The sequence below is a fragment of the Hypanus sabinus genome, chromosome 2, assembly GCF_030144855.1.
Source record: "Hypanus sabinus isolate sHypSab1 chromosome 2, sHypSab1.hap1, whole genome shotgun sequence".
Classification (NCBI taxonomy): domain Eukaryota; kingdom Metazoa; phylum Chordata; class Chondrichthyes; order Myliobatiformes; family Dasyatidae; genus Hypanus; species Hypanus sabinus.
The window spans coordinates 46208868-46454487 of record NC_082707.1 but is presented as its reverse complement, the minus strand read 5'-3'; the positions used below and the strand labels follow the sequence as shown (position 1 = coordinate 46454487).

The window sequence follows — 245620 nt, the reverse complement described above, 5'->3', positions numbered from 1 at the left end:
CTTTTCCTTCTCACCTTTTACCTATGCTCCCTAGTTTTGGACTCCCCTATGCTGGGGAAGAGACTGTTGTCATCCATCTTCTCTGAGCTTCTCATAATTGTAAACATTTCTATAAGGTTGCCAATATTGCCAATATTTTGTCCCATGGATAATGACACTTCAACTAAAGAGAACAGCTTCGATCCATCTGCTCTATCCCGGTCTTTGTGATTTTATGTATGTTTATCAGAGAGATACCCTATCATCCAAGCCAAATTGCATTAGAACATCAGACACAGAAATAGGATGAGGTCTTTTGGTTCCTCGTACCTCCTCAATCATGCTGTTGTCTTATTCAGCGCCAATTTCTTAAACAAACACCAGAGCCTTTGATTTGCTCAATATTCTAGTACTTCTGCCTCTTCATCTTAGACATTTCCAGATGCAGGGCCGGATTAAGCTAGTGCGGGGCCTGTAGCATATGTTATAAAGGGGCCCTACATTTTTAAAAATGCACATAGGTATTAACATATAAATTATTTACTTGCATAGTGAAGTAATACAATTTTTTTCATTTGTTATACAGCCAGATAATACGACAAATATCTGACACTTCAGTAATAGTGTTACTTACATGTAGGTATGAATTTCAAATGTCAAATGTAACAAAACTACAATTTAAAAGTTGCATTTTCAAGATTTAGCATGAGCAAATATGTTGATGATACTGGAAATGTCTATTTCATGCAGAAATTCATGCTCAATGCTCATTAGAGTGAGATTGTAAAATCTGTTTTGACCCATGGTGTTCCTTAGTTCAGTTTTAATCCTTTTCAGTTCTGAAAATGAGCGTCCTCCACTGCAGTTGGTAGTCACGAGTGACAAATAGATGCGCAAGGCAATTTCTACATTTGGAAAACATGACTCCAAAGAATTGTCAGTTATCAAACGGTACAACTGTAACTCTGCAAGGTCTTGGTTGGCGCCAATATGAGAAGCAAGATCAGTTTTCAACATTTCAGTAAACTACACAAATTCTTCATCAAGACTTTTCTCCAGATCTTCCGGATATGATTTAATAAGATTTGATGACCTTTTTTACAATCTCTTCAGCTGTAAATGACTGTAACTGATGAAAGAATCCAGTCTCCATTTCTTTCACAAGTTGGGAATCAACAAGTTTAGCTTTGTTTTTGTGTATTGGCAGTGAAATTAAAGCTTGTCTATGTGAGGAACTTCCTTCATGTCGATGTAACAGATTGCTTGCATTTTTCCAGTTATTGAACCCCTCTTCACTAAACTTTGATGAACACCCTGAAGTCATACCCTTGCATGGGAAACAGAATAGGCTTCCTTTGCTTTCTGAATAGCATAACCAATTTCTTGCATGTGGCTTGTTTGTAGGTTTATGAACATATATAAAATAAGATTTCTGACTGCGCCGGGATTTCTTTTCATTGTCATACAATCGCATGAATGAAGAGACGTCACTCTCAGCATGTTGACATTCATCAATTCCCTTGGCTATTCACGATCACAATCATCTAGATTGTTTGGCAATCCACCAATATCAATAAAGTACTTGTTCTTTCGCATTCAGTGGATGCTGGCTGTTGCTGTATCATGCCTTCTGCCACATGATAGTACTAGTTCTTCCTATCTTTCCAGCTTCAGCCATTATAGCACCATCACCATCTCCATGAACATCGCAATATTCTGTCAACTTATGTGTTTTTGGTATCACAAGTTGGTCTCTTCTTTCTTTTTCTTCCTTTGCTTTACGTGTTGCTCTTCAAAAAGCATAATGACGACCAATATCTCTGGCTCTATTGCTCATTGCTATCTGCAATGGAAAAAATAATGAAATATGCACTTAAAAATAAATAGTTTATGTTACAAAAGCCAAGTAGTGGTATCAACAAAGACTAGTGATCAATAACAAATTTATGTGACAGCTGTGGCTATGAGAGTGTGTGGATCACAGGGACTCAACAACCAACTAGGAGCAGTGTTCTGAAAATTACCTGTTTAGTTGCTTAGTGAAACTCATTTCAATTGGGAAATACTGGTTGAAACTCACAGTCTAATCCAATCTTCTATGTTCCTGAGCTGGTTTGGACTACCTAAAATCAGGGGGAATAAAAAGAGGAAACATGAACTGGGTCACATAAAACTGTTGAGTCGCACATCCCTCGTCGCAGGCTCACCGCGGCGGCGCACCCTCCAGCGGCGTAACAGCGCACGCTGCTGCGGCTTGGGAGCGTGGGAGATAGCACACAGGTCACCACGACACAGCAAGGACCCGACATGCGCCTGCACACACATACCATGCAGCTCCCCCCACATGAAAAGAACAGCGTTGCCAGATCATCGTGAGAATACGGAGAGATGCTAATTTCACCAGACTTCGACCTGCAAGCATTTAGTGCGGGGCCCATGAAAATGCACAGCCCATAGCATATGCTACTAGGTTAATCCTGCACTGTCCAGATGTCATCATTATAGAGTTACATGGCATGGCAAAAAGACCTTCAGCCCTTCAAATCCATCAATAATCAGATGGACAATGCATGAATCTAAAACAAACACAGCATCTTGAAGCCAACGACATTAGTATTTTTGGAATATTCACCACCTCGTGTGTCATCTAATACATGTAAACCTTTCCTCCAAACCAATTTGCATTCAACTTTCTTTCTCCTAATATATATGATGATGTGGTTGCACAATGTGGTGATATTTCATCACTAAGTGCAACCACAATCTGGATCAAATAAGTTGCATTACCTGTGTCTGTGTTTGAACCAGCACAGGAAGAGGGACTTCTGCATACTTGTCATACCCCAGAAACGGGTAGGGAAACTTTCCTTGTTAGATCTCAACACCTCCCTCTGCAATGGGATACTGGACTTCTTAACAGTAAGGCCACGCTCAGTCCGGGTCAGCAGCAACATCTCTCGTCCCATGATGCTGTGCACTGGCGCTCCCCAAGGCTGTGTGCTCAGCCCGCTGCTATTAACGCTGCTGAGGCATGACTGCATCGCAGGATCCAGCTCGAACCGTGTCATCGAGTTTGCGGATGGCACAACAGTGGTTGGCCCTGTCAAGAACGATGATGAGATGGAGTATAGACAGGAAGCAGAGTGACTGGTAGACAGGTAAGAGAAGAGCAGCCTATGTTTGAACGTGGAGAAAGACCATAGAAATCATTGTGGACTTCAGGACAGGTGTAGACAAGCCATTCCCCTCTGCGTATACATGGCTCCTCCCTAGAGAGAGTTATGTGCACCAAGTTCCTGGGAGTTCACATCACGGATGACCTCATCTGGTATAAATATTTCTTCCCTGAATAAGAAGGCACAGTATTGCCTGCACATCCTAAGAAGATTGTGGCAAGCAAGGCTCCGAAACCCTCCCCCATCTTAACTGTGTTTTACAGGAGCACTGTTGAGGGTGCCCTGACAAGTTGCATCTCCATCTGATATGGGAACAGTTGAGCATCAGACCAGGAATCCCTTCAAAGGATTGTGAAAACAACTGAGAGGATCACAGGTGTCTCCCTACCATCCATCGGGCATATTTACCAGGAGTGCTGCGTACACAGGACCTTTAGTGTTTGTGCTGTCTTTACGACAGTTATTTAGTTTATAATATTTTCGCTTAGTAATTCATTCAATAGTATTTTCTAGTTAGAATTAGAAGTGTTTAAAGTGTATTCATTGCATGTAAAATATATCGGCATGCGATGACGTCACATCCGGTTTCGCCGCGTCTTGTGGGAAAACACCGGTTTGAAATTAGCGCGAGGGTGGGGGCTTTCCACGAGGCTCACCTGAGCACAAGCAGTTTTGCAGGCATGAGAAATCACAGTGAGAGCAACGCTGTAAGTTAATAGATAATCGATATATTGAACTAAGATGTTAATGCTGATCCTGTTAGAGGTAACGACGGTAGATAATGTTTATGCTTTCGTTAGTTAAAGAGTCGCGGATAGTTTGCATGGAAGTGTATTTAAAGTAGTCAATGGAGCAGGTAAACTCTCCCTGTATACTGCACCTTAGTGTAATGTAGTTATAGTCACCTTTGCAAGTATTTACACTTGAAATGTGATATTAAGGAAGGAACAAATACTGTATCAATCTTGTATTGTTTTATCAACAGTTTTCACCATATGTTAATGTGAAGAGTGAACAGTAAATGGTTAATCTTGCTGCGATCTGGTTCTTATTAACTGTGGTTTATCCGGACGTTAAATTCGGCGTTTCGTTACACCCGAAGGAGAACGTTACAGTGTTATTGAGGATACCATCCATCCAGCATTCTCTTTGACTTTCTACCATTAAGCAGGAGACTATGATACATAAACAAGAATTGTTAGAATGAGGAACAATTTCCTCCCCCAGACCATTAGGCTTCTGAACTTCTGGCTGCAACATATTCAAAGCGTCACTGGTTAATCTGTTCCGTACCGTCCAATATTTAATATTAATGCACTTTAATTTGTTATTCATGTGTGGTTCATCTGTAGATTTTATCCTTACCTTCATAAGTAATTGTGTGGTATGTGTACTACTGTACTTTACACCCTGGTTCGGAGAAACGTTGTTTTGTTTCCATACAGTGTACATTAAATGGTTAAATGCACTGTACACATGTATATAGTTAAATGACAATAAATTTGACTTGACTTGTCCTGACAGAAACATGGCTCCAGGTCATTGCTCCAGACTCTGCCATCCAACTAGAATGCCTAATCTCTTCTTGGGCAGACAGAAACGCTGTGACCTCTGGCAGGGCCAGTGGAAGAGGACTGTGTGTCTATATCAATAAGAACTGGTGCATGAATACCTCGGTGGAAATGGCCCTCTGCTTACCACAGTTAGAGATTTAAATGGTGTAGTCAGGCCCTTTGACTTACTGAGGGAGTTCCCTGCCACTGTTCTTATTGCTGCTTACATTCCCCCCCCCCCCGTGTGATAGTGCTGCAGGAATGCCAAATGCACCTCAAACCCACCCATCCTGATGGTGTCTTCATTGTTGCTGGCAACTTCAATAACGCCAACTTCAAAACAATCTTGCCAAAGTTCTACCAGTGTAACAATTTCGCAACTACAGGAGAAGATATATTAGACACTGTTTATAGCAACATTTGTGGAGCCTACAAGACTGCCCTCTCACACTCACCTCAGATACTCAGACCACATATACATTTTGCTAATCCCTGTGTACAGAGCACTGGTTAAACAAGTCAAACCAGTTCACAGGGAGATCAGAATCTGGCCAGAAGGTGCCAACTCAGAGATACAAGACTGCTTCAAAAGCACAGACTGGAACATTTTCAGGGAGTTGGCTGTAATGTATGGATCTATTTCTTTCAGAGCAATGACCCTCCACAACCTATGCACTACATATTGATCTGCTGTGCATGTGCTGTTTTCTGAGTAATGCTCTCTCTCACTGCAATGTGAATACACCAGTTAAAGCCATCATCCACATGCATGCTTTTATTTAGTTGATATGTAGTTGTGCACAGCCACAACAAATTGGTGATGAGTATGAATCTGAACGACAGAGACATCAGAAACTGCATTCACAGTTATGAGATGAAACAGTGAGAGTTAACCAGCACAAGAAAGCCACATGAGTAATAGTGAAAAATGTGCTGAATTTAAAGTGAAAATAACGTAATGATGGCTTCATTTGGGAAAGGTGACAAATTTGATCATGCCAATGAAGCCTAGGACAAAGTCATATATCGAGTGTTGAACTATATTGTACAGTAATGCGAACAATATGGAAGAGCAAAAGAAAGCCACTACACTTCTTCTAGCTTAATGAGTCCAAGAACGTACAGTCTATTACACAACTTAGTCACCCCTGAAAAGCCAACAAGTAAGGTGTTTGATGAAACTGTTAATAATTTTACAAAATCACTTGAGCCCTAAACCACTGGTAATAGCTGAGAAATTTAGATTTTACAAAAGGAACCAGTCAAAGGATGAAAACTTTTCTGAACACATTGTAAAAATGCACAAATTTCCCAGAACTGTGATTTTAGAGATGGTCTTTCTGATGCATTAACGGACGTGCTTGAATGTGGCATGCACAGTCAAAGCACTCAAAAGAGGCTATTATCTGAAAGAGACCAAATCTTAGAATGGGCATTGACAACTGCAAAACATTAGAGACTGCAACAAAGGATGCTGGTTGAGTGAACTTGGCCTTTTCTCCTTGAAGCAACAGAGGATGAGAGGTGACCTAATAGAGGTCTATAAGATGATGAGGGGCATTGATCGTGTGGATAGCCAGAGGCTTTCTCCCAGGGCTGAAATGGCTAACACGGGGGGGGGGGGGGGGGATAGTTTTACGGTGCTTGGAAATAGGTACCGAGGGGATGTCAGGGGTAAGTTTTTCCACACAGAGAGTGATGGGTGCATGGAATGCTCTTCTGGCAGTGGTGGTGGAAGTGGATACAATAGGGTCTTTTAAGAGCCTCTTAGATAGGTACATGGAGCTTAGAAACATAGAGGGCTAGGGAAATCCTAGATAGGAAAACCCAGAATAGGTTACATGGTCGGCACAACATTATTGGTTGAAGGGCCTGTAATGTGCTGTAGAATTATGTAGAACATAATGTTCTATGTTCTATGATGCAACAGAACTACAGAAAAGGCAGATAAAAAGCACAACCAAGTGAAAAATCTCAAACACAAAACTAAGTAAATGCATAAAGTTACTGAATGTAAAACAGAATCAGACAACACAGAGTCTGACAAAGGTAAAAAGTCATGCTTAGAACTGCATAGTAGAACTGAAATAGATCACAAAATCATCTGGATCCCAACAGATGTGTCTGGTGTAAAACTGAAAATGGAGCTGGATACAGGGTCAGCTTTTCCATAATTTTCAGAGGCCAACTAAAACAGACTATTTCCTAAGATACCATTAGGGAAGACCTCAGTGATGCTGAGGACTTAAACGGGTGAATAAATGTCTCCCAAAGGCAAACTGAAAGCAAATGTGATGTAATGAGGCCAATCACAGCAGTCAGAGCTTGATGTATTGAAAAGTGTAAGGCCAGCAATTTTTGGACATGAATGATTGAGAAAAATCCAACTAAACAGGCATTCACTCAAAGCTCTCAATGTGACATCAACAGGCAATGGCAGCCCAAATTAGATAGAGCTAGATAGAGCTCTTAAAGATAGCAGAGTCAAGGGATATGGGGAGAAGGCAGGAACGGGGTACTGATTGCGAACGATCAGCCATGATCACAGTGAATGGCAGTGCTGGCTCAAAGGGCTGAAGGGCCTGCTCCTGCACCTATTGTCTATTGTCAAATGGTAGCATTAACCAGAGACTGGCACAGCTGCTTAATGCTAATGAGGTGTTCGAGAAGGGAATTGGTAAACTCAAAGGCATGAAGGCCAGAATTGAACTGTGTGAAACAGCAACACCAAGATTCCGTAAACCACTGGTAATGCCTTATGCGCTACATCCTAAAGTGGATGCTGAACTGCAGAGTTTGGAAGCACCTGGAATTCTCTCCAAGGTTGAGTGGAGGGATTGGGTCATGCCTGTTGTCCCAGTGATCAAGAAGAGAAGGCCAGAGCCACACAAGGTAAACATCAACCTGGTGCCGTGTACTTCACACTGCCATGAATGGAAGATGTATTTTCTTCTTTGGCTTTCAAAGATTGACTTGTGTTACGTACCCCGTAACTGGGTCACTTACCAGCAAAGATAGAGAGGTCCGTTGAAGTCTAATGGTACTATTTTTAACAGTATTTATTGATAAAAATACACAAAAATAATATCAATGCAAACATACAGATAATATACGTCGTCAATTCTAAATCTAAAAGCGCGGGTATAGTAATAATCAATAAGAAATAGCTCTATCACTGTCTAGGAGATAATGTATTGTCCGATGGAAATATAAAAGTCACTCAAGTTCATTCAAGCTGCAGCTTTTTGGTTGGAGAGAAAGACGGAGGTTTAACTTGCCCATTCCTTTTATGATGTCAATCCTTCGAGAGTCGTTGGGGGACTGATTTCCCCTTTGTGGGTAGCTAAAGCCGTGCTTCCGTGGTAAAGGCCCACCAATTCCGAGGCAAATGGAAAAGGACGCACGTGGACTTTTCCACCGGCTTTCACTATTACGCTGTTACAGGAGTTCTAGCATTTCTTCTGGTGCGTCTGAAGGGGCCGTTCCCCAGACCCTCTTTTATCCTGACTCACAGGGTCTCAGATGTCAATCAGGATGGGATGATGCAATCCCTCCACCAACCCCCCGCCCCCCCACCCGGTTCATTGCCTGGGGGGCTTCGATGCATCGTACAGGATTCAATACACAATTCCATCTCCAAGAGACAATAGCCGTTATCAATGATTCCGCCTTTTGGAGGCCAGGACACATTCCAAACTCTTTGTGGATTCTGCATGTCTTTCTCTCATTTCCTGGGTCTCCTGAACTGACTTAATAGTGATCTTGCGATTCTCAAAAAGGAGGGGACCACGGACACTTGTCACAAGTTGATCTGCAAGTATAGATTGATGAGTCATGCAGGAAGCTCCTCACAATCAACACTCACAAGGGACTGGCCCAGTATAATCGTCTCGTCTTTGGTATCGCATCAGCTCCAGCAGTCTGGTAAAGTTCTCCAAATAGCCCAGGAACACACTCTTACCTTGATGACATCATCATGACAGGCAAGAATGATGAAAATCACCTCCAGCACCTTGATAAAGTGCTTACCAGGCTGATTGAGTATGGTGTACACACAAAGAGAGAAATATCTGAGTTTTTCAAGAATGAAATCCCATACTATGGACATGGCATGGCTTACATAAGTCACAAAAGGAGACTGAAGTAGTACTACAGGCACCTAAACCAGATAATGTATCACAACCCAAGTCATTCTTGGGCCTCGTAAACTACTGCCACTGGTTTCTCACAAATATTGCTACAGTGTTGCACCAATTGAATGCACGACTGTTACAGACAGCAGCAAAGTGGGGATTGTCAGAAAGATGTGAAAAAGCAATCACGGAAACAAAAACTAATACCTTTCGATGAACTGTTCACCCATTATGATCCGTCCCTGCCCCGCAGACAGATGTGCGTTGCTTCCTCTTATGGCATTGGGCTGAAAGCCCAGTTGTGCTTGCTTCAAGGTCACTGACAGAGAGGAGGTAGAGAGGCTTGTCAAGACATGCGAGAACAACAACCTGAGTCTCAATGTAGACAACTCAAAAGAGGTGATTGTGTACTTCAGGAGACGTCGGTCGACCACTCCTTATTGCACGTCAACAGCTCTGTCGTAGAAAGAGTGAAGAGCACAAAGCTTCTTGTGTGCTCATAACAGATGATCTAAACTGTAACACTTCTTCACTAATCAAGAAGGCGTCTATAATTTCGTAGGAGATTGAGGCAAGCAAGACTCGCTGTCCCCGTTCTAACAACTTTCTTCAAGAGCATCACCGCAAGAGTCCTGTATCATTGTGTGGTAAGGAAGTTGCAAGGCATTGAAATGCAAGACCCTACAGTGGATAGTAAAAACTGGTGAGAGGATCACTGGGTCCTTCCTCCTCCCTCCCCCGCCCCCCCCACCATTTGTGACATTTACTTGGAGCACAGCAGATGAAGATCATTGTCATTCATCCCACTATTTCCTTCACCCACTGAAGGAGGGACAGGAGCATCAGAATTAGGACTGCCAGACTGGGTAACAGCTTCTTCCTTTAGGCTGTGAGACTAATGAATAACCTGCCACCACCAAGGTCTTGTCAATAGGTTATCAAGTTCTTTACAGTTTACCTGAGCACTACATGCATTTTGAATTATATTTTATTAACTTATTTATGGTACTATCTTGGGATTATGTTATATGTTTTGTGGGTGCACTGTGACCTGGAGTAACGTAGTCAGTGAACAATTAACTTGACTTTGAACTTGCTAATGTCCACCCATCCCCACCTGGCCTGAGAGTATGTCTGATTTTGAAGAATGAGATAGAGAGCCCTGGATTGGAACCATGTACCTCTCATATGTCTTCCAAGATAACTGTGCAGAGTGCAGTTTGTCCTTCCTTTGCTCTCTGCCTTTCCTAGTGCTTAAGTGTGAGTTGTTCAGAGAAAATGATAAGTTCCAGGTATACCATGTGACACTAAAGTGCTGGCACCAAATATTCCCGTTACAGTCTGCTGCCACTGAGGTCTGTATAGTTAGTAACATCGTCTTAAGGTGATTAAAAAATCTATTGCTTACATAAAGTCGACAGAACTCAAACTGCAGTCTTTAAGACAGTGGAAGAGACTATGTCACTCTGGTTTAAAAGTTTGTCTAAGAAAGCATGGTTTTCAGCTCCCTCTACCAATCACCTTGCTGGCAAACACACTGTCTCTGGTAAATAAAATTGAAGACGTCAGAGCTAGATTGCTATACCAGGGGAACATTAGGACCAGTTGTGTTTTTTTGGTTCACAGAATTTTATCACTGACTTCATTGGATGAATGTGTGCCTATGAGAAAATACTCTATATACCCAATTCAAAAGCCACGGATGACCCAGGAGGTTTGTAGTCTGCTGAGGGCTAGATCTGTGGTATTCAAGTTGGACATCCCAGTTCTGTACAGGAAAACATGGTATGATTTGCGGAGAGCTATTTCAAGAATAAAGGTACAATTCTGGACGAGGATGGAGGTGGACTCAAATGCACATCAACTCTGGCAGGGGTTTGCAGGCCAGTACTTCCCACAAAGCAAAACCCAACATCATGAACGCTTCACTTCCAGATGAACTCAGTGCCTTTTATGTTTGCTTTGAAAGGGAGAATTATACTACAGCTACGTGGATCCCTGCAGTATCCTGTGACCCTGAGATCTCTGCCTGGGAAGCCAATGTCAGGCTGTCTTTTAAGAGGGTGAACCCTTGCAAGGCGACAGACCCTGATGGAGTATCTGGTAGGGCTCCGAAAACCCGTGCCAACCAGCTGGTGGTGGTGTTCAAAGGCATTTTCAATCTCTCATTGCTGAGTGTGGCCTCATCATGACAGTAGACGAGGCCATGGATAGACATGTCAGAATAGGAATTAAAATGGCCACTGTGAGATCCTGCTTTTTCTGGTGGACACTCAGATTAGAGGAATGACACCTTATATTCTATCAGGGTAGTCTCAATCTTAATGGCATGCCCTTTTCTCTCTCTCACCTCATCTCCTTGCCTGCCCATCACCTCCTTCTGGTGCTCCACCCCCTTTTCTTTCTTCCTTGACCTTCTGTCCTCCCCTATTAGATTCCCCTTTCTCCAGCCCTATATTCCTTTTGCCAATCAACTTCCCAGCTCTTGACTTCACCCCTTCCCCCTCCCAGTTTCACCTATCACCTTGTGTTTCTCCCTCTCCCTTCCCCCCTCCACATTCTAACTCCTGACTCCTCATCTTTCTCCCCCAGTCCTGCTGAAGAATTTCGGCCTGAAACATCGACTGTACTCTTTTCCATGGATGCTGCCTGACCTGCAGATTTCCTCCAGCATTTTGTGTATGTTGCCTGGATTTCCTGCAACTGCTGATTTCTGATTCTGACTGGGTTCAGTTTAGGGGCCACTGGTTTGACAGAGCTATGTAATCTTCTTTGTATTGGGTGTGGTTGGAATGTTGATTAACTAATTCACTCTGCTCAGAGTGCTGGGCAAAACAGGCTGTACCTGGTTTCTTTGTGGATGCTGCTGAATCTATTGGATAATTCAACATCATCATTTTTGTGTACGTCTCTTTAACCAGGAACACAGAAAATTCTCAAATCATGTTTATATATCTGGTTCTCCATCTCCAAAGAAGTGACAGAAATATAGAACCATATAATATTACAGCACAGAAACAGGCCTTTTGGCCCTTCTTGGCTGTGCCGAACCATTTTTCTGTCTAGTCCCACTGACCTGCACCTGGCCCATATCCCGCCATACATCTCTCATCCATGTACCTGTCCAAGATTTTCTTAAGTGTTAAAAGTGAGCCCGCATTTACCACTTCATCTGGCAGCTCATTTCACACTCCCATCACTCTGTGTGAAGAAGCCCCCCCACCAATGTTCCCTTTAAACTTTTCCCCCTTCAGCCTTAACCCATGTCCGCTGGTTTTTTCCTCCCCTACCCTCAGCGGAAAAAGCCTGCTTGCATTCACTCTATCTATACCCATCATAATTTTATATACCTCTATCAAATCTCCCCTCATTCTTCTATGCTCCAGGGAATAAAGCCCTAACCTATTCAACCTTTCTCTGCAAATCAGTTTCTCCAGTCCTGGCAATATCCTTGTAAACCTTCTCTGCACTCTTTCAACCTTATTAATATCCTTCCTGTAATTTGGTGACCAAAACTGTACACAATACTCCAAACTTGGCCTCACCAATGCCTTATACAACCTCACCATAACATTCCAACTCTTATACTCAATACTTTGATTTATAAAGGCCAAGGTACCAAAAACTCTCTTTACTACCCTATCTACCTGTGACACCACTCTTAGGGAATTTTGTATCTGTATTCCTGGATCCCTCTGTTCTACTGCACTCCTCAGTGTCCTACCATTTACCTTGAATGTTCTACCTTGGTTTTTCCTTCCAAAGTGCAATACCTCACACTTGTCTGTATTAAACTCCATCTGCCATTTTTCAGCCCATTTTTCCAGCCGGTCCAGGTCCCTCTGCAAGCTTTGAAAACTTTCCTCACTGTCCACTACACCTCCATTCTTTGTATCATCAGCAAATTTGTGGATCCAATTTACCACATTATCATCCAGATCATTGATATAGATGACAAATAACAATGGACCCAGCACTGATCCCTGTGGCACACCACTAGTCACAGGCCTCCACTCAGTGAAGCAATCCTCCGCTACCACTCTCTGACTTCTCCCATTGAGCCAATGTCTAATCCAATTTACTACCTCACCATGTATACCTAGCGACTGAATCTTCTTAACTAACCTCCCATGCAGGACCTTGTCAAAGGCCTTACTGAAGTCCATGTAGACAACATCCATAGCCTTCCCTTCGTCCACTTTCCTGGTAACCTCCTCGAAAAACTCTAATACATTTGTTAAACATGACCTACCACGCACAAAGTCATGTTGACTCTCCCTAATAAGTCCCTGTCTATCTAAATACTTGTAGATCCTATCTCTTAGTACTCATTCCAATAATTTACCTACTAGTGACGTCAAACTTAATGGCCTATAGTTTCCTGGATTACTTTTAGAGGCTTTTTTAAACAATGGAACAACATGAGCTATCCTCCAATCCTCTGGCATCTCACACGTAGATACCGACACTTTAAATATATCTGCCAGGGCCCCTGCAATTTCAACACTAGTCTCCTTCAAGGTCTGAGGGAATACCCTGTCAGGTCCTGGGGATTTATCTACTCCGATTTGCCTGGAGATAGCAAGCACCTCCTCCTCTCAAATCTGTATGTTCCATGACCTCACTACTTGTTTGCCTTATTTCCATTGACTCTATGCCAGTTTCCTTAGTAAATATAGACTCAAAAAACTGATTTAAGATCTCCCCCATTTCTTTTGATTCCATACATAGCCGACCAGTCTGATCTTCAAGAGGACCAATTTTATCCCTTACTATCGTTTTCCTCTAATATACCTGTAGAAGCTCTTTGGATTATCCTTCACTTTGACTGCCAAAACTACCTCATGTCTTCTTTTAGCCCTCCTGATTTCTTTCTTAAGTATTTTTTTGCACTTTTTATACTCCTCAAGCATCTTATTTGCTCCCTGTTTCCTATACATATCATACATCTCTCTCTTCTTCTTTATCAGAGTTCCAATATCCCTCGAGAACCAAGGTTCCTTATTCTTATTCACTTTGCCTTTAATCCTGACAGGAACATACAAACTCTGCACTCTCAAAATTTCTCCTTTGAAGGCCTCCCACTTACCAATGACATCCTTGCCAGAGAACAACCTGTCCCAGTCCTTGCTTTTTAGATCTTTTCTCATTTCTTCAAATTTGGCCTTTTTCCAGTTTAGAAACTCAATCCAGGGACCAGATCTATCTTTATCCATGTTCAAGTTGAAACTAACGGCGTTATGATCACTGGAACCAAAGTGTTCCCCTACACATACTTCCATCACCTGTCCTAACTCGTTTCCTAATAGGAGATCTAATATTGCATCCTCTCTAGTCGGTACCTCTATATATTGATTTAGAAAACTTTCCTGAACACATTTTACAAACTCTAACCTGTCTAGACCTTTAACAGTATGGGAGTCCCAATCAATATGTGGAAAATTAAAATCCCCTACTATCACAACTTTATGTTTCTGACAGTTGTCTGCTATCTCTCTGCAGATTTGCTCCTCCAATTTTCGCTGACTATTGGGTGGTCTATAATACAACCCCATTAATGTGGTCATACCTTTTACATCACCAATAAAGTGACCATCTCCTTTTTGTTCCTCCATTGTAACCATTTTGTCATATTTTTAAATCTTTCTATATTATTAGCATTAATGGATTCCTTAATCAATATTGCATTGCTACCCCATCCCCTACATTTCCCAGCATTCCTTGCCCTGTCAAATCTGTGCTTGCTACAACATGGAATGTTGGGTTGCCATTTTTGCCCTTCTATGTGATATCTTATTTCCACATGCTGATCAATGCTCTAAGTTCATTGGTCTTAGTAGTCAGATTCCAACCATTAAGGTGAGTGATTCAGCCTTGCATTCCTCTCATGTGCCTTATCATGGCCATCAACAAGAAATTCTGCAGATGCTGCAAATCTTGAACAGCAAACACAAAACGCTGGACAAACTCAACAAATCAAAGCTCTGTTTACCAGACTGACAGACATTTCTCCTCTATTTAAAGACACTTCTTCACCAATTATGTGTTAATTTTGGGTCCCATTCCCCTGCTAAATAAGTTTAAACACTTCCCGACATAACTAACAAATCTTCCCCTGTTCCATAATATCTTCTGATTTACAAACAGAAGATATTAATGTGCTGTCTTTACGACAGTTATTTAGTTTATAATATTTTCGCTTAGTAATTCATTCAATAGTATTTTCTAGTTAGAATTAGGAGTGTTTAAAGTATATTCATTGCATGTAAAATATATCGGCATGCGATGACGTCACATCCGGTTTCGCCGCGTCTTGTGGGAAAACACCGGTTTGAAATTAGCGCGAGGGTGGGGGCTCACCACGAGGCACACCTGAGCAGAAGCAGTTTTGCAGGCATGAGAAATCACAGTGAGAGCAACGCTGTAAGTTAATAGATAATCGATATATTGAACTAAGATGTTAATGCCGATCCTGTTAGAAGTAACGACGGTAGATAATGTTTATGCTTTCGTTAGTTAAAGAGTCGCGGATAGTTTGCATGGAAGTGTATTTAAAGTAGTCAATGGAGCAGGTAAACTCTCCCTGTATACTGCACCTTAGTGTAATGTAGTTATAGTCACCTTTGCAAGTATTTACACTTGAAATGTGATATTAAGGAAGGAACAAATACTGTATCAATCTTGTATTGTTTTATCAACAGTTTTCACCATATGTTAATGTGAAGAGTGAACAGTAAATGGTTAATCTTACTGCGATCTGGTTTCATTGACTGTGGTTTATCCGGACGTTAAATTCGGCGTTCGTTACACCCGAAGGAGAACGTTACAGTGAAAAAGCGGCATTATCAGGTGTTTCAAGTGCTGCAATGTCAGCTCAATCCAGCATCAAGTCGACGCCGCCCAGCGACAGGGGCAGTAAACCGACATCAAGTAAGCCCACCCAGGCGTTATCAGGTGTTCCAAGTGCTGCAATGTCAGCTCGATCCGGGATCAAGTCGATGGCGCCCAGCGACAAGGGCAGTAAACCGACATCAAGTAAGTCCACACAGGCAAGAGCCAAGGCAGAAGCCGCCAAGGTGCGACTGCATTACGCCAGACAAGAAGCAGTTTTGAAAATGAAACAGGCCACCAGAGAAGCCGAAATCCAGAAAGAAAAGGCTGCCAGAGAAGCCGAAGCGGCCGCCCGAGAAGCCGAAATCCAGTTGGAAATGGCAAAAATATCGACAGAGTTGCAAGTGCTGCAGCTAGAAAGAGAAGAAGAAGCTGCCATGGCGGAAGCAAAGTACACAGAAGAAGCTGAAGGGTCATGTGATCTGACCGCAGCAAGATCTACTTTAGAAAGGACCAGACTGGAACGCACAAGTGACTATGTACAATCTCAAACAGACAGGCAGGCTCGTCTCCCCTCTCCATACCTATTCGATAACTTCCCCAGCTACGAGGAACCTCAGAGAGTCACGATTGCATCACATCCATACGAGGAAGGAAATTTACCCTCACGGCTCCGTGATGAAGTCAAGAATGAAAGAACCGACAACGCTCCTTCACCCCCACAACAGGACGGCGGGGAGGGAGAGGTTCACTCCAGGACAACAATTGTCAGCTCGAACTGTACAGAAGTTTGCGGTCAAACTCAGTCAAGCCGTTCTTGTTCCGAGATCTGCCTCACTGAGGTGTACCCTAAAGAAGCACAACAAGACATTACCAAGCGTAAAGTAACCGACGAGACGCTAGGCCAGTCAGTTTTCGTTCAAACCGAGGACGGAAACAAACTTGCACAATCAGCTCAAGATACCATTTCTTTAAAACCCAAAGACACCAAGGTCTTCAGAGATGAAGCAAATAATGGGGTTGCCCCGTTGCCTATCAGAGAACCATGCCAGCGCTCACCAGATAACAAAGAGCAGGCAGTCAAACGGTTCACGTCCTTACGGAAAACCCGGAAAAAGAAACCTGAGATGCAGCAACGCACCCGATTGGCCCACGAGGTACTGTGCACCCTAATGGCAGAGGTCACAGCCATTATAAACGCACAATCATTCCTACCTGTGTCTTCTGACCCAGAAAACCCCTTTATACTTTCGCCATCAACGCTCCTTACGCAGAAGGCAGGAGCACCTCCTCCACCAGGAGACTTCTCAGACAAGGATTTGTACACAAAGCAATGGAGACAAGTCCAGGTTCTGGCAAATCAGTTCTGGTCCCGCTGGAGACAGAAATATCTACCCTCGTTGCAACAGAGACGAAAGTGGACAGAACCCCGAAGGAATCTTCAAGTTGAAGACTTAGTCCTGCTCAGGGACAAGCAAGCCACCCGCAACAGCTGGCCAACGGCCAGAATCACTGCTACATTCCCTAGCGAGGATGGACATGTCAGGAAGATCGAATTGAAGACTACCGACCAAGGCGATGTGAAAATTTATCAAAGGCCAGTTACAGAAGTTATTCTACTTCTACCCAATGACTGATTAAGAGACTAAGTTTTGTACTCTGCTCATTGTGACCTTACGAAGGTCAAGCGGGGAGTGTGCTGTCTTTACGACAGTTATTTAGTTTATAATATTTTCGCTTAGTAATTCATTCAATAGTATTTTCTAGTTAGAATTAGGAGTGTTTAAAGTATATTCATTGCATGTAAAATATATCGGCATGCGATGACGTCACATCCGGTTTCGCCGCGTCTTGTGGGAAAACACCGGTTTGAAATTAGCGCGAGGGCGGGGGCTTTCCACGAGGCTCACCTGAGCAGAAGCAGTTTTGCAGGCATGAGAAATCACAGTGAGAGCAACGCTGTAAGTTAATAGATAATCGATATATTGAACTAAGATGTTAATGCCGATCCTGTTAGAAGTAACGACGGTAGATAATGTTTATGCTTTCGTTAGTTAAAGAGTCGCGGATAGTTTGCATGGAAGTGTATTTAAAGTAGTCAATGGAGCAGGTAAACTCTCCCTGTATACTGCACCTTAGTGTAATGTAGTTATAGTCACCTTTGCAAGTATTTACACTTGAAATGTGATATTAAGGAAGGAACAAATACTGTATCAATCTTGTATTGTTTTATCAACAGTTTTCACCATATGTTAATGTGAAGAGTGAACAGTAAATGGTTAATCTTACTGCGATCTGGTTTCATTGACTGTGGTTTATCCGGACGTTAAATTCGGCGTTCGTTACACCCGAAGGAGAACGTTACAATTAAAAGCACACAGGTTAAACTCATTTCAGTTACAGCACATCCTCAGAACTTCTCAAATTCCAATGCTGCCTCGTAATCAAATTCCTATAGATCAGTATAATCAATGTTCCATCTAATCAATCACCATCAATCCTACAAATAGCAGCAAAACATTTTACACAGCAAAAGTGAGGGACTTCTAAAACCTCCGTTCTCTGTGCACACTGCAGCCACTGGACTATGGCAGTTTTTTAATTTGAAAGCACTGGTAACATATCAGCACTACAAGAATAATCTTCTCACTTTGTCAATTTGTGCTTACCAAATAGTACAATATTTCTTTCACAATTTTTGGTAGAATACAAAACAAACAAAAGATATTTAAACCAACTTAAACAATAAGGAAATTTTTCATAACCTTCTCCCAGCAGCTGGTATCTCTTACTCACTTTTAAAGAGAATGTTGTGCTTGTGCCTGCATAACCCTTCAGGCACCAGGGATTCCAAGAGGAATTTAGTGGAATAGCAAAGGCAAATGTATGAAAGATATTTCCAGGGTAGTTACGGAATACAGGACTTCCACAGGAAAACGCAGTTAATCCCAGTCAAATTGAGGATCTAGGACAGTATGTCTGACATCATAGGACTCAGGTGGTGTCTTGCAAGACAGGCACAGTGCCATATTGCAGACAAAATACAACAATGAAGTAACACTGTCCTTTTAGAGTGATGCAAAAGATTCGATGACACACCTCAAAGAGGGGTGTTTGCCCATCATCTCTCAATTTAATACTATTAATACAGATTTTCCTACCATTTAGCTTACTGTTCATTAGACACAGCTGTGTGTAAACGGACTAAAATATTTTAAATTTTAAATATTCTTCAAAAGTGCTTCTTCAGCTCTGAAGCTTTTGGACCTATGACAGGTACTAGATAAATGAAGATGTTGATTTTTAAATTAACATAGTTTCCCTTTTAAGTGAATTTACTTTTCCTTACTTTTCTCTTCATCTCTTTTATCCTGTATTCTTGGTGTCTTTTGAAGTCCTGACGCAGGTTTACCTTATTAAACTATTTGTCATCTTGTATTAGTTGATACCCTTCAATGCTCATGTTTTGCTTGCCATTTTTTCCAGATTTTGCCCTTCAAACTAATGAACTATATGCATAATTGCTCTTCTTTATATCCTGTTTAGAATTCTTGTCCAAAACCAAAGATGTTCAGCGTGGTTTAGCTTGCTTTCTATGGATTACTGTTAGTCTTTAAATATCTAACTTGCAAGAATTAAAGGATCCCTGATTATTCTTAGCTAATCTTTACAAGCTGAAACACTTTTAATGCAAAGCTGAAAGTGTGTAAGCTGGTTTGGGAGTGTTTCTCACCAAATTTGGAGTTTGACAAATGTAAATGTACAGTATATTTTTCCTTCAGCATTGCAGCTTTTTAGTAAATGACTCCATGAACGCAGTTTGGTGATTTTCCACTTGCTTCCTAAATAAGGCTGTAGTACCACAGTCAGCACCTGCAGATTTATGTTCAACACTGGTATTACTATAGCTGCAATGGTAGCACAGCAGTTAGCACAATGCTTTGCAATACCAGCAATCATATGTTTGTAGGGAGTTTGTACAGTATGTTCTCTCTGTGACCCGTGTGGGCTGTTCAATTTCCTCCCACGTTCCAAAGGCATATGGTTCAGGGAAGGCTTAGTGAGTTGTGACGGCACCCGAAGTGTAACAACACTAGCGGGCTGACACCACACAGCATAATCCTCAGACTGTGATGGTCATTGATGCACAATGATATTTCAACATGTTTTGATGTACATGTGACAAATAAAGTTAATCTTTATATAGGTGATATCTGTTTAACTTGAAATTGGAGATGTCCATGGGCCCAGGCAAATGGATCTTTTTAGAGTCTTCATTTGCATTGTGGTTAGAGGTAGAGATTTTTGCACTTTGCTACATGGTGCCATCTATTCAAAACTTTATCCCTATAGAACACTAGATTGAGTAAGCACATAGTTTTGGAAGGATTGCTCAATTTCATCCTGAGCAAGATGCCGACATGCTGTATGCATTTAACCTTATGGGAACTGTGTCTGAACACTGAAATATATTGCAGCTTAATGGGATTTTATTCCAGCACTGTACAGCTGGTGTGTGTCATGTGGATTAATTCTAATAGCTTGGCATCAGTCAGGATGTCTTTATTTTCCAGTAGTCTGTTATTCCAACTGCATTTGAACTACCAAATACACCAATGGACAGCAGGAACCAGATCTACAGTCAACACAGCTCATTACTTGGATGTGAAAGTGTGACTGTGCAGTACATTAGTGTGCTGCAATGATAGTCTCGACATCAATACCACTGATAGATTGTTGAAAGCTGTCATATGGACTTGGCCCCATCCATATTATATGGCATAATACCGCAGGACAGGAAAAGGAAGGAGGAAATTTTGTTCAACTCATCTGAGCACAATACTCATAATGTCTATGCTAACTCCCTCTGGAGTTAACTACAATGCAGATTTAAACAAAACAAGACAAGCTGAAGCTTTACGAACAAAAATATGCTGCATTGTGCTGTTATATAGAAAGGCCATCTAACCGGGAGACTGTTTTTGTGTTGCCTAATGTTCCTACACATGCCTGTTGCATGGCTGAAGGAAGACTGCTGAGTTTCAGTGGAGGAGACTACAACTTGCCTCACAGGATGATCTCAAACAGCTCTTTATCCAGAAGCTTGCAAACACCTGTGCCAGCAGACAAGAAAGGCTTTGGCGGAATGCCAGGAGAGAGCGAAGTATACTCCTGATCCATCTAGTCACCACAAAGTGGATGAGACCCATCCGTCCTGGCACATTTTTGAATATGGTTTCCTGGTTAGTTCTAAAAGCCTGTAAGCCAAATCGAGCACAGGTGTCTGAAAGCTGAGTTACCGTTATGGCCTGGGGATATTGTGTGGCTTTGGCTTGTGCACAAGAGATATCAGTGATTAGATACCACCCATAGTGTGTCAGTGCCCAGCAGAGATCTTCAGAGATATTGACACCCAGGAACTTGAAACTGCTCACACTTTCCATTGCCAATCTCTCAATAAGTACTGGTGTATGTTCTCTCAACTTCCCCTTCCTGAAGTCCACGATCAACATTGTATGTAAGGTGGTTGTTTCAACACCATTCAACCAACTGGTCTTTCTCAAACCTATACACCTCCATTTCACCATCTGAAATTTTGCCAACAATAGTTGTGTCATTGGCAAATTCATAGATTGTGTTTGAGCTGAGCCTGGCCATACAGTCATGGATGTAGAGAGAGTAGAGCAGTAGACTATGAACACTTCCTTGAGGTACAATTTCCAGGTACTACCAATCTTTAAAGTTTGTCAATTGTACGAAGTGTGTTTTACAACCACAAGAGAATCTGCAAGTATTGTGGTTACAGTCTACCATAGAGAGCAGGAAGTGGGATATAAATAGATTTCTGGATTTTTGGAATTTAGAAGGAAATAGGATTTGAAACAGTATTAATCATGACCTCATTAATTAATGGTGGGGCAAGCTCCAGAGAACATATCACTTATTACTTATCTTAAGGTTTCATGCTTTCATGGCAACATTGACCATTTTCAGAATATGATTGGACTGCCACGGGTGTGCACAGCCTATGGAAAGTGATACCAGAGCCGTTGGCGTTTCGGTCCATGAAATCAGTGACCGCTTTCATTCCCCCACTTAGTTCCTTGTAATCAATCTCCCAAACATGCCCATTTACACCTCGTCTTTCCATGTGACTCAGCTGAACTAGAGGGTTCTTGCCACAGTGCCACTGCACCACTCAATCAACTCATTTCATGAAATATGGAAAATACATTCCTGACCAGAGCTGTGGAGTCACCAGTAATAAAGAGAAAATAATTAAATGCAATTGCATTTGTGTGCAAAACTTTTTAGTAGCTGGACTGGTACAGAAATCTGATAGTGTGTATATTGCATTCAAGCTTATGATATGGCATGTAAATTCCTGCCCTGTGTATAATTCCCAGTAACGTTTAGCACGCTACAATATTGCATTGTTAAGAAGTAGGTGTACTTTCAGTCCAAAACCAACAAGCAGATTTGAGGGGACTTGCATTTCAAATAGGTTTGCTCTTTATTCCTCTTTCAAAGTTGATTTCCTCCAATGCACATGTTCAGTCTTTGTGGAGTTCTGAAAAATACGAAACAGGAACTTCCAGGCACTCACATCAAACCTCTGGTTTACTGATGTTCCAGTTCACTTATTCTGCTTATTGTAACTGACACATATTGTAAAGAATCCATTTGATACACTAACCTTAACCAGCTCATACATACGTACTCTTTTAGACATTTAAAATTTCAACCTGTGATTAATTGTCATTGTTAAAGCCTTCCATGTTAAATAAAACAGAATGCAAATCCTTTACAATTCCAATCTAGCTGTAAGACTTTTGGTCTGGTTTTCCTACACTCCCACATGCACCCAAGCCTTACAGTATTTAATATTGATAGTGAACATTATGGACCACATTTGGACATATAAAATTAAAGATTTTTTTATTAATACAAGAGATTCTGCAGATGTTGGAAATCTTGAACAATGCATACAAAATACAGGAGGAACTCAGTAAGCTAGGCAGCATCTATGGAGGGGAATAAACAGCTGATGTTTTGGATGAGGGAAGCAGAAAACTTTTGGAGAGATGACAAGTGTCAATAGGATTTTGGACACTGAGGAGTTAAAAGGAAATGGAAACTGGATTGCAAAGTGGACTTAAAGTAGAGAATCAATCATGATCTTATTGTTTAGTGTCAGGTCCTTCTGGTTTCTACTGATGATACAGTCCAGTTATTATGCCAGTGGAACCTCTCTACAAAATTTGCAATTAAGGTCTTACACTCAAAAGCCATGCCAGTTAATTTGTTTCTCATTAATAACACTGACACCACAGCTGTAGACAGCTGTTTATTTTTCATGCTTCCTTTAAAGTATGAGTACTTTTTCCAAACCAGTTATAAAATAACCTGCAAAGACTTTTCAAATAAGGATCTTCAAGGGTTAACTTGTTCCGTGCCTTGGCATTTCGATTGTGAGATTACTGGTACCGATACATGCTCTATTTCTTGGAATGGACGGGTGTTTGCAGCTATCTGTGCTGTAGCTTACTGAGGACATGGCTGCAATAATGATAGAAATTAGCCCTAAACATGTGTTTCAGGAAGTGAGTCGGCACAAGTTGGGAACGTCTGGAAGATTACATATCTGATTTTCTAACAATTCAGTTTGCAAAAACAACTGGTGTCACATTAAACATTGACTAGTTGACTGAAGCCACTATATAACATGAAACATGACATACCATATACCACAGGAGCTAATATATAGCAATAAAATTCAGGAATTTGCCAAGGTGTCTGCAAAAGTAAGTCAACTAATGAATGTGTATGTTTTGACCTAGATGCAGTGGCAATATTCAAAAGGTCATTTGGGAACACTAACCACTGGCAGATCAGGAAAATAGGTGGGAGTTCAGAGACTCATGTGATATCTAAACACTGCAAATGTTCTCATTAATTAATAAAGGGACAACTTAAGAACCAAGAACCACTGCAATTAAGAAAAAAATCATCATAGACACAAGTTTTGCAACATCAGATTGTTGAAGGGAGAACAAGGGAAAAATACAAAGTTTATGGATATAATAAAGTAGGCAAAGAAAAAGGAGAACACATTGAAAGAGTTGTAAGAATGCTAGTAATGAATACCCGGATAATGAACCATCAAAGAATATAAGGACAATGAGCCAGTGAACTCAATGAAGCCAGTTGTCCAAGCTGCAAGTCTCCCCTCTCCACGCAACCGATGTTGTCCAAGGGAAGGACACTAGGACCCATACAGCTTGGCACCGGTGTCGTCGCAGAGCAATGTGTGGTTAAGTGCCTTGCTCAAGGACACACACAGCCTCAGCCAAGGCTCAAACTAGTGACCACCAGATCACTAGACGAACACCTTAACCACTTGGCCACGCGCCAACACAATTTTACCCATAGATATTAAGGGTATCAAGAGACTCTGGATGTAATTGTGCTCAAGAAAATGTAGGAGATTCACCAAGATATTACTGGGATTGGAGAACTATAATTAGGGAGAAGGATTGGACAGGCTGGACTTGCTTTCTCTGGAGGCTGAGAAGTGACTTGAAAGAAGTATACAAGATCATCAGAAACAGATAGGGAGGAGAGTCAATATCTTTTTCCCCTCATGGTAGGTGCATCACAAGCAAGAGGGTATACTTTTAAGATGAGAGGTAGGAAATTTAGGAAGAAACTTAATGGTAATTTTTTTATTATTATACAGAATGTGGTAGATATCTGGAACCTGTTGACTGAGGAGGAAATGATGGAATCAGATACAATTATTATGGTTAAGAGTCATTTAGACCGACACACGTATAGGCAAGGTATAGAAGGAGCAACAGAGAAAAAGCATTGATGAATTCAGAAGGTCATGCAACATCAATGGAAGGATATATTTTGGGATGAGACCCTTCATCAGGACTGAATCAAAAAACAGGGGAGAGATGGGGATGGGAGGGAATGGAACACAAGATGAGTGACAGGTGGATTCAAGTGGATCCAGTTCAGGCAGGTTATAGGCAGATGAGGCAAGGGCAATGGAAGAACAATGCAAGAAGCTGGGAGGTGACAGGTGGAAGTGACAAAGGGCTGAAAGAGATGGAATCTGATTGGAGAGGATTGTGGACCCATGGAATAAAGAGAAGGAGGTGAGGAGGGAACCTGGAGGGAGGAATGAGGTGGGTAATGGTCAGCTTGTGAGGTTGGGATAGCAAAAGAAATAGCATGATGGAGACTGGTGGGATAAGGGAAAAAAAGGGACAGAAGGCAGTGATTACCTGAAGTCAGAGAAATCAATGTTCATGATGTCAGGATGGAAACCTACCAAGGGAAATGATGAGGTGCTGTTCCACTATCTACATCTCACCTCAGCTGGACAGCAGAGAAGGCCATGCTGGTGTGGGAATGGAAACTGGAAGTAGAGTGGCTGGCCACTGGGATATCCCAGCTGCTACAGTGGATGAAGCAAAGGTAGTGGACAAAATAATTGCCCGATCTATGTGTCAAGTATTATTGAACTAGAGGAGGCGCACCAGATGCAATAAATAACACCACTGGATTCACAGATGAAGGACTGCCTCACCTACAGGACTGTTTAGGATCCTGAATGGTGGTGAAGGGAGGTGCAGAACAGGTGTACTGGTTGCAGGAGTAAGTGGCTGGAAGGAGATGGCGGGGAGGGACGTGGATAAGGGAGATACGGAGAATGCATTCCCTGTGGAAAGTGGAGAGGGGAAGTAAGGAAAGGTGGAAGATCACCATGGTAGCACTGCTGTTAGTGTGACACTATTACAGCTCAGGGCGTTCCAGAATTGGGAGTTCAGCTCCAGCGCTGTTCTGTAAGGAGTCTCTGTACATCCTCTCCATGGAATGCATGGGTTTGCTCTGGGCCCTCCAGTTTCCTACAAAACTCCAAAGACATACTGGGGAGGTTAATTGGTCATTATCAATTGTCCCTCAACGAGCTGAGGGTTAATTTGGTTTTTGGGGGTCGCTGGAGCAACGTGGCCCAAAGGGCCATCAGGACCGGCTCCGCCCGGTATCACTAAATAAATAGATGGCTCTCGTGGGCAAATGGGATTTCTGTAAATGGACAAAAGGGAGGGGTGAAGGCCCAATCACAGACAAGGGAAAAACTTGCAGATGTTGAGAAATCCAAGCAGACACACACACAATGCTGGAGGAACTCAGCAGGCCAGGCAGCATCTATGGAAAAGAGTCAACAGTCAACGGTTCAAGCTGAAACTCTGCATTGGGACTAGAGAGAAAAAAAAAGATGAGGAGTCAGAGTGGCTCCCATTTTCTTACTCCAACTCCTCATCTTTTTCCAGTCCAGAGAAAGGTTTCTGCCCAAAACATCAACTGTTTACTCCTTTCCATAGATGCTACCTGGCCTGATGAGTTCCTCCAGGTGTGTATGTGTTGGGTGAAGGGGCTAATTCTGTGCTTTACAATTCCACAACTCAGTAAAGGATATGGGATTAGTCACTGTGTAATGCACCATCAATAACTCTCCGAGACGTGAGGAGAGATATAGGCTTTTATTGTCTGGAAGAAAGAACAAGCAGCAATTGACCACCATGCTACATCCTGGAGACTGAGGCCAGGACTCAGGCCTCAATCGCCTTTATACCGGGGTCTGTGGGCGGTGCCACGGTCAGTGGGAGGGGCCACAGGAGCAGTCGCGGGGGGAGGCATGTCCAGACAGGTATATGTATTTCACCACATTCACCCCGCCTTTGTTTTAAAAGAGAGTCCCCATGGGGAGAAGTTTCTTACAAGTATATTTACAGGTTAAATCTATCAGGTGCTTGAATCAGTCGCTGCGATCTACGTAGCACCGGCTGTGAATGCACAGGTGCCGGTGATGATTGCACCAGAGACGGTGGTTGTGCTGGTTCCGGCCTAACTGGAGGTGTCAGCCCACTAGGTGTCAGTGATCCCTCATGCGTGTGCGAGGTGCCTGGTATATGCGCATGCGAGGCGCCCGGTATAGGAGTGTCGTAAGGAGTCTGTGTAGGGCTCGGTGTGCGCGGTGTCACCTCGGGTACAGGGTTCATAGTTACCGTGGAGTGTTCGGGGTAGTGGTCTGCTGCCCCTGCGGGTGTCAAGTCGCGGACGGAGACCATGTCCTCCTGCCCATCAGGTAAGACCACGTAAGCATACTGGGGGTTTGCATGTAGAAGGTGAACCCTCTCGACCAGCGGGGAGTATTTATTGCTCCTCACATGTTTCCGGAGCAGCACTGGCCCTGGGGACATCAGCCAAACCGGTAGAGTGGTCCCAGTGGCAGACTTCCTGGGAAAAGAGAATAGGCGTTCGTGAGGGGTGGCATTGGTGGACGTACATAACAGGGAGGGGATAGAGTGGAGTGCCTCAGGGAGGACCTCCTGCCATCGAGAGACCAGCAACCCTTTTGACTTAAGGGCTAAAAGTGTGGCCTTCCACACTGTGGCATTCTCCCTCTCCACCTGTCCATTTCCCTGGGGATTATAGCTCGTGGTCCGACTAGTAGCAATGCCCCTAGCTAGCAGGTACTGGCGCAGCTCGTCACTCATAAAGCAGGACCCTCTATCACTTGGATATAGCAGGGATATCCGAACAGAGTGAAGAGCTGGCGCAGTGCTTTTATGACAGACGTGGCAGTGGTGTCGGAGCAAGGAATGGCAAAGGGGAACCGCAAGTACTCGTCGATAATGTTGAGAAAGTAGACATTGCCGTCGGTGGAGGGAAGGGGGCCCTTAAAGTCAACACTCAGTCGCTCAAAGGAGCAGGTGGCCTTGATAAGTTGTGCCTTTTCAGGACGGTAGAAGTGCGGTTTGCAATCAGCGCAGATTTGGCAGTCCCTGGTCATCGTCCTGATGTCCTCAAAGGAGTACGGCAGGTTCCGGGCTTCAACGAAATGGTAAAATCGGGTGACCCCCGGGTGGCAAAGATGTGCATGGAGGGCGTATAGCTGGTCGAGCTGTGCGCTGGCACATGCTCCCCGGGATAGGGCATCAGGGGGCTCATTGAGTCTGCCAGGCCAGTACAGGATATCATAGTTGTAGGTGGAGAGTTCTATTCTCCACCGCAAAATTTTATCATTTTTGATTTTGCCCCGCTGTTGGTTGCTGAACATGAACGCAACTGAGCACTGGTCGGTCAGCAAGATGAACCTTTTGCCAGCGAGATAGCTTCCACTATGGCCTGGGCTTCTGTCTCCACCGCAGAGTGTCGAATTTCAGGGCCTTGAAGGGTACGAGAAAAGAACGCTACTGGCCTGCCTGCCTGATTGAGGGTAGCAGCCAGCGCAAACTTGGAGGCGTCACTCTCTACTTGGAAGGGAATGGTCTCGTCCACCGCATGCATCGTTGCTTTGGCAATGTCCCCTTTAATGTCTTTCTGCCTCGGCAGAGAGGGGAAAAGTGGTAGACTTGACCAGGGGGCGGGCCTTGTCTTCGTAATGGGGGACCCATTGGGCGTAATAGGAAAAGAAGCCCAGGCACCGTCTGAGGGCTTTGAGGGTGCTGGGAAGAGGGAGTTATAACAGGAGGCGCATACGGTCGGGATCAGGGCCAATGACCCCGTTTTCCACGACATACCCAAGGATAGCGAGCCGGGTGGTTCCGAACACACACTTGTCCCTGTTATAAGTAAGGTTCAGGGCTTTGGCCACTTGGAAAAATCGTTGGAGGTTGGCGTCGTGATCTGGCCAGTTGTGACCACAGATGGTGATGTTATCCAGATAGGGAAATGTGGCTTTCAGTTGGTACTGGTCCACTATCCGGTCCATTTCCCTCTGGAAGACAGAAACACCATTCGTGACACCGAAGGGGATGCGCAGGAAGTGATAGAGCCTGCCGCCCGCCTCAAAGGTGGTGTAGGGGCTGTCCTCTGGGTGGATGGGGAGCTGGTGATAAGTGGATTTCAGATCTATTGTCAAGTACACCTTGTACTGAGCTATCTGGTTGACCATATCCGCGATGCGGGGTAGGGGGTACACGTCAAGCTGCGTGAACCTATTGATGGTTTGGCTATAGTCCACGACCATCCTATTTTTCTGCCCGGTCCGAACAACAACCACCTGGGCCCTCCAAGGACTTGTGCTTGGCTCAGTGATCCCCTCCCTGAGCAGCCACTGCAGCTCTGACTCAATGAAGGCCCTGTCCCCCGCGCTGTACCTCCTGCTTTTAGTTGCCACAGGTTTACATTCGGGGGTCAGGTTGGCGAACAGCGGTGGGGGAGGGATCTTGAGGGTGGAGAGGCTGCAAGTGGTGTCAGTAGCGCAGCTGTCGGCATGGTGCTGGGTGGGATGTGCGGGTCGGTGTGTGTGTGTGGTCAGTAGCGGGGAATATGGCGAAGTCCCACAAAACTGTGGATTCCTGACAGTGAGTGGTGGGAGGGGCCCGTCATATGCCATAATCACACTTTCGAGGTGGCTTTGGAAGTCCAGCCCCAATAGCACAGGCGCGCACAGTTGAGGCATGACCAGTAGCGCAAAGTCCTGATATTCTGTGCCCTGCACCACCAATGTCGCTACACAATCCACCCAGATGTCTGAGGAATGTGACCCAGAAGCCATGGTGACTCTCTGGCTTACCGGTCTTGTCTCGAGTCCACAGCGTTGCACTGTGTCCAGGTCAATAAAACTCTCAGTGCTGCCCATGTCAAACAGGCAGCTAGTCCTGTGCCCCTCCACCAGGATGTCCATCATTGACCTTGCAAGCTGGTGTGGGGCGCTTTGGTCGAGGGTTACGGGGGCCAGAGTTGAACTGCCGTCTTGGTGCCCGGTAAGCACCGGTGGGTCGGGGCGGGGCGAGGTGGCGTCCACAAAGATGGCCGCCCCCATCCAGGCAGGCAAGATGGTGGCCCCCATGCCTCACACTCTGCGCTGCCCGACCCCGCTCGTGGTTTAGACTTACAGACCTTGGCAAAATGGCCCTTCTTCCTGCAGCTGGAGCAGGTCGCTTCTCAGGCCGGGCAGCGTTTTTGGGGTTGCTTTCCGAGTCTGCAGAAGTAACACAGAAGTTGCGAACGGCAGCAGTTGTGGTCGGGTTCGGGGAGTTCGTGGAATCGCGACTGGCAGCGGCGTTGGCGAATTCGCTCGCGGAAACCGGTGGCAGTGGGGTCTGAGGTGTCCACGGGACCGGCGGGGGATCGCGCGGCTAGACAGCGTCAGCATTGTGCAGAGCGGCCTCCAGCGTGTCGGCCTTCTCGATCACCGAGCGTAAGGTAAGATCGGCATTTTCCAGCAGCCGCTGGTGCACATACACTGACCTGAGCCCGGTAACAAAGGCGTCTCTTACCAGGAGCTCCAAATGCTGCTCCGCTGTGAGAGCTTTGCAGTCACAAGTTCGCACGATTGTCTGTAGGGCTCGGAGAAACACGGCACTTGTCTCATCGGGTCACTGCCGCCGCGTCGCTAAGCGATGTCTTGCGTAGACGGTGTTCACCGGCCACAGGTACTGTCTTTTGAGGGTGTCCAGTGCCCGTTGGTAGGTCGGCAGGTCTCTGATAAGGGAGAATACTTTTGGACTGACCCTGGAAAGGAGGATTTTGTGCACGATAGCAGGCTCAGTCACGCAAATCTCTTCCAAGTATGATTGGAAGCATGCAAGCCAGAGTTCAAAGGCAAGAGCTGCTTCAGGGGCTTGGGGGTCCAAGTCCAATTTTTCCGGATGTAAAATACTTTCCATGTTTTAAAACTTCCAGTCAATAAAATTGATGCACCATCAATAACTCTCCGAGGCGTGAGGCGAGATATTGGCTTTTATTGACTGGAAGAAAGAACAAGCAGCAATTGACCACCACACATCCTGGAGACTGAGGGCCGGGCTCAGGCCTCAATCGCCTTTATACCAGGGTCTGTGGGAGGAATCACGGTCAGTGGGAGGAGCCCCAGGAGCAGTCAGCAGGGGGGGGTGGGGGGCCGTGTCCAGACAGGTATATGTAGTTCACCACACTGTGCAATGCTGAAAAATGGCACCAAAGTGAGAGGGCAGCAGGCCAAATGGACTTCCCTAGCTTTCCTCAGTCAGGAGTCTTGGGAATCCTCTTTCTCACAGGGCAGTGACAACAGTGTGTCTGATTTTTTTTTTAAAAAAGGCAAGGGTAGGTAGAGGTTATTAAACGAGATGAATCAGATGGGAATGCAGTTAGATCACATCAAATCGATGAATTAGCAGGGGTAAGTAACTCAACTCTTGCGCATAATTCATATGCTCATATTGTATATTCCTTAATTTTTCTTCAGTTCCTAAACTAAAATACTAAGGAATCAACAAAAAAGAAAAAAAATTAAATGATTGAGCTATTTATTTAAACAAATGAGAATTCGCATTTTCAGTTATTTCAGAGTTGTTGTTAAATAGTAATTACATCTTAGAATGTGGTTCAAAACTCATTTACACCTCATACTGCAAAGCACATTTTCACTTTAAGATTAATTCAAAATACCTGACGGCCTCACCTACTCACTGATTTATAACGACTGTGCTGGAGAATGTTGCAACACAGTACAGTGTTCAAGTGCAAGAAATCACTGCAGGCAAAATTGCTGTGTCAAGTTAAATTGGTGACAAATGGAGACAGTTTCACCTTTAATATAAAGCACAAGATCCAAGCATTAACTTCACAAACAGGCCATGTAAAATTACTGAGGCAAATAAAAAGTGTATTGTTGCTCATGGACTCAGTTAATCGTGACAAAGGCTTGCTGGTTCAGCTCACTCACATTGCACAGATTAGCAGAATTAGGGTTTGCATTTTCTGTTTATTTGACTGAGGAAATAAAAATTCCAAAGCTATTCATAATCCTTTCTTAAAAATTCATTGGCAGGAATGTGCCATTGTAGGCAAAGTCAAAATCCCTGTATCACTTGCAAAGACACTGGTGAGCTGTCTTTTTGAACCAGACTGTGATGGCATTCCACAGAGAGACAGTTCCAAGATTTTTAACTTGGTGATGATAAGACGTAATATCAGATTTCAACCATTCAGCCCATCGAGTCCCTTCTGCTATTCTGTCATAACTGACTTTTCATACCTCTTAACCACATTTTCCCACCTTTCCTCCATAGCCTTTTGATGCCTCTAATTCAGAAACAATGACATGACTTCCACAGCCATCTGTGGTAGGGAATTCTACAGATTCACCACCCTCTGGCCAAAGAAATTCCTTCTAATCTATAACAAACACATATTTCCAAGTGAGGATGGTGCTACCCACAGATGGTAGCACTTTTATGTGCTGCTATAATTAAAGTTCTTGGAGGTAGAGGTTAGTGCTCTGGGAAGCCTTGTTGAAGAAAACTCAATGATTTATTACTGCTCACCTGGTAGATGGTGTGTGGAAAGCTATATTGTGCTGGAGGTAGAGAAGCAGTGGAAAGGACCTATTACTTAATAGTAATTAAGTAATTACTTAATTGCTCTATTTTGTCCTTGTTAGTGTAGAGTTTGTTGAATGTTTTTGAAGCTGTACCTGTCCAAGCCACCCAGAAGTTCATGAGCTCCATGTAAAGCTGTAAGTCTTGATCTTTAAAAAGTTCTTTTTCAATTGACCTGAATCTTGTGCTGGTACACTGATGTCTGCCTTCACCAAGAGGTGGAACCCGAGATTCGGGAAGAGGTCACATTTTCCATAATGGTATCTGATGCACCATTAATAACTTTCCGAGACCTGAGGCGAGATATAGGCTTTTACTGGCTGGAAGAAAGAACAAGCAGCAATTGACCACCATACTACATCCTGGAGACTGAGGGCAGGGCCCAGGCTCCAATCGCCTTTAAACCAGGGTCCGTGGGAGGAGCCACAGGAGCAGTCAGCGGGGGGGGGGGGGGGGGGGGGCGTGTCCAGACAGGTATATGTAGTTCACCACAGTAGCATTGAATAGTAAGGATAAGTTGGTATAGGAATTTACCTTTGCAGATACTGAGCATAAGGTTAATCCTCAAGAATGCTTCAGTGACCAAGTCGATGACTTGCAGTTTGGTCTCCAATTTATGCCAATTGCAAGCACTGCCTGACATTGGGATGACTTTAGTTCTTGAGTGGAGGTGCTCTGTATGGTGGAGGTTTGAACTGTATTGTAATGCGAACAATGTGGAGGAGGAAAAGAAAGCCCTTGCACCTCTTGGCTTAATGGGCCCAAGAATGTACAGTCTCTTGTGCAACTTAGTAACCCCTGAAAAGCCAGCAAGACTTTCAATGAAATTGTTACAATTTTACAAAAAATCACTTGAGCCTTTAACTACTAGCAGTAGCTGAGAGATTCAAATATTACAAAAGGAACCAGTTAAAGGCTGAAAGCATTTTTCAATACATTGCAGAACTCTGCAAGCTTTTCCAGGACTGTGACTTCAGAGATGGGCTTTCTGATGCATCAGGGGAAATAATTGTATGTGGTATGCATAGTCAAAGCACTCAAAAAAGGCTACCGTCTGAAAGAGACCTAATCTTAGAACAGGCATTGGTCATTGCAATGCCATTAGAGACTGCAGCAAAGGATGCAGCAGAGCTACAGAAAAGGAAGTTAGAACGTGAAACACACACCATGTCCCTGAAAGGTGTAAAAAGCCAAAGATGTTATTGATGATGCAACTGACTGGTGGTTGAAAGAACAAGGCTGCTGAAAGTGTCACAGACAAGGTTACTTAGAGAGTAGACAAGGTAGACAAAAAGCACAACCAACAAAACTAAGCAAATGCATTAATTTACCAAATATAAAACAGAATCTAGACTACATAGAGTCTGACAACGGTGAAATGTCATGCCTAGAACGGCATAGTATTACTGAAGCAGATCATAAAATTATATAGGTCACAATCGATATGTCAGGTGTAAAACTGAAAATGGATATGGATACAGGGTCAGCCTTGTTTATATTTTCAGAAACTGACTACAATAGACTGTTTTCTAAGGTACCATTAGAGAAGACCTCTAAGACCTCTTAAAATGATAGACAAGGAGGACATTTCTCTACAAGGTGGACAATTTCATTTTTGTGTATCAGAACTGTGTTCATGCAATGACAAATTAAACACCAGTAATGCTGTTCATGAGCAGCAATCTGAGATCTCGCACAGACCTCCTGAAACCAGATCTATGGAGGGAAGTGCAGAATAAACAGTTCAGCCAGTTGCCAAGTGAAGCAGAAAGGAGCATCAAGATTTGACAAGGAGTCCTAGTGTCTGATTACAGAGCAGACAAGTGGACATCCGGTAGGATAGCTACAAGGACTGGACCACTGATGTACACAGTCAATTTTGGAGACCAGACACGAGAAGTCATGTGGACCAGATACCGGATGCTCAACCAATTGGCACACCCGAGTTGATTGCATCCAACAAAATGGACACATTACAGTCATTGGATTTAGCGATGATCATGTCACTGACAGCAATGCGACACCGGAAACCGTGAACGTTGTCTTAGACAAGACACCTAACAAACCTGATGCCAGTCCACAGGTCCAGAAGTGCAATGAGATTGTTATCATTGACAAGACACCTGTCAAACCTCATACCACTTCACAGGTCCAGAGGCACTAGTCTGAAAGAAATGGAGCACCACCCAAAAGAATGAACCTTTAGAACTGTGAAGTTAGACATGGACTGTTATTGTGACAGCATGTGTATTTGGATATGGGTTCTGAAAGGGAAATTGAATGTTTTATACTTATACAGTTTTATGTTGCATTAATGTAATGATGAAGTGTAATGTATGGATTTGTTTCTTTTAGAGCAATGACCCCCCCCCCCTCCCCTTAGCAATATGTATTGACCTGTTGTCTGCACAGGCGCTGTTGTCTATGCATGTGAATTGTTCTCTATCTCTCTCTCTCCTGTTGCAATGTGAATACTCCTGTTAAAGCCATCTCTCACGTGCATGTTTTCATTTAATCGATATGCTGTTGCACAGACACAAATGGGTAATTTCACATGCTTGTTACTTTAGACAATAAAGGTAAATACAGATTTCCTCTGTGCCTAACTGATCACTGTCGAGGGCTAATACTTGTAACACCATGTTGACACCAAAATGTGTGGTGACACTTTGCAGGCTGTCCCCATCACATTCCCTGGGCATGTTGGTTGTTAGTGCAAGGTCACACTTCATTCTACGTTACAATATAAAAAAATGTGAATCTGAACCTGATGAAGGAAAGGTGGTGGACATTATCTACGTGGACCTTAGCAAGGGCTTTGACAAAGACCCACATGAGAGGCTGGTCCAGAAGCTCTTTGCCATTCAGGATGAAGTGGTAAATTGGATTTAGCACTGGGTTAGGGGGAGAAGACAGAAAGTGGGAATAGGTGGTTGCCTCACTGATTGGAGGCCTGTGACTAGTAGTGTGCCGCAGGTAATGGGTCCATTGTTGTTTATTATCTATATTAATAATTTAAATGATAATGAGGTAAACTGGATGAGCAAATTTTCAAATGACACAAATTTAGGATGTAGTGGGCTATCAAAGCTTGCAGCATAACATGGAACAGCTGGAAAAAAATGGGCTGAAGAATGGCAGATGGAATTTAATGCAAACAAGCGTGAGGTGCTGTACCCTGGCAGGAAAACCAAGGTAGGACTTACCCAGTAAATGGTAGGGCACTGAGGTGAGCAGTAGAACAAAGGGATCTGGGGATACAAATTCATAATTCCTTGAAAGTGGCATCACAGGTAGATAATGGTTGTAAAGAGAGCTTTGGGTACATTGGCCTTCGTATGTAAATCCGTGACTTCAGTGCAGAAGTTCAAATTGAAGTTGCACAGGATATTGTTGAGGCCGAATTTGGAGTATTGTGTACGTTTCTAGGCCCCCACCTTCAGGAAAATCATTAATAATCTTGAAAGAGTACAAAGAAAATTTACAAGGATGTTACCAGTACCTGAGGCCTGAGTTATAGGGAATGGTTGAATAGGTTAGGACTCCCAGAATAAAGGAGAATAAGTGGAGATCGTAAAGTTGTATACAATTTCATGAGGGAAAAAGTCCAAATGGCTCAAATAGTTCAGTTTATTATGAGAGAATGTATACAGTATATTATCTGAAATACTTAGTCTTCAAAGCCATCCATGAAAATAGAACCCTGAAAGAATGAACGACAGGAAAATGTTAGAACCCGAAATCCCTCCCTTCCCTGTGCAAGTAGAAACATCAACGCACCAACCCCCCTCCTCCGTATAAGCAAAAAATTGTCAGTGCCCTCCACCCACCATGCAACAGCAAAGTACCCAAAGAGAGACACTGATCTGCAGTCAACAAAAACTATTGTTTACCCAACAGTCCGACATGTCTCTGAATCTGTCTCAGTCTCTCCCTCGCTCACTCACTCACTAACAAGGGACAGAGAGTTGTCACTCATTTCACAGTCAAGGGGAGACGAGCAGTCACTGTCGCGGTGATACAGTCTGCCGTGTCACTTTTTATTCCTAGATTCTCCAGCTCCAGAATCTGGAGCAGGGTTGGGGGGAGAGGTGGGAGAGGGGGAGGAAGAAAGAGGGAGGGGGGAGAGAGGGAGGTGGGGAGAGAGGGAGGTGGGGGAGAGAGGGAGGTGGGGAGAGAGGGAGGTGGGGGAGAGAGGGAGGTGGGGAGAGAGGGAGGTGGGGGAGAGAGGGAGGTGGGGGAGAGAAGGAGGTGGGGGAGAGAGGGGGATCGCTCAACTACAAAGACCACCACCTGTACATCTGCCGCAGCAAAATCCTGATGTTTGTTCTCTCAGTTGGCAACACCAGCCTAGCATTGCTCATTTGCACGCCAAACCCCGGGGGTTTCATCTTCCAAGCCGTGTCTGGGGAATGTTGGAAAACGGCTGACTGATGAGCTCCAGAAGCATGAACTCATCCGCCATACAGATCGGAACTTCGATAGAACCCCGGCCACCTTGAAAAGGACAAAAAAAAGGAGGCATTAAAGAGAGGAATTTAAGCTGTTTGACCAAATGATCCCGAAGATGCAGCCATGTGGCGCCATCTTACCCATCTAGATAGAGCAAATCCATGCAGGATTTTTTTCTTCTGGGTTTGGATGAAGCTAGGACTAAAGATCATAGATTTAGGGTGAAAGGTGAAATATTTAAGGGGAACCTGAGCAGGAACTTTTTCACTCAGAAGATGGTGTGAGTGTGGAATGAGCAACAACTAGAAGATGCACGTGGGTTCAATTGCAACATTTAAGAGGAGTTTGCATAGGCACATGGGTGACAGAGCTATGGAGGACTCCCAGTGTGGGTAGATGAGACAAGGCAGGGAAACAGATCAGCATGGACCAGATGGGCAAATGGGCCTTTATCTGTACTGTAGTGCTCAAAGACTCCATGAGATTTATCCAGGCAAGGGATACAACCATTGACATCCAAAGGCTTTACAATATCTGCAATGCACAAGTCAGAAGTAAGATTAAATATTCTCCGTGGGCCTAAAAGACTGTGGCTGTAACAACTCTCAGCCAACTTAACACCACTTTCAACAAAGCAACTTGCTTGATTAGTACTCTATCCATCAGCCTACATATCCCTACTCTCCATTAGTGGGACACAGTGGCAGCAGTGCATACCCTCCAAAATGCATTGCATTTAAATTGCATGTTCAACTGATAACTCAAACATCAGCAAGGCAGCGGACAGCAGATGTGTGGGAATGCCCGCCATTAGACAACACATCACTTGAACTTCTACTGGCTCTAATTCACTGTGGGACTAGCTTCATAAGAAGCACAACAATGGTTCAGGAATAGACCTCACCATTATTTCCCAAGGACAGAGAGGGATGGGCATTGCTAGCCTTGCCAGAGATGGCAGAGACTGAGAAACAAATGAATATATTTTACAGAAGAAGAAATGTAAATGCTTGCACAAAAATTTTAATGGTTTGAACGGTTGGTTCCTTTGTGATTTCAGTTGTTCCAAATTTTCTAACACCATTTTGTAATAAAACAAAGATCGGACAGTTAATTGACATTTTGCCTTTTACTAAGTTTCTTCTGCCCCATGCTGGAGCAATGGAAATCTGGACATGCCCACATTTAGATTCATTCCCTCTTTGTAAAGATGTATATAACACCGGTTGTTAAAGGTGACCTGCAAATTTGAATATCAGTCTAACAGAGTCTGCACTCTAAAACATCTACTTATGAAAGATATTCAGCAAGCTTTCAACCCCATAGGCAAGGAGTTGAATTTCAAGTTTATTTGCCATTCAATTATACGCATATATACAGCTAAACAAAACTGTTTTTCTGATGTTATTGTACAAAATACATTGCATACCATCACAAACAACAGTAGTACATATGGTCACAAAATAGTATCAGCTCAAGTCTGTGAGTAACATGGCCTGAAGACTAATGCTGAATGGAATGTTGTCCTGGAGCCATGGTTCTCAAGAACAAGCATGTAGCAGTTACTATTTCGCTTTGGGTCAGCCGCAGATGAAGGCAATCCAGTTCACCTTCCAGGGAGCAAACACTGGAGAGCAGCATCAACAGGACAGCTAGCCCTCAACCCAGCACCACCATTCCACTGTTCTCTCCCACTCTGGCTCTGGCACTGTGGTGTAACAGGCAACACAATGGCATGAGGGGCATGGTCCATGCAACAACTGAGGCCCAGCAGCACCCCCACTGCTGGTCTTACCAATGAAACCAATGAACTGGACTCGCAGTATTTTGCATTACCTGGGTCTTGCAGCTGCAAGAAAAATGTGTAAGACTCACATATGCACCACTTGTTAGACCTGGAGAGGCCGCTGTGACTAAACATGCCTCCACTTTACCAGAAGGAGAGGAGCTAAAGCATCCTTCTTCAAGATGGTTCCTGTAGCCACGGGAGCTGAAAGGCCTCACCTGGAAAAGAATCTTCCTTTATCTTCATCGAATATATCTTCAAACCACAATGAAATTCATTTTATAGGCAGAGTAATCCAATTTAATGGCAGGCAATAGCCCTTCTTCAGGCAAACCTGAACAAGTTCATCTTGTGCATGCATTTTGTAACTACAGGAAGATCACAGGAATGATGTCACAGAAGAGCCCTTCTCTCACCAAAGGCACTACACATTCAATGTTTCCATTGTCAGCAAACACCACATGGGAAACGTTGCTGTGCTGGATACCTCAAGTCAAAGCAAATCACATTGTACAAGTAAGATTATCATAAGGTGATAATTCTAATTGGAATGAATCAATAATAATCTCATGAGGATGTGACTAAACACATTGATGAAGGTAGATCAGTAGTGTATATGGATTTCAGCAAGGCTTATTGAGAAAGTAAGGAGGCATGGGATCTAAGAGGGCATTGCTTTGTGGAACCAGAACTGGCTTGCTCACAGAAGGCAAAGAGTGGCTGTAGATGGGTCATATTCTGCATGGAGGTCAGTGACCAGTGGGGTGCCTCAGGGATCTGTTCTGGGACCCTGTACTCTTTGTGATTTTTATAAATGACCTGGATGAGGAAGTGGAGGGATGGGTTAGTAAATTTACCGAAGACACAAAGGTTGGAGGTGCTGTGGATAGTGTGGAGGGCTGTCAGAGATTACAGCAGGACATTGGTAGGATGCAAAACTGGGCTGAGAAGTGGCAGATGGAGTTCCATACAGATAAGTGTGAGATGGTTCATTTTGGTAGGTCAAGTATGATGGCAGAATATAGCATTAATGGTAAGACTCTTGGCAGTGTGGAGGATCAGAGGGATCTTGGGGTCCGAGTCCTCAGGACATTCAAAGCTGCTGCACAGGTTGAAGAAGGTATACGGTGCATTGGCCTTCATTAATCGTGGGATTGAGTTTAGGAGCCAAGAGATAATGTTGCAGCTATATAGGATCCTGGTCAGACCTCTCTTGGAGTACTGTGCTCAGTTCTGGTCACCTCACTATAGGAAGGATGTGGAAACCATAGAAAGGGTGCAGACGAGATTTACAAGGATGTTGCCTCGATTGGGGAGCATGCCTTATGAGAACAGGTTGAGTGAACTCGGCCTTTTCTCCTCGGAGCGACGGAGGATGAGAGGTGACCTGATAGAGGTGTATAAGATGATAAGAGGCATCGGTCGTGTGAATAGTCAGAGGCTTTTCCCCAGGGCCTTTCAGAGGGCTAGCACGAGGGGGCATAATTTTAAGGTGCTTAGAAGTAGGTATAGAGGAGATATCAGTGTTAAGTTTTTTATGCCGAGAGTGGTGGGTGAGTGGAATGGGCTGCCAGTGACGATGGTGGAGACGGATACGACAGGGTCTTTTAAGAGACTCCTGGACAGGTACATGGAGCTCAGAAAAATAGAGGGCTATGGGTAACCCTGGGTAATTTCTCAGGTAAGGACATGTTGGGCACAGCTTTGTGGGCCAAAGGGCCTGTACTGTGCTGTAGGTTTTCTATGATTATGTTCATTGCTTTTTTTTTCCAAAAGCTATTAATTTCATTGAATCATTTGAAAGAATCATTTCCTATATGGTAGTTTTAATGCATGATGATTATTATGTGCCTTGGCAAAGACATTATGACAAATGGAAAATAATTTCAGAAAACAAATTTTGTTCCAAATAGCTGAATCTCTTTTTACAATTGCTGCAGTTTCATGTTGTTCAGTTGTGAAGTTTTGCTGTTTAAAGTATATTAAAGTTCATCCAATTAGTTCTGGAGAAATATACAACACAGTGCCCAGTTCCAGGGTGTAATGCAGGAAAATAGACAAAAGATACAAAATTTGATTAGTAAATCAGTTGATCTCCTTAGTTAAGAGTCACAGAGCACAGACATAGGCTTTTGGCCCAACTGACCAAGATTCCTTCTTACCTGGTCACATTTGCCCACATATTCCCTCCAGACTTGACAAGAAGCTCAAACACCTCGGCCTTCACCCTGCCTTGTGCAGTTGGATCCTGGATTTCCTGTTAGATCTCCGGCAGATGATAAGAGTGGGCTCCCTCACCTCTGCCTCTCTGACCCTAAACACAGGTGCCCCTCAGGGCTATGTTCTAAGCCCCCTCTTTTCCTCTTTGTATACCCATGACTGTGTAGCCACCCACAGCTCCAATCTATTAATTTAATTTGCTTATGACACTACATTGATTGGCCTCATCTCAAACAATAACCAGGAGGTCTACAGCGAAAAAGTTATCACCCTGACACAGAAAACAACCACTCCCTCAATGTCACAAAAACAAAGGAGTTGGTTGTGGACTACAGGGGGAAATGGAGACAAGCTAACCCCTATTAACATCAATGGGTCTGGGGTTGAGAGGGTAAACAGCTTTAAATTCCTTGGCATAAACATCACCAAGGATCTCATGTGGTCTGTACCTACTAACTGCATGATGAAAAAAGCACAATAGCGCCTCAGATGATTGAAGAAGTTTGGTATGAGCCCCATATCCTAAGAACTTTCTACAGGGGCACAATTGGGAGCATCCTGACTGGCTGCATCACTGCCTGATATGGGAACTGTACCTCCCTCAATCTCAGGACTCTGTGGATAATGGTGCAGACAGCCCAGTGCCTCCGTAGATGTGAACTTCCCACTATTCAGGACATTTACAAAGACAGGTGTGTGAAAAGGGCCCAAAGGATCATTGAGGACCCGAGTCACCCCAACCACAAACTGTTCCAGCTGCTACCATCTGGGAAATGGTACTGCAGCGTAAAAGCCAGGACCACAGTCTCTGGCGCAGCTTCTTCCACCAGACCATCAGACTGATTAATTGTATTTCTATGTTATACTGACTGTCCTGTTGTATATACTATTTATTACAAATTCCTATAAATTGCACATTGCACATTGAGACAGAGACGTAATGTAAAGATTTTTACTCCTCGTGTATGTGAAGAATGTAATTAATAAAGTCAATTCAATATCTCCAAAATTTTTCCTATCCATCTATCTGTCTGTGCTCCTTATAAATGTTGTTAATGTACCAGCCACAAACATTTCCTTCATACCACATACTGACCATCTCCTGGCAAAAAAAGAAGTTGCTCTTCAAGTTCACATTAAATCTTTCCCCTCTCACCTTAAATCTTTCTCCTCTAGTTTTTCAGTCCCCATCCTTGGGAAAAAGATCATCTATGCTCCTCATGATTAAAAAAAACCTCTAAATGATCACTATTCTTATAATCGCCAATGAATAATGTGCTGACCTGTGCAGCCTCTCCCTCTAACTCTGTCCCTCAGTTGACAGCAGCATTGTCAAAAATCTCCTCTGCACTCTTTCCATCTAAAAGGTATTTTTCTGATTAGCAGTGACCAAAATGAACACAATATTTCGAATGTGGCCTAAAATCTTTTACAACTGCTGTACTGTTCTGTCTAGTTCATTAACAGGAAGTATATATAGGTTTGCCATAAAATAAATTAGACCTATTTGCTCCTTTAGCTGAATCTTCACCCACCGGCGACTAAGAGGTGGAGGTTCTTAGGTGTAAGATTTACATTCCCATGATTTTTCAGATGCAAAATCTTAATACCACTTCTACATGTTAAAAGCTTGCAATTCCCAAATGTCTTAATGAATAACTTATATGCATTCTTCTACTGTTAACTAACCTTTCTCTTGCCTGTCCTTGACACCACCCTCAATTTTTTTTTAAACCTCCTAGAGTCTCAAAGGCAGTAACACACAAGAATGCAAATAAGATCATGAGGCTGCCATCTGCTCTTTGGGAGTCACGATTGATCTGCCTAGTTAACCTCATATTGCTGTGCCTTTCCTAGTTTCTCTACCGTTCCTTCTACACTGTAAACTCATCCTCAATACTGGAAAAATGAAAAGGAGACCATCAAAATGTCAATTTGTCACTCCAGCTCCAACAACTAATCTTGTACTTGTACAATGCTTTCCCTCTTATTTTATTAACAAAACCCAGAAACAATGTGCAATGTGCAAACAGCATTTTATGGGGAACTAAGAGGAATCACACAGAGCAATTTTGGAAGACCAAATGAACATTAATGCAAATTTATTAATAAATGAGGATATTACTGAACACATTTCTTGCCGGGAGCAGCAATTTACATAATTACTAACTGTTGGTGAATTTGTGCTTCCTGCCTGATCCAGTGTATTATTTGTTATTTCCTTTAATTGAGTAATATTGCAAAATAAGCTTATTTTGATAGTAGCTTCTATATCAAAATACTTTTCTCAGCCAAAAGCAAAGCAAAAAAGCAGAAAAGATCTAAACTAGTGCAAAACTTTCAAAAGCTGGTTGCCAATTTCATCTCTATAATGGAATTGGAGACTGCTTTCCATTGGTCAGATTGGTAAAATCTAAACCAGTACATCTGTACTGTTTCATGAAAACCTGCAGTCATTGTTAGACACATTCTTTCCCCATGGAACAGCAAGCTACTTAACAATAATAAACTGATCAATAGCTAAACCAGGAGACTCCATTTCTTCTTTTTGCCATTAAATGTTCTGATTTGTTTTTTTATTTAAATCACAAAAAGTGTTACGCACACTTTTAGCATATCTCATACTATTCAACAAGTTTGGCAGTGTGATACATGCACATTGGCGCATGAAGGGTAGATACGCGATGACGATGACTTGATGCTAACCCTGCTAATTAGTTTGTAATGATTCAATTTATGCCGTGTAATAGTCATGCATGGGAAACCTGGCGTTTTGCAGCAAGCAAAAGTCATCAGTAACTCATTCACTCAATCTACATCCACTATCACTCACACCTCTCTCTCTTCTCAATCCTTTACAAAGTGGTAATGAAGTGCACTCGGTCACGTTGACTAATACTGACACTGCCAAACCACTCTGAATTACAGCTATGTATTAGTAAACTTTTCTAGTGATCTGACCCTCCAACGCTTCAGGCCACAGTTCATAGTGTTCAAGTGACCTGCTTAGTTGCTCTAGTAGCTGCTACACTCGATATTCAAATCCCACCTACTGGTAAACTATGAAGCAGCTGCTGGATCTCTGTTTAATCTCTGATCCTTGGGGTTCTTCCGGGAGTCAAGAATAAAGAGCAGTCTTAATTCCAGGATTTCCATTTATTTTAGAGCACAAATAAACAGACAAATACTAAGCAAACAGAATAAGGAGCTGAGAAATGATGTAAGAAGGGAATTAAGACAAAGGAAAAAAGATGGCACTTCTGAAAAATCTATCACTTTTATACATAAGATAAATATTCCTTCGATAGTGATGAAGTAATTAATAGGCTACAGAATTAAACAATTTACATCACGTGGGTAATGTGCTGATACTTAGCCAATGAAAAACCAGAAAGTTGATAAATGGCTAGTTTAGCTGCTATACCAGTGGATAGCATGGAGGGCTGTCAGAGGTTACAACAGGACGTTGATAGGATGCAAAACTGGGCTGAGAAGGGGCAGATGGAGTTCAACCCAGATAAGTGTGAAGTGGTTCATTTTAGTAGGTCAAATATGATGACAGAATATAGCATTAATGGTAAGACTCTTGGCAGTATGGAGGATCAGAGGGATCTTGGGGTCCGAGTCCATAGGACACTCAAAGCTGCTGTGCAGGTTGACTCTGGGGTTAAGAAAGCATATGGTGCATTGGCCTTCATCAATCGTGAGATTGAGTTTAGGAGCCCAGAGGTAATGTTGCAGCTATATAGGGCCCTGATCATACCGCACTTGGAGTACTGTGCTCAGTTTTGGTCGCCTCACTGTAGGAAGAACGTGGAAGTCGTAGAAAGGGTGCAGAGGAGATTTACAAGGTTGTTACCTGCATTGGGGAGCATGCCTTATGAGGATAGGTTGAGTGAACTCGGCCTTTTCTCCTTGGAGCGAAGGAGGATGAGAGGTGACCTGATAGAGGTGTATAAGATGATGAGAGGCATTGATCATGTGGATAGTCAGAGGCTTTTTCCAAGGGCTGAAATGGTTGCCACAAGAAGACACAGGTTTAAGGTGCAGGGGAGTAGGTACAGAGGAGAGTTTTTTACACAGAGAGTGGTGAGTGCATGGAATGCGCTGCCGGCAACGGTGGTGGAGGCGGATACGACAGGGTCTTTTAAGAGGCTTTTAGATAGGTACATGAAGCTTAGTAAAATGGAGGGCTGTAGGTAAGTCTAGTAATTTCTAAGGTAGGGATGTGTTTAGCACAACTTCATGGGCCAAAGGGTCTGGATTGTGCTGTAGGTTTTCTATGTTTCTATGTCCCACTTTCTGCCAGTGAGTGTGAAAAACACAAGTTTGTTAAAAGGTACATATCTTATAAAAAGTATTATCAAAAAAAGAAGATCGTAGTTTCCAACACAGCCTTGACACATGAAGCACACCGACAATTCAGTAGCAGGATGAGAGAAATTTTAACATGTTTTTGCTTAATAATCGATATGCTTTCCTTATACCTCAGTTTTAAATATTTATTTAAAATATAAATATTAAATACAATTCTAGTTTAATCGTTATAATGAAAACTCAAAGCCGTATTTTTAATGCTTAATAAGATGCACTGAATTCAAAGAACTAAATGTACAGAACAGAGTAAAATGAGCAGTTAATATTTGAGCAAATTAAAAAGTAATGGTAACCATTATTTCTTCACTGTAAATATAATGGAATATAGTAAGTGTCATCGGGTGGAACTGCTGAATGAGAAACTTTTTCAGAAACACGTGAAATGACAAACTTGGTCCTTTAAATAAACAGCTCCAGTGAATGCCAATTCTGTTAGGTTGAGCTTATACAACATTACTCTGGGAGGTGGAAGAGTTGGGGTGCCAACACAGAGATTAGGTTAATGGACCAGTAGCCAGATTCTGAACCACTGATGCTGAGGCACAACTAAATCCCATCTCCAAATTCAAGTTAATAAATCTGGAATCAAAGCTATTCTCTGTAATGACCAGATTGTTAGAAAATTCATCAGCCTCACTAATGGCCTTTAGGGATGGAATCCTTCCATACTGACCCAGTGTGGCCTTTAAGAGATTCCAAACTCATCAGCATGGTTGAACATTTAGAAGCAATTGTGCATGGACAATAAATGCAACCTTTTCAGCCACATGAATGAAATAAATGTAGATATTAATCATTTACCTGCCAGTTCTTCATATATTGCCAAGAACAATTAAAGGTGTACTCTGAATGTTTTCTTTCTTGTTGCACCTACAGCCTTCAGACTAAAGGTTCCCAAAAATACAGAGAGGTGTGTGAAGTTCACCTGCTGAAGTTACGACATACAGCCACACAAATGCAAATCCACTTCCACACATGTAAATTACGCATGCACACATCTAAAACAGCCTTAATGGATAGCTGTGTTCCAATGTTTGCTTCAAAAATAACTGGTAATGTAGCAATTCTCAAAAAATATATATATATACAAATCCAGACAACACACACAAAATGCTGGAGGAACTCAGCAGGCCAGGCAGCATCTACGGATAAAAGTACAGCTGACGTTTCGGCCCAAACCCCTTCAGCAGGACTGACTGATGCTGCCGGGCCTGCTGAGTTCCTCCAGCATTTTGTGTGTGTTGCTCGGATTTCCAGCATCTGGAGATTTTCTCTTGCTTATAAATCCAGACAGCCATTTTAAAGAGACTACATTTTCTGATGGAATATTTTTAACCTAAGTCTATACTCAGCTTCAAGCGCAATTTGCTGAGGTAAAATTCTTTGCTCCGGGTATACCACAACTATGCAAGTAGTGCTGTCCAACACATGCCAAACTTATTCAGTAATCATCTTTACTTGCAGCGTCAGGCTATAAATGATATGCAGATAACTTATCTGCCACCTCATTCTTTGTGGGCCCTCCAGGAAGGTACCCATCTCAACATAGGCAGCATAACACAGTAACAGGGTCTCTGGCCCATTACGTCTGTGCTGACCAACGATGCCGATTGAAACTAATCCCATTTGCATGTTCATGGTGTTCTCGTTCATTCCCTGCCTGTTCACCTGTCTATCTGCTTCCATCACCTCCCCGGCAACATGTTTCTGACACTTGCTACTCTCTTGCTTGTCTTGAAAATCTAATTCAAACATTCTCCCTCTCACCTTTAGTTTTTGACATTGCCACGCAAGGAAAAAGACTCTAATTATGCCTCTCATAATTTTATACACTCAACAGATTACATGTTTTCTTTGCTGCAGCCTTTAAATACTTCGCCTGATAATAGGGGATAGGTGAAGGAGGCCTTCTATTCTAGAGGATTTTGATCCTAGACTCTGCCAGAATCAGTTGTTCTCTCTTTAAATAGCAGCATCCTTAAGAACTGCTACTATAATGAATAAATTGTCTCCAAGGTCATGTCAGTATAGTGTGTGCCTTGATAAAAATATAACACAATATAATAGAACTGTTGTACTTGTTCCCAAAATATTCCCCAGGTATAAATCTCAATACAGGCAAGTAATAGTTGAGTGAGTTTAATTGCACAGAACTTTCAGAAGATCCATATTATTTGCCGTTTAGGCAGCAATTTCTGCAAGAGTACAGGTGACTGAGAAAGGTGAATAACTATTGAAATTCAAAGGGCAAATGCCCCATTGCTGTGCAACATAACTCCATGATTCTACAACTTGGGTAACAGACCACATGATTTAAATGTATGAATGAGAGAAATGGCTGAGAAAACAAGTTCAGATGGTTGCACTTTTATTTTGTTTCCATGTTATACCTCTGCCTTGGGACATGTCTCCTATGTTAAAGGCTTCCATAAATGTGAATCATCACTGTTGGTATGAGCACCTTCAATCACACCCAAAGCAAGAAACAATCTGCTGGAAGAACGCAGCTGGTTGAGCAGCATCTGTGTAAGAAATGATTAAACTTCCGGGTTGAAAACCTGCATCAGCAATTGAAACATCAACAATTCCTTTTCTTTCACAGCTGTTGTTTGACCCATTGAGCTCCTTCAGCAGATTGTTTGCTACTCTAGATTCCAACATCTGCTTCCCAGCATCTTACGTCACACTGTAGATTCCTGCCTTTTTCGAGGTGCTTTAGCCATCTTGACCTGGCTCGAGTGCAGAAGATAATTCCTGCAGAATGCCAGCAATGCCTGCTACATAACGCAACATATTTCTTTAGAAGGCAAATATAAATGGGCATATCTGAAAACAGAGTAAATGAAGCAAAAGGTTTCTTGATCCATTAACAACCAAGGGAGACTTAAGGTGAATTTCATAAGAAATACATTAAAGTTTGAAGCAGCAAGCCAAGATGAACAAATATGGTAGAATCATGACCTCTGATTACCAAGAATGGCTGTAAGGATTATGATTTAAAGTTTAGAATACACTTTTGGCCTTGATCAAATGGAACTAATCTTACAAGAATGTACAATCAACTGCCCAATATCATAATTAGTATATTTTGTTATATGTTTCTCTCCCTACAGATGTTGCCTGACAGGATTTTCTGTTGTTATAACTCTAAACTTCTTGGATAATCTAAAAAATAAAGCAATTGACTTGAGAAAATAGGATTACGATTTAAGGTTCAGAATTTTGGCCTTGATCAAATGGAGCTAATCTTACATGAAAGTGCAATTTGAAATCATCTGACTAATGAGATGTACCCCAGGCTACTATGGGAGGTGAGGGAGGAGATTGCTGAGCCTCTGGCAATGATCTTTGAATCATCAACGGGGACAAGAGAGGTTCCAGAGGATTAGAGGTTTGCGGATGTTGTTCCTTTATTCAAGAAAGGGAGTAGAGATAGCCTAGGAAATTACAGACCAGTGAGTCTTACTTCAGTGTTTGGTAAGTTGATAGAGAAGATCCTGAGAGGCAGGATTTAAGATAAGTTAGAAAGGTATAATATGGTTAGGAAAAGTCAAAATGACTTTGTGAAAGGCAGGTCATGCCTTACAGGCCTGATTGAATTTTTTGAGGGTGTGCCTAAACACGTTGATGAAGGAAGAGCAGTAGATCTAGTGTATATGGATTTCAGCAAGGTATTTGATAAGGTACCCCATGCAAGGCTTACAGAGAACGTAAGGAGGCATGAGATCCAAGGGGACCTTGCTTTGTGGATCCAGAACTGGCTTGCCCACAGAATACAAAGGGTGGTAGTAGATGGTTAATATTCTGTATGGAGGTCAGTGACCAGTGGTGTGTCTCAGGGATCTGTTCTGGTAGCCTTACTCTTAGTGATTTTTATAAATGCCCTGGATGAGGAAGTGGAGGGATGGGTTAGTAAGTTTGCTGATGACACAAAGGTTAGAGATGTTGTGAATAGCGTGGAGGGCTGTCAGAGGTTACAGCGAGACATTGATAAGATGCAAAACTGGGCTGAGAAGTGGCAGATGGAGTTCAACCCAGGTAAGTGTGAAGTGGTTCATTTTGGTAGGTCAAATATGATGGCAGAATATAGTATTAATGGTAAGACTCTTGGCAGTGTGGAGGATCAGAGGGATCTTGAGGACACTGAAAGACGCTATGCAGGTTGACTCTGTTGGTGAAGAAGGCATACAGTGCATTGGGCTTCATCAATCGTGGGATTGAATTTAGGAGCTGAGAGTAATGTTGCAGCTGTATAGGACCCTGGTCAGACCCCACTTGGAGTTCTGTGCTCAGTTCCGGTCATCTCACTACAGGAAGTATGTGGAAGCCATTGAAAGGGTGCAGAGGAGATTTACAAGGATGTTGCCTGGATTGGGGAACACGCCTAATGAAAACAAGTTGAGTGAACTCAGCCTTTTCTCCTTGGAGTGAAGGAGGATGGGAGGTGACAAGATAGAGGTGTACAAGATGATGAGAGACATCGATCGTGTGATTTCAGAGACTTTTTCCAAGAGCTAAAGTGGTTGCCACAAGAGGACACAGGTTTAAGATGCTGGGGAGTAGATACAGAAGGGATGTCAGGGGTAAGCTTTTTACACAGAGAGTGGTGAGTGCGTGGAATGGGCTGCCAACAATGGTGGTGGAGGCAGATATGATAGGGTCTTTTAAGAGACTTTTAGATAGGTAACCGGAGCTTAGTGAACTAGAGGGCTATAGGTAAGCCTAGTAATTTCTAAGGTAGGGACATGTAGGGCCAAAGGGCCTGTATTGTGCTGTAGGTTTTCTATGTTTCTAATGTCATAATTTGTCAAAATGCTGGAAAGCGAGTACAGAAGCAGAGTCACTGGCAGCACTTCAGTATCTAGGCAAAGACTATGACCAGAAGACTATGGACCAAGACAATGAATTTGGGATTAATATGGATGGGTGCCCAACTGTTAATGTGAATGCAGTGCAGAAAGCAAATGTTTTTTCACGCTCAATGACTCTACAACCAGAAAAACAGATTTAACACTTTTAAGCATGACCAAATTCAGTTCAAGTTTGTCTATTTGAAAAGGGAAAATTAAGATGCGACAAACCTGGATTTTGTTGTTGCAGCTGCTTTCGTCACATACAGCACGATGATGATGTACATCGCAGGTATGAAGGACAGAGATCAAGAACTGCGCACTGCTCTGGGCCAAGCTGCAACTTCCTCCATTCACTTTGAAATGCAGACATATTGTCATTCCTTGGGTAATACTCACATTACAAACTAACTGGCTCCAGCCAAAAAAATGTTACTTTGCAATTAAGGTTGGAATGATTTTAAAAAATCTTTTGTTTCATAACACCCGACTGAAAAGCACCCAAGCAGAACACACCTCTCTCAGTGAGACCTTGCTCGTCAACTACATCTAATTTTATTACTTACTATAAATACAATTTTAAATAATATGCAAGGAGATGAATCCTTCCAGGCCCTGTCACAAAGGATTATTCTAATGCATTTACACATAACATAGGAAAATGCGATTTTCATGTTTTCTTGTGTCTGCTGGTTTTCCAATTCATCTTATTATAATTCATTGGATTTAACATTCATCTTCCATAATTATGGACTGCATTATAAAGTAATATCTCAGTATGTTGCCCAAGTACGTCCACATAGTGAGTAGGACTAAATATTCTAAATACATAATTGAAGTTATTTGATTGAAATAATAGACTACTAGTGCAGTTAGTCATTTGTGGAATGTATATACCTCTTAAGGAGACACATTTCCAATGATGGCAGCTCCAGTCACACTTCAAATCCTGTACATTCTTCCAACATTGAACAATTCAAAGACTCCATTGAATTTGTTTGGAAAACAGTAAAAAAAAACAACAGCTCCTAAACACCTCACTAGCTCTGCAGGGTAGTTTTGATCACCATTCATCGTTTCAACCTGTGCACAGAAATGTTAAGGAATATGGGAGCAAGGCCATCTGACAGAGCTCAGATATAAAATGGCCATGTTCTGATTAAATGGTGAGACAGGTTGAGGACCGAGGGATGTTCTTTCTTTCTTCCTAAGTATCTTGATTGCTGATCTTGTTCTTTCCCCATCTCATCTGCAGCAACTGTATTAACTCCCCAAAGGTTATTTCTTTTCAAGCCAGGATGAAATTATTGCTATGCTTTTGGGAGCCTAGAAAATTCTAATATACAGTAGATGCAGTAAAACAAAACTCCAAAAAAGAGAAAAAATTAATTCAATGAAAAAGTTAGAAATTGGAAGCCACTTCATCAGCTGGGTTTGAGAGCAGAAAAATCAAAACTTATTTCAATTTTGCTTCCCTTTAATATGCTCCCTCTCCACTTCACAAAAACTTGATTCTGAGCAGCACAGATATAAAATATTATGCATCATCATAATATCAGTCCTTTAAATATTAAGGCACACCATTTCACTTAATAGTCTGAAAATGAATTTCATTTTATCAAAGAAACACATGTATGGAAACCAAATTAACGTAAGAACAATTGAAGGAAGCATATAAATGCATTTAACCCTCCAGCTGGGAGCTTTCCTTTAAAGGTAAATTTTTTCACAAAACACCAAAGACAACTTCAAACAAGAGGGGTGAGAAAGCTGGGTTCCGCAAAACTTTTCTTTGGATGTTCTAGGCCACAAGGCCTCTTAAGTTATGATCACGTGCCTGGAACAAATCTCCAAAGGTGACCAGACGCCATCCTCTTAAAGGGTTTTATGTGTGGGAAAGGGAGCTGGCAGCATGGCCAGGCAGATGGATCATCATGCCAATCAGCATTGCTATCGTTTTGGAATTGTGTGCTACACCTGTTGACCTCTCTTAAATGAGGCACCCCTAGTCATGTTATTAAATAAATAAATTCATCTGTGGTATCCACAAGGATCACAAATTACTTTATAGGTGCTTCATTTTGTTACTCCAGATGCGTGTGTTTTGGATGTTTTGTTACAGATGTGGTAGTTTCTTCCACATAGGGGCAACCTGGTAAATGGTTAAATACTTTTCTCCTGATGCCTTAAATGCATTTGAGATTTATGAAAACAGCAGTACGTTAGGATGTGCAAAGGAGCAGTGGGAACTTGTAATGCACATTCACAGAATACTGAATGTCTGATCACCACGTTATACTAAGGAAGTAACAGAAATAATGATGGTGCCAACAAGATTTACAAGGATCATACTGGTGAAGGAGAAATGTAATTATGAGATTAGGAGTATAACTTTATGAGAGGCTTTAATGATGCATTTAGGAATGACCCAATTACCTTACAGAAGGAGTCAAACACAAGAGGGTATATGTAAGGGAATTTGAAAAAGAGTCAATCGAGAAAAAACTGTTTTTGAGCAGAGAGAGCCTGCATTTTGCTAATAAAAAGACATATTGAAGATGATGGTTCCCTCGTGACCTTTAAAAAAGTATTTGGCTGAGAACAATGTCATGTGATCTACAGACTTTTTTTTGGCTGGTGTAAGCAGGATGTGCAGCACAGCATTCCTTTATTCCATACATTTTATGGTTCTGTAATTGTTTCAGTCAGTTCTGAGCTGACTTTGGTTGGCCAAGTTAGTTATCTTCCTGCGTTATAAGAGAGAGGACAAATGAGTTGGCGGGGAGCAGAAGTGAGTGCAGTCACTATTAATAAGAAGAAGATGCTTAGGAAGCTGAAAAGTCTGATAGTGGATTGGTCACCTGGACCAGATGAACTACCCCCCAGGGTTCTGAAAGAGGTTGCTGAGGAACTTCTGGAGGCATCATTAGTGACCTTTCAAGAATCACTAGAGTCAGGAATAGTTGCACAGGACCAGAAAACTGCATCACTCCACTCTGAAATGTAAACGACAGGAAATTATTGGTCAGGTAGACTGACCTCAGTGGTTGGTAAGATTTTAGAGTCCATTATTAAGGATGAGATTTCGGGGTACTTGGAGCTTGTGATAAAGTAGGCTTGTCAGCATGGAACACACACAAAATGCTGGAGGAACTCAACAGGCCAGGCAGCATCTATGGAAAAGAGTATAGTTGATGCTTCAAGCCAAGACCCTTCATCTCGACTGAGAAAAAAAGATGAGGAGTCAGAGTTGGAAGGTGGGGGAGGGCAGCTAGAAACACAAGGCGATAAGTGAAACCGAGAAGGGGGAGGGGTGAAGTAAAGAGCTGGGAAGTTGATTAATAAAAAAGATTCAGGGCTGGAGAAGGGGGAATCTGATAGGAGAGGACAGAAGGCCATGAAAGAAAGAAAAGGGGGAGGAGCACCAGAGGGAGGTGATGGGCAGGTAAGGAGATAAGGTGAGAGAGGGAAATAGGAATAGGGAATGGTGAAGGGCAGGCATTACTGGAAGTTAGAGAAATCAATGTTCATGCCAACAGGTTGGAGGCTACCCAGACAGAATACAAGGTGTGGCTCCTCCAGCCTGCGTATGACCTCATCACAACAGTACAGGAGGCCATGGACCAACATGCCAGAATGGGAATGTGAAGTGGAATTAAAATGGGTGGCCACAGGGAGATCCCACTTTTACTGAGTGACGGAATGTAGGTGCTCGGTGTAGAGAGGGGGACCACTTCACTGGGCATCTATGCTCTGCTCACCAGAAAAAGCAAGATCACACTGTGGCCACCCATTTTACTTCCTTGGAATGAGGAGCATTTGATGGGCCTGGGCCTGTACTCACTGTGGCTTAGAAGGCTAAGAGAGGGTCACGTTGAAGCCTACTAAATATTGAAAGGCCTGTATTGAGTTGAGAGGATGTGGAAAGGATGTCTCTCGTAGTGGGAGAATTTAGCACCGAGGGCACAGCCTCAGAATAAAAGGTGTCCCTCTAGAACAGAGCTCAAGATAATTTTCTTTCACCAGAGAATGGTGAATTTGTGGAATTCATTGCCATAGACAGGGCAAGTCAGTGGTTACATTTACAGTGGAGCTTCTTGATTAGTAAGGGCATCAGATGTTACAGGGAGAAGGCAGGAGAATGAAATTGAGAGGAAATAATAAACCAGCCATGCTTGAATGGCAGAGCAGACTCAATGGGCTGAATGGCCTAATTCTGCTCCTAGGTGGAAGAGGAGAATTACCTCTGGAAGAGGAGATGTCATCTTCACTACAGGTGACCAATAATTGAAATCTCCAACCACTGTCATAATTCTAAGTTGGTAGTCCATCGTCTTGAAAAATTAGCGCATTGGAGAAATCTGGAACATCGACACACTAAAATGGCTAGAGACAGAAAAGTACACTGGCGCAGACCCGCTAGAGATACAAGTCTGCGGAATACCTTATACATGTTGACATTCTCAGAAGTATTCTAAGAAAAGTAACTTCTTTCATTTCTTTTTTCCAGACAGAATGTAGCATCATGTGCACAGATATTTGAGCTCGTGTTGCACAAATATCTGTGCACAGTATTCCTCACAACAGAAGGAGTTCCTCTTCAGGCAGATGCCACTGATTGGATTCACTTAACTTTACAAACATCTCCTGTGAATCTGACTGAGAGCAATTCCATTTCTTGAATGTATGAAGTGCCTTGGAACCCATGAAATTTAGATGCAGGGCTCCAAATGACAAGAAGGGCAAACAACAACGGAAGTAAAAACTGTGGTTATTTCTTCCACTTTTAAAATTAAAGACAACTTGAACATTTGCATAACATGTCAGCTGTTGATTCAGACTGCTTGGAGAGCACTTAAGGGGTTACACTGAATTGGATTAGTCCATTTAGATCAATGAAATTGCACAATAAATGAAATGTACAAAGCAAGATATTAATGCATAAGTACATAGCATCTTTTATCATAAAAGTTAGAATAAGGCTGAGCATCTCATGAGATGGTCAAAAGTTATCCTAACTGAATGATATCAAAATGGATTTGTGGTTGAGAAAGTATATATGATTTATATACTACCTTAGTGTCTTAATTTGTAAATTTGTCAGGATTCTATAGAAATATGATATATATGACTATTTACTTTCCTTGTCTCTATTTTTCTTTGAGATTTTTTCATTCATGAGATAGTAATGCTGCTGGTTAGTCCACCATCGTTTTGCTGATCTTCTTGAACTGCTGGCATTCACCAGAGAAGATACTGCCATAACCCTGTTCCAAACTCTGAGGCACCAAGAAGGAATGCTGAAAATCCTCATTAAAACCCTACTTCTGAAAAGGTTGGGGAACCAGCTCCATTCCATTTTGTGCATTTTCCCATTCCCAGATTACTTTGGGGTTTCTCCTCGGGAAGGTTCACTATCATAAAAATTCAAAGTAAATGCAAACCTTTAATATTGTTGTCACACTGCCATCTCAAACAGTGCACAGTGCAATGTGGTGTTTCCAGTCAGTTATATACCTCAGAGGAAAGGCAGACTACAAAGGTTGACTTGGTAGCCATGCTAAAAACAGCAATGTTACAATGTATTACATTTTCTATTGATACATTCATGGAGAGACTCTGCAAATTAACTTACTTCAAGTGAAAAATGCTTTACTGAACTGGGACTTTAAAACTGATTAAGGTTTAAAAAAATCTTCAAGAGTTAAGAAAACATACATTCAGATTTTTAAAAATACATCTATTTAAAATGATTAGTGTAAATTATTAATTAACATTCCAGGTCAATAATGCATTTTTCACTTAAAACAAATTAACATTCTTGTTAATATATTAACAAGTTAATATACTCATGTCCTTATGTAAAATGGAATGTCAGGTCAAGAATGGCATGACAGTAAATCGAAACCCATTTGCAGTAATTGTTTGTTCTTTAGTTCTGAAAGCCAGTAGGTGGCAGAATCTGACTTAACCCATTAATAAACAACATTTTGTTTGTTTGCCAAAAGGGGCTGTGCTTGAATAAAGATGAACATAGAATATAGAACAGTACAACATAGGAACAGGCCATTCGGCCCACAATGTTATGCTGAACCAATTAAATTAGTGATCAAATGGACAGCTAAACTAATCCCTTCTGCCTACACAATGTCCATATCCTTTCACTTTCCTCACTTCAGAGTCAGAATCACGTTTATTATCACCGGCATGTGTCATGAAATTTGTTAACTTAGCAGCAGCAGTTCAATGCAATACATAATATAGAAGAAGAGAAAAAAAAATAATAAACAAATAGTAAATCAATTACAGCATACATGAATCAAGTAGATTAAAAATAGTGCAATAAACAGAAATAAGATATATTTTAAAAGTGAGGTAGTGTTCATGGGTTCAATGTCCATTTAGGAATCGGATGGCAGAGGGGAAGAAGCTGTTCCTGAATCACTGAGTGTATGCCTTCAAGCTTCTGTACCTCCTACCTGACAGTAACAGTGAGAAAAGGGCATGCCCTGGGTGCTGGGGGTCCTTAATAATGGACGCTACCTTTTGAGACACATGCCTACCTAAACGTTTCTTAGAAGTCTCTAATATACCTGCATCTACCTCCACTGCAGGCACAGCTTTCCAGACATCTGCCACACTCTGCATAAAAAATACTTGCCCCTCACATCCCCTTTGAAATACCCCCTCTCACCTTAAATGCATGCCTCCAGTTTTAAACATTTCAATCTTGGGTAAAATATCATGTCTGTATCTAGGCCTCCCAGAACCTTCTAAAAGTGTATCAGATCTCCCCTCAGCCTCCACCACTCCAGAGGAAACAACACAATGTTGTCAAACTCTCCTTATATCTCATGCCCTCTCACCAAGGCAACATCCTGGTAAACCTCTTCTGCACACTTTCCAAAGCCTCAACATCCTTTCCATGAAGGGGCAACCAGAACTGTATGCAATACTCCAGATGCTGCCAAAATAGAGTTTTATAACAAAACTTCCTGACTTTAAACTCAGTATCTCAACCAAAAAAGTCAAGCATGCCCTATGGCTTCTTAACTAGCCTATCAGCCTGTGTTGCCACTTTCTGAGAGCTGTGAATTTGGACCCCAAGATCACTCTGCTCAGCACTGTTAATGGGGCTTGTCTTTAACACTGTACTGTCTCTTTAAATTTGACCTACCAAGGTGCAACCCTTCCCATTTAGCTAGGTTAAACTCAAACTGTCATTTCTCCACCCATATCTGCAACTGATCTATATCCCGCTGTATCCTTTGCTATCCAAGCTATATGTTTTACGTCATACATCTACACTATCCATAACACCATCATACTCATTATCATCTACAAACTTATTAACTCCCACATCTACATTTTTATCCAGGTCATTTATATACATGACAAACAGCAGAGACCACAAGACATAGGAGCAGAATTAGGCCATTTGGCCCATCGAGTCTGCTCCACCATTCAATCATGGCTGATCCTTCTTTTCACTTCTCAACCCCATTCTCTGGCCTTCTCCCCATAACCTTTGTTGCCATGTCCAATCAAGAACCTATCAATCTCTGCCTTAAATACACCTAACAATGTGGCCTCCACAGCTGCCTGTGGTAACAAATTCACCACCCTCTGGCTAAAGAAATTTCTCCTCATTTCTGTTTTAAATAGATGCCCCTCTATCCTGAGTCTGTACCCTCTTGTCCTAGACTCCCCTACCATGGGAATCATCCTTTACACATCTACTCTGTCTAGGCCTTTCCACATTTGAAAGATTTCAATGAGATCCCCGCTATCATCCTTCTAAATTCCATCGAGTACAGACCCAGAGTCATCAAACGTTCCACATATGATGAACCTTTCATTCCCAGAATCATACTTGTGAACCTCCTCTGTACTCTCTCCAATGCCCAGTACATACTTTCTTAGATGAGGAGCCCAAAACTGTTCACAACACTCAAGGTGAGGCCTCACCAGTGCCTTATAAAGCCTCAGCATCTCATCCTTGCTCTTGTATTCTAACTTCTTGAAATGAATGCTAGCACTGCATTTGCTTTCCTCACCAACAACTTCACCTGCAAGTTAACCTTTAGGGTGTACTGCATAAGGACTCCCAGTCCTTTTGCATCTCAGAATTTTGGATTTTCTCTTGATTTAGGAAATAGTCTGCACAATTATTTCTACCACCAAAGTGCATGGCTATGCATTTTCCAAAATTGTATTCATTTGCCACTTCCTTGCCAGTTCCCCTAATTTGTCTAAATCCTTCTGTAGCCTACCTGTTTCCTCAACACTGTCTGCCCCTCCACCAAATTTCATATCATTTGCAAACCTGGCAACAAAACAATCTATTCCATCATCTAAATCATTGATATACTGTATAAAAAGTGGTCGCAACAAGAGCCCCTATGGAACACCACTAGTCACAGGGAGCCAACGAGAAAGGGATCCTTTTATTCCCACTTGCTACCTCCTGCCAATCAGCCCACACTCTAACCATGTTAGTAACTTTCCTGTAATACCATAGGTTCTTAACTTGCTAAGCAGTCTCATGTGTGGCACCTTGTCAAAGGCCTTCTGAAAGTCCAAATATACAACATCCACTACATCCCCTTTATCTCTCCTACTTGTAATCTCCTCAAAAAATTCCAACGGGTTTGTCAGGCAAAATTTTCCCTTATGAAAACCATGATGACTTTGTTCAATCTGGTACTGTGTCCAAAGTACTCCATAATCTCATGCTAAACAATTGACTCCAACATCTTCCCAACCACAGAGGTCAGGCTAACTGGTCAATAATTTCCTTCCTGCTGTCTTCTTCCTTTCTTAAGCAGTGGAGTAACATTTGCAATTTTCCAGTCTTCTGGCACCATGCCAGAATCCAATGACTTTTGAAAGATCATTGCGAATGCCTCCACAATCTCTGATACTACCTCTTTCAGAACCCAAGGGTGCAGTTTACCTGGTCCAGATGCCTTCTGTACCTTTAGGTCTTCCAGCTTTTTGAGCTCCTTCTCCCTTGTAACAGTAACTGAACTCACTTCTCTTCCCTCACACCCTTCAACATCTGGCGCATTCCAGTGAAGACTGATGCAACACTTTTTGATCTCTCAAGGACATGACCTGGAAGACAAGTGTGCCTTCAGGATTCCAGGATTTTGTGGCTCTGACTTCAGGCTGGTGCTCCTGACTGAAGCATTGCGGGAGAACACAGAACATCGGGAGCAGTGGGTTAGCTGTCGGGGGTTGTGTGCCTGGAGAACTGCACCTTTTGGGTGCCAACTCTCCGGGCACAGAGCTCGGAAAAAGCAACACAATGGACTTTTAACATCATAAACCAGTGAATTGTTTGTTATGCCTCCCCTTTCGCTGTAACGGGAACACCTCTTTTTCCTTATTAGGGAAAGAGCGAGCCAGTGGTTTGTCAAATTATCAGGTGAATGTGTAGTTTTTGGGGTACTGCAAGTCTGTGTCTTCATTGATGCTTTGCTGCACGCTTGAGTGCTCGGTGGAGGGTGCTGATGCTTTTTTGCTGGGGGGGTCGTTGCTTTGCTGCTGCTTGTGCGTGGGAGGGGGAGTTTGGGGTTCTAATGTTTTAACTGTCATTCATTCTTTGGGGCACTTCTCTGTTTTTGTGGATGTCCACGAAGAAAGAATTTCAGATTGTATATTGTATACATTTCTCTGCCATTAAATGCATCTATTGAAAATATTAATTTAGTTCATATGCCATCTCCTTGTTTCCCCTTATTATTTCTCCAGCCTCATTTTTGAGCAGTTCTATATACATTCTCATTGTTTATTTTTTACATACTTGAAAAAGCTTTTACTATTCACTTTGATATTGATAGCTTGCTTTCATATTTCATCTTTTCCCTTCTAATGATTATTTTAGTTGCTCTCTGTAGGTTTTTAAAAGCTTCTGAATCCTCTATCTTCCCACTAATTTTTGCTTTATTGTATGCCCTCTCTTTTGCTTTGACTTCCTTTATCAGCCACGGTTGTACTATTTTGCCATTTAAGTATTTCTTTGTTTATGGAATACATTTACCCTGCGCCTTCCTCATTGTTCCTAGAAACATGCACCATTGCTGCTCTGCTGTCTTCCCTGTCAGCATCTCCTTCCAAATCACTTTGGCCAACTCCTCTCTCATACCACTGCAACTTCCTTTATTCCACTGAAATACTGCTATGTCAGACTTTACTTTTTCCCTATCAAATTTCAAGTTAAACTCAATCATATTGTGGTCACTGCCTCCCAAGGGTTCTTTTACCTTTAGCTCCCTACTCAACTCTGGTTCATTACATAACACCCAATCCAGTATAGTAGGCTCATCGACAAATTGCTCTATAAAGCCATCTTGTAGGCATTCAACAAACTCACTCTCTTGAGATCCAATACCAACTTGATTTTCACAATCGACCTGAATTTTAAAATCTCCCATGACTATCATAACATTCCCCTTTGACACACCTTTTCTATTTCCTGTAGTAATCTGAGGTCCACAACCCAGCTTCTGCTGGGAGGCCTCTATATAACTGCTATCAGTGTCCTTTTATCCTTGCAGTTTCTTACCGGCAGAGCCACACCAGCCCCTCTGCTGACCTTCCTATCCCTCCGATTCAATGGGCAACCTTGGACATTCGGCTCCCAGCTACAACCATCCTTTAGCTATGATTCAGTGATGGCCACAACATCATACCCAGCGATCTGTAATGGTGCAAAAAGATCATCCACCTTATTTCTCATACTCTGTGCATTGAAGTATAACACTTTGAGTGCTGTATTTGCTACCCTTCTTGATTTTGCATCACTAATGCACTGATACTCACACTACTGACTGTAATTTTGTCCTCTCATTTGCCATCCCTTCCTGACAGTCTGAGTGCATGCTATCTTTGCTTTTTCACAATCTGTCATTTTCTGAGTCCCTTCATTCCAGTTCCTACCTCCCTGCCAAATTAGTTTAAACCCTCCCTAACCGCTCTAACAAACCAGCTTGCGAGAATATTGTTCCCCCTCTGGTTCAGATATAACCTGTCTCTTTTGTGCAGGTTATATCTTCCCTGGAAGGGATCACAATGATCCAAGAACCTGGAGCCCTGTCCCCTACATCAGATTCTCAGCCACACATTTATCTGCCAAATCATCCAGTTTCTACCCTCACTAGCACGTGGCACAGGTAGCAATCCAGAAATTACTAACCTGGAGGTCCTGCTTCTCAGTTTTCTGCCTAGCTCTCTAAATTCTCTCTTCAGGACCTCATTGCTTTTACTTCCTACATCATTGGTACCACTATGTGGTAGGGGGTCCCAGCACAGGTCCCTGCAGAATACCACTTATGACAGACGTCCAGCTAGATTAAGTCCCTTCTACCACTATCCTCTATCTTTTATGGGCAGCCAATCTTGTATCCAAATGGCCAATTTACATTGAACCCATGCATCTTAATCTTCTGGATGAGGGAGTTTCTCAAATGCCTTAAAAACATCCACGTAGACAGCTTCCACAGCTCTACCTACATCAATCACCTTTGTCACCTCATCAAGAAACTCAGTGAAGTTAGTAAGACATGACTTGCCCTGCACAAAGCCATGCAGGCTCTCCCTAGTTAGACCATGGTCTTCCAAATGCTCATTAATCTTTCCCTAAGAATTCTCTCCAGTAATACTATTTGCACTGATCTTGCAAACCCCACATCCTTCCCCTTGGTAAATACTGATGTAAATTATTCATTAAGGACACCATCCACATCCTCTGCATCCAAGCAAATGATCCCCATTATCCTTAAGTGATCCTACTCTACTCTTGGTAGCTGTATAGAATACCTTGGGATTCTCTTTAATCCTACTTGCAAAGGATTTTTCAGGACCCCTCCTGGCTTTCCTAATTTTTCTTCTGGTTTCTTTATAATCTTCAAAGCATTGTTTTTGATTTTAGCTTCCTAAGCTTTATATGCTTTTCTTCTTTCTTCCTGACTAAATTCATCATCTGTCTCGACATCCAAGGTTCTCTTACCTGGCCATCCTTCTGACTGGAACATACCTGTCTTGTACTCTGTGCAACTGGTCCTCAAGCACCCTCCACATGTCAGATCGGGACTTGCCACAAACAGCTGTTTCCAATAAATTCTCCCCAGTTCTTGCCTAATGGTCTTGTAATTTGCCTTGCTTCAATTTAATACTCTCCCACAAGGTCCATGCTTATCCTTGTTTATAGTTACCTTAAAAGTTAAGGAGCTGTGGTATCTGTTCTCGAACTGCTCACACACCAAAAGGTAGGTCACCTAACCAGACTCATTACCCAACGCCCGGTCCAGTAGAGTCCCTGCTCTCGTTGAGCTAGCTACATATTGATTAGTGTACCTAACAAATTCTGTCCCACCTAAACCTCTTGTCCCAGTTTATATTAGAGAAGTTGCAGTCCCCCTTAGCAAAAACCATATTGTTTCTTTTTCCACATACCTTCCATTAATCTTCCTGCATATCTGTTCCTCAATGTACTGGTGGCCATTGGGGATCTGCAGTTTAATTCCATCAGAGAGAGATTGCACCCTTCCTACTTTTGAGTTCTACTCATTTAAAATCAGTGGATTCTCCATTATGTCCCCTTTTGAGTGCAGCTGGATAGTGTCCCTGATTCCCCCAACCCCCCCCCCCCCACCTCTTTTATCTCCCTCTCTACCTTTTCTAAAACATCAAAACCCTGGAATATGAAGCACCCATTCCTGACCCTCTCTTAACCAAGTCTCTGTAACATCATAGTTCCATGTACTGATCTATGCTTTTAAGTCAATTACCTTCACTCGTAATTCTCCCAGCATTAAAATACACATATTTCTAACTCTCCATCCTACCTCTTACTTTGCACCAGTCTGTTTTCACCAGCCCAGACATCTACCTTCTTCCCTCCCCTCCACTTTCTGATCTGGTGTTCTGTTTCCCACCCCCTGCCAAACTAGATTAAATCCGCCCGGCCAGGATACTGGTTCCCCTCCAGTTTACGTAGGTGCAAACACATCCCTCTTGTACAGGTCACTCCTGCCTCAGAGGAGGCTCCAGTTATCCAAGAATCTGAAACCCTGCCCCCTGCACTAGTTCCTCAGCCACTCATTCATCTGTACTATCACCCTATTCCTGCCCTGACTGCTACATGGTACCAGGAATAATCCAGAAATAACTACAGTGGAGATCCTGCCCTTCAGCCTCTTTCCTAACTCTCTATACTCACTCCACAAGACCTCTTGACCCTTTCTACCCATGTCATTGGTGGCAATGTGCACCACGACCTTTTGCTGCTCACCTTCCCCTTGAAAAAATACTGCAGCCATACTGAGACATCCTGGATCCTAGCACCTGGGAGGCGACACACCCTCCTGGTGTCTCTTTCACAGCCACAGAACCTCTGGTCCACCCCCCTATCACCATCACTCTGCCTGCTGAGTGTTAGAGCCAGCCACAGTGCCACAGGTCTGACTACTGCTGCTGTGCCCGTGTGGTTCATCTCCCCTCCCCCAGCAGGATGAACTTGCTACTTCTACTGGTGGTTAACCATCTTCTAACTGAAGCCTGCACCCTGGATGTGGACACCTTAGTCAAAGTTTCATCTGTGAGGTTTTCAGCTTCCCGAATGACCCTCAATGTATCCAGCTCCAGTTCCTCGACCTTGCACTTCCTATAGATGTAGTCATCAGGGAAGCTGTCAGGTACTCTGAAATCAAACATAGAAAACATACAACACAATACAGGCCCTTCGGCCCACAAAGCTGTGCCGAACACGTCCCTACCTTACAACTATGTAGGCCTTACCCATTGCCCTCTATTTTGCTAAGCTCCACGTAGCCATTCAGGAATCTTTTAAAAGACCCTATTGTTTCCGCGTCCACCAGCAGCCCATTCCACACACTCACCACTCTCTGTGCAAAAAACTTACCCCTGACATCTCCTCTGTACCTACTTCCAAGCACTTTAAAGCTATGTCCACTCATGCTAGTCAGTTCAGCCCTGGGGAAAAGCCTCTGACTATTCACACGATCAATGCCTCTCATCATATTGTACACCTCTATCAGGTCACCGTTCATCCTACATTGCTCCAAGGAGAAAAGGACGAGTTCACTCAACCTATTCTCATAAGGTATGCTTCCCAATCCAGGCAACATCCTTGTAAATCTCCTCTGCACTCTTTCTACGGCTTCCACATCCTTCCTGTAGTGAGGTGACCAGAGCTGAGCACAGTACTCCAAGTGGGGTCTGACCAGGGTCCTATATAGCTGCAACATTACCTCTCGGCTCTTAAACTCAATCCCACGATTGACGAAGATCAATGTTGTAATGTGAGTATTATTAAAAGTAAGTTAATATTAATCGGGAAGCTGTGGTAGCAAGAGGTGGGATCCGGGGTTGGCAGGGTCTTTACTTCCGCTATCTTTACTCCCAGTATGTGTTGTATATCGTTCCTTCACCCAGGCCGCACGAGGTACCTGGAAGCCTCTGTATTGTAAATATCATTTGCCGTCCCCGATAAAGATGCTCTTTTGGCCATCAGGTTGTTGAGTGGTCTTTTTGTAAAGTAGAAGTTAACACAGTCAATGCACCATATGCTTTCTTAACCACAGAGACAACCTGCGTAGCAGCTTTGTGTGTCCTATGGACTCAGACCCTAAGATCCCTCTGATCCTCTGCACTGCCAAGAGTCTTACCATTAATGCTATGTTCCACCATCATATTTGACCTACCAAAACAAACCACCTCACACTTATCTGGGTTGAACTCCATTTGCCACTTCTCAGCCCAGTTTTGCATCCTATCAATGTCCCGTTGTAACCTCTGACAGCCCTCCACACTATCCACAACACCCCCAATCTTTGTGTCATCAGCAAATTTACTAATCTATCCCTCTACTTCTTCATCCAGGTCATTTATAAAAATCACAAAGAGTAGGGGTCCCAGAACAGATCCCTGAATCACACCACTAATCACCAACCCCCATACATACCTGTCTACAACCACTCTTTGCCTTCTGTGGGCAAGCCAGTTCTGGATCCACAAAGCAAGGTCCCCATAGATCCCATGGCTCCTTACTTTCTCAATAAGCCTTGCATGGCTACCTTATGAATTGCCTTGCTGAAATCCATATACACTGCATCTACGGCTCTACCTTCATCAGTCTGTTTAGTCACATCCTCAAAAAATTCAATCAGGCTCGTAAGGCACAACCTGCCTTTGACAAAGCCATGCTGACTATTCCTAATCATATTACACCTCTCCAAATGTTCATAAATCCTGCCTCTCAGGATCTTCTCCATCAACTTACCAACTACTGAGGTAAGACTCACTCGTCTATAATTTCCTGGGCTATTTCTACTCCCTTTCTTGAATAAGGGAACAACATCCGCAACCCTCCAATCCTCCTGAACCTCTTCCATCCACATATTTGATGCAAATCATTGCCAGAGGCTCAGCAATCTCTTCCCTCGCTTCCCACAGTAGCCTGAGGTACATCCCATCCGGTACCAGTGACTTACCCAACTTGATGCTTTTCAAAAGCTCCAGCACACCCTCAAATTCTTAATATCTACATGATCAAGCTTTTCGTCTCTTCTCTTCCACCATTTCAACCATTCTACCTATACTGAACCAAGGATTCACCATCATCATTATGTGCTGTGTTGTAGGATGTATGCAACCATAGTCTCATGATGATTATTCTTAGCAAATTTTTCTACAGAAGTGGTTTGCCATTGACTACTTCTAGGCAGTGCCCCCATATACTAAAGATTAGCAGACAATAAAAACTTCTTACATGTTCTTCTTACCCGTGTCTTCTCTCAGAAACCCCCGAGTTGCGCCTTCATCTCATCTGATCTTGCTGAAGCCTGCTGAGCCAAAGCCTGAACACTCTCAACACTGGCCTTCTCCAACAACAGCTGTTTCACTGATACCTTGCTTAAATAGGTCTCACTCCCTATGACGCTTGCTGCTTTCAAGTGCATCCCACCCTGCAAGATGTCGCTCTCTCACTTACTACTTCATGTAGGATAAATAATAATTTTTACAAACTGTAGGAAAGAACAGAGTTTGAGTTGTGAAATACTGAGCTGGACAACATTCTTGGAAGGTCACTCTGGGAATATCCTCCAAAACTGGGAGAAAAGAAAGAGTGAGTCAATATGACAAATGGATGACTGATACAGACCAAGAAGTAGTAGAGTTCAGTGCTGAATTGAGAAGACTGTGAGATGTTGTTCTTCAAACGTGTTGGGCCAGAGACCAATAGGGGGATTGATGAAGAATTGATCGTAACAGGAAGCTCAGTGCCACCCTGTGTACTGACAGTGAGAGCCCTGCAAAGCAATTGCCCAGTCTGTGTTTAGTTACTCTAATGTACAGGAAATCACATTGCGAACACCAAAAATCCAGTGGTCTAGATTGGAGGAAGAGGAAGAGCAAGTGAATTGAAGTTTTACCTAAAAAGTCTGTTTGGATCTCTGCACAGTAGGAAGGGATGAAGTGACAAGATATGTGAGGTGCCTCCTCAATTATGGGAGATGGGTGATGCAGGGGTGTGGAAGTATAAAAAATGGAAGATTGGACCTGGAGGTCACAATGGAACCAATCCCTGCATAATTATACTGAAATAATAAGGGAAAGTGCTTCTATTGCTGCCATCTTTTTGAAGGCAGTGGAAATTGGGAAGAATAACCTGTTGAATACAGAGACTGTAAGGTGCAAAATGAGGACAAGAGAGCTCTGCCCTTGTTCTGTCCCAGAGGAGATGGGGTGGGAGCAGAGGTATGAGAAATTGATGAGATATGGTTAATGACTTTGTTTACAATTGTAGGGGGGATGACTCGGTTCAGAAAGGAAAACATTTCAGAGGCACCTGTTCCAAAAGTCTCATCATCAGAGCAAATGTGATGGAACAAAACGGAGTCCTTACAGGAGGCAAGGCAGGCAAGCAGCATTGAAAGGGGGAGGGGTGCTTTGGTGGGCTCGCAATCAAAGTTAGTGTCTAACCTATCACCTCAGATGGACAGAAAGATCTAGAAAAGGGAAATTGACTATGTGAAGATGACAGCAAGGTGGAAACAAGAAGCCAAAGTATATACAAGTTATACATGAGAGGGAGTTGGGGATTTGATACTATACTCTTTGTTTTTTCTCTGTGGGAAGAGTTGGTGATTTGACGCTATAGTCGCTGATTTTTCTTCTGCACGGGAGGAGGTGAGGGGGTGTTTTGGGGTTTGTGAGTCTTGTTTCTTTTTTTAAATGCTGGGAGAGGAGAGTTGGCTTTTCTTTCGACAATTGTCATGGCTTTTTCTGCATATCATGGTTATCTGGAGAAGATGAATACCAGAGTTATATTGTACGTGCATATTTTAACAATAAAACAAACCTTTAAGAATAGAAAGCAGCAAAGATGCAGTCATCAACGTTCAAAGAAACATGCTGGGACAGTGGGCAGAGGTAGAACCGGAACAAAAGACCATTCCAGATACTCCATAAATAGACAGAGCTTGGGTCTGTGACCGCTTACAGCTACATCTCTAATCTGGAAAAATTAGATATCATTGGTCCATGGCTTCAGTTGCATGCATTTTGCAGAGAATCAAGTGAACTAATCTGGAACATCTGGTTTATTGGAATGTTGCTTGTTGAGAAATAACTTGTTTACTGTGATGCTTTTATTGCTTTGGGATGGAGTTTGTTCAATGAGGTGAAGTTTACTTATTGGAATGGAATTTGTTCATTAAGATTTCAGCCAACTTCATCCAAATTCACATTTGCAAAATCTATCTCATGAAGGCTGGCATGCATTAACTAGATTTAAATCTTGTTAGCATTCTCTGCTGGCTCTGGCATTTAAAGAAAGCTTAATGACTTCAACTACTGTTCATACATGGGATTTCTAGAGGATCTGTAAATTACAAACCTCACTCTGAAGGGATTACAGCACAGCAGCTGAATTTTCACTGATCCACATAAGAGCTATGTAGTAATAAGTAATCCAGTTACCCAGCTGAAAACTGCTGCTACTTTACCAATTTTAAATAAAAATTGAAAAGCAGTAGACGACCCAGGAGTCACTTTGCAGACAAATCATAAAGAACCATCTGGCATTTTAAGAACTTCAGTGGTTTAATTTTAATACTCACAACCGACTTTTCAGCATACAATGGCAATCAATTTAGCAAAAGATCTGATACAGGTCTTGATCGGCAACGTCAACCTTTCTTTTGCCTCCATGGATGTTGCTTGGCTCGCTGAGCTCTCTAGCAGTTTGTGTTTTTGCTCCAGTTTCCAGTATCCGCAAGCCCCTTGTGCCTCCTTGCACTTGGTCCTTATAGATCCCTGATCTACATCAGACAGGGTGGCCAGGGTTTCTCTTTGCAAACGCTGACAACTACTTTGCAGATCTTGAGCTGCCTCACCAGCAGTTTGTAGAGAGTGCACAAAATGAGGCCATAAAGCTTCCTGAAGTGCCTTTTTTGGCCGACGGAGTCAAAAGAACAAAATAACAAACAAAACTTAAATGACTTGCACGTATGAAATGTAAGCAACTACACAGCAATGTAAATAACAAGTTGCAGGCACGAAAGTGGGAAAAATGTACCAGTCCTTTCATTTTTAATGTACGGACTCCGAATCAGAAACTGGAAAGAGGCCAATAGCTTAACACAATATACTGGTTCTTTAAAGTACCAGACTGTACAGCACTTAAGTATTCTCCTACGAGTGTACAAGTGATAAAGAATGTCAGGAATGCTGCTCCACCTGTATATTACACTTAACCTGATTCCAAGCAATCTTACTTTTGACTCCATTACTTACGAATTGAATATCTTTAAAGGATGTAACATTTCTGCAGTTGAATACTTGACAATGGCAACCAAACATTGATTATGATTGATAATTCTTAATAATTTAAGATGAAAGTGTGATCTGCCTGTAAACTGCTGAATGCAACTCTATTTAAAAACTATCTTCAGGCACATTAGATTAATTTTGGAACATGTAAGGAAACCAGAGCCAATATCATAAAGAGAGTTCAAAGAGTTTGAAGACTAAAAATGCGGGGGGGGGGGGGGGGTAAATATACTCGGACAGTGAATCTGGTTGCCACACAAGAGCTGGCATAGTAATTTGCTTTTGCGATAAAACAAAACATATTATGAGAAATATTGAAGGAAACGGTACAGACTGTTGATTAGTCATATTAGCAAAACAAAAAACAAAACTGAAATGGATTATTTTCCTTCTCAGTGTGGGGAAATTATGAAATTAGGCACAGAACACTCATGATTTTTCCATATAAACAAAATGATAAGCACAGTAGCTGTTCTAACATAGCTGACCACAAAAGGAGCAATTAACCTTGCCTGATAAATAATAATTACTAACAGCCAATCGCTTGCTCTGTGAAAAGATATTTTAGAAATGCCGTCTTGGCCCCTTAGTGGGCCACTGTTATTTGTGCATTTTTTTAAAACACAAGACCTTTGTACTGTTCACTTAATTTGCTGTGATGTACAATTTTCAGCCAAGTGCTATACCTAAGTGAATGTTGGTACAATCAATGCAGAAGGAAAACAGGAAGTCACCATACAGTGTCCGGGTGAGAAGAATTATTTTCTTTATCAACATTCTTTGGATTGCCTTTAAAGTGCAAAACTACTCCATTCCCTAAATCTCTTAAAATCCCACACCAGCAGTTAAATAGCTAAGTAAACAAGCAATTCAACTGTCAATTACTTCCAAATTCCTCATTTTTCATCGAAGAAAAAGGTGGCTCTAAAAGGGTATAACTTTGAACGAGGGTATTTAGAACACTCAAGTTTCAGGTGAATCTGCAGGTGATGATGTGTGACCATCCACTTATTAAGTCCTCATTGGCATCATCCTTTATAATCTTTATCCTTGTCCTACTCTAATCTATTTCACTGCAGCCCCATAACAACCTAGATCCCCGCATTCCTTCACTTTCATTGTGCATCCGTGATTTTAATTGTTCCTTCATTAGTGTTGTGTCTTTTACTGCCTTGATCCTAACTTCTGGAATGTCCACATTCAACCCTTCCCAGCCTTGCTCCCCGATGTTCTTTTTTTTAAACCCATCATTTTACTCATTCAGATATCTGAAGCAGCACTGTCGTACAGCTAGCAGAGCTGCTACTCCAGTGACCTGGTTTCCACTCTCTTCACCAGTGCTGACTGTAAAAGCTTCACACATTCTCCTTACGATAGGGTGAGATTCCTCAGGTTGCAGCACAGATGTGGGTGTTGGTAATTTTAACTGGTCACCACAAACTGCCCCTAGAGTTCTAGAAATTTGAAGTTGACAGGAATGTAAGGAGAACAAATTGGGACTGGTATAAAATGTGGTCCTCCAACAAACTTGTTGAGTTTGGAGGCTTGCCTGCCTCGGTGATGCTGGCTGGAGTCAGGGCTTTCTGCTTTGGGTATTGGTGGGGTCACCAGTGCCAAACAGGTCAAAGGGTAGAGGTCAGACTAAGAGTGGTCCGACTAAGAATGGTCCACCGGTCTTCCAGGTTTGGGGGTTCAGCTCAGAGCTAACAACCCTGACTGGTTAAACCAAACTGTTACGGAAACAGCAGTGAAGAATCCTTCTATATTGAGTGCTACGGTATTCATGAGTCTCCACCCGAGACTTGCATGGCCAACAATAGTGAAAACTGAAAGGAAGTTACCGACATGATGAAGCAAGTCCTAAACACGGTGAGAGACGAAGGACCTTCACAGCTGCCCTAAACATCAGAGGCGTGATCAGCAGGTATGTAAAATAGAGTGGCTGTAACAGGTGTAGTGGGCCAAATGGCCTGGTTTTGTGCTGTATATGACTTTATGATGAGCTCATGCAGTACAATGTTCTGTTGCAGAGCATTCCTATGAAATAACTTTGAATGTTTTCAACATTCGTCATCTAAATGCAAAGAATCATTCACAGCCACTGGTGGTATACACCAGCGCAGACGGAGCCACTTAGGCAGTGCGTAGCAGCCACGTAACTCATCACTAGTCCCAGCAAGACAGAAATCTTTTCATTTTGGATTAGTCTTGCCGCTACACGGTGCAAAAGGAAGCATTTGGTACAGTATGGACCAAAGGTGAACAAGAGCAAAACGGGATTCAAGTTGAGACGCTTTTGTTAAGCTGCTGAGCACCCAACTCAATTACAGCCTCAATAAGAGTACTTTGAGGAATAAAATTGAAAAATTTTCAGCAAATTAGGCTACATATGTGAAAAGAATCAGAGATAATGCTTCTTGTTAAAATTCCTTTATTCCTTATCTATTTCCCTGTGGACAGCCACTATGGAAAGGGAGACATTATCTATAACCTATGTGCCATTCCATGGCTTACTTTTGTCCAATTTCAAAATCAGACATTTATTCATATGAATACACCTGTCTTTAGATAGGCACAATCATTAACACTATTGTATGCACATTACAAACTTGGAAATTGAGGAACCTTTAGAAAATAATTCTGAAAGTCAATACATCCTTCCATAGCATGCATTGCTTTCAGAAATAAACAACTCAGCTTGCACGCTGTACAGTGCATTGCAACAAAGCGCTACTTTCATTCATACAGAGCTGAAACAATGAGAGTTCATCAGATTGTAATAACTTGATGCACAAAATTTCCATTACCCTTTGTTTCATTTTGAGTTTTAATTTTTCAATTGGCAAACATGAATGTTGCAAATATAGCTAAAAGTGAAATATTCTTTGGTCCAGACAACTACTGACATGCAGAGTGGTAGGATTCAAATACTTCATCATAAATTACTAGTAGCGTTCAACTCATTTTACTAATTCAGTTTAAATTGCTACATATGAAATAACAATGAATGAATGGCTTGCACAATGAATATATCACCAGAAATGCAAACATTAAAAATTAAATTATACCAAATCTATTGAAATGTTACATAAAACAGAGAGCAGTACACACCCTTCAGTCCATAATGTCCTGACCTGTCACCCTGTGCTACGATCAATCTAAAGGCAACACGAGTGAATCTGCAGATGCTGGAAATAAATTTTAAAAAAATAATAAAAACACAAAATGCTGGCAGAACTCAGCAGGCCAGACAGCATCAATGGGAGGAGGTAGTGACGACATTTCGGGCCAAAACCCTTCATCAGGAGTGAAGTAACATGGGATGGTCGAGGGGGGATAAGAAGTGGGGGGAGGGATGAAGTAGAGAGCTGGGAAGTGACAGGTTGGAGGGAAATGGGCTAGGGGAAGGTGGAGAATTATGGGAAATAGAAGAGAAAGAAAGGTAGGGCTGGGGGGAGATTATAGTGAGTGGGGAAAAAAGAGAAAGAGAACCAGACTGAAATAAGATAGGGATGGGGGTAAGGGGGGGGCAGGGGTATCAACGGAGGTCTGTGAGTTGGATGGTCTGTGGAACTGAAGTGTGTGGCCACAGGGAGATCCCAGATCCACCATCCTAGGCCCCCGACAGTCCTTTCAGGTGAGGCACCACTTCACCTGCGAGTCAACTGGGGTGATATACTGTATCCGGTGCTCCCGATGTGGCCATTTACACATTGGGCAGACCTGCCACAGACTGGGAGACCGTTTCGCCAAACACCAGCGCACAGTCCTCCAGCAGTGGCGGGATCTCCCTGTGGCCACACACTTCAGTTCCACAGACCACTCCCACTCCGACATGTCTGTCCATGGCCTCCTGTACCATCAAGATGAGGCCACACGCAGGTCGATGGAGCAATACCTTACCTCCAGCCTAGGTAGCCTCCTACCTGCCGGCATGAACATCCAACTCACTGACTTCCGTTGATACCCCTGCCCCCCCTTACCCCCATCCCTATCTATTATTTCAGTCTGGTTCTCTTTCTCTCTCTTTCCCCCCCCTCACTATAATCTCCCCCCAGCCCTACTTTTCTTTCTCTTTTATTTCCCATAATTCTCCACCTTCCCCCTAGCCCATTTCCCTCCAACCTATCACTTCCCAGCTCTCTACATCCCTCCCCCCACTTCTTATCCCCCCCCCCCCTCAACCATCCCATGTTACTTCACTCCTGATGAAGGGTTTTGGCCCGAAACATCGTTATTACCTCCTCCCATAGATGCTGTCTGGCCTGCTGAGTTCTGCCAGCATTTTGTGTTTTTATTTTATTTTTTTTACTACGATCAATCTGTTTCCTCCCACATAGCCTTACATTCATGGGCCTATCTAAGAATCTCTTAAACGCCTCTAATGTATCTGACTCTGCCACAACCCCCAGGAGTGCATTATGTGCACTTACCACCCTCTGTGTAAAAAAAAACTACCTCTGACATCCCCCCCATACTTCCCTGCGTTAGCTTGAAATTATGTCCTCCCGCTTTGGCCATTGCCACCCTGGGAGAAAAGGCATGGCTATCCATTCTACTTAATGTCTCTTATCTTATACATATTTATCAAATCACCTCTCATCCTTCTTCTCTCCAAAGAGAAAAGCCCCAGCTCACTCAACCTTTCCGCATAAGACACGCTCTTCAAAGCAGGCAGCATCCTGGTAAATCTTCTCTGCACCCTTTCCAAAGTTTCCACATCCTTCCATATAATGCGATGACCAAAGTGTTAAAAAGTGTGATGGAAATCTGTGATTCTGACTTTAAACAGGGCTCATCTCGTATATGAACCTGGGAACTCTCGCACATTAGCCTAAGCACGTCCTGAAGGAAGAATCATAAGACTAGACCAGATCAGATTCCTTTTAAATCTGTTAAAATTTTCAATTTAAAATGCAAGAGGAAGAGTATTTGTAGGAACTACTGGAGAAATCTGACTCCTTCTATCCTTTTCATATTGTGTCTTGTTCAGATCTATTATGTTACACTCCAGGCAAAATGTTCTTTTCAAAAATGCTACTCAAAAATACATGAACAAGGAGCACGAGTAGGGCACTTAGCCCCTCAAAACCTAACGTTCACCCACTGTTTGATAGATCATGGCTGATATGATTGTCACATCAACTCTGCATTCCCATTCGCCTACAGTTACCTTCCGTTCTCTTGCTTTCCAAGTATCTACTTACAAGTATTCAAAATCTCTAGCTTCACTGCCTTGAGGAAGTGAGCTCCAGGAGAGTCATGACCCTTGGAAGATGAAGACTTGCCTCCCCTCTGCATTAAATGAGGGAACATTCATTTTTTTTTAAAAAAATGTGACCTACAAGAGAAAGGAGTCTTTCCACATAAATGCTGTCAAGAGCATTCAGATTCTTTCTTGTTTAAAGCTTCAGATATGGTGCAAAGTTCAAATCCAGCTGCCAGCAAGAAAAGACATTTCTTGCAGGATATGCAATAGCATAAAGAACCATTACATCTGATAAAAGGCAATGAGAGACAGAGCTTTAAAATATATTTGCATGAATGACACAATAGGAACAAGCATGGGGAAGTAGTGGAGGCTTTTTAAGGATTCCCCTTGATCAAGCCCTTAACAAAGTTAAAACAACAGTAGACTAACAAAATATCAGCATAAAAGAGAAAATTGCTTGGAAGTACTCAGAAGAAAAGGCAGCCTCTGTGGAAACAGACAAAGAATGATTATTAAGATGTTGCCTGACCTGCTGAGTATATCCAGAATATTCTGTTTCTATTTCAGATTTCCACCATTTCAGGTTAATGCTTTACAAATAGAATACTGATTTGTATATAAAAGTTATAGGCATGTCTATTTCTGAAAACAGCGACAAGTTTAATGACAATGTTGGTATTCCAGGATGTATTACAATTCAATCATGTAGTTTTCCTCACTATAGATTAATTATTTTGATGGTTGTCATTTACCACATGGCAGGGATCAGAAGGCAAAACAAATCTACACTAAAAACAGAAATCTCAAAATGAAAGAACAGTTTTAAAAAATGAGCATATTTTTCCAGCCAAAGGAATGTGCCTTTTGAACCATTGGTATACAAACTCCAAAATAGTTTATTTAATTATCTGGGATTGGAGTATTACAGTTTCCGTGGTATATTTTCACTTTTCCATCGCATCTGAAGTACAGATCAAAGACATCAGCATATCCATGATCCCGCCACCAGGTACAGAGCTGTCTGTTGTTCGTACAGTCCAGAATGTGAAAGAGTTCTGCGTGCTCCATTCCGATCAATGTGAAGAAGTCCTGGTCGCCGAGGTGGCCCTTAAAGTGATACTTTTCTGCAAGTTTCCTTACCTTCACTGCATCCAGAAGCTGATTGTAAAGATCTGACTGACGCATGGCTTCTAGATTTAAGAGCATGACTCCACTATTGAAACCAGGGAGACCATCTGGTGGAGGATCACCGACCTTAGTTCTGGAGTTTTCTTGGCGGTACTGCCAGAAGGTGTGCCTTTAAGAGAAGAGCAAAATAGATTAATTGGATCAATAACTTCTCTCATGTTTATGTGGTCTCTAAGTAACAACAGCAAGAATAACCCTTGATAAAAACATAGGTCCAAATTCTCCCTCAACAATGAAGATCCATAAAAATTTTTACCATTTCAGTGTTGCTCTTAGCATTCATTCCCTAAGACCACAAGACATAGGAGCTAAATTAGGCCATTCAGTCCATTGAGTCTGTTCTACCATCCTATCATGGCTGCTTTATTGTCCCTCTCAACCCCACTCTCTGGCCTTCTATTTAGCAATAGTTTAAGAACCCTAGCCTTACAACGTCATAATCGGGATATAATCAGGAAATGCATTAACACTTTTAAAAATATAACTGAGCAATAGGTTAATGTCCCTAATTGCATGATGGAAAGCTAATTAGCACCAGAATGCATTGTCATTGCTACAGGTTATAGTGGAGAAAGAATAAACTATTTAATAGAGGGCAGATCTACAATAATACCCCCATTGTAATAATGGCAGGAATTGAAAAATGTTGAATTAGCTGTAAATGCTTTCCAATGTCCTGAGGACAAGAAAGGTTAGTCTATACAGGTACAGGACCAAGCCAAAGCACAGACTCAGCCATGGCTTTGCAGAACACATATGGTCTGCCATCCTGAGCACTGGTTGCAGACCATTTCAACTCCCCTTCCCTTTCCCACTTCCTCAATGGTTTGTCTTCTCAACTGCTAGGACGAAGCTGAAGGCAAACTGGGGGAACAACACTATTTATATTCTATCCAAGTAGTCTGCAATCTAATGGGATAAATAATGAGTCTTCTAGTTATAGGTCCTCCCATTTTTGTCTCCCTTTTCCTCAGTATCCCCTTACCATATATCTATCTTTTCCCATTCGTCTTCCCGGCTCCATCCACTCACAGTCTGTGCCACACCACCAATCCTGTTTCCCCCACCCCCCTCCCGCCAACATCTGGTTTCAACTGTCATTTATTTCTTCTTTCTCCTGTAATGGCTACCATACTTAGCACTATCACTTATCTGAATCTAGCTCTATTAGAGTTGTATGCTCTTGTTTATCTCCCTCCCACAGCCGACTCTCATCTTTACACTCCCCTCCTTTACCTGCCATGGGGGAACCTCTCAGTTTGAAAGAGGTCCATGATGCCATCAGTAGCCTGAAAAGCAATAAAGCCACTTGTCCTGAGAAGATCCCAGGAGAGATCCTTAAGGAAGCTGAACCAGTATACCTGTACTACATAGATAACTTGCTCCTGAAGGTCTGGGAAAAGGTACAACAGCCCTGAGAACTCAGGGATGCTCTGATATTCAACCATTTTCAAAAAAAGGAGTCAAGGCAGATTGTGGCAATTACAGAGGCATCTCCTTCCTGTCAACAGGCAAAATGCTTGTGCTCCATCCACAATCTGAAGAACTCCCTGAATCACAGTGTGGTTTCCATCCCTGTAGATGTACTGCAGACATGATCTTCACAGAAAGCCAATTATTGGAAAAATGCTGTGAACAAAAGCAATTTTAACACTTGGCTTTCATAGGTTTGACAAAGGCATCTGATACAGTTGACAACCACGCTCTCTGGTGTACACTATCAAGACAAAACTGCCCTGACAAGTACTTACAAATACTGATGGCATGTCAGCTACAGTACTCAGCAGTTGTGGGGCTTAATCAGAACCCTTCACTGTCAAGACTGGAGTCAAACAGGTCTGTATCATTGCACCCACCCTATCTGTCATCTTTATTACTGACATTCTTCACCCTATTGGCCAAGAACTGCTACAGGGAATCCCAGTCGTGTACACAACAGACAACAGGCTTTTCAACCTCAACCGGTTCAAGGCCAAGAACAAGATCAGCACCACCACTATTATGGACCTTCAGTATGCAGATGGCAATGTCATCACAGCACACTCCATAAAAGGCCTCCAATGTACCCTGAACACCTTTGCCAAGGCACACTGAGCCGTGGGTCTTGCTTTGAATATAAAAAAGACATTGGTCCTATGTCAGCCACCACCCAACCATCCATTTAGCCAGCCCTCCGTAAAAGTTGACAATATCATCCTTGAAAATGTAGATCACTTCCCCTACCTTGACAGGATTCCCTCTTCAAAAGCATATATTCATTGACTCAGAGATCAACCACTGCCTGAGAGGTGTTAATGGAGCCTATACAAGATTAAGGAAAAGAGTCTTTGAAGACCCTGACCTTGAAGTCCAAACAAAACTTCTGTGGTCTTTCGGGTAGTCGTCCTTCCTATGTTACTGTATGGAGCTGAATCATGGACCACCTACAGTAGACATGCGAAAACCCTGGAACAATACTACCAACAAACCTTATGAAAGATTTTGAGGAACATCTGGGAAGGATAGAAACACTAAGAGCAATGTACTGGAAGAGGCCAACATGAACAGCATTTTCACCATGATAAAGCAACACCAACTCTGATGTCATTCCAATGCCCAACTCATGTCTCCCCAAATGGATCTTTGACTCCCAGCTGAAGAAAGGCCAGCAAGGCCCTGGTGGGCAAAGGAATGCTTTAAAGATAACATCAAAATTAACCCGAAGAAATTGAACATTACATCTAAAAACTGGGAAGACATTGCAGTCAGCAGATGCACCTGGAGGAAATCTGATCAAGAAGGACCTGCGTTACATGAGAGTGATCCCCGCTGTGCCGCAGAGAACAAGCAGGAGCTGTGAAAGGAGAGAATGAACAACCAAAATCCCACCCACTAACCACAGCCACCACTTACTCGTGCCCATACTGCACCAGAATATGTGATCCTGGATTGGCCTCGAAAGCTGCCCGAGGACCCATCAATAGAAAACCCACGAGAACATCTGATTCGACTTGAATGATCGCACTATTACTGCCACCACCATAATCTTTCTCCCTCAGTCCACCAACTTCCTTGGAATCTATCCTTGTCAAACCCCCTTTCCTCTCTCTGCTGGTCATCACATCTCTGCACTCAGTTCTGATGTAGGGTTTCAAAGCAAAGTTGATATCTTTCCTCCCGCTGACATACATTACAGTTTTACTTACAGAGCCAGAGTCTTAACATCAAAGAAACTGGCATTTCAGCTCAAATTATCCATTTTGTCCAAAGACAGTCACATCTGCCTGTATTCAGATGGGATGCATCCCAGGGTGCTGAGGGAATTGGCAGAGGTTATAGTAGATGCATTGGTAATCATTTACCAAAACTCTCTAGACTCTGGGCAGGTTCTGGTAGATTGGAAGTCAGCAAATGTCACACCACTTTTTAAAAAAGGATGCAGACAAAAGACGGTCAACTATAGGCCAGTTAGCTTAACATCTGTGGTCAGGAAAATCCTTGCAGCTGTCATTAAGGAAGAAATAGTGAAACATTTAGAAAGAAGTGTTTCCATTAGACAGACGCAGCATGGATTCAGAAAGGGCAGGTCCTGTTTGACAAACTTACTGGAGTTCTTTGAGGACATAATGACTTCAGTGGATAGAGGGGAACAGGTGGATGTCGTATACTTGGATTTCTAGAAGGCGTTCGATAAGGTGCCGCACAAGAGACTTATAAATAAGATTCGGATGCATGGAGTCGGAGGAACTGTATTGGCATGGATAGTGGATTGGTTAACCAATAGAAGGCAGGGAGTTGGTATAAATGGGTGTTTCTGCGGTTGGCAGTCAGTGGTGAGTGGGGTGCCGCAGGGGTCGGTGCTGGGCCCGCAGCTGTTTACCATTTGCATTGATGATTGGAAGAGGGGACTGAGTGCAGCGTAGCAAAATTTGCTGAAGACACTAAACTGAGTGGAAAAGTAAATTGTACAGAGGATGTGGAGAGCCTGCAGAGGGATATAGATAGATTAAGTGAGTGGGCCAAGGTCTGGCAGATGGAATACAACTTTGGTAAATGCAAGATCATCCACTTTGGAAGGAATAAAAGAAGAGCAGATTATTACTTAAACGGTGAAAGATTGCAGTATGCTGTTGTGCAGAGGGACTTGGGAATGCTTGTTGATGAATTGCCAAAAGTTGGCTTGCAGGTGCAGCAGGCTATCAAGAAGGCAAACAAAATGTTGGCCTTCATTGCTAGAGGGATTGAATTCAAGAGCAGGGAGGTCATGCTGCAACTATACAGTGTACCTGTGAGGCCACACCTGGAGTACTGCATGCATTCTGGTCTCCATACTTGAGGAAGGATATACTGGCTTTGGAGGCAGTGCAGAGGAGGTTCACCACGTTGATTCCAGGGATGAAGGGGTTAACCTCTGAGGAGAGATTGAGTCACCTGGGACTATACTCTCTAGAATTCCGAAGAACGAGAGGGGATTTTATAGAAACATACAAAATTTTGAAAGGGATAGATAAGATAGAAGTAGGAAAGTTGTTTCCATTGGTGGGTGAGACTAGAACTAGGGGACATTGCCTCAAGATTCAGGGGAGATGATTTAGGACAGAGATGAGGAGAAACTGTTTTATCCAGAGAGTGGGGAATCTGTGGAATTTTCTGCCCAGTGAAGCTGTTCAAGCTTCTTCACTAAATATACTTAAAATACAGTTAGATAGATATTTACATAGTAGGGGAATTAAGTGTAATGGGGAAAAGGCAGGTAGATGGAGTTGAATTTAACACAGTTTAACAGACATGATCTTATTGAATGGTGGGGCAGGCTTGACGGGCCGTATGGCCTACTCCTTCTCCTTTTTCTTATGTTTGGTCCGAAACCCTCTAAATCTCTCTTCTCCATGTATTTGTCTAGATGGCTTTTACATCACCAATAGTCAGCAAGATTTTGCCATATCTTACAAACCTCCTGCAGTTTTTCAAAGAGGGAACTAAAGGGATTAATGAAAATAAGACTACATATTCATAATGACTTTAGTAAGATCTCTGAAAAGATCCCACATGGTAGGTTTACCTGAAGGACTGATTGAATGGAATTCAGGGTGGCTAGTGAGGTGCTAATCAGTACTAATCATCAATTTTGAAAATCTGGCCTCCATACCTCTCCCTGAAACTGGATTCTTAACTTCGTTGCTAGGCCGCCACCGTCAGTACAGATTGGTGGTAACATCTCCTCTTTGCTGACAATCAATACAGATGCACCTCTCGGATATGTGCTTAGCACACTGCTGTACTCTCTCTACACACATGACTGTGTGGCTAGGCACAGCTCAAATGCCATCTATAAATTTGATGATGACACCACTGCTGTTGGCAGAATCTCAGACGGTGACGAGGAGGCAAAGAGAAGTGAGGTAGATCAGCTGATTGAGTGGTGTCGCAACAGCAACCTTGCACTGAATGTCGGCAAGACCAAGGAGATGATTGTGGCCTTCATAAAGGGGAAGTTGGGAGAATACACACCAGTCCTCAATGAGGGAATCAGAAGTGGAAAGGCTGAGCAACTTCTAGTTCCTAGGTATCAACATCTCAGAGGATCTATCCGAAGACCACCATACTGATGCAGTTATGACCAAGGCATACAGCTGACCATACTTCATTAGGAGTTTGAGGAGATTTGGTACATCACCAAAGACTCCAGCAGATGTCAATAGATGTACAGTGCAGAGCATTCTGAATGGTTGTATCACCATCTGGAATGGAGGCATAAATGCACAGGATCGTAAGAGGGTTGTTGATTTAGTCACGCCACGACAGGCTCAACTCCACCCCCTAGCATTAATGACATCTTCCAAAGGTGGATCATCAAGAACAGGAAAACAAACATTAAAGATGCTCACCATCTGGGACATGCCCTCTTTTCATTACTACCATCAGAGAGCAAGGTACAGGAGCCTGAAGACCCACATTCAACATTTTAGGAAGAGCTTTGTCCTCTCTGCCATCAGATTTCTGAATGGTCCATGAACTCACGAACACTACCTTGCTATTTCTCTTATGCATGATTCATTTTTGATGCAATGCATAGTAACTTGTCATGCCAGCATTGTACCTACTGCCACGAATAACAACTTTCAGTGACAATAAACCTGATTCTGATTCAGAGGTGGGTTCACAGTTGGAACAATAAGAGGAAGCAGAGGCTGATGGTAAAAAGCCAATTCTCTGACTGGAGGCCTGTGACTAGTGGGGTGCCACAGGGATTAGTGTTGGGATCACTGTTAGACATTATTTATGTAAATGACCTGAATAAGAACGTACAAGTCACGAGTAGCAAGTTTGCTGTGGATACTAAATTAGGGGGTCCTGTTGACAGAGACAATAATTTGCAACCAAGTCCTGATCAGTTAAGAAATGGGCTGAGGAATGGCAAATGGGTTTCAAGATTCAAGATTTCAAGTATTTTTTTTCAAGATTCAAAAACTTTAATGTCATTCTAACCGTACATCAGCTATGCAGGGCAGAATGAGAGAGCGTTTACCAGGAGCAGTGCAATCATAACATAACAAACACAACACTAAATAATAAACATAACAATAAATAGTAAAATGCAACAGCCACATGTCAGTTAAAAACAAGTTATAAGTGTCCAGTGCAAGTTAAAAGTGTCCAAAGCAGAGTCAGGTAGAACAGCTATTTAGCAGTCTGACTGCCTGTGGGAGGAAGCTGTTTAGTAACCTTGTGGTTTTAGTTTTGATGCTCCTGTAACGTTTACCTGATGGCAGAAGAACAAACAGTTCATGGAGAGCGTGTGAGGGGTCTTTAATGATGTACAGTGTCTTCTGGAGGCATCGACTCTGAAAGAGGTCTTGGACAGAAGGTAGGGAGACTCCAATAACCTTCTCTGCTCCCCTAACCACCCTCTGCAAGGCTTCTTTGTCAGCAGCACTGCAGCTGGAGTACCAGGTTGTGATGCAAAAGGTCAGCACACTCTCAACCACGCCTCTGTAGAATGTAGTTAAGATGTTAGTGAGGAGTGATGCTTGTTTAAGCTTCCTCAGAAAGTGCAATCTCTGCTGGGCCCGTTTCACAATCCCAGTGGTGTTCCTGGACCAGGTGAGATTGTTCGAGATCTGCACCCCAAGGAACTTGATGCCGCCGATGCTGAGGGGTGTGTGCTCAGGCTGAGACCGTCTGAAATCGACGATCATCTCCTTGGTTTTGGTGACATTAAGCATCAAGTTGTTGTCACTGCACCAGCTCTCTCGGTGTTTGACCTCCTCCCTGTACATTGTTTCATCATTTTTGCTGATGAGCCCCACCACTGTGCATCAGTAAATTTAATGATCAGGTTCTCCTTGAATCTGGCTGCACAGTCATGTGCTAGCAGTGTAAACTGCAATGGGCGAAGCACACAGCCTTGTGGGGATCCAGTGCTCAGTGTGATGGAGTCAGAGATGTTCCTGCCAACACGGACTGACTGTGGTCTCTCTGTCAAGAAATGGGTTTCAACTTAGATGAGCATGAGGTACTATTTTGGACATTCTAACTGGGGTAGGACTTGTACAGTGACAGTCAGGGCACTGACAAGTGTGATGGGACCTGGTGTACAAGTATACAGTTCACTCAAAGCAACCAGGCAAGTAGACAAGGTGAAGGGGGTGATTAACATGCTGCTCAGGGCACTGAGCTTAGAAGCAGTGACATTATGGTTCAGTTATACAAGTCATTGTTGAGATCACACTTGGGGTGTTGTGCACAGTTTTGGCACCCTGTTATACGAAAGACATTTTCAAGCAGGAGAGAGTGCAAGATTTATGAGGATGCTGCCAAGACCGGATTATTTTTTCCCCTGGACTGCCCGAAAATGAGGGATGACCTCACAGAGGCTTATAAACTCATGAAGGGTACAGATGAGGTGGACGGTCACACTCTCTTCCCAGGGTTGGGGAGTCCAAAACTAGAGGGCACAGGCACAAAGTAAAAGGAGAGAGATTCAAAAGAGACCCAAGAGATAACTTATTTAAGTAGAAGGCAGAGAGCATCTGGAATAAGGAGCACGAGGAATTGGCAAGGCGGGTACAATTACAACTTTTAAGGTTAATGGAGGGGGAAGGGCTGAATTTTATGGGCTGAATGCAGGCAACAAGAACTAGAAGGGAGGATGCTGTGGCAGATATGGACTAGTTGGGTGGAAGAGACTGTTTCAATGCAGTGATATATGGACTAGTTGGGTGGAAGAGACTGTTTCAATGCAGTGATACGTTGTTAATGTACCTGCCTCAGCCACTGTTTCAGGTGCCTCGTTCCAAACGCACACCACCATTTGTGTGAAGAAGCTGTCCCAGATGTCTATTTTAAATCTCTTACCTCTGATCTGAAAACTGGGCTTTCATACTTTTCATACTTCCTCGCAGGGCTTTTGCCCTGTCTATGCCTGTCGTGATGTTATATATTTCCATCAGGTCATACCTAAATCTCCTGCGTTCCACGTGAAGGCAAGCTTTCTCTAAACTCTGTGGGTGAATCAAGCCTCAAAAACGTATGAAGGGGCGTTTATAATTTCTTCCCTGCAGCAAATCAACTTAACAAATTGGTCAGCTGGGATATTATCACAGAGATATAATAGATTCTGCATTTGCTGGAAATCTTGAGCAACACACACAAAATGCTTGAGGAATTCAGCAGGTCAGGCAGCATCTTTGGAGGGAAATGAACAGTCGATGTTTTAGGCCAAGATCCTTTTTCAAGACTGGAGAGAAAGGATGCAGAAACCAGAATGGAAATTACATGTGCTCACTAGATTATACTGATAGAATAAACCTTTAATAAACTACAGATAGCATGGCTAGGTCTTACCAGGTGTTGCACCTGGAGTGAGAATGAGATCGAGATCAATGTGCACAGGCTTTGGGACCAGGCAAGGCAAATGTGTTTCTGGATGAAGGGTGCACACTAGCATTGAAGGCTCAAAGAAAAACACAACTGTAATGACTTACTTTCCTAGTGAGGTATGAATGTACCCCCGCATTTGGACATGTGACAAGAGACAGGGTCTCAAAGCTCAGGCAAAGGCTGAGTATGTGCACAGTGTGAAGATCTTATTTCAATTACTGGGGCTCAATATACAGAAACTGGTAGCTTTTCATAGAGGAGAGGAGGAGGAGGAGAGTCCACAGAATAGAAAGGGCAATGCACCTTATAAGAGGAGCAGTATATGATACAATTGTGACTTTAAAAATCTCAGAGGCATGAGAAACAACGGAATTAAGAAACAGTATCTGTAATATGTTGCTGATCTGAAGGAACAAAATGCTTTAGTCTGTAGCCAAATTAAGACCCAGTAAATGATTATAGTCTTATGCTTCCTGCCTTTCATCAACAGCAGGTTTTGTAGTGAAATCCTATATAAACCTCAGATAATGCTTTCTAATTGCAGTCAGGAGGCAGTAGGAGGTAAATAATAAGCTGTGAAGAAACCAAACTGCTTGAAATAACTGAATATAATTAAGCAGTATAAACCTTGATGTTTTAATTTACAGGGCCATATGTTATATTGTTGACTGCAGATATCCTACAATAGAACATTCTCAGAAGGCACATTGAAATTCTTTTGATTTTTTTTAGAATAAATGCAAATGACGCAAGGTTTGTTGTTGGAATGTAAACAAACTGAACATTCCTTTCAATTGGTATTGCCATGGAAATGTACTTTAACATTGCATTTTACTTTTTAAACGAAGCTATCAGCTTTTGACAAAACCTTCCTACCTTTCTTTTACATTCCTGCGTTGCACTGCAAATTAGCAATCATCTTTAATCATCGTTTCCTTAAGACAAATAGAACACTGTAACAAAGGATTGAGAATATAATCTGTTTTTTTTATTTAATGCGTAGTCCTGTGTATGATTAAATTCTACTTGCTGTTTTAAAATTTACTGGCAGCTCACATTCATGCTGACAGACTATCTGTCAGAATAACTACAGAGAGATGACTTTGAAATGCTTGAAAAAATACCCGGAGCAGAATTAAAAGTTCTGAAGGAGTTGGGGTTTGCAGCTAACACTAGTCATCAGTGACTAATCTCATGCATTTAGATCTCCATTGTTCATAAACTTCCATAATTTAAAATTAGAAACATAGAAAAACCTACAGCACAATACAGGTCCTTCAGCTCGCAATGCTGTACCGAACATGTACTTACTTCAGAAATTACCTAGGGTTACCCATAACCCTCTATTTTTTCCTCTTCTCCATCCTAAATGGCATTTAACTGCAAAAATTAGGTTGTAATCCTTTCTGGATTTCCTTCCATCGTAAACAGATTTCCTACATCTGGTCTAATGAAATTAAAATATAGCAACCTAATATACAATATCGAATATGGAACCTAACCAAATGTTTTCAAGAATTTCATATAAACTTCATCTCCACAGTGTACATAACCGTAATTCCTTCAATTAGATTAGTTAACTACATTCTGCCCTTTACCAATCCACTTGGCTCTCTCCAGTAAGTGATTGCCTCAGAATTCACTCCTCAAATGTCAACAATTTCCACCAGCCACAGTTTGTGCAGCTTCAGAGCTGTGTGCCAGACATGGCTACAAGCAACAATGGGGCCCCACAAGGGGCCTCTATTGGCTCCCTTCCCTTCTACCCTGTACACCTCAGACTTTAGGTACAGCTGAGTCATGTCATCTGTAGAAATTCTCTGATGACTCAACAATAGTTGAGTGTATAAAGGGAGGACAGGAAGATGAATATAGGGCCCTGGTGGAGGACTTTGTCAAATGGTGCAAGCTAAATCAGCTGCAGCTCAACATCAGTAAGACAAAGGTAATGGACTTCAGGAAGACTAACCCTGCACTGCTCCGTTACTATTGATGATGAGAACCTACAAGAACCTGGGGTGCACCTGGATGACAGATTTGAGTGGAGCTCCAACACAGAGATTGTGTACAAGAAAGGCCAGAGTTGCCTCTACTTCCTGAGGAGACTGAGGTCCTTTGGAGTATGCAGGCCTCTCCACTTGTTCTACCAGTCTGTTGTTGCCAGTACAATCTTCTATGTAGTGGTGTGCTGGGAAAATGGCATCGACATGGGTGACGCCAAGACTCAATAAACTGATTAGAAAGACTGGCACTGTTATAGGAGTCAAACTGAACACGCTGTGGTAGAACAAAGGACCCTACGGAAAATCCTGGCAATTCTGGACAATGTTTCTCACCCTCAGTAATAGACTAAAACAACTGCGCTGCTCCAAAGAGCACTATGTGAGGTCATTCCTACCCTCAGCCACTAGGCTCTATAATGAGTCAAGCTATAGCCGGGGAAGTGATGACCCCCTCCTGTTAGACTGCTTGAGGTAACTTACTTTTTATTCTTTCTTACTGTTCTTCTAATATTTGTATATCTGTGCACTTGTAATGCTACTGTGACACTGTAATTTCCTTTGGGATCAATAAAGTACCTATCTAGCTACAAAATAAGTCCAACAGAAATATTAGTTCCTTATTTATTCATCCACCTTGCTGAAATAATGAAGTTACAATTCTTCAGTCTAAAGGGATATTCTCCTTCTGCTTGGATAGCTTTGGAAGATTATGGCTGAAACAATTGCTGTTGCTTCTTCATCCATTTCCTCGAGAAACCCAAGGTGAAAACTATCATTTCCTGGAGATTTGTCAGGTTATTGCATCATGATATTTTTTAATTGCTGTTTCCTTGCTCATTTTAGCTTTGGTAACTTTTAGTCCTTGTTTCGTTGTTGGTTTCCCAAGGGTATTGGGTATGATATCCTCTTCCTCTCTTATGAAGACTGCTGAGAAACAATTATAAAAGCCTGTAATTTCCTTATGGGAGAAGAATGAATATATGTGCATTGTAAATATGCCATATCATTTTGAATGAGCAGCACAGTGACACTGTGGCCGGCTCTGAGACTCAGCGGGGAAGGATAAAGTCAGGCAGAGCGATGGTGATAGGAGACTTGATAGCTAGGGAGATGGGCAGAAGATTCTGTGACCACAGAAGAGACACCAAGATAGTGCGAGGTGTCCCAGATTCTGGGGTCCAGGGTGTCTCAGCGTGGCTGCAGGATATCCTCAAGGGGGCGTGTGAGCAGCCAGAGGAACAGGTCCTGTGCAGTGAGAGTAGGGAATTAGGAAAGAGGCCGAGGAGCTAGACCTCCAAGGTTGTCATCTCCGGGTATTCTTAGCACAACGTACCAGTCAGGGCAAGAATTGGAAGACAGTACAGATGAACGAGTGGGTGAGCAACTGATGCAGGGCGTAGGGTTTCAGATTCCTGGATAATTGGAACTTCTTCTGGGGCAGGAGTGACTTGTACAAGAGGAATGTGTTTGCACCTACAGTAAACTGGAGGGGAACCAATATCCTGACCGGGAGGCTCACTTGTGCTACACAGGAGTGTTTAATCTAGTTTGGAAAGGGGTGGGAAACAGAACACTAGGTCAGAAAATGGAGGGAAAGGAGGAAGACAGTTATCAGGGCCAGCAAAAACAAGCAAAAGCAAAGTCATAGATACTATGGAATGGATAGTTTGAAGAGTGTGTATTTTAATGTTAGGAGTATTATGGGTAAAAGTGATGAACTTAGAGCATGGATCAGTAAATGGAAATATGTTGTGGCCATTACAGAGACTTAAGTTAAGAGATGGATAGGAATGGGTGTTCAATGACCCAGGGATTCAGTTTTTTAGAGGTGAGAAAGAGGGAGGTAAAAGAGGTGGGGGAGTTGCCCTACTAACCATGGACAATATCATAGCTGTACTCTGGAGGAGGCATAATGAAGGGGTCGTCCAATGAGTCTACGTGGGTAGAACTCAAATATCGAAGGGTGCAAGCACTCTTATGGGATTATACAAACCTTCCAATAGCCACTGGGACATTGAGGAACAGCTATGCAGGCAGATTCAGGAAAGGAGTATAAATAATTGGATTGTTGCCATGAAGAATTTCAACTTCTCTAATATAAACTGGAACCTTCTGACTGCACGTGGTTTAGATGGGGCAGAAACTGTTAGGAGCATCCAGGAGGGTTTCTTAAATCGATATGTAGATAGCCCTACAAACAGAGGAGCTATGAGGGGATAATGAGCGCAGCCAGGTGACCAACTTTTCAGTGGCGAAGCGGTTAGGGAATAGTGACCACAGTTCCTTAAGTTTTAAAATAACCATAGATAAGTATGGACCTTGAGGAAGAGTATTAAATTGAAGCAGAGCAAATTATGACAGCATTAGGCAGGAACTAGGGAGAGTTAAATAGGAACAGCTTTTTTTGGGCAAGTCCACATCCAACATGTGGATGGTGTTTAAAGACCACTTGCACAGAACGCAAAGGGTAAAACATTTGCTTTGATGTGGAGGATGAGAGTAAGGTCTTTAATGAGAACATTACAGCAGTATTTACCAAGGACAAGGAAGTGGAAGATAAAGAGATCTATGCTAGGGGGTATTAATGTGCCTGGGTATTTTGAGGTAAAGGAGGAGGTAGCCTTGGGTCTCTTAAAGAGCATTAAGGTGGATATGCCTCAATGTCTGATGAGATATATCCAAGGTTATTGAGAGAGGCAAGAAGACAGATTTCTGGCACCTTAACCAATATCTCTGTGTTCTCTCTAGCCACAGGTGAGGACTCAGTGGACAGGTGAGTAGCTAATGTTGTTTCATTATGAAGGTAGGGAACACGGATAATCCTGAAAATTATAAACCAGTGAGTCTCACATCAGTGGAAGGGAAGTTACTGGAGAGAATTTGTAGGGATAGGACTTATGAGCATTTGGAAAACCATGGTCAAATTAGGGAGAGCCAGCATGGCTTTGTGCAGAGCAAGACACGTCTTACTAACTTGAATGAGTTTTTTGATGAGGTGACAAGGGTGATTGACGAAGGTAGAGCTCTGGATGTTTTTTTTTACATGGATTTTAGTGAAGCTTTTGACATGGTCCCTCATGGGGGGGCTTACCCAGAAGATGAATATGCAGAGGATCCATGGTAAATTGGTTGTTTGCATTCAGAACCGGCTTGCTGATAGAAGATAGAGGGTAGTGGTTGAAGGGACTTATTCTAGCTGGAGGTCTGTGATTAGTAGTGTTCCACAGGGATCTGTACTGGAACCTCGGCTGTTTATCGTGTATATAAGTGACCTGGATGAAAATGTGGATGGGTGGGTTTGTAAGTTTGCAGTTAATAAGAAAATTGATTTTGATGTGGATGGCACAGAAGACTGGCAAAGAATACAGCATGATATAGATCAGTTACAGATATAGGCAAAGAAGTGGTAGATGGAGCTTGACCTGGCCAAATGTGATGTGCGGCACCTTGGTACGTCAAATGCAGAGAGAAGGTACACTGTTTAGGTCAAGATCCACAACATCGTTGATGAGCAGAGGGATCTTGGGGTTCCAAGCTCATAGCTCCCTGAAGTGGCTACACAGGTTGATAGGATGGCTAAGAAGGCGAATGGAATGCTTGCTTTTATTAGTTGAGGCATTGAGTTCAAAAGGAAATTATGCTGCAGCTTTTTATAACTCTATTTAGGCCTCATCCGAAGTATTGCATACAGAATTGGTCATCCAATTAGAGGAAGAATGGTGAGGCTTTAGAGAGGCTGCAGAAGAGGTTTACCAAGGTGCTGACCACATTAGAGGGCATGAGTTATGTTGAGAGGTTTGTCAAAAACTTGGGTTACTTTCTCTGGAGCAGCAGAGGTTGAAGGGAGATCTGATAGAGATTTATAAGATAAGAGGCATAGATAGAGAAGACAGACAGTATCATTTCCCAAGGGTTGAAAAGTCTAATACCAGATCTCATGCATTTAAGGTGAGAGGGCGTAACTTCAAAAGAGACGTGAGGGTAAATTTTGTACACAGAGAGTGGTTAGTGCCTGAAACATGCTGTCTTGGTGGGGGGGGGGGGGGGTAGAGGCAGACACATTAGAGACTTTTAGATAGGCAAGTGCATGTGAGCAAAATGGAAGGATACGGATGTTGTGTAGACAGAAGAGATTAGTATTTGGATGCCAATTTAATTTGAATGCTAATTTAATTAGTTTGATATAACACCGTGGACTGAAGGACCTGTCCCTGTATTCTACTGTTCCATGTTCTATGTTCTTATCCCTGTTTCTTATATAATTGTAAAAACTGCCTATCAATCTTGGTACCCTGTGTGAGTTTTTAAAATATTATTTTATAACTTGCTTTTTAAATCAATTTTTTTAAATATCTTTCCTTATTCCATGGGTTGTATACATTTTGCAGTATTGTCTCTCCTTTAGCTTTGTTACCTCTCGCTTCTTCCAATAACACGGCAGAAAAAGCAATGCTAAAAAGGGCAATTATTGCTTGCTTCAAATCCTTTGGTCAAGGTCATGTAACTGGAGTTCACAGAGAGTCCAAAGGAATTTAAATTTGACCATTCTTGGAAGTGCATGAGTACATCTCCTAATGGTTTTCAGAATTATATATGCACACGTTAACAACAAAGTTTTTGGAATGAATCTCTGGTGAATATGTAGGGATATGACTGTCCATCATGCACATGCCAGTTAGAATTCCATGTACCATTCCCTAATTCTCACTTCCATTGGAGAAAATTATATCATAACATGCATTACTTTTATAAGGTATGACACTGTTACAAATCATTTCACATTTCTAGCTGAAGTCTATTTTAGGCACAGGTGCTAATGGAAACCAAAAAGGTAATGGGACCAAATCCATTCATACAATACGGATATGTGAATTTAAAGTCCCAAATTCTCGGAACAGAATGGTCCAACATGAAGGATGCAATTTCCTGCCACAACAAGACTTCTCATGTTAACATTTTGTGCACTGAAATAGCAATATAACAGGAAACTAACAGAGATTCACAGTGACAGATTTGAGAATGTGCGAAAAGGGATACATGAACATTTCCAGAATTGCAATTCTATAGTGATAGAATTGTAAAACTAAATCCTTTGCAAACTTTGTAGGAGGCAAACTAAAACTTTGCATACTAGCCACATTCCATGCTGGGAAAAACTAGCTGACTGATTCAAATTAGGCTATATCACACAGATATGGCTGTAAAGAGCAAGATAGACTTGGTCTATTGAAGTAAATAATGTTGATCAAATAACACACTTTGATATACAATACGTTATGCCCTACACTCTCAGGAGCACTGGAAATGTTGTGCTGTTGAATGATGCTTCCTTTCTATAGCTAGACAAAACAACTATTACACAAAAGGCCATTATCATCCATCAAGTATAGACAGCCAAGTGACGGGTTTTGTATGTGTCAGGAGTGGTAATTCAGAAGAGTTCATTCCAGCATACCCCTGAGGAAGGTTGCTAAATGAGACACATTATTGGTCATTGTCACAGCAGTAGTGTAGTCTCCATATGAAACACAGTATCAAGAGCCAAGGTAGCAAGACTAGGAAAATTGTTGTCAAGGTGTCACAAATGGGAATTGTAGGCGATGATAATATTAAAGGATTTTTTGGAAAACATGGTTAAATCCAGAAGACGGAATTTAATATTCTACTCAAAAGTATAAATTGTTCAGAAAGGAAAGAGTGTGAAGATAAGCAGGCATTGTAATGCCACGTATGAGAGTAACCAAATGGGTAAACTCGCATCCTGTTGAGAGAGAAAGCAACAGAATGGAAACAAAATGATCACACACATCAAGTGTTGATAAATATCCCAAGCAACTTTGTAAAGTTGGAATCAGAAAAAGTCAAATGTAAAACAAAATGGCATTCAACTTGTGACTGAAACAGGTAATATTTTCCCTATTTTCCCTTGATAATTAGAGAAATATCAAGAGGTGAAGACTAGCATAACTAGATGCAAAACACATTATCATAAAAATCCATTCTGGGCTATAATAGGAATGGAGCCAATAGAAATGGAGTGAAATTAATAAAAGATCCAAAAACAAGGATGGCACAGTTGCATAGCAACGAGCATAATACTTTACAGTACTAGCAATTAGGGTTCAATTCCTGCCACAGTCTGTTAGGAGTTTGTACATTAAGGAGCTTGAACGTAGAACATAAGCCAGCAGTACAGGTCCTTCGGCCCACGATATGCTGATCTTTTAACCTACTCTACCCCTTTCCTCTGACATAATCCTCCAATTTTCTATCATCCACGGGCCTACTCCTATGCAAATCTCCAGTTACGTTAAGATTATGCCCCCTGTTATTAGTCTCCCGATGACAGCGTGGGTTTCTCTGGTTTTCTCCCACATTCCAAAGATGTACAGATTAGGAAAGGTTACGGGCATGCTATGTTGGTGCTGGAAGCATGGTGATACAAGCAAGCTGCCTCCAACACATCCTCAGACTGTGTTGGTCATTGACGCAAATGATGCAGTTTGCTTTATATTTTGATGTTCATGTGATGAATAAAGCTCATCTTTATCGTTCTTTTCACTCAGACATGAGAGAAACTCACTTTCCCATGAGCAGTAGGTTAATTTTTGCTGTTCCTCTGCCTAGCTGAGCCCACACTTACCAGGACTGGGTCTGCTTGATTGCTGTTACTGGCTCCAACCTGACTGGAAGGATTCTGCACAGCCCAGAGCTTTCTGGCTGTAGACAGTAAGTTCTGCCATTGGAACACCGAGAGTAGATGAGCCATGCCTTCTAGTTAACCAGCTGTAAAACTGTCAAAGTTTGAAAATCTTTCAAACCTCTAGGATTTATCACACCATTAAGCATTCTTTTCAAAAATACACAAGTCATTATTTCCTGTTACTTTCAAATCCCTTATTTTTTTCCAAGTTAACTCCATTTTAAAAAAATGTAAACCATTCAGGCATTCCTATCCATTGAGGCCAATGGAGTCATTGAACATCGGCCATTGTCAAACCGGTGTGCGTTCAGTTGGTGCTTTCCCAGTCTGGCTGCTGGGAAAATGCACAAAGCTGGTTCACTGCTACTTAACTCCAGGTAGGATCCATCTTCAGATCACAGCAACAAGGACCTCCCAAGGCATCCAGGCTTTTTGTATCAGCATGGCATTACCCAGCAGTTCCAAATTTCCTTAGTGTTACGTGGGGAAACACCAGGTTTGGAAGTGACAGAATTTCTCAGGGATAACTGGATCACTGAATATCCTGAATTATTTTTTCATCCATTCATGAGTAAAATTACCGAGTAACATGCTTTCCATATTCATAGATGACTACAGTTTAATAATTGGCCATTGTAGGCAAGATGGAAACCTTCCAATTACCCTAATGCAAATAAATCGTTCACATTAAATAGCGAACTAGCATAAAATAAAGAACTGGGGAGGGTAATTATGAAGTACTCAAAATACACATGAAGGGGTCAAGAGACTCTGAGAAAATACTAGAAACAAGATAAGGTGATGCAAAAGATATATACACAGCCACCATGGATTCATTCATCAGAATTCAACTCTATATAAAATAATGCAATTTTCAGAAATAAATTTAACAATAATGGTAAATTGTAATTGCAACAGAAATCAACATTGATATAGTAGTGGTGAACTTTTAAGATTACCATGAGAGACCCACCCTTCCTATTGAAATTCTATTGCCTGCTTCAAACCTGGTGTAAGGACCATTGATGATTAACGCCATCATCTTTTCCGTGCCTCACTGAGAACAGCCATTTGAAATGAAAAGTCATGCAGTGAGAAAAGGCAGAACCAAACAGCAAGGAAGAGAACTGCAATAACATGTACATGAAACATTACATTAAAAGAAAATGTTGCCAATCAGAAGAAACAAGAATTACAAATCCGACTCTAAACACCCTGGTTATTCATGTGACTCTGCCTTTATTTCAAATCTGAAAGCATTCTCACTTGCTGAAAGGTTTCACGAAAGCCCTTGAACTGAACCAATTGAACTGAATATAAAGCTGAAACAATGCCAGGACAATCATCGGCATAATTTCAAAAAAATGCCAGCATCTATTTTAATATTTCCACTGTCTATCTGCTTGCTGAATTTTCAGCTTAACCATGGTCCATTTTTATTTACCGTACAGGAACATTTTCAGTCTAATCAATTATGATTCCCACATTGAAAATTGATTTTCTGTTAAATAACCTTTTTAATTAAACTGAGCTTAGATTTTCATGCCAGAACATAATCTCTAGGGTGGCTGAATCCTTTCTGGAATTTTCAAATTACCTCTCTTCTTACCAGAGGGAATGGAAGAATAATAGAAATACTGACAATAAAATATTCCAGTAGCTTGTAATGATACAATGAGAAGTGGTAATACAACATATGGAACTAGAAGAACATTTCAGTAAGCATCATTTCCCTGAGTAAATGATAAGTGAAAATTTCTCTCATGGCCACCAGCTCTGTAAAAAAGTATTTGACAATCATTTCCTGTGTACAAGGCTGAACAAGCCTTGTGGATCACAGATGTATTTCAACCTAAAGTGGTTTGGTCAGGTGGTAGGTCTATTATACTTCAAAATGTTCAATTTTATTATTTTTTTCTTAGGGTTTGATTAATGTTTAAATTTCTGATTTACTGTTAAATATCCATTTCAATTAAACCAAGATCAGAGCTTTCAAGTCAGAAGAACATAATTTCTAGGGTAGGGTGGCTGAAGCCTTTCATGAAATTTCAAACTATCTTACTTCCTACCAGGGGCAATGAAAGAATAATTGGAAATTGTCATTATCATCCATTCAAAATAATATAGTTCGGTCTATGTCGCTGCTCAGTGCTGACACAGCTGGTGGTGGGGTGGGGGCTCTCAGACAGAGGAGGTGCTACTTTTTGTCCAAGGAGGTCAAGTTAGAGCGTTAGCAAGCATCAGTGTCACTCTGTGGCTGTCCTCTTGGTTAAGGAATCGAAGAGCAAGTGGAAACGGGGCTGATTGACAACTAAATTGCCTACTAGCATTCATTAAAGAGACTGCACACTTCATTTAACCACATCTTCTAACATGCCACAAGCTGAATAGGAGTTGATGTTGAGGATTTCAAGTGCCACTTAAATATATGCTCAGCTTTCAATGTTCATTTGCTGATTGCCATCACTGAATATATTACATTAAAGAGGGCTTATGAAACACAACAGGAGACTTTCTGAAACACACTATGAGACCTCTGCTATAACATATAAAAAATTAAGTACTCCTAGTCACGAGAAGGAAGTGAGTTCCTGGTCGCAGACAGACTGTTAGCCATGCCAGTGCTCTAAACGAGGCACTGCAGCAGGGACCAAGGCCAGGCAACATGAGGAGGCCCTTCTTAGCACAATGTCTGATTGCCAACTCCAATCAAACACCAAGAACTTGCTTGACTGGTGGTAGGATGACACATCACCCTCAACGTACACTTCCCTCAGGATGGTTGTGGTGAGGAAGAGATGGTCATCCACTTCTTTTCAGAATGGGGATTTGCTACGAGGATGTGGAGAAGAGTGCAAGAGTCCGTGTCCCAGTTTATCCCGAGCAACAGAGGATCCCATCCAAGGGCTTTTCCCAAGGAATACACAGACTGCTACTGTGCTAATGGAAGGTCATCAGCTCAGATAAGGATGCTCTTTGGTCTGCTCAGAACATGTTGGCTTCCTGCAGTGAGCTATATTTAAAGGAATGCAGCAGACTGGCAAAGTAGAGTGCACAGAATCTTTGAAAAGTACAGCACAGAAACAGCCCCTTCAGTCTATCTTGTCCACGCTGAACCATTTAAACTGCCTACTCCCACTGACCTGCACCAGGCCCATAACCCTCCATACCCCACTCATCCATGTACCCATCCAAACTTCTCTTAAACATTGAAATCAAGCTCACATGCAGCATTGTGCTAGCAGCTCGTTCCATACTCTTGCGAACCTCTGAGAAGTTTCCCCTCATGTTCCCCTTAAACTTTCCACCGTTCACCCTTAACCCATGACCTCTGGTTGTAGTCCCACCCAACCTCAATGGGTAAAGCCTGCTTGCATTTACCCTACCTATACCCCTCATAATTTTGTATAACTCTATCAAATCTCCCTCAATCTGCTATGTTCCAAGCAGTAAAGTCCTAACCTATTCAGTCTTTCCTTATAACTCAGATCCTCCAGACCCGGGCCACATCCTTGTAAGTTTTCTCTGTAGTCGTTCAACCTTATTTACATCTTTCCTGGAGGTAGGTGACCAAAATTGCATGCAGTATTCCACATTAGGCCTCACCAATGTTTTATTCAGCAACTTCAACATAACATGCTGGGGAATGCACTGAAGCTCGGTGCTGTGTTGAGAAGGACAACAATAAAGACTCGTGCTACTGCACCTGGAAGGGTGGAGATGAGTGAGGAAGCCCCTTGAACAAAAACAGGGGTGTATCATCCCCTAGGGGGCTACACAAATGACAATGATGCTGTTTTATTTATAGAAATAAGTTTAATATTGTGAATGGAATGATCATGATTATAAAAGTACTGTTTCTTCCTTCATAAATTTTTAAATTAGGAATTAAGCTTAATTTTGAAATTAACAATAAAGCATTTCATTTCCATCACCTCATCAGAAGGAGGGTGCACTTTACCAAGCTGTCTATTACAAGGATCTTATGGCCTCACAGAGAGACGGGCCAGCTATTGAAGAACAACTAGGACTATATTTGCCGTGGGAGTCAAGGTCATTGTAACATTAAGTTTTAGGCACAAGAAATTAGTCACATCCTAATTCTGCACAAGGGAAGCCAACCAATGCTGAGAACTGACTATAGATCATTGCCTAGCAACTAAGTGCATAAGATTCAGCAGAACCCAAAGGCTGTCCATGATCCAGGTCATTACGGATTATACAAGTCCTTTAATGATCATCACCTCTCCTACACCCCCCCACCCCTGTGTCAACACCAAGTACAGTTAACCATAGAGTGGCGGTAATACTAAAGTTCACTGGAACAATTTTGCTTTGAAGGGATGATGGTAGCAATTTTTACGTTAGAAGCTAATGCTGTATAATACTTTAAGGAAAATGAATTCACTCTAGTTGGTTTCTATCACCTTTTCCCGTTTCTGTTTATAATGATGGGGAACAGGAAAGGAACTCAGGCCTTCCACACACCCTGCACAGTAAATAAAAGTATATCACACTGTTCAGCTGCCACCCTGGGACTTGCATGATATATCTTAATGACACAGGTCCTCCAACCTGCTGATGTTTAAATCCCAAATCAACGTACACAACTAGCTCTTAGATTTACCCGATGTTGCCACAAGTCTCCTGGGAAAATCACAGACATCAGTTCAGAACTCTTTCAATCAACACATTTCACTCAGGCGCCAGAAATACTATTTTGTATAATACTGATATTCTGCAGCAGACACTCTACTGGTCACGTGCTGCCCTATAGTACTTGGTAGAAGAGAGCTTCGGGTTCGTTGGGATTTGCTCCAGGTTTCACAATCTGAGAGATCATGAGGGATCAGGCATTGCTAGCAGCAATTGTGTTGGAAAGTCGTGCTGAAAAGCAGAAGGTAAAGGACCAGAAGGAAGAGGTAGGGCAGGTGAGATAGTCAAGACAACTGGACCAAGGGAGTCACGATGGAGTGCGGCAATTGCTGCTATTTAAATGAGGAGTGGTTTTGGAAGTTACATTCTACCACTGGATTCTGCAGCACCTCTACAACACAACTTGTGTCCTTTAACAACACACACAAAATGCTGGAGGGACTCAGTGTTTGTGAATTTATGTTCTTTGACTTGCAACACATCAAGCAATCTATTGAAGATCCTCCCAGAGGAATCACAAAACAGCTTAACAATTCCATCTCTACCCAAGCTCCACATTTTACCAACATCAAAAGCACAAGAAGCAAGACACCACCAGCACATAAATATTAAACTTCCTCCCTTTATTGGCTTTCTGGAAGTGGCTGATGCTACATGCTGTGAAACCCCAATGATGACATCAGGGCAGTGGGGTGATTGCTGAGAACTTGCAGAAAGTGGTTCAGAAGTCCTCTGCGGCTGGCAACGGCCCTGTCGCTCACTCCACCATCTCAGCTTGGGCTTCAGAGCTGCATGCATATTGGACAATGGAAAGTTACTGTACGCCTGACAGCTTGTGAACTTCAGCTTGCCCAAGGAGCAGTCGTCTGGGGTCCGGAGATGGCCTACAAACACTGTTCATGTGGACAGCCCAATATTGCATTGCAGCTGTCAGAGTTCACACAACCCACTATAACTTACAGCTGAACCTCGGCCACCAGATGCAGAATAATATCAGGCACCATAGATCCAAGCTGGTTGCAGCCAGGATCACGATGGATGCAGAACACTGCCATCCCCCAACTCCCCAAGGTTGAGTTTTCATCCAAAACTGCAGCCGCATGACGTACCCCGCCCTACTCACCAGTACTCTACCATGGATAAATTCCACAGAGGACCAGTTTGATTCCTTTAAGGCAGAATCAGAATGGGAAAGGTGTCCCTTTGATCTAGCTTGGCTGCTCTTGTCTAGTGCATCCCTTTGAACACTTGTCCCCTTCTTCCAGGGAACAAGGTCTTGAGTGTGTTCCTTGGTTGAGGGGAGAATCCTGTTCTTGGGAATCAGCAGTGATTAAACGAGAAGTGACAGGGCACAGCATTAATTGCTCTGGAGGAGGACAGTGTAAAGAGGCCACAGTGAGCTTGTGAGTGAGGTGATTAGGAGTCAGGAATCAAGGATCAACTTTACTCACCATTTACCTTTACATGTATGAGGAACTGTCTGTGGTGTGTTGGCACTATATGCAACAACAATATTCAACAATTATAAAGAATTATATAAAAATTTATTTACAAGTATGGATATGGAATAAAATGTGCATAAATACATAAATACTAGCATGTGCACACAGTGTAAACATCATTAAAAGTGGTTTAAAGTGCAGTGCAGTGTCTGAAGTAGAGGGGGTGGGGAAATCTAACTGGAATGATTGATCAGATTAACTGCCTGGGGGAAGATACTTTCAAGGTGGTGTGAAGTTTTTATTAGCCCTATTACACTTTGCAGAAGGGACCTTTGAACAAGGTAGTTTACTGGGTGGGTAATGTCTGCAATGATTTTCCTTGCCCACTTCTTTGTTCTGATAACATACAAGTCCTGTAGTGAATGTATACTGAGCTAATGAATGGATTTTTTCTGCTGTACTGACAATTTGAACCTTGTGAGAGAATGTTGCGCCAAACAGCTGATGAAGGATACTCTGCATAATAAAGGTGGGGCGGCCACACACACCTAAGGTGAATTGTCCCTCAATCTCATTTTAACTCGTTTCTCTCACTCTCCTTCCAATCATGGTCAGCACCCCTTCCTCAGAAGCAGTGCTATTATCTATCCTCAGTCAAGTTGTGCACTATTCCTTCCTGCATTAGATTGGGAACGGCCGTAGTAACTGGTACACTTGTAATGTACACAGTGTCAATGAACTGCAGTGGGGTTGCTCTAGACGTCAGTATTTCATGTGATGGCAGATAAAACACATCGAAGTTGTTACGCTTGTGTTGGGTGTTGCAATTATTGAAGAGCAACTGCACTGCTCTCCAATCTAAGGACGAAGGAGCCACAAGGTTGCAAGATGCTGGATGATCACCCCACTGTGTGCTGCATCTGATGACCCCTCCTCACCTGTGGGACAGTGGGCTCCTTCTGCCAGGACACCAATGTCCTTTCTTGGGAGCACACTTCCACTCCCAACACTTTTAATGCTTCCAAGTGGATGGCTGGAGGCTGCACATACAGCTCCAAGAAAACCACACAAAACCAGGGCTTGCATGATAATCTCTGATTACTAGTTTTTGAGCCCCCTTGTAAATTCATTCAAGATAATCAGCAGTTAAATCCAGTTCATCCAACTCGATAAAGACAATGGCAGTTAATAAGGGAATCTACCAGACGAGAAAGACTGGGGACTGGCACATCAAATGCACTCAGGGTTTGATCTTGGCCAAAGAATGAAGGCATCAAATAGATCAAAAAACTGTAAGTGGAGCCCAATCTTTTAAACTGGTACTTGGTAGCACAGCACCCACTTAGCACCTGCACTGATGTTTGAAGTGTTCCAACATTCAGCATCCTCATCTCAATGAACCCATCTATTTCACTGAGCTTCTGAAACTGTTCAAACCAATGCAATGGGTCGAAGGAAAGGAACATTGGATTCTTGGCTACAAACTTTTCTCCTGCCTCTCAGAATCAGCTCATTCTTCTCAAAATGCACACAAATCCGATACCGAAGTATTGGAGAATCACCCGTCGTTCTGCTCCCAACCAATCGCTTCCTCACACACCCACCACAATGCAAGATGAAATGAGACTTTGGGAACTTACATTGACCAACTCTACAGAACTGAAGCCAATAGCTCTCCTTGATTTTCCAGGTGATTTTTCCACAGGAGTCAAGGAAGTTCTGGTTGCCAGTATTCCTGATAAATGATACTATATCGTAAGACCTTTCTCCTCTTCTGCTAGGATAGGTGCTGATGTTATCATACTCACCATGGGTTGGAGAACCCTCCAAGGAAAATGTTTATCCACCAAACTCAGCAAAAATACAGTACTTTTTTAATACAAGAAAATAGAAACAAATATATACTGAAAAGTAATTTTCATTCCTGATGTATTCGCATCTGGTGTACTTCTTAATGATCAATTTAAAACCAGATAATTGGCTTGAGCCCTGAATCACTTCAAAAACACATCCTACTCACATAGCAACAGCAATTACACTTCAAAAGAAATTCACAAGTGCTTTGGAATGTTTTTGGAGCACAACATAGTGCTACATTAAAACACAATCCTTCCACATAATTCAATCATTTCTTTTTATTGTTATTACAGAAACTTCCTCAAGCTCTTTTATTCTTCACTTCCCAATTACCATGACTCACTTCCTTTCCATCTCCTGAAATGTCCTGGTTTGTTTCACACTCTTACACAAACTTATGCTGTTATTATAGTTACAAGATATTCTTTAAAAATGCAGCTGTAAGGATCATAATACGGGATAATCACTAGATTGGGGGAATGCTTCGTTGAGTACCTCCGCTCCATTCACCAAAAGCAGAACTTCCTGGTGGCCAAACAGTTTAATATTGATACCCATTCTCATTTCGACGTGTCAGTCCATGTCCTCCTCTTGTGCCATGATAAGGCCACTCTCATGTACCAGCGGATTGGCCTCCAACCTGATGGCATGAATATCAATTTGTCCTTCTTGTAAAAGAATGTTCCACCCCCCATCTCTTCTTCTGTTCCCCATTCTAGCCTCTTACCCTTCTCACTTGCCTCTCACCTCCTCCAGTCCCCTTCTCCTTCCCTTTCTCCTTTGGTCCACTCTCCTCCCTGTCAGATTCCTCCCCATTGACTGCTTGTTCATTTCTATGGATGCAGCCTGTCCTGCTGAGTTCCTCCAGCATTTTTTATGTGTTGCTTCAGATAAAGTCTATGTTGTGTATTACTTTGCATAAAATCTTACTGCATTATTACTTATTGACTAACTAGCAGGAGGCAAAGAGTGAGAAAGGAGCTTTTTCTAGTTGGCTGCCAGTGACTAATGGTGTTCTGCAGGGGTCGGTATTGGGACCATTTTTTATCATGTTATATGTCAATGAGTTGGATGACAAAATTGAAGGCTTTGTGGTCAAGTTTGCAGATGATACCAAGGTAGGTGGTGGATGGATAGGCAATGTTGAGGAAGCAGGAAGTCTGCAGAAGAACTTGGACTCATTGAAAGAATGGGCAAAGAAGTGGGAGGTAGAAAACAGTGTCGAGGAGTGTACGGTCATGCACTTCAGCAGAAGGAATAAAAACAGACTATTTTCAAAACAGGGGGAAAATTCAAAAATCAGACATTCAAAGGGATTTGGGAGTCCTCGTGCAGGACTCTGTAAAGGTTAAACTTGCAGGTTGACTTGGCGCTGAGGAAGCCAAATGTTAACATTCATTTTGAGGGGACTGGAATATAAAAACAAGGATCTAATGCTGAGGCTTTATGAGACATTGGTCAGCCTGCACTTGCAATATTGTAAGCAGTTTTATGTCCCTTATCCAAGAAGCGTTGACATTGGAGAGGGTCCAGAGATGGGTCACAAGAATGACTGCAGGAATGAAAGGGTTTAGATGGCTCTGGACTTTAGAATGAGGGGGGAGATCATATTGAAACCTATTGAAAATTGAAAGGCCTAGACAGAGTGAATGTGGAGGGCGGGGCAGTCTAGGACTAGAGGGAACATCCTCATAGTAGAAGGGCATCCCTTTAGAACAGAGATGAGGATGTATTTGTTTAGCCAGATGGTGGTGCATCTGTGGAAATTCATTGCCATAGGTCGCTGTGCAGGCCAATCATTGGGAATATTTAAACGTTGATAGATTCCTGAGTACCATGGGCATTCTCCTACTTGGAGAAGGCAGGAGAATGGGATTGAGGGGGATAATAAATCAGATTTAATGGTAGAGCAGTCTCCATAGGCCAAATAATCTAATTCTGCTCTATTCAAGCTGTAGGAAGACATTCATGACAAACAAGAACATAATGTACCCCAAGTTTTTTCAATGCCTTTACAAATGAAGAAACCACATTGAGGACAAAATTGATATCAAAGTGTCAAATAACAATAAATCTTCAATTTAATCATTTTAAAGAGGCCTGGGGCCCAAAGAATATCCTATAAGCTATTCAGATGGAGTTTGTTATTTATAGGTTCTGTATGTCTGAACATCTCATGTGAAGTGTGAAAGTGAATAATATAAATTAACTGTTAGAATACTTGCATAGGATTGTAAGTGCTGACAACACTGAGTCATAAATGGTTCAAGTATAATAATTAAGCATTTCAACATAGAAAATTTAAACTGTTCTCTGCTTAAACTTCCAGTACTGGCAAAGAACAGCAGCAAGTTCCACACCATCACAGATCCAGAACATCCAGCTTATTGGCCAAAATAGCAGACAGGAATTCACAGTAAGAATGACCTAGCAGATTGATAAAAGGTTGGAAATCCCTCGATGTGTGTGTTTTGGGAGGGGGGGTGGTAAAGGATGAGAGTGGTTGGATTCAGCTTTGCACATGACCTTCCTCCAGGCACAGGGCGGATGTACGGTGAGAAGACCTCTTTCACATTTTCAGTTTTGGAAAGATCCTTGAGTATTAACTTCAACGATCTCAGTCCGAGACATAAGCTGTCCATCTCCCTCCACAGACGCTGAGTTCCTCCAGCATTTTGGCTGTGTTGCTCAATAACGTGTCAACGTCCCTGTAAACTGGGAATCCCTAGCACAAAATGGAGAGGCAACACCTGGAAGTAATTAAAAATCAGAAGGACGACACCAGTTTTGAATGCCTCTTACTTCTCCTGTGGCAGAGTCTGCACTTCACAGGTGGGCCTTAACAGCCACTTCAGACCTCAAAGAAATGGCATTGGAATAGATTACCCTTGCTTCTGAAGGTAGCCACACAGCAGCTTTAAGCTGCCTTTCAAAATCAACATAATCTCTGCTGATAGTTTTTACAAAACCCTTGTTGAACAGCAATGGAAGGATTTATACTAACTGCACCATGACAGGAAACAGCACAGAAAGGACAAACACAGGAGTATAACAAAATTAAAAATTAATGTTAATGCAGTCTTTGAGCTATAAATTCAATTTTTGATAGTTGTTTCCAAGTAACAAGCATGATCATGAAATTTCAGGCTTTAAGGGTTACTGTTTGCTAATAATGCTGTTTGCTACATTTTGTGCTTGCTGCAGTCCCATTATAGGTGATTGATGGGTGCTGAAGAATGCTTGTTTAGTTTAACAGATGCTCACATGTAAATTCAGCACAGTAATCAAGTACTACAAAAAAGGTTCCATTCTCAAAATAACCACGAATACATCACTCATTAAAATCTAACTGCAAGAAGTGAACAAACAGCCTTATACCAGGGAAGAATGTGAAATATAACAGACTTCAACCGTAACACCTTAGATTACATCCCAGGACTAATTATACCCCCACTGAAGATCAGTTGCAATCAATCAAACAGAGCCAACTGCACGTATTCCCAGAGAAAACACTTTTTGCACATTAAAGTGCAGCTTGAAGTTTAAAAGTATTTGGTTTCTAAACAATGACTAAGCAAGTTGACATTAAATATCTTAATTAGACATAAACACCTTTTCCTGGTAATCATGCAGTCCTAGTTAAAATTCGTAAACACGATGTTTGACAAGTCATGGTAGTTATCAATGGCAGAAAGCCAATCCTGGTGGTGGTAACCCTGCAGGTGCACTGGGGCAGAAGTTCCAGACCCTGGGGAAGAAGTCCCAGGAATAAGTCATCAGCAGAGTTATTTTTATCTTTTGTAAAATAAATGTACATTTTCTGTAGCCTTTGTGATCATAGAGTGAATTACAGGTGCATCGCCCAATTGAATTACTCATTCTCAGGATGTGGGTATTACTAGCAATGGTGCCATTTACTGCAATCCCCAACCACCACAAGTATTAATGGACTTTCTGGAATCACTCCACAGAGGGGGAGAAAAGCACAGGGAGGAACGGGTAGTGTGTGCACAAAACAACACCCCTTTCCAATTGCACAATAATGTCAAAAACACCAATAAAAATCTCACAAAAAAAGCTCCGCATTCAACATTGAAGGGATTTTTTTTTCCCAGTATAAACAAATGAGATTTTCTCTGCACAATTCAGTTCAATATAGCACATAATAGTATTGATCTAGGAGGTTGTCTGGCCCCATTTCCTGTAAGTTTGTCAGTATCTTGGCTTAAGCACTAATTACTCATTTAAGCAGCTATCAATATAAAAGATTGTATTATGACAGATTAAGAAACTTTGAAGTTCAAAGGAACCAAGCTACCCTTGCACTCAAGTTAATGAATCCTCTATGCAGATCCACAAGCAATTAAGAAGTACATGGTATAATAGCCTTTATTACAAGAGGATCTCAGTAAAGGAGTAAATATGGAGCCCGCTGAGTAACTTTGAGGCAGTAAGAAGCAGAATAGACAATGCATAGTGAGTGGATGTTGTATACCTGAATTGACATTAGGCCTCTGACAATGCGCCACACAAGGCTGCTTAACAAGATACAAGCTCAAGGCACTACAGGAAAGATATTAGCATGGACAGAAGATTGGCTGACTGGCAGGAGGCAAAAAGTGGGACTAAAAGGGCCCATTTTTGTTGGTTGCTGGTGACTGGTGGTGTCCCACAGGGGTTGGTGGTGGAATCGCTTCTTTTCACATTTTATGTCAATGATGTGGATGATGGAATTGATAGCTTTAGAGCCATTTTTGCAGATGATACAAAGACAGGTAGTGTTGAGGAGACAGGGAGTCTGCAAAAGGACTAGGAAAATTGGCAAAGGATTGGTAGATGTAACGTAATGGAGGGAAATGTATGGTCATGCATTTTAATAGAAGGAATAAAGGTGTAGACAATTCTCTAAATGGAGAAAAGTTTTTTTTAAAAGTTAATGGTGCAAAGGGATTTGGGAGTCCTCATGCAGGTGTAGTTGGTGGTAAGGAACGCAAATGCAATGTTAGCATACATTTCAAGAGAAAGAGAATATAAAAGCAAGGACATATTGCTGAAGCTTTATTATGCCTTGGTCAGATGTGCATTGGAGACAAGGTGTGCTGGCTTTCAAGAAAGTCCAGAGGATTATTCTGGGAGTGAAAGGGTTAAAATATGAGAAGATTTTGATAGCCATGGGCTTGTACTCACTAGAGTTTAGAAGAATGAAGGGGGATCTCATTGAAACCTACTGAATACTGAAAGGCCTAGACCAGGGGTCAGCAACCTTTACCACTGAAAGAGCCACTTGGACCCATTTCCCACAGAAAAGAAAACACTGGGAGCCGCAAAACCCGCTTGACATTTAAAATGAAATAACACTGCATACAACGTTTTGTTTTGCCTTTATGCTATGTATAAACAAATTATAATGTGTTGCATTTATGAAATTGATGAACTCCTGCAGAGAAAACGAAATTACATTTCTGCATGCAACAAAAACATTTTGAACTCTGAAAAAATGATGTTGGGTTGAAGGTTACTTTTAAGTAAAATACTCAATGTCTATTTGAGTCCTTCTTGTATTTATGAAAAACGCCAAACTTAAATTTGCTGCCAGCAGCAAACCAAAAATAAAGTCAGCCAGCTGTCAACCTGAAAAATAAAAGGACTATTTCACTGAACAATGAAAACATATGAATATACGTAAAATAATAGGCAATTAAAATATTTATCATACTTGGTCAGGTTGACTCACACCTGACAATGCAGTCGTATTCAATAGGGATGGATCGATGCTTAGGGGAGTGACCGGGAAGGATAATGTGTTTTTTTCCTCTCTGAACTCACAGAAGCGTTTCTCAAACGATGATTGCAGAATGTAAATACTCCGAATTTATCATGTCGTGACCTTGTTTGAACTCTCTCAAATTGGGGAAGTGAGACAATGTGCCTTTCTGTAAATCTCTGGCAAGCACTGTCAACTTGCGCTCGAATGCCAAAACATCCTCCAACATGTGCAGGGCTGTACGTCCTTACCCCTGAAGAGCTGTGTTCAGAGTGTTCAGGTGCGCTGTCATGTCTACCATGAAGTGTAGCTTTTCCAGCCACTCTGGCTGTTCCAGCTCAGGAAAGGTGAGCCCTTTGCTGCCCAGGAAAGTTTTCACTTCTTCCAGACACGCGACAAAGCGTTTCAGCACCTCCCCTCTGGACAGCCAGCGATAAAAACACGTTGTAGCGGTGTGCTACATGCAGTCAGTAAACTGCAGTCAAAGATAGCTTTATTCGAACTAAACAGCCTTGCTTTTAAGCCTCCCTCAACCCGCCCCCCATGGGCGCGGATGCTGCAAAAGACACGTACTCACAAACCCCGTAGGCTATCTCCCTTAGCCTGAACGCTGGCTAATTGTGAGCCGGTTCGGATGTGTCAGGAAATGGGTCGCCACAACGTCTTATTTAGATTGTACAAGATCACCATAATCTTCAAATTTAGAATTACATTTCAAAAACTAACAAACTAACATAAAATACATTTTAATTAAATACTGACCAATTATTTCCCAAAGCAACAGGGAGCCGCAGCACAGACGTAAAAGAGCCACATGTGGCTCCGGAGCCGCGGGTTGCCGACCCCCGGCCTAGACAGAGTAGATGTGGAGAGAACGTAATCTATAGAGAGGAAGTCTAGGACCAGAGTGCACACAGCCTCAGAACATTCATTTAGAACCGAGATGAGAAGGAATTTCTTTAGCCAGAGGGTAGTGAATCTGTGGAATTCATTGGCACAGACTGCTGTGGAGGCCAAGTCATTGGGTATATTTAAAGTGGAGATTGATAGGTTTTTGATTAGTCATGGTGTGAAAGGTTACAGGGTGAAGGCGGAGCAGACTCAATGGGCTGAATGGCCTAAATCTCCTCCTATCTCTTATTGTCCTATGGATACTTGGAAGAAATTTCACCTCCCGACCTACAAAATGATATTATTGACAAAGAGAGATATCCATGAAGATAAACCAGTCTGGTTCCTGAGAAAGTGGATTTTCTCAACAATGTAGACATAAGGAATTGGACTCCCCTGGCTGAGAAGTCCAGAACTAAGGATCAGAGTCTTAAAATATGGGGTAAATTGATGAAGACTGAGATGCATGCAAGTTTCTTCATTCAGAGGGTGTTCTGCCTTTGGAATTCTGATCTTCTCAGCTGACCTCACTGTCCGCTGCAGGGTCTTGCGATCCGAGATAGTGCAATTTCTGAACTAGGCAGTGATGCAGCTGCTCAGGATGCTCTCAATACAACCCCTGTAGAATGTGATGAGAATGGGGGGTGGGAGATGGACTTTCCTCAGCCTTCGCAGAAAGTAGAGATGCGGCTAGGCTTTCTTTGCTATGAAGCTGATGTTGAGGGACCAGATGAGATTCTCTGCCAGGTGAACACCAAGAAATTTGGCGCTCTTAACAATCTCTACCGAGGCGCCGTCGATGTTCAGCGGAGAATGGTTGCTCCGTGCCTTCCTGAAGTCAACAATCATCTCTTTTGTTTTGTTCACATTCAGAGACAGGTTGTTGGCTCTGCACCAGTCCCTTAGCCACTGCACCTCCTCTCTGTAAGCTGACTCGTCGTTCTTGCTGTTGAGACCCACCATGGTCGTGTCATCAGCAAACTTGATGATGTGGTTGGAGCTGTGTGTTGTAGCACAGTCGTGAGTCAGCAGAGTGAACAGCAGTGGACTGAGCACATAGCCCTGGGGGGGCTCCCTGTGCTCAGTGTGATGGTGTTGGAGATGCTGCTCCCGATCTGGACTGACTGAGATCTCCCAGTCAGGAAGTCTAGGATCCAGTTGCAGAGGGAGGTGTTCAAGCCCAATAGGCTCAGCTTTCCAATCAGTTTCTGAGGGATGATTGTGTTGAATGCTGAACTGAAGTCTATGAACAGCATCTGAACGTATGTGTCTTTTTTGTCCAGGTGGAGGGTGGTGGCAATAGCGTCAGCTGTTGAGCAGTTGGGACGGTACACAAACTGCAGGGGGTTCAGTGAGGGGGGCAGCAGGGTCTTGATATGCCTCATGACGAGCCTCTCGAAACACTTCATGATGATGGATGTGAGTGCAACAGGATGGTAGTCATTCAGGCAGGACACTGAAGACTTCTACAGCACGGGGACAATGGTGGCGGCCTTGAAGCACGTTGGAACGGTGGCTCTGCTCAGGGAGATGTTGAAGATGTCAGTGAGAACATCTGCTAGCTGGTCTGCACATCCTCTGAGCACTCTACCAGGGATGTTGTCTGGTCCAGCAGCCTTCCGTGGGTTGACCCTGCACAGGGTTCTTCTCACATCAGCCACGGTGAGACACAGCACCTGATCATTTGTAGGAGGGGTGGACTTCCTCGCCGCCACGTCATTTTCCGCCTCAAACCGGGCGTAGAAGTTACGGCGCATTTGGGAGGGAGGCATCACCTGCGCAATCAGGTGATGTTGTCTTGTAATTGGCGATGTCCTGGATGCCCTTCCACATGCGCTGCGTGTTGTCGCTGTCCTGGAAGTGGCTGTGGATTCGCTGGGCATGTGCACGCTTTGCACCTCTGATGGCCCGGGACAGTTTGGCCCTTGCTGTTGTTAAAGTTGCCTTGTCGCCTGCTCTGAAGGCGGAATCGTGGGACCTCAACACCACATGAACCTCTGCAGTCATCCATGGCTTCCGGTTGGCACGTATAGTGATGGTCTTGGACAGAGTAACATTATCAATGCACTTGCTGGTGTAGCTGGTCACTGATGCTGTGTACTCCTCTAAGTTGGTAGAGTCGCCATCGGTTGCAGCCTCCCTGAACATGTGCCAGTCAGTGTGCTCAAAGCAGTCTTGCAGAGCAGAGATGGCTCCTGCTGGCCAGGTTTTCACCTGCTTCTGAACTGGTCTGGAGCGCCTGTGGAGTGGTCTGTATGCTGGGATTAGCATAACAGAGATGTGGTCTGAGTAACCGAGGTGGGGGGGGGGGGGCTCTGCCCGGTACGCGTCGGGGATGTTTCTGTAAACCAAGTCCAATGCGTTCTCCCTCCTTGTTACAAAGTTCACATACTGATGGAATTTAGGGAGCACTGACTTAAGGTTCACGTGGTTAAAATCACCGGCAACAATAAACAGACCATCAGGGTGTGCGTTCTGCAGTTCGCTAATAGCCCCGTACAGTTCACAGAGCGCTTCCTTAGCATTAGCGCGGGGGGGAATGTAGACACCGAATACAAGGACAGAGGTGAATTCCCGTGGCAAATAAAATGGTCTGCATCGAACTGCCACAAACTCCACTAAGGATGAGCAGTGTCTGGAAACCAGCAGAGTTCTTACATCATTCCATGTTGGTGTAAGTACTCACACCACCACTGCGAGTCTTACCGGAGAGAGCTGCATCTCTGTCCGAACGAAACAAGGTAAGCCTGTCTAGCTGAAAAGCAGTGACTGACCGAAATTCCATCAGTGAGCCATGTCTCTGTAAAGACGTACGCACAACAGACTCTGTACTCCTGCCGAGTATTTCGTTGGAGTCAGATGTAGTCCAATTTATCGTCCAGGGAGCAGACATTGGAGAGCAGAATAGACAGGAGAGCCGGCCGGCTGAGGTTCGCTTTTTGCCTGGCACGAACCCCTGCCCGCACATCGCTTGTGATGTCTCCATCTCCCTAATGCCTCCATGATCTCTTCAGCCACATCTTTCAGAACTCTGTGGTACATACCATCTGGTCCATGTGACTTATCTACCTTCAGACCATTTCCCAATAACCTCTCTCTCATTATGGTAACTTCACACACTTTAACCCCTGACACTTAAAACTTCCACCATACTGCTAGTGTCTTCCAGTTATACCTATTCTGTTAATCTGCCATTTCCTTCTTTCCCATTACTTCCTTTGCAGCATCGTTTTCCAAGTCTGATATCTACTCTCGCCTCTCTTTTACACTATGTATCCATAGAAACTCTGGTATCCTCTTTAATATTATTGGCTAGCTTACTTTTACATTCCAGCTTTTCCTTCATGACGTTTTAGTTGTCTTCTGTTGGTAACTTAAAGCTTCCCTATCCTCTTAACTTTCCACTAATTTTTGCTCTATTACATGCCCTCTCTTAAGCTTTGAGGTTGGCTTTGATTTCTCTCGTTAGCCACAGTTGTGTCATCTTTCCTTTAGAAAATACTTTCCTCATTGGAATGCATATATCCCATGTCTTCCAATTAGCTTCCAGAAATTCCAGCCAATGCTGTTCTGCCATCATTCCTGCCTGTGTTCTTTCCCAGTTAATTCTGGTCAACTTCTCTCTCATGGAGTAATTCCTTTTACTCCTCTGTAATACTGATACATCTGACTTTAGCTTCTCCCTCTCAAATTTCAGGGTGAATTTGATCATATTATGATCACTTTCCCCTAATCAATGCTGGTTCACTACACGACACCCAATCCAGAACAGATGTCCCCTTGTGGGATCAAACACAAGCTGCTCTAAAAACCCATCTTGTGAGCACTCTTGAAATTCCCCCTCCTGTAATATAGTACCAACCTGATTTTCCCAGTCTAACTGCATATTGAAGTACCCCTTGAGTATTGCAACAATGCCCTTTTGGCTTGCATTTTCTATCTCTCATTGTAATTTGTCAGTCACATCTTTACTACTGTTTGGTGGTCTGTATACAACTCCCATCAATCTTTTAGCCATGATTCCCTGATGCCTGCAACATCATACCCACCATTTTGCTACCGTGCTGCAAGTTTATCCATCTTATTCCGTATACTCTGTGCTTTCAGATACCACACCTTCAGTCCTGTATTCACCCTTTTCGATTTTTCCCACCTTTTATGTTGCAACTCATCCTGTTGAATGTAACTTTGCCCCATCAGCAGCCTCTCCTCACTACACATTGCTGCTGTTTGTAAACCAGCTCCCTCATCTGCAGCACTGTTATCTGCTTCTCCTACAACATTTTTTGCATTTAAATATTCGCAGCTCAGGACACTAATCACACCATGCTCAACCTTTTGATTCATAACTTTCTCTTAAGTCTTATAACATCTGCATCCACAAACTCTCCACTAAATGATCTGGCTCTCTAGTTCCCATCTCCCTACAACTCGAGTTTAAACCGCACCATACAGCATTAACAAATCTTCCCACCAGGATATTAGTTCCCCTCCAGTTCAAGTGCAGGTTTTCATTTTAATACCCACAGATTTGTTAACATTTGGTGGAGTTTATTTATAAATACAGAACATATGCTTCAGAACTGAATTGCAATCAAAGCTTTCTCTAATATCTACCTTTCTCCGCACCTCTCCCACAGAATTTGTGTGACCTTACTGACTTAGTGATAAGGCACTGTCTGTACACGCAATGCCACAGATAATCCACTATTCACACAATCATTATCTAATCATACAGCAGATTATAGTCATTAGAAATAATATGAACGACATAATACTTTATTCTCAAAGCAAATCAGTCTTAAAAGAATAAGGCTACTAAATATAAGTATACAATCAACAAACAATAGTTAACTGTAAGTGACCCGAACAACTTGCAATCAGATACCTAGATTCCCACACAAGGATTTGTATTTTGGCACCAAACCAGCAGTAAATTAGTGGCTAATCACCGCAGTGTGCTCCATACTTGAACCTCAGGAAAAGTTTGTGGCATTATGCTGGTCAATGTGAAATCACATGCCTTTATGTGCAAGAATAATTTTCCACATCTGAAGAACACACAACATACAGTATAACCAAACAATAAACAGTAACTGCTGGAAGAACTCAGCAGGCCAGGCAGCATCTATGGAAAAGAGTAAGCTGTTGAAATTTCGGGCCGAGACACTTCTTCAGGACTGGAGCATTCAATAAGAGCACAGATGATATGACTGCAACCACTGTTCACACTTCTCATCAACCCATAGTTTTTCATCTCTTTGCTGATCACAAATCAATCTGATCTGCCTTTAAAACATTAAAATTCTCTAATTTCCACCACTGAGGAAAGTTTCAAAAACTCACGACCTTAAGAGCAAAAGAAAGTTATCACTATCTAAACTGGGAACCCATTTCTTCATGAACAGCTCCTTCTCCCAGAAGGTCCACATTCACCTTTTCAACGCACATCAGGACTTGGCCCTTCAGTCAAGTTGCCTCTCATCCTTCGGAACTCAGCCATATACAAGCCCAATTTGTTGAAGCTTTCCTCATAACACAACCATCCCATTCCAAGCCTTCTCTGAACTGCATTAATGTCCATCCTTAAGCAAGGAGCTCACACTAGGAAAAGGGTATGTAAACTTCAAAGAAGTTGTAGAAGTTTGCCAAGATGAATTGGCAGAGGACAGAGGGACACAGACCATGTGCAGGTAGATGGGATTAGTTAAATTGGTGGAAATAGGCAAGGTGAGTCAAGGGCCTGATACTGTACAGCCCTGTTCTGTGTTGCTCAGATTGCTAAGAGGAGAGATTGAACAAACTTGTATTATCTTCATTAGAATGTAGAAGGTTAAGGGAGTGGGACCTTATAGTAATACATAAAACATCCCCCAGGGATGAAATCTCAAATACTAGACATATAGTTTTAAGGGGAGAGAGGAAAAGTTTAAAGGATATTTATGAGGCAAGTTTTCCTTAAACACACAGAGCATGCTGCCAGGAGATGTGATGAAATCAGTCACAACAGCAGCACTTAACAGATATTTGGACGTGAAAAACCAGGGAATGGTGGGTTACAGTTCACAAGCATGCAGATGGCATTAGTTTAGATTGGCATCGTGGTTGGCACTAAGAGAGTGGGCTGGAGGCCTGGGCTGCACCATAAAACATAAGAGTCAAATAATGCCATTTGGCCTAATGAGTCTGCTCCGACATTCCATCATGGCTGATTCATTACCCCTCTCAACTCAACTTTCCTTCCTTCTCCCCGTAACTTTTGATGCCCTAACTAACCCGAAACCTATCAACTTCCACTTTAAATACACCCAATGACTTGGTCTCCACAACCATCTTATTGCCATGAATTCCACAGATTCACTAACCTCTGGCTAAAGTACTTGCTTTTCATCTCTGTTCTAAATGGATGTCCCTCTGGTCCCAGACTCACTCTCTATAGGAACATCTTCTACACATCAACTCCATCAAGGCCTTTCAATATCCCCTTCTCTCAGTTCCTCCAACTCTGCCGCAACTGCTCTCAGGATGAGGCTTTTCATTCCAGAACTAATGAGATGTCCTCCTTCACAGAAAGGGACTTTCCTTTTTCTACTATCAAAGCTGCCCTCACCCACATCTCTTCCATTTCATGCACATCTGCCCTCACCCCATTCTCCCATCACCATAACAGGGATAGTTTTCCTCTTGTCCTCACCTCTAATTCTCTGTAACTTTCCCCATCTCCAATGGGATTCCACCACCATGCACATCTTTCCCTTTCCCCCAACTTTCTGCTTTCCACAGGGACAACTCTCTATACATCTCCCTTGTCCACTCGTCCCTCCCCAATGATCTCCCTCCTGGTATTTATCTCTGCAAGCCCCTACACCTCCTCCCTCACTACCATTCAGGGCCCCAAACAGTCCTTCCAGGTGAGGCGACACTTCACCTGTGAGGCGGTTGGGGTCATCTATTGTATCTGGTGCTCCTGGTGTGGTCCAACATAGATTGGAAGACTGTTTTGCTGAGCACTAATGCTCCATTTGCCAGATAAAGTAGGATCACCTGGTGGCTAGCCATTTCAATCCGACTTCCCATTCCCATACCAACATGTCAATCCATGGGCTCTTCCACTGCTGTGATGAAGCTACACTCGGGTTGGAGGAGAAATACCTTATATTCTGCTTGAGTGGTCTGCAACCTGATGACATGAAAGCGGTTTTCTCGAATTTCCAGTAACTGCCCCTCCCCTCTTCACCATTCCTGTTTCCCTCACTCACCTCATCTCCTTACCTGCCCATCACTTCCCTCTGGTGCTCCCCCTTCCCTTCCTTCCATGGTCTTCTATACTCTCCGATCAGATTCCCCCTTCTCCAGCCCTTCACCACTTTCACCAATCAACTTCTCAGCTCTTTACTTCACCCCTTCCCCTCTCCCAGTTTCATTTATCACCGTCCACCTTGTACTTCTTTCTTCTCTCCCCCCACCTTCTTGCTCTAACTTCTCATCTGCTTTCCAATCCTGATAAAGGGCCTCAGCCTGAAATGTCAACTGTTTATTCACTTCCATAGATGTTGCCTGGCCTGCTGAGTTCCTCCAGCATATTGTGTGCGTTGCTTGGATTTCCAGCATCTGCAGATTTTCACGTCTTTAATAGGATTCTATGAGATTCCCCTCATTCTTCTAAACTCCATTGAGTACAGGCCCAGAATTATCAAATGTTCCTCAAACGTTAACACTTCCCTTCGGAATAATTCTTACGAACCTCCTCTAGACCCTTTCCAATGCCAGAACATCTTTTCTGAAATAAGGGACCCAAAAATGCTCACAATACTCCAATGCAGTCTGACCAATGCCTTATAAAGCTTTAGCAATGCATCCTTGGTTTTATATTCTAGTCTTCTTGAAATGGATGGTAACATTGCATTTGGCTTCTTCACCAATGACTCAATCTGCAAGTTAACCTTTAGGGAATCTTGCACAAGGACTCCCAAGTCCTTTTGTACCTCTGATTTTTGAATTTTCGCCTGCTTAGAAAATGGTCTACACTTGTATTCATTATACCAAAGTGCATGACCATACACTCCCATTTGCCACTTTTCACCCATTCTCTCAGGCTACATCCACACTAAACCGGATAATTTTGAAAACGCCAGTTTCGCGTAAAAACGATAGGCGTCCACACTATGCGTTTTTGAAAATATCTCTATCCACATTGAATCGGAGATTTTAACAAATCTCCTCCTACTGGGACACATCTACCGAAAACAAGCGACTTGTTTGGTGTCGAATCTCGCTGTGAAAGATGGTGCGTGTTTGTTCAGTTACAGATTAGAAAAACTTAAATGACAGACAGCTGTTGGCTCTCGTGCAAGAGAACTTAAAAGTAAAAAAAACAAATACTGGAACGTACGGAGGCAACCGAAAGGGAGTTCACAGTCAGATTGACCCCGCTGACGACGAACATTGAAAAACTGACTCTGTTGCATTAATAACGCACCTTGTTAAATGTATGAATTTTTTAATGTCTGCATCAGTGTTATCCTGTATTTCCATACAATGTTACATTAGGCTGTTACACATCTATTGTCAGAGAAGTACTTGCATAAATAGGTAAACCACCTTCATACGAGCAAGGACAGAAAACAGGGCAAAGTGAGTATTGTTACGTACCCGTGGGTATCTTGTACTTGTCACATGACAGTGGTGTTGAAGATATGCTGGACCTAAAGTAGTGGTCTTGTGATGGTGGAGTGATGTCATTTTCCCATCAATAGAGGTCATGTGACAGGTTTTTTTTCACAGGGTATAAAAGGAGGACCCCTCCCTGTCAGGAGGGGCAGTTCGTGGTTGGATTTGCCAGTTTGACTCCATGCCACTGCGTGGTCCAATATTATGACGCAGTTTGGTTGAAAGGTGGAGTTTTATTTAATGCTGAAAGTTTAAAAGGTGATTGCCAACAGTTTCTTTATAATACTGCGTTAAAAATCAGTGGAGAGTGAAGATCGGAGTTCGGGAGCTAAAAGATCAAGTAAAGTCGATTTCGACAGTGAAACAGGTTCGACCTTGTTTGATCCTCATTCGGAAGGAATTTGTTGGTTGTGCCCATGTTAACCCCTGCAAATAATAGCAGAAAGGGTTGGGTACAGTTTTGGAAAGGAAAGGTCAGTGCCTTTAAGCCGTTTCATTTTCATCTTCGTAAATTCTCCGGGAAAAGTATAGTTTGACTGGGAACCGCAACAACACGACGTGAAAGAGAATTTAAATCGTCTAAAAAGTCTCTCCTTTAATGGACTGTAAGCATTTTGAACTTTTGCAGTACTACTTTGAAGAACTGTTTTTGCAACATCGCTTTAAGAACTGTTTTCGCTTTATTCCTTTAAGAACTGTTTAAGCTGCCACACAGCAGCTGATTTCCAGTTACGTTAGTTGTTTGTTTACTTTTGGGGGTTTGTTTTTCAGTGTTTAATAAATGTTTTATTTGTTATAAAAAACCCTGCCCCACTTATATATTTATTGTTGCTGAATCCGTAACAGTATACTTTTATTTAGTAAGTTATGGGTCAAAGTATTTGGTGGGTACATTTCTAACTCTTCTGGCTTCAGTCTCATTGCTGTCTGCTCTGAAATTGTTAGGTTGTGCTCAAGAAAACAATGAAATGGCGTGCTGCCGTCTGATAGCATTTTCAGATTTCTTCGGTTACCCCGTCCATACTGATCTGCCCGAGCAGCATTTTAAAAAATACCCACCCTGGAAAGAGTTTCTGAAAAGCTCCAGTTTCAGGGAACAAAACGCCATTTTAGTGTGGACGGAGGGTAAAAAACGAAGAAAAAAAGCTTTGGTTACGGATTTATCCGGCATAGTGTGGATGTAGCCTCAATCTGTCTGAATCCTTCTGCAGACTCCTGCTTCCACATCACTCTCTGCTCCTCTCCCCATCTTCACATTGTCCACAATTCGTTGGCGTATAAGGTGAAATTCTGGGGTCTCTGCAGAGCACCATTAGTCACTGACAGCCAACTGGAAAGGCTTGCTTCATTCCCACACGTTCACTCCTGCAAGTCCATTTCTATCCATGCTAGCATCTTTCCTGCAATACCATGTGCCCTTATTTTATAAAGGAGCCTCATGTGCGACATCTTATCAAAGGCCATCTGAAAATCTAAGTGAACAACATCCACTGATTTGCCTTTTTTTCTATCCAGCCTGTTACTTCCTCAAAGAATTCCACCAGGCTTGTCAAGCAAGATTTCTCCTTAAGGAAACCACGCTGACTTTAAACCATTTTATCATGTACCTCTAAGTACCCCAAAAACTCTTCTTTAATAATAGACTCCAACATCTTCCCAACCGCTAAAGCCAGGTTAACTAGGCTATAATTTCCTTCCTTCAGCCTTCCTCCCTTCTTAAAGAGTGCAGTGACATTCGCAATATTCCAGTCTCCCAGAACCATTCCAGAATCCAGAATAGTGATTCATGAAAGCTCATTACTAATGCATCCACAATCTCCTCAGACATCTCTTTCAGAACCCACGGGTGTAGTCCATTTGGTTCAGGCCTTTCTGTTTTCCAAGTACTTTGACCTTCTCCTTAATAATAGTAACTACACTCACCTCTGTCTTCTGACACTGTCGAATTTCAGGCACGCTACTAGTGTCTTCCATTTCTTTATTCACATTACTATCTCTCCAACAGCATTATTCAGCAGTCTGTTACCTACTCTCACCTTTTTACTCTTTATATATCTGAAAAAACTTTTGGTGTCATTGGTATATAAATACTTTATATTGTTGGCTAGCTTATCTTCATATTTCACTTCTTCTCTTTTTATGACATTTTAGTTGCCTTTGTTGATTTTTAAAAGTTTCACAATGCTCTAACTTCCTACTAATTTTTGCTATATTACATGTCCTTTCTTTTGCTTTTATGCTGACTTTGACTTCTGTTGTCAGCCATGTCTTTTCATCCTCACCTTCTGAAATGCTGCCAGAAACACCAGCTATTACTGTTCTGCCATCATCACTGCTGGTGTCCCCTTCTAATCAACTTTGGTCAGCTTCTCTCCCATGCCTAGAGTGGGTAACTCCCTTTACCCACTCTAATATTGATACATCTGCAAAGTGAATTCTATCATACTATGATCACAATCTCCTAAAGGTTCCTTTACCTTAAGCTCCCTAATCAAATCTGGTTTAGCATACAACAGCCAATCCAGAATTGCCTTTCAATAGTGGGTTCAGCCACAAGCCGCACTAAAAAGCTGCCCTCTATAAATCCCCTCTCTTGGGATCCAGCAACAATCTCATTTGGATAAAATGTTTCCTGTCAAAAAAGATAACAGTACATTGTCCAACATAATTTACTACATTTACCAGATCCCTTCCCACTTGTAACCTAATTATGCCCATTTGCAGTCTCCTTGCCTCCTGTTCACAACTTATCTCCTTACTTATCTTAATATCATGAGCAAATTTAACAATCATCCCTTCAGTCCTATCGTCAAAGTCATTTATATACATTGTGAAAATCTAAGGATGCAGCATTGATCCCTGTGGCATCCCATCCAGCACTTCATACCAAATAGAAAATTGCTCATTTATATCTATATTCTTCTCTCCGTGTCCTCCTGCTACTCATACCAACATAGCACCTGCTACACCATTAGCTCATGTTTTGTGCAAAACCTTTGATGTCATACCTTCACAAATGCCTTCTGGAAATCTACAAACAGATCCCCCCCCCCACCCCGTCCCATGTACAACACATGTAACTTGGAAGAACTTCAATAATTTGATCAAACACCATTTCCTGTTCACAAAATCATCCTGACTCTATCTGAATATCTGTAATCTTCTTTGTTGGCTTGCTAAAAGCTTTTGTGTGGCAGGTCCTCGGCTTACTCCCCTGTTACTTCCTGCTTTGTCTCCTTCCCTTTTAAAATGAAGCAGTTATATTTGCTGCTTTTTTAATCTAACAAAACCTTCTCTGAATTTAAGCACGTTAACACTCATTCATTAGTTCTCGTGTTAGCTAGTTCTTTTAAGACCATAAGGTGAAGTTTTTCAGGGCCCAGGAATCTGACTCTGCAGGTCCAACAATTTGCTCACTACTTGCTCTGATGACTGTAATGTTCTTGGAGTTCATCTTTCCCTTCAATTAATAAACTTACAGCTATCTCTAAAATATAATCACAAGAATTTCTGTAGAAGCTGAAATTCCAAAGCAGCAAACACAAACCGCTGGAGGAACTCAGCAGGCCAGAGAGCATCTATGGAAATGAATGAACAATCGACATTTTGGGCTGACTCTTCTTCAGGAATGGAAAGGAAGGGGGAAGATACAAGAATATAAAGGTGAGTTGGGGGGGGGGGGGAGAAAGGAAGATAGCTGAAGGTGACAAGTGAAGCCAAGTGGGTTGGAAAAGTGAAAGCTGGAGAGAAAGGAATCTGATCAGAGAAAAGAATGCACCATAGGAGAAAGGGAAGGGGGGAATGCGGAGGTGATAGGCAGGTGAGAAGAGGCAAGTTCAAAGTTCGAAATTCTAAGTAAATTTATTATCAGGGTAAACGTATGTCACCACATTAAACCCTGAGGTTTCTTTTCTGCAGGTATACTTAGCAAATCTATAGACAGTCACTATAAGCAGGATTAATGGACAACAAACTGTATAAATGTAGATAAAAGTAAATAGCAATAAATAGTGAGCACAAAATAACAAGATAAAAGCATCCTTAAAGTGAGTCCATCAGCTGTGGGAACACCAGAAAAAGAATGAGTGTAGTTATCCCTTTTGTTCAAGAGCCTGATGTTTGAAGGTGTGGTGAACTATGTGCCTGTCGGGACACGCCCCTGCTGACTGCTCCTGTGGCTCCTCCCACAGACCCCTGTATAAAGGAGACCTGCGGCCTGAAGCTCGGCCTCAGTCTCCAAGACCTTGTATGATAGACACTCACTCCTGGTTCCTTCTTCCAGTCAATAAAAGCCGATATCTCGCCTACGTCTCAGTGTGAGTTATTGATGGTGCATCAATTTTATTGACTGGAAGTTTTAAAACATGGAACCCGTTTTGCGTCCGGACCGGTTGGATTTGGACCCTCAAGACCCTGACGCAGCTCTCGCTTTTGAACACTGGCTTGCATGCTTCCAATCGTACTTGGCGGAGCTTCGTGCGACTGAACCCGCCGTTATGCACAGAATCCTACTCTCGAGGGTCTCCTCCAAAGTTTACTCCTTTATCCGGGACCTGCCGACCTACGAAGGGGCACTGGACGCCCTCAAACGACAGTACCTGCGGCCGGTGAACACCGTCTACGCAAGACATCGTTTAGCTACCCGGCAACAGCGGCCTGGCGAATCGTGCGCTGAGTTTCTCCGAGCACTACAGACACTCGTCCGAGCTTGCGACTGCAAGACGCTCACGGCAGAACAGCATGCGGAGCTGCTGGTGCGAGACGCCTTTGTGACGGGACTGAGGTCAGTGTACATGCGCCAGCGACTGCTGGAGAACTCAGATCTTACCTTAAGCTCGGCGATCGAGACAGCCAATGCTCTAGAAGCTGCTTTGCATAACGCCGACGCTGTCCAGTCGCGCGATTTCCCCGCCGGTTTCGTGGACGCCTCAGACCCCGCCACCACCGGCTCCCGGGAGCGAATTCGCCAACGCCGCCGCCAGTCGCGATTCCATGCGCTCCCCGACCCAGACCACGGCTGTGGCCCGTCAGAAACTCGTGTTTTGTTATTTCTGTGGCCAAAAGAAACATCCTCGACAACGCTGTCCAGCGCGAGAAGCGACCTGCTCCAGCTGCGGAAAGCGGGGCCACTTCGCCAAGGTCTGTAAGTCTCAACCTCGAGCGGGGTGCAGCGCTGCGGGTGAAACGTGGGGGCCGCCATCTTGCATGCTGGGATGTGGGCGGCCATCTTTGTCGACGTCAGCACGCCCCGCCCCCGATCCTCGGATGCTGACCGGGTACCCCGGATGTGAGCGGCCATCTTTGTCGGCGTCAGCACGCCCCGCCCCCAACCCTCCGATGCTGACCGGGTACCCCGGATGTGAGCGGCCATCTTTGTCGGCATCAGCATGCCCCGCCCCCAACCCTCCGATGCTGACCGGGTACCCCGACGGCGATCCAACTCTGGCCACTGTGACTCTCGACCAAAGCGCCCCACACCAGCTTGCAAGGTCCATGATGGACATCCAGGTGGAGGGGCACTGGACTGGATGCCTGTTTGACACGGGCAGCACTGGGAGTTTTATTCACCCGGACACAGTGCAACGCTGCGTACTTGCAACGCGGCCGGTCAGTCGGAGGTTCCATTTGGCCTCTGGGTCGCAGTCCGCAGACATCCGGGCAGGTTGTGTAGCGACTTTGGTGGTGCAAGGCACAGAATATCGGGACTTTGAACTGCTGGTCATGCCTAATCTGTGCGCACCTGTGCTATTGGGGCTGGACTTCCAGAGCCATCTCGAAAGTGTGACTATGGTATACGACGGGCCCCTTCCACCACTCACTGTCAAGAATCCTCAGTTTTGTGGGACTTCTTCACATACCCCGCTACTGACCACACACACACACGGACACACACATCCCATCCAGAACCAGGCCAACAGCTGCGCTACCGACACTTGCAGCCTCTCCACTCTCAAGATCCCTCCCCCACCGCTGTTCGCCAACCTGACCCCCGACTGTAAACCTGTGGCAACCAAAAGCAGGAGGTACAGCGCGGGGGACCGGGCCTTCATTCAGTCAGAGGTGCAGCGGCTGCTCAGGGAGGGGATCATTGAGCCGAGCACAAGCCCTTGGAGGGCCCAGGTAGTTGTTGTTCGGACTGGGCAGAAAGATAGGATGGTGGTGGACTATAGTCAAACCATCAATAGGTTTACGCAGCTTGACGCATACCCCCTACCCCGCATCGCGGATATGGTCAACCAGATTGCTCAGTATAAGGTGTACTCGACAATAGATCTGAAATCCGCTTATCACCAGCTCCCCATCTGCCCAGAGGACCGCCCCTACACCGCCTTCGAGGCGGGCGGCCGGCTCTATCACTTCCTGCGCGTCCCTTTCGGTGTCACGAATGGTGTCTCTGTCTTCCAGAGGGAAATGGACCGGATGGTGGACCAGTACCAACTGCAGGCCACATTTCCCTATCTGGATAACATCACCATCTGTGGTCATGACAGGCCAGATCACGACGCCAACCTCCAACGGTTTCTCCAAGTGGCCGCAGCTCTGAACCTTACTTATAACAGGGACAAGTGTGTTTTTGGTACCACCCGCCTTGCTATACTTGGGTATGTCGTGGAAAACGGGGTTATTGGGCCTGATCCCGAACGTATGCGCCCCCTGTTAGAGCTGCCTCTTCCCACCACTCTCAAGGCCCTCAGACGGTGCCTGGGGTTTTTTTCCTATTACGCCCAATGGGTCCCCCATTACGCAGACAAGGCTCGCCCCCTGGTCAAGTCTACCTCGTTTCCCCTCTCTGCTGAGGCCTGCGCGGCCTTCAACTGCATTAAAGCGGACATTGCCAAAGCTACAATGCATGCAGTGGACGAGACCGCTCCCTTCCAAGTGGAGTGTGATGCCTCCGATTTCGCTCTGGCTGCTACCCTTAATCAGGAAGGCAGACCAGTAGCATTCTTTTCTCGCACCCTCCAAGGCTCTGAAATTCGGCACTCCGCGGTGGAGAAAGAAGCCCAGGCCATAGTGGAGGCTGTTAGGCACTGGAGGCACTATCTTGCTGACAAAAGATTCACCGTGCTGACCGACCAGCGCTCGGTTGCGTTCCTGTTCAGCAACCAACAGCGGGGCAAGATCAAAAATGATAAGATTTTGCGGTGGAGGATAGAACTCTCCACCTACACCTATGATATCCTGTACCGGCCTGGCAGACTCAATGAGCCCCCTGATGCCCTATCCCGGGGAACATGTGCTAGCACACAGCTCGACCAGCTGTACGCCCTTCATGCACAACTTTGCCATCCGGGGGTCACCCGATTTTACCATTTTGTGAAAGCTCGGAACCTGCCGTACTCCCTGGAGGACATCAGGACGATGACCAGGGACTGCCAAATTTGCGCCGAGTGCAAACCGCACTTCTACTGTCCTGACACGGCACAACTTGTCAAGGCCACCCGCCCTTTTGAACGCCTGAGTGTTGACTTTAAGGGCCCCCTTCCCTCCACTGACCGCAATGTCTATTTTCTCAGTGTTATTGACGAGTTCTCACGGTTCCCCTTTGCCATCCCCTGCCCCGACACCACTGCCACGTCCGTCATAAAAGCCCTGCGCCAGCTCTTCACTCTGTTCGGGTATCCCTGCTATATCCACAGTGATAGAGGGTCCTCCTTTATGAGTGAGGAGCTGCGCCAGTACTTGCTAGCTAGGGGCATTGCTACCAGTCGGACCACGAGTTATAATCCCCGGGGTAATGGCCAGGTGGAGCGGGAGAATGCCACAGTGTGGAAGGCCACACTTTTAGCCCTTAAGTCAAAAGGGTTGCCGGTCTCTCGATGGCAGGAGGTCCTCCCTGAGGCACTGCACTCTATCCGCTCTCTGTTATGTACGTCCACCAATGCCACCCCTCACGAACGCCTATTCTCTTTTCCCAGGAAGTCTGTCACTGGGACCACCCTACCAGTTTGGCTGACGTCCCCGGGGCCAGTGCTGCTCCGGAAACATGTGAGGAGCAATAAATACTCCCCGCTGGTGGAGAGGGTTCACCTTCTACATGCGAACCCCCAGTATGCTTACGTGGTCTTACCTGATGGGCGGGAGGACACGGTCTCCATCCGCGACCTGGCACCCGCAGGTGCAGCAGACCACTACCCTGAAGGCTCTCCGGTGACTGTGAACCCTGCACCAGAGTTGACACCGTGCTCACCAGGCCCTACACAGACTCCTCACGACACTTGTATACCGGGCGTTTCGTACGCATTTATACCAGGCGCCTCGCACATGCGTGAGGGATCACCGGCGCCTAGTGGGCAAGAACACGCGCAACCCCCGTCCCCTGTGCAATCGCCAATGTTGCCGGCACCTATGCGGTCACAGCCGGTGCTACGTAGATCGCAGCGACAGATTCGACCGCCTGATCGGCTTGACTTGTAAGAACCTTCGCTACATGAGGACTTTTTCAAACGAAGGGGGGGTGAATGTGGTGAACTATGTGCCTGTCGGGACACGCCCCTGCTGACTGCTCCTGTGGCTCCTCCCACAGGCCCCTGTATAAAGGAGACCTGCGGCCTGAAGCTCGGCCTCAGTCTCCAAGACCTTGTATGATAGACACTCACTCCTGGTTCCTTCTTCCAGTCAATAAAAGCCGATATCTCGCCTACGTCTCAGTGTGAGTTATTGATGGTGCATCAGAAGGTTCTTGATTGAACCTGCGGTGCGAGTCCTGAGGCACTTGGACCTTCTACCTGATGGCAGCAACAAGAAAAGACCGTGGCCTGGGTGGTGGGGATCTTTGATAATGGATGCTGCTTTTTACAGCAATGTTTCATGTCGATGTACTCAATGGTTTGGAGGATTTTACCCATGATATACTGGACCGAATCCACTACTTTTTGTAAGATTTTCCTCTCAAAGGCATTGACCAGTCAGCATACTTTCCACCACACATCTATAGAAATTTGCCAAGGTTTTAGATGACATAGCCTCAAGATTTTGGGGAGTAGATTTAGGACAGAGATGAGGAGGAATTGCTCTTCCCAGAGAGTGGTGAATCTGTGGAATTCTTGTGGAGGCAATCTCAGTAAATATCTTTAAGACGAGGTTGGATAGGTTTTTGCATAGTAGGGGAGTTAAGGGTTATGGAGAAAAGGCAGGTAGGTGGAGGTGAATTCATGGCCAGATTAGCCATGATCTTATTGAATGGCGAAGCAAGCTCAACGGACCAGATGGACTACTCCTCCTATTTCTTACGTTCTTATGACAAGCCGAATCTCTGCAGACTCCTGAGGAAGTGGAGGTGATGTTGTGCTTTCTTCACAATAATATTTATGTGATCCATCCAGGGCAGGTCCTCTGAGTTAGTGACACCCAGGAATTTAAAGTTACTGACCCTCTGGTGAGGACTGGCTCATGGACCTCTGGTTTCCCTCTCTTGAAGTCTGCAATTGGTCGTACTGTCATTGAGTGACAGGTTGTTATCATTTTACCACTCAGCCAAATTTCCGATCTCCCTCCTGTATGATGATCACCGTCTTTGATACGGCCCACAGCAGTGGTGTCATCAGCAAACTTGTTTATGGTGTTGGAGCTGTACTTAGCCACACAGTCATAGGTGTAGAGTGACTAGAGCAGGGAGTTGAGTACACATCCCTGTGGTGCTCCTGTGCTGATGGAGATTGTGGAGATGTTTCTGTTAATCCGAACTGACTGAAATCTACAAGTGAGGAAATCAAAGATCCATTTGCAGAAGGGGGCAATGAGGCCCAGGTCTTGGAATTGACTGATTAGTTCTGAGGAGATGATGGTGTTTAATGATGAGCTGTAATTGATAAAGAGCATCCTGATATATGCATCTTTGTTGTCCAGATGTTCTAGGTTGTGTGAAGAGCCAATGAGACAGCATCTGCTGTAGACCTGTTGCTTCAGTAGGTGAACTGGAGCGGATCCAAGGCACCATTCAGATAGGAGCTGATATGCTTCAGCACCAGCCTCTCAAAACACTTCATCACCTGTGTGGGAAATAGAAGCAGAGGGGAGGAAGAGGGAACTTTTTTTTTTGTAAACAGAAGGAGAAATCGATATTAATGCCATCAGGTTGAAGGCTACCAGACTGAAGGCAAGGAATTATTCCTCCATCCTGATGGTGGCCTCATCATTGCACAAGAGGATGCCATGGACCAACGTGCCGTAACGGGAATGGGAACCGAAATGAAAATGTTTGGCCACCAGGAAGTTCCCCTTTTGACAAATAGAACGGAGGTGTTCGATGAAGCAGGCCCTCAATTTACAATGGGTCTCACAATGTGGAGCACACCACATGGGGAGCACCAGACACAACAGACGTCGCCAGGAGATTCGCAGGTGAAGTGTTGCCTCACCTGGAAGGGCTGTTTGGGGCCCTGAATGGAGGTGACGGAGGGGTAAGTGGGCAGGTGTAGCGCTTTGGCTGATGGAGGGACAAGTTGGGGAGGGGGGAAGAGGTAAAGGGGTGAGCACAGATGTTCTGGAAATGGAGATGCGGGTGAGGGCAACAAAATGGTGACGGAAGGAAAGCCCTGTTCTTTGAAGGAGGAGGACATCTCTGATGTCTTGGAAAGGAAAACGGCATCCTGGGAACAGATGCGGCAGAGACAAAGGAACTGAGAATAGAGAATAGCATTTTTACAGGAGACAGGATGGGAAGAGATATAGTCAAGGTAACTGTGGGAATCAGTAGGTTTATAAAAGATGTCAGTATACAGTTTGTCTCCACAGATGGAGACAGAGAAATCCAGAAAGGGGAGGGAGTTGAAAAAAATGGACTAAATCAATTTGGTGGCAGAATGGATTTTGGAAGCAAGGTTGATGAAATTGACGAGCTCAGCGTGTGTGCATGAAGCAGCACTAAGGCAGTCGTCAGAAGCAGAAGAAGAGCTTAGGAGTATTGCCAGGGAAGCCTTGGAACACGGTAGCCAATGAAAAGGTAGGCACAGTGGTGTCCATGCAGGTGCCCACTGCTACCCATCAAGTGGCAGGAGCAGAAGGAAACACTGTTGAAAGTGAGGACCAATTCTGCCAGATGGTGGAGGGTGGTGATGGTGAAACAGAAATGGTTGGTTCTTTAATTGAAAAAGAAGCAGAGAACTTTAGGGTCTTCTTGATGAGGCATATAAGTGTATATGGACTGGACATCCATGATCTAAATGGGGCATTCAGGGCCAAGGTATTGAAAGTTAGCGAAGAGATCGAGAGCACGAGAAGAGTTGTAGATATAGGTGAGAAAGGACCGAACCAGGAGTGATAGAATGGAGTTGAGGTACAAGTTCAGTGGGGCAGGCGCGGACAGAGGCAACAAGTCTATCTGGACAGTCAGGTTTGTGGATCGTAGGTCGGAGGTAGAAGGGTAAGTGAAGGGTAAGGGAACTATGGGTTTTGTGGCAGTGGATGGGAGTTCTCCAGAGTTGATGATGTCAGGGACAGTTTTCTGATGGTCTGGAGTGAAATCCTCTTCAAGGGCTATGTGGAGGTGTCTGAGAGTTGCTGCCTTGCAGATATCTTGTATCTCTAAATACCTGACATATCTTATATCATTCAGATGTAACTTACCACCTCTACAATGAAGAAAAGTGAAAAATACTTATTTTAGGAGAGATCAATTAAATAAAGTGCAAAATATTAACAAAGCTGACTGCATCATTAAAAGTTTATGGAAATGCATTTTCTCTGCCTTACTTGATCATAGAATTGATTTTTTTAGTGTAAGAGATCAGAGCATCCCACTCTCTCATACACAAATCAATAAAAGTTACATGCAGGTACCGAACACAATTAGGGAGGCTGGCCTCGAGTGAAGGAAAAACTGAGTAGAAGAGTAAAGATATCTTTCTTCAATCAATGTAGTGATGAGACATTACTTGGAATCTTGTATACAGATTTGGTCTTATTACTTAAAGAGGGGTATATTTATAGAAAATGGAATGCACTAAAATGTTTATCCGATTGATTCATAGGATGACAGGTTTGTCATATGAGAAAAGATGAAACAGATTGTTCTATAACTGGCTTGTCATATGAAGAGCGTTTGATGGCTCTGGGCCTGAATTCACCGGAATTCAGAAGTAACCTCATTGAAACCTATTGAATGGTGAAAGGCCTTGATAGAGTGGCTGTGGAGAGGATATTTCCTATGGTGGGAGAGTCTAAAACCAGAGGACCCAGGTTCAGAATAGAAGGACATCCTTCAAGAATGGAGATGAGGAAGAACTTCTTTAGTTAGAGAGTGGTGAATCAGTGGAATTCTTTGCCACAGGCAGCTGTGGAGGCCAAGTCTTTATATTTAAGGCAGAGATTGATAAGATTCATGATTGGTCAGGGCAAGAAGGGATACAGGGTGAAGGCAGGAGATTGGGCCTGAGAGGAAAATTGGGTCAGCCATGATGAAATGGTGGAGTGGACTCGATGGGCCAAATAGCCTATTTCTGCTCCTATATGGTCTTATGATCTTACAAAAATGAGCAGAGGTCACATGGAATCATACAGGATTCTTACAGGGTTTAACAGGAAAGACATTAGAGCAAAATAATGCCATTTGGCCTATGGAGTCTACTCTGCCATTCTATCACAGCTGATTTACTATCCCTCTCAACCCCATTTTCCTTCCTTCACCTCTAACGTCATTACTAGTCAAGAACCTATCAATCTCCACTTTACATAACCCCAGTGACTTGGCCTTCACAGCCATCTGTGACAATAAATTCCGTAGATTCACTACCCTTTGGCTAAAGAAACTTCTCTTCTTCTGTACTCTGAAGGGATATCCTTCCATTCTGAAGCTGTGCTCATCAAGATTCCCCCACTACAAGAAACATCTCTACACATCCATCAAACTAGGTCTTTCAATATTTGATATGTTTCAATGAGAACCTCCCCCCCCCCCCCACCACACCATTCATTCTTCAAAATTCCAGCAAATACAGGCCCAGAGACATAAAACCCTCTTCAGACATTAACTCTTTCATTCTTGGGATCATTGTTGTGAGACTTTTCTGGACCATTGCCAATGCCAGCATGTCCTTCCTTAGATAAGAGGCTCACAATACTCCTGACTTGACGCAGGAGATAGCTTTCACTCTGGTCGAGGGACAGGAGCCAGAGAGCCACAGTTTATCTTATCCCTAATTGCCCTCAAATTTTTCTCTCGCTCATATGCTCATTAACTCCACTTTGATTGCTATACCTCTACCCTACATCGCGTAGCAAGTTATAGCAGCAATTAACCCCTTAACATGTCTTTGGGATGCAGGAGGAAACGACAGCGCTTGGTGGAAACAGTCACAGGAAGAACAAGGAAATTCCATGCAGCCAGCTGCATCCAAGGTCAGGATCAAACCTAGGTCCCGAGAGCTTTGAGCAAAACACATCAAGCTGCTGCGCCACCCCTTTTGTGAATGAATTAGGAAAATTATCATAGAACCTTCAGAGCCCGAGCAACGTTTCCTCCAATGTTCATAAAGAACACAATTTTTTTCACTGAAGTGCAATAACAGTATTTGGCTTGCATACTTTCATTTTGAGACAACATGTGCAAATAGCAAATTAAATAATCTCTATCTGAAAATGTAGAAATGACGACTGGCTATTCACCCACAATATACACCCAAACGATTGATATTCAGGATGTGTTACAGCTCATTCATATATTGCAACTCGAGATTGTTTGAATTTTCTCCAATGTTAATTTGTTGTGAGTTTGAAAGTGCAGGTGAAAAAAATGCGACATTACTGATAAACAAGTCTAGAAAATTAGGAAACATCTGGCTGCCTTCACTTCCATGCATTCAAAGCGGATAAAAATAAATAAAGTTTTTTAAAAGAATCCCTCAAGGACCACCTCCACGTGCCTCAGACGCATGTTTATGCATCTAGAACCGTCTCTTTTGCAGCAACAGTGTATTAATCATTGACGTCATTCACAGCAGTACTTGAACACGTTTGCCGAAATCATCAGTGGGACCTCAAATGTTTGTGAACATTTTCCATTGTTGTCAATTGCTGAAGGCAAGTTGCAGACAGGAAGCTTTATCTTATCATTAACAGCAGGATCCAGTGGGGGTTACACTGACTATCTGTTGATGTCATTTACTTGTGGCATTGCCTCCCAGGTAGAGAAAATTGCTGTGCCAATTAAAATAAACTGGTAAATGACTGACAAAAATAGTTGGCTAAAGGGGGACTGTAAAAAAAAGGGAGTTGGACAAAGCAGTAATCTCTCCACTTTAACTGCCCTGTAAAGCTGCACCAGTCCTTTATGAAAATGCTCAGTGCTAACTACTCGATAGCTGATAGAACAAACTGTACAACTCTGCAGAGGATAATACTGAACAACAGCCACGAAAGCACTGCTGGAAAACAAAATATAATGACAGGCAATTACTACAGCAGCTGAGCTGAACTTTGCTTCTGAAATGAGAATCCCCTGAAATATGTTGTTATATAACAAAACTTCTCCCCAACACAATAACCTGCAAGGGATGCAATAACAACAGTATATATATTTACGTCATGTATAGACTGATGTCATGTTAAACTGTATTACTGACCCAATCCTTTCCTGTCACAATCCCGCACCCCATCTCTAACAAGTATGAGACTGGTGTGAAGTAAATCTATAAGATTAGTGGGAAATTGTTGAACCTACATATGTTACTTTCACTCTAGAACAAAGGTTACACAGCAATACATACAAAATGCTGGAGGAACTCAGCAGGCCAGGCAGCATCTATGGGAAAAAGTACAGTCGACGTTTTGGGTTGAGACCCTTCAGCAGGTTACACAGCATTTGTTGTTGAGCAGATAATGCCTGTGCGTTCACGTGAATGAACGTCAAACTCCAAGACATCACACCCAGTCACTGGAGGACATGAGAGAATGGGCCTCAACATCCACTAAACAAAAATCTTTCATTAACCTGTGCTGCTGTTTCCACACTCTGACAACATCCATGGAAAACTTGGATCGTCCACCGCAGTATCACAAAAGTCACCTCACAAAGAAGGTAGACATCATGATGAAACTCACCATCCCTTTTAGTAGGCATCTACAACCTTGGTCACCTGGCACAAAGTGTACTTTAAGATCAGGGTCTCAAAACTGGGAGAATGCGTATGGTGTTTCAAGAAGCAGTGATTCCTGGCCTCCTGTAGGCCTCAGAGACGTGGACAACCTGCAGCAGGCAGCTCAAGGAATTGCAGAGGCACGATAACGTTGTCTCTGCAAAATCTGGCAATACCACTGGCAGAATAAGGAAGAGATACTGTAGATGTTGAAAATCTCGAGCAAGAAATGCAAATTGTTGGAGGAATTTACCAGGTCAAGCTGCATCCATGGAAAAGGATAACAGCTGGGTTGAGACACTTCATCAAGACTAGAACGGAAGGGGAAAGTAGCAAGATTAAGTAAGTGGGGGCGGGGAAGAGGGGAAGTACAAGCTGGCAGAGATAGCTGAAGCCAAATGAGGGGGAAGGAATGTGGGTTGGGGGGAGGTTGGTTGAATTGAGAAGCTGGGAGGTGATAGGTGGAAAAAGGTAAAGGGTTGAGGAAGAAGAATTCTGATAGAAGAGGAGAAAAGGAGAGTGGGCCATGGGAGAAAGGGAAGGAGGAGGGGCACTAGGGGGAGGTATTAGACACATGAGGAAAAGAGAGGAGGTAAGAGAGAAGCTGGAATGGGGAACGAAAAATGAAAGAAGAGGAAGGGGGAGAAATTACCATAAGTTACAGAGATCAATGTTCATTCTGTCAGGTTGGAGGCTACCCAGAAGGAAAATGAGGTGTTGCTCCTCCATCTCAACATCTGTAGTTTCTCTCAGGCTAACACCCCAGCACCGAGGCTCAGTTATATTCCGTCTGTCCTGATGAACAGGCACCATCACTTGTATACCAGAATTCAGGAAAAAAAGACAATTCTGTTCCAAGCTTTGTCAATGCAAAAGGTGGGCAGAGTAAAAGATGTAAGAGTATCCTGAAGGTGTTCTTGAAAAAGTCCAAGAAATCCACCAATTCCTGGCCAAGAACACTCAAAGTAAAGCAGCATTTCAGACGAGACTGAGCACCTCAAGTCCATGCTTCAAATGCACCCGTCGCCTTGGGTAAAGTAATCAGCAACACACCCTAACAGGTAGCAACAGACCTAGATGTAGCAGAACCTGCAGGCCTTGTCATGGTGTCAGTAACCACCTCACAACCAGAGAAATGAAGTGGAACAATTTTTTCGAGATTTTTAAAAAAGAAATAATGTGCTATGGATAAAGGCAATGACTGCATATGCAGAGATTTCCGGAAGGCTTTTAATATGGTGCCGTGTTAAAATAAAAGCTCTTTGTTTAGCAGGTTACAAGCTGCCACAAAGAGAAGATTGGCTGACTGACAGCAAGCATAAATTGGTCATTTTCTGGTCAGTAAGATGTAATGAGTCAGCTCCTTGCACGCTTTCCATCCGTGCTGGGTTAAGCATCGAGCTAGCAACTCGACCTCATACAAAATGGACCGGCGCTGAAGAAATGGCAAGGTTGCTGCTCAATGCACCACAAGGCACGGAGAGGAACAAATTAAACTCTGGAAACGCAGGGCTGCCTTGAGGAAAGCTAGGGTTGTATCTGCTGATTGTTAGATGTGTGAGGAAACTTAATTGAAGTATAACATTCTGACGAGTTTTAACAGGGTGGATGTGCAGAGGATGTTTCCATGTGGAAGAATCCAAAACCAAGGGTGGAAAAAGCAGTCGGAATAATTTCAAGCAAAGGGGTGAAAGGCTATTTCCACCAGACAGGAATGTGGAGTCAAATCAAAAATCTGATCTTATTAAATGGCAGAGCAGGATCAACAAGTTCAGTGACCTACTAATTAATTTGTTCTTATGCAAGAGGTTGACACTGTAACTTTAACAAATAAACCTCCCGAAGATAATTTACAGTCAACACACGGCTATTCAACACCAGTTATAGAGTTAGAACCAAGGTAGGGAGAGAAATAGTAAATGTTTAGCAGACATTTCCATGATGTCCCACTGAGGTATCAAAGGTTTCAGCTACAAATATTGATTTAGAAAAGTGGGATGGGACCAAGGTAAAAGAGTCAAAGAGCCCAAACAATAGCCCATCATACAAAGCCTGAGGTAATTATACAACAAGGGTTATGGAGAGGATTGTAAGGCTCAGCGAGGGTAGTAGTGATGGGTAGGAAGCATTTAGTGTACAATAGATTGCATGTCAAGTCAAGTCACTTTTATTGTCATTTCGACCATAACTGCTGGTGCAGTACACAGTGAAAATGAGACTTCTTTCAGGACCATGGCGTTACGTGAGACAGTACAAAAACTACACAGAACTATGTAAAAAACAACGCAGAAAAAGAACTACACTAGACTACAGAACTACCCAGGACTGCATAAAGTACACAAAACAGTGCAGGCATTACAATAAATAATAAACAAGACAATAGGCACAGTAGAGAGCAGTAAGTTGGTATCAGTCCAGACTCTGGGTATTGAGGAGACTGATAGCTTGGGGGAAGAAACTGTTACATAGTCTGGTCGTGAGAGCCTGAATGCTTCAGTGCCTTTTCCTAGATGGCAGAAGGGAGAAGAGATTGTATGAGGGGTGCATGGGGTCCTTCATAATGCTGTTTCCTTTGCGGATGCAGCGTGTAGTGTAAATGTCCGTGATGGCGGGAAGAGAGACCCTGATGATCTTCTCAGCTGACCTCACTATCCGCTGCAGGGTCTTGCAATCCGAGATGGTGCAGTTTCCGAACTGGGCAGTGATGCAGCTGCTCAGGATGCTCTCAGTACAACCTTTGTAGAATAGGATGAGGATGGGGGGGTGGGAGATGGGCTTTCCTCAGCCTTCGCAGGAAGCAGAGATGCTGCTGGGCTTTCTTTGCTATGGAGCTGGTGTTGAGGGACCAGGTGAGATTCTCCATGTACAAACATGCTGGATGAACTCAGCAGGTCAGGCAGCATTTGTGGAAACGAGCAGTCAACGTTTTGGGTCCAGACCCTTTGTCAAGACATTCATTTGCTCGTTTCCACGGATGCTGCCTGACCTGCTGAGTTCCTCCAGCATGTTTGTATGTGTTGATTTGACCACAGCATCTACAGTGTACTTTGTGTTTAGGTGAGATTCTCTGCCAGGTGAACACCCAGAAATTTGGTGCTCTTAACCATCTCTACCAAGGAGCCGTCGATGCTCAGCGGGGAGTGGTCGCTCCATGCCCTCCTGAAGTCAACAACCATCTGTCATGTGTCAGAGCTTTAGAAGAGTAAGGACTTACCGTAACGTGGGCCTTGGGAAATGGGTAAAATCGGTATTGAAGAAAAGTTATAAAGAAATTTGAAATCTGTTTGTTCTTAGCAGGTGGAGACAACAAATTAACATTCCAGATTGAAATCTCCTTGTGCTAAAAGAGGCAAAGCTGCTGTCACAGAACATGGGACTTCCACACAGCACCCAAAGGCTTCCCCTCAACACTGAACCCTGGTAGACCTTCCAACTGAATTACTCATTCAATATTTCTCCAAACCCAGCAATTCTAACATTCATCTCTCTGAAAGATGAATTTCTCTAAAGCAAACATCTTCAAATTGGATTTGTTCTGCAAAAACTCTTGTGTTATTATTCTCCAAAGGTTTAAGCATTCCCGCAGCCTAACAAGTGTGCTCAACAACTTCCCTGGAGAAGCTCGTTTAAAATTGGAGTGAAAGTTCCACCAGAGCCACCAGCTTACAAAGTTAATAAAAACACGACAAAACAGCACGTTATGCAGAGCCCGAGCAAATGATAAAACTGGGGTTAAAAAGGGGATTGCAAGGCTCAGTCAGGATGGCAGTGATGGGTAGGAATCATTTAGTGTACAACAGGTTGCATATGACAGAGCTTTAAAAGTATAACATCTCACTGTAATGTAGAACTTAGAAAATAGGTAAAATCTGCATTGATGAGAAATGTAACACACACACAAAATGCTGGTGGAGTGCAGCAGGCCAGGCAGCATCTATACAAAGAAGCGCTGTCGACATTTTGGGCCGAGACCCTTCATCAGGACTAACTGAAAGAAGAGATAATAGGAGATTTAAAAGTGGGAGTGGGAGGAGGAGATATGAAATGATAGGAGAAGACAGGAGGGTGAGGGATGAAGCTAAGAGCTGGAGACGGGAAAGGATCATGAGACGGGAGGCCTAGGGAGAAAGAAAGGGGGAGGGGAGCACCAGAGGGAGATGGAGAGCAGGCAAGGAGTGATTGTGAGAGGGACAGAGAGAAAAAATTCGGAACAGAAGAAAAAAAGGGGAGAGAAATAGATAGATAGAGAGATAAATAAGGAAGGAAGGGATGAGGTTAGAACGAGAGGGGGGGGGCATTAACGGAAGTTAGAGAAATCAATGTTCATGCCATCAGTTGGAGGCTACCCAGCCGGTATATAAGGTGTTGTTCCTCCAACCTGAGTGTGGCTTCATCTTGACAGTAGAGAAGGCCATGGATAGACATATCAGAATGGTAGTGGGACATGGAATTAAAATGCTTGGCCACTGGGAGATCCTGCTTTCCCTGGCGGACCAAGCGTAGGTGTTCAGCAAAACGGTCTCCCAGTCCATGTCAGGTCTCACCAATATATAAAAGGCCAGACCAGGAGCACAGGATGCAGTATACCACACCAGCCAACTCGCAGGTGAAGTGTCGCCTCACCTGGAAGGACTGTCTGGGGCCCTGAATGGTGGTGAGGGAGGAAGTGTAAGGGCAGGTGTTGCAGTTGTTCCGTTTACAAGGATAAGTGCCAGGAGGGAGATCGGTGGGAAGGGATGGGGGGGGGGGGGGTGCGAATGGACAAGGGACTCACGTAGAGAGAAATCCCTGTGGAAAGCAGAAAGAGTGGGGGAGGGAAAGATGTGCTTAGTGGTGGGATCCTGCTGGAGGTGGCAGAAGTTACGGAGAATTATATGTTGGACCCGAAGGCTGGTGGGGTGGTGAGTGAGGACAAGGGCAACCCTATCCCGAATGGGGTGGCGGGTGGATGGGATGAGGGCAGATGTGCGTGAAATGGGAGAGATGCGTTTGAGAACAGGGTTGATGCTGGAGAAAGGGAAGCCCCTTTGTTTAAAAAAGAAAGACATCTCCTTCGTCCTGGAATGAAAAGCCTCATCCTGAGAGCAGATGTGGCGGAGACGGAGGTATTGCGAGAAGGGGATGGTATTTTTGTAAGAGCCATGGTGGGAAGAGGAGTAGTCCAGGTAGCTGTGAGCTGTCTGCTTATAGTAGATATCAATAGATATCTGATCTACTGGACGGGTTCTAAACAGAGATATCTCCCTTTCTATTGTTGAGGAGACCAGTTATTTTAGAGCTAGGGATGCAGCTAAGTTTCCTATACTTCACAGGAAAGTCGGCACAAATTAACAGCTCATTTAAATATGAAGACCACAAGGTCTGAATGCAAAAAGTGTGCATACATACAGTTCACCGATTACCTTCTGGAAAAGATTTAAGCATTTTGGCTGCAGTTATGTTTTCAAATACAGAATGTGTTAATGATTTATGATAATCAGAGACTTAACAGATATCAAGTATATTCAGGCACCTGGATATGATTAGTTGAATGGACAATTTACCAGCCCATTCATCGTGGATGGGAAATAACTCTTGTCCTAAAGGTCGATGCAATTAACATTTTCATTGAGCATGGCAACTGAATGGGAATGTATCACATGTCTTAGTGTGAAGTGATACTGGCACTGCATGCAAAGCCGAGGGCATTAATATAATCAAACCTCCAGACATATGTCCAAGTGGAAGTGGAAAATTAACTTCACTCTTAACTGTGATCTTTAGAGCTTTTTCCACCTACAATGCTAGGACAGAGCAAGTTTTAGTCCATAATGAGCTATGCTGCATCTGGTTTGGAAACGCCTCATCTAACATTGATTAAAAACAGCTCACAATGCAAGATAAAGGCAGGCAAGAAGTCCCGACTTTGGCTCTCGGCCTACTCTTGGCCAGGGCAATAATGTCAACCATCTGCTCTTCTCTAACACCTCTGATGGATGCTCCCAATCACCATCTTGCAATACCGTCCTTCAGATCAACTGCATTGGAAAGCGTTAGCAAAGGAAGCCTACGGGTTAAGCGGCAGAACGTCTGATCAGCCTGCTGATAATCACAGCATTATAAATGGATCCTTGGGGGTCAGAGAGGTGGTGGTGAGAGGTACCCCTTGAAGATTGGATCAAACAGCTTACAGAGAAGATGGGAAAATAAAATGTGAAAAATTCCAAATAATTGCAATGGTTACGACTTTTATTAGCAGTTCCTACTGGTGGCTAAATAAGTGAACAGTAATGTATAAATCAAATGTACCAGTCAGTATTTAAACTTGATAGCAACAGCTAAGCAAGTCTCTTTGTTTAAATTTTCTAAGATTAAATTCGGGTGGCTTTTTCTTTTATCATCCTATGATCCAGAAATAATGGACTTGAGCATATTGAGAACGGACATGGCCAGCTGTCACTTACTCTCTTTAAGTGTCCTTTGGAAAATGTACGCATCATGAATATACTTAGAAATCAATAAGACATCCAATAAAACCATTTTGAATGAAGCAAAAGACATGATAATTATGCAATAAGTATGGAAAATTTAAGGAGTTACTTTCACTATCAGCCCCATAATGAAGCTGCCAGTTACTTTACTTTCACCTTGGCATAACTTATACCTTTAAATGGATTCAATTTACAAGTTTACTGGTTGCCACCCTGAGTTTCTCTGGTATGCTCAACCAAAGAGTGAGAAGTTTCAATTCCAAGCTCACTCATACTGCTCTGAAGAGCACAGACTGTGAAAGGAAAACCTTAAAGAGGGTATTTACTTATTTACTATGGTAGCCATGAGAGCCTAGGCAATGTTCTGGGCATAGGCCACACATGGAAGACAGACATGCTGAAAAGGAAGGAAAAGAAACAGGGAAATGGATTAGTCAAATCCTTATTTTTATAGGTTTGTTTCTTGTAATTGTTTGTGCAGAAAATAAGATGCACAGCTTTAAAACTATCCACTCCAGCTATATCTCTGCCCTCATAAGACACCAACGTCTGACACAAAATCCATGTCAACGTTAAAACCTTTTATAGCATGACTTCATTCTGCTGTCTTGGCTCAACTCTGACTAGCTCACTAAAACTGTGAAATTGGAAACAGTCCCTTTCCATCTATCAAAAATTTACTTCACACGCCTGGAAAAACAATTGTGCTAACTGTGAGCACAAACTGTGAGAAAAGGAAGGAAAAGAAACGGGAACTGCTAAACAGGGAAATTTTATCAGTGTGTATCACGTGTTCATATCTCTTGTGTTCTCAGTATTGTCCCTTTGGACTCAGGCTACCACCTTGGTTGCCTCAGTAAAACGCTTGGAATCATTTGGGGGTCTCTTGGATCACCAATAATGACATCCTTAAGTAAACATACCTACAGCTTACCTCAGCACCTGCAGGCTTAATTCTCACACTACCATCTGATCAATGTGAACTTGTAAATCTTGAAAATCTTATAATCTTTGACTAGTAAATCTTGTACATCTTATTTTTAGGTAACTTTTTTTTATTCTTCTTACTTCTCTTCCAATATTTGAAGACCTCTGCACTTGTAATGCAACTGTGACACTCTAATTCCCATTGGGATCAAAAAAGTATCTATCTTTTTCTCAACCCTGCATGGCACCATTGACTAATATTGTCACATCTGCTCTCATCCATTAAAACCTTTTACATTATCTTCTGAAGGCACCTTTTCTTTCTAATCCAAATCTTATTGGGAAGTTTAAAAAAAAGACTAAGTGTCTGCCATTTTCACTCCAAGGTGCTAAGGTGAATGGAGGGTGGTTAATGGGGAAAATGTGGTATCTCTGGAAGTGCCCGTCTGAATTTTTGATCAATATTTTCCTGAGTCTCTGGTACATGGCTTTTGAAGGATTAATGTAGCTAGTTTTATGACATTTTACAAATACAAAATGACAATAAAAAGTGTTTTTAAAATTCTTAAACAAGATAAAATCTGCAGTTGCTGGAAATCAGAGTAACACACACAAAATGCTGGAGGAAATCAGCAGGCCAGGCAGCACTTATAGAAAGAGTTTTTTCAATGTTTCAGGCCGAAACGTTGACTGTACTTTTTTTTCCCATAGATGCTGCCTGGTCTGCTGAATTCCTCCAGCATTTTGTGTCTGTTGCTTTTTAAAGTTCTTTCTTCAATTTAAAATATCTCTGGTCTGAGGTCAATTACTACATTCCTGCAGGAAATGAAGAAACTTGCCAAGGTTCCTTGTCACGTTTTGTAATCTTTGAGGATTTGGTTAGAGAGAATTTACAACAATGATCTTGAGAAATGTCAGTAGAATTATGCTTCATGTCTGATGTTTCTAACCAAGCGACAATTTCACCCAACTGGACAATGCGATATACTGGAAATGAACAAAAATATGCTTCCAGATGTTACTACAAACAAGTTGTTAGAGTAACAATGATTTGAATCATTTCAGTTCTGTGTGGAGGCAAGAATCAGTTTTGAGTGATTTAAAGTTGTTGAGGCTAAGTAAGAAGTGCATAGATTTGAAAGGTCAAAAAATGTGAAAAGGAAATATTCTAAAAGATAGGACAGCAGTAGCCAATTGAAAGAGACTGTTTGAGTAGGAGGAGAAGAGAGCATACATACTTAAGGACACTATTTTAAAAATTGATAGGTTATGGTGACCCACAGCACCTTTCCAAGTAGACTGAAGTTAAGGGACTACTAACAAAATCTAATTGTAGGTGTAGATATAAAATATATATACACACACAAAGAAATTAATAGATATTTTCCCCATTCCCAGCACTAAGACTTAAGTTCTGTAATTTATAATATTTGATTCTTTCTGATAAAGGTTTAGCCAGATTATCAGGAGCAGATGGTCTTGAAGTGCTGCTAATTGGACCACAGATCTTTTAAGTGCGCTGCTTTAACAAAGAAAGCTGTAAACTTCTAATATTTAAAACAACACTAATATCAATCTGAAAGAGGAAACTAAAAGCATTATGGATTTAGAAAGGAAATTTAATGATACTGAATTAATTTACCATTGTTTTGCTGAAATATATTATGACCTTGCACAATGGTTTCATTGTAGTTCAGTTAACAGAGAACCTTTTCGCAGAAGCAGTGATTTGAAATGTAAATACAGAGGACAGCCAGGTGCTTCATTTCCTGTTCTTGCATGGGGAGATATTGTGGGAAGGAGAAGGTTCTTGGTCTTGCACTATTGCCTCTTTTGTTATTTAATCTCCTTTGCCTTCCACCCTCCCACAGACCTTCCTTTTGTTCCTTCCCCTCCAACCATTCGCCCTCCCCCCAACAGTCAATGTAGCAGATTTAATTAAAAACCCAGTTCTGATGAAACGTTACCCATTTCCAGGTTCTGTCCATCATGTGAGTACTCCCAGTATGTCCCCACTGCTTCACTGGGCAGAGAATTCCAGATTCACAACTCTCTGGGAAAAGCAGTTCCTCCTCAACTCCATCCTAAATCCACTCCCCTGAAATCTGATGTTAAGTCCCCTAGTTCTAGTCTCACCTACCAGTGGTAGCAACTTCCCTGTCTCTATCTTATCTATCCCTTTCATAATTTTACGTGTCTCTATAAGATCTCCTCTCAAATAGCAATTGCTCTGACTTTGACCGCAGGGGCTTGTGCACGTATCTCAGCTGATTGTACAAATGAGCCTTTCATCTATGTTTACTTCTTGCTGCCTCAGGAAAACAGCCCAGACCTTCTCTGTTCTCCTCTCTCCCATCAGGGAGACAAAAAAACCTGGAAGCACACGCCACCAGGCTCCAGATCAGCTTCCACCCCACGGCTGTAAGACTGCGGATGCCTCGCTCGTACACGTGGGGAAAAAATCAAAAACAACTCACTCAAAATGTTGCATAGTCATTTTCCTGAAAAACAAATTTTTAAATAAAGCAAATCACGGATAATGGAAAAACAAGAACAACAAGCAATAAATGCATGAAAATAACCAAAATAACGTGTCCCTAAGATAAGAAATACATCATTACAAGTACACATCTATTTTTATGTTTCAAAGAAATTTACAACAATTTGGAAGTGTCAAACTCGCTAACCGTCATTTATAAAAAAGGATATGTGTAAACTGAGCTAACTAGATGGTGGTTAAAACTATTTGATCTGCAGATGGTTCCATATTTAACTATATCAATGCCATCTGAACTGATACAGATTAGCAGGTGAATTCTGCAGTGGTAAAGACGGCGAAACCATATCCACTCACCAGCAGCACACCTACAAAGCTGGGAACAGGGATTTCCCAACGTTGCTGCCAATGATCCCGTACTTCCCTACACACCATACAGTTCACACAACAAATGTGTTTGTTCTTTCTCATAGATATTCCAAAGTACAACAAATATTACAAAACATTTTTGTAAGTTATTTACAGCTCAATGTCTATTTTAGGCATATGGTTATGTTCTAATATTTATTTGGCAATCTGCAAAATATTTTAAAATGTTCCTAAAAGATTAAACATTTCTCTTCCTGGGCTTCCTTCTTTGGAACGCTTCGGCCTTTCTGATAATACCCACTTGAATCACCATCAGATGGGGAACCTGCTTCTCATGAAGAGACTCAGTCTGAAACATTGACTGTTTATTCCCCTTCACAGATGCTGTCTGGCCTGCTGAGTTTTGTGTATTTTCCGTGTGCTGCTACAAAGATCTGTTTATGGCCAGTTTTCCTAGAGGTCAAGAGCAAGAACACAAACAACTTACAGGTCAGCCACAGTGCAGTTTACATTAGCTTCAGATAATCAATTGAAAAGCAGCTGCTACTATTTTAATATACAACACACAAGTTGAAATATTTCAACTGGTTGACCTTAGTTAGTTCACAACTTAAATAACAGGGAAGCAGCTGTTGCAATTTTCAGGTGAAGATTCTGCATCATCTGTAGTTCCCAGGTTGAAGGCAGCACCCAACTCTTTGCAAGTTCATTGGACGCACACACCTGACTAGAATATTACTTTGCTTGGTTGTGGCAATGCAAACCACTGCCTTTGTTTCTGTCAGTCTGCACAGGACATCTTAAACAGTGGATATGTCAAATTTTTAAAGATCGTATTTTATTTTTATTAAAGATCATTTTAAAAAAACCATGTCCACTGATCAAAACATCCAGTAGATATGTTGACTTTATAAACCACTGGTGAGGCCTCACTTGGAGTAATGTGTGCAGTTTTGGGCTCCTTATCTTAGAAAGGTTGCTCTGAAACTGGAGAGGGTTCAAAGGAGGTTCACAAAAATGATTCCAGGATTTAACAGCTTCTCATATGAAGAGTGTTTTAATGGCTCTGGGCCTGCATTCACTAGAATTCAGAAGAATGAGGGCTGACCTATGAGAGGATGTTTCCTATGGTGTGAGTGTCTAAGCCCAGAGGAAAGAACCTCAACATTGAGGGCCATCTGTTTAAAATTGAGTTGAGGAGGAATTTCTTTAGGCAGAGAGTGGTGTATCTGTGGAATTCGTTGCCACAGGCAGCTGTGGAGGCCCAGTCTTTGTGTACATTTGAGACAGTGGTTGATAGATTCTTGATTGGTCAGGGCATGAAGAGATATGTCGGGGGGGGGGGGGAGTGGGCAGAAGGCAGGAGATTGGAACTAAGAAGGAAAAAGGATCAGTTGCAATTAAGTGGTGGAGCAGACTTGATGGGCCAAATGGCCTAATTCTGCTCCTATATCTTATGGTCATCTGTTGGTTTTCAAAATCATCTGAACCATTTTGACATTGCTCAGTGGATTTGCCATTCATTCTCAAACTTCCACAACACATTTTAGGCATCCACATTAAATTTAACAATCTTGTTTCAACTCTTGTTTGATTTTTAAAACTCATTCATCCAATTCAACACACTTTCCAACTTTGGCACCATCTCAAATATTCCAGCTTGGCTCAGTTGCAAACATTGCATAGCTTCTCACCAACCAACTCAGAAATGCATATTACAAAGAGATTTTGCAGAAATGTGCAAGTCCGCAGGGGAACTGATCTTTTTCCAGCTCTGAGATCAACCTAACCTTTTCTCCACTATGGCCCCCTTGTATTCTTGTTTCCATGTGCCTATCAAAGGGTCTCTTAAATTGTCCTAAAGTATCTACTTCTACCAGCACCCTTGGGAGTGCATTCCACACTCCCAGCACTCGTCTCTATCCCAGTACCTCCAGCATTCACCCCTATACTTTCCTCCAATTATAAAATCATGTCCCTCGTATTAAGCTATGCTTAGCCTGGGAAAAACTGTCCAGTTGTCCACTCTATCTATGCGTCTTATCTTGGACACCTCTATCAAGTCACTGCTCATCCTCCTTCACTCCCAAGTGAAGAGCCCTAACTCACTCAACCTGTCCTCATAAGACAAGCTCTCTAATCCAGGCAGTATCCTGGTAAATCTCCACTGTGCTGTTTCTCAAGCATCCACATCTTTCTGTAATGAGGAGAGAACAGAACACAATGCTCCGTGAGGTCTGAAAAATGTGTGATAGAATTCTGTGATTTTGACTTAAAACAGGGCTCACCTGGGACTTGAACCTGGGAACTGTCACATGTCTGTCCAAGCTCATCCCAAAGCATTTCTACACCAACGAGCAGCCTCCCGTTGCTTCTCAGCCAAGGCCTTTCCCAATGAGCAGCCTCCCGTTGCTTCTCAGCCAAGGCCTTTCCCAACGAGCAGCCTCCCGTTGCTTCTCAGCCAAGGCCTTTCCCAATGAGCAGCCTCCCGTTGCTTCTCAGCCAAGGCCTTTCCCAATGAGCAGCCTCCCGTTCCTTCTCAGCCAAGGCCTTTCCCAATGAGCAGCCTCCCGTTGCTTCTCAGCCAAGGCCTTTCCCAACGAGCAGCCTCCCGTTGCTTCTCAGCCAAGGCCTTTCCCAATGAGCAGCCTCCCGTTGCTTCTCAGCCAAGGCCTTTCCCAATGAGCAGCCTCCCGTTGCTTCTCAGCCAAGGCCTTTCCCAACGAGCAGCTTCCCGTTGCTTCTCAGCCAAGGCCTTTCCCAATGAGCAGCCTCCCGTTGCTTCTCAGCCAAGGCCTTTCCCAACGAGCAGCCTCCCGTTGCTTCTCAGCCAAGGCCTTTCCCAACGAGCAGCCTCCCGTTGCTTCTCAGCCAAGGCCTTTCCCAACGAGCAGCTTCCTGTTGCTTCTCAGCCAAGGCCTTTCCCAATGAGCAGCCTCCCGTTGCTTCTCAGCCAAGGCCTTTCCCAACGAGCAGCCTCCCGTTGCTTCTCAGCCAAGGCCTTTCCCAACGAGCAGCCTCCCGTTGCTTCTCAGCCAAGGCCTTTCCCAACGAGCAGCCTCCCGTTGCTTCTCAGCCAAGGCCTTTCCCAATGAGCAGCCTCCCGTTGCTTCTCAGCCAAGGCCTTTCCCAACGAGCAGCCTCCCGTTGCTTCTCAGCCAAGGCCTTTCCCAACGAGCAGCCTCCCGTTGCTTCTCAGCCAAGGCCTTTCCCAATGAGCAGCCAGTTCTGCATCCTATCAATGCCCCAGCAGCATCTATGGCAAAGAGTAAACAGTCGACATTTCAGGCTGAGACCCTTCAACAGGACTGGGGAAAAAAAGTTGAGAAGTCAGAGTAACTCTGACTTCTCCAGTCCTGACAAAGGGTCTCGGCCCAAGATGTCGGCCATAGATGCAGCCTGGTCTGCTGAGTTCCTCCAGCATTTTGGGTTTATTGCTTAGATTTCCAGCATCTGCAGATTTCTCTTGTCTGTCCTTTCAATGCCCCATTGTTATCTTTAACAACTCTATGCAACACTATCCACAATATCACCAACCTTCGTGCCATCGGCAACTGACTAACCCACTCTTCCTCACCCTCATCTACATCATTCACAAAAATCACAGAGAGCAGGGGTTCTCAGAACAGATCCCTGTGGATCACGGCTGCTCACTGATCTCCAGACAGCATATGCTCCATCTACCTTCCACGTGCAAGTCGATTCTGAATCCACACAGCCAGGTTTCCCTCGATCCCATATATCTGAGATTTCTGAATGAGCCTATCATGGGGAATGTTGTCAAGCACCTTACTAAATCCCACATCCACTGCTCTACCTTCATCAGTTTGCTTTATCACCTTTCAAATCAGGTTCATGATGCACAACCTCCTCTCACAAAGCGACACAGACTACCCCAATCAGACAAAATGCTTCCCCAAATGTAATTAAATCCTGTCTCTATGAACCCTCTCCCACAGTTTGCCCACCACTGACATAAGGCCTATCATTTCCAGGATTAACCCTATTAAGTTTCTTGAACAAAGAAACTTTTGATACTACTCCTGTGGTCAGGAGATTGCAAAGATTGTTGCCAAAGGCACAGCAATCTCTTCCCTCACTTCCTGTAGTAACCTGGAGTATATCCTGTTCAGCCCCAGGACTTATCTATCTGAATGTTTTTCAAAGTACTTAAACTGATTTAAAGTGACACTGAACCTTCATAAGTAATGAAGAAGATTGAAGGGCAATGAATAAACTTGGGAGGTCCCTAAAACTCAATACTAAGGCAGAAGAGCTTTGAATTACAACTCATCGTTAAAGATCAGAAAAACAAATCATATACAAGAGGAGAAGGCATTCCCCTCTCTGCCTGGCTACACAGCTCCCCCAGCCCAGAGACGTTGCAATATTAATCGCCTCCACAGTGCTGGAGAGCAGTTCAGACAAGCAAAGGGAGGAGTCAGCAGCTTCAGAGAGGAAGTGAGGAGAGATCAGAGGATATTGACAACACCAGCTTCGCCTTCCTCAGCAATGGTAGGTGGAGGTGCAGCCCTGAGCTCTGCATCAGAGCACGATGTGAGTCCAACCTAACCATCAGCCTCAAAGGCAATCTCAGCACATTGTCCCCCACGACTGCAAAAAGTTGTGAACCCAGCCCAGCCTAACACACAAATAAAAAGTTTACATTTCTCCTGATCCTTCCCGTGTCTTGGGAAAGCAGCTAACATAACCAAGGAGCACCGCCCCCCCCCCCCCCCGCCCGATCATTCTCTCGTTTCCCTACTCTTCCACCACGCGGGTGATACAAAAGCTTGAGAAGGATCAAGCTTCAAGCACACCAAGTTCAAGCACAGTTTCTACCCCACTACTACAAGATTCAAGCAGTTTCTACCCCACTGCTACAAGATTCAAGCAGTTTCTACCCCACTGCTACAAGATTCAAGCAGTTTCTACCCCACTGCTACAAGATTCAAGCAGTTTCTACCCCACCGTTACAAGATTCAAGCAGTTTCTACCCCACCGTTACAAGATTCAAGCAGATTCTACCCCACTGCTACAAGATTCAAGCAGTTTCTACCCCACTGCTACAAGATTCAAGCAGTTTCTACCCCACTGCTACAAGATTCAAGCAGTTTCTACCCCACTGCTACAAGATTCAAGCAGTTTCTACCCCACTGCTACAAGATTCAAGCAGTTTCTACCCCACTGCTACAACATTCAAGCAGTTTCTACCCCACCGTTACAAGATTCAAGCAGTTTCTACCCCACTGCTACAAGATTCAAGCAAGATTCAAGCAGTTTCTACCCCACTGCTACAAGATTCAAGCAGTTTCTACCCCACTGCTACAAGATTCAAGCAGTTTCTACCCCACTGCTACAAGATTCAAGCAGTTTCTACCCCACTGCTACAAGATTCAAGCAGTTTCTACCCCACTGCTACAAGATTCAAGCAGTTTCTACCCCACTGCTACAAGATTCAAGCAGTTTCTACCCCACCGTTACAAGATTCAAGCAGTTTCTACCCCACTGCTACAAGATTCAAGCAAGATTCAAGCAGTTTCTACCCCACTGCTACAAGATTCAAGCAGTTTCTACCCCACTGCTACAAGATTCAAGCAGTTTCTACCCCACCGTTACAAGATTCAAGCAGTTTCTACCCCACTGCTACAAGATTCAAGCAGTTTCTACCCCACCGTTACAAGATTCAAGCAGTTTCTACCCCACTGCTACAAGATTCAAGCAGTTTCTACCCCACTGCTACAAGATTCAAGCAGTTTCTACCCCACTGCTACAAGATTCAAGCAGTTTCTACCCCACCGTTACAAGATTCAAGCAGTTTCTACCCCACTGCTACAAGATTCAAGCAGTTTCTACCCCACTGCTACAAGATTCAAGCAGTTTCTACCCCACCGTAACAAGATTCAAGCAGTTTCTACCCCACTACTACAAGATTCAAGCAGTTTCTACCCCACTGCTACAAGATTCAAGCAGTTTCTACCCCACCGTTACAAGATTCAAGCAGTTTCTACCCCACTGCTACAAGATTCAAGCAGTTTCTACCCCACCGTTACAAGATTCAAGCAGTTTCTACCCCACTGCTACAAGATTCAAGCAGTTTCTACCCCACTGCTACAAGATTCAAGCAGTTTCTACCCCACCGTTACAAGATTCAAGCAGTTTCTACCCCACTGCTACAAGATTCAAGCAAGATTCAAGCAGTTTCTACCCCACTGCTACAAGATTCAAGCAGTTTCTACCCCACTGCTACAAGATTCAAGCAGTTTCTACCCCACCGTTACAAGATTCAAGCAGTTTCTACCCCACCGTTACAAGATTCAAGCAGTTTCTACCCCACTGCTACAAGATTCAAGCAGTTTCTACCCCACCGTTACAAGATTCAAGCAGTTTCTACCCCACTGCTACAAGATTCAAGCAGTTTCTACCCCACTACTACAAGATTCAAGCAGTTTCTACCCCACTGCTACAAGATTCAAGCAGTTTCTACCCCACCGTTACAAGATTCAAGCAGTTTCTACCCCACTGCTACAAGATTCAAGCAGTTTCTACCCCACCGTTACAAGATTCAAGCAGTTTCTACCCCACTGCTACAAGATTCAAGCAGTTTCTACCCCACCGTTACAAGATTCAAGCAGTTTCTACCCCACTGCTACAAGATTCAAGCAGTTTCTACCCCACTGCTACAAGATTCAAGCAGTTTCTACCCCACCGTAACAAGATTCAAGCAGTTTCTACCCCACTGCTACAAGATTCAAGCAGTTTCTACCTCACTGCTACAAGATTCAAGCAGTTTCTACCCCACTACTACAAGATTCAAGCAGTTTCTACCCCACTGCTACAAGATTCAAGCAGTTTCTACCCCACTGCTACAAGATTCAAGCAGTTTCTACCCCACTGCTACAAGATTCAAGCAGTTTCTACCCCACTGCTACAAGATTCAAGCAGTTTCTACCCCACTACTACAAGATTCAAGCAGTTTCTACCCCACTGCTACAAGATTCAAGCAGTTTCTACCCCACCGTTACAAGATTCAAGCAGTTTCTACCCCACTGCTACAAGATTCAAGCAGTTTCTACCCCACCGTTACAAGATTCAAGCAGTTTCTACCCCACTGCTACAAGATTCAAGCAGTTTCTACCCCACCGTTACAAGATTCAAGCAGTTTCTACCCCACTGCTACAAGATTCAAGCAGTTTCTACCCCACTGCTACAAGATTCAAGCAGTTTCTACCCCACCGTAACAAGATTCAAGCAGTTTCTACCCCACTGCTACAAGATTCAAGCAGTTTCTACCCCACCGTTACAAGATTCAAGCAGTTTCTACCCCACTGCTACAAGATTCAAGCAGTTTCTACCTCACTGCTACAAGATTCAAGCAGTTTCTACCCCACTACTACAAGATTCAAGCAGTTTCTACCCCACTGCTACAAGATTCAAGCAGTTTCTACCCCACTGCTACAAGATTCAAGCAGTTTCTACCCCACTGCTACAAGATTCAAGCAGTTTCTACCCCACCGTTACAAGATTCAAGCAGTTTCTACCCCACTGCTACAAGATTCAAGCAAGATTCAAGCAGTTTCTACCCCACTGCTACAAGATTCAAGCAGTTTCTACCCCACTGCTACAAGATTCAAGCAGTTTCTACCCCGCCGTTACAAGATTCAAGCAGTTTCTACCCCACTACTACAAGATTCAAGCAGTTTCTACCCCACTGCTACAAGATTCAAGCAGTTTCTACCTCACCGTTACAAGATTCAAGCAGTTTCTTCCCCACCGTTACAAGATTCAAGCAGTTTCTACCCCACTGCTACAAGATTCAAGCAGTTTCTACCTCACTGCTACAAGATTCAAGCAGTTTCTACCCCACCGTTACAAGATTCAAGCAGTTTCTACCCCACTGCTACAAGATTCAAGCAAGATTCAAGCAGTTTCTACCCCACTGCTACAAGATTCAAGCAGTTTCTACCCCACTGCTACAAGATTCAAGCAGTTTCAACCCCACTGCTACAAGATTCAAGCAGTTTCTACCCCACTGCTACAAGATTCAAGCAGTTTCTACCCCACTGCTACAAGATTCAAGCAGTTTCAACCCCACTGTTACAAGACTCAAGCAGTTTCTACCCCACTGCTACAAGATTCAAGCAGTTTCTACCCCACCGCTACAAGATTCAAGCAGTTTCTACCCCACTGCTACAAGATTCAAGCAGTTTCTACCCCACTGCTACAAGATTCAAGCAGTTTCTACCCCACTGCTACAAGATTCAAGCAGTTTCTACCCCACTGCTACAAGATTCATGCAGTTTCTACCCCACTGCTTCAAGATTCAAGCAGTTTCAACCCCACTGCTACAAGATTCAAGCAGTTTCTACCCCACTGCTACAAGATTCAAGCAGTTTCAACCCCACTGTTACAAGATTCAAGCAGTTTCTACCCCACTGCTACAAGATTCAAGCAGTTTCTACCCCACCGTTACAAGATTCAAGCAGTTTCTACCCCACTACTACAAGATTCAAGTTGTTTCTACCCCACTGCTACAAGATTCAAGCAGTTTCTACCCCACTGCTACAAGATTCAAGCAGTTTCAACCCCACTGCTACAAGATTCAAGCAGTTTCTACCCCACTGCTACAAGATTCAAGCAGTTTCTACCCCACTGCTACAAGATTCAAGCAGTTTCTACCCCACTGCTACAAGATTCAAGCAGTTTCTACCCCACTGTTACAAGATTCAAGCAGTTTTTAACCCACTGTTACAAGATTCAAACAGTTTCTACCCCACTGCTACAAGATTCAAGCAGTTTCTACCCCACTGTTACAAGATTCAAGCAGTTTCTACCCCACTGTTAAGATTGTTGAACAGACCTCTTTTAAGAGATAACAGCAAATTCTTGATCTCTCAGTCTACCTAATCACAGACCTTGTACTTTACCCGCCCTGCACCTTCTTGATAGCCGCACATGTAACATTAATAACAAACCTACTGATAAAACTCACTCCACAATTCAATAACATCACTCTACCCCTTTCATTACTAACAGAACACCAGTGGTTGGGAAAGCCCTGGCATCGTCAGTGAGGAACAAAGTCCTTTAGTACCAATTGCTCCTAAGAATATATTCCCAAGTGGGATATCTGCGTAAAAGTCTTTTAGTGTCTTCTTTAATTAGGAAACTTCTATCATGGCACAAATTGGAAGGATTATCCTCCTGGAGTCACAGAGCACTACAGCACTGAAACAGGCCTTTTTGGCCCATTTAGACTGTCCCAAAATGTTTTTCTGCCTAGTCACATCAACCCACACCTGTACAATAGCCCTCCATGCCTGACAACACACACAAATCGCTGGAGGAACTCAGCAGGCCAGGCAGCATCTATGGAAAAGAGTATAGTCCATGACTTCAATTGGCAGCTCATTCCACATTCACACCACCCTCTGAGCCCTTTTCTTTGTTCTGTGGTTGTAGTTCCTCTACTGTCTACTGCCCCTAGATTTTCCTTCCTGAATCTATGAACCTTACTGACACTTTTTCATCTACCAGAAACGATGGGGAGATTACAACCAAAGATACAAATGATTTGTAATGCCTAATTGACCAAGTCGTCCACTCTGGGATTTGTGTGATCCCCCACAATGATTACAAATGTGTGCTTCATAATTCAGAAACTGCTTGCTTCTGATACATTCTCCTCGCAAATTGATGGAGCCATTTGATTCTCCAGAAATAACAACATAATATGTTCCTACCATTTACCCATGGTTTCCTATTGGCCATGACCAATTCCAAATGTCATCTCTCGCATGCAATTCTTGTCATCAAAACTTGGGGCATCTGTCCCTATTCCCTCTGTATGTTAACTGTATAATAAATTCCTAGCATTACTGTGCCTGATTGAGGAGAATGGACACACACACTAATTTGCACTTTGCTAAGTTCCTGTGAAGGTGTCACTGTCTTGCGTTTTGATATCAAGAATGTGGTGTAAACTGCAGACATAAAAACTGTTCATCCTTTGTTTGTGGTTTTTATAAGATGGTCATGTTCCCCCCCACCCCACCCCACATACATGAGATAGCAAGCTTGATACGAGTGTTGGTCTTACAGGCAAGTTTGAAGCAACTCTGTATTCCTTTATTTGGGCGGCTGCAGTTTTACCCTATGAAAACATTGGCTTCTTCGTCGAGTGAAAAATAGAGGGTCACTGTAGAACATAATAGGGTGACTAATGAATCTTATGCATCCCTAAGTCTTCATACAATTATTCCTATTACGTGGATCATGGCATCTAATGCCTGTCAACCTCTTGAAAGATGATTACTTAGTCCTTCCAGCAGTAAAACAAAACTACACGACTGGACAAAGGATTGGATAATTGCCAAGATTGTGGAATTTTTGCATCTTCAAAAAATGTAAAAATACCATCCTGCTTTGAAGCTACATGCTGCAGAAATTGTGAAGGTCAGCCTGTCACGTTTATATCGTGTACAATGGCCTTGCATGTTTCCATTGTCTTCTCCACATGCTGGTTCCAGTATTCAAGGGAACAGCTGTGGCGCACGGCAAACAGGCACACTGGAGGCTTGGTCTGCAGAGTGGATTGCTAATGAGGCCAAAGAATCCATAAAAACAGAAGCCTGCTTTGCTGGAGTCTGAACAAAATGAACTACGATAGAATCATTGCTCTAGACAGCAACTCTTGCAAAAAAAAAGTTCTTTTAAAGACAATGACAGTAATAACACCTAAAAAATTTGAGAACATTAATTGAGATACATGTTGGTATCTTGAAAATTAAGCAACTCTGTTACCTTCACAACTCCAGCACACTGGAAGAGAATTTAGATCAGAAACCTACCAACACAGTGAGCTGAGCATGGTGGAAAATAGTGGAAATTTGAATTCTGATGTAACTGCCCCCTCTATTGGATAGTTTGTGTACAACAACCACATCAATCAGTTTGACAAAATGACCCAGTTCGGGTTAGAGATCACAGACAGAAACCAAGCTACACAGGAAGCTTGCAGATTCAGGCTGCATGGAATGTGCAACAACACGAGGTCAAATGTACAGCGGTAAGGAGAGGTGATGCATGACTGCCAGGGTCTTTAGCATCCCTCTGGTAGGGGCAAACATGCAGGACAAAGACAGCCGACTTCTAACTATTGACCGAAGGATTTTTCAACAAAGACTGCCTCCTCCCCCACCTCACCCCCAGCAAGGATTATTTGGAAAGCCTGCTCAGAGAAGCCATCTGAGGTGCTGACTAAAGGATGGGACTCGTCACAAACCTGACTGCTGGAGTCAGGAGAAAGGGTGAACTAAGCTGCAGCTTGGCGAAGGAACAGATACACCTTACCCCTCTTTTGCTATAAAGCATATTTGAAGCTCTTCAAGTAATCAGTCGTCTTTTTAAGGCTTATTTCCTATCACTAGGAGAGCTACTAACTCCGCCCAATAGGCTCTGAACAGTGCCACGCAAGTGTACAAGACTACACTTAGAGCCTGGAGATGGCCAAGTGGCTCTGCGAGGAAGCTCAGCGATTATGTGATCTATACTCACACTGGAGAGCACTGAGCGTCTATACTCTTCCTGAACTGATGTTAAAACTGAACTACCTTGGTCCAGTAGTGTCACACTGGGAAGAATGTATAATAGTCACTCGTTTTTATTGTTACTTTTGGGCGATTTTTTAAAAATCAGGGCGGCCCACTGATAATAAACACTGAGCTGAACTGAAATTTTGATTTAGTGTTTTCGCTCTTGTTGAGTGTTGATGTTTGAAGTTTTTTCTTTGAATGTGTTGGTTCTACAGTTTTTCTTTGTTTCATAACTGTCTCTGAGGAAGACAGATGTCAGGTTGCACACTGCATACATACTTTGAATCTCGAATCTGTTAAGATATTTATAAGGATGTAAGCAGAACTAGAAGTCCTGAGTTATAGGAAGAGGCTGAGTAGGCGAGGTCATTATTCCTTAGAGCATAGTAAAACGAGGGACAAACTCTTAGAAGCTGAATGTTGATTTAAAATTATGAGAGGCATAGTTAAATTGGTTGGTAACAGGATAGGGGAGTCCAAAACTAGATTCAAGATTATTTAACATCACTTCCAGTACACAAGTGTAAAGGAAAACAAAATAGTTGTTAATCCAGATCAGATTCAGCACAAAAATAACAATAAAATGAACACAATAATTTTAAAAAAACAATGAATATAAATACATCAGGTAACATATATAGAGATTGATTGTATGTGCATAGAGTGATGTTAGATACAGGAGTGTCTGTACCTAGGGTGACTGACAGGAAATGATAAGATAGTGGTGTTTGGGGGTGTGGTGGGGTGGGTTTGTGAGTGGAGGTGTTAATCAGCCTTACTGCTTGGGGAAAGTAACTTTTTGAATCTGGTGGTCCTGGCATGGATGATTCCCTGATGGGAGGTTGACAAACAGTCCATGAGCAGGGTGGGCGGGGAATCCTTCATGATATTGTTGGCCTTTTTCCAGCACCTTTCTGTGTTTACTGTACGTCCTTGATGGCAGGTGGGCTGGTGCCAGTGATGTGTTGGGTAGTTATGGCTATTCGTTGTCGAGCCTTCCCGCCTGCCACACAGCAGTTTCCGTAAAATGCAAGATGCAGCTTGTTAGGCTCCTCGCTACTGTGCATCTGTATAAGGCTGTGCGAATCCAGCTCTCTTTAGCCTGCTCAGCAAATAGAGGCGTTGGTGTGCTTTCCTGATTGTGTAGAATGTGTTCTGGGGCCATGAGAGGTTGTGCTCCCAGGAGTTTGAAACTGCTCGTGGTTTCCAGTACTAGGCGTTGGAAGGCGGGTGTGAGTGATGAGAGCTCTCCTGAAGTCGATAACCATCTCCTTTGTCCTGTTGACAATGAGGGCCTCGGGCTCTTCCACCTCCTCTCTGTAGGCCGTCTCATCTTTGTTGGTGAGGAGTCTCGCCACCATCGTGTCATCGCCCGCAAACTTGATAGTGGGATAACTCAGATGTTTGGCCGTGATGTAGGGTGAGAGGGGAAAGATTGGTAAAGTATCTGAGGGGCAACTTCTTCTGTTGCAACAGGTGAAGGAGTGTCTGAGACAGATGCAATAGCACTTGTGCAGGCACATGAAGGGGCGGGATTGAGGCCCAATGGAAGAAATCAGGACTAGCTGGGCAGGCACATGGTCAGCATGATCTCATTGGGCCGATAGGCCTGTATCCACACTCTATTGCTATGCAAGGATGCCAGCTTTCAGAGGTCAAGGATGAGAGGGAGCCTAATGGGGGTTTCTCAGTGTTATTGAGTACGAAGTAGCAACTCTTTACTCATGCTGGGTGTACAGGGGCAACTGCTGGTAGAATGCTAAAACAATTCATAACATTAAAAATAGCCCTTATCAAGTAAAATACAGTGGATTCCAGTTAATTGGGACACATCAGGTCCAGTATATTTTGGCCCAATTAAGCAGCTGCCCCAATTAGCCAAAGTTTCATGGAAATAGTTAAAAAGGTATAAAAAGGACAAACTACCATTTATTTGAGAAACAAAGTATGTATTGGAATGAAATACAGAATAAATTAGAGCACTATCAATACTACTACAGTACTATAAAACTATGTATATATTCCTAGGTTTTCAATGAAGGAATTCATCCCGTGTACGCTGCCATGTTCTTTTGATTGGTAGCAAATGAGAAAAATCTCAGTATAGACAGTCAGTGCCGATAATGGACGACCTTCATACAGTACCATCGACAATTGCATCCTCCAAATCTTCATTTTCTTTTCTTTAAATTTTTTTATTAGTTTTTCAAAACATTTTACAAATTAAAAACCCCAAATCCCAATGAGGAACATTTAAACAGTGCAAAATTAAGCATACAATAACAATATGTTACAAAGGAAGAGAATTTAGCAAAAAAAAAGCACCTAAATTAAAGACAAGTAAGCTTAGTGTCCTCCCCAAGCCCCACAACACAAGAAAAAACAACAGCAACTCCAGACCAACCACAACACAATATAGAGAGTATAAGCCAGGACAGCCAAACTCCCAGACTGTGAATACACTCAGCAACAGAGGATAATAATGCCTTCTACCAGAAAAAAAAGGAGCTGAAAGCAAGGGACCGAAGAGAAAAAAAAACCCTAGTCAAGAGGAAGGTTATGAAAGTACTCGATAAAAGGTCCCCAGACCTTATGGAACTTTAGATCTGCATTGAGAACTGAATAATGAATTTTTTCGAGGTCCAAACAGGCCATGATGTCGTTAAGCCATTGAGCATGAGTGGGCGGGGCAGCATCTCTCCATCTGAGGAGGATCAAGCCTCTAGCCAGAAGAGAGGCAAAGGATAATATTCGGCATTTGGTCGGACGCAGACATAAATCTGTCTCGCCCCAAAAACCGAACAGAGCAATTAAGGGGTTTGGTTCTAGGTGCTGATTCAGAATACACGATAACGTAGTGAAGACATCTTTCCAGAATTTCTCCAAGCTAGGACAGAACTAGTACATATGGATGAGAGAGGCCACACCCCTCTTGCATTTATCACAGAGCAGACTAACGCTAGGGTAGAATTGAGATAGTTTAGATTTAGACATATGGGCTCTATGAACAATCTTAAACTGTAAAAGGCAGTGGCGAGCACAAAGAGAGGTTGAGTTAACCGATTTGAGAACTGAATCCCAGCTCTCCTCAGATAAGGAGATATTTAAATCCTGCTCCCAGGCCATTTTGATTTTATCCATGGGGGCCCTTCGTAAGGCTGCTAGTTTATCTCGGATGATTGATATTAAGCCTTTACCTAGTGGATTCATGGAAAGAAATAGGTCCATAGCATTTTTCGCAGGCATTTCAGGGAAGTTAGGAATTAAAGGAGCAATAAAGTGTCGGATTTGGAGATATCTGAAAAAATGAGCATTGGGCAGATTGAACTTAACAGAGAGCTGCTGAAAAGAAGCGAAGCGATTATCAATGAAAAGATCTTCAAAATGTCTAATCCCCTTCCTATACCAAACCTGGAATGCTGAATTGTATGTAGTAGGTAAAAAAAGGTGATTATGAGCAATAGGGCTGGAAACGGAAAACCCCTGGAAACCATAGCATTTCCTGATCTGAGCCCATATACGCAAAGTGTGTCTAACAAGAGGATTAGCTATTGATCTGGGCAGACTACTAAGGAGTGCAGAGCCAAGAAGTGCAGAGATAGATAATTCTTTAGTGGAGCTCAGCTCCATCGCCACCCAGTTAGGGCACTCGGGTTGGCCATGGAAGAAAGACCAGAAGGTAGCACAACGTATATTAGCTGCCCAATAATATAAACGAAAGTTAGGTAAAGCCATGCCACCCTCTTTTTTAGATTTTTGGAGATGGATTTTATTAATTCTAGAGCGCTTATTCTGCCACAGATATGACAAAATAATAGAGTCTAAGGAATCAAAAAAAGATTTAGGAATAAAAATTGGGATAGATTGAAATAGGTATAAAAATTTGGGGAGAACATACATTTTAACAACATTAATACGACCTACCAAAGACATAGATAGAGGTGACCATTGTACCAGACTCTGTTTTATAGTATATGAAAGATTGGCAAAGTTTTCACGAAAGAGATCTTTAAACTTCCTTGTGACTGTAATTCCAAGATAAGTAAATTGATTATGGACTACTTTAAAAGGGAGATCATGAAATGTTAGTTCTTGTGCTTCTTTATTAATTGGGAGAAGTTCACTCTTATGTAAATTAAGTTTATAGCCAGAGATCTGGCTAAACTGCACTCTTATGTAAATTAAGTTTATAGCCAGAGATCTGGCTAAACTGAAAATCTTCATTTTCATTGTAACATTCAGGATGATTGCTGAGTCCTTCAAATTCTTCATAGTTCCTAACCTGAAGTAGTGAAATAATTTCATTTTCACTCCCAGCCATTTGTGGCATTTGCAAACCTGAACACTTGAAACCGCAGTGAGCAAAGCAGTTCTGAATTGTCATACTGCTTTTTTCTTGCCAACTATCAGTGACAAAAATCACCGCTTTTTGAACATGAACACACGCAACTAACACCTCTTAAAAACTGCTCGTTCTAAGCAGTTCTAAGTTTGGTGTTTAACACTCACCCAAGTATACTCAACCGACATTAGTTACAAACTGTTCAGCAACAGTCTCCTGTCTCAATTAAACGTCATAGTGTCCTAAATAAATGAAGGGAATCATGGCTAATTTCTTAATTTGCTTTTGTTCTTTAAGAGTTATCCCAAATAAGTGGCTGCCCTCGTTAATCAATGGTCCAATAATCTGGAATCCACTGTATACCTCAGGTTTCTTTTTAAGTATATAAGGACAGTATTAAGCCTCCTGAACTTTTCTCTGCTATTAAAACACTATGTTCCCTTGGAAAAAACTGAAACTCGTCATTATGGATGCTGGATTTCAGACTGTTGCCAGAGCTATGTACCAACTGACACTGCTTTATGAGGTTTGCTCATGCTGGGCTAATATAGAAACTGCTCCAGTACTTCTATTTAAAAGTGTAGCTCCAAAGCATGTACATTCGGCACTCTTTATCCGCGAGGGATTGCTTCCGGGACCCCTCGTGGATACCAAAATTCGCAGATGCTCAAGTCCCTTATGCAACCTGTCTCAATGCAGTGGACCTTAGGACCCAGCGGAACCCCAGACGTTATTTAACCTGTCTCAATGCGGTGGACATTAGGATCCGGCAGCAGAGCTCTGAATCCGCAGTGTTTCTGTTCACAAAAATAATCACGATCACGATTGAAAATAAAGTGCAAATAATAAAGCGATCGGAAAGAGATGAAACGCCATCGCTCATTGGAAAAGCATTAGGCTACGTCAGTCAACGATTGGAACAATTTTAAAGGATAAAGTGAGAAAGGCTCTGCCCCTATGGAAGCTACAATTATTACTAAGGAACACAGTGGTTTAATTATTGGGTTTTGGGTTCTTGATCCTCCACATCAACCCAGCACGGTGGAGAGCGCACTCAGCAGCAGTCTGTCACTCGATCGAACTCGGGAAATTCCGTTCCCAAGTCTGGCGCTGAAACATACATTTCTTAAGTGTTTTATATGCATAGAAAGGTGAAATATATACTATACACTAAGACAAACGTTTGACTAACTGATGCTAAATAATACCGGATGTACCTGCTCTGACTTACTTAGTAAGAGAACTTCCAATTTTTTTCTATCCCAGTCCACGATAACCTATGCACATCTTCCGGTATATTTTACATCATCTCTAGATTACTTATAATACCTAATACATTGTAAATGCTATGTAAAATAGTTGTTATACTGCATTGTTTAGGGAATAATGACAAGAAAAAAAAAGTCTGTACATGCTGGAACAACAAGTGCTGGCAGATCACTTCTGGGTTTTCGCGCATGCAGAATTCGCGGATAAGGAGGGCCGACTGTACAAGCGATGCGGATTGCTCAGAGAGTTGTAGTCTGAGACGCGCACACAGCCTCCTCCACCACTGAGAACATCCATCACTGAGGCGTTAACCATCTGGACATGCTCTCTTCTCATCGCTAACATCAGGGATAAGATACAGGAGCCTGAAGACCCAAACTCAGAGGCAGAAACAGCTTCTTCTTCTCTGCTGTCAGATTTCTGAAATGTCCAAGAACCCAGAAACACTACTATCTCATTCTTCCTTTTTCTCTTGCACTATTTATTTTGTAATTTATAGTTATCTTGTCTTTGCAAAGCAACAAATTTCACATCATAATAAACGAGATAATAAACCTGATTCTGATTCCAGGGTGGTGAGCAGGTATCTTCAGTAACTACATATCTCCGAATCAAAGCTTCATGTTTCAACAACTCAAAACCTTTCATTGTTTGCAGCAGGACTTGCTAACAACCTTCTTGACATGATGACGCCCATCTGTAACTACATCTCAGAGCTGTATAATCTGATAATCTACCAAAAAATTACCATTTATGGAATGTACTTCAACAAAAGCAGGTACTGTATTTGCTCAATGAACCGTCATGAACCTTTACTACTTCTAAATGTAGTGAGGGGGAAAATTTTCTAAGCAAAGTATAAATAACAGCAGAATGCATCCAATCTGGACATAGAAAGATTTCAGTATTCTACAAGCAATTAATAGGACAAGGCTATCACACAATGATGAAAATAAGTCACACGTTTTATAAGTTTCACCCACCTAAGTTAGGAGAAAAGCCATGCAAAATAAAAGGAGGGCAGAATTTTTTAAAATCTATTAAGTCATAAATTTTACAAGGCAACACTCATTAACTTGATACACTCCATTTGCAAATGAACCAAAAGTTCTTACAGCCCGCGAAGTACTTATGAACCTTGATCACTGATAATTACAGGGCAGACAAACATATCAATATTTCTGGTGTTTTTTTTTGTGAACTGGAACTTAGAGTTTCATGCGCATTTCACAAGGTTGTCTAAAGGAGCATATTGTATAAGAATGGTCCAATAAAACCTTTCTTGGAGGTAATCAAGTCGTCAAGGTAAAAGTGACAAGATATTTTATATTAATTGTGGTTTATATTGACTAAGCAGGTTTCATCTCCTCATTTCATGAGTCATTCCATTAACTAGCCTTCCTCTCCAACCAACTCCACCTCTTCCCATGTCACGAGTGACTGGCCATTAACATCCATTCTATTATATTCAGCTTCTCCCCACATCCCCATTTGACTCACCATCGCAACCACATACAATTTCTTCAGTTAACTTTTTAAACTTCCTTCCCATACACTGTGGATTTCAAGCCTGTTATTTATTATAGGTTCAGCATTATTTAGCGCCTATTTTCCAGAGCAGCTGTGATTTTTCATTGGGAATTTAAACCAGAAGGGTCAATTATTTGGTGCTATGGATTTATGACAGCTTGGTTCTGCAAGTCATTACACACACTACTGAGAACTTTTAATTTGTTTAGAATATACAGGAAGTGTAAACGTCAGAGTGTTTTCTTCTCAGAATCCTTTTCAACAAGCATCATAACCAATACCTCTGGATGTGCCACCCCTTATGTGATTGACCTTATTTACCTCCTGCCATCATATAATCCACATTCCAAAGTGAAGTGACAAAAATGCTTGGTCTGAAAACGACCAATGAGTTCAACCAGATACTATTATTCCCATATAGGAGCTCTGTCTCCCACACACCATCCAGCCATTTGAACAGGGCAGTCCAACGGCAAGTGACTCCAGACTCTAAATAGGCTTAGTTGCTGTGTTTCGGCAGGGTGGGAAGATTGCCAATTTACTCCCACCAGAATGGCAAGCTGCATTGTGAGTGGTTGGCTGTCAGAATTCAAGTGGAGCCCATGGATTTCAGCACAAAGAAGGAAGCTTTCGTAACCATGCGTGGGGAGAATGAGCAGATGCTCAAGCTTCTGGAGTCTGGAAATGGGGAAAGCTAAAGGGCTTTCCTGGAGGATGCTTGCCTGGCAGCACAGGCCAAGAGGCCTGCCTGGAGTATGTCCCCATCTCTTGACCAGCTATCAGGTTGGCATGTCTGGCCTCCCCGGCTCCAGTAGTTAATATCCACTTGCAGTCCATTAATATTTTCCTGGCAAATTTTGGAATTTTACCTCACACCACATCCGAGCATATAAACATCACCCAGAGAAACTGCTGGTACAGCCACAACCCCGAAACTGAAAAAAGATCATCAGTGCTTCCTCCCCTTAAGCCAGTATTTTTTTTAATCTAAGCCTCCACTGACACTTTTATTCTCTGGTCATGAATGTGGGCTTTTGTCAAATCCTTCTGAAAATCTCTAATTGACTTCTATTGCATTCCCTTCATTAACCTTTGCCAATACTTTATCCAAGACTCAGGTCAGACAAACATAGCTTGCCATAATAGCTGCTGCAGCTGGCTCTCTTATTAACTCAAACTTTACCAGCTGCTGATACTCTATTTCCCCAATCATTTCAGAAAGCTTCCCATCCCTGAGGATTAACTGACTGGGTTGCAGATGCCGTGCAATCTGTTTTGAACAAGGGTCACCCATTTGCTATTCTCCATCTTCTGGCACCTTCAAGGATGCTGCTGGGACCCAAGTTACAGGGAAAAGTTGAATAGGTTAATTGAAACTAGAGTTGCAGGAGGATGGGAACCAGAGTGCCCGAGCAGATTATGGAAAGGTTGTGGAGAAAGATGTTGTTCAGCCTACATACAGGGTCAGGAATCAAATGGTTGAGTGTGATGAGGCTAATGTTCTGGGCCACGGATATTTCAATGCGAGGAATATTGCAGGAAAGGTGGATGAGCTGAGGACATGGATATGCACATGAATTATGACGTTGAAGCCATCATTGAGACTTGGTTGCAGGAGGGGCAGGACTAGCAGCTCGGTGTTCTGGAATTCCGTTGATTTAGACGTAATAGAGTGAGAGGGATGAAAAGGGGGAGGGATGGCATTATTAACCAGGGAAAACGTCACAGCATTGCTCCATCTAGACCATAGGTGTCAAACTCAAGGCCCGCGGGCCATATCCGGCCCGGCGTACAATTATATCTGGCCCGCGAGATCATTTTAGATAGATCTATTATTTTAATTATTAATGGCCCAGCGATATGAAGCCTATGATTGTAAGTTAATACCAATCATAAAAATAATGCTTGCTCAGCAGTCTTCTTCATAAGAAACGGAATTTGTAAAGTGAAACACTTTGTAGTTATAGCAAAGACTGAGACACATGAGAACAGGCTGAAAAAATGGAGGCAATGAAAGCTGCGTTCGCACGCGCCCGACTGATTCGGCCCGCATGAAGCTGCATTTTGCCCAATCCGACCCGTGACCTAAAATGAGTTTGACACCCCTGATCTAGACAGACAGGAGGGTTTGTCTAGTGAGGGTTTATGGGTAGAATTGTGGAATAAGAAAGGCATGACCACATTAATCGGGTTATATTATTCTTTGCCTTGTAAAAGAATTTAGCTCCCTGACCTTTTGTTCACATAAATGAGTATTACCACCAGGGATTCTGATCAATTTAATTGAGAACTTTTATTTGTGAATCTCATGCTCCTTTTTTCACAGATTTTTCCCCAAAACCAGGGACAATTGAAAAGGGTGAAAATCTAAATATTCAAAGACTGAAATGTCAACACTTCAAACGTGTTCACCTTCCTTTGCTCAGTACTCAGTTGAGCCATCTCTCACACCTATTACAGCCAGTAGTCATTTTATAAGTCTCTGTTAGCTTTGCACAATGTGATGGAGCAAGATTTGTCCAAGCTGTGTCAGGTTGGCTAGCAGTGATGGACAACTGTCTTGAGGTCCTGCCAGAGATGTTCAATCAGGTTAAGGTCAGGACTCTGACTGGGCCACTCAAGGTTCACCAATTCTCGTCATCTGACACTACCCCATGGCTGCTCTGGCAGTGTGCTTTGGGTCATTGTCCTGCTGAAAAATCAACTTCTGCAGTTTAAACTTTCTGGCAAAGGCTAGCAGGTTTTTCTCCAGGATTCTTATGAAGGAGAATCTTAAGGGCTTTTATGGATATAGTAAGAGTGAAAGGATAACAAGCTGCATAATTGACCCTCTGGAAGATCAGAGTGGTAATCCAGTCATGGAGCTGAAAAGAGATGGGGGTGATCTTACATGGTTTTTTTGCATCTGTATTTACTTCGGAGATGGACACAGAGTCTATAGAAGTGAGGCAATACAGCAGCAAGGTTGTGGGCCCGATACAGATTACAAAGGAGTGTTTGCTATCATGAGGCAAATTAGGGTAGATAAATCCCTAGGGCCTGACAAGGTGTTCTCTTGGACCCAATGGAAGGCAAGTGCAAAAACCTGGGAGAATTTCTTCACTCAGAGGGTGGTGAGAGATTGCAGAATGAGTTGCCAGTGAAAGTGGTGGACGTGGGGAGAGATTTGGCTGGGTACATGAGTGAGGGGGCATAGTGGGGTATGGTATGGGTGCAGGTCAATGGGGCTAGGCAGGTTAATGGTTCAAAACAGACTAGATGGGCCGAAGGGCTTGTTTCTGTGCTGTAGTGTTCTATGACTCTAGGTTAGTACTTTAATCCCTGAAGCACAGGGGAATGAGAGGAGATCTTACAGAGGTATACAAAATGATGAATGTCTAGATAGGGTGAACGCAAGCATGCTTTTTCTTTTAGGTTGGGTGAGAGCAGAACTAAAGGTTTGGGGCAAAAGGTAAAATATTTAAGGAGTATCTGAGGAGAGTAGGTACAAGTGTGGAACAAACTGCTAGAAGAAGTGGTAGATAATTCAATAGTAACACTAAAGAGGAGTCTGGGTAGTATTTGAATGGGGAAGTATTATCTGGGTGCAGGTAGATGGGGCTAGGCAGAAGATCAGGTTGGAGTGGACTAGATGGGCTGAAGGATCTGTTTTTGTGCTGTAGTGCTCCATCTGAAGCAGGTGATATGTTTAAACAAAACACATTCTTTTTTATTAATTTGAATTTCCTGCATTACCCTCACCAGCTCCGCCCTTGCTAAGATTTCGCCAGCACCTCCTTCTTTGATAAAGGTTTACATGTATCTATAAATATTCAAGTCATGGCTACTCCCTTTGTACAGATTATACTTCGTTCACTAACTGGCTTTGTTCCCTTTACAAAACACTTTTGATTTGCATGCCAATGAAAGAGTTTTCAGTACCTTTTCATGGGAATTAACATTCTATTACCAAATTCTCTGTTTGTTTCTTTTTAATCTCTCTTCTTATCTTGCACTCAGCCTGGTTCTCACTTGAATTATTTATCTGACGTGCCTCTTATGTTAGATCAAATTCCTTTCTCCTTTGTTGTATGGGAAACTCCAGCCTTCATCTCCGTACCTTTTGCATATGTGGCATCTACCTAGACAGGGCTTAAAATATCTAACATTGTTACATAAAAATTTAACCTGCCAATTGTTGATTCCACTTCACTGTGACCAAATTCCTCTCATCCTACTAAAATAATCCCTCCTTTACTTCAAATACAGATAGGCCTTCTTCCTTATTGGATGGAAAACTTTCTGATGAAGGAAGTTCTGAACATAGTTATCCTTTGTTCCCTCTCACCACCTGCTGGTTTACAAAATATCCCCAGAACCGTGATAGATCCATTCTGCCTTTTTAATTCCAAAGGGGATCTTGACCTCAACTTCTCCCTCGAGCAAAATATGTTTTTCCCAATCAGCGCCATTTTATTGATATGATATACACAAATTTCTTCTCTTGTAAAATGGCTGTAAATATACTGGATGATCAAGTTAATTTGATCTTAGCAACTTCACACCAACCTACTCCTGTGTATGGGTGAAGAAGCTCAGAGCAAGCCCAATGATTCTGTCTCTTTATATGAATTTAGAATCCTGTGGAAATTTACCAAATTATTATCCATACAGAAACCTCCAATAACCCAGTATCCAATTGTTCAGAAGTCCTGACTCATCAGGTTCTGTTTCCCACACTCTTTTCAATTCACTGGTACATCTTTTCCTGCACTCCTTTTAAACCTACAAGGATATAGCTCCCCATACGCTCTTTAAACTCAACACGGTCCTTTTTACCCCCCGACTCCCTTCAAACTACCATTTCCCATGCTTATTACAAACCTGTCCAATTCAGTGGAAATTTTGTCATGCTACTGTCCAGCATACAATAGAAATGAAAATTAACACAATGGTCCAGAAGATCTCCAGTCTGACACCAACAAAATCTCTAAAGTGTAGGATTACTAGACTTTATTTATTGAATTTACTAATGGAGGTTGATACATATCATTTTCAAATCATCTGACAGCCATCAAATATTGTTTAGCCTCACTAGCACTGTTGAAGAATTTCAGTATTTAAAATCCAGCATTATCCTATGGAAAGACATTCAAAAACAGCTTTGAATGAAGTTTAAGAACCCATGAGTCTAAATAATCAATACATATCAAAAGGATTTCACTTTTAAGATATCAGCTTAGGAAAAAAGTAAACCAGAGCAGCGTTTAAATATAGCCGATGTTAAAATTCCAGTTTCCTATGATACTTTCAGAAGTAACAGGAAAACTTTCAGTACGATTTCTGACTGTGAAGTAATTCCTCTAGGTATCTTGCAATGGTAAAATTCGTGAATTTGCTGTACAAAAGTGAAGGCTAACAATATTCACTAAAGTCATCATAACCCTGCAATATTGACTGAACTTTGCTGACAAATACAGAAGAACGGCAAATATTGGACACAATTACTGATTGCAAACAGGTTGTTTGTTATTCTCGCACCAGCAGCACTCGATGACACAGAGATCATTCTTCTCAACAGAAATTGCTCTCTTTGTTTCAAAACTGAATTGCAGCCCCCCCCCCCTTTTAACATTGACAACAAATAACTTGGATTTTCAAATCTAACCATACTTAAGTTAGATTTCTGAATTATTTTGCTGCTTTAATGGAGCCTGATTTTGCAAGTCATATTCTACTAGAACATGCTATACAATTAGGAGTAACCTTAAATGACTTGGAAGCCTATAATTTAGTCACACAGCCAGATCAGCTCAGTGAAATGACTAAGATAGCTATCTCCAAAAGAAAGCCAGTCCACTTAAAAAGCCTGCTGAATCTTTCCAAATGAAGTACCATAGAAAACATCCTCTGTGTCTGGGAGCTAGTCCAATAAACCCAAACAAGTCTGACAACAAGAAAGAAATATGTGGAAGATGCGACCAGTATTATGCATTAAGTTCACGCATTTCCACAACTCTCATGGGCCTGTCCTTCATCTGGCTACTGAAAGTCTGAAACATGAAAATACACTCAGCTTTATTATGAGGTTCTGAATATAAATAGCACAGAAAATTAGCTACTTTGCAGAATACATTCTATATTACATTACAGCACATTTACTGCAACCTATCATGTCAACAATGGCTCGGAAGATGGTAATGAAATTTTTCATTCTACCCCCATTATTCCATAACCTATAAATGAAGTACAGTCTCCACATTTCCCTCTGCTCATTTCATTTTAACTAAAGCTCTTCAAAACAACTGCATCAGATTCACATTACTGCCAACGCATTGTATTCCATCACTGGGTTGCTATGGTAACAGATCTGATCTAAGCTTTTGCCAAAATCACAATACCTCCCTCACCTTGCCCTTGGGAGAAGTTACAAATTCCTTTCATAGAAATGATTTGTTAATTTTGTTTGAAATTATTCATCCAATTTGTTTCCATTGATTTATGCCCTTAAAAGAGAGTCAACAAGTACTGGTGGTTTCTTAAACCGCAGAAGAATTTTAAAGAATCTTAAAGTCAAAATTAGAGAAGGATTGTTAAATATGAGAGATCACTCAAATATTTGAATTTATAATTTTTTTAACCTTTTTCCATAACAATCGTACAAAATGGGGTCATTTTTATATAGACATATATTGTTATAGGGCAGATCTTGGCTTTTCATCAACTAAACCCTAATGAAAAACAGTTAGGGGGTGGTTCGAGGGGGCGAAGAGTCTAAAACGAAAGCCATGTTGCCCTCTGGCAAAAACGAACTTTCCAAAATAAAATAGATTCAAGAAATATTTAATTCATCTTTAAATCTAAAGTATTCATCCTTAAGTCATCCAAAAATGGCAATCAGGACCTTGCTAAAGATATCAATTCTTCAGCCCTCAGACTTCACTTTAGCTTGTGGCGAAGTTTGGAGGACCCAGCAATTATATGAGTACCTGTAAACAGGCTGCATTTCTCTGGCAATACCTATTACAGCGCCCGACTGGAACTTGTCAAACTCTTCAAACAGGTCCCTGATGTTAGACATGTACTTCAAGTCCAGGTCCAGCTGCACAATATGCGTCATCTCTGCAAAACAAAAGGAGGAAAAAAACTTCAGGGCACGTGTAGGTCACTGGGAATAGACAGGATGCATGACATCCTTTATTCATCAAAAGGCACCAAAACGTCTCGGATAATATCAAATGTCAATCTGCGTACACGACCAAAGACATCGATGGAAGAAACATGGAGAACTTAGCAAGAATTAAAGTAAGCTTCATTCAAACTTACCATGGGGTGGCCACGGTAGAGCGACACTATTAAAGCTAATAAATCTTTTAGAAGGTGCTGTTTATTTTCTTTTTATTGTGTTCACATAGCAATGAACTAGTAAATATCTAGTCAGAGGTGAGGTCAAACGGCACAGAAACAGATCCATCTTTACCCCAGCATGTCCTATTTACACTGAACCAAATTACAAATATTAGCTTTGTAGCCTTCTATGCCTTGGTATTGAAGTTGTAGTTAACATGCTTCTTAAATGTTAGGAGCGTATCTACCTCCATCACCTCTTCAGGTAGAACATTCCAGATTCCAGCTACCTAAAATCTTAAATTTTTCAACCTTATAGCTCAATCACCTCCACAAGGGACAACAATTTTACATTTACTATACAATATATTCCCATCATAATTTTATATACCCTCTCTCAGATTATCCACAGCCTCTTCCCTCCAGTTAAAAAAAAACAAACCTTGCTTATCCAGTCCCTCCATATAACTGAAATGCTCCAATCCAGCCAACGTCTGTTGAGTCTGCATTGAACATTGACTCAGAGGTAGGGAGTTGGGGGGGTAGTGTTTGAAGGTTGTGTCTTGAAACAGAGACTGCTGGGATGGTGTTGGGGGACCTTTGCGATCCATGACTTGTGTATTGCCCTGGTTAAGAACATGTTTTGTTGTATTTCTACTGCTATGCTGTAAGGTATTTTTAGTAGTTTTTCTGCAAATGCAGTGTGTCCTGTTAGTTAAGCTTCATAGACTAGAGTTTGGCTTCCACAAAGGTAAGGAGCTGTTTGCCCAACATAGGAATGTTGTGTCAGCCAATTGGGCTTGTCTTGGTAATGTATTGTAACATTTTGCCCAGTAGGATGCTGTGGAAGTTCGAGAGAGCTGGGCAGGATCAGATTTCTGACTGACACTAGTCTGGTTTGGGGGTCTTTTACGAGGAGGTGTGGAGAAGAGCACATGGAAAGACACTTAGAGGACCCCACCCGAAGAAGAGACCCTATTGCTAGTAATGTTTTGTGCAGACAAATGGTTTCAAGGAAGGAGTGCCAATACTTCTGAGTTAGCCAGTTTGTTCATGAAATTCTTCAAGGGAAATTCGATCTGTGACTGGTGATGGGAGTTAAGTGCCATGAGTACAGTGATACACCCAACTGGTACAGAAACGAGCTCCAATGCTTATGTGCACAATTAGACTGCTTCAACTGTAATGGGCCTCTTTTTCTCTTCTTTTTCTGTAAACTGTTTGTTCAAGTTGAAATACTGGTAAATATACTTCCACTGTAATTGTTTGCTGGCGTACCATCTGTTACTTCGTGGTGAACGATAACTTTACATGGTGCCCTATTTACACAGCATTCACAATTTTCATTCTCTCATCGGAACATTCCAGTGCTCTTGTGTGGTTGAACCTGAATCGTACTGACCCCAGACGTGTGTTGATTATGGAAGGTGGCCTTCTCCCTGCCGAGTCACGTGGCTGCTAGCAGAGTTGGCTAATGAGCCAAGTTTGTTACATGCCATGGTGAGAGGGTTACACTTGTATAAAAGATTTGGATGCAAATACACAAGACTTAATCAATAAGATTGTGGATGCCACAAAATTAGGAGATGTTGTTGATAGAGAAGGTTACTTGTAAAGTACAGGGAATCTTGATCAGTTGAGGCAATGTTTCCCAACCTTTTTTAGCCCAATACCCCTCTAAAACACAATATAATTTCCGGCACCCCAAAGTGTAAAAACATTTCTACCATATGCCAACATGAGAAAAATGATTCTGCTTTAAATTTGTCTTTAAACCTAGTTTACACAGTGCCTGTGCACTGTACAGCAGCTTCGACATCAATGTGATCGTTGAGCTTGATGGGTTTTTTTTAAGCAAGAGTTGAAATATTTGGTTCAAGTTTAGAAGCAAATTCCTTAAGTCCCCAGTGTAACAATGTCCATGAGGTTTCTGTTTATTGTGAGTATGTGGTTCACTGCCCTGAACCCTTTTTCAACAAGGTATGAGGATGGAAATGCAATGAAAAGCAGTTTGGCTCTTCTCCAAAGACCGGGAAACTTCATATGACAGTATAGCCACATACCACAAAAGACAACCTTTTTGAAAAGCATTTCTGCTTCTTCATCATTCTGAATAATGATAATTTCTTCTTGCAATCTCTCTTCCTGTTCTTCTACCCTGCAAAGAAATGGGTTAGTTTCCCTGCCAGAATTTCCAGATAGTTCAAATTATGAAAATCCTTCTTCAGTGACTGCAGGTGGAAGCAGTAAGCAGTAAAAGAGAGTGCCATATTTTCCACGAAGAAACTGTGAGAACTTTCTTCTCCCACTGTTTTGCTTATACATTTCCAATTTCCTGATAAAAATTGGGCACAGCGCATTTTGTCTGGATTAAATTGAAATTCTCACCACGCAGTTTCATATTTAGAATGTTCATTTTGTCATACAGATCAGCTGGGTATGCCACATATCCACATAGACATTCAATCTTGTTTCCTAAGATATTGTTGACTTTGAGCAAAAATTCAACCAGTGTCAAAAAGATCAAAGAAACATTTTGAGAAGCAGCCTTTTGACAGCCAGAGACACCATCCGTGCACATAAGGTATGTGAACAGCGCAATGGTCAGCACGACACACCTTCTGCCCAACGACTGGACCTGGGTTGGATCACAGTGGGTGAAGTCTGCCTCAATGGAGCTTATCAACCCACCATCAGCATGGCCAAGACTAACGTCCAGAAGAACGGGCATCCCAAGAAATTTTAGGCCAAGAGAACAGAATCTATATGAAACAGAAGATCTGTGGGCAAGCAAACTAAGTACTTTGATGTATCTACCTCCGTCTGAATCACTCAGACAAGCTGGTCTTCCATCACTCGGAAGATGATTACAAGCTGGCACCTTCATTTCAAAGATTAGGTCTTCCTTTGAACCATGAACAAAGACAATCTTTGTAGCACAGAGCAACTGAGCCAGGGAAAGATTAGAATCTTTGTTGTTCAAAGACAGGTGTAGGCAGAGGACGTGCAGTGCACCACAAGATTCAAAATCTTCATTGTCATTCTAACAGTACATCAGCTCTGCAGGGCCGAATGAGACAGCGTATCCCAGGGGCAGTGCAAAGCAGGACCCACTACAAACAGAAAGTTGCCTCAGTGTACTCTGTCCCTTTCTCGATGATGCGGACTGGGGCACCTTGGCAAGAATGGCCCTGCAGCCTGTACTGGCTAGCAGTGTGGCACTGAACGGAAATAAACTGAATACTCCTGCTTTAATGTTTGATATTCTATCTGCTGTTCGCTCACTTTTTGCCAGTTGTGCAATTTGTTCTTTTTTGTTGCGTATTGGATTGTTTTTTGGCAGTGACACAACCATTGTTGGCAGAATTTCAGATGGTGATGAGGAGGCTGATTTATTATCCCTCAACCTCATTCTCCTCCCTCCCCTCCATAACTTTTGATACCCTGACTAACCAAGAACCAATCAGCCTCTGCTTTAAATAAAGTCAATGAGGTTGGTGTCCACAGCTGTCCATGGCAATGAATTCCACAGATCCACCATCTTCTGGCTAAAGAACTTTCTTCTCATCTCTTTCCTAAATGGATATCCCTCTATTCTGAGGCTGTGCCCTCTGGTCCTCTACTCACTTACAACGGAAAACATCCTCTCCACATCCACTCCATCTAGGCCTTTCAAAATCCAGTAGGTTTCAGGGATTCCCCCATTCTTCTAAACTTCAGTGAGTACAGTCCCTGCGACATCAAGCGCCACTCATGTGTTCTAGTGGTCTTCACTAATGCCTCTACAATCTTTTCCGCTACTCTTTCAGAACCCTGGAGTGTAGTCTATCTCATCCAGGTGATTATCTACCTTCACACCTTTCAGCTTCCAAGCACCTTCTCCCTACTAATAGTAATTCCACTCACTTCTACTCGCCCGACAGTCTTGAAATTCAGGCATACGACTATCGTCTTTCACAGTGAAGACTGATGCAAAATATTTATTCAGTTTGTCTACCATTTCTCAGTCCCACATTACACCTCCAGTGTAATTTTCCAGCAGTCCAATATCCACTCTCATCTCCCTTTTACTCTTTATACAATACATCTGAAAAACCTTTAGGTATCCTCTTTTAAAGTATTGGCTAACTTACCTTCATATGGTTTTTTTAGTTGCCTACTGTTGGCTTTCAAAAGCTTCCCACTAATTTTTGCAAGATTATGTGCTCTCTCTTACTTTTATGCTGTCTTTGACTTCTCTTGTCAGCCATGATTGCCTCATCCTCTGTTTAGAATACCTCTTCACCTTTGGCATGTATCGACCCTGTACCTTCCGAGTTGCTCCCAGAAACTCTAGTCATTGCTCTTCTGCCGTCGTCTCTGCTAACGTCCTCTTCCAGTCAATTTCGGCCAGCTCCTCTCTCGTGCATTTGTAACTCCCTTTACTCCACTGTAATAGTGACACATCTTCTCCCTCTCAAATTGCAAGGTGAATTCTATCACATTAAAATCATTGACTCTTTCAGGTTCCTTGACATCAAACTCCCTAATCAAATCTGGTACCTTACAAAACACCCAATCCAGAACTGACTTTCTCCTAGTGGACTCAACAACAAAATACTCTGAAAAACCATCTTGTAGGCATTCCCTGTCTTTGGATCCAACACCAACCTGATAATCCCCAACTACTTGCCTATCGAAATCCCCCTTGACTATCGTAACATTGCTCTTTTTACATGCCTTTTCTCTTTACCATTGGAATTTATATCACACACTCTGGCTACTATTGTGACTAAATATCCTGGATTTTTCATTCAGTGATGAATAGTAAGCTTTTGCTCATTATCTGACAACCACCCATGGTTTTTTCTATTGGCTTGTGAAAGACATCTTGTGGTGATGAGTTGGCCAAAACAACATAGCACCATCTGGGCCCTGTGTGAGTGGCATGATAATTACATTTCTCTTCAGAAAGTCCCAGGAATAGAAATTGGTCTGTAACATACACTGAGCACACACCATATCTACACTTATGCATTTGTTCTTTATAAGTTTATAACATTTTAAGAGGTATAGATAGATGGTAAACACAAGAAAGTCTGCAGATGCTGGAAATCAAAACCGACACACATAAAAAATAAGGTAGGTGGTATCTTTTTTCCTGGGATTGAAATTTCTAATACCAGAGGGCATGCACTTTAGAGGGGGAAAGTCCGGAGGAGACGTGCAAACGGAATGGTGGGTGCCTGGAATGCATTGCCAGGGATGGTGTTGAAGGCAGATATGATTGAGGTTTTTTAAAGAGGCTCTTGGATAGGCACAATAATATCCAGAGAATGGAGGATATAGACCACTTCCAGGCTCGAGGACTAGTGTAATTAGTTTAATTAGTTTGACGCATCATGGACAGAAGGGCCGGTTCCTAGGCTGTAATGTTCCATCACCCATGTTCTTTTCTTCTCTGCCCTCTGGGTTATCGCACTTCTGAACAACTATGCAGAGCCCCCTTTCCCTGCCAACTCAGCTTAAATGTTTAATCTTAGAGTAAAAAATGTTTTAAACTGCTCATTTCCCACAGGGCACGCAAATCCTGATTAAAACATGTCTTCTTGTCAACTCCATTATAAGACTTTAATGCATTTCCCCTACAATAATCCTTATCCACCTAACGGCAAAATGAATAATCTACCTCTAAAAGACCGATGAACCACAAAAAAGATCCAGGAGTCATCCTGCTCCTTCCTTTTTCACTGGAAGCCCCAAAGTCTTCCCTTTTCTCCAACCAGTCCTTTCCACGTCTTTACTTCACTTTTTCACTGGAAGCCCCAAAGTCTTCCCTTTTCTCCAACCAGTCCTTTCCACGTCTTTACTTCACTTTTTCTCTGGAAGATAGTCCTTAAATCTTTCACCAGATTCTTAGTTAGCTATGCTAATTTTACCTCAACTTGCTGTACTTTGACTATGTTTGATAATTCTTCTGTGATGCACCTTGAAAAATTTTCCTCAATTAAAATGCCATTTAGAAAGATGAGCTATAGTTGTTCTCTTGTTTAGGTGTTTTCTAGGTGCAAAGTTCAGTAAAAATCAATAAAATATCTTAATAATAGACCTTTAAACAGTTCGTTTTTCATTGACAACATAAGACCTGACTAAAACAAAGACATTTTGGCAGCTCCATTATAATCATTGGTGTAATGTATGGATCTTTTTCTTTTAGAGCAATGACCCCTCCACTGAGCACTACATATCGATCTGTTGTCCATGCATGTGCTGTTGTCTACATTGTTCTCTCTCACTGTCGCTGCAATGTGAATACATCAGTTAGGGCCATCTCCCTCGTGCAATGGTTCAAAAGAGGCTTCAGCTCTGTGTAAAGCATCTGTTAAGGCTTCCTTTTCATCTTTTTTTTCCCTCCTATTGTACCATTTAAATGGCTATGATGTGGTCTTCATGTCAGATGTTGGAGCGACCACTCCCCGCTGAACATTGACGGCTCCTCGGTAGAGATCATTAAGAGCACCAAATTTCTTGGTGTTCACCTGGCGGAGAATCTCACCTGGTCCCTCAACACCAGCTCCATAGCAAAGAAAGCCCAGCAGCGTCTCTACTTTCTGCGTGGGCTGAGGAAAGTCCATCTCCCACCCCCCATCCTCATCACATTCTACAGGGGTTGTACTGAGAGCATCCTGAGCAGCTGCATCACTGCCTGGTTTGGAAATTGCACCATCTCAGATCACAAGACCCTGCAGCGTATAGTGAGGTCAGCTGAGAAGATCATCAGGGTTTCTCTTCCTGCCATTACGGACTTTTACACTACACGCTGCATCCACAAAGCAAACAGCATTATGAAGGACCCCACGCACCCCTCATACAATCTCTTCTCCCTCCTGCCGTCTGGTAAACGGCACCAAAACATTCGGGCTCTCACGGCCAGACTATGTAACAGTTTCTTCCCCCAAGCTATCAGACTCCTCAATACCTGAAGCCTGGACTGACACCAACTTACTGCCCTATTGTCCTGTTTATTATTATTGTAATGCCTGCCCTGTCTTGTGCACTTTATGCAGTCCTGGGTAGGTCTGTAGTCTAGTGTAGTTGTTTTTTTCTCTCTGTGTTGTTTTTTTTTATGTAGTTCAGTCTAGTTTGTGTACAGTGTCATGTAACACCATGGTCCTGAAAGACAGTCTCATTTTTACTGTGTACTGTACCAGCAGTTATGGTCAAAATGACAATAAAAGTGACTTGACTTGACTTGGAGAACTAGGAGACCCAGAGTCTCTCGGGAAACTACATCTGCATGAAGTGCATCCAGCTGCAGCTCCTTGAAGACATTGTTAGGGATCTGGAGCAGCAACGGGATGACCTTCAGCTTGTACAGGAGAGTGAGGAGATAATTGATCAGAGTTACAGGGAAGTAGTCACCCCAAGTTGCAGGAGGTGAGTAGCTGGGGGACTGTCAGGAGAAATTGAAATAGGAAGTTAGAGCAGAGCACCCCTGTGGCCATTCCCATCAAAAACAAGTACAAATACAAATAAAAAACACAAAATGCTGGCAGAACTCAGCTGCTGAGTTCTGCCAGCATTTTGTGTTTTTTTTATATTTCCAGCATCTGCAGATTCACTCGTGTTGCCTACAAATACAAGTACTTTATTGTCACCAAACAATTAATACCAGAGCATACAATCATCACAGTGATATTTGTTTCTGCGCTTTGTGCTCCCTGAAGTACAAATCGAAGTAAGTATAATAAAAATTTAAATTATAAATCGTAATTAGAAAATAGAAAAGTGAAAGTAAGGTAGTGCAAGTCAGGTCTGGATATTTGGAAGGTACGGCCCAGATCCGGGCCAGGATCTGTTCAGCAGTCTTATCACAGTTGGAAAGAAGCTGTTCCCAAATCTGGCCGTATGTATCTTCATGCTCCTGAACCTTCTCTCAGAGGGAAGTGGGACAAAAAGTGTGTTGGCTGGGTGGGATTTATCCTTGATTAACCTGGCAGCACTGCTCCGACAGCGTGTGGTGTAAAGTGAGTCCAAGGATGGAAGATTGGTTTGTGTGATGTGCTGGGCTGTGTTCACTATCTTCTGCAGCTTCTTTCGGTCTCAGACAGGACAACTTCCATACCAGGTTATGATGCACCCTAGAAGAATGCTTTCTTTGGTGCACCTATAAAAATTAGTGAGGGTTTTAGGGGACAGGCCAAATTTCTTTAGCTTTCTCAGGAAGTAAAGGCACTGGTGGGCCTTCTTGGCAGTGGACTCTGCTTGGCTTGACCAAGTCAGGACATTTGTGATATTCACCCTGAGGAACTTAAAGCTCTTGATCTGTTCCACCTGCACACCACAGATGTAGATGGGGTTATACGGTCTGCTACTCCTTCTGAAGTCAACAACCAATTCCTTCATCTTGCTGACATTGAGGGATAGGTTATTGTCTTCACACCATGCAACTAAGTTCTTAATTTCCTCTCTGTACTCAGACTCATCATTACCCAAGATGTGGCCTACGATGTGGTGTCATCAGCAAACTTATATATTGAGTTCGATGGAAACTTGGCTACACAATCATGGGTGTACAGTGAGTACAGCAGGGGGCTGAGTACACAGCCTTGTGGGGCACCGGTGCTCAGAGTGATTGTAGAGGAGAGCTTGTCCCCTATCTTTACAGCCTGGGTCCTGTCTGTGAGGAAGTTGAAGATCCAGCTGCAGATCTGAGTGCTAAGACCCAGGGTCCGGAGCTTAGGAATCAGTTTATTTAGAATGATGGTATTAAAGACAAAGGTGTGGTCGATGAAAAGGAGCCTTACATATGCGTCTTTATTCTCCAGGTGTTCTAAGGAAGAACGTAGTGCCAGAGAGATGGCATCTGCCATTGACCTGTTGCTCCGGTAGGCGAATTGCAAAGCGTCGAGGTTGACCGGTAGGTTATGGTTGACCAATCGCTCGAAGCACTTCATTTTGGATCGTTTTGGATATTTTTTGGGGGATGACCTGCCGGGAGAATGCCACGACAACCAGGTTACAAGCACTGAGCATGGGTCTGTGGTGCAGAAGGGAAAGAGAAAGCGTCAGCCTGGTTCTGTGTACCGTTCAGTATTCCCTGCCATGAACAGAACCTTTGGCAAGAGGTTTTCAAAGATTGACTTGTCTCAAGCCTATCTGCAAATGGAGATTGAGAAGTTCCTCACATCAACACTCACAAGGGACTGTTTCAATATAATTGTCTCGTCTTTGGCATCGCATCAGCTCCAGCAGTTTGGCAACGAGCAATGGAGCAAGTGCTCCAAGATATCCCAGGATCACAATGTTAAAATAACACCATAAGACATAGGAGCAGAACTAGGCCATCTGGCTCACTGAATCTGCTCCACCATTCAATAATTTTTTTTTTCTCTCCTCCTCAACTCCAGTTCCCAGCCTTCTCCCCGTAACCTTTGATGCCATGTCCAATCAAGAACCTATCAAGCTCTGACTTAAATACACCCAATGACCTGGCCTCCCCAGCTGCTTGTGGCAACTAATTCCACAAATTCACCACTCTTTGGCTAAAGAAATTTCTCTGCATCTCTGTTTTGAAAGGACATCCCTCTATCCTGAGGCTGTGCCCTCTTGTCCTCGACTTTCCCACCATGGGAAAACATCCTTTCCACATCTACTCTCTCTAGGTCTTTCAACATTCAAAAGGTTTCAATGAGATTTCCCCCCCCCCCCCCCCCACCCGCCATCCTTCTAAATTCCAGTGAGTATAGGCCCAGAACCATCAAATGCTAATATGATAATCCATTCATTCCTGGAATCACCCTTGTGAACTTCCTCTGGACCCTCTCCAATTCCAGCACATCTCTTCTACGATGAGGAGCCCAAAACTGTTCACAATACTCAAGGTGAGGCCTCACCAGTGCCTTATAAAGTCTCAGCATCACATGCCTTCTCGTGTATTCCAGACCTCTTGAAATGAATGCTAACATTGCATTTGCCTTCCTCACCACCAACTCAACCTGCAAGTTAAACTTTAGGGTGTTCTGCACAAGGACTCCCAAGTCCCTTTGCATCACATATTTTTGGATTTTCTCCTGTTTAGAAATTAGTCCACACATTTATTTTTACTACCAAAGTGCATCATCATGCATTTTCCAACATTATATTTCATTTGCCACTTTCTTGCCCATTCTCCTAATCTAAGTCCTTCTGCATCTTAGCTGTTTCCTCAACACAACCTGCCCCTCCACCAATCTTCGTACCATCCGGTTTAGAAAACAGTTGTCTTGATGATATCTTCATGACTGACAAGAGAAGCAGTGCTATAAGCCCCAAACCAGAAAATATGCCACAACTCAGGTCATACTTGGGCCTTGTAAACTACTACTACTGGTTTCTCCCAAACATTTCTCAGGTTCTGCATCCATTGAACACACTGTTACAGACAGGAGCAAACTGGGAATGGTCAGAAAGAAGTGAAAAAGCATTCACAGAAACAAAGAGACTAATAACATCTGATGAACTGCTCACCCATTATGACCCACCCCTGCCCATTAGGCTGGCGTGAGATGCATCCCCTTATGGCATTGGTGCTGTTTGTCACACATTATGTAAGATGAAGCTGAACACCCAATTGTATTTGCTTCGAGATCACTGACAAGTGCAGAATGCAACTATGCACAGATCAACTGAGAGGACCTTAATCTAGTATGGAGAATAAGGAAGTTTCACCACTACCTCTACACACAAAAGTTTAAACTAGTGACAGATCACCAGCTCCTTGTGATCATCGTCAATCCCAGTGAAGACTACTACCTGTTTACAATGTTCAGTTCCTTCTAAACTGCACACCAGAGTGTTAGAAAATCTGCACAAAGGACACCTGATTACAGTCAAGATGAAGAGTCTTGCCCAGAGCTACATGTAGTGGGCAGGAATAATTAATCAGATTGAAGACTTGGCCAAAAGCTGTTCAGGATGGCAAAAAGTTCAAAATGTACCCCCACAGGTACTGTTACACCCATGGGAGGGCTATCGTCATCATGGCAAAGAATACATATCGACTTTGTTGGACCATTCCTGCACTCAATGCTTCTGATTGCTGTGGATGCTGGAGGTTATACCAATTAAGTCAACCACCTCAACAAAGACCATCTCTGCCCTGATGACCACCTTCACCAGAAACGGCTTACCAAAACAAATTGTGAGCAACAACGTTCCACAATACACGTCAGAAGAATTCCCACTGTTCAAGAAGAAAAATGGCATCAGACATTTCAAATCAGCTCCTCACCACCCGGCAATGAAAGGGTTAGCTGAAAGGTTTATCGAAAGGTCTACATTGTGGAACGTCTTTTCTAACTGCACTGTGTGGGTACAATACTGCTAGCTTATCAAGACTGATTAATGTCAGGTTTGCAAGAGATAACTGCATCCACAAAATCAACAGGAATAAAGTTACTGCAAGCTGTAATGGGCAGTTTAGGATCTCTTGCTTACTGAAAAGAGACACCAGCAAAGCTGGGCCAGAAGCACATAGATCTCATGGTGGAATGAACACAGGCCATGAATCTGCAGCCAGCATCTTAAGTCACACTTCATTTCCCTAGTTCTGAGATGAGGAAGTGGGATGCTGGGGGTGGGGGGAAATTACCTTGACAGATCAAAGACCATTTCATTCCTGCTTCTGCTCCTTTGCTTTTTCCCTTCTTTGATCTGATGCATGGACAAGGGAGGGAATTTACTAGGTGGGAAGATTATGCCTGGTACTGCTACCTACTCATTCAGGAATGCAAGGCAGCTATTTTAAACATGCTTGTTTTCTATTTTCCCCTCAATTCCGATTAAAGTATTAATCTAAAACATTTATTTGATCTCTCACATATTCCTGACCTTCATTTCCAGCATTTGCTTTGTTTTTATTTCAGACTTTGAGCATTTGCATTTTTATTTTTGCATTGTGCTACTATTTTCCAACAAGGGATGATTGGAAGAGATAACTTAAGTTATCCTGAAACACAAAAGTAATTTTAACTTCAGGTATCAACCCAATACCAATGAAGCCAGTTTCATAGGAAATGTTTACCTCCATAGATGTGACTCATTGACATTTTAAAGAAAATTGTGCCAAAGAATAATAGGAGAACTGATAGCTATGTTCAAAATTCAGAGGTGGTTTGACTAGATATGGAGATTTTACAGTTCTCAAGCTTTAGAATCATCTTACAAAATGCCATATTAAGTGGAAGGTACATGCAAATCCTTCAGAGCCACATCAGTATTCATGGACACCCACATTTTTTGTTGATTTATTTCAAAGTTCTTCTGATTGTAATCTAATATATTACATCTTAAAAACTTTCTGTAAATAGCTGAATACAATTTGTTTCATTTTGATAAATTCTATGAATTCAAGTCATGCAATGTATTTTGCATAAAATATTAGAATACAATAGAAATCAAAAATTCCATAATCCCAAAGATACCTTTCATAATTGTTTTATTTAAAACAGCAGCAAAATGAATAATGAATTAGTGTGCAAAACAATGAGTACATTGTTTTCAATGTGGCAAAGCTACAAGTACATTGTTTTCAATGTACTTCAGTTCTATTGGTTTTGTCAACACTGAACAAAATAGTAAATGACCCGGAGTTTCCCCAGGTGCTCTGATTTCCTCCCATAGTCCAAGGACACACCAGATGGTTAATTGATCATTGTAAATTGTCCTGTGATCAGGTTAGGGTTAAATGAGGGTTGTGGGCTTGCTGAGGCGGTGTGGGTCGAAGGACTGGAAGGGCATACTCTGCGCTGTATCACTAAATAAACAAACAATGCTGATGAAGCATGCCATAGTACTATATAAATTCAACCAAGGTCACACTGGGGAAACAAAATCAATTAATCTGCACCATCTGCATTCATCTTAATAAGAGTTACTTTTTGCGAGGTGTCTTCTCCCTTGCTGCTTTATGATGTTATGAGTATTTGTTTCTCCAATGTCCTTCTGTGCCGAACTGTAAAAATACTTCAACATGAGCCTGGATTTATACTACAGGTTGACCTTCACTAATCCGGCACCATTGGGACCTGCAGAGTACCGGATTAGTGAAAATGCTGAATTACAGAAGGATCACGTTAAGCAATAGCTAACTGCCTCATTATAACTTTAAAATAACATGTAAACCAGTACAAGTTAGATAACAATGAAACAGAAATATTAAATGAGTAGCAAGTGAAATTTTAATAAAGTAATATACTGTACAGGCACAGATAAAATACAGGGTACAGGTAAATGTCCAGTAATTAACTTATACATAACAGTTGAGTACATCCACTTCGAAAGTGAAACGTTTAATATACCTTCAGGTAAAGTTACATGTCTGCAAGTGTGGGGTTGTCAGGATCATCAACATCATCTTGGAAAATGAGTGAAGCATCAGAACCGGGGTTTCGGCGCTGGGCTCTTCCCTCTTCACTCGCAGTTACTGAGGCAATCCTCATTAGTTTCTTTTCCTCCCTCCACTTAGTAATATGCTTAAATACAGCGGGTCGCCATGTCTTATCTGAGGTCGTAGGCAGAAGACCTCTGGGCTGGCTGGGCGATGCCAGAGCGCAGTGCACGACTGCTGGCAGGCGGGTGAGACGGGAAGGTACTGGGCCGCCATGCCTCATGCAAATGATATTAATAAACACAGGAAAACAAGCAGAAATCGCCTAACTGTGCTTACAAGAGTGCATCAACACGTGAACAGATCTAGTGCAACCAAAACAATGTGCAGCAGATTGGTATGGTGGCCCAGGAAATTTGAAATCAGTGCTGGATTATCAAAGGAACCGGATTACAGGTAGTCGGATTAATGAAGGTTTACTGTATATTGGCCACAGTAGTTAATGCTAAAAAGATAAAGTCATTTCATTTAATCCCTTACTCAACTTTAACTTCACTAACAACACAATTCACTTACTTACTTCAAGTGGCCACCAACTAAGTATAACTATACAAATGGAAGTGACATAATAATGACACATTTGCAATCAAGATCAAAGTCATTATTAATTCATTCTTGAAGCATATAAAATGAAGGACCTTACACTCAACATTTTTCTGATCGGATCTACCAAAACCTGCCCAGTGCCTAACACCACATTAAAACAAAGTTCATAACATAATCCTGGATATCATGAACTTTCCACATCCCAGGAGTTTTCACTCAAAGGCAAGTTATAGATAATAAAATTCAGCACATACAGTAGATACATCTAGCTGACTGGTAAAGGGTAAATGAAACTCAAGACCCATTACAAAATTTATACCATGCTTCAATAATCTCATAAATGCTGAGAGCTGGATTTACTACAGCAGGCTCCTCAAAGCACTGGCATCTCAGTACAGGCCATCCCTGGGCCCTGGGTTACAAGCACTGGGAACATCCCTACATAGAGCAAGCTCCCAAAATATGAAGCTCATTAGTGCAACCTGTTAACATATGTTAATTACTATCAATGACAGAACTACTTCCCCCTTCTTTCCAATATTAGCATTTTTCTTTCTTTCCACTCTTGCGTGCTTTTATGTTTTTATGTCATTCATTACCGTAGAGTGGAGGTATGGCAACCATGTCGGGTGACTTTTGGGTATTTTCTAACTTGTGGACAAAATTGACTTACAGATGTCTGCAAAGACAGAATGGACTCATTACCTGGGTACAGCACATCACCAACAAGCATCACGTTGGTGTCGGCACCCACCTCGGAAGTAATTCATCCTCAATCATAAGCGGCCAACTTAGAAGAACTGACACAGACCACACTTCTCCAAAAGCAAGTCCAAGCAAGTGGGAAGAATGTATTTGTTTTTACAGTTCTTCTTAAATTCTACACCCATTCCAACAAGTAATTAAAAAAAAATCTTTTGTGCAAAATTTAGTATTCAACAAAACCATTGCAAACTTTTTTAGGACACTTCGTTAAGCTACTTCTTGAGACCTCTGCAAGAGCAAGATGCAAGAGCCACAAGATCAGTTCACTTGCTCCTGTATTTCCTTCCACCATCTTTACAAAACTAACATCTTCTGCAGACCATTCATGTATTTCAAACCTGACATATACTTGTTAATTTTTTTTGAAAAACACTACACATTAATACACCCAGATTGAGTGAGTGGACAGCTCACCTGGTGTACTGCAACCAACAAGGTCAAACTAAGGACCCTCACCATTCAGGACATGCCCTCTTCTCATTGCTGCATCAGGGAGGAGCCTGAAGATCCACACTGAACATAGTTGGAACAGCTTCTTCCCATCCACCATCATATTTCTGAACAGTCATAGAAATATAGAAAATAGGTGCAGGAGTAGGCCATTTGGCCCTTCGAGCCTGAACCGCCATTCAGTATGATCATGGCTGATCATCCAACTCAGAACCCTGTACCTGCTTTCTCTCCATATCCCCTGATCCCTTTAGCCACAAGGGCCGTATCTAACTTCCTCTTAAATATAGCCAATGAACCAGCCTCAACTGTTTCCTGTGGCAGAGAATTCCACAGATCCACCACTCTCTGTGTGAAGAAGTTTTTCCTCACCTCGGTCCTAAAAGGCTTCTCCTTTATCCTTAAACTGTGACCCCTCGTTCTGGACTTCCCCAACATTGGAAACAATCTTCCTGCATCTACCCTGTCCAATCCCTTTATAATTTTATACATTTCAAAAAGATCCCCCCTCAATCTTCTAAATTCCAGTGAGTATAAGCCTAGTTGATCCAGTCTTTCTTCATATGAAAGTCCTGCCATCCCAGGAATCAATCTGGTGAACCTTCTCTGTACTCCCTCTATGGTAAGAATGTCTTTCCTCAGATTAGGGGACCAAAACTGCACACAATATTCTAGGTGCGGTCTCACCAAGGCCTTGTACAACTGCAGTAGAACCTCCCTGCTCCTGTACTCAAGTCCATGAACCTTTGAACAGTACTTTGCTGTTATCCACTATTTACTTATTTATATTTCTTATTGCAACTTAAAGCAATTTTTTAGTGTATAGGAAACAATGAATTTCATGATATACGTAGGTGATAACAAACTTGATTCTGAGGGCTGGAAGATTGTCTCTTCAAGTGTATGAGTTTCTCACTGGACTCATTCCTTTACATAAATAATGCATCTTTTGAGTTGTAACTCAGCCCTTACCATTAACTTGCTCCTCTCTGCCCAGTGTAGTTAAAATACAAGCATTGGACCACATCCACTACTCGCAAGAGAGCATGCCTTCCGTATCAGTTGATTTGTCTATTGCAGACATCAGCTTTGATGTCTGGAACTCGGAGTCAAGGTTATTCAGGGTGGTTTTCACGGGAATATTATCAAATACAAGAGCCCAGATGCAGGAGCCACAGGAATTAGGTCACTGCAGTCTATGTCAAAATATTTATCTCCAGCACAATACACAGATGTTCATGCCAAGACTACTGGAAACAGATGGCAGTGTACCATTAACTTTTCAGTTTAATAGCCTATTGCCTGCAAGCCTACCAAACTAAACAGTATGGAATCTACTATTTATGGGATCATCATTCAAGCCCTGTAGACACTGCAGTCATTACAGGTGCTGTTTTCATCTCCACACTTATTACAGCAAAGACTTCAATTACCAAGATACTGGTGAAAACTGTCATTGTGTCTCTGCGTCCTCCAGCTTGAAAGGCATGAACTAACATGTGTTTTGTCAGTTTCCCAAATGTTACCTCACACGTTCCAACATGAGTCAGAGTACAAACCCTTGTTGTTTATCTTTTGCATCCAAAAACAACAGCAGACCTGTGCAGGAGAGCTTTTAAAGTGGAAAAGCCATTGCACAGGTACAGTTTTGCTCTCTCAACCTTGGAAGTCCAGGTCCAGTAGTACGAATAGTTGTCATAAACTGAGGTCTTCCTTGGTTGCAATGCATGACCATGGCTTCATCTGTGCCTTAAAATGTCCTTCGCTTTCCATGACGTGCTGCAGAACCACCTTCTTGGCCATTGGATCTCACTGGCCCAGTCCACCGGAACTGGCTTCACATGCTAGGATGGGCATGTCTATATCTCACCAGAGCAGGGGTCGGCAACCCGCGGCTCCGGAGCCGCATGCAACTCTTTCATCTCTGTGCTGCGGCTCCCCGTGGTTTGTTAGTTTTTGAAATGTAATTCGAAATTTGAAGATTATGGTGATCTTGTACAATCTAAATAAAACGTTGTGGAGACCCCATTTCCTGGCACATCCGAACCGGCTCACAATTAGCCAACATTCCGGCTAAGGGAGATAGCCTACGGGGGCTTGTGAGTACATGTCTTTTGGAGCATCCGCGCCTACGGGGACGGGTTGAGGGAGGCTTTAAAGCAAGGCTGTTTAGTTCGAATAAAGTTATCTTTGACTGCAGAGTGTTATTTTAGCACTGCGTGTAGCACACCGCTACAACGTGTTTTTTTATCGCTATTAATATACATCACCACTGCCAATGCCTGACACCCGCCAGTGCGCGCTTTCTTTTAATTTTTCAATCGAAGGTAGGCTAACTATGGAGTAACCTTCAACCTTCTTTTTTTCGGAGTTCAAAATGTTTTTGTTGCATGCAGAAATGTAATTTTGTTTTCCCTGCAGGAGTTCATCAATTTCATAAATGCAACACATTATAGTTTATTTATACATAGCGTAAAGGCAAAAAAAAAAACGTTGTATGTAGTGTTATTTCATTTTAAATGTCAAACGGGTTTTGTGGCTCCCAGTGTTTTCTTTTCTATGGGAAATGGGTCCATATTGGCTCTTTCAGTGATAAACGTTGCCGACCCCTGCACCAGAGTATGAGGCCCACTGACTACCCTCACCAGGTTTAGACTGCCCGTTGAAACGGTGTACCGGGGTGTGGCCACTGTCACAGGCAAACAGCCACTTGGAGCCACAGTTATGAGCAGAGTGTCCAGTGGGGTTAAAAAGTGAGTGAGCTGTCCCAGAATGGACACAACAAGCCCTTTCATCAGAGGTGCTACCCCTCCATGGATACCTATACACCAAGCAAAGTGACCAATGGGCACATTCCGTGCCTCCCTTTCCCAAGGTGATAGCCTGCTTGCTTTCTCACTAGCTTTTCAGCCAATCATTTGTGCCGTGTTGTCCTAGTTGATGCCCAGAAACTCCAGTTGGCCGAGAGCTTATGGGGGTTGGCTACCTTAACCCTTGGCACAAGTACAACTGCCTTCTAAGTACCATGCACTATGCAGACAAGCACCTCCTGTCCTGCCAAAACCTTTCGCTCTGTTCCCTGATCTTCAGGCTCCGAGGGTGGGGGTATGGGAACAGCAACAAAGTCAAGTTGACTTGCAAAGGCCACATTCATCATCCACATCATGAAGACCAAAAATTGCTCATGTCTTCTGTTGCAGTCTAGAATTATCAGAAAGGCACAAAAATAAAAATCAGATCTACAGTGACCTCTAGGCCAACAATGACCAACATGGTACTGTGCACCTCCATGGACCATCTGGTGACAAAATCCAATCACTGCTCTTGCTCATGAAGCAGAGCCACGAGAGGCCAAAAAATTGGTAACAGTGAATTGAATTTTTCCTCCAGCGCTCATTTCATTCATTAATTCTGTTCATCAGCATTTTTATCAAGTTAGGTAATTAGAAACTAGTGGATCAAGAGCCTGTGATAAAAATTAAGAGCAGTAAGCAATCAACTGGCTATTTGAATCTATTCCATAATTTATCACAAGCATCACTGATTTTCCAGCTCAGTCTCTTCTCTCCATAACTCCTAGTCTGCACAACCCAATTTTACTCAAGTTTCACCTGCACCACACACAGATACTGTGTTAGGAATTTACCAAAGGGCATTGGCACTACATGCAATAAAAATACCTCCCTGCCCAGCATCCACATGCAGGACTATCTGGGCAGACCCACTGTTTAAACCTTAAACCTGCTCTTGCTCCACCAACTTACTTCTTCCATCTATGACAGCATTCTTTCTCCCCTGGTCCAGTTATTTCTCACCTACATCAGGACACCTCTGACACCTTCCATCATTTCTTCCTTGAAAAAAGGCCCAACCAGCACACTCACTTGCCTGGCTGAATTCATCCTCAAGGATTAACTTCTCCTTTCACTCTATCCAGCAAACCCAGAAGAAAGGTAGAGTCTGTCCTTTGACAGAACACAAAGAAGAGTCCTTTTCGGTCCCTGGGGCCTCTCCCTCAACTCTTTACCTGACACGTCAATGACTGTATTAGTGCCACTGCCCATATTTAACAGAAAATAAAATTTCATTTCTTCTGGCACCAATTTCAGATCTGTTCTCACATTTACATGGTACACTGATGACTCTCCCCTAACCCATTCCTGGATCCATTTCAAAGGATGCACTGGAAACAAGTACCTAAATCTGTGTACTGATTTCCACAGCTACATCAATAATATTTCCCCCCATCCTCCTTTCTACAATTTCTCCATTCTATTCTCCAGTTCCTCCATCTTCATCGTATTTATTTTGATGACAAAACTTTCCACTGCATTGCTGTGAGAAGTCGGACAGAGCACCTGACCGTGTCTCAATTATTCTCTGCGCCTCTGTTCTCACCACCCCTCCTCCTGGGCAGAGTACTGTAGGTGCTCCTGTTGCCCGTACCTGCACGACACCCTCTCAGCTTCTCCATTCAACAGATTATCATTCACAAATTACTCCAGCTTCAACAAGACTTCATTGCCAAACACATCACCTTCTCTCAGCATTTTAAAGGCAGCACTACTTCCTTGCATTCCAGGTTCACTTTTCCATCCCTATTTGCCACCTCTCATCTTACAACACTTTCCCAGATGATTGAAGGAAATAATACTCTGCCCTTTCACCCTTTCCCTTCACATCATGCATGACACAAGTAATACTTTCACATAAAGCTGTATCACACTAGCTCTTCTTCCAGACTAATGTATTGCATTTGGTACTCATTACGTAGTCTCCTCTACTTTGAAGAAACCAAGCAGATTAGCTTTGCAGAGAAACGACATTTTATCCATCAGTGTTATCTGCCAGGCCTCCTGTATTGACCCAAGCCTAAGCTTCAGAAACAGTACCTCATCCTCTACTTGGAAACAGAGTGGTCTAACTTTGAATTCTACAATCAAAAGCAACTTGCCCTCTCTGCCCCTATCAGAAATGGCCATTCCTGCTGCAAGTAATCTAGTGCGGTCTCAGTTCCCCTCTCACTCCCTAAGCACAACTTGACCTCCAGGGCATTCCCTACATTTTGCAAAATTTTCCCCATACCTTTGGCTCTCTAAATGCACTCAGCTCAGAGCTTTTCACGCCCTCTTTTGAACCATCCTCACTAACCCATCAACCACATGATCTCTGCAAATCATCCCCACAGAAATCCGGGCCTCCCCCAATTCCTATAATTCACCTTCTGCTCCTCCCCAACACGTTCTCATATCTTAAATCGAACTTATTTCCCCTAACGTGAGCAAAGGCCTTCAATCCATGCAGTCAGCGCTGTTCCTCTTTCCATAGTAACTGCTTAAATTGCTGAGTGTTTGCCTGCCTTTATTATAAAATAATTTTTGATGTGCATCTCAGACATTAAACACAACTGATAAAAATACAGTTTCCTTTAATTTCAGTTGTCCGGTACAAATTGTGCAGCGAGTTAAATTTAATGGCATACAATAGGTTTTTCCCACAAATTATACATGACATCCAAATGAAAACAATGAAAAGCTCAGGTACTTTATTGAGCACAATAATCAGTCTTTTCAAATTATGAGGGTGTGGCTGTATTCACTAAACAAATGACCCAAAACTCTACGAAGGAGTTTGACTGCACTCCAGCAGCGTTCCCTTGTGTTTGAAGGGGAGGGAATTTAGTAGTGGGGCTACATGGATAAACAAAATGATAAAAGCACAAAAAAGTAGCCTCTTAAATCTCAAGTGAGAACAAGGCTGAATACAGAACACACAGAAGGGAAGTTTAAAAAAAACAAAGGCAAAGAGCGTGAAACAAATATTGGCAGCAAGCATATAAAGGAATCCATAAATAAGTCAAGAGGAAAAGGATTGTAAGAGGTTGGAAGTCTGTGATCAGGTCATCGAAAGATATGGGGCTGCTGCCCGTTGATTGCATGCTTAACACTAGCCTTTTCAAGGAAACGGATACAGTTGAGATATGAACAGAAATATTGGAAATGTTCAGAACATCAGAGCTAATTTTCAGATTAAAACTTTTCTTCGGAATTGGGAAAGAAAGAAAAATCATCAGTTTAAAAGTCATAGAAGATGTGTGCGGAGTGAATTATTCCAAGATCTTGTTCTTAAAATATACTTTTTATTAAGTAAGTTTGTCCGAAACATAAAATATTTGGAGAACTGATGATTCAGACAGATTTAATGCTGTATAGATCCCATGCTTGATCTCTGACACATCACCAAAACAGGAGCCAGAGACAATAAAACATCCTACAGAATTAGCAGCAAGGTAGGCTGTCCCCTTTCTCACTGCATTTGACCTCTGAGTTCTTGAAATCTCCTTTCCCAGGAGGACTTGCAATCACCTCTTCCTTTCTTCTCCTTCCAGCTGCTGCCAGAATTATCTGCAGAGGCTTCAGATCCCAGAATCAAATGACTCCCAGAATAATGTATGCTGAGCCCTCTTCTTTCTCAACTATAAACAACTCAACTTCACCCCAGCTACAACAAAAACCACAGTGTCTGGTCCACCTGTACTTTGATGTCACCCAGTTCTACCTCATCACTACCTCTGATTTTTCTTGCGAACTTTCAGTATCTCCTCTAGTTTTATATTTGCAAATCTGAAACCACACATTGTCTCTAGTCAACACCATAAATTCTAGACTCTGGTCTCTTAGTCTGATGATGGGATGCTCTCATACATTACTTCTCTTTTACATTAGCTTAGAAATAATACCAGCTGCTGTGGTAGGATTTGAACTCTCATCTCTAAATCAATAATTCAGGATTTTATACATCATTTCAGGACTTTAGTTCCTGTGCTTTTAAACTGGATTTTCCAACTAAAGATAACCTTCAGGCTGCTTATTTCTGCATTCATGTCTGTGAAGCTCTTTAGGAAAGGCACAAAATGGGTCAAATCATTTATCTTTTTTACAACCAATGGTTATTTACTTAAAGGTTTCTCTCCTTTGTTTCAACCTAGTATCAGAATCAAGTTTATTATCACTGACAGATGCCATGCAATTCATTGCTTTATGACATCGGTACAATGCATAAAAATGTACTACAAATTACTATAGAAAAAAAGTGAGGTCGTGTTCATGTGTTTATCAGCTGTTTTGAAATGTGATGGCAGAGGAGAAGAAGCTGTTCCTAAAAAGCTGAGTGTGAGTGTGAGTCTTTGAGCCCCTGTACCTCCACCTTGACAGCAGTAATAAGACAGGATATCCTGGATGATGAAGGTTCTCAAAGATGGACACCACCTTTCTGAAGATGTCCTCAATGGTGGGAAGACTACAGCCCATGATGGAGTGGCTGAATTTAAAACCTTCTGCAGGATTTTCCAATCCTGTGCAGTGAGTTCTCCATACCAGACTGTGATGCAACAGTTAGAATGCTCTCAATGGTACACCTTACACTTTATAATGGGCTCTCCACTGAGTTCTGGAACTTCCGGACACTGACAAAGTGTACATCAGGTTGCTCTTCATTCAACACAATTATCCCCTCAAATCTGTTCAATAAACTCCATTTCTTGGCCTCGATAACTCCTTGTGCATCTGACTCCTCAACTTCCTCTCTGCAGACCCCAGTCTGTATAGATTGGCAACAACATCTCCTCTACAATCTCCCTCAGCACAGGTAAACCACAAGTCTATGTGCTTAGCCCCCTACTCTACTCATTTTAAACCGATGACTATGAGGCCAAGTACCCCTCCAATCACATATTTAAGTTTGTTGATGACACCACTGTCATTGGCCAAATCATGGGGGCTGATCAATCAGCATATAGAAGGGAGATTGAAAATCTGGTTAAGTTGCACTGTAACTCAATGCCAGCGAAACACAAGAGCTGCTTATTGACTAGAGAAGGAAACTAGACATCCATGAGCCTGTCCACATTAGGGGATAGGAGATGGAAAGGGTAACTAAATTCCTTGGAATATCTGAGGACCACCCAAACCAGTGTGGATGGCTTCACTCCACAACTGATTTTACGAACTATGGACTCACTTTCAAGGACACTATGACTTATGTCCTCTGCACTATTTTTTGGTGCGTATCTGCAGTTTGACTTCTTTTGTACATTGATTGTTTGTCAGCATTTGTGTGTAGCTTTTCATTGATTCTATTGCATTTCTTTGTTCCACTGTGAATGCTTGCAAGAAAATGAATCGCAGGGTAGATTATGCGATATATACGTACTTGGATAACAAATTTACTTTGAACTTTAAACCTGTAGAAATTCAATAGTCTTTGGTGACATACCAAATCTCCTTAAACTCTGACTGAAATATAGCCACTGGCCTTTTTCATAATTTCATCAATATGTTTAGCCCAGTGTGGATGTTCAGAGATACTGACATCCAGGAATTTGAAACTGCTCGCTGTTGAACCCTCAACTTTCCCTTCCTGAGGTCCACAATCAGTCCCTTGGTCCTACTGATATTGGGTGCAAGATTGTCATTGAATTCTCTCTTTCTCTTGCTCCATTCCTTTCAAAGGATCCATCACTCTGGGATTTTAACCAAATCATTCCCGGCCTCTCATATTTTGCCTCACTGATGTAGTCAGTTTCAATTCATCCTCCACAAGTATGGGAAGGATGGTGGGTGTCAGGGAAGGGAGGGGCCACAGAAAGTATTTTGTATGCACTACCTTTTGGTTTACGGCAGCAAGTAAGATGAGAATGATTTCTTACAGATCTCGCACCCAATTATAGAAAGAAAATACACTACAATTCGTTAAATACAACTAATACACACAAAATGCTGGTGGAACGCAATAGGCCAGGCAGCATCTACAGGGAGAAGCACTGTCGACGTTTTGGGCTGAAACCCTTCGTCAGGATTATCTGAAAGGAAAGATAGTAAGAGATTTGAAAGTAGGAGGGGGAGGGGAAAATGCGAAATGATAGGAGAAGACTGGAGGGGGTGGGGTGAAACTGAGAGCTGGAAAAGTGATTGGCAAAAGGGATACAGAGCTAGAGAGGGAAAGGATCATGGGGCGGGAGGCCTAGGGAGAAAGAAAGGGGGAGGGGAGCACCAGAGGGAGATGGAGAACAGGCAGAGTGATAGGCAGAAAGAGAAAAAAGGGAGGAGGGGAAAAATACTAAATATATTAGGGATGGGGTAAGAAGGGGAGGAGGGGCATTAACGGAAGTTAGAGAAGTCAATGTTCATGCTATCAGGTTGGAGGCTATCCAGCTGGTTTATAAGGTGTTGTTCCTCCAACCTGAGTGTGGCTTCATCTTGACAGTAGAGGAGGCCATGGATAGACATATCAGAATGGGAATGGGACATGGAATTAAAATGTGTGGCCACTGGGAGATCCTGCTTTCTCTGGCGGACAGAGCGTAGGTGTTCAGCAAAACGGTCTCCCAGGATGCGTCGGGTCTCACCAATATTTAAAAGGCCACACCGGGAGCACTGGACACAGTATACCACACCAGCCGACTCACAGGTGAAGTGTTGCCTCACCTGGAAGGACTGTCTGGGGCCCTGAATGGTGGTGAGGCAGGAAGTGTAAGGGCAGGTGTCACAACCTAGTGCTTTCAATTGCCCAGACTTCCTGAACTACCTCATCTTGTATTTCCAACCCATGAAATAACTTCTGGTTACTTACTTTAAAAATGCACAACTTTCTCTAAAATTTAATCTGTTGTAAAGCTGCTTTCTAAAAATAGAACATCTATTAAATTAATGGTTCTGAAAAGAAAGATTTATCAGCTGTCTCTAACTGAAATGGTAAATACCTTTACATTTTAGATTACAGTTTGAAGTGATCAGCAACCAGATGCCACAGATTCAGACTGACTGACTCCCTGTGTGATGGCGCAGAAAAATAAAATGTATTCTTTATCATGCTGACAAATTTAGGTCAAACAAACATCTTTGCGTCCACAGAAGAGATCAGCTCAACGACTGGAAGTAATGGGATATGAAGTTAGCTGCAGGGTGTTATGGGATACGTGCCAATTTCACTGAAATCAAGACTCAGGATTATGACTAAAGTAAGTTTCTTTTTAAAAAAAGGATGATAAACACTATTTCACAGTTTAAAGGGCTTCAAAAACAAGCCCCAATTCTGAGATTTATTCTAGCTCAATTCCTTCCAGTGAGCAGGTTTTCAGGGGTGAAAGTTATTTAAATTTAGCTGAGTCACTAACATTACTGATTTAATCCATTTGTAGCAAATGAATCAGCTGTTTTCTTAATTGTTCAGTGTAGGGCTTGACAGAGATCTCAGGCAGGGAATGGCTGCTGAATCAACACAGCAGGGAACTGATGTAATTTAAATATGTTTGTCTAGTGTTTGATTACTTGCAGTTATGTGTTAACAGAACCAAAGCACTGAGTCAAAGTCAAAATCATGCTTCCTTACGTCATTACAAATGGCAAAACAGTTGGCTTTCATCAAAATTAGCATGAAGGAGCAAAGAAATTGATTAAAATGAAAATACGTGGTGTAATACCTTCACTTACAAGTTTTTATTCGGTACAGGTTGATCAAAGCAAAAACAGGTAATACAGGAGAACTGGGCGGCAATGTGGTTCAGCGGTTAGTGCCTCTGCCTCTCAGCTCCAGGTACTTCAGCTCAAACCAGAAAGAGCAAGCTGGAGAGTTCGCTCCTGAGTCCAGAAGACTCCTAGATGTCCAGGTGGAAGGAGGACTGCTGGTCCTCAAACAAGCCTCATGGCAACAGTGCAGAAAGGCCTAGGTAGAACCAGAGTGGCAGGGGAATGCAGAATCGCAGTGGCAGGTAATCAGAAGCTCAGTCACTTCTGCAAAATGAATGAAGATGCTCTTCAAAGAGATCACCTAACCTGTGTCTGGTTTCTCCAACACAAACAGTGAATGCACTACACTAAATCTGGATCACAAGCAATTTCATTGAGAAATGGTCTTTAAACCTGTAGATAGTGGGAAGGGAAGAGGCTAAAGTACAGGCACTGTATTTCATTGGGAAATTGGGTGTGGTTGTTGGGGATGGAAGAAATGACCAGGAAGTCAATAACAGGAACATTCCTCAGAAATCCTGAAAGAGGAGGGAACAGAAAATGGAATCTTGTCAGAGCTTCTGAGGATTGGAAAGACTTGAGTGCAAAGGATGGTAGGGTAGAAGGCAAGACCAGAGGCACAGCAAGTAGAAAATTCGACTGTCCACTATGGTTGTGGAGGAGCCATGGGTTTAGGAAGAAGGCAACATTCCAAGATGCATGTGAGTGGAGTGTCTCATCACTGGCGTAAATGTGACAGAGACAGAGGAATTTAGGGGAAAGAAATAGGAGTCCTAACAGGAGGCACAGTAGGAGGTAGCATAGTCAAGACAGATATCCAAGTCTGTGGGGCTGTATTGGTTGTTAGTGGCCCATCTATCCCCTGAGGTGAGGATAGTGAGATCCAGAACAGAATGAGGAGTCTGAGATAGACCATGTGAAAGCAAGAACAGAAATTGTCAACAAGTGACAGATTGAGGTTGCCTGCTCTATCATCAGTTTGTAACACTTCCTGAGACAGCTTACAGAACATCACTGTCATTTCAAATTGAGTTCAGTCATGATCTACCAATCGTTTTCCAGCACTCAGCAGCTTCTCTAAGTAATTATGCAGGACTACACTTGAACTTATTCAAAGGAAATTCACAGAACATTGGACAAGTACACCTTCAGTCTATAATTCTGTTCAAATCATGAGTTTAACATCATGTGCTCTGCACATTTGCTCTTCCAAATGGAGGAGTTAACTCTTACTTATCTAGTTTAAAATTTCACACAAACTCACTGAATGCAAACAGGAAAATAATTATTATAAAAGCTCTGAGCTGAGTTTCTGATGCATTGTTCCATTATGTGATAACCATAGCATGTTGTTGAATTCATAACCAGAAAAATAATGCAGCATAACATCAAAATATCATTTAGTTTATGTATTTATTTACAATATTTCACGACACAGCAGAGTAAATGGCTCTGCCAGACTAACAAGACCACACAAGCCAACTACACTGATACGACCAATTAACCCACGTCTTTGCGAAGTGGATAAAAACCAAAGCATCTGCAAGAAACCCATGCAGTCAGGGGGAGAATGGTCACTGTTTTGTTCAAACGTTGTAAAGAATTTGTGGCATTGAAATGACTTCACTACCAATTCTCTTCCCATCAGTCACTTTTCATCATGCCACAAACTGACTCTATTTTTACCTTGGAGAACATGTTTGATATGCCAAATGTTACTGTAGTACAAGAGCAAAGTAACGTGCAGGTTTGTGGTGCCTCACAGGATGATTTGTTAATTTGGTACTTCTGCAGCTCAAAAGATGATTAGTTTCAAAACCTGTAGGCAATGCAAGCTGATAAATGCAGTGTTGGGCAACAGGACATTCAGCATTTCCCATTATCATTTCACATTTCCCCCTCCCCCCTCTACTTTCAAATTTCTTACTATCTTTCCTTTTGGTTAGCCCTGACGAAGGGTCTCGGCCCGAAATATCGACATCGCTTCTCCCTATAGATGCTGCCTGGCCTGCTGTGTTCCACCAGCATTTTGTGTGTGTTGTTGTTTGAATCTCCAGCATCTGCAGATTTCCTCGTGTTTGCTCTTTAAAAATTAGATTACTATTTTTGCTACAATCTTTTCATGCCTTCAAGTGTTTCGTAACAGCTTTCAGGAAAAGGACAGCTACTGGATGCATCTAGCCTGATCCGTCAGGATTGAATGAAACACTAGAAGCTACACGTTCAGTTCAGTCTTCTCCAGAGAAGCCAAAGGCAACACACTTAAATATTTGGGCTGATACTTAAAAACTTACAGATGACACAAGTTGTTATCTGATATTGTCATCAGGATGATACAGTTGTCAAATGATACACCATGATACAAATCAGTTGCAGATATGGATGGAGAAATGGCAGATGGAGATGTTGCACTTGGGAGATCAAATGCATGGAGAAAGTATAAAGTAAACAGCAATACTCTTAGAAACACTAATGTACGGGGAATCCTGTGGTCCAAGTGCACGGCTCCCTGAAAGTCGCAACATGAGCAGATAAGATCCAATAAGCATCGCTTGCTTGCGTTCGCCAGTCAAGACAGTGAGTTTTAGAGGCAGGAAGTCATGTTGCATCATCGTGTACAGTTTTGGTCACCCCATTACAGGAAAGATGCGGAGGTTCTATGGAAGGTGCAGAAGCAGTTCACCAAGCTGCTGCCTGGATTAGTGGTGATTAGCTACAAAGTGAGGCTGGCAAACCGGGATTGTTCTCTCTGGCACGTTAGAGGCTGAAGAGAGAACTGACAGAGGTTCATGAGGCACAGCTAGAGTAGATGGTCAGTGATTTCCTCTCAGGGCAGAAATGTCAACTACTGGAGAAGTTTATGATGGGAAAAGTTTAAAAGAGATGTGCAGGGCAAGTTCTTTGTTGCCCAGGTTATGATAGATGCCTAAAATGTGCTGACAGAGGTGATGTTGGAGAAGACCTGATAGTTACACCACTGGGGGTGGGGGGGAGATGGAGGGTGCAGGAGCCACGTATCTATCTTCTATCTGCATTGTATTTCTTAAGTTTATTATGGTAACTAGTTGCGTGAGTGGGGGCATGGTAGAAGAGTTTTATTTACATATTCCTGCTTTTGCCTTTGGAAGTTCAGTTAGAGCAGGGGAGTAAGCTGGGTAATATCCTTTTTACTGACGATTTAAAAACTGCTCAATTACATTAAACATAGCTGAATTACATTGAAGAAAGCTCAAGTACATTTTAATACACTTTATTTTGTTATATTGCTAGTTTCATTCATTTTATCGCTTCAAGATTGTTTGTTTTGCTATTTTCTTAATAAAGGATCAAACACATTCTTGACTTTAGAAACTTGTTTTTGGATTGAAAGAAAGCATGTCATATAGGATTAATTTCCATCCCACACTTAGTTTCTAAGCGGTGCTGGTTTGCTCGAGTAGCTGCTAGTGGAACAGAGACCACATGCAGACAGATAGGCAAACAGTGGAAAACAGCCTGCTTCTGTTCCGTGCTGTTCATCCCACTCAAGAGAGTGTGACAGTGGATACATACACGCTTTCTAGCTTTTATAAGCAGCATTTATCAAGATTCTGAAATTCTCCTCAATTGGCCCTTAACTTTCAATAAACTCTCCTATTCCACCACTAATCTTTCTGATAACAATAATGTTAAATATGAATGAAAAAGCTGCATATTCTCCAATCAACAGGTTTTGTTAGAAAAGCAATTCAGTGATACACATATAAAACTAAAGGATCAATCATTAAAAAATGAATCTTCTAGTTCAATTAATAGAAAATACTGTCCTTCACCATGAAAGAATACATCATAAAAAGGTAATATTCAAGTTATTGACCACATCTTAAAGAGACTTACTCTGAGATCGAAATGGGTACAATGCTGAATTACATATAGCCCACATATCTGTTAACATTCTACCCAAGTGGCCTCTGACTCTAAGCATAAGAACATAACTTCTCTGCTTCATGTTTTTATACATCTCTTAAAAATTCACCCATACCATTATTACCAGTCTATCCAGTAATGAGTTTGACAATGTCCGAATACAGAATTTAAAACAATAACTCACAAGTATGAGAGTAACTTACAGGGAACAAGAAAGCAAACTGTAAAACCTACAAACAAGCAAAAACAACCAAGATTAATGAAGACAAAGGAGGGAAGTGAATACAGGACACCTCAAAACATCAACAGGATTCAACAAAGTCAACGTGGCTTTAGGAGAGGGGGACACTGTTTCACAAAGCAGGTGGAGTCTATAGAGGGTGTAACTGGCAGAATAGACAAGGAAGAACCAGTAGACACTGTATACCGTAGATTCCGGACTACAGAGCGCACCTGATTAAAAGCCGCACACTCTAATTTTAGAAAGAAAATCAATTTTGTACTTGTACAGGCCGCACCGTATTTTAAGCCGCAGGTGTCCCACGTTGTAATATGAGATATTTACACAGAAAGATATTACACGTGAGGATTTTTTAACTTTTAATTAAATCCGTATGGTAACATAAGCAAATATATATTGCAAATGCTTTTTTTCAAACAGTGCCTGTAACACAGCTACTTTGAAATATACATACGCATTGGTAACACACAAATTACGTTGCGTATACTTTTTTACTGAACAGTGCACGAACAACATTCCAATATCTCCTAACGATTGGTAAAAAAAATATATATACTGCAGCCTACCAGGAAAAGTTATTGATCGCCTTCTTCATCTTCCACCTGCGCACTAAAACCATCAAAGTCCTTCAGTGTCCGAATTGAACAACCTCAGGATCTCGTCACTCACTTCAGTCTCTTCGTTGTCACTCTCACTTGAGCGCATGCGGTCCGCTTCATCACGCAGCAGTCCAGCCTTTCGAAACCCGTTGGTGATGGTGGATGTTGTGACACGGCTCCACGCATTTAGGATCCACTGGCAGACTTGAGTTAAAGATGCTCTTCGCATGCGCCCTGTTTTGGTAAAGGATTTCTCGCCGCTCGTCATCCAAGCCTCCCACTCAACGCGCAGTGCCACTTTAAATGCCCGGTTCACGCTGATGTCCAGTGGCTGCAAATACTTCGTGGTGCCCCCAGGAATCACAGCTGGAATTGAGTTTGTACTCTTGATGGCAGCTTTCACCGAACTTTCATTATCAGCCGCTTAAAAATCACCATCGGTGGAAGCTTCAGTCCGGATGCTGTGCAGCTCAGAACACAAGTAAAATGCGTTCTCTCATGGCCACTTGTTTTCAGTGTGATGGACGAGTCACCTTTTTTATTAACAGTCCGAGTGAGAGGCAGGTCAAACGTCAAAGGTACTTCACCCATATTTATGATATCATCTGGCCTGATGGAATTCTCCGCTATCTTTGTTTGAGTGAATGTGCGGAAGTTAGCAAGCTTTTCCTCGTGGTCGGGAGGGAGCTGCTGACACAGAGTCGTGCGTACCCTGACGGACAGGCCTTTTCGTCTCATAAATCTAAAACACCACGATGGCCCACCTCTAAAATCTTCGATTTTCATTTTGGTGGCGATTGCTTTAGCCTTCAGTCTGATCTGCAAGGTGGAAACACCGCGGCCGCCTGCTCTCTGTGTGTTAACCCAGTCTTCAAGAAAGTTTTCAAGTTCGGGCCATCTGCTATGATTACCTCTGAAAGCTTTTGTCGTCTTTTTGCATTGACTCAGTTCTTCACGCTGGCGTCTCCACCGTCTCAACATCGATTCATTTATGCCAAGATTATGTGCAGCAGCTCGATTTCCTTCTTCAACCGCCAGATTGATCGCCTTTAACTTAAAAGCTGCATCATATGCTTTTCTTCAAGTATTTTCCATGTTGATGATGGTGAGTACAAATGACTGATTACAATAATTTAATTGTGAAAGTGCGCTTGATTTATCGTACAATTTCATTGGACCTCTGTGAACTACTCATCAATTTTATTGGTCTACTGTTATGAGGCAAAATGTTTTTGGCGGCATGAAAAAAAAACACGCATTAGCCGCACCGTAGTATAGGCCGCAGTGTTCAAAGCGTGGGAAAAAAGTAGCGGCTTATAGTCCAGAATTTACAGTACTTGTATTTTCAGAAGGCCTTTGATAATGTCCTGCAGAAGAAATTTGCAAGCAAAATTTAAGACATGGGTTTGGGGTGAATACACTGGTATGATTGAAAATCAGCTCACAAACAGGAAATAGAGATCACAAAACAAGAAAATTTGTAGATGCTGGAAATCCAAAGCAACACACTCAAAATGCTGGAGAAACGCAGCAGACCAGCAGCATCTAAGGAAAAGAGTAAACAGTCAACGCCTTGGTCCTGATGGAAGGTTTTGGCCTGAAACGTCAAATGTTTACTCTTTTCCAGAGATACTGTGTGGTGTTCAGTGGGAAACAGATTTTTTGTTGGGGTAACAGATGATGTCCACTGTTATCCCACAGTGATCCTTGCTTGGTAACTGGTGGAGTGGTTGATAACTTCTGCCACTGGATTAACACAGAGCCGAATGACTGGATAATACATAAAAAGCATAAAAGGGAGTAAAAGAGGCCACAAGTTTTCCAAAAAAAGGAAAGTGAATGCAATAATTCTTTTGAACATTAGAATCGACTCACTCCATGCAGATTTATGACATCCATTGAAAAAAAAGTAGTGATATTATTACAGGACACCTACATCTGAACTTAACAGAAACCACTCAACTTTAAATAGTGTGCGACCCTTTAAAAACGTTCTTGATAGCTACAAAGAATCTAATCGTATTATCCATTCACCAGTTCAAGCTGATAAGGGCTCAGGTCTATCACATAAATGGTAAATTTTTCTTCAGTGTTGTAGAATAACTATTTTGAAATCGTTTCTTGAACTGACAGAGCAGAAAAAACATTCTAAAATTTCTGTCTGATTCCAGTGCAATTCACTCCAACAAGTCACACCAGTGCCAAAGATGAGGAACTTCCAGCAAAAAATTAAATGCAGTGAAAATTAATTTTCTGTGATCCTGCTGGTTTCCAAAACAACTCAGTACATTCACTCCTTCTGACAAGGTTCAAATAATCATTTTGACATTTCCACAAATTGCAATTACTTACAGGTTCTTAAAACTAAGCCAGTTGCTTTTGGCAAACAACAATGAAACACATATTTTAAAAACTATTGGAGGAAATTCCTCCTTTAATCTAAGCAGAGTAGGTATGCAGGTAAGCCACTGTGCAACTGCGTAGGAGTTCTGGGAATCAGTTTTTGGAATGGAATCTGTGGCTGATAATTTCCAAGGCAGGATGTTGTTTGACACTGAGGGAATCTGCATATAGTGACATTTGTTAATCCTGCATGCTAAGGATTTGATGGTGGCAAACTACCAGAGGTTACTCTATTAACGTGCCAAAGCAACGACAGAATGTGGCATGAGCAGCAGGTAGACTTCAGGTGATGGAACACTGAGGGCTCAGAATTGTAACTCAAAAGTGTTCTACGTCCCTGAAATGGGGAGATGTAAAAAATAAACATTATAATGGATATGAAAGAAAAACAAGGAAAAGCAGGTGACTCACAAATTATGGATTTCATACTGATCGATGTTCTGTAAAGAAACCCATTATCAGTTGCATTAAGAGAATGCCCATTTGGCAGAGTCTGGTTACCATGTTCTTGGACCCCCTTTGCTACAAGACCTAAGCAGAGGTCTATAAACTTTACACGGTTGCTGAAGTACTACAGCCACCCCACCAGAGAAAACTGATAACAGGGAAAAGCAAAGGGTGGAACACAGGGTATTCCTGTGATAAGGTGAAAGAATGGGGCTGTTATAAGGTAGTTAATCTGTTTAATGTGTTGTTATGGTTGTAATGCCTGTGCAATAACACTCCTACTGCCAGCTGGTCGCCCGCAGAGATCGGTGGGTGGGGTGTCTGCAGACATCAAACTCTCTTTGCTTCATTCTGAGTGTCCCACCTGCTTTAAGAAGAGCAGTACCCAACAAAACCAAGGTAACAGCCTTAATGTCTATTACCTAGCAGCTCTGACAAGAGGCTTGCTATGGCAAGCATTTAATCCAGCCTCCCAGACAACCTTGACTCACTGAAATTTGCCTACCCCTTAAACAGGTCTATAGCAGATGCCATCTCCTTAGCCACACACTCAAAGCCAGAGCATCTGTATAGTAAAGGCACCTATGTTAGACTATTATTTATTGACTACAGCGCTGCCTTCAATACTATAATTTCAAATAAACAAGTCATTTCAAGTCATGACAACAATATTTCTTTCAGTGTCAGTAAAACAAAAGAGTTGGTGACTGATTTCAGGGCGGCTGGTACACATTCTCCTCTTTACATCAGTAGTGCTGAGGTTGAGAGTTAGAAAGCATCTAGTTCCTAGGAGTGAACACTACCAATAGCTTGTCTTGATGCTACTAGTTGGTGCCCTGGCTAAGAAAGCTCATCAATTTTTAATTCAGGCATCATAGAAGGCATTGTATCTGGACACGTCACAGCTTAGAATGGCAGCTGCTATGTCCAAGATCACTCAGAGCTGCAGAGAATTGTGGAAGTAGCACAGCACATCACAGAAACCAGCCTCCCCTCCACAGATCCTGTCTACACTTCCCAATGCCTCTGTAAAGCAGCCAGCATAACCAAAGAACCTACCCAGCCTGGCCAGTCTTTCTTCTAGTCCCTCCCATTGGGCAGAAGATGCATAAGGCCTGGAAGCACATACCAACCAGCTCAAGGACATCTACCCATTGTAATAAGACTTCTGTATGCTTTGACTTCACAATCTACCTCGTTGTGACTTTGCATCTTCTTGCCTACCTGCATTATACTTTCTTTGTAACATTTACACTTTCATCGGCACTCTAGCACTTCCTTACATTGTACCACCTCAGTTTACTGTTGTAATGAACTGCTCTATATGAACAGCATCGAGAAGCTTTTCACTGTACTCCACTACAAGTTACAATAATAAACCAATTTCCAATATTGTACTGCCTTCTGACTGGGTAAGCTGCAGGATTCTACACTGAATTCTCCAGCGTTAGATAACTCAGTCAACTATCCAAATCAGGACTGATCACCTCTGTGTACTACCTTCACTCTATGCTCCTTTCTGGGCCAGTCTCTTCCCTTTGTACCATCCACAGCCCTCCTACATTGTCTCTACTACCTATAGTAACTCCTTTCCTGTCTTGGTTCTCAGAGAAGAAACAGATAATTGCTGCTCTTACTAGAGATGCTGCTTGACCTGCTGAGATTTTCCAGCACTACCTGTTTTATAAAGTTGTATCAGGACCTCACTGCCAGCCCCAACACTAACAGACTTTAACTTCATAATATCAATTGTGGCATAGGAACTGAGAAGCTCCAATACGACCTTGTGAGGCAGGAAACAGAGCTCAAAGAACGAGGTGATAGCTATGCAATCAGTAAAATGCTGAATCCAAAGGCAGGGTCAGAATCTACCTCCCAGAAAGTGACTGAAATAGGAATAAGGAAAGCCAACTCCAGTGATGTCCTCCCACTAGGGAAATGCTTGGAACACAACCCTATCATTACCGGCAACGTAATTTGTCAGAGAATCAAGTTCAATGCTTCACGGACACCTTCGGATCCAGCCGCAACGATGCCCACATGACGAGTACAGATGGATGGTCGACATAGCATTGCTAAACTCTTACTTCCGTCAGTTTCAGCGGCAGGAAAATCCAAGGCCTGATAAACACAGCAAGCTCAGCATCTTGAGCGACCAATAACTCCCACCAACAGGAGTTGTGGCAGTTCCCAGAGCACTCTGATGCACATCATAATCAGTGCAATATATCATAATGCCATATTCACATAAGCTAAGTTTTAAAGTTAATTTTAAATAACGTTCTAAAATTCTGCCTGATTTTTCTAGTTCTTGATGAATTTTCTGTAGAATGATCCAGTGGGATTTTGCATTTAAATCATGTCTTTTGTTAAAAGATTTGTGTTAGCCTCCAAATAAATGCAGAACATTTTTACTACTTTTGTGAAAAGGTATTACAAAAAACAGTTCAATTATTCTTGCACTGTGCAGACTCTTGACGATACCTCTTTCCATCCTGTCTCCTATAAAAATGCCATTCCCTTTTCTCAGTTCCTTCATCTTTGTCACATCTGTTCCCAGGGATGAGGTTTTCCTTCCCAGGATATCAGAGATGGCCTCCTCCTTCAAAGAACAGGGTTTCCTTTCTCCACCATTGATGCTGATCTCAACCACATCTCCTCCATTTGCCAGATATCTGCCCTCACTTCATCTTCCTGCCGCCTTCACAGGAATTGAATTCCTTTTGTCCTTACCTTCCACCCCATGAGCCTCTGCATTCAAATATCACTCTCCACAGCTTCTGCCATCTTCAATGGGATCCTACCACCAAACACATCTTTACCTCCCTCCACTCTCCACAGGGATCTGTGATTCTCTTGTCCATTTGTCCCTCCCCACCAAATTCCCTCCTGGCACTCATCCATGCATGCAGAAGGTGTACTACACCTGCCTATTCACCCCCTCTCTCACCTGCATTCAGGGCCCCAAACTGTCATTCCAACTGAAGCAACACTTCACCTGTGAATCTGTTGGGGTCATCTACTGTATTGAATGCTCCCAATATGGCCTCCTCCACATTGGTGAGATCCAACATAGAATGGAGAACCACTTCCTCGAGTGCCTTCGCTCCATCGGTAAAAAGCAAAAAGTCAACCACTTTAATTCCAATCCCCTATTCCCATTGCAGCGTGTCAGTTCATGGTCTCCTCTATTACCACAGAGGCTACTCTCAGGTTGGAGAAGCAGAACCTCACGTTCCATCTAGGAGGCCTCCAACCTGATGGCATGTAAAATTATTTCTCCAACTTCCAGTAATTTTCCACTTCCCCTCCCTCTTCAGCAAATCCCATTCTTGCCCACCCCTTCTTACCTCTTCTACTCATCAGCAGCATCATCTCTGCCCAGTACCCCTACTTCTTCCCTTTCTCCCATGATACAATCACCTCTCCTATCAGATTCCTTCTTCACCAGCCCTTTACCTTTTCCACCTATCACTTCCAAGCTTATTACTTCAACCAGCACCCCACCCCCCACTTCCCTCACCCACCTGGCTTCTCCAATCACTTTCCAGCTCATCTTACTTCCCCTTCCTCCACCGACTTACTCTGGCATCATCCCCCTTCCTTTCCAGTCGGGATGGAGGGTCTCAGCTTGAAACTTCGACTGTTTATATCACTTCCATAGGTGCTGCCTGACCTGCTGAGTTCATTCAGAATTTTGTATGGGTTGCTCTGCTAATAACTTATCTTCATCCACTTTTCATCTCTTCCCTTTCTATGTACAGAACTGTGCAACACTGTGAACACACTCCCCCCCCCGGGTGCCTACGACCTTTGCACAATGTATTGTCAATGTGGAACGGAGAGCAAGTTTGTAAATCTGGTGGGAGCAAAGGATGTTGGCAATGGCAAGGGTGGAGCGCTGTGGGACAGGTGATAGAGAAAGAGTGCCGGTGTAGAAGGTGCCATGGGTGCAGATACACCCAGCCCTGAGACACCAGGCAAGGTCAACTGATTCCAAACAATTGGTTTATTGATCATTACAGAATGTAACTCTGGTGCTTCCTGCGCCCTCCCCTCTCCCTTCCTCTTTTCCCAACCATGAGTCCCCACTCTCTGCCCCCTTCCCACTCTCAGTCCCCAACAGAGACCCGTATCAGAACCAAGTTCTCCTCACTCATGTCGTGAAATTTGTTTTTTTTTTAGCAGCAGTAGAATGCAATACACAAAATTACTACAGTACTGTGCAAAAGTCTCAAGCACCCTAGTTATATCTATGTGCACTTAGATGAGACTTTTGCACAATACTGGATGATTCAAGGAAATCTGAAGCCATGCTCAGGTGTAAACAGAGTGGTCTGCATTGCATTTTATCTGCCTCATTGTGTGGACAAGACACAAATGAAGCCATATGATCCCAGGTCTTGGCAAAATGCACAAATTATCAACAAAGTTTCTTTGGCAACTTTAAGAAATAGAGAACAGCCAATTCAGACTGCAGGTCTAAGATGCTTCAGTGGGCTGGAAGATGTTACAAATGAGCAAAATTTAAGGAAAAAATAAAGGAAGGGACATGTAACAATAAAATATATGGAGGAAATGAAATTTTATGACCTGTTACATTATTGATGGGAGATGATGGAGTATTCCAAATGAAAATAAATGGTGAAAAATACTGAAATCAAAGATGAAAATGTATGAAATACTATCTAAAAAATTACAGTAACAATTGTGGAGCCTGGGGTGAACAGGAATTGTTTTACAACACTAGGAACAATTCTAGAAATTCCCAGAAGTTGCTGTTGTGAACAGAATCAATTTTGAAAAAGTACAGCTGATATTCCATTGAACATAATCCACTGAATTCAGGGCAAGGCAACACTGACCAGCAAACTCTAGTGACTCTGAAGCAAGTGGAACATTTCCTCCTTACCCAGCGGTTCTCCCACAGAATTTCTGAACCCAAGCATCAAGCCTGGACACCAATTCACTTATAGGAAAGAAAGCAAAGTTCTAGTCTTAGTGTGCTGAAGTCAATGATCAGAGGGATATACAGCTCCAGCAGTGATGCATGAGAATCAACTAGCAACCTACTGTACAAACTGGCCGATCATACTCTCAGCATCAGTGGGAGGGAGACAGCACAGAATCAGAATCAGGTTTATTATCACCGGCATGTGACGTGAAATCTGTTAACTTAGCAGCAGCAGTTCAATGCAATACATAATATAGCAGAGAAAAAAAACATAATAAACAAATAAATCAATTATGTATATTGAATAGTTTAAAAAAAACGTGCAAAAACAGATATACTGTATATTAAAAAAGAGTGAGGTAGCGTCCAAAGATTCAGTGTCCATTTAGGAAACGGATGGCAGAGGGGAAGAAGCTGTTCCTGAATCACTGAATGTGTGCTTTCAGGCTTCACAAAGATGGAAAGTAGGTAATAGATAGGTGCCTGGGACTGCAGTGAAAGAATAGAAGCAGGGTTCACAACAGTGTTCACAACCACTGCTGAGAATAGCACAGCCCTGGGATTCTGCAACATGGAATTCAGACACCGTGATGACCTACTACATCAAGCAAAATATGGGTAAAGAAGCCTCCCCCGATAGCTACCTACACCCCCACCTCAGAGTGTTGAATCAATGCTTCTCCACACTTTACAACATTTGGAAGAATGTACTCTTAATAACAGACTTCAATGTTCAACACCAAGAGCGGCTTGGGTAGCGCAACCACAGACCTAATTAATATAACTACTGGATCAGGTCTACAGCAGCTGGTGGATGAAAAGGATAAACCTTGTCAATCTGCCTGCTCATGTCCTAATCAATCTCACAAACATTAGATCATTAAAACTGTGGCCCTGCTACATTTAAATCAGGAATGCCGACACCAAAAGTCTAGTCTCGAAAACAATAGTGACAGGTCACCAGTGCCAAAAGCAAGGCTGAACAACCACACTAGCCAGCAGGTTTTGTCTGAGACAACCACTTGGCATTGCCAGCTAAATGTGGCTGTTCAAGCCCATGTTAAGTTAAGAAACAGCCTTGAGGACTGAACAGTTGTGCTCCAGAACAAGCCTTGCCTTTAGCCAGGCTGTTCCAGTACATCAACAACACTGGCATTGATACAACAATAAGGACAATTGCCCAGGTGTATGCTGCTACTAACAAAGCAGTAACAAGTCCAATCTGCTGGTTACCACTCCGCCATCAGCAAAGTAGAAGATACCGTTGACACTACTATCAAGTTCCATGTCAATCTGCTCAAACATGCCTGGATTAGAGTTGATCCAAACCCCTCAGTTCCAGTTTGCAGCCTTGGCACAGGGTGGAACAGGGATTGAATTCCAGACAGGAGCATGAACAACCACATTTAGCCAGTCTAACATCTATCTTCTAAAATTTTCTGTGGGTCTTCAGGCTCCTGAACCTCCACCCTGATGGTAGTAACGAGAAGTGGGCAAGTTTCAGGAGGTGAGGGTGTGACTTTCTCGAGGCACCTCTTGAAGGTGTCCTCGAAGGTGAGGTGTGTTGTGCCATGATAAAGCTGGCTGGGTCTGCACTCCTCTGCAGCCTTTTCAATCCTGCTTATTGAAGCCTTCAGTGATCATGTAACCATTCAGAATGCTCCCCATGGGATACTGGCAGAGATTTGGCAACGTACCAAATCTCCTCAAACTCTAGTGGAAGTATAGTGACTGGCATGCCTTCTTCTTGACTGCATCAATGTGTTGAGCCCAGGATTGACCCTCTCAGTTGTTGATCCCAGAAAATTAACACACAAAATGCTAGAGAAACTCAATAGGTCAGGCAGCGTCTATGAAGAAAATAAACTGTCGACATTTTGGGCCAAGACTCATCAGTCCTGGTTCATTCAGTTTCCCCTGTAATTTGTGTGTTTCCCCAAGATTTCCAGCATCTGTAGAATCTCCTGAGACTCAGGGTCTTGAAATTGCTGAACCTTTCCACTGCCAACTCACATCTCCCTTGAAGTCTTCACTCAATTCATTTGTCCAGGTGATGCTGGCTGCAAAGTTGTTATTGCAAAAACAGTCAGTTAAGTAATTCAGCTAATTTCTGTACCTCCTCATCTCCATCTGAGATTCTGCCAACAACAGCAGCGTCATCAGCTAACTTATAGGCAGCGTCGTGAGTGAGAAGAGATTAGAGCAGTGAACTAAGCACGCATCCTCATGGTTCGCCTTTGCTGATTGTCAGTGAGGAGAAGGTATGACGACTGATCCACTGAAAAGGATATTTTGGGGATCCAGTTGCAGTGGCAGATTGTGATGTTTGCTGATTAGTACTGAGGGGATGACAGTGTTGAATGCCAAGCTACAATTGATAGAACAGCAACAGCTGTTGTCTTGGTGGTCCAAACCAGTGAGCTTGTTCCACTGTAGACCTCTTGTGGCAGGGTGCGAATTGCAGCAAGTCGAGATCCTTGCAGAGGCAGGAGTTAACTTTAGCCATAACCAACCTCACAGAGCACTTCATCACAGTCAATGTGCGTGCAACTAGGTAACAGTGGTTGAAGCAGCTGCTCTTGTTGGGCACTGGCACAATCGATGCCCTTTTGAAGCAGGTGGCAACCACAGACCACAGCAGTGAACCCTCTAGCCACAGTGGTCAGCATAGGTTTTTAGTGCCAGGTACAACATCAGGGCCTGATGCCTTGCAAGAGTTCACCCTCTTGAAGGATGTTCTGACATAGACCACTGAGAGAGATCACTGGGTCAGCAGATATTGTGGGAATTGACATGGGCGTAATGATATTCTCCCTTTCAAAGCATATAAAGAAAGCATGAAGCCCATTGGGGAGTGAAGCATCACTACCAGCTGTGCTATTAGGTTTTGTCTTATAGGAAATAATGGTATGCAAACCCTGCCACAGGTGTCAGATTGTGCCACCGTGCGAAACGCAGAATCAAATATCGCTGAGATGATTGTATGCTCTAGTATCAATTGTTTGGCGACAATAATGTAACAAATGCAGATGGATTTTCCTTTCTCTCTCACAATGGGCTTCCGTGGATCATACTTGAACTTCTAAAAGGATTCTGAATCGCCAGTCGTGAACACCATACACGTGGTTCTCAACAGACTGAGTTTCCAGGCTCGTCCAGGACTTCCAGTGTGGGAAGACTCGGTATGTTCTCAGTGACGCACCCTCTTCCACATAGCACTTGCTGAAACCTGTGATGGCTGTGGCAAGTTCGCTCAGATCCAAAGATGAATCCTTTTCAATGGTCAGTCCACCGATTCAAAGCAGTCCTGTAAGCACTCCTTGACCACACCTTCGCAGTCCTCACCGCTGGTGCCGTGGCCCCAGTCTCTGCCTGTACACCGGGAGTAGGAGTACAGCCGGCTGATCAGACTTGCCAGAAGTGCGGGAATAGGACGTCACAACCAGCCTTCTTGGTAGAGACAGTACGATGTCAAAGACTTCTGCAAGCTAGCATGGTTGATGATCAGGAGGGCACCAGGGTGCGCTGTCTCATGACTGCTGATCAGTGCCAGCTCTTCCAGAGCCAGCTTGATTACAGACGCTTGAAAGATTAGCTTTATTTCTCACATGTACATTGAAACATTCAGTGAAATGTGTTGTTTGTTTCTGATACAAACATAGTCTGAACGTGCTGCAATAGGCCACAAGTGTCACCATGCTTGTGGCGCCAACACAGCACGCCTACGACTTACTTTTTAACCCCCTGTAATGTGGTAGGAAACTGACGCACCCAGAAGAAACCCACGTGATTACCGGGAGAACGCACCAAATCCTTACAGACAACTGCAGGAATTGGACCTCAAATGGCTGGCGGTGTAAAGCGTTACGCTAACAGCCTGATGGTTGCCAGTAAACATTTAACACCAAGATTACTTCATCAGCTTGTCTCAAACCTGTGCGTTCTACCAACAAGGTCAAGGGCAGCAAGCACTTTGCAACAGCACCACCTGCAGTTGCCCAGTCACACACCATCCCAATTTAGAAATATATCGTCATTACTTAATCATCTCTGGTTTAAACCCTGTATGTGCACAATGGGTGTATGCTCACCAGGTCGATAGCAGTTCAAGGCAGTGACTCGGTGCCATAGAACAATTAGGCTGAGGCAATAATTACTGAACTCACCAGCAACACACATCTCTGCAATGAATAAAGTCTATTTTCAGCATATTTCCTAATAACATGCAAAGCCACATTTCTAATATGTTAATACATGCATGAGCCAAATTCACTGTGGAACAAGAAAATACTTACGTGAATTATTTAACAGAGCAAACATTCAACATTCACTGATTCCAAGACATTTCAACAGACCCACTACTCAGATAACAAGTCAAATGTTTACCTGTTGGCATGATTCTGTGCATAGCAACTGACAGGAAGAAAATGGAATCACTGTAATAAGCGCCAGAGCCAGCACTGAAGAGATTCTGCATTGCTTCAACAACAGGGAATAACTTCTGAGTCATGGCATCAACATCATGGAATGAAACCTGTCAGGGAAAATATACAGTTCATTATAAGCTTCACAACTTACACAGAAGGCAGCAGCAGTGCTGGAAATATTGAAACCATCATTAGCCAAAGACATTCGTGGCCCCAAGTATCTGTCATTTGTAAATTCTACTTAATTCTTGTGGTCACCCATTCACTCCATCTTGACACCAATTGTTCAGCATTAGCAAGGAAATTACATCGGGCCTGTACCCGTTGGAGCTAAGAAGAATGGGGGGGGGGGGGGGGAGAGAAGAGTGGGAGTCCTGCTGAAGGGTTTCATCCAGAAACGTCAATTGTACTCTTTTCCATAGATGCTGCCTGGCCTGCTGAGTTCCCCCAGCATTTTGTGTGTGCTGCTCGGATTTCCAGCATCTGCAGATTTTTTCTTGTTTGGGAGGGGTATCGCTTTGAGTATTGAGGGGAGTCTAGGACCAGAGGGCACTACCTCAGAATAGAAAGATGTCCTTTAGGACAGAGATGAGAAGGTATTTATTTAGTCAGAGTGGTGAAACTATGGAATTTGTTGCCACTAGTGGATGTGGAGGCCAAGAAATTGGGTATATTTAAAGTGGAAGTTGGAAGATTCTTGATTAACAGTGGAATCGGGTTATTGGGAGTAAGCAGGAGAATGGGGTTGAGAGGGGTAATAAATCAGCCATGATCAAATGGTGAAGCAAACTTGATGGGCCAAATGGCCTAATTCTGCTCCCATGTTTTATGGTCTTATTGTGGGATCACAGCACACTTGATCTGTCTGCCACCAGTCTGAACAAAGGCACTCCAGAAATGTCTTTTCAGTGCAGGAGTGTTTTATAACCATAAACTTTATAAATTCCATTTGTTTGTATAGATCTTCCTCAAGAGGGTGGCAGAGTGGTCTGTTCTCCAGGGCTCTCTGTGTGGTGTCTCGAGTCTTCCCTGGGTGCTCTGGTTTCCTCCCATCAGCCTGCAATTCACCCGAATGCAAATGGACGGTGGGAGGATCAGGGTGGAGACAATGAGCATGTGCACATGCAAAAAAAGAACAGGTTACAGGGAAATGTGGGGGAGCAGGATTAACGCCATTGCTCCGAGAGCCTTAATAAGCCGCACAATCTCCTTCTACTCCCACGAGGCGGCACGGCAGCAGCAGCGGCGGCCTTTCAGAACTGGTGTTACTTTCATTTAATTTTCTATTTTAAGTTTGATACACAATTTTCGATTAGGGCATATGGATAACAGAGATGCTATCTACCATCGTCAGATACTACTACAATACAGAGATCGCCCAAAAACAAACTTCCACAAAGATCTGCTGGCTGAATTATGCAACGTTGGCTTGCTGAGGGGAACGGGCCTACAATCCTCGGACTTGCCTGATGTTGGGAGCTGGGGATGGAGATGTCGAAAGCGATGTGCGAGGGAGCAGAAGCGAGGCAAACGGGCAGGGGTCCGTGCCAGGCTAAAAGCAAACCCTAGCGGGCTGGCTCGCCCATCCATTCTGCTCTCCAATGTCTGTTCCCTGGACAATAAAATGGACTACATCCGACTCCAACGTAATACTCGGCGGGAGTACAGAATTTGCTCTGCATATGTCTTCACAGAGACATGGCTCACTGATGGGATTTCAGACGCTGCCATCCAGCTAGACAGGCTAGCTTTGTTTCGTTCGGACAGAGATGCAGCTAACTCTGGTAAGACTCGCGGTGGCGGTGTGTGTGTTTACATCAACATGGAATGGTGTAAGAACTCTCTGCTGGCTTCCAGACACTGCTCATCGTTAGTGGAGTTTGTGGCAGTTCGATGCAGACCATTTTATTTGCCATGGGAATTCACCTCTGTCCTTATATTCGGTGTCTACATTCCCCCCAGCACTAATGCTAAGGAGGGGCTCTGTGAACTGCAGAATGCACATCCTGATCGTCTGTTTATTGTCTCCGGTGATTTTAACCACGTGAACCTTAAGTCAGTGCTTCCCAAATTCCATCAGTATGTGAACTTTGCAACGAGGGGGGAGAACGCATTGGACCTGGTTTACATAAACATCCCCGACGCGTACCGGGCAGAGCCCCGCCCCCACCTCGGATACTCAGACCACATCTCTGTTATGCCAATCCCAGCACATAGACCACTCGACAGGCGCTCCAGACCAGTTCAGAAGCAGGTGAAAACCTGGCCAGCAGGAGCCATCTCTGCTCTGCAAGACTGCTTTGAGCATGTTCAGGGAGGCTGCAACCGATGGTGACTCTACCAACTTAGAGGAGTACACAGCATCAGTGACCAGCTACACCAGCAAGTGCATTGATGATGTTACTCTGTCCAAGACCATCACTATACGTGCCAACCAGAGGCCATGGATGACCACAGAGGTGCGTGCGCTGCTGAGGTCCCGCGACTCCGCCTTCAGAGCAGGCGACAAGGCAGCTCTAACAACAGCAAGGGCCAAACTGTCCCGAGCCATCAGAGAGGCAAAGCGTGCACATGCCCAGCTAATCCACAGTTACTTCCAGGACAGCGGCGACACTCGCACATGTGGAAGGGCATCCAGGACATCACCAATTACAGGACAACATCACCTGATTGCGCAAGTGATGCCTCCCTCCCAAATACGCTGAATAACTTCTACACCTGGTTTGAGGCGGAAAATGACATGGCGGCGAGGAAGTCCACCCCTCCTGCGAATGACCAGGTGCTGTGTCTCTCCGTGGCCGACGTGAGAAGAACCCTGTACAGGGTCAACCCACGGAAGGCTGCTGGACCAGACAATATCCCCAGTAGAGTGCTCAGAGGATGTGCAGACCAGCTAGCAAATGTTCTCCTGACATCTTCAATATCTCCCTGAGCAGCGCCACCATTCCAACGTGCTTCAAGGCCGCCACCATCGTCCCCGTGCTGAAGAAGTCTTCAGTGTCCTGCCTAAATGACTACCGTCCCATTGCACTTACATCCATCATCATGAAGTGCTTCCAGAGGCTCATGATGAGGCATATCAAGACCCTGCTGCCCCCCTCACTGGACCCCCTGCAGTTTGTGTTCCGTCCCAACCGCTCTACAGACGACGCCATTGCCACCACCCTCCACCTGGCCCTAACCCACCTGGACAAAAAAGATACATACTTTTGGATGCTGTTCATAGACTTTAGTTCAGCATTCAACACAATCATCCCTCAGAAACTGATTGGAAAGCTGAGCCTACTGGGCCTGAGCACCTCCCTCTGCAACTGGATCCTAGACTTCCTGACTGGGAGACCTCAGTCAGTCTGGATCGGGAGCAGCATCTCCAACACCATCACACTGAGCACGGGGGCTCCCCAGGGTTGTGTGCTCAGTCCACTACTGTTCACTCTGCTGACCCACGACTGTGCTGCAACACACAGCTCGTACCATATCATCAAGTTCACCGATGACACCACCGTGGTGGGTCTCATCAGCAAGAACGACAAGTCAGTTTACAGAGAGGAGGTGCAGCAGCTAATGGACTGATGCAGAGCCAACAACCTGTCTCTTAATGTGAACAAAACAAATGAGATGGTTGTTGACTTCAGGAGGGCACGGAGCAACCACTCCCTGCTGAACATCGACGGCTCCTCGGTAGTGCACATTAACAGCACCAAATTTCTTGGTGTGCACCTGGCGGAGAATCTCACCTGGACCCTCAACACCAGCTCCATAGCAAAGAAAGCCCAGCCGCATCTCTACTTTCTGTGAAGGCTGAGGGAAGTCCATTTCCCACCTCCCATCCTCATCACATTCTACAGGGGTTGTATTGAGAGCATCCTGAGCAGCTGCATCACTGCCCGGTTCGGAAATTGCACCATCTCGGATCGCAAGACCCTGCAGCGGATAGTGAGGTCAGCTGAGAAGACCATCGGGGTCTCTCTTCCTGCCATCACGGATATTTACACTACACACTGCATCCGCAAAGGAAACAGCATTATGAAGGACCCCATGCACCCATTATACAATCTCTTCTCCCTCCTGCCGTCTGGGAAAGGGCTCCAAAGCATTTGGGCTCTCATGATCAGACTATGTAACAGTTTTTAACCCCAAGCTATCAGACTCCTCAATACCCGAAGCCTGGACTGAAACCTTGCCCTACTGTCCTGTTTATTACTTATTGTAATGTCTGCACTGTTTTTGAGCACTTTATGCAGTCCAGTGTAGGTCTGTAGTCTAGTGTAGCTTTCTCTGTGTTTTTTTTATTACATAGTTCAGTCTAGTTTTTTTGTACTGTGTCATGTAAACCATGGTCCTGAAAAACGTTATCTCAATTTTACTATGCACTGTACCAGCAGTTATGGTCGAAATAACAATAAAAGTTGACTTGACTTGACTTCTATGTTGTAAGAAAACGAGATACAAATAACCCCCCTAACTTGACAAATCTTTAAGCATCATAACCTGAATTAATAAAACGGATGGTCAATGAAGACTGAAAACTTCACCCAAAACACCACAGGCAAAATGAAGAAATGACAATGACTTACAGAGCTCATGTTCAATTGTAAGCCTGAAGGTCAAAAACGAAGAGATAGCGACCCTTCCAAATGGTCTTAAAACACTTAAGTTTCCTCAAGTCAATTATTAGCAAACACGTTCACTGTTTTTGTATATGGTGCTAGATAAAACATCATATGACAGTGTGTATTCTGAGCTAGAGTCATCAATAGCAAGTACAGGCCCTTCACAAGATGGCAACCCTTCTTGAAGATCAGCTGTTAAGTTATTTGACCAGGCCTCACTGGGAACCTACCTGTGCAACATGCAAGTCAAACTGCAATGTTAAATCCACCAATTACAAACCAGCTTTACTGAACGCTGCTATCTTTCACTGCCACACAAGTAGACCCACCAAAACTTATAGAATGACTAAAAAAAAGCCTCACTTTGTACTTGCATTCTTACTCACAGGTTAGGGTTTGTCCATTCTATACTGGGCACCTGGTTCCAAGAAACAAACCCTCATTACTACAGCCCCTCAAACAAAGTAAAACATACCACAGCACTTTACATGAATGACAAAGATAATGGGAGATGTACCAGGCACAATGCACAAGCTAACTTTGTATTTTACTCCAGAAGTGAGGTCACCCAGCTGTAATACACAATATTCTGTTTAAACACGTTCAGAGGACAAGCTCCAATTAGCTGTAGAGACACACAGCATGGAATCAGACCCTCCGGTCCACATCAACTATCAGATCCATTTACACTTATTCCCTTTTACAGCTAAAGGATTTTTTGGTGCATTATTGTCCCCTTTTAAGGCTAAAAGGTTGTTAGCTGTTCTGCTGAAATAGCAAATTTTAGTTAGTCGTGCATGCAAAGTATGGCAGACTGTATTGTTCCCTTTTGGTTTAAGTGTTCCTGCTTTATAATTAACCACTGGTCAAAACTGTCAGAACAGGCTTTGCACCTAGATCTGCATATGAAGTGAAAATATGGACAAATATGGATCCTCGCTGTGCTGTCTGCTTAACGGGAAGTAACTCAAAAGCTGCTGTAACTGTTGGAAGTTCTGCAAAATACTTGTATAAAAGGGATGGTATCTGTATGTAAGGTAGAGATCCTAGGAGAAAGGTCCGGTAGACAAGAGGGTGATTCTAGCCTACTGTAGATCTCGGATCTCTCGCCGGCTGAAGTCGCAATAAAGAAGAAACGGTTGATTGAAATTATACGGTGTCTGACTTGACCTAATTCCACATTTTGGTGCCATACCTCGGGTCCCAACATAGGGAACATCCCTCTGAGCTGAATAAGTGACAGGCGGCTCGAATCGAACACAATTGAGCGGCAGGGCAACCCGAGGTAGTTTACCTCCAGCTACTCCTTGTGTCCGACCGAGCATTCTGCCCCTCACCCATTGAGACCGGTACCTTGACTGGATCAGATGTCAGTTTGAAGACAAGAGTTAAGGTAAGAGATTGTTTTTGTGAGGTTGCTGCGGGTGACACCGGAAATGTTAACATAAATAAGCGTACGTCTCAGGAAGATATGGCCGGTTGGGACTGGGCATGGCCGGTTGGGACTTGATATGGCCGGTTGGAATTTGATGAGACAAGTTCAGCATAAAGGAGGAAAGGCCTCCAGAGTATGTGAGAGTTGCTTTTTTGTGAGTGTTAACAGAAAATAGGCTAGCAGTTTTTGTGAGAACTAAAGGCTGCGGGTGACATTGGGTATTCTGTATTGTTCCTAAGGAAAGAGTCGGGACTGGGGACCCCAGTCAGGAGAGGCGGCCGCTACTACCTGACGGACTTGACCTCCTGATAATATGGCCAGTTGAAATCAATTAAGGGGGAGGCAGGCTGGCTAAATTTCCCACCCAGTGGCATAAACAGTGATTTTTTTTGGCTTGTGCCTTGGCCCTTGTGTTGTGTATTTTGTGCCTATAAGCTGTTTGCCTTGTTGGTTTGTCTGTGTTTCATGTATTTGTTATTTTAGCTAGTGAACATAGGTTGTTTTTAAATATGCGATATAAATGAAATTGACTTTGACCTGACTTGATAAATAATAACTGGTAATATAATAAGGGCAACAATGGGACAGGCCCTTGATACAGCTGGAAAGGGAACTCCCCTTCAAAGTATGTGTGAAGGATTACCTAAATCAGAGGACCATTTACGAAGATTAAGTTTTGCACTTACTGAACATTTGGGATCTGATATTTGGCCCCCAGGGGAACTTGTGATTTAGAGTCACGTGAACAAGCAGTTAACTTAATCTGGACGAGGGGCTGTGGGGAAAAAATGGAAGTCCCTGATCAAAGAATGGAAAGATAAGGCAGGTATAAAATGGAATACTACCTTCCTGGCCACTTGGAGGAATAATGCCTGTGATAAGGGGATAGGAGTATGTACGTCTGACAGAACTTCCAAAGGTTGGGAGACCCACAAAGCTGAATGTGAATGGCTAGATGGGACAAGGAAAAGGGAAAAGGAAGAGCAGCAGAAGCAACAGAAGGCTGAAGAGGATAGGAAGGAAGGGCTGAGACTGCAGCACTGCAAGGAAAGACCGAAAGGGTCCCGGGATCCTGACTCAATGTCCGGCATACCAACCCTGCTTGGAGACTCGGGGAATGAGGCAGATGAGGAGTGGGGAACTCTTCCTGGAATCCTGATAGCTCCGGGCCCATCCTTACGCCCATCTACCCCCATCCACCTCCTCCACCTTACAATGAGGAGTACCAGGAAACTTTAGAGGAGAAATTAAAATTGAGTTCAAGAAATTCAGAATGGAGGTCAGGAGGAAGAAGTGACAGAACTTACTCAGCAAATGGAGGAGGTCCAGACTAGCCCCCCAGGACAATACCCGATTAGACAACTGCCTAATCGACAAGCAGGAGTACAAGGAAATAATGAAACAGCTATTGAGGTTTATGTCCCTTGGAAACCCCAAGAGGTAATTATGATCATGAATCAAGCCCCAGAAAGTAAGGAAAAGCCAGCTCAATTTGCTCAGTATATCCGGAGTACTATCCAATGTATGGGGGCACTACTAAAGACTTATTTGGGTTATGTTGTATGATCCTATCCCCAGAAGAAAAAGGTAAATGGTTGAAACAAACGAATGGTGGTACAGGACCGGTTCAAACTCATGAGGATTTGGAACGAAAGGTCCCTGACCCTGGTAACTGAACTAATCACTGGATTCAAGCACTGGAGTAAGCACTTCAGCAACCAGTAAATATTAATCGGAAGCGTGGTTGAGGGTGTGCTGACCTTTTGCATCACAACCTGGTACTCCAGCTGCAGTGCTGCCGACAAAAAAGCCTTGCAGAGGGTGGTTAGGGGAGCAGAGAAGGTTATTGGGGTCTCCCTACCTTCTGTCCAAGACCTCTTTCAGAGTCGATGCCTCCAGAAGACACGGTACATCATTAAAGACCCCTCACACCCTCTCCATGAACTGTTTGTTCTTCTGCCATCAGGTAAACGCTACAGGAGCATCAAAACTAAAACCACAAGGTTACTAAACAGCTTCCTCCCACAGGCAGTCAGACTGCTAAATAGCTGCTCTACCTGACTCTGCTTTGGACACTTTTAACTTTCACTGGACACTTAATAACTTGTTTTAAACCAACGTGTGGCTGTTGTGTTTTACTATTTATTGTTGTATTTGTTATGTTATGATTGCACTTGCCCCTGGGAAACGCTGTCTCGTTCTGCCCTGCAGAGCTGATATATGGTTGGAATGACAATAAAGTTTTTGAATCTTTTATCTTAAATGCAAGCCCAAACCTGGAGAGGCAGAAAGTATTGGGAACGTTTTGTTTCCTGTTACAGGACCTTTGCTGGTGATTCGGCTTTTAATTAAGGACAAGATTCGTCCCGTTCAATGCTATGTTATTGCAGTGTGTTCCTCCTAGTGTTGTAGATATAATTTAGACTAACAACATGGATTGGTCCAACAATCCTCGAACTCAGTTGAGACGGGATGTTGTATATTATTGAAATGGTCAGAGCAAGTTTAAATCATGATCTAAACTTCAGATGAAGACTGAATACGTCCAATGACCTCGAAGGCAGAAGGTAGGGGGGCAAGGAGATCTCTTGGATGGTAGGGAGGAGCCCGAGAATCCTGACCAGAGATACCCGGACTGGTCCTACCCTCCGTTCCCCAACCCTGACGTGGCAGAGTGGGGTCAATATACTGGATGGGATAAGTTGCTAAAGGGAGGGAAGAATCTACCTCAGGGACCGATTCAATGGTACCCACCCACTAAGCCCTTTCGGCCAGGACCCTGGAAGGGAAACCGAGGAAGACCTAATAGTAGATCCTGGTCACAGGGAATCAGACCCCAGACGCCTAGAGGGGGGCCTCAACCCGGGGCAACGGGTGGGCCCTGTTTTAATTGCAGAAGATATGGTCATTGGAGGGCAAATTGTCCCCATCAATCAAGGACAGAATCCCCTCCCCATGGGCCAACTTAAGCTTCATTTTTTGCAGTACCACTGCATCTGGATTCACAATACTTGTTTGCTTCGACATATCAAGGACAACAGTGTACCTGGGCTCACTTGCCTCAATGGTACATCCACTCTCCATCGCTGTTTTCACAGACCCTTCACAAACAACTTTGCGAACTGGAATTACCCTGCAACTCAACCGGTGGTACAGTATGTAGATGATGTATTGATGGCTAGCGATAGTGTGCCAGCCTGCGAAAGTGCCACTGCGATGCTACTGAATTTTCTCCACTCATTGGGCTATGTGATCCCACCTCACAAGGTGAAGCGCTCCCAGAATGAGGTGAAATTCTTAGGGGTCCTACTTTCAGCAAATGAATGAAACTTAACGGAGGACCGAATACGGCCGATTGCAGACATCCCCATTCCAACTACGCCAAAGCAAATGAGGGCCTTTCTGGGACTTTTAAATTTCTGCAGGCAATGGACACCGAATGCTGCTATCTATACCCGTCAATTATCTCCATTAGCATCTCCAAATGCCCCACCTACCTTCACACTGACAGCAGATCAAAAAGAAGCTGTAACCGAATTAAAAGGCAGTTTATTACGAGCCCCCACTTTGGAACAACCCCTCTACGATCGTCCGTTTCAGCTGTACATCACCCTCAAGGGCAGTTGTACAACTGTGATCGACAGCGCCCTGTAGCTTATAATTCCAGCAAGTTAGATCCATCCGCAGTGTGATTACCACCATGCACATCGATTCTTCCAGCCATACAGACACTCATATCATCTTACACCAACCAGTTACTGTACTCACACCGCATTCCACAGTGGAACTCCTCAATACTCGCCAGACTCACTATCTGATGCCAGCCCGGCAAAGCCAATACGAGGTGGCTATTCTGAATAATCCCCTATTGACCTTCGTCCTCTGCACAACTGAACCCTGACACCTTCTTACATCACCCACCGCAGCCCTTAGACGCTCCAACACACGACTGCTTTTTACATAATCAAATTTTTACCTCCACATGAGAAGATCTGACTGATCTACCACTTTCCAATGCCAACCTCCAGTTCTACGCTGATGGCACTTCCTTTGTCAGTCCCACTGGCCAACACTGCTCTGGATATGCTATTGTCACCGACCCCACAATTATTGAACAAGGATCTTTTAAAACCCCTATATCGGCTCAAAAGGCAGAACTTTATGCCCTCACCTGCGCCTATGTACTTGCTAAAGACAAACTGGTCAATATTTATACTGACACTCGCTATGCCTTTGGCATTGCACATGACTATGGCGCCCTGTGGGAACATCGGGGATTTCTAACTTCCACAGGACAGCCTGTTAGCAATGCCCTATATGTTTGCCATTTATTACAGGATCTTCAGCCCCCCCCCCCCCACCCCGAGCGGCTGTTATTAAATGTGCTGCCCATACACGGGCTGGCGATGAGGTGTCTAGGGGAAACGCTCGAGCCGATGCAGAGGCAAAACAATCCACCAGCCACTTATTGTACTCCCGGGAAGTAAAGAGGCCACAGTTCAAGAGTCACAGAGAACGGGTATGCCAGACATAGGGGAAATTTGTGCATTTCAGCGGGACGCCCCTGCTGAGGAGCCCCAATCATGGTCCCAGATGGGATGCCACTATGACAAAGACACTCAACCGTGGCTGACCCCTGTGGGACAGATTTGCATTCCAAATGCTTCTTTTTACCTGTTTTGATTGATTATGTACACAATTGTACCCACCTGGGTAAGGAGGGAATGGTAGCTACATTATTACAATCCTGGCGGCACCCTGATTTCCAACCAGCAGCTGAAAAGCAGGTAAAGGCATGCCTATTGTGTACAAAGTGGGTAAAGGCATGCCTATTGTGTGAAAAGTGGGTAAAGGCATGCCTATTGTGTACAAAGTGGGTAAAGGTATGCCTATTGTGTACAAAGTGGGTAAAGGCATTCCTATTGTGTGAAAAACGGGTAGAGGCGTGCCTATTGTGTGAAAAGGTGAATGCTGGGAAAGGGGTATCTTGTGCCCCCGGGAAGACCCCCTTACCAGGTAGACCTTTCTCTTGTCTGCAACTTGATTTTACTGAACTGCCCAGGGTGCATTGTTATAAATATTGCTTGGTAACAGTAGACGTATCCAGCAGGTGGATAGAAGCTATACCCACTACTGATAACACTGCCATGATGGTTATAAAAGTATTTTTGAGAGAAGTGATTCCTCATTATGGGCTACTGGAGTCCATAAGCTCTGATAATGGACCTCATTTTATTGCTAAAATAAATGAGAAAATGTGTAAAGAACTGGGAATAAAGCAGCAATTTCACTGTGCTCACCAGCTGCTGTAGTGCAATGAGCAAATGGAACCTTAAAAGGTAAGCTAACTAAACTCATGCAAGAAATCGGACTAAACTGGCTTAAGGTTTTACCTCTGGCATTGTTTCACATGAGAGTTACCCCCTCGACCAAAACTGGACTATCCCCGGCAGAAATCATTTATGGAAAGCCTATGAATACCCCATGGACACCAGGGTTAACTTCTCCCCTCCCTGATACACTAGATATGCAAACCCTAGGGGAGGAGTTGGGAAAATATTTGTGTAGGCTAACCAAAATTTTCCCAAGTCTGCATTCCCAGGTTTGCCAGGCCCACCAACGGGACGAGGATCTAGCTAAAGGGGATTATGCTGCTGTTAATCCTGGAGACTTTGTCTTGATAAGGAACTGGGACAGATAGAAACCAGACACTCGATAGAAAGGACCCTACCCACACCCACAGCTGTGAAGGTGGACAGACAACCAAGGTGGATTCACCGAACGGAGTGCAAAATCATCACCAGAAGATACTCGCCCCCACCCTCCCACCCTCTGTATGCCATTAATGGGACCTATTTGGTATGTGGCAGAAAGGCATATCCCTGGCTGGCAGGGCCTTTTGGCGATGAGGGGACAAACATGGCAGAAGACTGGATGGGATGTTGCTACTTGGCTTATATAGTGCCCTCTATATATTCACTAGCTCACATTTAACAATATGCTCAGTTTCGGTGACAGAAGAGAGGAATTACAGAAAGTGAAAGATTTTGGATGATAGCACTTCCCGCTTATGGGGCAGCTCGAAACTCCCTGGAAATAATCCTTTTGGCAGCCGCATTGGAGGAATTAGCAAATAGCACTGCAAAAGTTTTAACTATGTTCAGACTGAGATTACAGATTTGACTGCTGAGATAATAGCCTTAAGGATGGTAGCTTTACGGAATAGAATGGCTTTGGATTTATTGCTAGCAGAACAAGGAGGGACTTGCACTGTTATAGGGAAGGAATGTTGTACATACATTCCTGATGTGGCCTCTAATAATACAGACCTCTCTCAGCATGTCACACAGGAGATTCAGAAAATTGCAGAAAGGATGCATGGGTTTACGGATGGAAAGGGAATGTGGCCTTGGCCTTTTAACTTTCTTGGAGATTCCTGGGGAATGTTTTTACATGTGATAATGATAATGGTTTTAATTGTAATAGCAGCAATTTTTGCAAAGTGCGCTGTAGCTTGTTGTGAGTAAGATGGGTTGTTATAAAATTTATCATCAAATGATAAAAAGGAGGGAATGATAATGGAATGGAGGTACTCTCTTATTCCCTTTTACAGCTAAAGGATTTTTTGGTGCATTATTGTCCCCTTTTAAGGCTAAAAGGCTTTAGCTGTTCTGCTGAAATAGTAATTTTAGTTAGTCATGTATGAGAAGTATGGCAGACTGTATTGTTCCTTTTTTGTTTAAGAATGTTCCTGTTTTATAATTAACCACTGGTCAAAACTGTCAGAGCAGGCTTTGCACTGCATACGAGGCTAAAATATGGACAAATATAGGACCCTCGCTGTGCTGGTTGCTTAAGAGGAAGTAACTCAAAAGCTGCTGTAACTGTTGGAAGTTCTGCAAAATACCTGTATAAAAGGGATGGTCTCTGTATATAAGGTTGAGATCCTAGGAGAAAGGTCCGATCGGCAAGAGGGTGATTCTAGCCTACTGTAGGTCTCGGATCTCTCGCCGGCTGAAGTCGCAATAAAGAAGAAACAGCAGATTGAAATTATACGGTGTTCGACTTGACTTAATTCCACACACTGATGGCATTTTATTCACCCCAAATTCCCGTCAAACCTCCCACGGGTTCTATGACTCATACACACTGGCAACCATTCAGTCACCAATTCATTCCTATCAGCTTTAAATCTTTGGGATGCTAGAAGCTAAAGCTCGAGTAAGCTGACACGACCACAGGGAGAATGTGCAAAACTGCACACAGACAGACAGCATACAAGGTTGGATTAAGCCTGGTCAGTGGAGCGGGGGTACAGCTGTTCAGCTGTCCTGTGGAGTGATTCGTCGGCAGCTCTTTGCTCTTGAAATGCAGATTTTTTTTAAAAGGGTAAGTATTTCTGCTAAAACAGCATGGCAATGAATGTAGTATGAGCACATTAAGCATTTATCCACTGACAATGCCAACAATTACTCCACAGTTCAAAAATAGATACCTGTATACAACTCTTGGCACGGTTAGCTGGCTTTCAGCTTTTCCATTTGCTGGATAACTGGTCAGTGATTGAAACATCAGCTCCTCCTATTGGAATCAATTTCTGCAAAATGAAACAAACTAGCTCCAGGAGGACAGGACTGCAAATATGTTTTTTTTCTAACATGCCGTGCAACTGAACCAGTTTTATATTTTGGTGGTAAACCTATTAACTTGCAGGAAAGCACAGCATATCACATTTTATTTCTGATTTCCAAAGGAGAAAAGTATTCCATAATCTGTTCCAGGCAACCACCACTAACAGGTATTTTTTTAAATTTTCCATTTGTACATCTAGTATCTATGTCTAACATGGAAGTGCCCTTAACCAAATGAGTAAACCACAGCTGGTGGCTTTTGTAAGGAATCTTTCTTAATATTTGTTTAATGGCTCTTTTTCAAGTTCCATTCAGATTTCAAAACTTTAATACAATCAGAAGAGCTTTCTGTGGTGGTCAGGAATTCGTTGCATATATTCAATTGATGGGAAGGACATTTCCATCTATTGCTGGAGCAGGAGATGCTGACTTTCTAAATGGATCTTACTGGATTTCAACGATGGGGTAATGCCATAGCAAACTGCTAAATGAGTAGCCTTTATTGAAAAAAATACTCTACGCACCACATTCATTCAAGCAAAAACTTGCCATAATGTCAAAGATTAAACAAGTATTCCTGTCGTTATCAAAGTATCTCTGCAAAATAATCATGTCTCCAGCTCTGATCCAATACGAGACAGTATTCTACGACTCCGACTGTATTTAATAGATCAAAGACTTGCTCTATTCAATGCCTCTATTCTTGAAAGTGATGCGAGTTGTATTTCCTGACATTTCCAGCAACAACATGTGGACACTCAAAATAAATGTAGAACTTCAATGAATTCCACGTCAATTCAAGCAGAACTGTGCCTTTGAAATACTGGGACACGAGACGAGGACAAGGAGAAAAGTCAGTTTAAACTCATTCCAAACAACCAGTGCTGAAGTTCTCTCTGAACTGGTCACAAATTCGCAATAAGTTCACACATAACGTGTTCAAAGTCAAAACTGAGTTTATGTCAAATGCATGAATACAGGCATGCCTAAATGGTGAAAAAGAGGTTACCACCCATTACAATACAACATCGCCTTTATCCCCATTACTCGCCTCCATTTGTCACAACAGAACCAAGTGGTGCTCAGCCCATTGTTCTGAAGACAGCCAAGCTGAGGAAAGTCCCCGGGAGACCGAGCACATTGCAAGCAATTCACCAGCAGCAGGCAAAACTCCATCACCTCAACAGCCATGCTGTTTAAAGCACATCTTGCTGTTTAAATTTCTAGTATTCAGAGATTTTAAATGTCTCTTAGGATTTAAAAAACACTTTTATAAATTAGTTTAGTTAAAATACACTAAACAACTATGAATAAATTCCTTCACTTCCTATTTGTGATGCCCGAGCTCAGTCTGACCTCCAGTTTGTCCACAACTTCCACACTGCATGGTGTAGTTAGAGGGAAAGCACCATTCCCCACGGAAGGACCGGCTGCTTCAGAACTCCGTCCAGTCCACCCCCCAGCAGGCTGCCCAATCAGTCGTTTGATTTGATGTTTTTCCCCTCTGTCCAACAGCACCATCAAGTGTCCAGGCTCACAACATCCAAAATAAAGAGAGTATGTTAGAAACAAACAGTGAAAATTATACCCCTCACTCCAAAGAAATCCAAAACACACCTACCAAAAGCTGAGAGGCAATTCTCAAACAGACAAACCAATTCTGGTCTGGTTCTCCTATTCTGGAAAGGGGTTAAAGACTGCTTGCACCAGCAACCTAATGGAATCAGGGAAACCACAATAAAGCCACTTGGATAGACTGCTACTTCCTGGCCTATTTCAATCTTGTGATTTATATATTTTTCAATGTATTTTTTTTATTTTCTCCATCCTGTCATTCTACTTCAGACTTGTGCTTAACAGTAATAAAGTTTCAATATAAAAGCTCAGAATTAGATTTCCCCAAGTCCCTACTGCCATCCAAGACAAGAGCAACTTCTCTACAGTATTCAACAACTCAAAAGCCCTTGTACAATCATGTGATAGTAGGTTTGATATTTCATTGATTGTATACAGGGCACAAGCTCAAAATGACCATAACAATCTTTTTTACACAGTAGGGGAATATCAGGTCTGTTTCTTCAACTCAGAAAAATAAGCCTTGAAATAAATCTAACTGTATTAAAATAGACAAGAAATACTGTAAACAAAATCAGACAGACAGACATACTTTATTGATCCCGAGGGAAATTGGGTTTCGTTATAGCCGCACCAAGAATAGCGTAGAAATATAGCAATATAAAACCATAAATAATTAAATAATAGTAAGTTTATCATGACAAGTGGAAATAAGTCCAGGACCAGCCTATTGGCTCAGGGTGTCTGACACTCCAAGGGAGGAGTTGTAAAGTTTGATGGCCACAGGTAGGAATGACTTCCTATGACACTCAGTGTTACATCTCGGTGGAATGAGTCTCTGGCTGAATGTACTCCTGTGCCTAACCAGTACATTATGGAGTGGATGGGAGACATTGTCCAAGATGGCATGCAACTTGGACAGCATCCTCTTTTCAGACACCACCGTCAGGGGGTCCAGTTCCACCCCTACAACATCTCTGGCCTTACAAATGAGTTTGTTGATTCTGTTGGTGTCTGCTACCCTCAGCCAGCTGCCCCAGCACACAAATGCAAACATGATAGCACTGGGCATCACAGACTCGTAGATAGAGGAACATAAAGAAATATTGAAGTAGTTAACTGAAAAACATTGACAGAGTAAATGGGCTGATTAAATTGGAATGGAACATAGAGCACAGCAACAGGCCCATAGTGTCTGTGTCAACCATGATGGCAAATTAAGCTGATCTCACCATATTCCTCTATTCCCCATTCACATGCCCGTCTAAATGTATTCTAAACAAAGCTGATGTATCCACCATGTTCCAGGCACCTGCCACTGGGTTTATTTTTTTTTTAAACTTGTCTCTTGCATCCCCTTTAAACTTCCCCCTCTCACCTTAAAGCTATGCTTTTCATTTTTTAGCAAGTTTTCCAGCTGGCCTTTAACCAACTGCAGATGTAGTGAAGTGTCTGTATTTTAAGTGCACACTTCTTATTGTAATTTAGTTGTTTTTAATTAGGTACTGAAATGTGCTACTGGCATAAAACAACAAATTTCATGACACATGCTAGTGATAATAAATCTAATTCTGTTTCTTTGTTTATATTTCAGAGTCAGGTTTAATATCACCAGCATATGTCATGAAATTTGTGGCAGCAGTACAATGCAATATATTATAAATATAGAAAAAAACTGAATGACAATAATTATATGCATCCTAAATAGTTAAGTTAAATAAATAGTACAAAAACAGAAATTTTATATTAGTACTCAGGTAGTGTTCAATGTCCAATTAGAAATCAAATGGCTGAGGGGGAAGAAGCTGTTCCTGAGTCGCTGAGTGTGTACCTTCAGGCTTCTGTACCTTCTTCCTGATGGTAATAATGAGAAAAGGGCATGCCCTGGCTGGTGGCAGTTCTTAATGATGGATACCAACTTCCTGAGACACCACTCTTGAAACGTCAACTGTACTCCTTTCCATAGATGCCCGGCCTGCCTAGTCCCTCCAGCAGTTTGTGCCTGCTGCACTGCTCCGTGAAGGTATCTTGGGTGCTATTACCATGAGGCATTCATACAAGACTTCTAGGATGGTCAGACACTAATGACACTATGAAGGAGGTTGGCGTCACAAAACCCTGCTGCAAACTCTATAGGAAAAAAAAGCAAAAGCCAGAAAGGAAAGTATATAGCAGCTTTACTTCCAGAAACTTGGAACAATTTATGCAAATAAGCATTCAAAGATTTAATCAGCATACACACACTGAATCAAAACAACCTAGAAAAGAATGATTGAATTGCTATTTGAGAGAGATGATCAGAGCGTCATAACAATCATAGTATTTTAGCATTGAGTTTGATATATGTCCAAATTATTCACATTTGCTGATTATTTATGAGCATAAATAATTCCTCAGAACAAGAAAATTTAAGCTGGATGGTTGTGATCAATCTCATTTCTGTTGAAGGACCAGAAGTTATCATAAAATGAAAGGAAGATAACACATGGGACATGTTGTTACTGCTTCACACAAGAAAAATCCAAAACAACACTAAATAATAATAGATCTTCTACAATATTTCTTATGACAAATCCAAAGATAAAGCAATGTTTAAAACACTGCAGCATGCAACCCATGTTGCAAGCGCACACCTTCTTATTTACATCTTTTTGCTGACAACTAAACGGCGAATGGTGCCTTTCTTACTCTCCGCAAACCATTGTTGCTGTTACAGTTTAGTGATATTCTGTTATCACTGACAGACACTTTCCAGTAGGACAGTAAAACAATGCCCATTTCCACCTTCACAATTATGAATCCAGGCTTTTTTTTCTGCACTTTTGCTTTTTAAATAATCTAAAAAAAAATCACAATTCCATGGTTTTGACATTCAATTCACTTGACTCCAGCTTCTGCCTTACTGATGTGTTTCCACTTCCAGATCACTGCAAACTTGGCCATAGTAAGCATCCAAAATTATGGGGATAAATCAGGGAATTGTATGCAAACAAAAAGAGCAGGAGGAGTTTATTCAGAGCACCAATAACATTAAAAAAGCAGCTATTCCACATGCAGAGATAACTGTGGTGCACAGCGTATGCAAATATTCATTAAAACCAAGAGGTCTTTAAGGTCACCAAGTCCAAAAAATATCACAAGAACATAACCAAGATAATGAAGACTCATTTTGCCGACTCATCTCCTCTCGTAAGTAATTGGGCAATTCTATGAAATGTTAACGTTTACAACTGGGGAAGCAACAAAATTCATTCATTCTAGTATCAGGGATATCCTCTCACTAGGTTTATGGATGAGTTTTGAGCATACAGGTGAAGTTCCAGCTTCTAAAATTCTGTTGTGTCTAAATTAATATCTGCATTTCAATCAGAACTGATTTCCAATGGAAGGTCATTTAGATGTACAAATTGTGCAAGAAAGCAACTCCAGAAATATTTCAATCTATCATGCATCGATCAACTCATTACAAGTGTTTATATAATCAATTCAGCGTGTATTCCAAATTATGGAGTTTAAACTGCGCTTGTTGTGTGAAATTTTAAAACTTTCAGAATGCAAGGAGGGGATTACCAATCTCTATCAAAGATTATTTTTATAAATATATTTTAAATTTTACTCACATTCTACACAGTGTTATAGATGACATGCAGAACGGTGGAGATGTGCAGTGTAGAAGACTGTCGTAGATTGCAACAGGACGTTGACAAGACCAGCAGAGAGAGCTCAAGGCAGGTAGAGCTCAATACAGAAAATTATGAAGTGATATACAGGTTTCCCCCGCTATTCGAAGGTAGAGGGTTCCTATGAAACGGTTCGTAAGCCGGAATGTTGTAAAGTGAAGAAGCAATTACCATTTATTTATACGAAAAAAATTCGTGAGCGTTCGCAGACCCAAAAAAACCTACCAAATCATGCCAAATAACACATAAAACCTAAAATAACAATAACATATAGTAAAAGCAGGAATGATCTGATAAATACACAGCCTATATAATGTAGGAATACTTTTCTACAATTATTGCAGCACTGTCCACCGCAGCGAAAATCTCACGGAAGCACTCTCGGCAGCGCTCCCGGCAGAAACACTCGGCGCAAGCGCTCCCGGCAGAAACACTCGGCGCAAGCGCTCCCGGCAGAAACACTCGGCGCAAGCACTCCCGGCAGAAACACTCGGCGCAAGCGCTCCCGGCAGAAACACGCGGCACAAGCGCTCCCGGCAGAAACACGCGGCACAAGCGCTCCCGGCAGAAACACTCGGCGCAAGCACTCCCGGCAGAAACACGCGGCACAAGCGCTCCCGGCAGAAACACTCGGCGCAAGCGCTCCCGGCAGAAACACTCGGCGCAAGCACTCCCGGCAGAAACACGCGGCACAAGCGCTCCCGGCAGAAACACTCGGCGCAAGCGCTCCCGGCAGAAACACTCGGCGCAAGCGCTCCCGGCAGAAACACTCGGCGCAAGCGCTCCCGGCAGAAACACACGGTGTAAGTGCTCTCAGCAGGAGCACTCTTTCCAGTAACCTTTAAGCTATGAAGCTACCAAATAACACATAAAAATACACAACCTATATAAAGTAGAAATAATGTACGCCCAGTGTAGTTTCATTTAGTGGAATCGGGAAGACAGTGAGCACACTGATGACGGTGTGTTAGGCTGAGTGGTTGGAGGTTGGGGTGATGGGAGGTAGAGGAGACTGGGGTGTCATCTCATCGTCATCTGCTTCCATCAGGGCAGGCAGGTCACCTTCTTCTATGTCTGCCTGCCTCAGTGTCGAAGGTCGAGTTTCGTCGTCTGATGTGGAAGGCTTGAAATACGACAGTATGCTTGATTGCTTAGCCTCGTGCATTTTTTCTATCATACAGTTCTTTGTAATCACTCAAACCATCCTGCAAATATGCCATAAACCTACATACCCTTTCAAAATTAAAGTCATACTTTTCGGCAATCATTGCAGCGAAAATCTCACGTAATTGCTTCACGTTCAGTTCCTGGATGTCTTCACTTTCAGGCCGTTCGCTACTGTGTTCGGTTTCAATTGTTATCCTTTCCTCTTCATCAGCTCTTCATCTGTCAGTTCTTGGTCATGGGATGCCAAAACCTCTTCAACATCATCTTCGTCAACTTCCACAAACCCTTAGCCAAACTCACTATATCCTTACTTTGTTCACCACGACCGAAACGCTTAATTATGTCTAGTTTTACGCTAAGTGTAACAACCTTATGAGCTCTTTTAGGCTTTTCCAATACCTTAGAACTTATCTCACTAACAGATGCATAAAATAAATCGACATAAAGCACAGATGCTCGCAGGCATATGTTTAAGCAATGCCAGCTAGAATGCAGTTCCAGGGTAGGAACTTGGCTGCTCGGCGCACGCTGCCTTTTTTCGTAACAGTGAAAACATCCCTCTGCTAGCGAAAACAGGTAATTAATGTAGGTCTTTCGTAGCAGCGAGTTGACGTAAAGCGAATGTTCGAAAAACAAGGGACACCTGTTCTTTGGAAGGTCAAACCTATTGGTAGGTTACAAAGTGAAAGGCAGGATTTTTAGCAACATGGAAGAATAGAGGGATGTTAAGGTCCAAGTCTATAGAATTCTCAAAGCTGCTGTGCAAGTTGATAGGGTGACTAAGACCATAATGCATAGGAGCAGAATTAGGCCAATTTGCCCACGGGGCTGCTCCACTGTTCCATCATGGGTGATTTATAGTCCCTCTTAACCCTATTCTCCTGAAGGCACATGGTCTGCTGGCTTTCATTAGTCAGGGGATTGAGTTTAAGAGCTGCAAGGAGAGTCTATAAAACTCTGCTTAGACCACACTTGGAGTATCGTGTTCAGATTTGGTTGCCTCATTACAGGAAGAATGTGGAAGCTTTAGAAACACAACACAACACACAAAATGCTGGAGGAACTCAGCAAGCCAGGCAGCACCTGTGGAAAAGAGTAAACAGTCGACGTTTCGGGCAAAGATGACCTGATAAGCATTAAGGAAGGCCTTGACAGGCTACAGAGTCTGAGTTAGTACAGAGACACTTAGGAACCTCTTTATAGAAAGAGGCTGTGAACCTGGGGAATTCACTGCCACAATAGGATGTGGAGGACAAGTCACTGAGTATATTTAAAGTGGGTGGTGATAGGTTCTTAATTAATAAAGGAGTCAAAGGTTACAGGGAGAAGTCAGAAGAATGGAGTGGAAAGAGTTAATAAATGAACCATGATGGAATGGCGGAGAGGACTTGGCCTCGTTCTGTAATAAAGGACACACACAGATTAAGGTGAGATGGGGGAAGTTTCAGAGATCTGCAAGGCAAGTAGTTTTTTTTAACCGGTGGCTGGAACATGCTGGTAAGGAAGGTGGTGGAAGCAGATACAATAGTAAAGTTTTGGAGGCATTTGTCAGGTACATAAACAGCAGGAAATGAAGGGACATGTACTACATGCAGATGGATGGCGTAAATTCAGATTGGCATGTTTGGCACAGACATGGACTAAATGGTTTGTTAGTGGGCTGTTCTCCTCCACCAGCATTTCAGAGTCACTGACTTCAATGATACAACGAAACATTAAGAGGTAATGAAAATGAAGATTTAAAATTTAAAGGGAACATTGTTACACTTGTTAGTGAATACACCAATTTACAATGTTCAAGACCTTGCCATTAAGTACTTAAAATCGAAGAGAGCGTTTCATCATAGTTATAGACAACACAAGCCCCTCAGCTCAACTTGTCCATGCTGACCAAATTGTCTACCTGAGCTGGTCCAATAAGCGCTTGGCCCAGGTTGCTCTCAAGGTTTCCAATCCATGTACCTATCTAAAGCCCTTTTAGTTGTAATTGTACCCATCACCACTGCTTCCTCTGGCAGTTCCTTATACCCTATGCCCTCTGGTCCTGATTACATCCTCATGAATCTTTTCTGCAGCCTTTGCAACCTAATGACATCCTTCCTATAGCTGAGCAAGCAGAACTGCACACAAAACTCCAATTGTGGCCTCACCAACAACTTGTACATTTGAAATATGATGAGCCAACTCCTATACCTAAAGCATGCCTTCCTTCACCACCTTGTCAACCTGAGTCTCCAGTTTCAGAGAAGGTACCGTTGTTGCTGATAGACCAATCGAGTGAATGAAGTTAATGCATGAATGGTAGCAAACAAGTGGGTCTCTTAAATTAATTCAATAACATCACGGCTAACCTGCCACATAAGCCCATTTTGTCTTACTACCTTTTGTTAACAAACTATCAAAAACAAATTTATAGTTAATTAACTGCCATTTGTTCAAAGAATTTCCTATCTTTTAACATATTGGGTTTTCCCCAATTAAATTGCTGAATATATCTTAAAACACTAGAGCCAGACACATCATCCCTATTCCTTAACCAGCAGAAACAGTTCAGAAGGTAGATGCCGGGGATTGTAAATTCAGTCGGCTCCATCTTGGGTACTAGATTACAAAGTACCCAGGACATCTTCAAGGAGCGGTGTCTCAGAAAGGCAGCGTCCATTATTAAGGACCTACAGAACCCAGGGCAAGCCCTTTTCTCACTATTGCCATCAGGTAGGAGGTACAGAAGCCTGAAAGCACACACTCAGCGATTCAGGAACAGCTTCTTCCCGTCTGCCATCCGATTCCTAAATTGACATTGAGCCTGTGAACACTACCTCACTTTTTTAATATATTATTTTTGTTTTTGCATGATTTTTAATCTGTTCAATATAGATGTGCAGTAATTGATATACTTATTTATTATTTTTCTTCTTCTATATTATGTATTGCATTGAACTGCTGCTGCTAAGTTAACAAATTTCACAACATGCCAGTGATTCTGACAGAGGAGAATCATGTTTTCCCTACCATTATGCACATTTCAAAGAAATCACCCATAACCTTGTGAATTCCAAACTTATTGACGACAGCTCTGCCTTCAAGACCATAATTCAAACAGATTCATTTCCAAACTCAGCAATTCCCTTTACAACTGGATCTGACTTCCTCACCATCAGACATAATCCGTAAGGAAATGCAGCAACACCTCTACCGTGATAATCTACAACACTGGTGCCCACAAGGTTGCATCTTTGGCCCACTTCTCTACTCTCTGCATTCTCATGACTGCGGCCAGATTCTACTCTGACTCCATTTACATGTGACAGGCTGAATCTCAAGTAACAACCGGGTGGGTACGGGAAGGAGACGGAGAGCCTGGTGGCATGGTATGAAGATAACAGCCTTCCCTCAATGTCAACAGAAGAGCTGTCAGTGACTGCAGGAAGCATGTCCCTGGATGTATCAATGGTGCTGAGGTGGAGATGGTTGAGAGCTTCAAGTCTTAAAGAAAACATCACCAACAGTTCATTCTGGTCAAACCACATAGACATAATAGCCTAGAAAGTAAACCAGTGTATATTTAGTCAGAAGGCTAAGGATATCTGACAATTTGATAGATGGACCATGGACGGCAGCCTACCCAGATGCAACACAGCTTGGCATGGCAACTGCTCTACTAAAAATGGCAAAAAATTGTAGAGAATTTTGGACTCAGCCCTGGCTCGTAACCAAAACTAGCCTCAGTCCCTTCCCTCTATACGCTGTCTACATTTCCAACTCCCCTGGGAAAGCAGCCAACATAATCATCCACACTCCCACCTCTTCAATACGGCAGTAGACACAACCCATGCATCACTAAAGCTCAAAGACACCTTCTATCCTGCTGATATAGATCTGTCCATTAAGAACTGACCTCTCGATCTTCCTGCCATGGGCTTTGCCCGTTACCTCCCTGCACGGCACTTTCTCTGTAACTAACTTAGTTTTGTGTTTTGTTATTGTTTTTTTCCCCCTTAGAACCACCTGATGTACTTAGGTTTTGAGGATATCTCCATGGATGATATCATTACTATATGTGACAACAATAAACCAACTTCATTGCTACCGATAACGTTACTTTTCTAATCTCGAAAGATATTTAGTTTCTTGAATCTTGAACGTGCAGGATGCTAACAACTTAGACGGGTACCTGGTACTTGAAGGCAGCGACTTGCAGCAGCTTTAGGAGAAGCGGTTCTCCTACGTTGCGGCTGGGTGCATCACTAACAAAATGCAAATGGAGCACCTCTTTATCCTTGAGTACCGCGTGTTTTATCATGGACTTAATTGCAACCGTAAATTTTTCTTGTAGAGCATAGTTTTTATCCACTTTGGTGAACATCATGAGGGCGTGCAAGTGTACCGTCCCGTCGGACTGCCCGTTAACTGCAGCGGCACTTTGCGGGGATTCTGCCGCCTTCCTCTCACTGAGATTCGCCACCAGTTGAGCATCGCCCGGGGCACCCTTCCCTGCCTGGCTTTCTTTCATTCTCCTGGTTGTGCTGGAGAAATTTTCATGGTTGGATCCAAAGTAGTAAAAAGCAAACACGGCCAAGGCAGCTATAAGTAACAGGACAAACTGGTAAGAGCGGACTGAGGTGAACTTGGTTTTACTTTGCATTACCTTCCGCCACATCCCCATTGCTGAAAACAGCCTGGTGGGAAGCAGGGAGGGATGGGGGGTGGGGAGGCAACTCGCCTATTTCCAACCTCTCTCGATGGACAGTGCCATGCTGATAGCGAAGGGCGGAGGAACCTGCCAAATGGCGTCAGGATTTCCTCCCATTCCAGCCAATCAGAGCCGCGGGAGCTGTGATGTAAATTCATTGTGAATTGTACCAACCAATGCAAAGGGATCTGATGGTTCCGGAAAATGGCCCAAGGAAGCGACGCGGAACCCTCGGGTAGCTATATAATCGTGAAGTTTCAGCCTGTGAACTGCGGAGCTAAAACCAGTATAATTCAGCCCAGGACTGGAACTTGAAACTGCAATAACAATCGCTAACGCAGCAGCAGTCTCTCAGGGATATTAACAAAGATTTGACGAAAATCCGAAAGCGACCATTAGGTGCACAGAGGCAGGTTTTAAAGAGCAGCTTAAGGGAGGGAGGACACGGCTGAATTTGAAAGAGAAAATTCAATAATTTATTAGATCTGTCCCTCGGGTTCTCAAGATGTAAATCTTCCACCATGCCTCTTCCTGGAAGGAATCTGCACTGCAATTCGGGGAGCAAGTCTTTGGATACTGACAGGAGGCAGTGAAGATCGTAGGGGTGACTCTGACAGACTGTAGGGAAACAAGCCCTTCTTAAGCTGTTACCATTTGACTCCTTTCTTGAAAATAGACAACCACAGCTCCAAGGGTGCCCTTTGCAGGTAGCAATGCTGCTTCTTACCCTCAGCACCCTCGGTTCTATGCCGACCCCCACTGCTGTCTCCTGTAACTGTGAATGTTTAACAAGTCCTCTGCTTTCCTCCCATATCCCAAATATACTGGGGATATGGGATTGTATGATAATTAACTAACGTAGATTATTCCAAGTTTAGGTGCATGGCAGGGGAACAGATTGAAAGGGAATTGTTTGGAGGGGAATAGGATTGAAGGGTTTGCTTTGGGAGCTGGTATAGATTCTCTGGGTTAAATGACCTATGTCCTGAGACATTGGGGGATAGATTACAGATGCTTTAGTAATTAAATCCCATAGATTGTTCTCTTTATGGGTGGTTGACAGAGTATTTGACACAGAACTATTGTGTCTGGATAAAGGGTCTTACCCCCAAACATCTACTGTTACCCCTTTACAGATACTCCTCGTCTCCAGCAGTCTGCTTTTTGCTTCAGATTGCAGCATCTGTGTGTCTTGCGTCAGCATTGCATACTCAGCTTAGGTTTGGTAGAACCAAAGACGCGTAACATGACTAAATATAAAGCTTGATAAACTGTAAAGTTCGAGTTTCTATCTATCAACATGAAAGGAAGTGCAATATGTGACTTTCCACAGAGGGGCAGGAGAGATTCCAAATCTAGATTTGTAACATTTTAAAATACTGTATAAGGAAATAACAAATACAAACATTTGTCTGTTACACAATTGCGAAAAGAAAACTTCGAAACATTTTGATCCCGAAACTTTTCCTCACCCCACCCTCGCTGAATATGTCCAGGACCAACTCAAAAGTCTTGCACCTCCTTCAAGCCTACAACAAACAACACTGTGACTTATTTAAACACAGCAACCAGTCCAACTGACTTAGAAGGCAAGGAAATAAGGGGAGAAAATTTGGTGAAACCCAAGGCTTTATGTGGATTCCATGTCATCCTGGGCCCTATTTCCTTACAGTCCACAGCTGGCATCTTTGGAATCTAACTTACTGAATATTAATTTCTAATAATGTGATATTTACAAAGAATTACAGATGCTTTTAAAAAAAGATGTTCTTAAAAAAATACAAGGTTACACAAAAGCACCATCTCATTCATTCATGTCTTTCAGGGGTGGAAATCTACCAGTCTGGACTCGACTAGCCAACAACGTAATTGACCTAAAATATATCAGCAAGCCATTCTATTCAGAGGCAATTAGGGAAGTGCAACAAATGCTGGCCTCCACACCTGTATTTGTTTCCCACATCTAGACAATTTAATTTAAAATGAACATGCTATGATCAGCTGATGTGGAGAGTTTCGATTAATTCTATCAACTTTATTAAGTCATACTGACTTAAGAGACTGAAATGAATTTTAGCTAATTATTTAACTAACTATCCTGCATTATGGAGAAATCATTTTGCTTTAATCAATGTTGTAGCTTATTTCTATTTTGCTTTAAAGTTTGCAGAGTCAGTAAATCAACTTTGCTGTAGGATAGAATTTGACACACCCTAGCTCACTTCTTTCTTATTTGCTTTCATAGTATTATCAACACTCCAGCAGATTTTGTAAATAGCGATCTCATGGTGCTTTTTTTTTTGCTGACTGGTTGGTATTTTCCCTCTCAAATGTACTTTTAATCAGTAAAATAGAGATAAGCATGAAATTTAGGCTAACACTTCACTGAAGGACTGAGTTGGTGTTGTCTTTCAGACCAAATGTTCAATCAAGACCATCGGATTGGCATTTAAAAAAAACACAATCTCACTCACACACACACACACACACACACACACACACACACACACAAGGCCCCTGTCGGTCTCTGCCCAACATTTATTCTTCAACCAATGTCAATAAAACTGAGTACCTAGTTATATCAAGGCAGTTTTAAAGGACTTACAAATTGGTTGAACAATATTCAACTTGATCAGTTGAGAAGTCCTGAAAACACTAAATAAATTTCACTTGAAAATTTCATGATTTGACACGATTTGTCCACTCAGAAAGATCACTTCATTGTCCTAAATCACACATTTCAATATTTTTAAATAATTGTAAGGAATATGCATGGAACACAAGTATCACTGACTAAATTTTATTGAAATTATACTGTCATTACACAGTTGTGAAATTCAATGGTCCAGAGTTCACAGTAAGGGCCAAGCTATCAGTGATAATGATAAACTGGGCATGCTAAAAGACAAATAAATGAGGAAATTCAGAAACTGTCAAGTCAATATTTCCTTGCCCTTTTTTCCCCAGGGCTGCAATGGCTGCCACAAGAAGGCACAGGTTTAAGGCGCTTGGGAGTAGGTACAGAGGAGATGTCAGGAGTAAGTTGGGGTTTTTTTTTATGCAGAGTGGTGAGTGTGTGGGATGGGCTGCCAGCAACGGTGGTGGAGGCGGATGCGATAGGGTCTTTTAAGACTTTTGGTCAGGTACATGGAGCTTAGAAAAATAGAGGGCTATGGGTAAGTCTGGTCATTTCTAAGGTAGGGACATGTTCCTTGTATTGTGCTGTAGGTCTTCTATGAATAACTGTAGTAGCCGGGAAACAGATTGTAGACAGTGGGTAGAGAACCATTTTACTTACAGGAATTGATTAGTCTTATTCCAAGCAACAATTATTTGGGTATTTCTGTTCCTCCTATAGGAATGAAATCGGGTGAAATAACTCACACATTACAAAAAAGAAACAGATAACGTGAGGATAAAGGAGGAATCTCAATCAGGAGCATAATAAATTTACAAATGCTAAAAATATCATTGTTACCATGAAGTGCAATAGATTTTTCATGACATGCTAAGTCATAGTTACTGCTTAATCTCTCTGGCCTTGGAAAATTCCTGTTGAATTGTCAGATAAATATTTTAAATTGCATTCAAAATCTATTTAGCTTACATTAGCTTCTACCTCAAACACCTGTGTATAATCTGAACCCCACTTTGTATTCCGCATAATAATTAATTAGATAAAGAAAAGTGCACATTTACTTCTCAGTTTACACTGCATGAGAAATTTTCAGTTATCTCGGATGGTTCAAAGGAGCTGTTTTGATACCGGACAGTGACTGTAAAGAAAGGTGAAACCTACACCACAGTAATTTAGAGACCACTGTCAGCAACAACTATTGTTGCATTAGAGTAGTTTTTCTCCTTCACTTACTCTGCTTATGTGGATATATTTTTGTCATGAATGTAATGGAAAATGTTAGATTACGACTCATTAATACTTGAAAAGACAGGGTACAGATCCATGCAAACAGGCAGAGCTATACACTGGTCAATGTACACTGAGATGCCGGTAAATCAATTACACCTCTCTCATCATGTTCTTACTACGTATAGTGAAATCGTACCTTCAAGATTTAAACATGAACCTCCACCAGGTAGTCTAACAAACCAGGATTGTAATGTACTATAATTCATTGCCATCCTCATTGACAACTACTTGGCCTGTTGTTCATGGCAGAAAAATACAAATTTTGAAAAAAATTCTCCTTTCAGTTCTTGGTTCACATACTTAAAGCCACTACTGCTTAACTAACAGTTAGATAGTTCCTCCAGTAAAACATTTAAACAAATGCTACCCATATCTGTAGATGTAATTGTTGGATCAACTGTCATATACCTTTGTGGGTCAGAACAATGCACTGACAACCTTGTAGTTGTTGTTATGCCACTATCTCCCTTTCATATCAGCCATGCAAAACTATCATAAAAATAAGATTTGTATACCTCACAGCATATTTCAGATATATAAAGTGTAAAAAAAGAGGTGAGAGTAGATATGGGACAACTGGAAAATTATGCTGGAAAGGTCATAATGGGAGACAAGGAGATGGTCGATGAACTGAATAAGTATTTTGCACTGTGGCAGACACAAGCAATATGTGAAAGTTTCAGAGGGCTTAAATGTGTGAAGTTGCCATTACTAGGAGAAGGCTCTTTGATAACTGAAAGGTCTGAAGGTAGATAAGTCACCTGGATCAGATGATGTACACTCCAGCATTCTGAAAGAGGTGGCTGAAGTGATTATCTTGTGGAGGCATTAGTAATAATCTTCCAAGAATCAATTCTGGCATGGTTCCAGAGGACTGGAAAATTGCAGATGTCACTCCACTTTTCAAGAAGGGAGAGAGGCAGAAGAAAGGAAACTATAGACCAATTAGTCTGACCTCAGTAATTGTGATGAGGTTGAAGTCAATTGTTAAGGATGTGGTTTTGGGATATGATAAAATAGGCTAAAGTCAGCATGATTTCCTTCAGAGAATATCTTGCCTGATGAATCTGTTGGAATGCTTTGAAGAATTAACAAACAGGACAAAGTAGAATCAATAGGATGTTGTGTACTTGGACTTTCAGAAGGCCTTTGACAAGGTGCCACACATGAGGCTGCTTAACAAGTTAAGAGCCCATAGAGTTACAGGAAAGACACTAGTATGAATAGACCTTTGGCTGATTTACAGGAGGCAAAAAGTGGGAATAAATGGTTGGCTTCCAGTATCTAGTAGTGTTCCACTTGTTTTTATGTTAGTGACTTGGATGATGAATTGCTGGCTTTATGACCAAGTCTGTAGATGATATGAAGATAGACAGAGGGGCACATTGTATTGAGGAAGTAGAGAGGCTATAGAAGGACTTAGATTAGAAAAATGGGCAAAGAAGTGGCAGATGGAATAGTGTCAGAAAGTATATGGTCATGTACCTTGGTAGAAAAGATAAAAGCATAGACTATTTTCTAACTGTAGAGAAAATTTAAAATTCTGAGGTGCAAAGGAACTTGGGAGGCCTCATGAAGGATTCCTTAAAGGTTAATTTGCAAGTTGAATTGGTGGTGAATGCAATGTTGGCATTCATTTCTCTGGGACTGGAACATCTGCACCAGGTGCACCGAACTGCAGCTCCTGAGGGACCGAGTTAGGGAACTGGAGCTGTAGCTCGATGACCTTCGCCTGGTCAGGGAGAGTGAGGAGGTGATAGAGAGGAGTTACAGGCAGGTGGTCACTCCGGGGCCACGGGAGGCAGATAGGTGGGTCACGGTCAGGAAGGGGAAGAGGCAGGTACTAGAGAGTACCCCAATGGCTGTACCCCTTGACAATAAGTACTCATGTTTGAGTACTGTTGAGGGGGACAGCCTACCTGGTGGAAGAGACAGTGGCCGGGCCTCCGGCACAGAGGACGGCCCTGTAGCTCAGAAGGGTAGGGATAGAAGAAAGAGGACCATAGTAATAGGGGACTCGATAGTCAGGGGTTCAGACAGGCGGTTCTGTGGAGGTGATCGGGAGTCCCAGATGGTAATTTGCCTCCCTGGTGCCAAGGTTCGGGACGTTTCTGATCGCGTCCAAAATATCCTGAAGTGGGAGGGTGAGGAGCCAGAGGTCGTGGTACATGTAGGTACCAATAACATAGGTAGGAAAGGGGAAGAGGTCCTGAAACGAGAGTATAGGGAGTTAGGAAGGCAGTTAAGAAGAAGGACCGCAAAGGTAGTAATCTGGGGATTACTGCCTGTGCCACGCGACAGTGAGAGTAGGAATGGAATTAGGTGGAGGATGAATGCGTGGCTGTGGGATTGGAGCAGGGGCAGGGATTCAAGTTTCTGGATCATTGGGACCTCTTCTGGGGCAGGCGTGACCTGTTCAAGAAGGACGGGTTACACTTGAATCCTGGGGGGACCAATATCCTAGCGGGGATGTTTGCTAGGGCTACAGGGCAGACTTTAAACTAGTAAGATGGGGGGGGGGGGCTGGAATCAATTTGAGGAAACTATGGGAGAGGAGGTTAGTTCACCAGAAGAGCAAGTAAATAGACAGTATGTGAGGAGGAAAGGCAGGTGATGGAGAAGGGATGCGCTCAGCCCAAAGATGTAGGGGAGAAGAAAGAAAAGGATAATAAATTTGAATGCATTCTTAGGGATGAAAAGAGAGGAGGAGGTGGAGAGTATCTTAAATGTATCTATTTTAATGCTAGGAGCATTGTAAGAAAGGTGGATGAGCTTAAAGCGTGGATTGATACCTGGAATTATGATGTTATAGCTATTAGTGAGACATGGTTGCAGGAAGGGTGTGATTGGCAACTAAATATTCCTGGATTTAGTTGCTTCAGGTGTGATAGAGTAGGAGGGGCCAGAGGAGGAGGTGTTGCATTGCTTGTCCATGAAAATCTTATGTCGGTGCTTTGGAAGGATAGATTAGACAGCTCCTCTAGGGAGGCTATTTGGGTGGAATTGAGGAATGGGAAAGATGTAGTAACACTGATAGGAGTGTATTATAGGCCACCGAATGGGGAGCATGAGTTGGAGGAGCAAATGTGTAAGGAGATAGCAGATATTTGTAGTAAACACAAGGTGGTGATTGTGGGAGATTTTAATTTCCCACACGTAGACTGGGAAGCTCATTCTGTAAAAGGGCTGGATGGTTTAGAGTTTGTGAAATGTGTGCAGGATAGTTTTTTGCAACAATACATAGAAGTACCGACTAGAGATGGGGCAGTGTTGGATCTCCTGTTAGGGAATGCGATAGGTCAGCTGACAGATGTATGTGTTGGGGAGCACTTCAGGTCCAGTGATCACAATAGCATTAGCTTCAATATAATTATGGACAGGACAGGACCTAGAGTTGAGATTTTTGATTGGAGAAAGGCTAACTTTGAGGAGATGCGAAGGGATTTAGAGAGAGTGGATTGGGTCAAGTTGTTTTATGGGAAGGATGTAATAGAGAAATGAAGGTCATTTAAGGGTGAAATTATGAGGGTACAGAATCTTTATGTTCCTATTAGGTTGAAAGGAAAGGTTAAAGGTTTGAAAGCACCATGGTTTTCAAGGGATATTAGAAATTTGGTTCGGAAAAAGAGGGATGTCTACAATAGATATAGGCAGCATGGAGTAAAGGAATTGCTCGAGGAATATAAAGAATGTAAAAGGAATCTTAAGAAAGAGATTAGAAAAGCTGAAAGAAGATGCGAGGTTGGTTTGGCAAATAAGGTGAAAGTAAATCCGAAAGGTTTCTACAGTTATATTAAAAGCAAGAGGATAGTGAGGGATAAAATTGGCCCCTTAGAGAATCAGAGTGGTCAGCTATGTGTGGAGCCGAGGGAGATGGGAGAGATTTTGAACGATTTCATCTCTTCGGTATTCACTAAGGAGGATATTGAATTGTGTAAGGTGTGGGAAACAAGTAAGGAAGTTATGGAACCTATGACAATTAAAGAGGTGGAAGTACTGGCGCTTTTAAGAAATTTAAAAGTGGATAAATCTCCGGGTCCTGACAGGATATTCCCCAGGACCTTGAGGGAAGTTTGTTTAGAAATAGCAGGAGCTCTGACGGAGATCTTTAAGATGTCATTAGAAACGGGGATTGTGCCGGAGGATTGGCGTATTGCTCATGTGGTTCCATTGTTTAAAAAGGGTTCTAGAAGTAAGCCTAGCAATTATAGACCTGTCAGTTTGACATCAGTGGTGGGTAAGTTAATGGAAAGTATTCGTAGAGATAGTATTAATAATTATCTGGATAGACAGGATCTGATTAGGAGTAGCCAGCATGGACTTGTGCGTGGAAGGTCGTGCTTGACAAACCTTATTGAATTTTTTGAAGAAGTTACGAGGAATGTTGACGAGGGTAAGGCAGTGGATGTAGTCTATATGGACTTCAGCAAAGCCTTTGACAAAGTTCCACATGGAAGGTTAGTTAAGAATGTTCAGTCGTAGGTATTAATGCTGGAGTAATAAAATGGATTCAACAGTGGCTGGATGGGAGATGCCAGAGAGTAGTGGTGGATAATTGTTTATCGGGATGGAGGCCAGTGCCTCAGGGATCTGTTTTGGGCCCAATGTTGTTTGTAATATACATAAATGATCTGGATGATGGGGTGGTAAATTGGATTAGTAAGTATGCTGATGATACTAAGGTAGGAGGTATTGTGGATAATGAGGTGGGTTTTCAAAGCTTGCAGGGAGATTTATGCCGGTTAGAAGAATGGGCTGAATGTTGGCAGATGGAGTTTAATGCTGAGAAGTGTGAGGTTCTACATTTTGACGGGAATAATCCAAATAGAACATACAGGGTAAATGGTAGGGCATTGAGGAATGCAGAGGAACAGAGAGATCTAGGAATAACAGTGCATAGTTCCCTGAGGGTGGAGTCTCATGTAGATAGGGTGGTGAAGAAGGCTTTTGGAATGCTGGCCTTTATAAATCAAAGCATTGAGTGCAGAAGTTGGGATGTAATGTTAAAATTGTACAAGGCATTGGTAAGGCCAAATTTGGAATATTGTGTGCAGTTCTGGTCACCGAATTATAGGAAAGATATCAATAAATTAGAGAGAGTGCAGAGACGATTTACTAGGATGTTACCTGGGTTTCAGCACTTAAGTTACAGAGAAAGGTTGAACAAGTTAGGTCTCTATTCATTGGAGTGTAGAAGGTTGAGGGGGGATTTGATCGAAGTATTTAAAATTTTGAGAGGGATAGATAGAGATGACGTGAATAGGCTGTTTCCATTGAGAGTAGGGAGATTCAAACGAGAGGACATGATTTGAGAGTTAGGGGGCAGAAGTTTAAGGGAAACATGAGGGGGTATTTCTTTACTCAGAGAGTGATAGCTGTGTGGAATGAGCTTCCTGTAGAAGTAGTAGAGGCCAGTTCAGTTGTGTCATTTAAGGTAAAATTGGATAGGTATATGGACAGGAAAGGAGTGGAGGGTTATGGGCTGAGTGCGGGTAGGTTGGGACTAGGTGAGATTAAGAGTTCAGCACGGACTAGGAGGGCCGAGATGGCCTGTTTCCGTGCTGTGATTGTTATATGTTATACGGTTATAAAAGCAAGGATGTAATACTGAGGTTTTATAAAGCACTGGTGAGGCTTCACTTGGAGTATTGTCAGCAGTTTTGGGCCCTTATCTAAGAGATGTACTGACATTGGAGAGGGTTTAAAGGAGGTTCATGAACATTACTCTGGGATTGAGAGTGTTTGATGGCTCTGGATCTCTACTCACAGGAATTCAGAACAATGAGGGGTGATCTCACTGAAACATATTGAATGTTGAAAGGCCTTAATAGAGTGGATGTGGAGAGGATGTCTCCTATGGTGGGGGAGTCTAAGACCAGAGGACACAGCCTCAGGATGGAAGGATGTCCTTTTAGAATGGAGCTGGAGGTATTTCTTTAGTCAGAGAGCAGTGAATCTGTGGAATTCATAGCCACAGGCAGCTGTGGAGGTCAAGTCTTTGGGTATATTTTTAACACGATTCCGAAAGTTCCAATCGAAAAGCTACAGAACATGGGCCTCTGTACCTCCCCTCTGCAACTGGATCCTCGACTTCTTAACTGCAAGTCCACAATCTGTGCAATTTGGGAATAACATCTCCACCTCAGTGGCACCCCTCAGGTACGAGAGCTTAGCCCATTGCTCTATACACCCATGACTGTGTGGCTAGTTACAGCTCAAATGCCATCTATAAGTTTGTTGTTGATACCATTGTTAGAAGAATCTCAGAGGGTGACGAGAGGGCGTACAGGAGTGAGATATACCAGCTAATTGAGTGGTGTCGCAGCAGCAACCGTGCACTCAGCATCAGCAAGACCAAAGAGCTGATTGTGGATATTAGAAAGGGTAAGATGAGGGAACACACACCAGTCTCAAAAGAGGCATCAGAAGTGGAGAGAGTGAGTAGTTTGAAGTTCCTCTGTGTTAATATCTCTGAGGATATATCCTGGTTCTAACGTATTGGTGCAGCTATAAAGGAGGCAAGACATTCAGATTTGAAATTTAGTATGTCACTTAAATTTCTACAGATGTACAGTGCATTCAAACTGGCTGCATCACTATCTGTTATGGGGGTGGGAGAGGGGCTACTGCACAGGATCGAAGTGAGCAGCAGAGTTCTAACTTTAGTCAACTATTGCATGGGAACTAGCATCCATAGTACTCAAGATATCTTCAAAAAGGCAGCATCCATCATTAAGGATCACCACCACCCAGGACATGCCCTCTTCTCGTTGTTACCATCAAGGAGATACAGGCACACACTTAATGATTCAGGAACAGCTTCTTCTCCTCTGCCATCAGATTTCTGAATGGACATTGAAACCATGAACACTACCTCAAAACTTATTTTATTTCTGTTTATACAACATTGAATCACAGTGGACTTAATTTGGTTTTTTTTGACACTGATCAACAGAAAAAGACTTTTGTGTCAA

General features: G+C 42.8%; 2 protein-coding genes across 3 annotated transcripts; one reads left to right on the top strand and one right to left on the bottom strand.

Moving 5' to 3' along the window:
• Positions 1-35676: 35676 nt before the first annotated feature.
• xxylt1 (xyloside xylosyltransferase 1) lies at positions 35677-234847 on the bottom strand. 2 transcript variants are annotated; one of them, XR_009507055.1, is made up of 6 exons: positions 234200-234847; positions 209884-210031; positions 166895-167027; positions 74959-75115; positions 36354-36557; positions 35677-35763 (listed from the first exon to the last, which is right to left on the bottom strand). XR_009507055.1 is itself a non-coding variant. In XM_059945426.1 (4 exons), the coding sequence occupies exons 1-4, from the start codon at positions 234689-234691 to the stop codon at positions 74719-74721; spliced, it is 1170 nt and encodes a 389-aa protein (XP_059801409.1). In that variant the 5' UTR covers positions 234692-234839; the 3' UTR covers positions 72794-74718. The 2 variants fall into 2 exon arrangements, 1 of the variants encoding a protein (XP_059801409.1); XM_059945426.1 differs by lacking the exons at positions 35677-35763; positions 36354-36557 and having other exon boundaries at positions 72794-75115; positions 234200-234839.
• Positions 119778-124524, top strand: LOC132390593 (uncharacterized). The gene is made up of 2 exons (XM_059963200.1): positions 119778-120758; positions 121225-124524. The coding sequence occupies exons 1-2, from the start codon at positions 120219-120221 to the stop codon at positions 124270-124272; spliced, it is 3588 nt and encodes a 1195-aa protein (XP_059819183.1). The 5' UTR covers positions 119778-120218; the 3' UTR covers positions 124273-124524.
• Positions 234848-245620: the final 10773 nt, after the last annotated feature.

Coding starts and splice junctions, on each gene's coding strand:
- LOC132390593 (XM_059963200.1), top strand. CDS start 120,219: ATGGAACCCGTTTTGCGTCCGGACCGGTTGGATTTGGACCCTCAAGAC. Junction 120,759..121,224: donor ACGCTGTCCAGTCGCGCGAT/TTCCCCGCCGGT, acceptor TGTGAGCGGCCA/TCTTTGTCGGCATCAGCATG.
- xxylt1 (XM_059945426.1), bottom strand. CDS start 234,691: ATGGGGATGTGGCGGAAGGTAATGCAAAGTAAAACCAAGTTCACCTCA. Junction 167,028..209,883: donor GCACAGAATCATGCCAACAG/GTAAACATTTGA, acceptor TTTGTTTTGCAG/AGATGACGCATATTGTGCAG. Junction 75,116..166,894: donor GAAATGCAGCCTGTTTACAG/GTACTCATATAA, acceptor CTTCTCTTAAAG/GCACACCTTCTGGCAGTACC.